This window comes from Canis lupus, chromosome 6, assembly GCF_048164855.1.
Source record: "Canis lupus baileyi chromosome 6, mCanLup2.hap1, whole genome shotgun sequence".
In the NCBI taxonomy this organism is placed as follows: Eukaryota; Metazoa; Chordata; class Mammalia; order Carnivora; family Canidae; genus Canis; species Canis lupus.
Genome location: NC_132843.1, coordinates 62,686,425 through 62,925,482, shown reverse-complemented (window position 1 = coordinate 62,925,482; position 239,058 = coordinate 62,686,425). Strand labels below are relative to the sequence as shown.

The following is a 239,058-nucleotide window of genomic DNA, read 5'->3' as shown; positions in this document are numbered from 1 at the left end:
CGCCCTGGGTCAAAGGCAGGCGCTAAACTGCTGAGCCACCCAGGGGTCCCCCACATAAATATTTTTAACTCTCCAGTTTCAATCTCTAACAGGGCGAATACAGTTATTATTCCCACAAATGCAGACTGTTTGAGGCCTTGTATTATCTATTGCTGTGTAACAAATCACCCCCAAATTTAGTGGCTTAAAACAACAAACATTTATTATCTCACAGTTTCTGTCTGTGTGGAACTCTGGGTCTCATGAGGTTGCAGCCAAGATGTTGATGCTGTCATCTGGAAGGCCCAACTGAGCTAGAGAACCTGTCTCTAGAAAGGCTCACTGGCTGTGGGCAAGAGGTCTTTGCACCTTGCCTTGTGTGTACTCACAACATGACAAGTAGCTTTCTTCAGGATGAGTGACCCATGAAAGAGAGTAAAATGGAAGCCACATTTTATGACCTAGTCTCTGGGGTCACACCTCACCATTTTGCCACATAGTCTTCGTTAGAAATGAGTTAGTCAATATAGCCCAGGTAAGGGGAGGAGAATTAGGCTCCACGGAAGATGAGTATCAGAGAATTTGAGGACATATTTAAAAATGCAAAGTCCTCTTTAAGAACCATTGGACTAGGTGATCTTTAAGGATATTTTTAACCTGAGTTTCCTTGGGGAAGGGAAATGAGGTCAATGTTTAGGTCAGAATAGAGATCCAAGGGGCCCTCTTGAAAGGATTTCCCTCATTACCTACCTGGCAGATTTCCACTAATTCTTTGAAACTAAGTTCAGAAATCGCTTCCTTCAGAAAATGTCTAGGTCCCTTCCTCTGTACCACCTTTGTTCCTACGTATACATCTGTGCTTATGCTTTTCACACTGTACTGCAATTATTTTGTTTTTTATTCTCTCTTCTCATTAAACTGTGAGCTTTGTAGGTCAGAGATGTTCTTTCTTGCTCCAGGACCCACTTCTCCGTCTTCTGGAGCCACATTTAGTCTGTGTTCACTTATTCTTTCACATACTTCCATCTATAGTGTCACACACTGTGTTAGCATTGGGCAAGATTCCTGCTTTCGTGTTGTATTTTAGTAGGAAGACACACAATAAACAAGTAAATCAACAAAAAAGATCGCTTCAGAAAGGGATCCACGCAATGGAGAAATAAACAGACTGAGTTATGTGGGTTGTGGTGAGTAGTGAGTATAGCCATTTAAGGTAGTCAGAAAATTGTTAAATCCGAAGTGCCATGTACAAGGGAGAAACAGATCTGAGGTGAAGAATCTGTAGGGTCAATGTGGCCAGAAGTGGCACCTCTGTCACTTGCCTGTGACTGTATCTATTGACAGAGAGAGAGAGTAAGGTTGTTTGGACAGAAATGTGTCCACTAAGGAGGTTGGGAATTAGCCAGGGACACACAGAACCCACAGTAAGTAATGATGTTGAGCCTTGAACTCAGGCCACAGGTTTAGTACAGTTCGTGATGAGTACAGGTTGTGCTTATCTCCTCTGACCTCCAGAGCTTGTTGGAGGGAAGTGAAGCCTGCCTATTTTAAAGGACTGGAGCACACAGGGAGTAGGTGTCGTTGTGGTGCACAAGGGACAAGGAAACACAAAGCAAGGTGTTGATGAGTGTGGGAGCGGCAGAGCTGTTCTGGCCTTTCCTGTTTGCACTTGTTCCTGGCTGCTCTGTTGGCCCATCCCTGCAGGCCCAGGTGCCCTCATGTAATTTGCCCCCCTATCCAACCTGCTCTCAGGGAAAATTCCCCAGTCCTGGAAACCTGCAGTTGGTACATAATAAAGGTGTGGTCCAGCTGGTTTTTATAGAGCAGAGGCGCGGTGTTCTGGGAATCTAGCTGGGGAAAGATTCCTGTAGGTGTCTCTGACTTTGCAAACACTTGAAAAATTGAGTCTTATTATCCTAAAAGGAAGCAATTAACAAAGAGTAAAAGCCCCCAAATCCTCAAATGTTGACTCCTCTGTGAAACCTTCTCTCCCTTTTATCATATGTTATGCAACTATTTACAGGTCTTTTTCTTTTGAACTGAACTTTATTCACTTTTAATGTATTTTACATGGGTAGATGCCCAACAAAGTTAAAAAAAAAAATGAGAGAGAGAATCTGAGGTGCCTGGATGGCTCAGTCAGTTGGGTGTCTGCCTTCGGCTCAGGTCATAATCCCAGGGTCCTGGGATCAAGCCCCTATATTGGGCTCCCTGCTCAGTGAGGAGCCTGCTTCTTCCTCTCTCTCTGCCCCTTCTCCCTATGTGTGTGCTATTTTGCTTTCTCTCTCTCTCATTCTCTCTCTCAAATAAAATCTTTAGAAAAAGAATCTAAAACCATGTATTCTAGGGTACAAGGGCCTGGGGTTTGCTTGAGATACCTTCCCCAGACAATATAAACGTAGGATGGTGGTTGAATGCATGATATATCTTTCTTACCAAGAGTTTCTAATAAGGGAAATGCTTCTGTTATAATGTTAAGTAGAGATAGAGCTGATGGAATTTAATGTAATAGATTATCATGCATAAAAGAAAGATCTGGAAGGAAATGAACCAAAATGTTTAAATGATGATCTCTAATTATAGCATTATAAATGATTTTAATTTTTACCTAATTTTCTGTATCATCTGAAATTTCTAGAATGAAAATGTATTAACATTATATCAGATAAGGAAATTTGGTTTTCTCCAAAAATATTTCTTTCAGAAAAGAGGGAGTTGCCTTACATTCTGATCCTTTCAGAGTCTTTTGTATTATGGGATGCTCTGACTTTTTTTGAACCACAAAATACTCTTTGGAGAAAACACATTAGCTTGAAATGACATTAAGAAATCATGAACTTTTGGGGTGCCTGGGTGGCTCAGGGAGTTAAGTGTCCAACTCTTGATTTCAGCTCAGGTGATGATCTTAGGGTTGTGAGATGGAGCCCTGAGTCGGGCTGGGAATGGAACCTACTTAAGATTCTCTCTCCCTCTGCCTTCCTCACCCTTTTCTCTTCTCAAAAAAAAAAAAAAAAAAAAAAAAAGGAAAGAAAGAAAGAAAGAAATCATGAACTTTTAGATGATTATGGTAGTCTTCTGGTTAAAAAAAAAAAAAAAAAAGCAAAGAAATTTAACATGAATTTAATGAATTTGTTCCCTAAATTGCAAGCCTTGGGTATCATCATGAACAGCTTTCTGAAAATCTCTTACATAGCAATACTGTAAGTGGTTCCCCTGGGAAGATCATGAATATATACTTGTAGGATGACTAAGACAAATCATTGTCTTAGTGTTTTTTTGTGTGTGGGTACTTGCGGCTTGGGATAAAAACTTCAATGGTGGCATTATAGTTTAAAAAACATACAAATTAGTTGGAAGAGAGGATGATGTTTTCCATCTGGAAAATTGTCAGATGGTGCAAAAAGTGTCTCTAGTGATATGGAGAGTACTTGCCACTAGACACATATGGCAAATGTGAATCAAATACCCTCATGGAATGCAAGAGTAGAGGAAAGAAATAATTCTAAATCAAATGTTGTTTTGTATAATGTTACTTTAAATATGTATGCTTGCTTAAATTAATAAATCAAACATTGAAATGAGATACATAACTCTTTCATTGATGTCCCTCCCTAAAGACTTATATTCAAATTGGTAGAAACCATTAAAATTATTTTTTTTCTCTTTGGGAAAGTGACCTTACATTAGGGTCACTTTCAATTTCTTATACTTTTATAATAAGAGCAAAATCAAAAGCACAAAGTTGTTATCCCTTCCAGGGACTCTTAAAATTTAATAGACATTTATGCTTTTATGTAAGTAATTAAACTTTAACAGCTAGATCCTAGGCATCAGCCAGTGGATGGGGAAGTACTGAGGGAGGAAGCTAGGTCTGTGTGTCCTTAGAGGGCATCATCTTCAACCTGAGTGAGGCTGGCTTTGCAAGGAAAGTTTTCATCAGGGAAAATTTCTTGGAGGGGTGACCTTGAAGTTCAGTCTACAAGAAGGTGGTAGGCGTCTTAGGAAGAACGGAATAAAGGACCACGGGTCAGTGATCTGCTGCATTATGAACCACCCAAAACTTAAGGGCGTAGGATGTCACTCGTTTGTCAGTATTCTTCAGTTTGTCGCTATTCTTTGTCATGACAATTGGGACAGAACTCAGCTAGGATGGCTCATCTCCCTCTGCAGTTGTTTGCAGTTGTTGGTGGTCATGGATGGCTTCGCTCACAGTCTGGTGGCTCAGTCTCAGTAAAGTTTCCTGTAATGGCTGGACTGCTGGACTATACATGTGGTCTCTCTCATCCTCACAGATGGACTTGTTCATGTGACCACAGTGTCCAAAGAGGATGAGAGCAGAGGGTTCAGGGCTTCTGGAAGCCGAGGCTTGGAAGTCATAGGATGTCACTTCTGCCACATTCTGTTGGTCAAAGCAAGTCACAAAGTCAGCCCAGATTCAAGGCAGTAGAGAAACAGTTTCCACCTTTTTATAGGAATTGCTGTAAAAAATCCGTAGCCATATTTAACTTCTTGCACGGCATGTCAGATGAGGAGGACAGTTTCTGTAAGGGAGTAGAGACAAGAAAATGTAGACTTCATAGTAAGAATTTTAAGGAGTTCAGCCTGCTTAAAATAGAGAAGAAGGCCTGTTAGTGAGCATCTGGAAATCAACCAGGGGAGGCTGCCTGGGGGACCCAAGGGCTATAAGCCTAGAACCAAAACACTGATATGAGATTAGTAAATCTCAGTGCCTGCACCCTGGCCACTGCCTCAAAGGCTTCAGTTTCATTCATTTTCACTATCATTTCTACTTTTTTTTTAAAGGGGGTTTTGTGGGATCCCTGGTTGGCTCAGCAGTTTAGCACCTGCCTTTGGCCCAGGGTGTGATACTGGAGTCCCGGGATCGAGTCCCACATCAGGAGTGGAGCCTGCTTCTCCCTCTGTCTGTGTCTCTGCCTCTCTCTCTCTCTCTCTCTCTCTCACATGAATGAATAAATAAAATCTTAAAAATAAAGGGGAGGTTTGTTTTTGAGAGAGAGAAAAAGAGAGAGAGAGTGAGAACAGGGGGAGAAGCAGAAAGAGAGACACTTAAGCAGACTCCATGCTCCACATGGAGTTGGACGCAGGGCTCGATCTCACAACCCCAATACCATCACTTGATCCGAAATCAAGAGTCAGAGTCTTGACCAACTGACCCACCCAGGCACCCCTCATTTCTTTTTAAAGAATTTTTGCTGGTTCTGCAGTGAGATCTTAGAAGACTCTGTTTCATGAAAGTGCCAATTCTAGAAATGGACATTACAAAAGCCTTTGTGACTCTCAGAAGAAGACAAGAGAGCACAGGGACTATAAATGACACTGGCTAAGTGCCTGAGCTCTGGAGCCAGACAGACCTTGGTCCAAATATTGTCTTCATCACTTGAAGCCATGTGGAATCAGATCAGTCACTTAACCTCTCTGGGCCTCAGTTTCCCCCAGCATCATACAGGGCTAAATTCGCCCCTTCTCCACAGGAGCAGTGTGAGGATTGATAATACACTTACAGATTTACCTTAGGGCCTCAAGCATTAAATACATAATGTCAATTAATGTCAGGTATTATAGCCTTTGGATTTTAATTCTTCATCTGTAAAATGAAGTAGTGCTGCTGAAAGTCCAGGGTCTTATTATTTTTTTTTAATATTTTATTTATTTATTCATGAGAGAGAGGGAGAGACACAGGCAGAGGGAGAAGCAGGCTCCATGCAGGGAGCCTGATGTGGGACTCCATCCCGGGACTCCAGGATCACACCCTGGGCCTAAGGCAGGTGCCAAACCGCTGAGCTACCCAGGGATCCCCTCAGGGTCTTATTTTTAAAATAGCTTATTTTAAAAATGGATTATCGGGAAATTTGCAAATGAAAGGCCTATTCCCATTCCCAAGGTTGAGTTGGGTCTTGTGATTTGCATCCAAGAAGGTCTTCATCAAAGCTAATGGCTTCTCTTCTCTGAAAGGAAACTGACCTCCTGGCAAGCATATCTTACAAGCGGTTGATGTTTTGAAGAATAAACACATTTATTCTCTATCTGAATGTATTATATGAGATAAATCAGGATGCTGAGGACTGTTCACTTTTAAAAACAAATTTTTTGCCTGTTTAACGCATACTGTAAATCTACTGTGTTAACAGATTCTGTGCTAGGTATTGGAGACATAATGATGAGTGAAATCAACATCGAGCCTCTCAACAGCTGCTTTTAATAGTCCGCACTAAATAAGGCCTAAGTAAAAATAGCCATATTTTTTCCCCCAGGAAATGTTTACAAATAGATTGCCTAATTTTTTTTTGTATTTAATCCTGGGCCATTATTCATATGAACTTAATAGAAATAATTTCATCTGTTTGGGAAAAAAAAAGTTATTTTAATAGATAATGCTAGAGCCAACCCTAAATCAGATGGTCCATCTGTCTGGCAAGTAGAGTGAAAACCACATTTGTTAACAGTGTAGGGCTTCCCTGAACCTCTCAGCCAGACAAGGAGAGGTTTTCCCAAGGCTGGTTGGACCCCTTATTGAACAAAATAAAGTAAGAGAAACTTTTATACATAAGTACCTTCTAAAAAAATATTGATACATACTAATGTGGGAAGAATTAATGCCTCTCAGATGACGTTATTTTGGATTTATACTTGGTTGTATTCACATTTTTCATATCTCTATAAATGAATAACGCTTTTTTAAAAAAAGATTATTTCTTTGTTTATTTATGAGAGACAGAGACACACCAGAGAGAGAAGCAGGCTCCCTACAGGGAGCCCGATGCAGGACTCGATCTCAGGACCCTGGGATCAAGACCTGACAAAGGTAGCAGCTCAACCACTGAACCACCCAGGCATCCCAATGAATAACACTTTTGACTCAGTAAATAGAATGCATCAAAGTCTTACATAACAAGGCCCCCTTTAGGTCTTAGCAGACTTCAAACTCAGGCTACATGTAAATAAAACATAAGCCATTTGACAGTGTATGGAAATAGGTTCAGCAGAAAAACATGCCATGTTTTGGCTTCATTTCTGTTCCAGGAAATGGGGATGCATAAGTGGCTCCAAACAGGTGGTCACAACCAGAGAAAAGAGTCCCACATCTTTTTCATTATTCCATTCAGAGCATCTGCTTGATGCCAAAGAAGGATCCTGGCCTCCCCACTGTGTACCACTCTTCTGTAACTTTCTAAGGCCCAATTTAGAAGAACAGATTTTCCACTCTGCATCTCTTTCTCCCACTCCAGATTCACACCTGCAGTTCTGCCTTCAGCCATTTCCCAGGAAATAGTTGAATCAGTCACATTGTCTTATGTCATATGCTTTAATTATAATCCAAAAAGCAGGTAATGGAAAGTACTGACACACAACTAATTATCAGACAAAAAAGCAATGTTTCTTCAAATGTGGTGAATAAAATAGCATGTAATCTATTGTCAATTAACTATGAATGTGCCCATCCCAGCACTTTTAAAGAGAATCCCTCAAGAAGACTGAGAAATACATTTTTAATGGAGCCACCCGTGCCTTGAGGCCTTGAGAACTTTAACAAGAATCAGTCCATGAAAAGAATTGCTATAAGCCTGTATAATAAATTAAACATAAATTTTAAATTATTCATTGAGTCTTCCTAAGAGATTGAGATGCTGTAGGGATAATGAAAATGCAATTTAATAAGCAATCCATAGTGATTTTAAAAGGGAGGTAAAAAAGAAGGGCCCATTAAAATTTCACCTTTGCTAAAGAATGAGCTAAAAGGGTAATTTTAAATTAGTAGTACTAATTAACATGAACTTGCAATGCAAGACATTATTTTAAATTGTATTTTATTATTATTTTTAATTAAAATATATTTGGTGTATAATGTATAAATTTAAAGGTATACAACATGTTGATTTGATACATTTACATATTGCAGTATGATTGACACTGTTGACATTAGCTAATGGCTCTATTATGTCACATAGTTATTTCTTTGTGGTGGGAAAAATTAAGATCCAGTTTGTTAGCAAGCTTGATTTAATACCACAATATTGTTGTTTATAATCCCTATACTGTACATTAGATCTTTAGGACTTATTTATCTACTAATTGCAAGTTGTACTCTTAGATAATATCTTTCTTATTTCCTTACTTCCAGCCCCTGGCAACCCCCATTTACTACTTTATTTTGTATTTTAATGCCATTTTATTGGTTTACAGTATTACCAGTTTAATCATAGAATAGAACTCAGAGAGAAAATAATAATAGTAATAATAAAAATGATATTCTTTATGAGTTACTTTGATTGGATTGTTTCATAAGTTATCCCTAGGTCATATAGGAGGTAACTGAGTATAGAGAGATTAAATAAGTTGCCCCTGGTCATGGAACTAGGATTTGAACACTGCCTTTTGTAAGGCTAAAACCTGTGTTTCTCCACAACACTATTCTAGTCAAACTGTATTGCCTCGTGAAGTTGCATCAGTGAAAAGAAGTAGCTAAGAGCTCTGGAGTCAGAGTTCAGGTTCAAACACCAGCTCTTCCTCTTATAAGGTGTGGCACCTTGAATAGTAAATCTAACTCTAATGTACTTCAGTTTCTTCCTATTAAAAGAGACAATAATGTGAGAATTAAATGGGAATATTTTCTTCCTATTAATATTTTCTTAGTATTTTCTTCCTATTAATAGAGACAATGTTGTGAGAATTAAATGGGAAAATGTATAAAAGAGCAATGAACCCAATGCTGGTTCTGCAGTGAAAGTTCAATATGTGGTATTGCTATTGCTAGTATTGTTGTTGCTGTTACTGAAAGTAAAGAAAAGAAAAAAAAAAAAAAGGTGTGGTGTGTTAGGTGGCAAACAAATCTAGGTAGTGCCAGATACTCTTGCTGGGTCAGATTACTCTTTCAAGTCATCAAGCCTGGGTGATCTCAGTTGGTCTCATTCATGGCCTGCTATCCAAAGTAACTAATGCATCCAATTTAGTTGTAATCCCCATCCTGTACCACCTGTTGACAACACAGGAGACCCTACAGCTTTCTTTGGGTACTGTCATGGCAGGTTCATGGTCAGGTTGGTTTCTTTCCTGGATGTATGTCCTCCTTGAGGACAACCTCAACAGGGAAATAAATCTCTGACAGATTTCTCCATTTTGAAACACCTCTTCCGCATTTCAGATTGCTAGGACCTTTTTTCTTCAAAGAAAGCCTAACTGAACTTTTCTAGCTCAATCACAAAACAGTGATTTTACCCTTCTGTGGCTTTTGAAATTCCTTTCTGAAGATGGAAGGATAGTGTTATGGGTTGAATTGTGTCCTTCCAAAATGCATATGTTGAAGCCCTAACCCCTAGTACCCCTTAGGACGTCACTGTATTTGGATATAAGCCTTTAAGTAGATAATTAAGTTAAAATGAGGTCATATGAGTGAGCCCTAATGCAATGTGACCGGTGTCCTTATAAGAAGAGGAGATTAGGACATATGACCATGTGAGGACACAGTGACAAGGGAGTCATCCAAAAGGAGAGAGGCCTCAGAAGAAAACGAACCTGCCAAGACCTTGATCTAGCCTCCAGAATAGTAGGGTATCTCTGTAGTTCAAATCGCACAGTTTGTGGTGTTTGGTAATGGCAGCCCTAGCCAGCTACTGCACGTAAAATGGTCTTCAGGTGGTCTTTAAGCAGGAGATACTGCACTCAAGGCACGCTCTAGTAAAGCCTGGGTTAGAGGAAGAGTAGTCACTGCCGGGCCCCTTAGGGTCTCAGGTTTGCAAGGGTCAGTGGAAGAACAAAAACTGGCTACTTCGAAGGCACCCTGTTGAACAGTTGTCCATCTGAAATATCTTTCTCCACAGATTATAAATTATATCACTAGCAATTTATAGGGAAGTACTGAAGGCTTTTGTGTGTGTGTGTGTGTGTGTGTGTGTGTGTGTGTGTTGTCAACGTTTGAAAGGAAAAGGCAAGTCATTCAGCTAGGAAATTTGAGTTTATTTGGTAAGAGCAGAGGAATCTCAATTTGAGATAAGCAAACTATGGTGAACTGCAGGCAAGTCCAAAGAACAATGGAGGAGTGTAGCCTTTTATAGAGGAAAGGGGGCAGTTGGGAGGGGTTGTTTTGAACAAAAGTTATTTGGAAGAAAATGAGAGTTTGAAGTGGTTGTGGCTTCTCTTGAGCTGCAGGTGAGGGACGCTTGCTGTTGCTGGGTGGAGAGAGAACCTGCCTTCTTCAGGCTGGACTGTGCACGCTGTGTTGAGTGGTGTGTGTGAGACACCTCCCTTCATGGCTTTCCAACTCCCATTGTGAGGTAGGGTCCCTTAGCACGTTTTTCACCGTGTTCAGCATCTCCTGACAAAGTGAGCCTGTACCAGGTCACTGAGATGCTGTTGGTAGACTGTCAGGGTGGGATGTGGGATTTGAGGGATTCCAGGAAAGGGGCAGTGCAGGAAAGGATGGAAAGACACAGATCATCAGATCCTTTCCCTCCTGGTCTGCCCAACACCAGCCTGGAAGAACCTCTGACTGGTTTGTGGGAAGAAGGGTGGAGTTCTGTTTCTTCCTTGGTGGTGCCTCCTTCCCAGAATGTGAGCCTCTCTGGGCCTGGGGGAGCACAGGGCTGTGGTGATTGCTTCATGGTTCAGTGGTTGAGATGGCTGTTCTTTGAGGGCCGTCATTTGGCCTTTTAGCTGCAACATTCTGATCAGAAATATCTGCTTTGAGTGTAAGGGATGCGGTGCAACTGGGGAAGGAAGTTTGGAGAACAATCAAAACAAAACACCCTGGCCATAGCTCAGTAAGACAGAACTCATTCCTGCCTCCTGCCCTCCACTAAAGTGTTTAAGGTTTCCCGTTTTTCTTACTTCTGACTTTAGTGTGGTATAGTTTACAACTTTGGTATTTTTATTTGTCATCATTTTGTTTTCAATGTGAACACAAAGGAGTCTGCAGCAGAATAAACTGAGTAGCTTATAGAAATGCTTTTTTATTTGAAGTCAGATGAAATTTGTCCTCCAGTAAGATTTCTGCTCCTGCCTACTGGATCTCTCTCTCTTTCTCTCTGTGCCTCCCTCTCTCCTTCCTTCCCCAGGCTCCTCCCCACCCTCAACACCCTCAAGATGTTCTTAGGGAACAGTATTTACTTTTTTGGGGGGGTGAATTGTTGAAGACTGAAAAAAAGCCTTCAAGACTCCCCCAAATGAATTTTTAAGGGTATAATTTCTGACCAGTGGGGGAGATTTTGAGAGGCAGAAGGCCCTCCCAAAGTTTGTAGTAGGTTAGTCTCTATAATCAGTGAGGATTCTGTGGGTGAATGAAATAGAGAATGCTGGGAGGGAGAAACATGGTGATAGCATATGGATGAATGAAGCCTTCTAGAAGCATAAGAAACCTGCATCCCACTTTATCCTGGGTCAAATAGAATGTTATATGTTATAGGAAATGTTGTATTCTAGGAAAGAAATTATGTAGGTAATTATTTTTATGCCATTTCCCTTAGAGTTTCATTTTATTTGAATGATAATCACTTTTTTTTCTTCTTTCTAGACATGAGAGTGGAATGTAAGTCAATGTATGGCCCTAGATAGGAAGTGGTCAAATACAAGAGTGTGAAAAATGCCCCCCTCAGCCTCAGTGTCTGTACTCATGGGTGGGAGAGAAATAGCCATTAATAATGCAGAAGAAAAATGCTTTGACTAAATTGCATGTCATTCTGGTAATGTTGCAGTTCTCTTTAAATACATAACCTCAACACTTCCCCAAAGAAACTGAATGTATATTTGTGAAGGGTAATTGGGACTGTCGATCAAACACAAAAATAACAGTTTGGGAGAAAATCTTTTTAGAATCTGTACCATATTCTTTTTAGTCTCTGGCCCAAATGACAAAGATGAACTTTGTAAATGCATTTATGTGGGCCTGTCTATTGGCAGTTAACCTGTTGGAGAGGCCACCTAAATTGGATACAGTAAAAGATTTGCAAATAATACCCTCATACAGGAGTATAAAGGAGAATCTATCTTTAGGGGGTTCTGGCCAAGAAAGTCATTGCATAATTTTATTTGCATAGTTTTCTCTGTAGCATGTTTTAAACCCTTTAATAAAGTACATCAGTTTGGAGATTGTATATAAATTGTATTTTCTCTATAGAAACAATATTAGGATTGAACTTTGAAACAAGTCATTGCTATGGTCAACAGTATGTTATAAAAGCAAACATACAGTATTCAAATAAGTCAGTGTATTTTTTAAATCCTAATAAAATAGATTTAAGTATAGCATATATATTGATTACAGAAGAGGATATGATATAAAGATATACTTTTAATGTATCAAAAATTTATTTGCTAACTAGAATTAACATTTTAATAAGGACTGAATTTGTTTTCTGGAAATTTAGAAAGTCCCTTTTGAGTACCTTGCATCTCTTGAAAAATAACTTTACACAATTTTCTGCAGAAGATGACTTTCCCCCCTGCTTATTTTACTCTCCATAGCAAGCAAAATCATTCCACTGACGTTAGCATTATTATTCAGTGATACTCAAAACATGCTTGTTGTCAGGAGCGCTAGCAGTGTTTTGTCTACCAAAGGTTTTTATTTTAAAGGTATATTACAAAACTAATACATATTCATAGCACGCCATTTAAAATAAGCAAAAAAAAGTAACGTCTCATAATTTTGCATCTATGAGATAACTGCTGTTTCCTAATGTGCATGTTCACAATCTTAAAGCAACCAGTTTTTTAATCTAAGAAAAAAATCTTATTGAATATATATAGCATCATTTAAAATAGATGCATATTATTTCATTTTATATGCTATGCTTTATTTAACCATCCCCCATTTCTGGGCATTTCAATTGCTTTCATTGGTTTTGCCATAATGCTTGTAGCATCCACACCTGTGGTTTCATGGCTTGTTTGCTTCATTCAGGCAAAGGGGAAAAGCTTGAGTGCAGTTTACAGATGGGTCTGCTGACACCCATTGGACATGGACCACGGAGGTGCCAGCAGAGCCATTTGCTCCAGAGGTTGGAGGAGGAGGCAAATCCTCCCAATGGACAGTTTTGAGCAATCTACCTTGTATTCCATTTTGCCTGGAGGGAGAGAAGATCTGAGGACTGACGGCAAGGAGGTTTGGGGAGAATCCGTAGATGATACTCTTGCATTGGGCTCTAGGGTATGTCCTGCAAGAGTACTGATCAAAGAGCATCTACTCCAGAGGCAACTCTCCATAATAGGGTGGGCATGGTGAGCTCTTCTGTGGATGTCACTCGGCTTCTTCCCCAGCTGTGCTGGTGCTTGTGCAATATTTTGTGAACAAATTAGGAGTCAGGTCTGGATGCTGCTAACAACAGGGCTGTCAAAAACAAAATTCTTCCTTACATGGGGTGCCGGGGTGGCTCAGTCAGTTAAGCATCTGCCTTTGGCTCAGGTCATGATCCTGAAGTTCCAGGGCTGGGATCCTTGCAGAGTAAGGAGTCTGCCTCTCCCTCTACCCCTCTGCATTCAGTCTCTCTCTCTCTCTCAAATAAATAAAATCTTTAAAAAATTATTTTCCTTCCAAAGACTGACTTGGCCATTAGACTTTTGGAATGCCAAGTTTTCTAGGCAATGCCCAATCCTGGACGTTTCATATGGCAACATATGCCAAGAGAGGTGTGGAGGGATGAGCCACCTTTTTGAACCCCTTCTGACCCAGCAGCACCAATTGTGGAATACTGAACTACCAGGACTGTATCACTTTTTGGAAACAGCAGCAAGACTCAGTGAATGGGATGAGAAGTTACCTGTTGGACTGATTGGTTCTGCCCTGAAGAACCATTCACAAAGCCCTAGAGCACTTTGAAGAATCCCTGGTGCGTTCCAATATCCTTCCCTAGGTCTTCTGCACTAAGTGAACTTCGCTGAGTATGACTAAGAGATGAGTGTTCACCATTATCTCCAATGGGTCTAGATCCACCTGCGTGGGAGCAAACACATGCTGCTATAAAGCTCGGATGACTAATTGTAGAGATGTCTTAGGCTATGCATATGCTTTTCCATAAAGATAGGCTTGGAGAGCAGAGAACTAGTTGGTTTTTGTGGAAGACTTTGTTCTTTTCTAATATGCCATGTACAATGCTTCTTCTCTTGCACAATAATGACTTCTTAGTCCAGGAGATGGTTACATATTCTGTGGCTTAAAATTATTTTTCTTGTAGTAACATATGTAGAACAAAAAGTATTTCTTAACAATTTTTAAGTGTACATTAAGCCTGTGGTTTTTGCCTCTACACTTGAGCCCACCTCTATTTTCCACGGAAGTTCCATTTTTTTCTAATGCCATGACTGTATTTCCTCCAGACCAAGATGCTGTTAATTTTAAAACAAACTACTGTATTAATAGCAACACTTTATTTAAAAGGCTATTCCTGGCAAATTTCCTTGGATGTCATTTATAAGTCACATTCCTATTTCAGAAGTATTAATATGTCGAAAATGTGCGTCACAGAATTGAGGAAATATGTAGCTTCTCTGTGTCCTGTGGCAATGGCCGGAATTAAAGTGTTCCTTTTTTTAAGATAAATATTTTATTGTATTTATTTTTTAAAGTAGGCTCCATGCCCATTGTGGGGCTCAAATTTGTAACCCTGAGATCAAGAGTCACATTGCTCTACTGGCTGAGCCAGTCAGGCCCCCATGGAATTAGGTTTCTGAGGGTAGAATCACTTTCTGAGTGGTGTCCATGATGACCAGTCTGTAAATCCATACCTTACTGGGCAATCACAAAAGCTCATGACACTACCTGTGCAGGAGAGTTCTGAAATAAAGTGTGTCTTTACAAGAATAATAGGGTGTCATAACAATTTCAGAAAAAAATTTTGTTGAAGACTAAAGAACTCCTGCCAAAAAAAACGGTTTTAATATTTTTGAATATCCACTATCTGCTGAGAACTTTATATGCATTTCTCACTTTAACCTCAGTACAATCTTGGGAGGTAGGCTTGATCTACATTTTACAGAGGAAGTAAGCAGGCTCAGAGTATTTAAGTAAATGCCCAGATCTGATACGTGGCAGGTAGTGGAGCTGGGGTTTGATACTTCATCTATATGACTCCAGTGTCTGCATCCCTCTCCATCATATCAGTTATTCACTGTGCGTTAGCCATACCATAACATGATAGAAACAACTGAATTCCCTAGTCCCCTAGCCTTGCTGTTTTAATATGATTCCCTTCTCCTTAAACCCCTATGGTGGTCTTTGTCTATAGAATCATGTGTTGTCTACCCATGTACTACATTGTTACGGGTTTCTATTTTTTACCCATTATTTAAAACTTTGTTAGTCAATATTTTACATACCTGTGTTCTTTCTCCTTAGTAGATTGTAAGCCCTGAGAGGGTAGCGACTGTGACTGCCATATCTCCCACAGCAATTCACAGATCACTGATGTTCATTTACTACCTATTGATTTGATTTTAATGAGTGTTAGGGAGATATTTTCTGAGGTAGTTGATCTGAAATGGTCAAGATCATTTTAAAGCATTAAGGTACGGTTTGCTGGACTTCTGACAATTCTTGTACCCACCATGTCAGAAATTGAGGAGACTGGTGAAGGAATAAATAAAATTTTAAAATTTGAGAATAGATTTCTCATTAAGGCTTTCTAGAAAATATTTTTACTACTTTAAACCTTTACTTCTAAAACCCCTATAGATTCCCATGATAGTTCTCATGATGTTTTACATTTTGTCCTCAATCAGATTACAGCCCACCTCCACCAGAAAAACTTGCCTTACCACATGGACAACCTGTTGTTTATACCTTTGAGCCTTACCTTTTTGAATATTTCAGAAGACTCACACTGAAAATTTTGCAGGCAGAAATATCCATCAACATTAAAAAGGGTTCATGAACACAAAAGCTAATTTTATTTAGAAGATTCTCTTTTCTCTTGGCCGTGTTGGTGGTTTCCTGTTTAGTCACTTCCCCTGAGAGGGGTGCACCGGACAGCAGCCTCAAGAGCCAGTGAGAATCGTCTCAATGAACAACAGAAGAGATAAACAAACTTTCTTTCAGTTCACGGTAGTACTTATTTTGCATTGGAAAGTATGTGTAATTCAAACTACTATAATTCCATTTTGATGCCAAATGTAATCCTGGAGGAGGCTATTGCTGGCATGAGGTCTGGAGTTTGTACTGCATCAAAGCTAGTGGCTTGTTTTTCCATCTGGGCTAGGCATAGAGTTTGCAAGCTTTTTTTCTAAGTTACTCATTCTCTGGTAAATTCCAGTCCTGGGGCTACTGTAGGACATATGCAAGGCTTTGCCCCAAGAGTTGGAAATGTAATATGGCCCTTGTTTAAAAGTGTTTTGCTACTGGAAGTACAACTAGTTCTACTGAGGTTTGTGTTGGCCACTTCAGGCTTGTGGGTTTAGTTCAATTTTTTTCTTTAGTTCTACAGGTTTTATGACTTGGCTACCTGAGAGACTGGCCCTCACAGTATTCCCTCCTCCCAGCTGGGAATATTGCCTGGAGCACTTGGCTAAAGAATTTCAGATTTTACTTTGGAATAGTCATGATGACGGCTCAAGTGTTCTTGGAGGGTGTTCATATTTGGAACTTCCCTATCTGGTCTGACATGGCTCCAGTTGTTGGCTTTTCCTGATGGGGTGGTGTTGCAGGACTTGTTCTTGAGAATGCACTGAGTCTTTGTTGCACTCAATTGATTTACATAGGTTTTAAGTTTGGAGCCTGTATTAGTTTTCTGTTGCTGCCGCTACAAATCCCACAGATGTAAAACAAAGCAAATTTGTTTTCCTGCGTTCTAGAAGTCAGAAGTCCAAAGGAAGTCTTAAGAGGTTAACATCTAGGTGTCAACAGGGCTGGTTCTTTCTGGAGATTACAGGGGAGAATCTGTTCCTTACCTTTTCCACTTCCAAAGTACCCCAGTAGTCTTTGGATGCATCACTCTGATCTCTGCTTTCATGGTCACACTGCCTTCTCCTCTACCATAGTCAAAATTTCTCTTCTTTCTTCCTACAGAGACTCTGCAATTACAAGTAGGGCCATCCAGATAATCCAGAATAACCTCCCTATCTAAAGATCCTTAATCACATCTGGTAAATTGATTTTGCCATATGTAATATTCACAGGTCCTGGGGATTTGGTTATGGACATCTTGGGGGTCATTATTTGGCCTACCACAGAGCCTGATGCATCTGAATTTGAATCCTGATTCTAACATTGTTTTAGACTTTCTAAGCCTTTGATTGCTCATGTCTAAATGTTGATAACAATGCTTATCTCTCTCTAAGTTGATGAAGGTTTTGATGAATAAAGTATGTAAAGCATCAAGGACCCCATGAGTGTTCAGTTAATGTTAATTTTTTCCTGCCTTCTCTTATAATATCTGAAAGTTAAAGATTTCAGTTTGAAGGCAAGTAAGCCTTTGAAATTTGTAAATATTGCATTACAAATAAAAAATACGAAAACCATTTCTGTTGAAGTGATTATCATACCGACAAAATTCTGGCTAATATCCAGTTAGGGATCAGTCACTATGAAACTGTAATGTCATGCAACAAAGACTGTATTCTTCTGTTTAGAGATATATAAGTATTGCAATATGAGAGGAATCAGAGGCTTTCCAAATTAATATATATTTTTAAGATTTTATTTATTTATTCATGAGAGACACAGAGAAAGAGAGGCAGAGACAAAGGCAGAGGGAGAAACAGGCTCCCACAGGGAGCCTGATGTGAGTCTCCAACCCAGGACCCTGGGATCACAACCTGAGCCAAAGGCAGATGCTCAACCACTGAGCCACCTAGGTGCCCCAAGGTTTTCCACATTAAATATGATATTGAGGATTATCTGCTCTCATTATCTACTCTGATTTGCTTCAACAAATCAGGTCACTGTGTGTTTGGGGAAAAGGAAATGAGAGAGGAAGGCATATCATTCTTTAAGTACCTATACGTTTTTATTTAAGCATGGAATACATTAAAACAATTACAATATATAAATTAACAAATATTAGTTGTGCTTCTCTGATATATAAGATAGTGCCCAAGATATTGATAACATAAAGATAAAAAGCAATTTATTTATTTATTTTTTAAAAATTTATTTATTTGAGAGAGAGAGAGAAGCTGGCAGGGCAGAGGAAGAGGGAGAGAGAATCTCAAGCAGATTCCTGGCTGAGTGAGGAGCCCAATATGGGGCTTGAATTCACAACCCCAGGATCATGACTTTAACTGAAACCAAGGGTAAGACACAACCAACTGAGCCACTCAGGTGCCCCTAGTTCTTACATTTAGATTGTTTATAATCTAATGGAGAGACAGAAAATAAGCATATAATTATCATAAATTATAATAATTGTAATGGGTATAATGGACACACAGGGGAAGAAGCACTTAAGTCTTTTGGGAGAATTGGGTAAGATTGTGTGGAGAAGAGGTGGTTGGTCATTCTTGAGCCAGTTTTTGAGGGAGAGGAAGGCATTTTCCAGGTGAATATTGAGGATAGGGTAATCCAAGCAGAGGAAGCTGTATCTATATGCAAATGTATGAAATACCACGGTATTTTATACTCATAGAATCATGACTAGCTTAATATGGTAGGAGCAGACAGACATAGCAATTTATCTTGAGAAACAAACATACCTAACATTGAATTCAAGGATGAATTCAGGTTCATTTTGTATAAGGAGCTCTGGGTAATATAATGCTCCATTCATTTACTCAACAAATACTTAGACAGTTTTTACATGCAGGAGAGAGTGCAAGGCTCTGAGTAAAGAACGTTTAGAATAGTCAATTCTTGCCCTCGAAGTCCTTAAAGGCTAATACAAGAGCTTATGATTAACATGTTCAAACTCTAGAAATTTGAAGAGTTTGCAGTTAAATACAAGTGGATATTTCTTGTATGCTGAACCTTTATGAAAGTTGAGGGATATGAAAATTAGAGTTAAGACAGTACTTAAAGGAACATCTGGGTGGCTAAGCAGTTGAGCGTCTGCCTTCGGCTCAGGGCGTGATCCCAGGATCCGGGATCGAGTTCCACGTCAGGCTCCTTGCATGGAGCCTACTTCTCCCTCTGCCTGTGTCTCTGCCTCTCTCTCTCTCTCTCTCTCTCATTCTCTCTGTCTGTCTCTCATGAATAAATAAAAAATATTTTTAAAAAAGACAGTACTTAGAGCCCATTTATTTTATTATTCAATGACAGTAGCAGTGATGGGCTCCTCACCAAAGATTTGCACTCCTCTTCCATAGTGAGGAATAGTTACTGGGCAGTGGCTTCTTGGCAGAGGCCAACGATTACATTTCTCAGTTCCCCTTTTACCTTAGTGGGGGTATATGACTAGCTCTCACTTTTGGAATCTGGCACAAATAACTTGTTGTCTGAGATCATTAAGAAACATCTTCTTTGTTCTATCATTTCTAGCTGGGTTAAATAAACAAACAAACAAAACAAACCTATGTGTTTCTGAGGATGGTGGAGGCACAAGATAGAAGGAAACTGGGTCCTTGAATCATCACATGCAGGAAAGCTACCAGTCAATTAGAAACATTCTCATTGATTAATACAAGAGACATAATATTATATTGTTTAAAGCTACTAAAAATTTGGTATTTATTTCAGCAGCTTGTGCTACCTGAGTAATCACATAATGAGGATTTCACTCTGCAGTATACATACCATGCTTCCAGGGATGTGTCTTCATTGTATGATGAACTGTGAAAGTTTTTATTCACACAAAAAAATTATTAGAAATATCTCTTTAGCAAGCCAAAATATGATTAAATCCTGTCAGTTTTAGCCCTTGATCTCTGGAGCAAGGCCAGGTAAGAAAATATATGTTTATGGTATAGAGGGGCTTCCTCATTATGGCATTGTAGAGAGGAGAGGGAAGTGTCTGAGGCCAGCTCAGTCTGGTTGGTGTGTTACCAGGAAACGAACTTAAGAAAACATCATGGTGAAGATGGTATGGTCAGAGGCAGAGATGATCTTGAGAAGGGTTATCTAGAAGTTCTAGGAGAGCCTACAAAGACCAAGAAGACTCTTGTGTGATAAAGACCATGAGGACTGGGAGTTCAATATCTAAGTCCAATAATAGTCATGAAAGGCTAGATGTAGCTTTCCATGAGTGGTGGTGGGAAGCTTGTTCCCTAGAGGAACCAGAGTAGATGAGACAGGAGTAAGAGAAAATAATTTACCCCTCTCTTTGTGCCCTTCATGAGTTTTATCTTCTCCACCTAAACCAACCTTTCTTTCTCTTGATTTTCTTAGTCCATAGACTTTATAGAATTCTTTTCACTTTCCTCTTGATTCATTTTAAATTGTGTAGAATTAAATATAGTACCTCATATGTGGCCAGTTTATTGCAGAACTTAGTGAGGTGATTATTCTAATATCTGAAAGTTATACATAGAGTGTTAGGAGGTTGGGCTTTGAAATAAAATAAATTGAGTTTGATTTCCCAGTTTGACTTACAAATCTACAAAAAATATTGCGTTTGATTTCCAGTTTGATTTGTTTGGGGTACAAACTTTCAGTTATAAGATGAATAAATTCTGGGGATCTAATATACAGTATAGTGACTATAGGTAATACTGTATTGTATATTGAGAATTGCTAAGAGCATAGATCTTAAATGTTCTCACCAGTGTGTGCACAAAAACATACAGAAACTACAAGTAGGTGAAATGATGAATATGTTAACTAACCTTTTTGTGCTAATCACTTCACAATATGTATGTGTATAAGATAATGTTATATACCTTAAACTAACTGTTGTTATATGTCAAATATATCTCAATAAAGCTAGAAAAAAATAAAAAGTCACCCAAATTTCTATGATCCAAACTACTATTAATATATTGGTGTTTTCTCCTTCTGTCCTCCCTTCTTTCTTTCCTTCCTTCCATCTGTTAATCCTTTCCTTCTTTATTAGAAGAATGCTACCTATACTGTTTCATAGCTTCTTTTTTAATATCATCAATTCATCAATTATTAACATATTTCAATGTTATTAAATATGCTTCTAATAAATAAATTGAATATTCTTCTACAATATCATTTTTGATGTTTGCATACAACTTTGTTGTATGAATGTAACCTAATTTAATTTGTGATTCTCTATTTTGGGGACCAAGTCAGAAATAACATTGTTTTGACTAGTGTGGCATTTACCATGTACTTATCAGCGAAGCCAGAGGAACATTTTGATGGAATATGTGTTTATTCTGATCTCATCTTAATTTCTTCTGCATTCTCAACATCATCATTTTGTTTTGTTTTGTTTTGTAGTTGAGATAGCCACTTCCTTCTCCTTGCTTTGAAGCATATACTTTAGTGAATTCAGTGGGTATTACAAACTGACTAAATTTAGTTTAAAAAAAATCTAGCTGGGCCCACAGGTATTACTTTCTTTCATAAAGACTTTCATATTTTTATTATTTTAGCTCAATAGCATTTGCAAGTGGAGTTCTAGTCATAAAATGTGTCATCAGACAGAGGTTATCAGATGGTTTTATCATTAAGCTTCAAAGCCCTAGAAATTTTTTTGTCTCTAAGAGGCAACATATAGGCAAATACTCTAGGAATACCTAAGCAAATCAGTTAGCAATTGTGATATGATGGAGTCTGCCACTGATTCTCAATGTAAAATTGTTCAAGGGAAAGGAACATTGGGAACCAGATACTGTACCTACATTTACATCAATAAATCCAGACTGCAGTTTTGTTGAGGTTACATGTTAGCACTCTGATATTCAGAAGAAGATACTGAAGCTAAGGGATAAATCAATTTGCCTAAAGTCACATAGCTGGCACAAGGTGGAGCTGAGATTGAAATGCAGGTCTGCCTGGCTCCAAACTGTTTAGGCCACTCAGGGTCATTCCTGCCCTTGTAATAGTTCACTAATCAATCGAACTCTTGGTTCAAGAATATACCTTAAATGCCAAGAACAAGTAACAAATGAATGTGCTATTAGTTAATCTGTGTCTATATCCTCTGAGCAGTTAAGGTAACCAAAGTTGGAATATAGTTGCTTTGTGGTTTATGTGATTAATGATGGCCAGTAAAGCTAAGGAATCTGACTACTTCAGTAATTCTTCCTTTGGAATACCCAAATTTCTGATAAAAATTAATTAATGCTTACTAGCCAGATTTATAGTCCTAGGATCACTGGCCTGAACAGGTCACCTAATAATCTCACTGTTAATTTTTAACACACATGACACACAAATGAACAAAAAAATAGACCTTACCAGAATTCATTGCAAGACATAGTTCTTAGACAGTAATGAGGCAATGTCTGGTTCTTATTAAAGGTCATAAATAAATGATTCATAACCCAAACAAAAGTATAGACTTTGTCATAAACATCATTACTAACGAATGCATTGTCAGTGGAACATACTTTGAGAAACATGAAATAAACCTTCATATGTTATTTTGCTTTAGTTGTCACTTGATGCTTCCTGACAGTTTGCAATCTAATCTATTTTAAAAAGCTAAAGAAAGAGATATATTACTCACATTGGAAAGAATTGCAGAAGAAATTTATCCAAGGATCACACCAGGAAGAAACCAGGGTGTTGTTTTTTTAAATATAATTTTATCTCCATAGAAGTTTAAATTTCATGCTAAAGATTAAAAGTAGTAAAGTGCCAGCAAACATCAGTATCTTTGGAAAAGCTATGTAAGATTTCAAATCTAAACCTGGTGAACATTACTCTTTTCTTCATTGTTTGACTTAATCTGTTTTACCTTCCTATGGAAACTAGCTTTTGTTTTGAAATATGACATAATAAGAAATTGTTGCAAAGGAAAACAATAGGAAAACACATATATTATTTTTTATATTGTTCATATGCATGAGTATAATGTGTTTATTATTTTTAAGCTTTTTGTCTTACTTGTTTGGAAAAATAAACTTCTCTGTGCCATAGTGAATTGCCTGTTAGTGTTTTATGGAATCATATGTATGGATACTCAATTATTTTGGGGGGTAGTGTGGATGGAGGATAAGAATCTCATGCAAAAGACATATACAGGTTAGCATAAAATGAAACTTATCTATAAGTGAGGGTCTGAGGGGCAGCCTGACATGGGAAAAAACCCTGGATGCAGAGTCAGAGGATCAGGGTAAATGAGAGGTGATTGTGTAAGATTCATTCTTGAATATTTTGTGACAGGAAATGGACTCCAGAGAGGAAGTAAGAGGAACTTCAGGAATTTCAGAGCAGGATGGTAGAAGTAAAACAAAAACAATTGCTCTGGATAAGCCTGTGTGATGCCCTATCTTGAGGAAAGACTACCACCCAGGGAAAAGGGAGTATGTGACTGAACCTCAGGCTGTGACCTTGGAACCCTGTTTGGTTTTGATGGGAGGTACACTTGGTTAAGTGCAACCCAATTTCTTAGAATCACCCTTGCTTTTCTCTATAAATCCCATGAAGCCTCATCAGGCGTCTATACTCTGCTAGTGGTAGTGACTGGAACCCCAGTCCTCAGGTGAGATCACTTGGGAAATAAATGTAGGTAAAGAAAAGAAGAGAATCCCAGGGCACTCCAAAGTTCAGATTGGGTAGAAAAAGAGCTTAAAAGTTAAAAAAATAAAAGGGACAGTGAGGTAAGAAGAAAACTGGGAGAGTTGGTGACACTAAGGCCAAGAGAGGAAAGTGTTTCAAAAAGTAGGGTGCGGTCAATAATGCTACATGTTGTTAACTGGTTCAGTAGGATGAGGGCACAGATGTCTCGATTGGATTAGGCGATATCAAGTTATTGAGGACCTTGACAAGGAAATGGAAGGATCAGAAGCTTGATTAGAGTGGTCAAGATGAGGACACAGATGAAGTTGAAAGGATGGACATGGAACTGTGGGATCCAGATTGGAGAGAGACAGATGGGGTCTAAGGTTTCAGAGAGTAGTTGAGTAGAAAGGGAAGTAGGTATGAGAGGTTAGTCTTGACAGCCTCTTATGAAGTAAGAAAGTTGGGGTACAGTTACTCTTCTGAAGTTTTTACTATAAAGAGAGGAAAGAAATTGAAAACTACAGGCTACTTTGGGTCAATGGGGGGGAGGTAATTTTTAGGAACAAATAAACTAGATAAGATGAGACCAATTCAGAAGAATGGTAGAAATAGATGATGTAAGAGAGAGGGTGCACAACTGCAAGGTAATAAGAGGACATGGATCAGGACATCCCAGTGGAGCAGGTGGGCCTTCTTAGAAGGGACACAACTCCTTAGTATCTGTAGGAAAGAACATAGAATGAATAGGTACAGAAGAAAGCAAATATACAGAAAGATAAGGGCACTCCCTTTAAACTGCTTCTACTTTTCCCGGGACAATATAAAGTAAGGTCAAGGGCTAAGGTGAAACAAAGATGTTTGAGGGGAGAGCACAAAGTGTGGAATGGTCATCTACATCTACAGTCAGCAAATGTACTGGGAACATGTAAGTAGTTGTCAGGAAGTGTCAGATATCCATTTAGTGATTCTATGACTTATGAATTTATTGTGGAACTAGTTAGGAGGATTAACTAAATCGCTTTATCAAATTTCAGTTACTTGAGTATGGCTAGAGTTGAGTTTAATCAGGTGTGGAGATTTTCTGGGTAAGTAGGAAGGAGGGAGAGAGAAGGAAAGTAATTAAAGGAGTTTGCATGTGAGTGGTTTCTGGGCATGGAGAGTAGTCAGGACACGAAGGGTGATAGACTGAGAAAAAAGTCATTAGTATGTGGGGAACTGACCAGGAGATTGACATATGTGATCTATAAGCAGGTAGAAGTGAGTGAATTGTAGTCTGATGGTATGGGCTTCCAATAAGCTGCATATTTTAAAGAAGGGAAGGCAAATAAAAGCTTTGAAAGTCACCCTGGCAGCTAAGGGGACAATAACCAGACTCTAAAGTTCATGGGCTATAAAGAAGGCAGCAAGCTTTTCTTGTTCTTCCTAAGCACTTAGGAAGAACAGGTTTCAGTAGAGAAAAGAGGTGAAGGAATCATTCAGAGAAGGTGCAAACTGGAAGTTCTGTATGGCCTAGGAAGGAAGAGGGTGGAGAAGGATGAAAAGGATGGACATAGGATTATGGGATCCAGACTGGAGGGAGACACATGAACAGATGATAGGGGGTTAATGGATGAATGAATGAAAGTGGTGGAATAGAAAGGGATACAAGGCATGGTAGCCTTGACGAACTGTAAATGGAAGGTCTGGCAGTTCAGATCTCAGTCTTGTATAACAACTAGAAGAGATGGGGAACTGCAGACAGAAGGTGTTGGATGGGCTTCCTTGAGGTTTCTGGACTCTCTTCAGGTTCTTCTTGCCACTGACTAGCTGCATGTCCTTGGGCATATTCTTGTCTGGCTCCCACTTTCCTCACGTATAAAGTGATTCACTTCCAGTGCTCACATGCTGTTTTCATTCTTTAAAATGGTCCCTTGCAGGCTTGTTATAATCTTAGCCATTCTTTAAGAATCTTCTCAGAATGGGAGAAGATATTTGCAAATGACATATCAGATAAAGGGCTAGTATCCAAGATCTATTAAGAACTTATCAAACTCAATGTCCAAGAAACAAACAATACAGTCATGAAATGGGCAGAAGACATGAACAGAGATTTCCGAGGAAGACCTACACACGGCCAACAAGCACATGAAAAAAATGCTCTGCATCACTTGCCACCAGGGAAATATAAATCAAAACCACAATGAGATACCACCTCACATTAGTGAGAATGGCTAAAATTAACAAGACAGGAAACAAATGTTGGCTAGGATGTGGAGAAAGGGGAACCCTCTTGTTCTGTTTGTGGGAATGCAAGCTGGTACAGCCACTCTGGCTAACAGTGTGGAGGTTCCTCAAGAAGTTAAAAATAGAGCTACTCTATGACCCAGCAATTGCACTACTAGGTATTTACCCCAAAGATGCAGGTGTAGTGAAATGCCAGGACACCTGCACACCAATGTTCATAGCAGCAATGTCCATAATAGCCAAACTGTGGAAAGGGCCACGATGTCCTTCACAGATGAATGGATAAAGAAGATGCAGTATAAATACACAACGGAATATTACTCAGCCAAGCCACCATTTGCTTTGACATGGATGGAACTGGAGGGTATTATGCTGAGTGAAATAAGTCAGTCGGAGAAAGACAATTATCATATGGTCTCATTCATATGTGGACTATAAGAAATAGTGAAAGAGACTCTGAGGGAAATGAAGGAAACTGAGTGGGGAAAAATTAGAGAGGAAGACAAACCATGAGAGACTCCTAACTCTGGGAAACAACAAAGGGTTGTGGAAGGGGAGGTGGGAAGGGGATGGGATGACTGGGTGATGGGCACTAAGGAGTGCACTGATGGGATGAGCACTGGATGTTATACTATATGTTGATGAATTGAATTTAAATGAAAAAAATTTTTAAAATCTCAGAAGCCATCTCAACCATTAAGCTTTTCTTATATAATCACCCATCCCAAGCAAGTGTGACCTTTCGGTTCTCAGAATCACTGTAGTACTGAATCACTCTGGGGGCAGTTATCAGCCTTCCAAGTAATATAGTTATTTGAGTCTGTCTTTCATTTTTCTCAAAAAATCCACAAGAATAGGAAATGTGATACATCTTTTTGCTCAGATAGTTGCTCAGCACGTGACTTTTGAATGAACCAGTAAAGCATACTTCTGGAGGACAAAGTAGTAATGAAAGAATAGACACTATTAGAAAGAAAAGGTGAAAAATACCTTGCGTTGTATTTCAAATTTGCATGGAACATTTAGGTAAGTGGAAAATGCGATTTTATCAGGTCTCAGCATTGTTTGTATGGCTCTTGGTACAAAGTTGAAGCAGTTACAGATATAATAAAGGTATTAGTAGAGGCTTGATTGCTCCAAGCAAATAGTTTTACAGAGTTTAAGAAATCCTGTCATGTTAAATGGAAAATAGTAGGGGAAGAAAGGGAGATGTGACAATGAATATTCCTGAAAGAATATTGAAATATAAGGAAAACAAATTAAAAGAAATTATATAATTTCTAGGTTTAAAAAATGCAAACATAGGATTTGCACTAACTACTCAGTTAAAGAATTTCTTTAGGCTAAAGAATTTCTTTAGGCTAATGGTTGACTAAAAATGTATCTCTTTCAGGGAGTGTATTAGTTATTGGGCTGTGGAAATTGCATGCCATGATTTGAAATGTGATGTTGCTTTGTCTGAAGTGGAGTATTTTAGCGGTTGCATTTTTTGAATCAAGCATTGAATTACATGATCCGATAAGAGAGAATATGCTTGTTGCAATCAATGGGACAGAATAATGTAACAGTGTAGGAAAATTCCAGAAGTTGATGTTAGGTAACAATACTGCCACCACCGCCACCACCACTGATAACAAATATAGTAACAAAGACTTTCTGAGCCCTTACTCTGTGTCAGTCTCTATTCAACAGCTTTATATATCATATCAGTTAGTGTTCAATCAGAGGCACAGAACCAGTAGGAGATATATATCAAGAGACTGATTGCAAGGAATTGCCATATTGCAATTGTGGGGGTTTATAGGCTAGGTTGTTAAGAAGGACAGGCTGGAGCTCTTGGCTCTGAGGTGAAGCTCTGTTGTTAAGGCCTTTCAACAGATTGAATCAAGCCCATCCGGATTACTGAGGATAATTTCTTTGAAAGTTAGTTGATTATAGACTTTAATTACATGTATTAGATGCTTTTTTTTTAAAGATTTTATTTATTTATTCATGAGAGACGTAGAGAGAAAGAGAGGCAGAGACACAGACAGAGGGAGAAGCAGGCTCCATGAAGGGAGCCCGACGTGGGACTCGATTCCCGGTCTCCAGGATCATATCCTGCCTGGGCTGAAGGCGGCACTAAACCACTGAGCCACCGGGGCTGCCCGTATAAGGTGCTTTTAAAGCAACCTTGGATTAATGTTTGCTTGAATAGCTAAGAACTAGAACCTAGCCAAGTTGACACATAAAATATGTATTATCTAGGGGCACCTGAGTGACACACAGTTGGTTGAGTGTCTGACTCAGGCTATGATCTCAAGGTTGTGAGATTGAGCCCCATGTTGGGCTCTGCACTCATTGTGAAGTCTGCTTATAACTCTTTCTCCCTCTGCCCCTCCCCTGCTCTCTCTCTCTCTCAAATAAATAAAAATAAATCTTTAAAACAACAGCAACAACAAAAAGTATTATCTTATTTAACACTCAAAACAATCCCTGTGAAGCAATTCACACAAATGACAAATGTTAGAGCTGTTTTTTTTTTTTTTTTTAAGATTTTGTTTATTTGTTTGTGAGAGACACAGAGAGAGAGACAGAGACACAGGCAGAGGGAGAAGCAGGCTCCATGCAGGGAGCCCCATGTGGGACTCGATCCCAGGTCTCCAGGATCACGCCCTGGGCCGAAGGCAGTGCTGTACCGCTGAGCCACCCGGGCTGCCCGCTAATACCATTCTCAATGGGGAAAAACTGAGAGCTTTTCCTCTATGGTTAAGAAGATGGTTAAGATGGTTAAGAAGAAGATGGGGATATCCACTATCACCACTGTTATTTAACATAGTACTAGAAGTCCTAACTATAGCAATCAGACAACAAAAAGAAATAAAAGGCATCCAAATCAGCAAGGAAGAAGTCAAACTTTGACTACTTGCAGATGACATGATACTCTGTTTAGAAAACCTGAAAGACTCCACCAAAAAATTGCTAGAACTGATACACGAATTCAGTAGAGTCATAGGATACAAAATCAGTGTGCAGAAATCTGTTGTGTTCCTATACATTAATAATGAAGCAGCAGAAAAAAAATAATGAAGCAGCAGAAAGATAAATCTAGGAATCAATCCTACTTATGTTTGTACCAAAACCCATAAAGGGCTTAGGAATGAAGCTAACCAAACAGGTAAAAGATCTGTAGTCTGAAAACTATACAACACTGATAAATTGAAGATTACATAAAGAAATGGAAAGATATTCTATGCTCATGGATTGGAAGAACAAATGTTGTTAAGAGCAATCTACATATTTAATGCAATCTCTATCAAAATACCAATATTTTTTACAGAGCTATGACTAACAATCCTAAAATTTGTATGAAACCACAAAAGACCCTGAATGAACAGCCAAAGCAATCTTGAAAAAGAAAAGCAAAGCTGGAGACTTCACAATTCTAGACATCAAGATATATTACAAACCTGTAGTAATCAAGACAGTATTGTACTGGCACAAAAATAGACAATCAATAGAACAGAATAGAAAACCCAGAAATGAGCCCACAACTATATGATCAATTAATCTTCAACAAAGCAGGAAAGAGTAACCAGTAGAAAAAAAGGCAGTCTCTTCAACAAATGGTGTTGGGAAAACTGGACAGTTACATGCAAAAGAATGAAACTGGACCACTTTCTTACACCATACACAAAAATAAATTCAAAATAGAAAAAAGACTTAAATATGAGATAGGAGATCATTAAAATCATAGAGGAGAATACAGACAATAATCTCTTTGGCATCAGCTGTAGTGACTGCTTACTAGATTTGTCTCCAGAGGCAACAGAAACAAAAGCAAAAATAAACTACTGGGACTACATCAAAATAAAAAGGTTCTTCACAGTGAAGAAAACAATCAATGAAACTAAAAGGCAACCTATAGGATAGGAAAAGATATTTGAGAATGACATATTTGATAAAGAGATAGTATCCAAAATATATAAAGAACTTCTAAAACTCAACACCCAAAAAACCAAAATTCTAGTTAAAAAAATTGGGCAAAAGACATAGACATTTTTCCAGAGAAGACATATAGATGGCCAACAGATACATAAAAGATGCTCAACATCTCTCATTATTAGGGAAACACATATCAGAACTACAATGAGACATCACCTCACAGTCAGAATGGCTAAAATTAACAACCCAGGAAACAACAGGTGTTGGTGAGGATGCAGAGAAAGGGAAACCCTCTTACACTGTTGGTGTAAGCAGACTGATGCAGCCACTCTTGAAAACAATATGGAGATTCCTCAAAAAGTTAAAAATAGAATACGATTCAGCAATTGCATTACTAGGCATTACCCCCAAAATACAAAAACACTAATTCAAAGGGATACATGCACCCTTATGTTTATAGCAGCATTGTCAACAATAGCAAGTAGTGGAAAGGGCCTAAGTGTTCACGGATTGATGAATGGATAAAGAAGAGGTGATATATACAATGGAATATTATTCGGCCATAAGAAAGAATGAAATCTTGCCATTTTGATCACATGGATGGAGCTAGAGTATTATGCTAAGCAAAATAAATCAGAGAAAGACAAATACCATATGATTTCACTCATATGTGCATTTTAAGAAACAAAACAAATGAACAAAGGGAGCAAAAAGAGGCAAACCATGAAACAAACCCTTAACTATAGAGAACAAACTGAGGGCTACCAGAGGGGAGGTGGGTGGGTGGGATGGGTGAAATAGGTGTTGGGGATGAAGGAGTGGACTTGTGATGAGCACTGGGTTTTGTATGTGTTGAGTCACTAAATTCTACACCTGAAACTAACATTACACCATGTTAATAACTGGGATTTCAATAAAAACTTGGGAAAGAACCATAGGTGATAACTATAGACGGTTTATTTTAATCTAAATCCTTTGGAGCTGTAATAGGAAATAGTAGACCATCTGGTGGAATGAATAGAATGAGACAGATATACAGAGTTGTGAAAGAAAGGACATTCCAGTAACTAGAACTGGATGGGCACAGGGGAGGGAGTGAAGGGATGTGTTAGGGATGTGTTATCATAACTGTCTCTGCTGGACCCTCTGACAGTGTGAGAATCCTGGGGATCGTTGTGGGAGGCTAAGATCAGCTGATGTCAGGGTGGACCTGACAAAACCTTAAGTAGATAAAAGTACTGTTGGCTCCCAGCCCAGTGTTCTGCTGAGCCTGGGTCCTGCCATCCTTGGGCTTCCCTTGGTGACCATGCTATTTCCTCTCTTATCCCCTGCTGATTGTATTTTATGTCAGTAAGTATAGTCTCCATCAAGGTCTCAGATGGGTACTCTGACAAACAAGGGCAACAAAAACACACGCTCTTCACTCATTTCATGACAGACTCTGCACCCTTTTGATCACAAGCATTCTTGAACATAGCTGTCCAGAAAAGGGAAGACCCTCAGGAGTAGGCTGGACCTTGACCCCCAAAGATATCAGGTCTAAGATCTAATCTCTGGATCCTGTGACCACATATGGAAAAAGGGTCTTTGCAGATGTGATTAAGTAAAAGATCATGAAATGGGAAATTATGCTGGATTTTCTGGGTGGGCCCTAAATCCAATGAGAGATGTCCTAATAAGAGAGAGGCTAAGGGAGATCTGAAGCAGACAGAAATGGAGAAGGCCATGTGAACACAGAGACGGACTGGAGTGATGGGGCCATAAGTGAAGGAATGCTAGCAGCCACCAGAAGCTGGAAGAGGCAAGAACTGATTCTCCTCTAGAACCTCTGGGGGCTCTAGGGGTGATTTTGGCCCAGTGATACTATTTTGGACTTCTGGCCTCCAGAACTGTGAGAGAATAAATCTCTGTTGTTCTAAACTGTCAAGTCTGTGGTACTTTGTTATAGCAGCCACCAGAAACAGATACAGCCTCCCAACTATTTCTTGAAATGACTCTTAATATAATATCTTGTTTCTATTAAGTACTCCGTGAAGAAATAAAGGGTCCCTAAATAGCCTTCCCCCACCTCATCCAGTGCTCTATTTACCTGATCTTCATGAGAAAACCCAAATGTTTATTGGTTTTCTGTATCATATTTGATTTTTAAAAAATATTTTATTTACTTCTTCATGAGAGACCCAGAGAAAATTGCAGAGACATAGGCAGAGGAAGAAGCAGACTCTCAGCAGTAAGCCTGTTGTGGGACTGGATCTCAGGACCCTGGGATCACGACCTGATCTGAAGGCAGATGCTCAACACTGAACCACCCAGGTGTCCATCATATTTGCTTTTGATTTGTTATAAACTAAAAAGTAGAAGGAACTTTTCATTCACTTTAGGAAGCACTCAACCTAATGCAATGTAGATGCTGTCCTAATGGCAAAGAACATATAGAAGACTGAAGGAGAAAGAATTATAAGAATAACAATTTTAACAAAAAGCTCTCTCCTCTTTCATTAAGTATGAACTTGGGTTTAGGATACCTTGCTTGTTAAAGTAAGTCAGAGTGGCAAATGGAAAATAAGCAACTTTATGTTTAGTGCAGGAAGGAGAAGAGAGGGATAATGTATTTATCAATTCTCATTCTATGGCATTCAGAGTTTTCTGATTATTGATAGAATCTTTCTTGTAGATAAATGCACTTTATCATTTTATCATATTTAGGGTTTACTTAGGTCCTTCTAATGATCAAGTTTGTCTTAAATTCCCGTCTACCCTTTGGGATGCAGATCTTTGAAACAGCTGATTTGCATCCCAAAGACTTGGTTAGAGTCTTAATTTCTAAAGAAGATAGATACATTTGCATTTCTAATTTAGGATGTAATTTCATCTTTTTTAAAAAAATGCTTTAATTGGTAAAATTTGTAATAGCTTGGCCTTTTTTGTACTCCTAAATCAATTTAGAAGAAAAGAGAAAGTCAAAGAATATGTATTCAATATACAAGACAACTTTTAAAAAATCAGTTCATTTTAACAGCAACATTGAGAATATATAGTATCAGCAAATAAGATGTGTTCTTTTTGTCAAATTTGGATTTGATAAATGGCTTGACCACATCCATTACTCTGGATGAATTCCTCCCAGCATGGATTCTAACTCTTACAGGAAGGGAGCCATTGGTTTATTGCACATTTAGAGTGGCTTTACCACATATACAAGAAGTCTTGCATAAAAGAATGTTAACTTCGAGTGCTAGGAAACAGCCTGAGTGCCTATTAATAGGAACTGGTTAAATATATTATAAATTCATAAAATGGAACATTTCACATTCATTAAAAATTCAGTATCTATACTTATACAGAAAGATCCTCAAGACATATTTTTAAGTAAGAAATGGAAGGTGGAGAATGGTACATACAGAATACTACCATTTGTATTTTTAATGAAAAAATTTTACTTTTCAGTTTGAAATAATTTATACTTACAAAGAGTCGCAAAAATGGTACAAAAAAGTCCTGTTTATTTTCACTCAGTTCCTCCAAAAATTAACACTACGTAACTAGGAAATTAATCTACATACTTTCTTCAAATTCTTCTTTTTCTTTTTTTAAAAATATTTTATTTATTTATCCATGAGAGACACACAGAGAGAGAGGCAGAGACACAGGCAGAGGGAGAAACAGGCTCCATGCCAGAAGCCCGATGTCAAACTCGATCCCAGGACCCCAGGATCACGACCTGAGCCACCTAAGCACCCCTCTTCAAATTCTTTTTCAATTGTTCCACTAATGTCCTTAGGCCGACTTTAACCTGGGGCAGCTCCTCCAATTCATTAGTCTTTGCCTTTTAGGACCTTGACATTTTTGAAGAGTATTCACCAGATATTTTGTAGAATGTCTCTCAAATAGGTCTTTCTAATGTTTCTTCATGATTAGATTCAGATTGTAATATTTTCACAAGAATATCACAGAAGTGGTGTTGTGCACTTCCCAGTACATATCATGAGATACATGATGTTGATATGTCTCATTGCTGGAGACATGAACTAGATCATGTGGTTAAGATGGTGGCTGGGTTCTCCATGGTCCTTTTTATCTTTTCCTTTGATAATTAAAAGTGTCCTGTGGGGAGTTAATTTGAGACTACATAAATATCTTGTTGACATTATGCTTTCTTGTCTACTAATTTGAGCATCCATTGATGATTTTTGTGTAAACTGTTATTACTGTGGTGTTTTTATTTGTATTTTAAAAAGTGATATAGACTCCTATGATGTCACTGTGTAGAATATCTTGAGGATGGTTTATCAGAAACTGGAAAAAGTGATTAGCTCTGAGGAAGGAAATCAGGGGAGAAGGCAGCTGGACAGCCAAGTCAGGGAGATGTTTCGTCATGTAAATTTTTCCATAGTATGGATTTATCTGGTTCATATCTTATGATTTGGTCAGGGACAGTGGTGAGGTGAAATGTGTTGACTTAAAAAAATAATCTTTCTCAAATGATACAAGAACAAATTTTGCTATAAAAGAAATGAATTTATGAAAAAAAATTGGGAGAGGAGAGAAATATATTGAACAAAAAGGATTTTGCTATTCTATAAATATACATTAGGGACTATTTTATTATATTGTCTAAATCACAACTATTTGGGTTTGTGATCCAGAACTGTAGTTAGCTGGTTCATTTTACTTTAAAATATAATAAGTATTAAAATTTTGCTTGTAATTTCTGATTGCTTCTCAAACAAGATCTGCATTTTATAATGTACCTTTTGGCATAAACATTAAATTCTAAAGAAACATCAGTTCAGCAAGAGAGTATGGAACTCTTACTATTGAAAGAAACCATGTTGATCAAGTGTACTAGAGTTTTATTTTGAAACATTACATTCATTACTTATATAAATATTTTCTTTAAAAATTTCATGTCATAGAAAACTATGATTTCTTATCACAAGCATTATTCTAAGAGATGTTTTAGAACCATCCAGAATGTTTTCAAAGCACTGACTCTCCTTGAACTGCACTTGTCAAACACGGCATGTCGGTGCTACTTGTAAAGCCAATGGGTTGCCATTCTTCCCAGCTTGTGAGCACAATGGGTCACATTTATATTTGCAACATGAAGGTCTACTCCTTTTGTCATCAGAGGGTCCCTCCTTTAACATGTGAAAGTAAGTAGTAGGCTAAATCTTACAGATCTCTGGAGTATCCACACAGAAGTTTCTTGAGTGCCTTGTGGGATTTCCCACTGCTCCAAGTTTCTCCCTGTACCACAGGGGTGATACTGTCGATCTTTGTTCTGTTTTTCTGCTGCCATCCATGGATAAGATGATACTCCCCTCATGAGAACCACTGGAGATAAGATGAGGGGGAAGTGTGTGTATTTTTAAACAAATTTCTTTAATTTTCATGAGACTTGTGTATGTTAAAATTGCTGTCAAATAGAAGTTTCTGCAGTGATGGAAGTATTCTCTATTTGGCACTGTACGAAAACAGCAGTCACTAGCATAGGTGGTTATTGGAACACTTGACATATGACCAGTGCAACCAAGTACTGACTTTTTAACATTATTGAATTTTAATCAAAATTTAAGTAGTCACATGTGGTGAGTGGTAACTCTATTGGACAACACAGGTGGAAAGCATGGTTCCTGGAATCTGATTCTTGCCAGCTGTGTGATCGCGAGTTAAGTCCCTTAATTGCCCTAGGCCAAATTTTCCTCATCTGGAGGATGGAGATGATGATGTACCTATTTCATAGGCTTAGTGTGAGGGTTAGGTGATAAACAGTAGTCCCCTCTCGGCTATAGTTCCAGGCCCCGTTTCGTCTTCTTTGTTTCCGTTACCAGCCATCAACTGTGATGGAAAGTGGACGTTTTCCTTCTGACAAATCCTTAGAGGATCCATAGCAGCCTAACACTATGTCACAAGGCTTGTCGTTCACCTCACTTCATCTCATCACACAGGCATTTATTTTATCATTTCACAGCATCACAAGAACAAGGCTGAGGATATTACAATAAGATATTTTGAGAGAGAGAGAGAGAACACATTCACATAACTTTTACTACAGTGTATTGTTATAGATCTATTTTATTAGTTATTGTTAATCTCTTACTGTGTCTAGTTCATAAATTAAACTTTTTATCATAGGTATGTATGCATGGGAAAAAACAGTATATCTAAGGCTTGGTACTATCTGTCATTTCAGGGATGCACTGGGGGCCTTGGAATGTATCCCACATAAGGGATAAGGGGTGGGGGACTACTGTATGTAGAACACAATGCCTAGGAACCCTTTATGAGAAGGGTTCAATAACTCTTAACTGCTATTTATTATACAAATTACATGGCTCCAATCCACTTTATTGGCAGGAATGTCTCATTTTTTTTTAGATTGCTGCTCTAAGTATTCTAACGTTTCTTTTGGTGCACACAGTGGCCATGAGTTAATGCTTTTTTTAAAAAAAGTTTTATTTACATTCTAGTTAGTTAGCATACAGTGTAACATTAGTTTCAAGTGTACAGTACAGTGATTCAGCACTATTAGGTTTTTATGCCAAAATGCTCAAAGAGATACATGGACCCCATGTTTATAGCAGCATTATCTACAATAGCCAATTATAGAAACAGTCCAAGTGTCCATCGACTCATGAATGGATAGAGAAGATGTGAGATATTTGTACATGTATATAATGGAATATTACTCAGCCATAAAAAGAGTGAAATCTTGCCATTTGCAATGACAGGGATGGCGCTAGAGAGTATTATGCTAAGTGAAATAAGTCAGTTAGAGAAAGACAAATACCACGATTTCACTCGTGTAATTTTTTTATGTGTAATTTTTTAAAAAATATTTTATCATAAGAGACATATAGAGAGAGGCAGAGACATAGGCAGAGGGAGAAGCAGGCTCCCTGAGGGGAGCCTGATGTCAGACTTGATCCCAGGACCCAGAATCACAACCTGAGCTGAAGGCAGATGCTCAACCACTGAGCCACCCAGGTGTCCCTCATGTGTGGAACCTAAGGAACAAAACAAATGAACAAAGAGAAGGAAAAAAGAGGGAGCAAAACCAAGAAACAGGCTCTTAACCATAAAGAACAAACTGAGGGTTACCAGAGGGGAGCTGGGTAGGGGATGGGTGAAATAATTGTATGGAAGTATTAATGCTTTTAAGTGCTTTTTGCAGCTGCTTTGCTACCACCTTGTTAGTGGGTGTAGGACAGGAAGTTAGTGAATATTTCTTAATAACTGGATCACCTGCAGGTCTTGGGACCTCATTTGCTTCCATGCTTCCTTCTGATCCTAGTGTAGACTTTGCCCAGGTGTCTGGGATGAAAATAAGATCATATTCCCCTTCAACATAATGTGTAGGTAGAAGAATCCCCAAATGATGATACTGGGGCCCCAAATGAACACTGTAATAGAACTGTTCCTTTAGTGCATGCACACAAGCACCTTCCACAAGGCACTCACATACAGGACAACTTTTGACAAATTCTGGCACACAGCGCATACTGTGCTACCTATTGACTATGAAGCCCTCGATACCATGGTGAATTTCCACTTAGAATAACTGTTGTTCTGTCTTTACTCTGATGTCCTGGCATCACATGAGATGAGCCCTGTGACTTCTCAGTAGAGGCAATCTGGGTCCTGTGCTTTTTATTCCCACAAAACGTCTCATCCCTGAATAGCTCAGAACAAAATGGGTGAGTGGGAAGAAGGTAGCATCTGAGGCCCAAAGGCAAATGGCTGTATTGAGAAAAGATGGAGAGCCTTAGATTCCACACATCCTCTAACATTTGACCTTTCCTAACTTAAGTTTCTGGAAATCTTAACCTCTTTCTTTTGTGATGTGTTCCAGAAGCAATGAACTTTCCTAAACAATCACCAAATATGAAGGTATTGACTTCACAGCAAATTCTTCTTGATTTAAGGGTTTATTGACTCTAGAGAGAATGCTTGTTCTACAAGACAACTGTGAAATGTTAAATATGAACTCACTGTAATGGTTCAGTGGCTGCCTGTTCAGAAGAGAGAAGTGTGCATGTTTAATAATTTTTTTTTAAGTGGCGAGACGTGTGTTTCTACCAAATATTTTCTGAGGCTTTTCCCTCCAAATGCTCATTTGAACAAAGAAGTAATTCGCAGCTCTTATTTTGTATAGGAGGATAAAAAATTCAATCCTTTGTGATATGCCATAGGGAGAAGCATTCTGAAACTACACATTAGTTTTAATGCAATGAATATCTAATAAGAATGAGTCACCGAATTCAAACCTACAGGTTATGTGTATATGCTTTAAACACTACTTCAAGGGGTGCCTGGGTGGGGCAGTTGGCTGGGCATCTACCTCTTGGTTTCGGCTCCTGTAGTGATCTCATGGTCGTAGGACTGAGCCCCACAATGAGCCTCACATTGGGCTCCACACTCAATGTAGAGACTGCTTGAGATTCTCTCTCTTTCTCCCTCTCCCCTCCTGCTTGTGCTCTCTCTCTCTAAAATAAATAAGTAAATCTTTCAAACAAAAACCAAAACACTGCTTCAACAATAAAATAAGAAATTAAAAAAAAATTCTGCTTGCAAAATTCCCCTAATAACACAAAAGTGAAGTATACCGAAGGAATATTAATGATCCTTTCGTTTTTGGCTTGACATTCTTTTAAAATTTTCTTTACGAAAAAAAAAAAAAAAAAAAAAAAAAAAATAAAATTTTCTTTACGTATTTTGATGTTTTGATTTCATGTATAGTATTTGCAATACTTAAGTGAATGAAAAGAAGGAAGATTTTACAAATTAAACATTGCTGTTTCAAGTGAGAAGAACCTTTATTAAATTTTAAAAATGTTGCTAAACCAAAAAGTACCTTTAATTATAGAGGAATATATGGTCAAAGCTAGAATATGGATAGTAAAATATTTCCCATTATAAATGTGCTGAAACCTGGGGATGATTAATTAATGGTGATTAGTTGACATAATGTTCAGAAAGTCATAGCCCCTGATAGATGACAACACTTCTGTTCATTATATTACAGAGACACTTGCCTTCATTGCTATAGTCATAAGCTGACTCAAAAGCAAAATTAGCAATATTAATTTTGTCTATTATTTTAATAGAATGTATTGTTCCATGTGAGTGAATTTTCAAGATAAGTGAAGTTCACCACTTCATGCACTGGTGTTTTTTTTCAGTAAGTTTGTAAGCTTCATAAGGATAGGGACTAAGAGTTATTTACTATATTTAAAGCATATTTCCTAGTACAAATACTATTAGGCACAGGCACTTAAAATATACCTTTGACTTGTACATAGTTAATTTTTCACAGCCTCGTTAAAAGCAGCAAGGTCAGATGGAAGGAATCCCATATGCATACTCTGGCACAATTATTTATTTATGTGTTTTCATGCTTTTGTAGAAACTTAGCTTCCGTTTAGTTCACCTTTGTATCCTTGGCAACCATCATGGTGCCAGCTGAGTGGCTCTCACTAAATGTCAAATGGCTTGACCTGAACTGCTTTAGAGTTAGAATTTCTGAATATATGTTTTCACTTTGCCAATTACTAGTTGAGTGACTTTTTGCCAGTTATTTTCCTTGAGTCTCGAATTCCTCATCTGTAAAGCTGGGAAACTAAGGCAAATTTGTTATGAGACTCATATAAGATGATTCATGTGTGTGCACATAACCCAGTGTCTGGTGTAAAATAGGCGTTCAATAAATGTCTCCCTTCTTTCTTTGTTTCTTTGCATGCCAGATATTCTTTTTTTTTTTTAGATTTTATTTATTTATTTATGAGAGAGAAAGAGAGAGGCAGAGACACAGGAAGAGGGAGAAGCAGATCCTGATTCTCCTGTGTCTCTGCCTCTCTCTTTCTCTCTCATAAATAAATAAATAAATAAAATAAATAAGTAATAAATAAGTAATAAATAAATAAATAAAATCTAAAAAAAAAAAGAATATCTGGCATGCAAAGAAACAAAGAAAGAAGGGAGACATTTATTGAACGCCTATTTTACACCAGACACTGGGTTATGTGCACACACATGAATCATCTTATATGAGTCTCATAACAAATTTGCCTTAGGATCCTGATGTGAGACTCAATCCTGGGACTCCAGGATCACACTCTGAGCCAAAGGCAGACGTTCAACCGCTGAGCCACCCAGGCATCCCCAGATATTCTTTTTCCTCATTTTATAGATGAGGTTATTGAGGTATAGAAAAGTTATGTGACTTCCCAAGGTTCATTTTTACATTTATTAAAAGCACCAGAATTAGATGCTTATCTTCTGACTTCTTACCCATGCTTCTGCTATTAGATCATGCTGTCTCCTGTGTATTTATCAAAGTCTGTAGATAATTAATGGATGTGGGGGCATGAGCCCAAATGAAGAAATAGATAAGAGAATAAAATTCAGACTAAAAGACAAGAATTTTATTAATTTATACAACAGATGTTTCTTTGTTGTAGGCTCAGTAAAAAGCACTAAATTTGGTCTTATGTGAGGTTCAAAAGCCTTATGTGAGGTTATATGTGGCAAAGTCATTGCGTTAAAGAAACTAACTGGTAGAAATCAAAAGACATGAATCCAAAGGATGACAATCCGATGTGGCACATAATAAGCTTCAAGAGTGGTATAAAGTGCTAAGGGAATTCAGAGAGGCAGGAGGGATTACCTGTAGAAAGTAGCATGTTTAGAGAGGTGTAATCCCTCCTCTACCATAGTGGTGTGGAGTTTCAGGGGACTTGAGTAGTGCTTATTCTCAGTTCTTCTGTCAAGGTTACCTATTCCTTGTTTTAGGTACTGTCGTCATAGGAAAACCCCTGAATTTGGGTTTAAAGACAAAGCTCTTTATAAAACCAGTTGTGTAAGTATTTCTGCTACATGGTCCCTATATGTAACAGCTGTTCTGGAATGTATTGCATTTGCTTTCCACATTTAACTTGTCACTAATGACCAATATGGTTTATAGATCAGTTCTTCGCTTATTGTTGATGATTCAGGTCAAGCATGGCAGATGGTTCCTTATACTGGATTCTCCAACATGCATTTATTATAAGATGGATGCATCAGGTTTAAGAACAGCTCAGAGCAATCAGTTTGCAAATGGCCAGGTTCCTGGCATGGAAATATTTCACCACAGGATTCTTTACCACAAAGTTCAGACTCTCTTTTGAAGAAGACCTTTATGTCCACTTTCTTCTTATTCCTTCCCTCCTCACTATCTCCTTTCTTCTCCCACCCCCTTTTATTTCTTGTGTTCCTACCCAAGGGGAGTGTACAAAAGAAATACAAATGATGACTTCTTCTCAGGTGAAATTGATAATAAATTTAGAGGGATAAACCTGAAACATAAAATGATATGTGAATAGAGATAAGGGTGTGATAGCCTAGCCTGTATATTTAAGGGTGGAGAGAATTTATAGTAAGTAAGTGATCTGTTCAAGGTGGAGTTTGCCAGGAAAATTTTTGGAGGCCAGTTTGCTTTTGTCTTCTGCTTACACCAAAGCAAGTTATTTCAGGTTCTAGTCTTTGGGTTCCATATGGATGTTGCTCTTCACTTAAATTATCAGCACAGCTGCATTTTTAAAATCATCCTATCCAAGTTGACTGATGCCCAGTTTTCTGCTTTTATTTCCCAATGTTTATATAGTGTTCAAACTTAAGGCCAATTTGTAATGAGCATGGCCTTTTTATCCTTTACTTATCCTTACTTTGGTGTGACCATAGCTTCCAGTGGAATTGCAATAGTGATATACAGGTAATGGTGATAATAAGAGAGTTTATTTTTACCATAATTTAATTCCATACTCCAAATTAAAACTTCCTGTTGGCTAAACATTGCCAAGGAAGTCCTTGGGAGTGCAAAGGAACAGAGCTAATATTTACTGAACACATGCTACACTGGAGCCTGTGCTACCTATTTTGGACAAAACCACTCAGTTGTCGCTCACAGTAACCTAGGTAACAGATGAAGCAATTGTAGTTCATAAGGTTAAATCCACTTGCTTAAAATCATATAACTGGTATATGATGAAGAAGCTAGGATTCAGACCTAGGTCTCTCACTCCCAAATCCATACCTACTCCACCCTACTTAAAAGCTTACTTAATACAGGGTTCATAAAGGATTCCCAGATACTGGGAATACAACAGAATCCCAGACATGCCACAGTCATCAAAATCACTGCCCCATGTGGGAAGAACTGGAGTCAAGCGCTCCTGATGCTCTAGGAACTACCGCAGAAAACTGAGTGATATGTGTACGGAGGGGGCTAGGGAAAAGGGGAATGTGTATGTGTAAAAGATGTTCCTCTGGGGCACCTGGGTGGCTCAGTGGTTGAGTGCCTTTAGCTCAGGTTGTGATCCTGGGGTCCTGGGATTGAGTTCTACATTGGGCTCCCCATGGGGAGCCTGCTTCTCCCTCTGCCTGTGTCTCTACCTCTCTCTCTGTGTCTCTCATGAATAAATAAATAAAACCTTTATAAAAGGTGTTCCTTGGTCATCAGTTTTTTGTTCAGCTGTGGACACAGCACTAGAGAAGTTCTGTGTTCCCAAAAGTTACAGCTCAGTGGTAGTACTGGTCTCTCCACTTGCCTGCTTGTTCACAGCTACTTTGGGGAGAGTGCAAGTGCTGCTTCTATGGAGTCTAGGTGGTGTCCTTTACCTTGTGGATTCAGAATCAATGTCCCCTCTGGCCATCTTAGGGAAGGGATCAGCCATCTGGTCCAGTCTCATTTCACTGTTCTCATTTCCCTTTGGGAATATCACTGCCTTTTTTTTTTTTTTTTTTTTTAATCATACAATCTTGGACAAAGCTAGTTCAGTACATTCCATCAGCTCTTACCACTTTAAATATTGGGGGAACTACATAGTAATCCTGGTTCCTTTCACTGAGAAGGCTTTAGGCTCTGTGGAAATTGTATACCCATTTTCAGAAAACTTCCTACTTACTTCTCAGTGGTATGAGAGAGAGGACTTGCCCTTATCTGCTAAACTCTGTAGTCTAATCTCTAAGTCACTCAAAATATGACCTCTGTTTAATCTCAGAACCAAGTAACCAAATGCATGCCCCTTTCTAAACAAGATGGCAGTACTCTCTGGGTCTGGGTACTTCTCAAGCTCAATCCTAATTTTGCATTTCCTAACTTGCCCATCCTGTTACCATCCATGAACCAGAATCAACTGTGGGACAATGAGGAAATAGCAGGACATTTAGAACAAAATAGAGACAAACAGGAGCTGAAAGGGTGGGGGGTGGTGCATGAAGAGGAATGGAAGCAAAGAGTTGATTTAAGGCAACTTTTGCTTGTGACAGGGGCTGGTAGACTAGTTGAAACTAATGAAGCTTGGCTGTCACGCTTCCCAACTAAACGGGACTCTTCCAAGGTCCTGGGAGGGACTACAAACTTTTGTCTATAATTTTACACTCTTTTTCTTTTCTTTTTTTTTTTAAAGATTTATTTTTATTTATTTACGATAGACAGAGAGAGAGAGAGAGAGAGAGGCAGAGACACAGGCAGAGGGAGAAGCAGGCTCCATGCGGGGAGCCCGACGCGGGACTCGATCCCTGGACTCCAGGATCGCGCCCTGGGCCGAAGGCAGGTGGGAAACTGCTGAGCCACCCAGGGATCCCCTTTTACACTCTTTTTCTTACAAGGGGTTCTCCACCTCCACATAATATGAACTTTAGGTTCTACAAAATCTGAATCCATGATAGCCTTCTAAAAATGGTTCTTGTTAACACAGAGACCAATTCTAGGTTGGCCAGTCAAGAATTGAGGCTGAATTGGTAATTGGAAACCCCTGGCTGAAGGGGCTGCTTTTTGGAAAGAGGCAAGCAATAACTTCTGGCAGCCAGCTTTGTCTGGGCCAGGGATGCTAAATGACATCAATCTCAATTACAGTCATGGTAGTAGCTATGTTGAGAAGGATTCGGAAGCCAGATCTAGGCTCTTAAGAATCAAGAATGATTGGCTACCATGGATAGCTACCCAATACTAGCCTTGATTTGAGTTTGGACTCCATGTTTCCAGTCTAACTGGGAAGCTGCAGTTTTTTACATGTAGCTAGAAAATGTAAAGAGCAAAGGGATGACTTTTACTTTGGTAAATTTTCTTTCAGGAAACACAAAGCAATTCTTTTTTTCTCTGGCTTCATGAATTATGCTACATGTTGGGACATGTGATAAAGATTCTTCATAATACACTGAGCCTGGCTAGTGGCTATCCTCTGAATGCAGAGCTGGATGCTGAACAGGAAGTGGGCTAGACTCCAGTGCCTCTGAGTACTTTCTGTCCCTGCCATGGGTCTGATGGATCATACAAAGACCTAGTGGTCATTCTTTACATGGGGAGTGAATAGTCAAATGCTATATTCTTAGCACATTCTTGGTATTTAAAGAATCAAAAATCATGCTTCATTAAATAGTTAAGAGATGTCAATAGATTTATACTGTGTATGTTTCCTTTTTTTTTTTTCTGTGTATGTTTCCTAAGTAGTGTGTGTTATGGGCTGAATTGTGCTCCCCCCCAAAACTTATTCAGTACCTCAGACTATAATTGTATTTGGTGATATGGTCTTTAAAGAGGTAATTAAATTAAAATGAAGTCATTATGTAATCCAGTATGACATGTGTCCTCATAAGAAGAGGAGATTAGACACAGGTATACATAGAGAATGCCATGAGAACATGAAGATGGCATTCTACAAACCAGAAAGGGAGGCCTCAGAAGAAACCTAACCTGATGACACCTTGATCTTATATTTCTAGCTTCCTGAACTGTCAGAAACAAATTTTTGTTGTTTTAGCCACCCAGTCTGTGGTACTTTGTTTTGGCAGCCCTAGAAAACTAATAGAGTGGGTATGTAATACTCCTTTCGGAATTTTGTTCTTATCCATATCATGTGTCATTTCACATATTTTCTGGTTTCTGTTTTATTCATAGTTATTGAAAAAATTCTTCATTTTCCATTTTTTCTCGTTTTACTATGTATGCTCTCGGCAGAACATTTAACAGTGGTGATTTTTGCCACAAGCCAGTCTGTCTTGATGATATTTCTATTTAAACTGCCAGAAAGATTTATTGAGAAGCTGGTAAGAAAGGAGGACAACTCAAATTAATTTCACTGAAATGTACTGGAGGATGTAAATAACCCATGGCTTGAAAATATGATTAACAGTCCTGTCAGTCCAGAAAAATGTTGCTGTAGTGAGAATAGCAGGGAAGGCTATAAAAGTACAGGCTTATCATGGGAGAGAGTATTTTGATCTATATTTTGAATCACGGTTGAGTTTAGTGATATGTTTATTTCAGAAACAAGATGATGAATTTCAGTAATTATTTGGTGTGTATCATAATCAGCTGTAGAGTCATCAAATGATGTGCACTGTAGCCCTCAAAGGCTGGGATCACAGGGAACCATATCTTGATTAGCCATAATTCATTAACTAGATTTCATCTGCAGTCTTCTCTTAGGAGAAAAAAGTATGATAACAAAACACAAACATGTGTTTTCAAAAGGCATTTGAAAAAATAATCCCATTTCTCAAGTGTACCCTGGGATTCAGTGTAAATTCATGCCAACCTCATGTATCATTTACTTCTATATCCAAATGTCCACTTAATATAAATTATTGGCAAGAATTAGGATACTGAACTAATGTAAATCTTCTGTCATCAAAACATAAGTTAATTTAATTTTGCTCACTGTATAACATCTATTAAGTGAAGGACATGATCTGATTATATTGAGAAAGTATTTTCCATAGCAAAAGTAGAAACAAATGAAAATCCTTATTTGTCATCAAAGCAGAAGCTCCAGTGAATAAATCTCAGTCCTTAAAAATAGAGGTATTGTTGTGGTTCGAGTTTCACTGGCAATAGATCTTCATACCAGTCTCCATGTGTAAACTGGAGACTTGTATTGGCTTCCAAAACTTTCTGATACCTTTATTAAAGATCAATGAACATTTTTTAAAAGTTCATATGACTGTCAACCCCTGGCACCCAGGCCAAAAATTGCTGGATGGGCAGCCATCTACAAGAGGTTGTTTGTTTGTTTGTTTTTACCATGGATGAATGCCACAACCCCTGGTCTTGCCAGAAACACTGTAGTTTCTGATAGAGGCTACTGGTTTCTCCCCTTGATCCTCTGTAGTTTGTGCTCAACACAACAGCCAACATGGGAATTTAAAATACATCTGTCATTTCATGGTTCTCCTTATTCAAACCCCTCATGACTTCTTATCTGTCTCAGAGTGAAAAACAAAATACTAACAATGGCTTCTGAGACCTGCATGATCTGCTATGTAGCTCTGTTCCTTCTGTCATGGCTTGACTTATCCCCCCCACCCCCCTTCTCTGGCTGCACTGGTCTTTGCTATTTCTCCGTCCTGAGCAGCCTGTTCCCTCTATCTGGAATCCTCTTTCTTTCAGTGGTTTATATGGCTCCTTCTCTCACATCTTGTGGGTTTGGGTTCAAATATTCTCTCATTGAGACCTTTCTTTCTTTGAAACTGCCATTCCTCCTCAGCAGCTTCCTCTTCCCCTTCTCTGATTCCCTGATTCCCTGATTCATCACCCTTACCACCATTTGACATAGTCTCTACTTACTTCTTTTATTGTCTCTCTTCCTACACTAGGATGTAGGCTCCATGATGGCAGAGATTTTAGTTCATTTTGTTCTCTGTTTAGAATCCTATTTGGCCCATCAGAGAGCCAACCGATATTAATTTAATGAATGAATGGCGATGGGAACTTTCCCCAGTAACTTATTTACCTATTTGCAAAAGGGCCAACAAGAGAACTCAGAAGTTGCTGAAATTCTAACAAAGGGTTACTAAGGCTGTGAAAACAGAATGGAGCATAGGGAAATAGCCAAGTGTTCTAATGCCATCTTGCTTTCTGTGGGATTTGACAAAAACACACAAAAGCCATGAGATAGACTGATACTTCCATAGTAATGTCTCTTTCTATATATTTATACCATAAAAGAGGCAGCTAGGCAGTATCAAGGTAATAATATTGCTTTCTTTCTTCATTTTCGTTTTTTTGTTTGTTAAATTTTTTGCCTAAACACATCTGCTGTAAGGCTTGATGACAGTCCATTTAGAGATAGGCCATTTTCTAGACGTTTGATAAGTAAAAATCCACAGATGACTTTTTTGTTGTTGCTGTTGAACTGATTTTGTAAAAAGATTTTATTTATTTATTGGGGGGGGGGAGGACAAAAGGAGAGGGAGAGAGACAGTCTCAAGCAGACTACCTGTTGAGTGTGGAACCCTATGTAGAGCTCGATCTCACCACCCTGAGATCATGACCTGAGTCGAAATCAAGAGTCAGATGCATAACTGACTGAGCCATCCAGGCACCCCCGTTGAACAGATTTTTAAATGTAGATGTTTAATTACTTGAGTTTTGTCATTATAAGCATCTGCTGATTACAGCTGTTCCTAGGAAGTAGATTAGAATATACTTTTTTCCCTTTCTCCTCAAATCAAAACCTAGCATAAAAATAGCCATTGCTAATTTGAAGATGGTGATTTCAGCATTTCACTATTTTGATTTCCAATTATTTAGTTTTACCAAAGAGCACTTGTTTGTTCATTTAACCAGTGTAAAATGGTAGAGTAGAATTTACATAGGCTTTTGAAGGAGTAACCTATTTTTTGGGTGAGAGAATGACTTTCATAATACTTACTTGTTTCCGGAATATATGATTATTCTTTCAGATGGTGGCATAGAGTACCTGAGTTTCTTCATGGTGTATATTCTTGTTTCTTCTCCCCACCCCTTTATCAGCTGTAATATCTTTCAAAAACCTGGCTGGGATAAGTAATATTTAAAGACACCTAGGAGAAGGGAAGAAAAAAGGCAGTGAGTATTTGTGCATTAATAACTTTTTTCCCTAACACAGAGCACAATTTCTTACAAATTGTGTTTCCCCTTTTTTTGCTAAGGCTACCAGGAAGCTCCAAACCATGTTTATTAATAATTATATTAACTAAGTAAACACTTGAAGCTAGTATATCTGCTTCTTCTAGATATTCATGGCTTTGCTTTTTCCATTTCCATTTTAATTATTATATATTGACATTATTGTGTATGTCTATGGTGAACGCCATTATATCCTTTTGCAAAATTTATGGATTACAAAAAAATAGAAACTTATTTCAGCCCTAATGTCTTCTTTATCCCCTTTTCTCCTTTTTTCCTATTCCAATTCCAACAGCTTGATAAAATATGACTTAATGAAAATAGTAAAATTGCTTCATTTTGTAGTGCATTATGATATAGGCCTATGTAACTAACAGTTCTGACAATATTTAGTGGCCTTTTATTAATTGGATTATCATATTGGACTATTCATGGACTGAATCATGAAGATGATAGAAACAACCAAGTTTTTGCAGCCTGGAGGGAATGACTACAACGTATAAATAAAACAATATCAGCAGATTGCGATGTGACTGTAATACTGTGTTCTCATGTTCATGAATCAGAAAATCAAAGCTGGAATGTGAGCTCAACGAACTTTTAAAAGGGGCTAATCTGTTTTGGTCACTTTATCTCCAAGGCCTAAAATATAGAGTAGACTCAAGGAATATTTGTTGATGACTGTTGATGAATGTAATTTACATAGGTAATGTTCATATAAATTGAGCATATGGAACTAAGCCTCATTCAGTTGTATTTCTAAGAGGGACATGGGCTGAGTGGTGAGGAGAGGAAGGAAATAGTGAAGAAGTTTCTCTCTAGTCCCCACATAATTATCATTTTGGTGCTTTCATTCCTTTGATAGATCTAGATTTCCATTCAGTCTTATTTTTCTTCAGCCTGAAGGATTTCCCTTAACATTTCTTGTAGGGCAGGTTTGCTATTAATAAACTCTTGTAGCTTTTGAATGCCTGAAAATGACTTTTTTCACCTTCATTTTTTATTTTTATTTATATTTTAAAAAGATTTTTTATTTATGTATTCATGAGAGACCCAGAGAGAGAGAGGCAGAGGCATAGGCAGAGGGAGAAGCAGGCTCCATGCAGGGAACCTGATGTGGGACTCGATTCAGGGACCCTGGGATCACGACCTGAGCCGAGGGCAGACATTCAACCACCGAGCCACCCAGGTACCCTGTCACCTTCACTCTTGAAAGCTATTTTCACTGAGTTTAGAATTCGAAGTTAACACATTTTTTTCCTGGCTCCTTTTTAAGATGTTCTCTTTATCATCGGTCTCAAGCAATTTGATAACAATATGGCTTCTTGTAGTTTTATTCATGTTTCTCATACTTGGAGTTTGTGGAGCTTCTTGCCTCTGTAGTTTTAGTTTCTGTCATATTCGGAAAATTTCAGCTATATTTCTTCAAATAATTTTTCAGTCCATCCCTGTCCTTTGACAGTCTGGTTACATAGCTATAAGCCGCTTGAAGTCATCTCATAGCTCAGTGATACTCTGCTCATGTTTCTCTCAGTCTTTTTCCTCTGAGTTTCATTTCTGATCATTTCTATATTGCTATGTTTTCAACTTTACTAATTATTACTGCAGTGTTCAATCTGCTATTATTTTTCATCTCAGACATTATATTTTTATATCTCTAGAAGTTTCACTTGAGACCTGGTAAGTCTTCCAAGTCTATATGAAACATTAATTATACCACTTGCCTCTGACATCTTCAACAAGTAGGATACAGTTTTAATAACTGTTATAACATCTTTGTCAAATTCTAACTCTACGATTCATGTCATTTCGATTGATTTTTCTCAATATGGGCCATATTTTTCTGGTTATTTGCAGGCTTGGTGTAATGGGTTGAATTGTGTTGCTCTAGAAACTCATATGTTGAAGTCTTAACCCTCAGTATATCAGAATGAGCCTTATTTGAAGACAGGGCGAATACATAGCTGATCAAATTAAAATGAGTTCATTATGAGAAGACTTAATTCAAGGACTGGTGTCCTTGTGAAAAGGGAAATTTAGAGGCAGACACATACACAGAATTAGCATGTGAAGTGACACAGGGCCATCTACAAGCCAAGGAAGAAGCCCTGGCACAGACCCTTCCCTCACATCTCTCCATTACTTGAAGGAACTAACCCTGACAAAATCTTGATCTCGGACTTCTACTCTTCAGAACTGTGAAGCAACCCACTTCTGTTAACACTTAGTTTGTGGTATTTTGTTACAGCAGCCCTAGCAAACTTAATTACTTGGTAGGTTTTGATTGGATGCAGAAATGGTGAATTTTACCTTGTTGGGAGCTAGATATTTTGCGTTCCTAAAAATATTTTGATGTTGGTCCTGGGATTCAGTTAGGTTACTTGGAAGCTGTTTGATCCTTTTAGTCTTGCCTTTAAGTATTTCTCAGTGGGAGCAGAGCAGTATTTTGTCTAAGGCAGATTTTATACCACTGCACAGACCAAGCCCTTTTGGTCACTCAGTCTGATGTCTCTTTAATTATTAGTTTTTCCACCCCAGTTGGTGGAAACGGGAACTATTTCTAGCTTTTTGTGAGCTCTGAGAATTATTTTTCTAATCCTTTCGTGTGGTTGTTTCTCAGACCATGGATAGTTTCCTCACACATGTATTCTGACTAGCTGAAGACTCAAGGGGGACCCACTGCAGATCTCCAGAACTCTCTATTCTCTGGTATTTTTCCTACAAAATTCTAGCTGCTTTAGCCTTCCTGGATTCCCAGCTCCAGCTCTTTAGCTCAGGGGAACTGCCAGTCCCAGCTGGAAAGTCTTGGCTTTCCTCCGTTTGTCTTATACATCTATCCATCAGGCTAACCTGGGCATATTCTCATGGTTATGGCAAAGGGGCATAATTGGAAAGAAAGCAAGTTCATTGGTCAAAGAAAATTACATGAATGAGCCCAGAAGGACCATTTCTGTGATTAATATCCACAACCAGTTTTATGATCCTTGTTCCATATTGTCAATTATTCTTTAGAAAACATATACAGTAGTACTATGTATATATATTTATATATTTGTATATATACATGTATATATAAATATATACATGCTTGTTTTTTACATAATCTAGCCAGCTTTGTTTATATTTTCAGTGCTTGGTTTTATTTTATTTTTTATTTATTTACTTTAAAAACATATTTTATTTATTTATTCATGAGAAACACAGAGAAAGAGACAGAGACATAGGCAGAGAGAGAAGAGGCTCCTTGTCGGGAGCCTGACATGGGACTCTATCCCAGGACCCCAGGATCATGACCTAAGCCAAAGGTAGATGCTCAACCACTGAGCCAACCAGGTGCCCCAGTGCTTGGTTTTTCTTTCTGAGGAAATTGGTTCTGAGCCATCTATAACATTACTGATTGCTGACTCTTGTTTATGAATATATAGAGTATGATTTCTTTATTGATTATTCTTATAAATAATCATCTAAACTCTAGAGATATTGATTATTGTATATTTTTTCTCTCTCAGTGAAATTATATTAGTGAATTGGTATAACCAGTATTAGCCTTTATTTTAAAGATTTATTTATTCATTTGGAAGAGAGTGTGTGAGTAGGGAGAGGGGCAGAGGGAAAGATTCAAGTATGCTCCCTGGGGAACCCTATGTGAGGCTCAATCTCAGGACCCTGAGATCATGACCTGAGTTGGACACTCAACCAACTGAGCCACCCAGGTGCCCTGAGTACTAGCCTTTATTTTAATGGGACATTTCCCAACGTCAGTTTACTTAGAAACAAATATGATTTAGAGACAATATGGAGGTTAGAACTGGACTTAGAAGCAAAGACATTTAGAACTGCAAAGGAGTAGATATTATCTAGTACAAAGTGCTCTTTAGAGATATGTCCAAATAAGAAGACTGGGGCATAGAACAAGTTAGTTACTTGTCCAAACTGAAAAACCTATCAGTGATCCAGAGTCTGGTACATAATAGGTATCTAGTAAGCATTTTTTGAATGAATAAATAAACATAGCACTGGAAATTAGGTCTCCTGGCTGTATTTGTCATTCTCAAATGTATCATTATGAGGTATAATATTTCTAGGATTAAAAACGACCTAAGCTATAGGACAGAAACAAGCAAATTATATCAATTTAAGAAACACAAACTTTGGAGGTATTAAGAAAAATTCTTCAATAAGATGGTTATTTGTAAACATAGAAGTATAAAAGATTATACCATTCTCCAGAGGTATGCAGACCAATGAGTGAAGATGGAAGGGAGGGAGAATATCATACCGTAAAGTTAGTAAGGGTGATAGAGCTTCCCAAAGCCCTGGGAATGTGGACACTTAGACTGGGTTGGAGGAGAATAATCTAAGGCAATTGTACAGTTCAGGCCCAATAAATTCATCTATGTGGATAATAAAAAGACTGAATGTGAAGAAAGTGTATCCATTCCTACTGTGATGATAAGGAAAATTACCTATTTTAAACTTTATGATGCTTTTTAAACCTAGGACATAGGCTTATCAGGAATGTCTAGTACATCCTAGGACATAGGTTCAGGAGGAATTTCTAGTCAAGCTTTTTGTAAATTATCTCTTTATCGAGTTAAGTCAGAATTTTTAAATGACTTATCTGGTATGAGTTACAAGCCTGAGGTCTTAGCAGAATTTCAACATAAAGTGATGAGAAGGACCTTCCTCAGTTGTTAACTACTGGCATCCCATAGGTTGAGAAAGGTTATCACTTGACACAGCTATCAGGCTCCTGGGGATGGGGTGAGAGGGGGTGAGGGACTGGGCAAGATGGTGGGTATGCAGGAATGAATGGCCCAGCTCCCTAGGAACTAGACTAAATCTCCTGCAGTCTTATTTAGTAAGAATTTTATGGCTGACTGACTTGCAAAATCTGTTTTCCATGGTCTGTCGGCGTTAATCATCAACAGGTATTACTGGGCAGCTGGCCCTGATAAGAGTGTTCCAGAGAGAACCAAGACACAATAGTCCTGGGAATTTGGCAACTATGACGATACGAGGGATAGAAACTCATTTATGGATGTGATGTGCATTCTTTAGTCCACGATGATTAAGGTTGAGAGGATTTATGTATAAAGTCATGAAGAAGTATATACTATGGTGAGCTGTCCCAAGGGAAGAGGTTCTTTGCTTTTGTTCCCACCTGAAGACTGCATTTTTATTTCCTCTTCCTGGACTGTGCATGCTTGCTTTAGGCCTTAGCTAAATGTTACCTCCTTAGAGAGGCCTTCCTTGATAACTCAATTGAAACTAATTTCCCCTATACTCACTTCACTGTCTTTCTCACATTATCCTGTCTGATTTCCTTCATAGCACTCATCGTCATCTGTAGTCGAGTATTTGCTTATTGCCTATGTCCCATGCTGGTAATAGGCACCCTGAAAGAAGAAGTATTGCCTACCTTGCCTACTGTGGTATTCCAGTGCTCAAAAAGTGTTTACTGAATGACTGAATGGAGTAAACATGGCTGACTTGGTGAGTCCTAGAATCAAATCAGAAGTGCAGGAGACATTTTGACACTAAAAGTTAGTTTTCATGTTCATTAGAGATATTATTTAAAAAATCTACAGGCTTTTTACCTAGATAGCATTTCTTGGTTCACAAGGGCATGATATATTTGTTTTTTTTTTTTTTATAATTTTAGTTTTGTTTATTTCTCCTTACATTTCTATTACTGTTTGCTTTCTATATTTTATTTAGTTTTTATTTTATTATTTTATTTTTTGGGGGGCATGATATATTTGTGAGTGATCTATTAAAGTTGATTAAAAGGCAGTAAAGATTGTAGTTTGCAGCTGTAGATGTCTTTTACAAAATAACTCGTTTTTTCCTGTCAGAAAGCAAAATATTGTACAGAATTATTTGCAGTCTGATCCAGAATAGTGGTTTGTTTTGTTCTGTTTTCTGTATCACATATTCATTGTTGACCTCAGAGAGAGGGCATGCCTCTCAGCTAGACATGGGATAAGGCAGGGAGAGACTTTGGGATACGACATGGAGCCATTTCTCTTACATCTGGGTATCTACCCAGTTGTGGTGACACCGTGGGGCTCTGATCAAGCAATATTTATTTGACATTAGAAAGTGTAGAGAAGAAGGAGGAGAAGGAGGAAGTGGAGGAGGAGAGGGAGAAGGGGGAGAGGGAGAGGGAGAAGGAAACAGGTAGTGATTTTGGAAGGATTTATTTCACCTGAATGTACACCTTTTTTAAATTATTATTTTTAAAGGTTTAACTAATTAATTTATTTGAGAGAGAGAGAGAGAGAGGGAGTAGGGGAGAAGCAGAGGGAAAGCAGACTCTGCACTGAGCATGGAGCTCCATGTGGGGCTTGATCTCAAGGCCAGAGCCTAAACCAAGAGTTGGATGCTCAACTAACTGAGCCCCCACTTGAACATACACCTTAGTATTAGACCAAAAATAGATGCCATGTGGCTTGAGGTGTAGGTGATGAATTGTGGGAAATTTAGCAAATGTTGACTGCTAGAACCACACACTGTCCAAGTTAGAATCCTGACTCTACCTTTTACGACTTCTGAGCCTCAGTTTCCCCTGCTGTAAAATGGGGATAGTAGTAGGAGGTACCTCCTAATTTTGTTGTGAATATTAATTGAGTTAATACATTTGAAGTGCTGAGGCTGGGATGGGGCCTGGCACATCAATGTTAGTTTTGGGTTTTTAAAGTAGAAGTAATTATGGGTATGGTCACTGGATGTGGAGGAGTCAAGTGTTAAGTGCCACAGGTAAGGGTACTAGGGAAGAGAGTTAAGGAAAAGGCAGGATAGGACCAATTGTATTGTTCGGGAAGCCTGAAGGAGGCTAATAGAAGAGGCTGACGAAAGGTCGGTTTCAGACTGTGGAACTGCAGCCTTGGGTTTGGGGGATTCAGAAACCTTTGGGCGTGAGATTCTTATGGACCCAGGAAAGCCACATGGATCTGAGTCCTGGGAAGTGGGATAGTAGAATGCCTATTTGGCAATACACGGTGGTTTATTAGAGCTTATCTAAAGTGCTCTTCCTCTCAAGCAGCTATGTGCTTCCCTGTTTGGGAGACCATGTTGGAACTTGAGACTTGGGAGTTAACAGCCTTGAGCCATGAGATCAGATAGGCATCGAACACTTGGATGCAGATAAAACACACCTTCTGGCAGTATGTGGATTATTTGCCTTGAAGCCAGATGAATTTATGAGCAGCATTATAAATTACAGGGCAGGAAACTCTTTAGAAATTTTCTAATGAGCATGGAGTACTAAATGGAAAATACTACTACGGTAATTATAATTGCTCTTTAAAGGAGTCTAAATGCCATCCATACTGTTTTTATTTAGCAAATTGGGTTACAATTTCATTTTCCTGAATTCAAAACAGTTCAGGTGTAATGCTGCTCTGTTTCCTAATCCTGCTTTCCCTCATGTCTAAGTTTCTTAACTGCAGATTTTCTGCCTCTAGAGGCTTTCAGAGACTAGGGAAGCACTGCTATGCTCTTATGGAGGTGGATCTTCAGTGGGGAAGCTGAGAGCTTCTCAGCAGACATTTCAGTTGGGTCTTAAGAAAGGAAAGCATGTATCGAATAATAACTTGCTGCTTGACACCAAAGCCTATCAGGAACTTTATGCATATCTCAGTTTTCCCTCCACACGAACGCTATATATTTGGGGGAATTATTCCCATTTTATAGGAGAAACTGGAGGTCACAGATACTAAGTGACTTAATAAGGTGATACTGTCAGTGTTTAAGTCAGAAATGTTGATTCCATAATTCTTGTTCTTCCTTCTACACCATCTTCCTTCAAGTATTACTCCAACTGATGGGTATGATGAAAGGTCGGGTGGAGATTTGTGGTGGGACAGGAAGAAAGGGGAGACATGGAAAGAGCATCTGACACAGAAGGAACAATTTGATAAAAAGAAGTAGATAAACTCATCCATTCACAAATCCAAGTGAGCTCTTAGGTGCAAGACACTATATAAAAGTTAGATGATTCATGAGTTAGATACTAGTTGGGGAGTGTTGAATCTCTGGCTAGGGGATGGCCCATGAAAGAACAGCAGCTTGTCTGGTTAACTGTGGTCTGGGACGGTAGGTGAGAAGGTCCGCTTTGAGGGCCTTGGGAGTGCAGAGAGCTCTAGCTGTGTCTTAGGTTGCTTTTGGGATTGATTTGGTCTCTCTTGCTTTTTTGATCAAAGGCAACCGGGAGACACACAAGCTTTTCTGGGGTTGTTTCAGCAAGTTTGAACCTGCTACACTCAAACTGAGGTTTATCTGGAGAGATAGGTGGAGTACCTGGAGATGGTGAAGTTTGTGCTTTGCTCTCTCTCTGATTTTAAATTTCTGGGTGTTATGACCAATGAATGAGTCAATCAGTATGTTTCTGATAGAAAAATAAGTGGTTTTAAGATGTGTTTTTTCGGTAAGCAATTAAAGAATGATTGCAGTGATCTCACAGACTTTGTTGTTAGCACTACTGCTGTCCCTTTAGCTGTCTAACATTTACCAGTATGATGAATATTCTTTGATGCTTCACTTGAACCCAGTGTTCTCTCCTCTCACTTTTATTTATAGCCCTTATCACCTGTTAGCAAAATTATCTGTTTTACACATTTATCTCTACCACTTGATTGTTAGTCCTGGATGGCAGGGAGAGTTTAATTACCCGTGCTCCAGCTCAGTGCTTGAATCATAGTAGGCGCTTAGAAGTGTTTATTGAGTTAATAAAAAAAATTAACTCTTAGAGGCAGTGTATTAATAATAGTGAGTAGTTCAGGACAACTCAAGTCTGCTTTAAGTCCTAAGTGGCAAAATATGTACCTGGTTACATCAGGCAGATACTAATTACTACCTGCTGCCCCTTGACCCTGCTAGACTGTCCTCAGATGTGGAAATGCACTTGTGGGTTATCACTTCATCGGTACTAGTAGGCTGATATGATAGCATCCTTGTTACTTTTACTGGAATTTTCCATTTAATGAAAAGACAGCTCTGAGCCTTGGAGTGGATATTTTCACTACTGGGCATCTCACACAGGGAACCAGAGCCTGTTTTGAACTATGTGCCTCCACGACTTTGTAAACCAGTGAACTGAATAAATGCACAAAGTCCTCTGATGTTGCCTCTAGGAAAATAATCTTTCTCAAAGTTCAAACTTGATTTTTTTTTGTTGTTGTTGTTGCTCTCAAAAATCTTATTTAAGGGAGTCAGCTAGACTAGACATTTTACTTTCAGTTTCTGGCCACCAATCTTTTGGAAATTCACTGCCACAGGCCTCAAGTATGTCTCTCTCTTCATGTGGTAATTGAAGAGACTCCTCTTTTTCTCTGTGGAAATTTCAGAGGTCCTGAAGATTGAGGTGTCAGTAGCATCTCAGCAAAGAGGGTGAATTTCTGACTGAAAGCCTAAATTATTCTTGTCGTAAAAATGCTGACCTGACTATTTGAACCCCTAAATCCAAATTGATCATGTTTATAGAACAGAAGCCACCTAGGGAATTTCTCATCAGAACAGATCCCTACCTTAGATCCACTGGAAGTGACACCAAGAAAATTTAGTGTTTTCCATTTCTTCCTTGAAAGCAGTCAGGAACCCTGATGACAGGGTAGTTTGGGTAGTAATTATGTTCTTTTTTGCTCATTTAAGCCATGTAACTACACAATTAATAAACAGCAAGCATTGCTCTGGTAAAGTACTATACTAGGAAGAAAGACGCAGACAATTGGATGCTCTTCTTAAGCAACTTCTTACAATGTAGTTGAGGAGAAAGGACATTTGAAACAGTACAGATACCACAAGCATGGATAAGGGACTTAGGTGACAACTCTTTGAAAGATGAGGGGCACCTGGGTGGCTCAGTGGTTGAGTGTCTGCCTTAGGCTTGTTAGGGCATGATCCCGGGGTCCTGGGATCAAGTCTTGCATCAGGCTCCAGCAGGGAGTCTGCTTCTCCCTCTGCCTATATCTCTGCCTGTTTGTCTGTGTCCCTCATGAATAAATAAATAAAATCTTAAGAAAGAAAAGGAAAGATGAAAAGAATGGACACGAAGAAAGGCATGTGTTGTAATGAGCACTGGATATTATATATAAGACTGATGAATCACTGACCTCTACCTCTGAAACTAATAATACATTATATGTTAATTAATTGAATTTAAATAAAAAAATAAAGAAAAATAAAAAGTAGGAAATATAGGGGAAAGCCATTTAAACTCTTTGTAGGAAAAGACTTAGTGTAAAAAAAAAATTAAGCCTTAATAAACTAAAGAGACACATAAAAAAAAAAATAGATGTCAGGGGCACCTGGGTGGCTCAGTAGTTGAGTGTCTGCCTTCGGCTCAGGTCGTGACCCCCAGGTGCAGGGATCGAGTCTTGCATCAGGCTCCCTGCAAGCCTGCTTCTCCCTCTGCCTATGTCTCTGCCTCTCTCTGTGTCTGTCATCAATAAATAAATAAATTTTTTTTTTAAAAAGTCAGATTTTAAGGCAAGACACGATGAGTTATCAAGTTGTGTCTTGAAGGAAGTATAGGACAAAGGACAAAGTAAGAAGGATATTCCCATGTGGCTTCTGGTGAGGAGACAGAAGAGTACAATGTGCCTGCTTAGAAAGTGGTCAGTTTGCCTGATTTATATAAAGCAAAGGTCCTATCCAGAAAGATGTCTTCTGAATTTTAACCCCCTGGCTCAGGGCCTTTGCACAGTAGTTACCTCTACTTTTGGACCATGTCCTTGCCTGCCTTAACCTGCCTTTCCATCTGGCCAATCCTTGCTCCTGTTCATATTCCATCTTAGACCTTCATTTCTCTCACCAGCAGTCTTCTTAGGTTAAGTGGTTTTCTTAAACTCTTAACCAATATGAACTTCCTTTAAATTTCAAATGTCCTTTCTCCTCAATTGGATTGTTAAATTCTAATGTTAGGCCATGTATCCCCAGAGCCCCAAATATATGTCTCTTTGTATTGGAACTGGCTTAAACAGAAACTCTCAACAGCCTAAAGATGGGACCAAGTATGTCTTCTTCTTGTTGTTGTGGTTTTTTTTTCAAGCTCTAGACTAAGAACAGTGTCTGACACTTGCTGAGCTCAATAACTTGCTGGTGAGTGAATTAAGCAATGAGTGTATAGACTGGGTAGACTGAAGGTGTAAATATCGCTAGGATACAGAGTGGAGGGCCTCTGCCTCTCTGGAAACTAGGGCAAAAATGTTAGGGGCCAGGGATTAGGGAAGCGTGGGATGGAAGAACAGGGAGAGAGATGATTAGAGGGTGAGAATGTGAGGAAAAAGAGAGAGAGGATATTACATCATACCCAGTGTCAACTCACTTACCTTCTTAACAGTTTCATTGAGACCACTGCTGATTTTATATCTGTCGTCTCCTGAGCATCAGCTATTTGGATGCTGATTTTGAATTAAATTGTATTTAATGTCTAATACTCAAAGCATATTCATACCTTGCTAATTCTTGTAGTAGAATTCCTTTCCCTTTCTTCCCCTCACCCGTGGATTCTCTTTCACTGGTTAACTCACTTAATGAATATTTGAAGACCTATTCTATGCAAAGTTCATAAAAACTTTAGTAACTGCATATGTGTTGCGAAACATCTCATTGGTTTTTCTAGCCGGGCATAAGCATGTCTTAGCTGCTTAGGGAAGTCTTAGCTGTTGTGAATAGTTTAGTCATGGTAATTTGAGGAAGGCCCTTTAAATTTTTTATACTATGTTACAGGGTGATTAAAAAAAAAAAAAAAAAAAACTTGGTTAAATTCTCCCCTCCCCACCTCCTTTACCTATTACCAGGAAGTAAATGGCTGAGAATTCAAAGAATCAAAGATTGCTTTCACATTGTGTTAATCTCTAACAATTAAAAAAAGATTTTATTTAGGTACTTGAGATAGAATGTGAGAGAGAACAAGCAAGGGAGTGAGTGAGATCTGAGAGCCTGAGCAGGGGGAGGGAAGAGGGAGAGGGAGAAGCCAACTCTCCACTGCGCAGGATGCCCCATGAGGTTTCAGTCCCAGATCTCTGGGATCATGACCTGAACCAAGGCAACCGCTTAACCCACTAAGCCATCCAGTTGCCCCCTGATCTCTACCAATTTTTAAATAGGAAGAAGAAAGGCAAGGTGGAAAAAGGAAATTTCCTCCCTCTCATTATTTTCCAGTTGTATATTAGGGACAAACAAAAAGTTTGTTTACAAACTCTTACATTTAAGCCACTGCAGGTGCTTCCCCTGGCATTGAATGATGCGCAGTGAGTGCGTGGGAGCTGCGGCAGGAGGCCGCCCTGGTCCCTGGTCCCAGCTCCTACCAGGAGTAGCATCCACTCACCCTCGGTGGCCAGGGTGACGTCTGAGTTTGCTTTTCCTCCTCTCACTGTGTCACCTCGGTAACTGATGCTAACTGATAGAGTAGTAGCAGATGTTGTTCTAGGAGCGGTGGTATTTCCAGGACGTAGGAAGTCACTGAATCGGGTTAGTGACTACTGGATGATGGCCAGTGTTTCAGATTATCAGGCAAATCAGGTTGGCATAATTCAAAACAGTGGGTTACCTGTTAAGTATGAATGAGAACACTGATGGAAAGACACCTTGGGAGAGATGTTTAAAATGATTCTGACATGTTTAACATCCTTCCTGTGGTCGTTCCTGATCTGGCCCTTTCATTCTCTTTTGGAAATTCTGCCATCATTAGGTCTCAGATAAACAGCTTCTGCTGAGAACTCTTTCCTGACTCTCTTGTATATATGTCCACTGCTGCTTCTGCTTCCATCTATTCTAAATACATTGCATTGTTCCCTCCAGACTTGCCCTCTTTCCACCCTTCCTTTCCTCCTCCAAGCTCCTTTTTTCATAAATCAATAAAGCATAGATGTACTATCTCTCCACATATAATATGAAGGTACATTAATCTAGTTTTCTTCTTTTCACCCCTTTTGGAACTAACCATCTAATGGCCAAGTAAAATGGCCTCTGTATTTTCTCATTCTATTTGACCACTTGATGGGAGTCCCTTGGTCTCAAGTTGACCTTCCAATCTAATCTGCTTTCTTGGTTCTTTTATTAACTCTAATTATACTTTTGTTGTTGTTGTTTATTTGTTTCCTTCATTTCCCCTCTTCTTTTGTCCACCCTTTGAATGCTTTATCAGCTAGAATGGGTTTTGGCTATAGTATAGGAAATCTTCTAATAGTGCTTAATAGATTGGAATTTATTCACATTGAGTTGACAAGAGGTCCTCTTGCAGTTCTTTTCCACCTAGCAAGGACATGCCTTAATTTTTTTTAACCCCTTCCCTCCCCCAATATAATGTATGTAAAGAAACACCCATAAAGTATAAACATGGAGGTTACTGAATTAGAGAGTGAGGAGGGGCAGTTAGATGCTAGTGGAGGAATTCCTCTACCTCTTGGGGAGGCAGGGGATGGAAGCAGAGGCTTGGGCTTGACTGTATTTGGAGATCTCTTAGTTGGTTACCCATGATTAAGTAACATGAGTGGTAATTTAAGATCAGAAATTTGGACAGATGGTCATGGAGAACTTCTCTCAGAAGGTGACATTTGAAGAGAAACCTGAGTCTTGAGAAAGAGTCCATCATTGTGGCGAAGGACATTCCAGTGAGGGAAGAGCATGTACAAGTGAAGACACATTTGGAGATATTAAGAAACCACAAGATGGCTATTGAGGCTGGAGTTCAATGGGCAGGAGGGAAGTGGGACACAATGCGAAATGGGGAAGGCAGATTGGAGGCAGGGCTCATTAGGGCTGGTGACTCACAGTAGGGAGTCAGTGGATCTCAGTACAATGGAAGGAATGTTAAGTTAGGTAGTATACTGATTTGTTGCATGTTTGAAAGGGATTATTCTATTGGATTGTGGCAGAGTGGCAGCAGGGAGACTAGTGGAGGCCTCTGGGAGAGACACCAGTGGCTGAATCATGGTGGAGAAATGAAGGAACTAAATGTAGAAGAGAAGTTGATTATGTTATTGTGGCTTGAACAATCAAGTGGATGCCGGTATTGTCCACTGAGACAGGAAGGGTAAGGGTAGGAATAATTTGGCATAAAGGGAAGAGAGGGCAGCTGTGGAGAACAAGTTTTGGTTTGTCCATGTCAAGTGTGAGAAGCCTGTTAGATATTTCAAAGAAGCATTCAGATACCTCTCATGAATTGAGAGGAGTGGGTTCTTTATTGACTGTGAGCAAATCTTTCTATCTCTGGGCCCTATTACATGGTCTGGTACATGGCAAGTACTCAATACATATTTGATGAATGAATTTATTCAACAAATATTTACGAGGTCTCTTTTTTAGATGATGGTATTTGTTTTTTAATTTAAATTCAATCCAGTGTATTATTAGTTTCAGGGTAGAATTTAATGATTCATCAGATGCATATAACATCCATTGCTCATTATACCACATGGCCTCCTTAATGCCCATCACCCAGTTATCCCATCCCCCACCTACCTCCCCTACAGCAACCTCAGTTTGTTTCTTATAGTTAAGATTCTCTTATAGTTTGCCTCTCTCTCTCTTATTTTAATTTTTCTTTTGGGGAGGTCTTACTCTATGCCAGGTACTGTTCTAGGAGCTGAGGACACAGCTGTGAACAAGACAGACAAAAATTCCTGTTTTCCTAGAATTTAAAATGCATGCATGCATGAATGAAATGTGTATCCAGAACTAGATATTTAATAAAGCATTTATTTTATTTTTTCTTCTACGTCTTAAAAAAATCTTTAAAAGTATTAATTAAAAATGGAACTCTCCAATGGGATTAATTATAAGAATAGTGTCTAAAGAGACTTCATTATAATAACCCATTTTTCTTTTTCCTTTTTCTTTTACTTGATTTTCATTATATCTATAGATAGCCTGAGACTCGTGTATCAGTTGGTGGTACAATAATTGTGGTAGATGGATATTGTTTACAGATGCTTTGGAGTCGATTTCTAATTTTCTCTTGAAAAATGTTATTTACAGGCACACTGTTTTCACTAACAGGTGTGAAATAGCTCTATGCCACATGGAGAAGGAGCAAAATGTCACTTCTAAGGTTTGTGATAAAATTTCCTGATAGATTCCTCAGGTGGAGTGAGAGGCCCTTCTCGGTGATGTAACGCACTGCGCTGCCAAGGCTGAGAAGCCGAAGGGAAAATCCGTGTGCTTTAGTGGGGAGTGCTTGTGGTCTCACCATTCTGCTAAAGATAGTTCCGAGGAGTTTTGTGTTAGTTAATGTTCCGTAAATGTAATTAGTGTCTTTTGAGCTTTCGGGAGTTTGTAGCTTGGAATAACCAGCATGAGTCTGTTTTGCCCAGAGAGTTACCTATTAAATAATACATATAATTAGTTTCACTGAATCATGCTTGTGCATTTGAATTCTTATGTATTAAATATTAACGTTAATACCCAGAACAGATAATTCACTTTCTATACCGAGCCCTGCCAGTCATGATGCTGAAAAATGTATTTTCTGGGGCACCTGGGTGGCTCAGTCGGTCAAGTGTTTGACTTTTGATTTCAGCTCAGGGCATGACCTCAGGGTCATGAGATTGAGCCCAGTGATGGGCTCTGCAACAATAACAAAAGTGTTTTCTTCTGACCCAGGCTATTATTAACAACACAAAAGAAGCTAAGGAGCAGGTCAGTCATCTTTTGTCTCATCAACAGGGTGGATATTTTTCAGAAAGTTTGTTTTCAATTGGTGTTTTCATTTTTGATTGCCTTAATCAGGGAAAAGACAGCCTTTCTAAATGAAACACCCCCACCCAGTCTTACCAGAATTAGGAAAGGGAAATACTTTAAAATTTAAAAGGTCAGAGCTTAAAAAAGAAGGTAGTTAAAATGCTAACGTATTAAAGGATGTGTTCATTAATCCACAATATGTACTTGCAAGAGAATTTGTAGGTACCGACTTGGGAAAGCCTAAGAAGAAGTTTCACAAATGTACATTAAAATACGTTTAATACGTGCTCTCTGCTCCCTCCCCCTTCAGTGGATCCCCACTTGGATCTTTTGATTACATGTACCAACTTCTTTAGACTAAGACTGGGGAAGTGGCTTCAGAGACCTCATCATCTGTAAATAAGACTCTGCCAGTGCAGTGAGCATCCCTTTCCTTCTTCAAGGGACCACACAGTGGGAGAGGAAGGATGAGCTGTCAAAGGCGGTTTGGTTATGAAGGGCATGCAGTCCATGCTAAAGATTTTGACTAATTTTCTATAGCCAAGAGCAAATATTTGAAGGATTTTAGCAGAGGAGGAAGAAAAGCAAATTCATCTTTTAGAAATCTGACTGGGGGTCGTGGCGAGGAGGATGGTAGTTGGGCATGAATCTGGGAGCAGGAGCCCAGTAAGGAAGTTACTGCAGGAGCTGACTCCCATCCCAGGTTCATGTTTAGTGTTCTCTGGACAGAGGCTTAAGTCTCTCCCCCTAGCAAATACTTTGGAGATAAAGAAGTCACAACAGTTGAGAGACAAAGCTAATTCATCATCTTCACTCTTTCCTGAAACCCTGATCCCATTTCTCTTCAAGGTTTGTAGAAAGAAAATCTTCACTGGTATTGCCTTTCTCTCTATTTGTTCCAAGATCGGTTCTACCAATGTGAAGTTTAGTGCCTTTGTTTGTTTTAATAATCAGCAGAATTGGGAAATCTCACTTTGGGACATGGCCCGGCCCTTCTTCATAACCTGTTCCTCCCAGCAAACTTGACTAGCTTATTAAAATAGGTAGGAAGAGGCTTTTCTGTGAGACTTCCTTTTTTATCTGAAGTGTAACAAAGGCAATGTGTTTCAAGAACTTGACTGTGCTCCCCTAGCAGGTGAAACCTGCCCTCATCTCCTGCAGCTGGTGGTGCAGGTTCCTTGGGGAGGGCGTTTCGGGTCTTGGCCTGATGCCTAAGGGTGTTGAGTCTGGGGTCAGCTGGCTCTTTTCTTGGGATAGAAAAGAATTGGAATTTTGGGTATATGAAATTCTTAAGCATGTCCATATCACTGGGGATTTGTCTTCTTATTTTAGGAATAAGTCTAATTTCAGTGTGAGTGCATTGAGGGGTAGATGATATTTGAAACCAGATTTCCTCTCTAATTGACACTTCAGGTTGGAAGGAAATTGGGCTGGGAACCTAGACAGCTAAGTTTTAAATGTACACCATTACTAATTTAAATACAAATTAAATAAAATTTTACAGCACATAATTTTTATTCTCATTTTTGCAGTTGATTTTATTTCTTTGATTTCTCTTTTGATTTTAATATAGAGACCTATCTCAGAAAATCTTCCCATCCACCTATCCATGTCTGTCTGTTTTTCTCTTCCCACAATGTCGCTGGCTTGAATGTCCTCAAGGGTTTTTTGTTTGTTTGTTTGTTTGTTTTTTTGAGCCACTCTTTTAGAAAAAAGGCTTGAGATTTCACCTCATACATCTTTGAAAGAACTCCAGAGCTGTCTCACATCTCCAAGGGGATAGGATGCGGGTATGTTAGTGTGTCTACCTTGGTGGGTATGTAGCAGTCTACATTGGTGATTTAATGTACAGGTATGGACAGATGTTAGCCCCAGATCACCTGGGATTGAATCCTGATCTGCCACTGCTTGTGTGATCTTGGTCAAGTTACTTCTTTGTTCTGTCTTAAAAATAGAATAATTATTGTATTTGCCTTTATAAGCTCGTTTTGAGGATTAAATGAGTTAATAACTTAAAGCCTTGTTTTGAGGATTAAGTGAGTTAATAACTTAACGCCTTAATACATGAAATACTTAGCATTGTGCCTGGCATTCAGTGAACATTATGTAGATGTTTATTATCTTTTCACAGCTCATTTTTCCATGATTCACTGGTTCCCACCCCCTATAGGCTGGCCTGCTTGTTGCTGCCATGCCCTGTTCTACATTGTTCTGCCCTGTGCCACACACCAGCCTTCTTCTTTATTCTCCTGAAGGCATTGCACGTATAAGGCTGTTGTGAGTAATAATAACTTCTAATAATAATAGCTAACATCTACTGTACCAGCACTGTTATAAGTACTTAGTATCTATCAGCTCATTTAATTGTCATACAGGCTCTATAAGAGAAATATGATCGTTATCCTCATTTTACAGATGAAGAAACTGAGGTGCAGGTAGGTTCAACAACTCATCCAAGGTTACCCAGTTAGTAAAGAGTGAAGCTAGGTTTTCAAGCATTGTGTACTTACCATTCTCCTGGCCCTCGGTTAGATGAAGAAGCATCTTTTTTTTTTTTTTCTTCCCATGAATGGTATCCCGAGAGTATTCTTCTCATCTGGGGCATCAAATTCTTTATCACTGCTATTCCTGCTAAAAGGGGTGGGGCACAGAAGGAGGGAGAAGGATTCTTAATGTGTAATACAGGATAAGCCTAAGCATTGAGTGAGGCTCTCCACGTATGTTCTCTCAGGAATCCTCACAACCACACTTAATTACTATTATTGTCATTTTTTGGAGAAGAGGCCAAGTTTCAGGAAGGTAAGGACTTGACCTCAGGTTACACTGCTCATGAGCTGTGAAGAAACTGTTTGAGACAGGTCCATCTGGCCCCACCGTACTCTAGAGCATACTCTTTTTACTATACCAGCCTGGCTTCCTCAGAGTCAACCCTGAGCCTTTATACCCTCAAGCACTGCATGCTGTGAATTAGTTCAACCGATGACTTTTCTTTTGGTAGATCTCTTCTCCTTTTTAACCTCTCTGATTTAGCTTTTCTTTTACACTGCTTCAAATATATGAATAGACATGAGTGTTTATAATGTTAATGTTAGGTAGGAGTAGCTAATGGATTAAGAATTCTTTTTAAAATATTTAATCTCATCATTCCAAAGGACCATATATGTAGGATCGGTAAGTAGCACTAAACTTTGTTCATCTCAATAACACCCTTCTAGTATTATTAGATGTTAAAGTATAGCATTTAACACCTTAGATGGGAAAAGTGTGTGTGTGTGTGTGTGTGTGTGTGGTGTGTGTTGCACATAGGTACCATGTCTCATGAAGTTTTCTGTGGAGTAGGACTATCAGAACCCTGTCAAGGTCAACTCAAATCAGCTACCCCATTGAGCTGCAGTACTTGCTGTGCCAGATTATTTTGGCAATGTATTTTAAGGGTTTGTATCCTATAAGGACTTGTAGCACATAATGAAGATAGTCTCTAAGCTTAAGTTTTTTCATGGATGATCAGCTTAATTTCAAGGCAGTTATTGGATTCATGTTCACATCGTTGGTGATGGGATGCTTGAAGAACTCTGGATTGTCTGCCTTTAAGCCATCCACTTAACTTTTGGGTTTCCAGAACTTACTGGTTGGCAATGGTCAGCTTCCAGGAACTGATGGGTTGTAGTCATTGCTTTTATGTTAATGTGCTCTAAAAGTGACTCTCTTTAAGCTTTCTGATTTCTATGTGGAAAAGAAAGTGTTAAGGCAAACTGCTGTATACAAATTACCACAGATTTCACGGCTTAAAACAATACCCATTCATTATCTCACAGTTCTGTAGTTAGGAGTCTGAGTGCACTTGACTGGCTTCTGTGTTGCGTGGTCTCACAAGGCTAACATCAAGGTGTCCTGGGAGATTGTACATGGAAAATATTTTCACCTCTCTAAGCTAGAGATTATACAACCACTTTAAGGACAATCCAAGGCCACTTGATATTAATATCAGAAAACCTGGCTATAGAGATTTGAGAGGATGAGCATTTTGATTTTCCATTTAATTTAATACTATTGAGTTTCAGTATTTTTTCATGCAATATAATTTCTTGTAGTCAGCCAGCAGGCCATCTTTTCCCCGACTAAAGCGCTTCACTGAGAGCATATCTGAATTGGGCTTTCAGCTCTGCCGCTTGAACAAATGATTTTTCCCTGTCTCCATTTCTTTCTCTAAAGATAATATTGATACTACCTTTTTTACTCCTTATGTATATTTCATTTTGCAAAATGCATGCTCAGCAGAGGCCCAGTGGATGGTATAGAGCTTTTGATCTCACTTTCTTTCTTCTGAAACCAGTGTTCATCTCAGATTTTCACACTGGGAGAAGTATTCTCTTTGCAAGGTGGCTGTGCACGCCTCATCTCTTCCTTCCATCAATCCTTTGGATACCTGGTACAATAACATGTAACATTTGCATTGCATGTTATAGTTTACAAATGGAACATGACCCATTCAGTGTCTGCAATGGACGTAAAGTTTATATCTTACCCCACCCCGCAGACCCTGCCACAGACACTGTTCCAAGGGCTTTACATTTAATAATTTATGTGTTGAATTTATGTGTTGAAATCCTAACCCCCAACGTGCTGACATTGGGAGGAGGGGGCCTTTGGAAAGTGATTAGGTCATGAGGGAGAGACTTCGTAAATGGAATCTTTATAAAGGGAGACCCCAGAAAGATCCTGTGCCCCTTCCGCCATGCATAGTTACAGTGAGAAGATGGCCATTAATGAGGAAATCGGTTCTCACTAGACATGAAACTACCTGAGCCATGATCTTGGACTTCCCAGCCTTCAGAACTGTGAGAAAAACATTTTTGCTGTTTATAAGCCACCTAGTCTGTGGGACTCTGTTAGGGAATCCCAAACGGACTAAGAGAGTATCTTATTTGATTCTTTCTAAAATTCTGTGGGGCTGGGGTGGGAGGCACCTGGGTGGCTCAGTCGGCAAGCATGTGACTCTTGATCTCGGCTCAGGTTTTGATCTCAGGGTGGTGAGTTCAAGCTGCATGTTGGACTCCATGATGAGTGTGGAGCCTACTTAAAAATAAAAGAAAAAATAAAATTTTATGAGGTGGATATTGTTATTATTCTATTTTACAGATAGGATGAGTAAGATTTGGGAATTAAATGATTTGTTCAAATTCACCTAAGAAACAGAGCCAGGAGTGGCACTTAAGTTTCTGACTTCAGATGCAGTGCTATTTCTACCTCATCTCAGCTAAGCAACACCAGGACACAGAAGCATATAAGGACTCAGCTGCATATAAAACCAATTTTAGATATGAGGAATGACTTCAGTTTTGGATCATTGTCCTTCTTATGCTCTTTCAACTCTAATTTTTGGCCTTTTGATTTTTCTTCTCACACTTTATTTGTGGAATCCAAATCAGCATGTTGGCATTGTCCTGCGTGACTATCAATATCTACCCTGGGGCACAGCCATGCCTGTTGTGGAAGAAAGTGACTGACGCCAAAGGCTATCTATAATGCCACCTCCTTGTCAAAAGGCAGTTGTTCTATTTTCATATTGGCCTCAAATGTTTATAGTTCACAGGTTTTAATTGAAGTGTGAAAAAGGAGGGGACAGGTATACAGAGTTCTCTAAGATTTGTAGCTTTGAGACTGTGAATCTCCTTAGAGGATGATTAGCATAAGAATGTATGAACAGGGGATCCCTGGGTGGCTCAGCGGTTTAGTGCCTGCCTATGGCCCAGGGCGTGATCCCGGAGTCCTGGGATCGAGTCCCACGTCGGGCTCCTTGCATGGAGCCTGCTTCTCCCTCTGCCTGTGTCTCTGCCTCTGTCTCTCTGTGTGTGTCTCTCATGAATAAATAAATAAAATCTTTAAAAAAAAAGAAAAGAATGTATGAACAAAATTTTCTAAATAAATCCAGGAGTTTACTCATCCTTAGCATTGTCTCCTAATCCCATACCTAATGTAATTATTCATGTATCCATGCATTTCAGAAATAGTAAATTGAATAGCAATGTAGAATAGTGGATAGGAGGTGGGATTCTGAGTTTAGATTGGCTGAGTTGAAATTTAGATCCTGCCACTTATTAGCTGGGTGACTTTGGCAAATAATTTAATTTCTTTGTACCTCATCTATAAAATGAGGATGATAATAGAGCCTACTTCTTAGGGTTGCTGTGAAGATTGATGAATTATTAAATGTAAAGCCCTTGGAACAGTGTCTGTGGCCACTTCTTAAATGGCTCTCAAAGATGTCCTGTGCTAGGGGTGCCTGGGTGGCTCAGTTGGTTAAGCGTCTGCCTTTGGCTCAGGTCGTGATCCTAGGGTCCTGGGATTGAGCCCCACGTGAGGCTCCCTGCTCAGCAGGGAGTCAGCTTCTCCCTCTCCTTCTGCCCCAATTCCCAGAACCTGTGACTGATGAGATATCACTCCCATGACCATGTTATGTAGACATAGTTGACCTAGATATGGACATTATGTGGTGGCCCCAGACTAATCACAGAGAGAACTTTCTCTAGCCGATGGTAGAACAGGAAGTCAGAGAGACTACAGGTGTGAGAAGGACGTGATGTGCATTTGGTGACGATGGAACAGGCCAGGTGAGAAAGACTGTATTCGGTCAGCTTTAAGGAGCTAATAGAGACCCTTGGCTGACAGTCAGCAAGGAAACGGGGACCTCAGTCCCACAGCTGCAGGGCAAGAACATGAATGAGCTTAGAAGTCAATTCTTCCCAGAATCTTCCAATAAGCCCAGCTGACTGATATGTAGACATCAGCCTCGTGAGACCCTGTGCAGAGAACTCAGTCACGCAAGCCTGGACTTCCAAACCATAGAATTGTGAGACAATGGATGGGTATTATTTTTAGCCACCAAGCTTGTGATAATTGGTTACACAGCAATAGAAAACTAATACAGCTACACAAGTGCATAATAAATACTAGGTATCATTATTACATCTGTTTTTAAACATGTTCCATGAACGATGTACTGCATGCAGCAATGGGGAATCAAAGTTGACTAAAATATGGGACTGGCTCTCAAGGATTTATAGTTAGGAAGAGAAACGATTTCATTGTTTTCTGATGTCTAGGCTCTATGGATATCAACTGTTATTGTATTTTATATACATTTCTTCTTTTCTTCCTTGCTTTGGCTCATATCTTTTGTCATAAATATTCATTTTAAAATTTCTCTTATGTTTAGCCAGTGGCTAGATGATGTTTAGCCACCGGCAGCAACTGTTTGCCCTAAGAGAGCTGGGACCAAGATTTATTGGTCGTCTCCTGTGCAGAACCGTTAGGAGCTGTGGGAATCTCCTAGCGTTTGTGCTCAAATGTTGTAAGGCATACAATGGGGACGTCTGTTTCTAACAAAGGATCTATATAATCCTTTATCTTTAGAATCCCCCTCCTGGTGTTCTCAACAGCCCTGAGCACAGAACAATTCCCAGTTTAATCAAACTGGGATACAAAAGGAGCAATGGGGGCTACAGAGTGTGATCCCCTTGAAGTTGGTCCAAGGGGAAGGGACCTTTTGTTACAGAGACAGCTCATTTTAGAGTTCAGTGGCCTGTGACACTTCCCCAGCTGGCAACTCAGCAGGGACCTTCTGATACTTTCCTACACTCAAAAGCCATTTTTGGTGGGCAGAATAGTGAAACGGTCATTAAGGGCTGCTTGATGGGAGGGTTGGGGGTGGAGGGAGGACAACAATAAGAAAACAGTGGTATTAGTGAATATGCCCATAGTGACTTTATGATTTTTATTCAAATATAAGCTGCCTTCATTTTCTGAGTCTTTGTTTTATGATGAGGTTGGTGAATGTTTGTGTATATTTACCAAAGGTCAGGATGATAATATCACTGGATTTTTGTTTACATTCATTTTAAAGGCCCTTGGATTGGAGCTGGGGTGGGCAGGGGGAACCTAATCTGTTCATCGCCCATGATAATTTTGAAGCATCCAGGTCCTTCCTGAACTAGAAACTAGTTTCTTCCTACTGAGATTTGTTTTTTTCAGAGGTAAGACTTGAAAAATTCCAAAAGCTGTTCCAATATCAAAATACATTTTATAGGAACCTAGAGTTGTAGAGGTAGGAAGTGTCTCAGAGTCATCTGATCTCACTCAGCCACACTGAGCACGTGGGCAGGAGTCTCCTCACCACATTCCACGGGGGAGATCATCTAGCATTTGAACAGCCAGGCATTATAAAGAGCAGGAGCTTGGAGACAGAGTTGTTTTTAGATCATTATTCTATTACTTTCTGGCTATGTGTTCTTGAGCAAATTATTTGTCTTTTCTAAGCCTCAGTTTCCTTACTGGATAATGGGATAATAATATCTCATCTTTAGTCTAATTGTGAGGATTAAAATAAATAACCAGTGTGAACTGATGCCGAGTAATTTCTATCCAGTAATATTTTACAATTTCCTGTCCTGTCAGGCTGGGATGGAACTTGGGATGTCCAGGAAGGCAATTAAAAACTTACACAAATCAGGGCACCTGGCTGGCTCTGTTGGTGGAGCATCTGACTCTTGATCTCAGGGTTGTGAGTTTGAGCCCTGTGTTGGGTGTATAGATTACTTTAAAAAATCTTGAAAAAAAAAGAAAAAAGAAAAAAGACTTACCCAAATCAAAGACTTGGTCAGACAGGCAGCATTGACAGTGAAATTTATGAGTAGTTTTTTTTTCTGGGTGTTCATCATTATTTTGTGTTCTTGTTCCTACCATTGTTGTTAATGGTTAGACAAAAATGGTATTATATTGTTTTAATTTGCTTTTCTTTAATCACAAATAAGGATGAATATTAGTTCCATATTTTTGCTCCTTTTAAAATTCTGTTTTGTGGAGTGCCAGCATTCATTTTTCTTTTATTTAATGATTGGTCTTCTGATATTTTAATAATCTGTATCATCTTGTATAGAAATTTCTCTCTCTATATAAAGATGTTAAATAGCCCGAGGCTTTTGTATCTGCTCATATTTTTCTGTCAGACATTTATTTTTTATTTCTAAGGTTTGCACAAAGTTTTGAAATTTTATTTAGTTCAATATGTTGATTTTTTACATTTTAATATCTTCTATCACTTTGAGTTTAGAATTCAGCCCTCCTTCAGACTTTTAATTTCCAATTTTTGTATTTTTTCTTTTGAAATGCTTTTTGATTTACACAAAAGTTGCAAATATAGAGAGTTCCTGTATACTCTTTACCTTGCTTCTCTAAATGTTAACATCCTGCTGCCCAACCATAGCACAGTTGTCAAAATGAAAAAATTAACATTGGTGAAATGCTATTAACTAAACTGTTGACTCAGTTGGCATTTCACCATTTTCCAGTAGTGTTCTCCTTCTGTTCCAGAATCGAATTTGGGATCCCGCTCTCGTCTCATTTAGCTGTCATGTCTCCTTAGTCCTCCTCTCTGATCTGTTAACATTGTTACTCAGCCTTTCCTTGTCTCTCATGATGCTGACACTTTTGAAGAGAATGGGTCAATTATTTTGAAGAATGTCCCTCTGATTCACCTGATTTTTTTCTTATTCAGCAGATTGAGGTTATATGTTTTTGGCAAGAATACAACAGACTTCAGGTCAGTGCCTTTCTCCGTGGATCATAATGTAGGATTCATGATGTCAGTTATGTCTTATCACTGGAGATGTTAACTGTGATCACTTCATTAAGATGGCATCTGCTGCATGTCTCTTCTTGCAAAGTTACTGTATTCCTCTTTCTAATTAATAAATATATTGGAGGGGATATTTTGAGATCTTGCAAATCCTATTTCTCCTAAAACTTATGTCTATTCAGTTTAGGATCCATCTGTGGATCTTACCTGTAATAATTATTGCTGTGGTGTTCTAATGGTGATTTTCTAGTTCTCTTATTTCTTCTACTTTTGTCAAATGGACTTCTTCTGTAAAAAAGAGCTATCTCTTCGCCTGAATTAAATAACTTATTAAGTAATTTCAATGTAAACTCCTGGATGGATATTTACTTTGTTATTATGAGTCATCATTTAATGTTGTTACTATTTGTTTTGTTGCTCAAACTGTTCTAGCTTAGTACCATCAGCTCATTTCTACATATCTCCATCCTTTTAAGAAAAAATCAACTGAGTTCTTTTCCTTCCTCTGATTTTATTTTAAAAGTATATCTTTTGGGGGGATGTCTGGATAGGTCAGTTGGTTAAATGTCCAATTTTTGAGTTTTGATTTTGGCTCAGGTCTTGAGATTGAGCCCTGCATCAGTACTGGGCATGGAGTCTGCTTGAGACTCTCTCTCCCCCTCTCCCCCTGTCCTTCTGTCCACCCTCTCCCCTTCTCTCTCTCTCTCTCAAAAAAAAAAAATTGTTTCTGTTGGGGATGTAAGGGGAAATGGATATAGGTTTAGGTTGGTAAGGTCTCATGGAGGCTTAAGTGTCCAGTTGGGTCTTGTGATTTTGCAAGACTCCCTTGGGGTAGAAGTATCCTCAGACACAGGGAAGCTGAGTGCCCTGAGTTGTATGGTTGTTGCTGTTTAAATCATCTGCTGTGAGTAGGATCTCAACTGTAGCATTGATTCTAGCTTTGGACAACAGGCCTGACACATGTCATCTCAATGATTCTGAAATTAATACATGATAGCAGCGATAGAAATCCCAACTTCTTATTTCTAGCCTGGTACTATTTCTGTGTTCTCAAGAAAGCTTTAGGCTGACTCTGCCACTTCTGAGGATATGCCATCTGGTTGTCTCTCAGCTCTATGGATTTTGAAACATGAGGAAAGATGGAGAGAGTGGTAGCTTCCTGGGCATGTGTAAACTTTATTAAACTGATAATTTTCATTGGAGAAGGCAGTGATACTGCCAAGTAATGAGTGCTTGATGCCTCAGATAAAAATGGATGTTCGCATTAAGAATCTTGGTGTTGGATTGCCTTCTTGGCATCCCAGCACTCAGCTGCTTTCTTCTAGTGGTCACCTGATACATCTGGCTGAACAGTGCCTAATCCCTGTGCTCTTGTCCGTGACTAACCAGAGCTTCTCTTGCTGGATTAGTTTCTAGGGATCACAGGACAGCTTGGCTTCTTCCTTACTGGAGCAAGTGCTATTAATGCCAACCGTAGGGAACTGGGTGTAATGTAATACAGATACTTGGAATCGCTGAGTCACTTCATAGTAATGGTCATGCCCGTGAATGTGAGTGAACAGCATGAAAGTAAAACAGTCTTTAAAGACATTACTAGACTTTTCAGACACTCTCATCTTTCCCACATTTGTGTTAAATGTTTGGCTGTGTAATGAAATCAGGTAAAGAAGAATTTTCTGATATCAAGGATTGAGAGAAGTAAAAGATATTACCCCTGAGATCATATTTGTGAAAGTGGCTTAGATCAAGTGAATAGCCCTTTAATTCTTTATTGCCATATAGATTTTTCTTTATTATTTTATGTTTTGGCAGCTTGTTCATAATTTGAAAAATATATCTACATGTTCACTAGTTACAGATTAATAAGCTCTTAGTTTGAACTATTGAGAAACCACCTCAGTCTGACAGTTTAGACCCTATCTCATGACTAAATATATAAGGTTGAGAGAAGCTCTGGTGTCCACTGCAGGGGTGGAGAGCATGGGACACTGGAGAGGTGAGCTGCTAAACTCTCTTATCTCTAGTTCTTTATCTTTGGTTCCTCTTTTTCTGCAAAGAAGGATCCTAGGCATAAATCCCAATTATCTAAAAAAAAATTATTCTTTCAGAATCTATTCACTAGTTACTGTGTACCAGGCACTGTGCTAATACAGCTGGAAATACACTGGTAAACAAGATGGCCTTGACCTCATGGAACTTAAGGTAGACAGCAGCGCTGCCCCATAGAAATATAATATGCACACACTTAACGTAAAATTTTCTAGTAGCTACATAAAAAAAAAAAGCAAAAAGAAGCAGGTAAAATTAATTTTAAAAATATATTTCACTTAACATTTAAAATATTATTGATATTTAAAATGTACACATCTAATATAAAAATAACTAGGGAGATATTTTACATTCTTTTTATTGTATTCAGTCTTCAAAATTTGGTATTTTACACATGTTAAGTGCTCAACAGCCTCATATGCTAGTGGCTACTGGACTGGGCAAGGCAGGCTTGATTGATACACTATACATAATCACACAATAAAAATATTCAGATTATAATGGTAATAAGAGGGAGGAGATTCTACTTACTCAGTACCTGGGGAAGAGTCTGGGGTCCTTCAGGTGAGACTTGAAGGATGAGCTGGAGGTGACCAGGTGTGAAGGAAGGTCAGAGTGCTGCAGGCAAAGGGAGCAGTGGTGTGTGGTGCCTTTGAGTTGAAAAAGGAATGAAAAGGAAGCCAATATGCTGAAATTTGTGAGTTAGCGGGAAAATGATGAGACTAAGAACAGGAAAAGAGAAGTCATCCGGACCAGAAGAAATCAGTTTTAGAGGAAGGATACATTTGATTTAAAGAATGTTGACTTGCAGGTGCAAAAAGCAGAGATGTGGGATAGGCAAATGGGAGGGTGGAAGGACTGGAGGTCTAGCCTTCAGGGTTGATGGAGCTGGCAAGTTATATCTTTTGTTGAAGGCCTAATGTCTGAACTTCATTTTGGGGACACTCTTTTGGTGAGTTGCAGACCACAATGGGGAGGGAATCAGGGACATTGGTCAAGTAGCTCAGGAGGGGGAAGAGACAATGAACATAAACTTGTGTTTTAGAGAAGGCCAAAGGTCATGATGGGGAGGTTGAAGTGATAAAGTCTTGGGGCCAAGAGGAAAAGGAATGGAAGATTAAATCAAAGGGGTCGAAGCCTGAGAGAGAGGGATCAAAGTCAACAGGTCAAAAGTGAGGTGATTCTTAGCTGGCTGCCTGTGGCATGGTGGATAGTGTGTGAGCCAGGGTTAAGGTGAAGGTGAAGGGATAACCCTCATGTTACTAATACTTCTACAAACTGACAATTTCAGAGGAGATGACCTAGAGACCAAAGAGAGGCCCTGGAAAATGGGCTAATTCCTCTAAGAGCCAAAATATGCTTCTAAGCCTAGACAGAAAGCTTCCTTGCTTGGGCACTGTGGAAAGTTACCTCCCATGCTCTTAGAATCTGGCAAGTGAAGTGTCTGCTGCTCTCAGCAAGTCTTAAAGAGATGATGATGATGGAAAACTGGTATTTATCTATCAGATGGGGAGATCTCTCCTCCACCCCTCACCAGGAGCAGGCAGGGCATTCCTAGATCACCCAGCCTCTGGTCAACCACCACTAATGTTAAAGCTTCAACTTCATTGTGAGTCACTTAGAGCTTGCTGTGTCCATGCAGGGATCACATGAAGAAGCTTGATTCCTAAGCTCCCAGAGTTTGTGTTCTGACACTTTCACCTGGAATACTGAATCAGCAGTGCTCTCTTGGCGGCTGTGAGAGAGAGAAAGAAGGCAGCAGTTGGTAAGATGGGCAATGAGCCTGTTTGAGGACCCAGTCATGAGCTGGGCACCAACTGCAAGTGCTATAATGAAAAAACAAACAAACAAACAAACAAACAAACAAAAAAAAAACAACACCCTTCTGCAGACCAAGTCCCTTTCAGCAGGAAAGTAAGGTGTGCTATGTTAGGGTAATGTGATGGTGTCCTGTCATGAGAGAGATCCTGGTTTTCAAGGGCAGACATTTTGCTTGGTGATATTTGTGAAAACGTTAATGTCTACTCTTTAGGTCTTAGCTCTGATAATACTCTCCCCTCTCATAATCACAGAAAGTTAAGAATGACAACTGCATGAATAATAAGAGGTAACAATGTATGGGATGGAGTAATCATAAACCAAGACCGGAAGAGTAATTTTTAATCTAGGCTTGTCAAAATAACTGTGTGCCTAAGTTTATTGATGATGTTGCTTACACAGTGATTAAGAGCTATGTTAAATTATTCTGGAACAGTGCAGGCTTAAAAATAATTTAGTAAATTAAGAAAATCAGATTAGGTCTTTGACTGCAAGCCAACCTCTTGGATGACAGTTCTTCAGGCCTTTTGCGGATGGGAAGGGAGAGAGAAAGGGGAGGTGGTAGAGGAGCTTGGAAGCTGCAGAGGACCAGATTGTTCAGGGTTTGGAGGTCATCACAAGGAGTTTGAATTTTATTCTTAGAGTAATAAGAAGCTAGGGGAGTGTTTTACACAGAGGGGTGTTCACAAGATCTAATTTGTGTATTTAGAAGCTTACTCCGGCTGCCTTGAGATCCAGCCATATTGGATCTAGACAGAAAGTCAAGTTCCCATTCTAAATCTGATTGTGTAGCCGGTCAAAGGCCTGATTCCCAAGTGACAGTGGAAACAGGGGGGAAATAACTCACAGAGGCAAGAAAGGAGCAGGACAGGGTTGCACTGTAGCAGGAGCTTCCCCCTGCCCACATTCCTTACTGGCTAGCAAATGCAGCGAGAGTCAAGGAAATCCAGAATATAAAAGATGTCTTTAAAGAGAAGCCATGCTTTAGGAACGGGTCTGAAAAACTTGAAAATGAGATGAAACATGTCAGGTTGGCCATGCCTGAGGGGCTGGCACACCTGTGCCAACAGATTGCCCAGAGCAGGCCCCAAACATTAGTTGCTCAGGACTGTCTTCAGGGCAACTCCCACCCTACAGAGGAGTCAAAGGGGATTTGCCTCCAGAAAGACCATCTGAGACTTGAAGTCCACTTCTTTCACTCTTTGTTGTGATAGACTTCCTCCACCTCTGGGCCACTTGCTCTTCATCCCAGTGGACCAGCATCTCTTCTCCCCTGGCGAGAAGGGATGGGTGCACTGTGCCCTCTTACTGTTTATGCACAGTGGAGACAGAAAGTTCATCTTCGTCAGCTAATTTTAGTGCAGAATTTCCTTAATTGCTGAGAGGACATTTCAGGGCATGGGTTTCATGCAAACCTTCTCCTCCTTTGCTTGGAGTCAACGATTAAGAAGCCCCTAATTCTGCCCCTCTGCTTTAGCTAAAGGAAGTCAAGGCACATTCTGATAACCCCTCCGCAGAAGGCTATAATACTGAACTCTTCCTTTCTGTTCAATCCTGACTCCCAAACGATCCAGAGCTGGCCTGGACTTGTTCCGGTGACCTCTCTCTCTCTCTCTCTGCCTCAAGTTTCTGGAGAAGCAAAGTCCATTTAGGTGTGGGCTTAGACTTCAGCTGCAGGCTGCGGTGCTTTCTCTTAATGCTACATGAACCCCAGGCAGTTAGCAGTCTCTGGATTTTGCCCTTGCACCTTGCTGGGCTCACTTTTTTGATGTTTTTTTTCTAAAGGTTACTATTTTTATTTCAAAATTTTTATACTCTATATACATTTTCTAAGTATCTGAACTCCCAAATTTATTAGTATCTCTTTTTAAATATCTACTGTTTTGTTAAAGAATATTATGTGCTATTATCTATCATCTATCTATCTACCTACCTATCTATGGTTAAATGATTTTTATAAAAAGCACTCAGAATAATTTTGAATGTGCATTTTGAACTTTAAATTGAGATGTGTCAGGTCTTTTTACTTTAGCAATTATAGTTAAAAGTAGTTTTAGCTCTAATTTTTAAAAGAGGTAAATCCTAATAATTACGTCCCCATGTGCATTAGTAAAGATGGGTTTTCTATTATTATAAAACAAAGGCTCTTTGGAATTGCCCTCGTGCCATGTATTCTGGTTTGGTTGCAAATACATGGAGGATTAAGGTAGTGGGGAAGCATCGGCGTGGTCCGTGTCTAACATATGCAGTCTTAATAAGCAGGGGAGGGGAAGGAAACAGTATTTGCCTTCAGTCTTGCTAGAGAACTATACTGACTTTTTAGAACTTAGGGAGGACACCCCACTGACCATTCTTGGATCCTTCTCCCCTGCTGCCTGAGTTATAAATTCTCTTGAGGCTTAATTATATATGAAAATGTAAACATAAAAGGGTCATTAGACAGCCTATAACAAGGTCAAAGTGCCTGTAGTCTCTACCTCCTTTTGTTGGATTACATATTAGTGTTTCCTGGTAATGCACAGTGGACTAAGCATTCAGAACCTTTCAGGACTCAAACAGAAAAGCATTTGCAAAGAATTCAATATAATTGGCTTTGAAATGGGCCCATAAGGATATCTCCCTCCTTTTCTTCCCTAAACTCTTGACTTAGAAAAGCAGGTGCTTTTGCAGCCATCTTTCAGTCTTTGTGGGATTTCTGTGCCTGCACTCTTTCCTTCATCTTGATCCACGGCTTTGAACAATTTATGCATCAGTGGAGCCTATTATGGGAGTCTTTTCTTTTTAAAAAATTAAGAACAAAGGGAATACAGTTTGGAGATAATTTTTTCCTTCTTTCTATTCATACGCCTCCCACTTGTCACGGTTTCTATCAAGATGATTTTCCAAAAAAATGTATACAAGCACTCCATGTGCATTGTGGAAAACTTAGAAAATACAGAGTAGCTAAAGAAGAAAAAAGTTACCCCAAATTTTACCACACAGAGGTGACCAGTTCAGTTTACAGTAATCTTTTTTGTTTTCATTTTTGTTTTGGTTACAATTTTCTTTTTTCTTTCTTTTTTAAAAATTCAAATTTAATTTGCCAACATAGAGTATAACACCCAGTGCTCATCTCATCCACAGCAATCTTCTCTTTGGGATCTGTTGGCACATCAACTTCTGTGAACTCCATGAGAGTGCGGTCTACTGTGGGTCTATGTATGGAATTTAATGTTATTATAACCACGGAGAGACAAACTGTTCCTGGAACTAAGGATAGCAGGATGAGAAAGAGGTAACACCACGGTGTAATGTGCAATTAGTGCCCAAGGAAGATGGCACCAGTTGCGCTGTTTGCTGTCCTGTGGAACCACTTGGCTTTGTGAGCACAGAGGAGGTCCCTGTCAGAGCAGTCAACAGTCTGGCTCACACAGGCTGAGCCACACAGCATGACAAACCAAACAGTGTGGGATTTCTATGGGATTGCTTACTGCTTTTTCTTTTCTTCAAAAAGTCTTTGAATTGTTTTCAGTGTCCAGCCTACCTTAAAATTAAAGAAATATTAATGACAACAACTCTGAGCTCTACTACTACTAATTAAGTTGACACAAAAATAAGTGACAGTGGCAAAATCCAATGCTAGTGGAGGTGTGGGAAAATAGATACATTCATATGTTGCTAGTGACTTTTAAATCGCTCCAGTAATTCTGGAGCGCATTTTGTCCAATTATAAGAAGAGCTGTAAACTGATTTTATGCCCCTTTACTCAGCTGTCACTCACATTATGGGATATAGCTTGAGGAAATAATCTAAAAAAAGAAAGCAATTTATATAGAGATGGTTATAGTTTAAATTACGGGTAATCAGGAAAGCCATCATCAAGAGATTCCCCTTCTGTTTTACCGTCCTCAGAAATGTGTTTTATCCACTTAGGAGAGCTTTTCTAAGTAGTGAAGCCTTTGAATGTGACTGACACTGCAGAGGAGAGAAGCCTCTCTTGTTTAAGTGGAAGGATGCAGTTGGTGACTTGCTGCACAGGATAAGCAGCTGATGGCTTTTCTTTAGTCCTGTCAAATTTTCCCAATATAGACACTAATGTTGATTTGAAAAATACTAGAAAACAGAATTAACATAGAGGACATCGTCTTGAACTCACTAGCTGAGACAGACATCTCCTCTCAGTGTACGGGCAGATGTCTGGTCATTGCTTGATCAGCTTATTATTTATCTCTTGGGGCAATATGTTGGAAGCTCTACTATTTAGAAAGCTCTTCCTTATGTTAGAACAAATCAACCTGCTTGCAGCTTCCACCTATTAATTCCGTTTCAGCCTTCTGAGGACATGTAGAATAAATCCAGCTTTCCTGTAAGTCTTCTTTTTTTCTCCCCAGGCTGAAAAGCCTTAGCTCCTTTAGACTTTCCTCAGACATTCAACATATGTTCAACATATGGTTATTTTTTTTTTCTGGAGGCACACCAATTTGTTGATGTGCTCCTTAAAGAATTCAGAATAAAATGACCGCAATACCCTGCGTATGTTCTAGACATTACAGAGAAGGCCTGGTAGGATTGTTCATTCTTGACACCACAATTTCAGGAATATTATGACCTTGTTAGCTTTTATCTATGCCATTTACCTAGATTGTGTGTGTATATAACTAAAACCCACTCATATTTTCATCTGCGTGGCTTGGGCTCTTCTCTATCCTGTAGAATTGCTTATTTAAATCTAAATAGAGTTCCCAGCTCCTCATTTATTCATATGTATTATCTTTTCTTTTTATATATTTTATTTATTTATTAATGAGAGACACACAGAGGCAGAGACATAGGCATAGGGAGAAGCAGACTCCCTGTGGGGAGCCCAATGCAGGACTTGATCCCAGGGCTCTGGGACCACGACCTGAGCCAAAGGTATATCCTCAACCACTGAGCCACCGAGGTGCCCCTGTATGATCCTTTGATGAGGAATAATTTAGATACAGTAACAAACACTAATCTGCATTTTTGCATTTATAAATGCTCATCTAACTACCACCCAGGACAACATATAGAACTTTTCCAGAATTCCAAGAGGTTCTCTCACATCCAGCAGCTTCTCAAATGTAACCATTATTCTGACTTCAATTACCCTGAATTAATTTTGCCTGGTTGACCTTCATGTAAGTGGAATTGTGCAGTTTCAATTCTCACCTTGGTGTCTGTGAGATTTATTTATATTGTCGAGCAAGTCAGAAGCTTACTCTTTTTATTGCTATGTAACATTCCATAGTATTAATTATACCACAATTTACCTCTCTGTTCAACTGTTTGGTTTTTTAAATAAAGCTACCATGACAATTACAGTATATGACTTTTGGAAGATATGAGTACTCATATCTGTTGGTTATATATTTAGGAGTAAAACTGATGGGTCCTAGGATATGTACCTATTTTGCTTAGTACATACTGCCAGAGAGTTTCCCGAGTCTATGCTGGAATTCTAATGTGTAGAATTCCAGCTTTCCATATCTTCTCCAGTACTAGTTACTGTAAGTCCTTTAGGTTTTAGTCATTTTAAAGAGATATAAGGTGTTATCTCATTCTTGGATTTTTTTTTCACACTATTGTTTTATTTTGGATTTTTCTGATGACTGATTATCCATATAATTTTCATGGAAAATTAATCTCCTGATTTAACTTCATTGAATTCATTTTGGATTGCTGCTTGGTTATCCCATGAGTTCGAGATTCCATCTAGCCTTATGTTACCCACTCATTTTATTTATGTCGCTTATCCTCCAAGTCTCTGTAATACAGGGATGTGGATAGAATGTGGTATCAAGCCCCTCTAAGTTGATATCAGTACTTTGATTGGCATCCTTGGGTAGGCCATTCAGTCAGTTCTGAAATTAACCTAACTATATGATTATCAGCCCACATTCCACCATGCTTTCAATAAGCTTTTTTTTTTCAATAAAGTTATCTAGAAATACTGAAGTTCAGATCCTTGCGTGCCTATAATAGTCTTCTGATATATCCATTTAGTTGGTACTCCTATCAAAGAATGAAGCTCACTTAAGTGAGTAGTCTTTGTGAATCTAAAATGGCCTCCATTAATCATTTATTTCCTCTCTCTCTGAGCCCACAAATCAGCCTTTTGATTTCCTAGTGGTCTTTCACTTTATAAATGTAGGATAGCATTTGCAAATTCTGTTTTTTTTTTTTTGTAGTTTTATGGTATAAATATGATGTGCACATAAACTATCTATTCCTTTACTTTGCTATGTAGCCTGGGGTTGGGACTGGTGACTCTGATAGCTAGCTGGGCTGCTCTTTCCACAATGGCTTTGTGGTTCTTGGGGGAGACATTGTGAGCAATCTCTGCATTGTAAGATTTGTTGCACATCAGCAGCACTTTAAGCTCCTTGACTTTGTGGCTAGGAGCTTCTTTTTTTTTTTTTTTTTTTTTTTTTTTTTGGACTAGGAGCTTCTGTTGTGCTTTGCTTCTTTGTTGCTCTTATAACCACTGTTGGGCATCAATATTTGGCCCTTGAATTTTTTGTGCACTCTGTTGGCAATTCCTCTGGGGTTTCCTCCAATTGCACTTAATTTTGACATATGGTTGGATTGGTGCTGGATGAACTTCTTGGTTCTCTTTTGAACAATCTTGAACTTCACCTGAGGTCTGAGGTTGACCATGGTGCTGAGTAGGAAATGGCAGCCACCTCTGCAAGCAGCATGGAGGAAGAGAGAACATGTGCAGCTTCTTTTTTAAAAAAAGATTTTATTTATTCATGAGAGAGAGAGAGAGAGAGAGAGGCAGAGACTCTGACAGAGGGAGAAGCAAGCACCATGCAGGGAGCCTGATGCGGGACTCAATCCCAGGACTCCAGGACCACGCTCTGGGCCGAAGGCAGGCGCTAAACCGCTGAGCCACCCAGGGATCCCCACATTTGCAGCTTCTTACTTGAAGCAAAAATATGGTTTGCAACACTCTCCTTGTTTCATTTGATCGTTACCTTTAAACTGGCTTTCTTTCTTATGAATTGAATCTTTCCTTAAAAATTTTAAGATAGCTCATGAGTTGATAACTATATAGTATGTTTTTTTGAGAGGATAAGCATTAGGAATTTTACAATGTAAATAGTCATTCACTAATTTATCTTTAAACTTGGAATTCTAATTATCTGATTTTCCCCGTAACATAGACACTAAAGCTTTACTTTTACAAATGCGCAGAATGAGGAAAATGATGGATAGTGGGAAAGATTTAAGAAAAAAAAGAAGATAATTCAAAACTACAAACCACTGGAGATCATTTAATGAAGTTAACTTAGTCTATTAAGTAGGATCTCAATGAGTTTAAAGGAGATAGTCAACTTTTAAAGTGTCTCAGGCTTTAAGAGAATCTGGTTTAGCTTTGAGAAATCTAAAAGCAATAACAGAAATAACCAATCAATATGATAGGACTAGTTCCTGGTTATAGTTCGTTTCTCTTTAAGCAGGGAGGGTAAAGATTTCATGGAACATATCCAGTTGGCTAGAATAGCTGCCCTAATTGAAGATTTTTTGCCACCATAAACCCCAATTAGCTTTGTCTTTTATGCTTCTCATTATATTGTTTAAATAATAAAGTGGTTGAATTAAAGAGAAACTAAAGGTTATCTAGTTTAGTCTTTAAAATTTACCTATGAGGAAACTATACTCAAGGAAGCTAAATGATTTACTTAAGCTTTACCACCCACAGACTGTTGAAGAAGCAGATGGACAATGTTTCTGATCTCATGAAGATCACATTTTAGTTGAAAGGGGACACAAAAGACTCAAAGCACACATACTTGAACAACAAAGTAAATGGTGGTAAGTGTTAGAGAGACTGGGATACATTATATCAAGTGGCCAGATCCTTCCTAATTTAGTTCTCTTTCTGCTTTACCAAAGTGCTGTCTAAACGACTATTTCAAAGAAATAGAGAGCTAAGTGACACAGTACTCTTTCGGTGTATTGAATATGAAAAATAAAATTTATTTTCTTTCAATTAACTTATCCCTTTTTGTTTTTTAAGAAATAAAAATTCAGACAGCATTTTCAGAATGAAGATATATGTAAATGAAAAATATACTCAAGATCAGAAAGTCCAGCAGTGAATCATATATTTTCATCTTCAAAACTATTTGTTCAGATATATTGATTAGAGAGAATCTTCTCAGAGGAGTTTGATGAAATGATACTAGAGTTTAATGACTGATCTTGAGAATATTTTTATAACTATTTTAAGGAAGATTAGAAAGATGTTCCTAGAAGCCTACTCCAATCCTAGTTTTTGAAGTTGTCTCATGTAGATTTCATCTAATTTGGCTGTCCTTCAGTTTTCCAGCCACCGAACAAGGAAAACATTTAGCACCAAGCAATGTATTAGACTTGAGGGAGATTTAAAAACAACATCTGAGATAGGAGGCTGGCCCTCAGGAATGTCATAACCCTAATTAGAGAGAAAAGATAATACCAGGTGGTAAGAGTATTGAGCAATTGGTATAGATAAGAGACTTGATAGATATTCAGAGGAGGGAGAAATGCCTTTCTGTGGGTGGAAGGTTTCCTTAGAGGAGTTTTAAGTTGGACTGGACTCTGGAGAATGTGTGCTTTGAAAAAGACAGCTATAATTATAGCAATACTTGAGGAAGATCTCCCAAATAAAGCTTTTGCAGGGAGCGGATAGAGGCAGAGGTTATTATAGTTCCCTATATGACATAGATATAAAGTAAACCTGGGTAGCTGGATGAGGTGAATGGGGTGGAGCAGAGCAAATGAGGAGGTGAAAGATGACCTTAAGTGTGGGTAATAGATGACTTCATTCATAGGATTCAGGAAGTCTGAAAGGGGGAGCTGGTTTGGGAGGGGGCGGGTATTTGACTGTGGGCATATCAAGAAGTTGGTAGCAAATCTGATTCAAAATGTTCATCAGATAGTAGCAGTGAAGGACCAGAGGCTGAGACTAAGGTAATGGTAGAGTTAAAGACTCAATGTGTGAGCCCTGGTAAGGGAGAGGAGAGGATGTGGGAACTCTAAAGTGAAACATTGACCAAGATCCACTGATTCTTTTTATTGAGACATTTCTAATTGATCTCCTAGAGTTAAATGATTCTCTGGCAGCTGAAGGGAGCTGATAGTTATTGATCTGATACTCATCTCACTCAACATTTGATGTTAATGACAGTAAGCAGGATAATCTGTATTTGTACCTATCTAGTCCCACTCCTGCTTATTGATAGGATAAAATATATTTGCTATATGTTATCTATATTTTATATAAAGATAGATAGGTAGACAGACATATGTCTACCTACCTATCAATCTATTTATCTATGTCATGTAGTTTGTCTTCCAGAGCAGGATTTATTTGTGGGTGAAAGGAGGGCACAGTTAAATCATACTAGGACAAAACATGCAAACCAGGACTGCCCCAGGTAAAGCAGTTAAGTATGGGCATCCTACATATTGAGAAAGTGTAACATGGTGGTAAAGGGTATGAGGTAAAAAAAGAATAGCTTCTGATGTTTTATTAGCTATGTGGTCCTGAGCTCATTCTGTCTAAGCCTTGGTTTTCTCAACTATAAAATTCAAGATGATATCTTTGTTCCTCTACAGTTCTTTTTAACACAGCAACCAGAGTGATCCCTCTGAAATATACTCAAGTTCTGAGGACATGGATGAAAGCAGGGAGGCCAGTCAGAAAACTGGTGCAATAATCCAGACCAAAGATGGTTTTAGTTTGCACCAGAGTGGTAGTAATAAATATTATGAGAAAAGGTTAGATTCTGGATATAATTTGAAGGTAGGGCCTATAAGACTTTTTGGTGAGAGAATGAGATGTTAAGGATGAATTTAAGTTTTGGGGAGGCTAAGTAACTCAAATAATAAAACTGCTATTGCTCAGGTTGGGAAGACTGCAAGTGGAACAGATTTTGGAATAAGATCAGGCGTTCCATTTTGGAAATGTTAAGTTTGAGATGTCTATTAAACATCCAAATAGAGGTATTGAATAAGATACTGAAGTCTGAGTTTAGGAGAGAGTTTGAACTAGAGATGTGGCATCCCTGGGTGGCTCAGTGGTTTAGTGCCTGCCTTCGGCCCAGGGCATGATCCTGGGGTCCCGGGACCGAGCCCCATGTTGGGCTCCCTGCATGGAGCCTGCTTCTCCCTCTGCCTGTGTCTTTGCCTCTCTCTCTCTCTCTGTGTCTCTCATGAATAAATGAATAAAATCTAAAAAAAAAAAAAAACTAGAGATGTACACTTGGAGGTCATCAGATGAAAGATATAGACCAGATAACATCACCAAGAGAATGGTGGTAGATAGAGAAGGGGAGAGATCCAAAGGCTGAGCCTTTCATTCATGAAATGCTTGAGCCATGCATGCATGAAATGAGCCTTTCATTTCTTTCAGCATGACTGAAAGAGAAGGTGGAAGAGAAGGAAGGAAGCAGCAAAGGATATTGAGGAGGAGCAGCTGGAGTGGTAGAAGGAAAAACAAAGTGCCCTGGGAGAAAAACAAATTAATATTTATTAATAGAAAGAGGAATATCAACTATCTTATATACTTCTGATAGATCAAGTCAGATGAGGACTTGGAATTGATCATTGGGTTTAGCAACATGGAGGTCACTGGGGAGTGATGGGTGCAAAGTCTGAAATAGAAGGGTTTAAGAAAAGATGGGAGGAGAGAAATAGGTGACAGCAAACCTGGATAACTCATTAAGATTTTCTCTAACAGGGAGAAAAGAAATAAAGTGATAGGTGGAAAGGAAAGTGGAGTCAAGAGCATTTTCCCCCAAATTGGACAATGATCAAGTAGAAAAGAAAAAATTGAGAATATAGCACTGAAAAACAAGATTTAGGGAGTGATGTCAAGAAGGAATAGAACTAGCACACAATTGGAGTTGATGGTCTTTGCTTATAACTCAGGCAGTTCTTCTATAATAATAAGAGCAGATGTAGTAGGTAGGTGGGGGTTAATGTGAAGAGAAGTCATAGTCCTACTACATCTAATATATTAGTGTAAGTTTGGTGCTTCCAGTATGTAAGATATTGAATGTCTGGGATTTTATTTCACTTCTATGTAAATTTCCCAAAGTCAGGTTATTTCTCTAAATTTCAGTTTCTTCATCTGTTGAGGAAAGAGAGAGAGACACACACAGAGAAAGTACTTACCTCAGTTTCATTGCTCTTCCTAGAGGTGACTACTATTATCAGCTTGGTATGCATCTGTCCCTTTTAGAAGTGGCCTCTGGTGTTGTTTTTATCTTAACAAAGTATTATGTTGTCACTATAAAAGGAAAGAGAAGAAAAATCACCCATTTGTTATCTCACTACATGGAGATAGATATTTTATTATATCTCCTACTAGTCCTTTATGTACATATTTATAATAAACATTTTACATAATTGTAATTTTAGTGCAGGTACAGTTGCCTATCTTTAAAAAAATTAACATTATATTATAGACATTTTCCCATGTTTCTAACAATTTTTAAAGGAACATCTTGTTTTTAATGACAGCATATTTCTTTAGTTAGACATGGTCTCATAATTTAGTTAACCATTTACTATAAGCTAGCTGTGTTTAAAGGATGAGGGATGAGGCAAGTCCAGGGTCCCCCTACTACTCTACTACTACTATTGAAAATTTCCAATGTTATTGCAAGTATAAATAATGTTGGGGTAAATTATCTCTTTTATAAGGTGAGGATATTTCTTTCTCTCTTGAATAATATGTATCTTTTTTTACTGACCCCGCTGAGTGTTTTTGTAGGGAGAGAGTCTAGGTACTGTGTTAACTATTGAATCTCATCACCTGGGTAAGTGCCTCACATCTACTGAGCCATTTATATCAAAGGAATAATGGTGGGGACAATAATAATGAACATGTATCTTTGGTTACTTATTAATGCCATCTGCACGGTAAAACATTAATGAGCTTATACTTTTGACCTGTGAAAAGTGCTTTTAATTATAGTCTTTTTCTTTGACTTTTTGCTGTTTGAGGCTACTAGACTGCTCAATCCTTTGAACATACTGTTCATTGTTTGGAGTAGAAAATGAGCTCTTTGGTTTTGAACTGACTTAAACATGATGATAGGAAAACAATAATTAAAAACAAATATCCCTCTAAACTTTGGACGTTGCACTGAATATAGGATGAATGTTATAGGGATTAAGAATTCCCAGTCTATTTTGTTAATAAAAAAAAAAATCACAAAACTTTTGTGTAATAGATAACCACTCAGGATTAGAAGTGAAAACAAAAACAAAGAAATGACCCACCTAAATAGTAATCAAATAAATATAAATAACTACTAAAATTAGATAGCCTCAAACCTATGAAACTAACAAAGATACTTGAAGTATCAGTTTTGTCAAAGATATAGAAAAATAAGTATTCATTAAAAACGTATTGGTCAGTGAACATTAAACTGATTCCATTTGGTCAACTTGGAAATAAACATTAATACCTTGAAATCTGTCTTTTCTTTGAGCCAGAATTTATATTTAGAGAAATATATCCTAAATAAATAGTTATTACTGTAGGATTCTGGTAGAAGTTAGCAACAAAAATGTTTACTTGGCAGTTTTATACTAAGAAGTAAAGAGAAATAGTCTCAGTAATAATTTATTCAGTATTTACATATTTATTGAGTCCTGATATATGTCAATTTCCATCATTCCTCAGAATCATTGGGTACAATGATGAACAAGGTATGGTTTTTCCTATCAAATACCTGTATCCCAGATGATATATCCATTCAGTGGAATTCTAGGCACTCATTAAGAATGATACTGTGGACTTCTGCTTCAGCCTGGATGGAGTTATAGGGTTTGGATTTACCATACTATGTTAACTGAAAAGTACCAGAGAAATTACAAAAAAATAATGGTTTTCAGTGTAGGACTGACAGAAAGGAAATAAACAAGATGAGTACTAAGATTATACCAAGTTACTATCTAGAGGAAATGAGATTAGGGGGTGGGGTGGGAGGGGATGTCTCTGCTAGTCCTGCTGAATTGAAGAGGTGGAGGTCAGAGTTTGGGGAGGTCAAGGCTGCTAGAATTTTTAGAGTGGAGTACTGAGGAGAAAGGACTGCCTAAACACGGAACTCCAGAGATCTCTAGAGGGATCCCCTTGAGGCTTTGACTGAGTAGTGATCTTGCACATGTGAGAGGAAACTGAGGCCAGGGAAGTAACTGCTAGGAGGATGGGTATAATAATATTTGGAGCACACAGGGTTGGCAAATATTCACGTTTCTACAAGTTACCATTTGAATAATGAGATAAATTGGACTTGACTCAAGGCTACTCTGGACCCGCTCTAACAAAGCTTAAAAGCAAGACTCAAAAGGTTGTAGCTGATTGCAAATAACTGTACATCAGAATAAAATTCAACAACACATGATATAAAGCTCACTCTTTTTGGCAATCAATAAAAAATTATTGGTCACGCAAAGAAGTAGGAATATATAATCCACAGCCAGGAGAAAACTCAGCCAATAGAAAGAGATTCAGAAATGACAAAGATGCAGGAGGACATAAAAACAGCTGTTATAAATATATTTGATATGTTCAAATAAGTAAAGGAAAACATGATGATAGAGGAACTGAAGATATAAGACAGACTTTTAGAGATGGGAAATAAAATAATAAAAATGACAAATATGTTGGATCAGACTAATAGCAGATTAGACATTCTAGAAAAAGAGATCAAGTTGAAGATACAGCAACACAAACTATCCAAAATGAAGCAAAGATGAGAAAAGGTTATAAAGGAAAAAAGCATCAGTGATATGTAAGCCAAAAGAAGGCAGTCTAATACATGTGTTACTAGAAATATGCAATCCTGGAAAAAGGTAAGAAGAAAGAGCAAAAAATAATTTTTTTGGAAATGGACAAAAGTTCAGAAATTGATTGATTGAAAAGGAGAAGGTAATTTTTTCAACGATGGATAGATTCTGTATCATGACTGAGGTGGTGGTTATACAACTTTTTTCATATATCAAAGCTCATTAACCTATATTTAAAACTGGTAAATTTTACTGCAAATTTACTTCCATAAGAGAATGGTACCTGGGTAGCTCAGTCAGTTAAGTGTCTGCCTTCGGCTCAGGTCATGATCCCAGGGTCCTGGGATTGAGCCCCATTTTGGGCTCCCTTCTCAGCAGGGAGCCTGCTTCTCTCTCTCTCTCCCTCTTCCCCCTCCCCTGCTTATGCATTCCACAAATTAGCTGAGTGTGGTAATTCTACATCATGGCATGTAGAGAAGAGTACTTTTTTGTAATATGTGTTGGAAAACCAATTCAACTAGTGAAATCTGAAAAGAGAATTTATTGGCCCCTATAAGTGAAAAATCTGGACTTCAGGTATAGCTGGATCTAGAGTTCTAAGCAACAAAACTTTTCTATTCCCACAGCTTTCAGCTCTGTTTTTTTTTTTTTTAATGTTTTAAATTTTTTATTGGAGTTCAGTTTGCCAACATATAGCATAACACTCAGTGCTCATCCCGCCAAGTGCCCCCCTCAGTGCCCGTCACCCAGTCACCCAAACCCCCCGCCCACCTCCCCTTCCACTACCCCTTGTTCATTTCCCAGAGGTAGGTGTCTCACATGTTTTGCAACCCTCACTGATATTTCACTGATTTTCTCTCCTTTCCCTTTATTCCCTTTCACTATTTTTTATATTCCCCAAATGAATGAAACCATATAATGTTTGCCCTTATTATGCTGAGTGAAATAAGTCAATCGGAAAAGGGCAAACAGCTCTGGTTTTTTTGTTTTTGTTTTTGATGACTTCATTCTTTAGTTGCCAGGTAGTCTTTACAAGTGTTAAGTTCATGTCATGGAGTCCATGTATAGTTTTTATTTCTGCCAACATCACCATGTTGCTCAGGAGCTTAATCAGCAAACACTGAGGACACAGTGGGAGGATGTGGCCTGTCATCTTGTTCAGTTTCTTGGTGGGGTCTCTTGGGGAGCATTCATGAAGTCCATGGATATTCTCACAATCTGAATCCATTCAGATATTTACATACCATTCTGTGAACTTCACCTTTAATCCTCCAATCTTGTTCCTTCCAAATATATGAATGTCTGTCCAAACCATTAGCAGATCCCAATGCATCTGTATAGATATAATCTCAAGCCATTGCTATTGACAGGAAAACTGGACATAGAGACCTCAAGTTTCTACTCACAGGGCATTTTCCCTTCTTCACTATCCCTTAGCAGCACCCTTAAATGGATGTGAAACATTTCAACAAACCTTTTAGCTGTTTCCAGAAAATCATGCACAGCATTCTCTAAACCCAGTTCTAACCGTAGTCAGTTATTCACAGGCTACTCTCCAGAATCCTATGTATAAGCTGAAGATGGCTGGATTAAGTCAGAAATAGATATGCTGGGAGTGCCTGGGTGGCTCAGATGGTTAAACACCTGCCTTCAGCTCAGATCATGATCTCCAGGTCCTGGGATCAAGCCCCACATCGAGCTTCCTGTTTAGCAGGGAGTCTGCTTCTCCCTCTCCCTCTCTCTCTCCTCCTGCCTTGTGCTCTCTGTCATTCTCTCAAATGAATAAATAAAAAATCTTTTAAAAAAAGGAATGGATATGCTGAAAGTATGAACCACTTGCTCATGCAATTTATGCTTTTAGAATGTGTTTGTGCTTTGAAACCTAAGAAAAACACTTCTACTTGATGATGATATGCTCCAAGGTGAACTCAGTTTATGGTGAGGCAGATGAGATAACCCAGTCACAATGGTCATCTGGTGTCCCGTGATTTGATGATGAGTCTCTGTCAGAGTTCAGCAGCAAGATATTTCTCTCAAGGGAAATAATGACTTGCTGAAAAGGGCATGACCTTCACCCAAACCTCTAAGGACCGCCTTACGACTCTTGCCTTGAGATTTGCCGTTGGCTCTATTCAGCATCCCTATTTGCCTCATTTGATATTTTAAACACTTTGGATCTGTTGAGTCATAAAGACCAAGTAGCAGAGCTGCTTGAGCTATGATGCATACCAGATAGAGAGCTCTCTACTGATTTGCGCCCCACCCAAAGTGTGTAGCTTTTAGGTCCAGTCAATGTGTCAGAGAAATGCATTTATGGGAATGTTGCCTGCCAATTCCAGAAGAGGGCCAAGAAATCTTTTGCATTTTTTTTTCCTGTGAGAAGGGGTATAAGGTTAGTAACTTTACCTGCACTTTGGGGGTGGTATCTCAACTTGTCCCAGATCAGTGGACTCCCAGAAACTTTATTGAAGTTGCAGTTCCTGATACCATCCTAGATTTTCTTCATTCTTTTTTATATACATTGTCTTACTCAGGTATCTAGTGTAACATACCTCTTTTTGTCATATGGAGGATCAATGAGATATGAGATGGTGTTATTAAGGGATCCATTGATGAGATTTTAGCATAGATCTAGGAAATTGACAACTGAGGGAACATGCAGATAGGGATTTTGAGTCTGCATACTGAAGAAAAGAAAAAAAAAGTATTTTCTTGACTAATAACTATCAGATTCTGAGGATCATGTTGATTTGCTTAAGCAAAATGACTACCTCTAGAAGAGTAGGTACAATTAGAGATGCTTCTTGATTAAGTTTATAATAATCCACTGTTATTCTATAAGACCCAACTTGCTGCTACAATGATCAAAAGGTAAGGTAAATGGAAATGTGATAAGAATCATGACCCATGCATCTTTCATCTTTGGTGGTGTAACTAGTTTTTGTATTAGCTGTTGGGAGTTCAAAGAGTTTTTAATCATCCATTTCAATCTCTCCACAGTTCAGGGAACTCATGTGCAGGTTCTGCCCACTTCTGAGTCTACCTATTTCAATTATACACTCAACTTGGAGTATAATCACATGATGGCTTTATGGTTTATACTGGGCCTATGTGTAGTGGGCTTCTCTGATATTATAATCCTTAACTATGAGTGGTGTATCACAGGATGGGTCTCTAGTAATTAGCACATTTTAGAGCCAATGTCAATAAAGATTCAAAGTACTGAATGTTTCCCTTTTCCCAGTATGTAGTTACCTTGTCATATTGCTTACTTCCCATATTTTCTATAGGAAAAGCTAGGAAGAGGGTGGACAATACTTGCTTTTCTGTGGTGACAAGTTTTTCTTTTTCCTCAAAGGTGCCTTTTCCTTCCAGGTCTACGGAATGATCAGAGAATTGGATGAGGAGAGTGGCTTCCTATTATAGTGGCTCAAATCAGCCTTTTGTTTACCACACCATTAATACCAAGAAGATTTTTATCATATTCAGCCACAGTCAGGTCAGATGGTAGTTTCCAGATTTCCCCTGTTTCCTTAACCATTTGTTGCTTGTAAGCATACCTGATAGAGTTATCTGTGTCATTGACGTTCTGTGATAGGCAGAACAATGCCTCCGAAGATGTCCACATTTTAATCCCTAGAACTTGTGAATGTGTTGAGTTACATGGTAGAGAAAAATTAATGCAGATGGAATTAATGTTGCTAATCAGCTGACCTTAAAATAGGGAGAGTCTGAATTCTCCAGGTGGACCCAGTATAATCACAGAGGTTCTAGGAAGTGGGAGAGGGAGGCAGAAGAAGGGAAGGAGTATCTGAGGAAGATGCAATAAGGAAGAATAATCAGAGAACTGCAATGTTCCTGGCTTTAAAGATGGAAGAAAGAAGCCTCTTAAAGCTGAGAAAGGCAAGGAAATGGATTTTTCTCTAGAGCCTCTGGAAGGGAATGCAACCCTGCTGATACCCTGATTTTAGGGCTTTTGATTTCTGGAAGCATAACAGAATTTTGCATTGTCTTTTTGTTTTTAAAGGTTTATTTTATTTATTATCTTAGAGAGAGAGTGTGTGTGGGGGGGGGCAGGGTGGCAGGGGGCGAGGGCATGGTGGGGGGCGCAGAGGGAGAAAAAGAATCCTCAAGCAGACTCCTCACCAAGCAGGGAGCCCAACACTGGCTATCCCAGGACCTGAGATCATGACCAGAGCCCAAATCAAGAGTCAGCTGCTCAAATGACTGAGCCACCCAGTGCCCCAGAATTTTGTGTTGTCTTGAGCCACAAAGTTTGTGTAACTTAATACAGCAGCAATAGAAAACTAAAGCGGATTCCCTCGTTTTAAGCACAAGAAACTAAATGGTTATTTTTAGTAGAGACTTATGAAAAGAGATTTATCAAGTAGCTCACAGAACCTCCAGGAGGGCTGGAAGGCAAGCCCCAGGGGCTCCCTTTCAGAAGCCTTAACACAGTCTTCCTGCAGACACCCCTCAGTGACCTGAAATAGCCCCCTTGGGGGCAATGTATAGGTGCTGGACCCTGGGCCTCCAACACCCTTGCTAGAACTGCAGCCTCTCTAGAAATGGGATGTAGATGCTGCCGTGTATTGTCCTCTCTAGAAACAGATTTTGTGCAGTCTCCACTTCTTTAGTTCGTTAACTTCTAATCAAAACCTGGAGTCTAAAAAAAAAAAAAAAAAACCTGGAGTCTGTACATCTCATTACTCTGGCTTGGCTGTTATGCTGACACCATAGCTACAAGGGAGGTTGAAAAAGTGAATATCTGATATATCTGGCTTCTCTGATCTGCTGCCAAGGTGGTGGATTCCTCACATAAGAAGGTGATTCACATGCCGGTTACTAAAATGAATGAGTACCATCTACCCTAGCACCTACAATCCCAGAAGAGGAGAGATTGTCTCTGTCTCCCAGGGTCTGTTTCAATCTCTGAGAAGGATTTTGATTGGCCTTATTCTTTAAGGTGAGTAGAAGTTCACCAATCAGCTGGTTTTGTTGGGGATCCTTGGCTGACAGGCTCTTGTGGAAAGGTGCAGGCACCCAAAGGAAAAGCAGTTCTCCTATCAGAAGAAGAGGAAAAGGGGAAAAAAGCAATAGCATGGCAAAAAGCACTTCTGATTATAACTAGGCCATCTGAGTTGAATCCCAGCTGTACTGCTTGCTCCTCTGCAAAGTTGTATTTACTCACACCTACCTGCAGTTTACCAGGGGGGTTATGAGTCCTGATTCTAGTGCCAGGTTGTCTGGTATGAGTCCAGGTCCTGTCACTTAATAGCTGTGTGATTTTATTTTCTCCTTTGTAAATGAGTATAATAATAGTACCTACTAAAAAAAAATTAATTTAATTTAATTTAATTTAATTTAATTTAAAAAAAAAGTGAAAAAGGGGATCCCTGGGTGGCTCAGTGGTTTAGCGCCTGCTTTCAGCCCAGGGCGTGATCCTGGAGTCTCAGGATCAAGTCCCACATCAGGCTCCCTGCATGGAGCCTGCTTCTCCCTCTGCCTGTGTCTCTGCCTCTCTCTCTCTCTCTCTCTGTGTGTGTGTGTGTCTCTCATGAATACATAAATAAAATCTTTTTTTAAAAAAGAAAGAATAGTACCTACTTCATAGAATAGTTGCCATTAACACATCAGTTAACAACTGTGGTGAGCTTAGAATAGTGCCTGGTACATAATAATTGCTATCACTAATTATTGATATTTTAATATAACTCAGGCACACAAGGAAAGGAACTTTTTTTTAAGGGTTTGTCTATTTATTCACAAGAGACACACACAGAGAGGCAGAGACATAGGTAGCGGGAGAAGCAGGCTCCCTGTGGAAAGCCTCATGTGGTACTCCATCCCAGGACCTGGGGATCATGACCTGAGCCAAAGGCAGATGCTCAACCACTGAGCCACCCAGGTGCCCCAAGAAAGGAACTTAAAATTATTTTTATATAACTAATCTAATCTAGCTTTCAAATTCTTTCTGCTAATGGTGGAAGGGGGGTGGGTTGTGGGAGGGGAACTAAAAATTGCTAGTAAGAGGTGACTTAAGTAGTGACTTTTAGATGTAAATGCCATCAGTTTAAAATTGAAACTCCTTATAAAGCTGTCTCACTCACCTCCCTCCTCTTTCCTTCCCCAGTATGACTGGGGACAGGAAAGAGGGACAAAGTGTCGATTATCATGGTGGCAGGATGGCACTTGGGGCGTCTCCTGTGTCTTCTCTGAAGCTCCATGGGTATGGCTGGTCATATCTTGTGCCCAGGTGTCTTGAGTTGGTGGTCGCTGAAGTATGGCTAGTCCTGCCTGGTTTGGGACATCAAACTTTTATCTTCCCCTAAAGAATGTGAGTCCTGCCACAGCCTCTAGATATGAAGTCTTTGCTCACTGTGGCCCTTCATCCTACCCTCCAAGCTGTTTGGCTTCAATTTTCCTGGAACACCCAGGATTTCCATCTTTCTGCTCTCTACATACTGTGGTATGAAATACCACCCTCCACCATTCCCACACTGTTAGCCTGGCATCATGTTGAAATGGCATGTAAAATGTTAGTCGTCTTTAAGGAGTTTGCATTTAAAAAAAATTATTCTTTTGAGAACTGAGGAATGAGTCCCTCTGTACTTGAATTCCTCTAGTCCTATTTGGGGGTTTCTATTACCACTTGTATCCCCACCCAGGGGTTTGACTCTTAGAGGACAGCCAGGATGCCCTGAGTCTGAACTCCTTCATTTTTTCTCTCACTATCTCTTCTTATCCCCACCTCTCTCCGAGACCAAAAAGTTTAAAGGTTTTTTTTTTTTTTTTCCTCCTTCCTTTCATTTGAGAGTTCTATTGTATTCTGAGTTCTTTCTGGCTTCATTTCCCTGCATTGTCTTTCAGGCTCCAATTCTTCATATTTTAAGGAAAGCCTTTGGAGTTTGCAAATTTCCATTCCTTCTTTTTTTTAAAAGATTTTTTATTTATTCATGAGAGATACCGAGAGAGAGAGAGAGAGAGAGAGAGAGAGAGAGAGAGAGAGAGAATGAGAGAGAGAGAGAAGCAAGGACATAGGCAGAGGGAGAAGGAGATTCCCTGTGGGGAGCCTCATGCGGGACTCAATCCCAGGACCCCGGGATCATGACCTGAGCCGAAGGCAGACACTCAACCACTGAGCCACCTAGGCACCCAACAAATTTCCATTCCTTCTTAACAAAAACTGGGCCTCAAAACGAAAATGGAACTGACAAATAAAATTTGCAAGTTAAAGCTGAACAATAACTTCTTTGTTCTTTTTCGCTCCTCTTTAAAGGTGTTAAAGGTTCTTGATTTTACTGGGAGGGGAACCCCCAGATGAGCATACCGGTATAATATTTTCAAAATAGTATCCCTGCTCCACTAGCTCTGCAGTCAATACTTGGTAACAAGCTATTCTTATCATTTTAGTAAATATACATATTCAGATGAAACCAATAAGTAATGTTAACTTGGTACATAAATATTGGAGCTGCTCAGCAGTGTACTAGAGCCCTATAGCATTCATTCATTCATTCATTCATTCATTCATTCATTCAACAAATACACCTTAATAGCCTACTATATAGTAGGACTAAGTGTTCCATAACTTCTTTTTCAGAGTTTAGTCAAAATAGGGGATATTTGCTTTTAATAGTGAAATTTTCTACAAAGCACCACCAGGTTTTTTAGTAACTAAGTTGGATATGGCCCCAAATGGTTTAGGTATACCCCAAATCTACCCATTAACGAATAGTAATATTTAAATGTAGTGTCTCTGTCCAATGAGGCTCAGTCACTTTTCCTCTGTCACCCACTCAGTATTAGCTGAGTATGGAGTGAATGATCAAGGTGTTGCTGGGAGTGGCACCACAAAGCTTTCTGCTTGACCAAACCCAGTACAGCATGACCAGTACATTCATGGATCTGTTGGCTTCTTTTTACTTTTTGCCCAACCCTGACCACAAGCTCTGACATTGGCCATGGCAGTGGTAAGTTGTACTGAATCCAAAAAGAGCCGCTTAGCTCACATTTGTGGAAGGGGAAGTCATTGGTAGGATTGGATTGGTGTCTGCCTGTTCCTGAGGACAGAAAGGCATTATTCCAAGTAGCTCAGTCCTGACTACATCTTTTTGACTCCCTGTTCTCTATTTTTATGTAAATTATGATATGATTAGACTTCACATAGTCAGGTCATTGAGGAAGCAAGTATTGGAAACATCTTGGTTATACTATAGATCATGTGTAGATCATATTACCAATAGCTAGTTAATAAGACAGTATGTTAGGCTCATATAAACTTATATAACTTAATTTTAACCAGTTCTCAGTAATGATAAAAATATAACCAATTTTCCAGAGACCATATGACTTTTTGTTGTATGTGTGAGGGAGACTTTAAGTGTTTTGCTATATGTGAAATGGCAATTTTTCATGTGCAAAAGCAGCTTTTTAGAAAGATAGCAGTAGATATGTCAAGATAAAACTGAAGATACTTGCCCATGCAGGAAAATGTCATATGTAAGCTAGATTGACTTATTACAGCTTTTTTAATCCTCTGAAACATGTGCTTTCCCTGTGTGCTTAAGAACCCTTACATGGGTAGCTCACCAGTTGCGACATGCCTACTATGAGGACTATTTCTTTGGAAAATGAACTCAAGTTACCCATACTTCTGCGACAATTGAGTCAAATGCCTGAGAGATTCTTTGGAACCAAGATGACTGGGATATTTTCTAATTTTTGAGTTGATTCTATGAATCAATTGAATGAGATGCAATCCAAACTAGAGGTCCTAATGATGAGGGTTAATGAGGTGGAAGAACAAGTGAGTGACATAGAAGAAAAGTTGATGGCAAAGAGGGAAACTGAGGAAAAAAGAGACAAACAATTAAAAGATCATGAGGATAGATTAAGGGAAATAAGTGACAGCCTGAGGAAGAAAATCTATGTTTAATTGGGGTTCCCGAGGGCGTCGAAAGGGACAGAGGTCCAGAATATGTATTTGAACAAATCATAGCTGAAAACTTTCCTAATCTGGGAAGGGAAACAAGCATTCAGATCCAGGAAATAGAGAGATCCCCCACCTAAAATCAACAAAAACCGTTCAACACCTCGACACTTAATCATGAAACTTGCAAATTCCAAAGATAAAGAGAAGATCCTTAAAGCAGCAAGAGACAAGAAATCCCTGACTTACATGGGGAGGAATATCAGGTTAACAGCAGACCTCTCCACAGAGACCTGGCAGGCCAGAAAGGGCTGGCAGGATATATTCAGGGTCCTAAATCAGCATATATGTTCCTAAAAAGCTATTTTGAACTATATTTTTGTAAATCTCATCATTTCTAGTGTAGTATAGGACCTTATTATTAGAGGAATTCCCACACAAGTATCCAGAGCAAAGATCATCTTGTACTCTGACTAATCATAATATAATTTAGCTATTTTATAATTTTTTTCTTAAAAATGGGTCAGACATGCCTTGTATTTAACATAGATTAAGTATTTGAAAATGCTAGATTTTTATTTGTTGAAATATAAAATGCACAGGTCTTAACTGTATATCTTGGTAGTTTTGACAAATGTATGTACCTATGTGACCAACATGCCAGTGAAGGTGAATTGCCTTATGTGCCTTGCAATCAGTCCCCTCCTTCTCATCCCCCCCCACAATTGTTCTGATATCTATTATCACACTTTAGTCTGTTCTTGAAACTTCTATAAATAAAATACCCTCTTGCATCTAGATTCTTTTGCTCAACAAAATGTTTTTGATATTTGAGATTCTGGATATCAGTTCATTTTTTTTATTGCTTTGCAGCTTTCCATTTGATTTTATTTTTTATTTTTTTAAAAAGATTTTTATTTATTTATTCACAGGAGACGAAAAGAGAGAGACAGAGACATAGGCAGAGGGAGAAGCAGGCTCCCCACAGGGAACCTGATGCGGGACTCAATCTCAAGAGTCCAGGATCATGACCTGAGCCAAAGGCAGACACTCAACCACTGAGCCACCCAGGTACTGCTTTCCATTTTGTGATATCATATCATGATTTGACCAATCTTTTATTGATGGACATTTTATTTTCTAGTTTTGGGCTACTACAAATAAAGTTGCTATGAATGTTCTTATAAAAAAAAGTCTTTGTGTAGACATGTTTTCATTTTTCCTGGGTAAATGCCTAGGAGTAGAATTCTTGGGTCATAGAATAGGAATATGTATCACTTATAAAGAACTAAAATTTCTGAAGTGGTTGCTGCATTTTTCTCTCCTACCAGTAATATGGGAGTTCCAATTGTTTCGTATCTGTGCCAATATTTATAATGTAAGTTTTTAAACTTTAGCTATTTGAGTGGTATATAGTAGTAGCATCTTGTGTTCTAATTTGAATTTCCCTGATGACTAATGCTGTTGAGCACTTTTCATGTGCTACTTGGTCATTTACATGCCTTGTGTTTCTTTTTTTAAGTATATGTTCAAATTTTTGGCTATTTAAAAAATTAGATTGTCTCTATTATTTACAGTAGTAGTTTATATACTCTGGGTACCAGTCCTTTATCACAGATGTGTAACAAATATTTCTCAGTTTCTAGATTGTTTATTCATTTTCTTAATGTGTTGCTGATGAGCAGAAGTTTTAAATTTTGTTGAAATCCACTTGATTATTCTTCATTTATGATTAGCAATTTTTTGTCTTGTCTACAAAATCTTTGCCTATCTCAAGGTTGTAAGATAGTCTCTGAAATTTTCTTATAGAAGTTTTGCAGTTTTAAGTCTTATGCTCAATCTCTAATTTTTTGTATGGTGTAAGACAGAAGTTCAGACTGTTCTTTTCCATGTGGATGTACATTTTTTTCAGCACCATATGTTTAAAGACATTTTTTCCCTACTCAATTGCATTAATACCTTTGTCAACAGATTTCCACCTAGCATGGATCTATTTTTAGAATCTATTTTATTCCACCACCTTAGTGGATATCTGTACACTAATATTAAACCATTTTAGTTACTGTGGCTTATAGTAAACCTTGAAATCAAGTAGTATAAATACTTTAATTTTGTTATATGGACTTTATAACCTGAAACCCTGAAAGATCATCTATTACATTTATTTCTTTATAGATTTCTTAGAATTTTCTATGTACAAAAATCATCATCAACAAATAAAAACAATTAAATTTTTCTTTTCTAATATTTATGTTTCTTATTTTTTTTTGCCTCATTCACTGGCTAAGATTTCTAGTTCAAATTTAAATAGAAGAGCCATTCTTAGGAGAAATTGTTTCTAATCTTAAGAGAAACATGTTAGTCTTTCACTGCTAAGTATAATGTTAGCTGTGTTTTTTATAGATGTCCTGGTAAGTAATAAGATGTATATTATTATATAATCTGCCACCAAATCCTCTTACAGAGCTTTTAGAAAGCTTGTAATCTCCTGAGTGATAGGGATGCTAAGACAATCTCATGTTCTAATATTTGGTCTTTGACCCCAGTTCCTGATACTGAGTTCCTAATTCCCTTGGAATTATAGGAGTGATAGGAAAGGCCAAATATTATCCAGATAACTTTAGGATGAGGACTGGTCACCAGAAAGACTAAGCCACGATTAGTAGCTTGGAGCTTTTAAGCTTTTCCTATCCTCCTATAGGAGTTAGAGATTTAATTAATAATGCAGTATGCCTACATGATGAAGCCTCCACAAAAATCTCTAAGGTACAGTGCTTAGAGAATTTCTGGTTGGTGAGCACATCCATATGCTAAGAGGGTGGCACATCTTAACTCCGCAGGGACAGAAGCTTCTTAAACTGAGGACACTTCTAGACCTCACCCTATGTGCCTCTTCATCTGGCTGTTTGTCTGTATCTTGTATTATATTCTATTATATGACCTGGCAAATATAAGTGTTTCTCTGAGTTCTGTGAGCCATTCCAGAAAATTATTGATTGTGGGAAACTCTAACTTATAGCTGCTCAGTTATGAGTACAGGAGGTCCAGAGTTGTGTCTTGCATGTGAAGTGGTTAAAGTCTATGGGTTTGAGCCCTTAACTTGTGAGATTTAACACTAACTCCAGGTAGATAGTATCAGAATGAACTGTAGGATACTTAGCTGGTATCAGATGCATCAGCATGGGGGAAAACCCTATACATTTAGTGTCGAAAGTGTTGGTGAGAGCAGAGGAAAGAAAACCATGGTTTCTTTTTAGGATTTAAAAAAAAATTATTTATTTATTCATTCATGAGAGAGAGAGGCAGAGACAGGCAGAGGGAGAAGCAGGCTCCATGCAGGGAGCCCAATGTGGGACTCAGTCCTGAGACTCCAGGATCACGCCCTGGGCCAAAGGCAGACATTAAACCGTTGAGCCACCCAGGCGTCCCCTAGGATTTTTTAAAATCAGATTTAAGATGTTCTCTTTCTATTCCTAGATTTCCAAATTTATAGATTTAGTTTTTGTCATATTTTATGTTTTTTAAATATATTTTATGTTTTTAATGAGATACTGTTATAATAAATTACACTGAATGACTAGTCCTGTATTCATAAGAAAGAGCCTATTAGTCATGATGCATTATTATACTCTTTCTATATTACTAGATTTGACTTAGTAATGTTTTGTCAATAATTTTTGCATTTATATTCAATAGTGTTATTGGTATGTACTTTTGAAATGTTCTTGTCAGGTTTTACTATTGGGTTTATCCTAGCTTCATAAAACATATTGGGAAGTTTCCTCCTTTATTTTCTGAGTTTGCATAGAATTTATATTAGATCTTCCTTAAATGTTTGAAAGAAATCACTAATGAAACTACCTAAGCCTTGAGGTATCTGTGGGAAAGTTTAAATGTTCCCATAGAGTTAAATATCTTTAACAGTTATAGCAATGTCCAGATTTTTTTTATTACCTTTTGTGCCAGTTTTCATGATTTTTGTTTTTAATAGACTCCCATTTCATCTAAGTTGGAAAATTTATTGACAAAGTTTTTCATGATACTCCCTTATTCTCTTAAGGGTCTATAAGGTCTGCAGTGATATCTTTATCCCATTTCTGATATTGAGAATTTGTGACTTTTCTTTCTTCCCCTCCTTGTTTCCCCCTTGATCAGTCTTGACAGAGTTTATTACTAGAAAAATCTTTTCAAAGATCTAACTTTTGGTTTTTTAATTTTATCTATTGCCTTTTTATCATATCATTGTTTTCCATTTTTAAATGTTTTCTTTCTTTTAATTACTTTGAGTTTAACCACTGATCTTTTTCTAGCTTCTTTATGTAGAAGTGTAGGTCATTATTTTAAAATGCTTCCTTTTCTTCAATATACAGCTAGAAATTGCCTTCAAAGCACAATTTTAGCTACATACACAAATTTGACTTCTTTAGCATTTTGCTTGAGATATTTTCTAATTTATACTTAAATGGTTTCTTTGACTTATGGATTATTTAAAAATAGGTTTATTAATTTCCAGATTCTGGGGTTTTTCCATATATCTATTGGTAACTGATTTCTAATTTAAATCTGTTGTAGTCAGAGAAGTACACTGTATAATTAAGTTCTTTGAAAAATTTTGAGATTTGATTTATGCCCTATCATATGGTCCTTCTAGATATTTGTTCCATGTGCATTTGGAGAAAAAGTACTTTATGCAGTTGTCGGTTGTGCTTTATAAACATCAAGGACATCAATGTGCTTAAAAATAATCACTAATATTAACTGTTTACCCTGTGCCAGGAACTTCTTCTCAGTGCTTGTTAGTGTTGGTTAAAAATTCACTATCCTTATTGATTTTTCTCTATTTGATACATTAATATAATGACTGAAAGAAAAAAATGTATATTCCATCTCTGTCTATAGATTTGTCTGTTTTCCCTTTAGTTCTGTCAATTTTTGCATCACATATTATAAAGCCCTGTCATATATTACTTATGCATTTAAGATTGCCATATGTTTTTAATGAACTGACTTTTTAAAAGTATTATGGAGTATCCCTCTTTATCTCTGGTAATATTCCTTGTCTTGAGGTCTATTTTGTCTGATATTAACATAATTAGTAAGAAAATAGTAGACTTTAAAATGCTTTATGTTTATTTCTTTTATCGGCCAACCTCTTGTCCCTCCTGCTGTCCTTTGCCAGGCATGTTAGTATATTGATTGGTGGGGCACAGGTGGTGTCAGGTACTGCACTGGTCACTGCAGTTTTCTTAAAATTGGGCAGTATTGAGACCAGTGCAGGGAAGCAGCACAAGCAGTTTGTTGATCTCAGGCTATATAAAAAAGATGACTTGACTTCTGTACTTTTGGAAATATTTTTGATTTTTGCTTCCATTAAGCTGGTAGAGGTATTATTTTGTCTGAGAGAGTTTAAAGCTAAGAAGTATTTTCAGGTGGTATCAGGTTGCTAAGAATTGTACAGTTTGTTTTGCTTCAATTGTCTTTATTTTCAATATTTTTACAGAGTAGAGGAATTCTATGGCATTTTTATTTGAAAAGCCGAGATTCACTGCACTAAAAGTTCAGTCTGAGAGCCAGGAGAATGGTATTTTTTGCTTGTTTAAAATTCCAAATGTGTGACGTAAGGCAAGTCCTTTAAAATCTATTCCAACAGAAAACAAAGATAGTGATGTTTATCCTAACCTACAACTCATGGAATTTTATAATTGGATATGACCTTAGAGATTATCTGCTCCTACCTGGTAATTTTATGTGTAAGGAGACTGAGGCTTTGAAAAGCTCAATGATTTGCCTAAAGACATTCCGTTTGTTCATAGCCAACTGGAATTTGAACCCTGGATTCTTATTACCAGTCTAACGTGATTTGTTTTTTTAACTCAAATAGAGTGAATTTAGAGAACATTTAGAAAGACTGCAAGATTCCAAAATAATGAGTCTACACAAATCGTGACTAATGTAATGTGTTAAGTGATATAAAACATTTAAAAATGCAGTTACATGAATTTCAAAAAGCAGTATTTATTTTTATAGCTGAGTTTAAGTGCAAGCAAATATGTGAGAAGAGCCCCGCAAATTCTTGTCAAGTACCAAATAATCTGATTTAAAGAAAATATCTTTCTTCTTTATTATTGACATAAGATATCAATTTGTATAGCTTTCAAAGATTATGAACGTTTCATTTGATCCTCATAAACAGCAATGTAAAAATAATTGCTTATATTAACTGTTTACCTTGTGCCAGGAACTTCTTCTAAGTGCTTCCCATCTATTAACTTTATCCTTAGAACAACCCTTATTACTATTATTGTCCTCATTTTATCAATGAGGAAACCAAGGAACGGAGACAAAGTAACTTGTTCTACTTTGAGACTGAGCCAGGACAGGCCTCAGAATGGATGCTTTTAGCCACTTTGCTACAGAGCTTTTTAGGTGGGCAGAGCAAAGATACAGATTGTTCTTTATCTTTTTCCCATGGTTTTGTTCTGTTTTGTTTTTCCAATGCTGCTATTTATGCAGAACACTTTACCTAAGTACCCCTTCCAAGGCCATATGATGCATTATACAATTTGGCACTGGCCATGTCTAGGGCATTTAGGAAAATGTTTCTCAAGGTTTAAAAAATTATAATTTTTCTTATACCTAAAATGAAATAAAATATTTAGGTTTTTTTACTTTGTTATATTTGAACCTTCAAATTACAACAACTAAACCCTTAGACAGTATATCTTGTTTTTTACTTCAAGTTTCATTACAAATAGTCTTCCCATGGGGCACCTGGGCAACTCAGTTGGTTAAGTATCTATCTGCCTTTGGTTCATGTCATGATCCCAGGGTCCTAGGATGGAGCCCCATATAGGTCTCTCTGCTCAGCCAGCAGCCTACTTCTCCCTCTCCCTCTGCTGCTCTCCTTGCTTGTGCTCTCTCTGTCACATAAATAAATAAAATCTTAACAACAATAACAACAAAACAAATTGGTCTTTCTCTGTTATATTATTCAATTAGCAACATTCATCTCAGAAAAAAAATGTAATTTCATATAATTATTTTTCTATATTCTAAAGAGAGAAGAGGGACACCTGGGTGGCTTTGTAGTTGAGAGTCTGCCTTCAGTTCAGGGTGTGATCCTGGGGTCTGGGATTTGAGTCCTGAATGGGGCTCCTTGCGAGGAGCCTGCTTCTCCCCCTGCTTAAGTCTCTACCTCTGTGTATCTCTCATAAATAAATAAATAAAACCTTAAAAAAATAAAGGGAGAAGAATATCAAGAGAATGAAAAAACAAGTCACAGACTGGGAGAAAATATTAGCAAAAGACACATTTGATAAAGAACTGTTATCTAAAATATACAAAGAATTTGTATAAAATGTACAAAGATTATTCTTAAAACTGAATAATAAGGAAACAAACAACCCATAAAAAAATAAACCAAAGACTTTAAATGATACTTCATTAAAGAAGATTTATAGATGTCAAATAAGCATATGAAAAGATGCTCCATGTCACATGTCATCAGGGAAATACAAGTTAAGGCAGCAATGAGGTACCAGTACATATCTATTAGAATGGCCAAAATCTGAAACACTGACAATACCCAGTGCTCAGGGGGACTTGAAGCAACAGGAACTCTCCTTCATTGCTGCTAGGAATATAAAATGGTACGACCACTGTGGAAGACACTTTGGCAGTTTTTTACAAATCTAAACATACTCTTATCATATGATCCACCGGTCATGTTCCTTGGTATTTACCCAAACGAGATGAAAACATGTCCACCCAAAACCTGCACATGGATGGCATAGCATCTAAAACTTGAAAGTAACCAAAATGACCTTCAGTAAGTGAATGGATAGATAAAATGTGGTACATCCAGACAATGGAATATTATTCAGCATGAAAAAGAAATGAGCTATCAATCCATGAGAAGATATGGAGGAAACCTAAACACATATTACTAAGTGAAAGATGACAATCTGAAAAGACCACATGCTGCATGAGTCCAAATTATTACATTCTGGAAAAGACAAAACTATGGAGACAGTAAAAAGATCAGTGATTCCTAGGAGAAGTGATGAATAGGTGAAGCACAGAGGATTTTTAGGGCCATGAAAATATTCTATATGATACTGTAATGATGGATACATATCATTATACATTTGTCCAAACACATAGAATGTACAGCAACAAGAATGAATCTTAATATAAACTATGGACTCGAATGACTATGGTATGTCAATATAGGTTCACCAGTTGTAACAAATGGACCATTCTGGGGGATGTCGATAATGGGGCAGGCTGTGCCTGTGTGAGGTCGGAGTATATGGGAAATCTCTGTACTTCCCTCTTGTTTTGTTGTGCATCTAAAATTGATCTAGAAAAATAAAGTCTTTAAAAGAAAAAAAAAGGGTACTGAGGTGGCTCAGTTTGTTGAGCATCTGACTCTTGATTTTGGCTCAAATCATAATCTCAGTGTTGTGGGATTGAGCCCTGCAGTGGGCTCCATGCTCAGCAGGGAGTCTGCTTCCCTCTCTCTCCCCTCTCTCTCACCCTCTTCCCCTCACCTCCCTCTCTTTCTTTCTCTCTCAAATAAATAAATCTTTTTAAAAGAGAAAAAGAAGATAAAAGAACAAAAATGAATGGAACTAAGTGACCCATAGGATATAATAGAGATGGAAAGAAATGAATTTAAGAGGATGGGACTGAGTGAGAGCCACAGACATATAGGTGGAGTAATGAATTCAGTTTTATATTTTATAATGTTTATTTATGGAGCATTTGCCATAAACTGGGTACTGTGTGAATATTTTATAAATGAATTCTCACAACCACCTAATGAAGTGGATGCCATATTATTCCCATCCTATAGATGTGGGAATGGAAGCTTCAAGACGAATCAGCATCTTAAGTCTCATTATAAGCAATAGACTCGAATCCAGATGGATCTGGCGCTAAGGGATATGCTCCTAATCACCCAGCTATACTGCTTATGAGATGCTTATGGGACTACCTTGTAGAGAAAGCTACTAGACAATTTAAAATAGAAGTCTGAAATCCAGGATTAACAATGAATGCATAGATGACTGTAGAATGGAAATGGCCATTGAGGTGGAGATGAACTGAAAAGAAGACAAAGGGGATGATTTGCCACTTTGAATGAATTTAGGTAAGAAATAACTTCATGATAAAGAAGGCAAAGAAATTCTGAACATGCTATTGGTGCATAGACCTAGGAACATGCTAGTCATCTTTTATGGGTGAGTTTATTACAGTCGGGTCTAGAGTCAGGGGATTATTAGGTTGATTAGATTCACAATTTAGGCCTTTTAGGAAAATCAACATTAAGCAAATTATCAGCATCAATCATCAGCTAAGATTTATGACATGAAGTACTTATTCAGAATATCCTTAATAAGCTACCCCCTTGAAGAAAGCCAACTTTGAAAAGACTTCTCTTACTTTCTAATTAGGCATTTATGACAACTGTTACAACAGAAGAAATGGCTTTATTTAGGAAGATTTCATCATACCCAATAAACTTGGACTATATCTATGAAGTTATCCATCTCCAATCAGATGACCCACTCTAAGACAAATATAACAATGGGGTTGGTTTTCTTTTCTATTTACAGCTGTCCATACATTACAGATTGAATCTTTAGTGATCCTCCAAGCCATCTTCTCTCCTTTGGGGACAATGCTGTGGCAAAACACTGTGGATTCTGTAGCATGTAAGGAACAAGCACTCACTATGCACCTGGGCTGTTTAGAAGATACAACGATACAACATCACGGTCCTGCTCTATTGAAAGCTCAGCCCCGATTTCCAGCTGAGATCAGGGCTCTGTAGCCTTGTATTTAAGATGGGTAAAAATGAAATGTGAAAATAAAGAATGTGTCTCTTACCTGGTTACATTCTGCTGCTTTAAAATGGTTTAGTCTTGAATGTCTGTGAAGCCCCACATGGTTTTTCAGCTTCTTACTCCCCCCACCACACACACACCAATTAACCTAATCTAAAGATAGACTTCATTTTTATTTTTAAAGATTTTATTTATTTATGAGACACACAGAGAGAGGCAGAGACACAGGCAGAGGGAGAGGTAGGCTCCATGCAGGGAGTCCCATGTGGGACTCGATCTTGGGTCTCCAGGATCAAGCCCCGGGGTTAAGGTGATGCTAAACCGCTAAGCCACCGGGGCTGCCCCAACTTAGTGCTTTTTATTAATAACAGTTACAGCCTCCTGGCCTCTGCTTGGCTCATTTGGTTAAGTGTCTGACTCTTGATTTCAGCTCAGGTCTTGATTTCAGGGTTGGGACTTCAAGCCCTGCATTAGGCTCCATGCCCTGCAGGAGCAGGGCATAAATACATAAATATATAAATAAATAAAATACATAAATAAAATGAAATAAAATAAAATAAAATAAATAAATAAATAAAATAAATAAAATAAAATAAATAAAAACAGTTTACTGTTTCAATCTTCATAGTTGTTTGTACTCTGGATCTCAAAATTATAGTTGGTTGTAAATTGCTGCTTTCGAAAGATCTGTTAACCCTCTATAAAATAAGGTAGTTGAGTTTGGTGATTTTGAAGGTTGCTGAGTTTTTTAACATTCTGATTCCTCACATTGTGCCATATGGTCCCAGATCATATTGGTAATGGAGGGTCAGGCTACTTCTGAAAGACCTAGTGTTGTGGCTTGAGTTGCATCTCTTAATAAGACATGTTCAAGTCCTTATCCCCAGTGTCTGTGAATGTAATCTTATTTAGAAAGTGTTTTTTCAGATATAATCAAGTTATGATGAGGTCATACTCGATTAAGGTGGAATTTAATCCAGTGACTGGTACCCTTATAAGAAGAGGGAAATTTGGACGCAGACAGGGAGAGAGAGCGAGCACCATGTGACAGTGGGGGCAGAGACTGGAAGGATGCATCTCCTATCCGGGGAACACCAAGGACGGCTGGCAACCTCTGGAAGCTACAAGAGAAACATAGAACAGATTCTCCCTCAACCTCCAGAAGGAAACAACCCTACTGATGTTTTAATTTCAGACTTATAGCTTCCAGAACTGTAATATAATACATTGCTGCTGTTTTAAACCAGTTTGTGGTAATTTGTCATGGCAGCTCTAGGAAACTAATATACCTGGCAAAAATTGGCTTTAGTTAATCTTGACCATGTTTAAAATTTTGTGTTCAGTCATCCCTTCCATGTCCTCTGTGAAAGGGCATGTGTCTTCAGCAGGCATGTGTATTAAGAACCTGGACTGTGCGACTTCTTTTCCTGGCTTCTTCCCCCAGGGAACCCTGCAGTCTTTCTGGTCTTTCTAAGGTACTTACTTTTTGGTTTACTTGGTAGTTGATTCCTTTGGATTCTCTTGGTCACTTCCTACTGTGGTCCTTCTGAGGGAGTGACTTCGAGTCTAGTCTGGAACTGAGAAGAGATTTTAGAAAACAATTCTTGACCTCCTTTTGCTGGTGTGATTTTAATTGATAATTTTCACGTCAGGGTGATCACCAGGAATTTTTTTTTTGTTTTTGAAAAGATATTATCCAACAATTTCATAAGAGTGTCATTTTATGCTGATGGGGTAATTTGTCCTCTTAGAAAGAGAGTTATTTCTTGAGTAATTATTTCGGGTACTAAGTGACAGGCTCAGCCTATTTTAGGTCTCCGTGGCCTTGTCTCATGACACGCATTTACCTTGAGGATAATGCATGTGGCAGGTATTGCCTGTGACTCATTGCTCTTCCAGGAGTGTGCTGCACTGTTCACGTCTTTAGCAGAGAGCAGCATATGACAAGGATGGCTTGGAAGATTTGCTGCCAATGTGCTTCTTATGTAAGGTTAGCCTGAAAGATTGTCCTTGTTCCATCCTAAGCATCTTTTTACTCAGAGTAGACTTTTTGGGGACAGCCCAAGAAATTCACTAGATGTGAGAAAATATGTGATAGCCAAATATTACATTTGATAGTTTTATGTAAGTCTTCTAATTTAAAGCTGTCTCACTTAAACTAATATGGGCTTCCATAAAGTTATGTTTGTTTATAGTTCCTAAAATGCAGACTTAATAAGCTGTGCGTTAATTTGTACTAAAAGGTGTAAAGAGACACAGACTGTTTAAATTAATTTAAAAATATTTAGAAAAACCCTTCTGAAGTTTATAAAATACAATGGATTTTCAGGGTGATGACTTGTATTAAAATAACATTCAAATCTTTTTAACCTCCATCTTGTTCCCATTTTCTTTAATGTGACCAACATGAAGAGTCTGTTGTATGTCTCATCTTATCTTTTCGTGGCCTGGATTGTAATTAGATTTTACACAGATTCTCTGTTTCAAACCCAGAGCTAAAATCTGAGTGCCAAAGTTTTTCAATGCTTAAGAGATAAAATGCTATTTTAGTAACACTGCCTTTTGAATATCTAAAATTCTATGAAGACAGGGGTGAGATGTCCATTGCCTCCTGTGTCTATGAATGTTCAGATTTATAAGATAATTCTTATTATCTTGATTTTATAGATGAAGACACTGAGATTCAGATAGGTTCAATTACTGGCTCCTGAATATGTAAAAGAGTAACAAAACACGAAGATTGTTCCACTGATTTCATATCAAGAGTTTGAGAATCTACTCTTACAAAAATATTTGGACAAAATCACAGAGTGTAATGCAATCTCACTACTTAATGGATTTTATTTAGTTTTGCCTATACACAATTTAATTACTACCCATTAGCTATAAACTTTCTAGCTCCTTAGTGGTTTTTAAAATATGAAGAAAACCTCAAGCCAAAGGCCCCAAAGCAAAACACACTATTTTTTTCTTGATGGTGACATTGTGCAGACATGGTTTTTCTTTCTGTCAGAGTGTGATAAAAGACTTGGCTTTATAACTTGACCTAAGCCTTACCTGAGTCTTGCCCAGCAGAAATATGTTTTCACTAAATTAACAACAGATCCCAAAGCAGAAAGAAAAATCAAGCAAATCCCCAGAGTCAGTATTTTGTCCTATAATCTGCAGGTGTATGAGGACCACAGAATCAGCTTAACATAATTTTCCATTTTTCTCTGTTCAACTTCTGAGATGGCAACTGTTGGTTTCAATTTATCTGGGGATTTCATCTTACAGAGCTGTCAAGAATTCTAGTAGTTACAAGGAGAGAACCCTGAAGATAAAATTCATTGATTCATGACTACATTCACATAAAACATGAATGGAATTTTGAATGGTAAGAAACATAAGTATATTTCTTATATTCTAAAAGTTAGAATTTGGGATCCCTGGGTGGCTCAGCAGTTTAGCACCTGCCTTCGGCCCAGGGCATGGTCCTGGAGTCTTGGGATCAAGTCCCACATCGGGCTCCCTGCATGGAGCCTGCTTCTCTCTCTGCCTGTGTCTCTGCCTCTCTCTCTCTCATTCTCTCTTTCATGACTGAATAAATAAAATCTTTTAAAAAAAATAAATAAGGGCAGCCCGGTGGTGCAGCAGTTTGGCACCGCCTGCAGCCTGGGGTGTGATCCTGGAGACCCGGGATCAAGTCCCACATCGGGCTCCCTGCATGGAGCCTGCTTCTCCCTCTCCCTGTGTCTCTGCCTCTCTCTCTCTATGTCTATGAATAAATAAATAAAATCTTTTAAAAATAAATAAATAAATAAATAAATAAATAAATAAATAAATAAATGTATGTTAGAATTTATGTATAATGAAGAAAATAACACCTAGTATTAGTATGGTGCTTTTTAGTTCATAAAATGCTTTTATTTGTTTGTTTGTTTGCTTGTTTGTTTGTTTGTTTATTTTTAAAAGATTTTTATTTATTTATTTTATTTTATTTTATTTAGTTTATTTATTTATTTTACGTGCTTTCATTTAATTCCTATAATAATCCTATAAGGTAGTGGAGTTGTTGAGTTACAGTGGCATGCAGCATGCACACACACACCCAGAAACATATACACACATAGACACACATATGTTCAGATTTCTCTCATATAAAAAATACTACCAAGCACTACCATTTCCTCAAACTGTTATGTCTATCTCACACTTTATTAATCTCTAAAATTCTTGAAAGGTGAATGTGTTCCCATAGCTGTCCTCAGTTCTTTACTACCACCCCATGAAATCGGGTTTAATCATTACCATTGTAAAAAAGCTCTTTGTTATTAATAACTTTCTTTTTTTAAAAAAAAAGACTGGTTTATTTATTTATTCATGAGAGACAGAGAGAGAGAGAGAGGCAGAGACACAGGCAGAGGGAGAAACAGGTTCCCTGTGGGGAACCTAATACAGGACTCAACCCCAGAACCCCAGGATCACGATCTGAGCCAAAGGCAGATGCTCAACCACTGAGCCACCCAGGAGTCCCTATTAATAACTTTCTTGTTGTCAAATCAAGTGTATTTTTCTATTTATCATCCAAAGCTCTTTGTAGTTTTGGGTTCTGTTAATCAATTCCATCTTTACCCCATTTGATCTTTCATTTGAGTGTTCCTTACCATGGCTTCTACAGAAATATCATAGTTTTCCTCCCACTCCAATGTCCATTCTCTCTCGGATGTGTGTGCTGGTGCCTTCTTTCTTTATTCTGCAAAATGTATACATTCCCTAGGATTGTGTCTGTGATTCTTTTCTCTTTTCTTTCTGGCTCTCCTCTTTCAGTCAGGGCCACAGGAGCCTCCCCCCAGCCCCCACTCCTCAGCAGTAATTTTACCTGTTCCTGTTCATCCCCTCTTCTTTCTACAACAGCCATCCATCTATGTTCCACTCTGGCCCCTTCCCTTTCAGCTGATGACTGTGCCCCTCCTGTATTGAGAAAGCAGGTCTGCAGGGTGTGAACCCTTTGGCTTTTTGTCCACAAATTGACCTCTAAATGCACTCACTGTGACCCCCCTCTCCAGTTTATGAAAGAAAAGTGTGACTTTTTCTGTTCAAGACCACTCCTTGTTCTTTATCCTATCCCATTCTATCCTTTTTGGAAATAGAGCCTTGTTGTATTGATTACTTCCTCTTTATGTGAAACTTTCAAATTACCCAGCTTTGTTGTTTGGCACCTACACACATGCACAGGTCTCTCCAATCCTTAAGAGTGTCTGCCTCTACTTAGCCTTCTCTCTAGCTACCATCCTATCTTGCTCTTTCCCCACAGGCCAAGCTTCAGGAAGAGTCTGGAAATGCTCTTTCTATTTCTTCTTTTTCAACTCTTCAACTCATGTTCTAATGTCAGCCTTCTGCTCCTGCTGAGGTTTCCAGGGACATCTAATTGCCTTGCATCACCAGTGTTACTTGATTTCTCAATAGCAATGGACACTGATCACCTCACCGCCTTTTTTTGAGACTTTGCTCCCTTGGTCTCTATTAAGCCACTCTCTCATATTTCCTGATCATTCTTTGTTTCCTTTGGGCTCTCCTCTTTCTTTGTTATTCCTCAAGTTGTTTTTCTTCCCCTCCATCAGTGCCCTCAATCTCCCTCTATTTCTTCCTCCTCCTCCTTTTTCCTTTTTCCCCATTGACTCTCTCCTTTTGTCTACAAGTTTAAAACCTGTTTTCACAGCATGGGACAAATGGCAGGTGTTGTTCACCAACCAGACACCTCCTAGAGAAGTGTCCATATTGCTGGCCTTACTGTCTTCTTTCTGGCCCATTCAGTAATGTGTATTAAACAGCAGGTGAGTGGGAATGGTTATTATAGAGATAACTTTGAATCAGTTTAAATTTCTGAAAAAAGTAAATAATTTGCAAACTTCAGTACTTTAACCTTTATTAGTGACACATTACTGGAGAAACACCTCAGGACTGATTGGAACACAATAAGGTTATCATGATAACATGATTGGGCAAAGGCTGACAGGTCAAGTGTTTAAATGATTGTTGAATTGATTTGAATGTAATGTTAGTAACTGTAAAGTGACTTCCTGGAAAATTTTGAACCAGAAAAAGGTGCTTTTTTTTTTTTTTCATCTTCCAAAAGACTCATTAATGTGCCTTATTTATATTACAAATAAGTAAAGGCCTTATTTTGTAATTGTACTGGAATTAGAGAGCTGCTGGTCTTGAGTTCTTGGAATTGAGGAATAAGACAAATCATTTGTCTGGGTGTTAATGGTTTAAGTACCCAGGAGTCCTATATTATGATGAACAGCCTCTAAGGGAACTACAATATTAACATTCAGGTATTAAAGAGAATTTTCAAGGACAGTGTCCCTGGAAAAGGATGTTTCTGGGAGCTGGAAAGGATAAACTAAATGGAATGCTACACATTGACTTGAGTTTCTCTGCTATGTTACAATATCTTGAAACTTGGATAGGAATAGATTAGAGATTTATGTGAATCAGAGCAGCTTAGGTCTTGAAATATTGTATATCTTCTCACAGTGGCTTTTAGGATAACATTAAATTTTATGACCTCAGTGAGTATAAAATTTGAATGGAAAGAGAATGTTTTCCAGACAGTTTGTGTCTTTTTGTCTTCTTTTTACCTGTTCCTGTTCATCCCCTCTTCTTTCTACAACAGCCATCCATCCATGTTCCACTCTGGCCCCTTCCCTTTCAGCTGATGACTGTGCCCCTCCTGTATTGAGAAAGCAGGTCTGCAGGGTGTGAACCTTTTGGCTTTTTTTGCACATTTCCTCCTTTATTTTTATAATTTTTTAAAGCAAATACTTCAGTCATGATCAACTATTAAATCTGCTTTTCTTTAATACTTAAGGTTTGAAGGCCAAAATTTAATCCAAAATTTACATTGACCCAGCTCATATTTATTAATACTACCTTTTCTCCACTCTAGCCATCCCCATCTACTCCTATTTTTAGCCTGTATACAGTAACTGTATACAACAACCTTCCCACTGCAAACACACTGATTTTCCTCAGCATCATTAGGTTAAAGCTTTTTAAAAGGCAGGAACCATTTCTTATTTTTTCTATTCTTCAAGTGCTTTGTACACAATTTATGTACAATAAATAATTTTTAAAAGTATTTGTTCCATCAGCAAGTAAAACATTTATAGGAAATATAGATTTTTTAAAAAGTAGTTCATTATCCTATTAACCAGAGTTAATTACTATCAACAGTTTAGCATAAACCAGAGGTTGGCAAACTTTTTCTGTAAACAGATAAATAGTAAATATTTGAGACCCTTCCGGCCTTCCGGTCTCTGTTGCAACCACTGAATTCTGCTGTTGTGGTGTGAAAGGAGTCATAGTCAAGACAAGACACTCTGTAAAAAATGTGTATGGCTGTGTCCAAATAAAACTTTACTTACAAAACCGGGCAGTTTGGATGTGGCCTCCAGGCTAACATTTGCTGACCTTTGCATAGACTATTCTTGAAGCCCATGTATATGTAATATGTATAATAATATATGTGTATCATAATATACACATGTAACATATATTTTCTATTATTTTATATAGAATGACTTTTAAAAATTACATCACAAAGAGATTGCTAGATATCTTTCAGGAATATCAGAACCTCTGGGGATTGTCGTACTATACGGCATGGGTTCTCAATCACCCAAAGGTGGTAAAAATTCTTTATGGATGGAAAAAATTCTTAGTTATTAGAATGGTTTGTGGCTTTCCAGAGTTCAACTTTACTCCACAAATCTTGTTCTTGAGTAGTTAAGTTGGTAGGGGGGAGAGGATGAGGTAAAAATGTCTAAAAAAGTCTGCTTTGGAAAATAATAATGAAAAAGAGACTGAGAAACACAATTGTAGGGATATGAACCTTTGTCTTTGATTAGGCTCTTTTTCAACTCTGTAGTTGTGGATAACTGACAAATTAGCTATGCAAATAAGTCATGTCCATAGATTTGGAAATGACATCTGCACAGGGGAATGCTACCCCCACCCCAGACACCCACTATCAGGAAAAAGACAGTTTTGTGTCCATTTGTAAATTTATCTCAACATTCCTTTATTCCATGTAAATTTGTGGTTCTTTAATTTTTTTCTCTGCATTGAGACATTTGCCTACTTCCCTCATTAATAATTGAAAGTGAGTTAAATAAAAATCTTTGACAAATGTTTTTTCATATCAGTCATGATCTTACCTTTTCAAAAAATATGTAATTTAATAGTTTTCATTGGTTTGTACAGTCTTTGACATTATATTAAAAATATTTCTATATCATGATATATTTTAAAGGCCATAAATATTCTATGAAATGAATATATCATTTTGAAAAAATGTATCTCTTATTGTTGGAAAACAATTTTTTATGAATAAGCATTGATTTCTTTCTTAAAAACATGCTGAATGTTGAAAGTCATAAAGTGTGTCAAAAGTCCATTACTTAATTTCTTTGGCACAGCACTCATTTGCTTTTAGTTCCCCATTGACTTTTTTGAGGACGTGGGCCAGTGGACAGGAAGGCCAACACTATTTTCACGGCTCTGTTGACAGAAGGTTTCATGTGTTGCTACTGTGAATCTAAGATCATTTTGGGGAGAGCACTGTGCTCTGGCCTTATGAGAGATAGACACGAGGTGTAGGACGTGGAGTGTGCTTTGATACTTTCCTTGGCTCGGTGTGCCTGGTCAAGATTCTGGTTTGGCTTTAAGATTTATTTCAGGAGCATGGAAGAGCTGTTGTTTGTCTAAGTTTTACACTGACATTGCCAACTCCTCCTGCCCTTCTCTTTACCCTCCTAGTGCAATAACTCTAACTTCTAGCCCCTACATGAGTGTTTTATATTCTTTAAAACTGCAAAATTGAAGCCAGAATTTTAGAAATGAATTACCTTGTTTAACCTGAAAATTGTGTTTAGCTCTTTTGTTAAGTCTGCCATCCCTCTGTTCCTTTCCCTTGCCCTCTCCCTCAGCCTCTCTCTTGGCAGTCGGTAAGTGAATGACTCTGAATGACAAATACCAATTCTCAGAATAATGTTTTAAACTTTCGTTCAGGAAACCAAATAAATAAATATTTCATGCACAGAGGGGAAGACAAAAGATAAAGTGAATTTTTCAAAGTAGATATTAGTTTTCGGAGGAGGAGAGTAATGAGATGGAAGTCACCTCACCTAATATCCTATAAGGCAAGCCCACTGTTATAAATCTATGTGTATCCAGTCTATCATTATTTTTCTTGTTCGATTACAAAAAAATATAAAAAATGACACTTGCAAGATCAGCCAGCATTTTGTAAAGTGATGTTAAATTAAATCCAGAGACAAGAAGGATGATCTGGATCTCTGATTTTTTAACTGAAAAGTGTTCTAAGTTTGAACTTTTGATAAAATCTATTTAACATTTGGGAAAGCAATCCTTGGTAAGTGTCTGCAATTCTTAAGTAATCTCTCTGCCTACAGCAGTGTCTAAATTAAGCAATTGCTTTTTAAAAAAATATGATAATGAGTTTTATCTTTATTACATACATGCATCTGAAAATTAATAACAAAATGGCAATTCCAATGTTAAAAATGAGCAAATAAAGTAACCCTAGAGTCAAAATGCAACTCTAAATAAAATCAATATTACAAGCATAACTAACCTACCTCACTAACAAAATAATTGCCATTTAAAGTGTGTCTGTGTATTTTAATATCTTAACTATTTTTGGGTTACAGTGACATAAAATACCTTCACATTGTTGTTTAACCACCAGGAACCACCATCTATCCATCTCCAGAGCCCTTTTCATCTCCTCTCCATTCCCCAGCAATGAATGACTTTGTCTCCAAGAATCTGACTACTCCAGGTACCTTATCTAAGAGAACCATGTAGCATTTGTGTTTCTGTGACTGGCTTATAACATTACATTCATGAAGTGGCATGTGTCAGAATTTCCCTCCTTTTTAAAGCCAAATCATATTTCGTTGCATGTATATATCATATTTTGCTTATCTATTCAGCTGTTGATGGATACCTGAATAGCTTCCCTTTTTTGGCTATTTTGAATAATACTGCAATGACATGGGTATACAGATACCTATTCAAGTCCCTGATCTTAATTATTTTGAGTAACCTGCAAGTAGAATTGCTGGATCATATGGTAATCCTGTTTTTAATTTTTTGAGGAACCGCTACACTGTTTTCTATAGTGACTGCTCTATTTTACATTCCCACTAAGAGCACACATGGCTTCCTGTTTCTCTACATCCTTGTCAACACTGTTATTTTCCATTTTTTTGATAGTATCTATTCAAAGAATTTCCCTAATGATTAATTAAGATTGAACATCTTCCCATGTATTGGCCATTTCTATCTCTTTTTTGGAGGAATGCCTATTTAATCCTTTGCCCCTTTCAAAATTAAGTTTAATGAACTAATGGCCATTGGAATTTTTTTTCATACAATATCCAGATAAATCTTTCAGATAGTCTAGAGAATTACCCAGCTAATGATTGGAGAACTCTCTTGAAAATATAAAAATAAGGGATCCCTGGGTGGCTCAGAGTTTTAGCGCCTGCCTTCGGCCTGGGGCATGATCCTGGAAACCCGAGATTGAGTCCCACATCAGGTTTCCTGCGTGGAGCCTGCTTCTCCCTCTGCCTGTGTCTCTGCTTCTCTCTCTCTCTCTGTGTATCTCTCATGAATAAATAAATAAAATCTTTAAAAACAAAGAAAATATAAAAATAATACTTGCTTTTTGTTTGAAAATAAGACTCATTTATTTCCAATAGAGACACCCATCCACAAAATTCATCTGATATCAACCAAAAGAAGATCAGCCATGTAAAAATATAGGCTAATTTATAAGTAACTTTTGTGACTCTGAATAGGTGATAGTTGACTAGAATAATTCTGTAACATATTAGGTAAGTATTACCAGGTGTCAAATAAAGGGCAAGTTCTTAGATGGTAAAAAGATGAGATCTCTTTTTCAATTTAGATTTCAGCAAAGGGTAATGGTTTGTTAGTATTCCAGTGAAGAATGCTAAAAGTGCTAGCTTGTCTTAATGTTGTGAGAAAAAAAGGTAGAGGGATGGGGACTAGAAATCTGAGCAGCCATCAAGCTGACCCTACAGGTCAGATAGCTTTGGCTTTAAGCACAGAAGCTTAAAACCTAAGCACCTCCAAAACAAACAAAAAAAACAAAAAAACCCTAAGCACCTCTCCCATAAAAGTCCATTATATTCTGGTGTCACCTTGCTTCCCCCACCTAATTTCTCATTCTCTTTTCAAATTATTCTCCTCAACCAGGCTAGCCTCTTTTTCATTCCATTCATTCACTAGGAGCATCTCAGTTTTTCCCCACTAGTTTCCTCCCTTCCCTTATGGTCCCTTGCACTATTTCTTATATTCCACATATGAGTGAGACCATATGATGATTGTCTTTCTCCAATTGACTTACTTCACTCAGCATCAGTTCCATCCATGTTGATGTAAATGGTAGATATTCATCCTTTCTGATGTCTGAGCAATATTCTATTGTGTGTGTGTGTGTGTGTGTATATATATATATATATATATATATCACATCTTCATTTCTAAGGCATCCCTGCCAAGTGTTTAACTCAGTTGTTCTCAGAGTGATTCTCTGGACCAGCCCCATGAAGTGGAAACTTGTTAACATGCAAATTCTCAAGTCTCTCTCTAGACCTATTGAGTTAGAAACTCTGAGATTGGCTCTAGAATCTGTGCCTTAACAAGCCATCCTGGGGATACTGTTGCACACTATTTGAGACCCACTGACTTAACCTACCTTAGCCTGGGGAAGGAGAAGTTAGCTAATGGTAGCGATCTCAATGTTTGAATGCCTGTTGCCTGTGTTTGAATACTTCTAAGGGATAGGGCACTCAGAAGCTTGGAAAGCAGCCCTGTCATCTTTGGGAAATGTTTACCTATATATTTTTTTAAACAAAACTTTTAAAGATTTTATTTATTCATGAGAGAAACACAGAGAGGCAGAGACACAAGCAGAGGGAGAAACAGGCTCCTCGCAAGGAGCCCAATGTGGAACTTGATCCTGGGACTCTGGGATCACGCCCTGAGCCAAAAGCAGATGCTCAACTGCTGAGCCACTCAGGCATCCCACATTGACCTATATTGATCTGAAATCTATATTGGTCTGATATCTCTTAACCTTTGTTCGTATTTAGCTTCCTAGAGCCATAGGGAAGAAGTCAAATCTCCCATCCACATGACAGACTGACGTATCTCAACATCACCATCATTTACCTCTGCTAGCTCTTCTATTATACAGGCTCAAAGTGGCATGAGTTTTGAGTCCTGCAAGCTGTCTTTTATGCACACTGCTGAACACAACCCTATTTGTTTATAATTCTCTTTAATGAGCTCTGCACAGAATTGAATGCTATAGTTTAGGGATTGACAAGCTAGAGTGAAGTGGTTACCAGTTACTTGCTTCTAATACTATACTCCTAGTGCCATAGGCAAATATAGTCTTAGTTGTTTTGGTTTTTTGTTTTGTTTTGGTTTTTGGTGGCCACATTGTTAATTCATACAAAGCATATTGTCAGCTAACATTTTTTGCAGTCCTTTACCCTCATCTTGGTCTTTTTTTACAGATACCAATGCTGTTATATCATGTCTGTGTTACCTTGCCTCTTTTATACCTATAGGGGAAGTTCCTTGGATACAAGTGTGTAGTTATGTCTGTTATATGTTTTCTGATTAGTTCTTTGATGATTAACTGACACAATTAACTTTTGGGGGAGAAATGTATCTCCTATCTCTTGAAGTATGTCCCAGATGGTACTCAATAAATACTTCAGAAATGTGTAATTGATGTACTGATAGCAATTTTCAGTGTAAAAGGTTACTTTTTTCTTGAGTTTTATAAAAGGTATTTATTTGACACCAGGTTTATTGCTTCAGGACTTACAAGTTGTGACTAAATATAAAATAAAAACACCACTTGATTTCAGTAGCGAACATCCAGAATTTATATATAGCACTCTTTGAAGTTGTCCTTGGATGATTACATGGATGATCAGTCAATTGGTCTGTAATCTGTCAAAATAATTTTATAGTTTTGTCTTTGGATTACTTCTAAAAGCCACTTTATGAATCATGTAATAAAAGCATTCTGAATTTATGTTGTTGTTGTTTTTTTTTTTAATTCAAGTTGGAGTTCTTTATACTGGTACTCACCTGCACTTCTAGTATCATATTCCAGAATCTGCCTGTGTGTGTGTATGTGTGCATATTTGTGTGTGTGTTTGTGTGTGTGTATCTGTATAGAGGTAGTACTTGGCAGAAATTCCAGTAAAGACTTTTCAAAAAGGTTTACAACAATGGCAATGTCCTTGAGAGGTACAACTAACCCATAATTGGACATGTACCTTTGTGTGTTTTCTTCTTATGGTGACTTTGCCTCATATATTTATGCATTAAATGTCTTCACCCTAACAGAAGAAACAAACAAACAAAAAATAGATTTGCCCTCATAAAACAGAATTGAAACATTTGTGGATCAAAGTAGCCACACTGTGGATGCCTGGATGGCTTAGAGATTGAGTATCTGCTTTAGGCTCAGGGCATGATTAGTCCAGGGATCGAGTACCACATCAGGATCCCTGCAAGGAGCCTGCTTCTCCCTCTGCCTATGTCTCTGCCTCTCTCCGTGTCTCTCATGAATAAATAAATAAAATATTTTTTTAAAAAAGTAACTCCTTCCTCAAAATACTAGAAAATAAAAATATATTCAGTAAATATTATAAAATGTACTCAATTTGATAAGACTAAGAACTCTGTCATCAAGTGGAAAAGGCATGCACTTGCTTATCCCTTATATATAATGTGTGGGAAGAGAACTAATATTTATCAGTTTCCTGGAATATGCCAGTCATTTTACATTGAGTCCACCTGGAGTAGAATTCATTTCACAGTAGAGAAAACTGAGGCTTTGAGAGGATAAGTTGCCCAAGGTCACAAATCAAATAAGTAGCAAAACAGGTACTTGGACCTAGGCCTTTTAGCCTCCAAATTCTGTTCACTTTCTACTACATTAGATGATAAATGCTAAAACCAGAAGATATAGTCCCTGTCCCCATAGAGCTCAGGGAACTTTATAGAAAAATATATAAAGATATGGATTTTTTTCATGCTCTGTACAAATCAAAGAAAGCTAAGTTAATAATGAATTGATTGAATAAAAATAATTTTAAAATGGCAATGTTTAATTTTTACAAAAGTTGATTAAAATTAAATTTTTTCTTTAATACAGTTATTTATTTTGAAAGAAATTTAGCAATACAGGTCAAGAACCATACAAATATTTATATACTCTATCATTAATCTGTTTTTGGAACTTCAGCCTAAGAGACAATATTCTAAATTCAGAAAAATGGAGTAAAGGTATTACTGGCTGAGTTGGAAAAAAAATCCTCCTGTGTTACTCCTTTACTCCCACACTATTACTACACTCATAATACTTCCCTTCTGATGCCAGATCTGTGGGTTCTCCACATATTAAGTGATTCTGTGTTATACCAGCTGGGTGTCCTACAATTCAATTCAATTCTGACGCTATCTGGAGTTAGTGTCAGATTCCACAAGTTAAGGACTCAGCCCTACAAAACTCCCTCCACTGCAGATACAAATCACAAGTCGCAGGTTGTCACCTGTGCTCCTGCTAACCTGCTGTAGATCAGGATTCTTATAGCCTCTTCCTTAGGTTTGAAAACTTGCAAGAATGGCTCACAGAGCTCAAACAGTTTACTAGTTTATTGTAAAGGATATAATAAAAGATATGAATGAAGAGCCAGATGAGATATACAGGACAGGGTTCAGAAGGGTCCCAAGGTGAGGAGTTCTGTCCCCATGGATTTGAGTTACATTACCCTCCTGGCATGTTGATGTGTTCACCAACCTAGAAACCCTCTGAACCCCATACTTTTGGGATTTTTACAGAAGCTTCATCATGTAGGTGTGATGATCTTTATCACAATCTCCAGCCCCTCTCCTATTATTTGGAGAAGGTGTGGGGCTGACAGTTCTAAGCTTCTAATCATGGCTTGGTCTTTCTGGTGACCAGCCTCCATCTTGAAGTTATCCAAGAGACCACCAAGAGTCATCCCATTAAAACAGAAGATACTTTTATCACCCAGGAAATTCTAAGGGATTTACGAGCTTTGTGTCAAGAACCAGGATCAAAGGCCAACTATTAAAACACCAAGATTCTTCTAATGCTCTTGTCACTTAGACAATTACAAGGGTTTTAAGAGCTCTGTGTCAGGAACTGGGGGCAGAGACCAATAAATACATATTTGCTATTATTTTACACTAACAATATTAATTAAAAAACAGGAAAGAATTAGAAACAACCAATTTATTACCTAAATGGTTAGGTAAAACAGTTTGGTGGGTCTTTAGGATATTATGTAACCTTTTTTTTTTTTTAATAAAGATTTTATTTATTTATTCATGAGAGACACACAGAGAGAGGCAGAGACACAGGCAGAGAGAGAAGCAGACTCCATGCAGGGAGCCCAGTGTGGGACTCGATCTCAGGACTCCAGGATCACACCTCGGGCTGAAGGCAGACGCTTTACCGCTGAGCCACCCAGGCATCCCTGTAACCATTAAAAAAATAATTATAAGACCATGTAACATTATATAAATACTTATATTATTATTTTTTAAAGATTATTTATTCATGAGAGATATAGAGAGAGACATAGGCAGAGGGAGAAGCAGGCTCCCCATGGGGAGCCTGATGTGGGACTCGATTCCAGGACCCTGGGATCACGACCTGAGTCAAAGGCAGATGCTCAACCACTGAAAAACCCAGGTTCCCCCAAATGCTTATATTATAATAAACAAGGTCACATTTGAGTTTATAACAAATCAATTACTTTTGATTTATGTTGTAAGAAACAAAAATATAGTCTAATGATGATGTAAATATGTGAAATACCATTGTATTATGATGAAGGGATAGTTTTAAAAATTGTAGGTTTTTTTTTAAATTTCTATTCATCTCTATCTATTAATTTCATAATGAAGGGAAAAATCTCCAAACTTTCCTGGTATTGTTTGCTGTTGCAAGACAAGTCACACTCTCTGTTTTTCTAAATTTCCAGTAAAACTAAGTTTTTGAGAACCAGTTTTGTTTATGGGATAGTTTTTAATCAAATATGTGTAGCTCAATCTTCAACAGTTGTCAGTAAGGGGAAAATGACACAGTTGACATTTAAGTATAACTGTCACAGCCTCTCCATTCATTGTTATTCTGTACAATTAAAATTTTGAAGCCATTATGGCTTTTAGGATTAGTGTTTGAGATTGGGATGTGTATTCGATCTATAGGTTACCAAAGAAAATTCCTTTCTTTGGGCCCTGGGTGTGTCTACACTGTGGATGGAGAACAGGGATTTAGAGACCTTGCTATTGAGATGCAAAATCTCTTTAACTTTGGAGAAGGCTATTGGGACTATATTTGAAAGAAGTATTTTGAAAGAATGGTCCCTTAGCTCTGCTGGGACCTCAGCTTGGGACTTGGTGACTCTCTGGCTGTCACATAATGAGGTGGGGTTGCTGGGACAGCATGGACGATGGGACATAATGAGGTGGGGTTGCTGAGCCAGCATGGACGATGAGTTCATGTCAGATGTGGGCAGGCATGAAGTCAAGGCTTAGGGAAGGAGTAAGTAGGATGTGGATTTGGCGGGAGGGGGTTGGGTTGGGGAGGGTTGGGTGCTAGACAGGGGACAAGACAGAGCTGGGAACAAAGGCAAAGCCAGGGTAGAGCTCCATTGAGTTGGCTCAAAATAAAAGATATGCTCACAGAACCAAAGGGTGGGCACAGACTTGAGCATTAAGCCTCATCAAAGAAAACAAAGGCAAGAAACAGGAGCTAGGGATGAAGCTGGGCTGAAGCCCAGGTGAGGACTGGTGCTGCAAATAGGAGCAAGGGAAGGGCGGTGCCCAGGTGGAAAATTTGGGGGGGGAGGAAATTCTTCCCAGATCCAGCTGCTTGTTATAACTACTCACATTTGCCAGGTACAGAGGATCCGGTGTCCAGAGTGCCCCAAAGGAACTCAATAGCTTCTGACCAAATTCCAGATGCCTTTCTGGATAAGGTGTCTTAACCAACATCCTCCTTAAGGCACTGCCACTGCCAGTGTCTGTACCTGTACTAAAAGTCCTCATGACTGCTGGGAAGCTCCTTCTCTCAAGAACTATGGCTTACTGAGAAAACAGGGTTTCTTTTTTGGGGGGGGGGGTTGGTGGTTGATTTTTTTTTTTTAGGTGTCACAATTTTATTTTATTTAATTAATTTATTTTTTTAATAATAAATTTATTTTTTTATTGGTGTTCAATTTGCCAACATACAGAATAACACCCAGGCTCATCCCGTCAAGTGCCCAACTCAGTGCCCGCCACCCAGTCACCCCCACCCCCCGCCCACCTCCCCTTCCACCACCCCTAGTTTGTTTCCCAGAGTTAGGAGTCTTCCATGTTCTGTCTCCCTTTCTGATATTTCCCACTTATTTTTCCTCCTTTCCCCTTTATTCCCTTTCACTATTATTTATATTCCCCAAATGAATGAGAACATATAATGTTTGTCCTTCTCCGATTGACTTATTTCACTCAGCATAATACCCTCCAGTTCTATCCACGTTGAAGCAAATGGTGGGTATTTGTCTTTTCTAATGGCTGAGTAATATTCCATTGTATACATAAACCACATCTTCTTTATCCATTCATCTTTCGATGGACACCGAGGCTCCTTCCATAGTTTGGCTATTGTGGACATTGCTGCTAGAAACATCGGGGTGCAGGTGTCCCAGGATTTCATTGCATCTGTATCTTTGGGATAAATCCCCAACAGTGCAATTGCTGGGTGGTAGGGCAGATCTATTTTTAACTCTTTGAGGAACCTCCACACAGTTTTCCAGAGTGGCTGCACCAGTTCACATCCCCACCAACAGTGTAAGAGGGTTCGCTTTTCTCTGCATCCTCTCCAACATTTGTGGTTTCCTGCATTGTTAATTTTCCCCATTCTCACTGGTGTGAGGGGGTATCTCATTGTGGTTTTGATTTGTTTTTTTCTTTTTTAATTTTTTTAATTTTTATTTATTTATGATAGTCACAGAGAGAGAGAGAGAGAGAGAGAGAGAGAGGCAGAGACACAGGCAGAGGGAGAAGCAGGCTCCATGCACCAGGAGCCCGACGTGGGATTCGATCCCAGGTCTCCAGGATCGCACCCTGGGCCAAAGGCAGGCGCCAAACCACTGCGCCACCCAGGGATCCCTTGATTTGTATTTCCCTGATGGCAAGTGATGTGGAGCATTTTCTCATGTGCATGTTGGCCATGTCTATGTCTTCCTCTGTGAGATTTCTGTTCATGTCTTATGCCCATTTCATGATTGGATTGTTTGTTTCTTTGCTGTTGAGTTTAATAAAAACGTCCCAAGACACAAAAGTCCAGGGCCAGATGGCTTCCCTGGGGAATTCTATCAAATGTTTAAAGAAGAAACCATACCTATTCTACTAAAGCTGTTTGGAAAGATAGAAAGAGATGGAGTACTTCCAAACTCATTCTATGAGACCAGTATCACCTTAATTCTAAAACCAGACAGAGACCCCACCAAAAAGGAGAATTATAGACCAATATCCCTGATGAACATGGATGCAAAAATTCTCAACAAGATAGGATCCAATAGTACATTAAGAAGATTATTCACCATGACCAAGTAGGATTTACCCCCGGGATGCAAGGCTGGTTCAACACTCATAAAACAATCAATGTGATTCATCATATCAGCAAGAGAAAAAACAAGAACCATATGATCCTTTCAATAGATGCAGAGAGCTGACAAAATACAGCATCCATTCCTGATCAAAACTCTTCCGAGTGTAGGGATAGAGGGAACATTCCTCAACATCTTAAAAGCCATCTACGAAAAGCCCACAGCAAATATCATTCTCAATGGGGAAGCACTGGGAGCCTTTCCCCTAAGATCAGGAACAAGACAGGAATGTCCACTCTCACCAGTGCTATTCAACATAGTACTGGAAGCCCTCGCCTCAGCAATCAGACAAAAAAAGACATAAAAGGCATTCAAACTGGCAAAGAAGAAGTCAAACTCTCTCTCTTCGCCGATGACATGATACTCTACATAGAAAACCCAAAAGACTCCACCCCAAGATTGCTAGAATTCATACAGCAATTTGGCAGTGTGGCAGGATACAAAATCAATGCCCAGAAGTCAGTGGCATTTCTATACACTAACAATGAGACTGAAGAAAGAGAAATTAAGGAGTCAATCCCATTTACAATTCCTAGATACCTAGGAATAAACCTAACCAAAGAGGTAAAGGATCTATACCCTAAAAACTATAGAACACTTCTGAAAGAAATTGAGGAAGACACAAAGAGATGGAAAAATATTCCATGCTCATGGATTGGCAGAATTAATATTGTGAAAATGTCAATGTTACCCAGGGCAATTTACACGTTTAATGCAATCACGATCAAAATACCATGGACTACCTTCAGAGAGTTAGAACAAATTATTTTAAGATTTGTGTGGAATCAGAAAAGACTCTGAATAGCCAAGGGAATTTTAAAAAAGAAAACCATAGCTGGGGGCACCACAATGCCAGATTTTGGGTTGTACTACAAAGCTGTGGTCATCAAGACAGTGTGGTACTGGCACAAAAACAGACACATAGATCAATGGAACAGAATAGAGAACCCAGAAGTGGACCCTGAACTTTATGGTCAAATAATATTCGACAAAAGAGGAAAGACTATCCATTGGAAGGAAGAAAGTCTCTTCAATAAATGGTGCTGGGAACATTGGACATCCACATGCAGAAGAATGAAACTAGACCACTCTCTTACACCATACACAAAGACAAACTCAAAATGGATGGAAGATCTAAATGTGAGACAAGATTCCATCAAAATCCTAGAGCAGAACACAGGCAACACCCTTTTTGAACTCGGCCACAGTAACTTCTTGCAAGATACATCCACGAAGGCAAAAGAAACAAAAGCAAAAATGAACTATTGGGACTTCATCAAGGTAAGAAGCTTTTGCACAGCAAAGGATACAGTCAACAAAACTCAAAGACAACCTACAGAATGGGAGAAGATATTTGCAAATGACCTATCAGATAAAGGGCTAGTTTCCAAGATCTATAAAGAAAACAGGGTTTCTTTCATAACTGCCCAGGTAAGTGGTCCAGAGTTCAAGCACTGTCAATGCTATACTCTGTAAAGCATTTGTCACTTCAAACTACAGGGATAGATTCTCTGATCTTTACAGATGATTTTTAATATCGGAGGATATATGTGCATTCACTCACATTCTTTATGTAGATATTTACAATATGTATATATCTATATAAATATATAGGTATGTATATTTATGAGTACATATACACACATATTGCCTATCTTGTTTTTGGTTTGAAATAAGTATTTTATTTTTTATTGAAATATATTTGACATGTAATGTCGTGCACATTTGAGGTATACAACATGTTATGATAGATTTTTATGTTGTAATAATGATTACCATTGTAGTGATAGTTTACCTCCCTCATGTCACATAATTATCTTTTCTTGTGTGTGTGGTATGGAGTAACTAAGATCGTCTCTTAGCAAGTTTGATCATTACAATAAAATGATGTCTATATTCAGTATACTGTGTATTAGACATCTAGAACTTATTTATCTACTTATTGCAAATTTGTACACTTAGATATCTCTTCTCCCACACCCAGCTTCTGGCAACCATCATTCTACTGTTTGTTTTTATGAATTCAATTTGCTTAGATTCCAAGTGAGATCATACAGTATTTGTCTTTCTCTGTCTGATTTAATCTCACTAAGCATAATGTCCTCTGGATACATGCATGCTATTGCAAGTGGTAGGATTTCTTCTTTCTCATGGGTGAATAATATTCCATTAGACATAGATGATAGGTATATAGAGAAGTATAGCCCCATTGCACCTCAATTACATTATTTAAAAATGGGCATAAAATACTGAACTATTAAGATTATGAGGAATAAATGAAGCAACACTTGCAAAAATCCTTAGGTTGTTATGGTAACATAAATAATATTATTATCATTTTGGTGGAATTACCCAGTGAGAAGAAATGTTGGAATACTTTACAAAATTAACTGCTATTTGAAAGTGTGTTTCTCGTTTTGGAGATACCAGGTCAGCCTGGACCAGACTTTGTCTGGGAAGAACAACTTATTGGCTCTTCTCAGAAATGTGAATATTTGTACAGTAACAACCATACCTGTTTATGTAGCAATATGGGCATGCTTACACTGCAATCAACAAAAAGAATAACAATTGAATAGACAATAGGGGCAAATATTTATGATTCATGTTATAAGATAGAGTATAAAGATGAAGAAAATGCATGAAATACAGATATATTATGGTGGGGGAATAGGATTTTATTTGGCCAAACTATGACTACCCCTCTCTATGCTCTTCATATACAGTGGTTGTTGACTGTGTATGTGGGGTGGGGAGAGTGAAAGCACAGTTCCACAAGGTGCCAAGAAACTTTTAGGAATAAAAAGAGGAGATCTTCACTCTTCCCTTTTGAGGTTCAATAATCTTAGAACATCTCTGACTTGATGGGCTAAGGGGGTTACAACCAAGGTCATAAGTCAGAGAAGGAGACCAGCTTTCTCACCCAGGAAGGAAATCCTTGTGAGAAGGAGAAGGTTCTAGGCTTGTGGCACATGTTACACACAAGGTACAAATGGTGATAGGAGAGGGCTGGTTCAGAGTTGTTCATCCAACCCTCACAAAAACTCTATAAAGTAGGACCTATGTCACCCTATTTTTCTCACTAGGCTTAAGAGAGGGTAAGCAATTTGGCCCAAATATGAGTGCTGTAACCCCATTTGTCTCTAGGGTCCTTGCATCTCACTGCTGTACTCTCCCTGCTACTGGGGTCTTTTCCTGGCTTTTCTCCTCCTTGGCTGGCAAAATAAAGAAATGCAAGTCGGGGTTAAGGATTAGGACAAATACTTCGGTGAGGAAGGTACTGGTAATTACAGGAAGAAAACCTAAAAGGGCTTTGAGGTTTCCTGGCCGCCTGCAGGAAGGTGATGATTATGTGATGTAATCCACATTCTTCCCTGACTTTTGGAAATAAAAAATAAGAATTTTCAAGATGATTGCCTAAGATTAAAGGTCATTCTGTGGCCACAGTAGAGATGTGTTGTTTTTTTTTTCCCTAGGCAAACTTGATCTTTCTGAACCCTAATGATCTCATCTGTAAAATAAGAGGGTTGCACTTAGTCATTGTTAAGGTTCTTTTCATGCTGTAATGTTTGTGAGTCCAGGAATTTAGAAGCTTTTTCTGGTATTTAACCTTTGCCCTTAGTCTCTTCAGCACTGTGATCAAAACTAATGGACTCATTTTAAAGTTTCTGTGACAGGTAAGGAAGCCAGGATAAAGGACTTAAGGAAGGTTAGAAAGCAAGGAATATGGCCACAAAAGATTTTACAGGTATGTTTTAAATGGAGTTGAAAGGATAGAATTCTGAATCTCAGAAACCAGTGGGCAAAGCAAAAAAGGCTGAAGTTCAGACAAGTCTTTCAGAGGATTGATTACATGGAGAAATGGAGAAGATTTGGTCATGCCCTAATGTTAGCAGGCTGTAATTAGATTGGACAGTTTGAGTTAGAGGAAAGAATGAGCCATCAAGGGGTACATTGGCTTCCTGGTTCCCCATATCCAGCCCCAGCTCCATCTCTCTGGAGCTGGTATAGTTCTGACACCATCACCAATAATTCTGCTCCCAGCTGCACAAAGCTTTCTTAGTCTTCATTCAGATGAATCAGAGAATAGATATTAATTAAGTCAATGTAAAAAAAAAAAAAAACTTAGAGGGAAGCAAACTTGACGAAGTATAAATTTCTGATTCTTCTTTGAGAGAATAACCACTTTCTTGTCCTCTTCTTCCTTCTGTCTTTCTTCTCATTTTCCTTCTCTCTGGTTTCCCTCCCTCTTCCTTTTTTCCTTCCACTCCCCTGGTATTTGCGGAACACCCTGTTTCAAAGTCTGTTCCGGGCACTGTGACCCACACAAGGTAAAGGAAACACAGCTTCTCAAGTTGCTCTCAAGCAGCAAGGAAGACAGACACAGACAAGGCACCGTGGTAAACCAAGTTCCTAAGAACCCACCTCCCGGTCTCTTTCCCTCCTGTTCAGCTGGGCCCTGCTGCCCCACCTCACATCAGCTGGTATAGTCCTCCCCGCCACCTACTGTCTGCTCTCAGGATTAGCTGCCTGATGGCTAAGAGTTTCCCCTTAACTGTGAGGGGAACAATCTCTTAAATTTCACTGTGCCATTTCAAGCCCATTCCAGATGTATGATCGTTCAGCAGCTGGGTCTTCCTCTTTTGATTGAGACAGTTTCATAGAAGGTTTTGAAAAATGAGCTTCAGCATTTGCTCTTTTTATTTGGTATTTTCAGGACTTTATTGAGCACTTGTTTTGTGTTAAGTACTCGTATGCGATTTCTGATGTATTATTACTTTTCTTACTGTCAATTCATAGATGAGAGAACTCAGAGAGGTTGAGTGACTAGTTGAAGGTGAAAGAGCTAGAGATGGAATTTGAGCATGACTGTCTAACTCAAGAACCCGAGCTCTTTTCACTACTTCATGTTTCAGTGACAAAAGATAGGTTCCATACAGTCCTTTTATTTCTCTCCAGAGGAATTCTACTTTCAGAGTTGTTTGTTTCAGTTGTTTTGTTTTGTTTCTTTTTTTTTTTTTAAGATTTTATTTATTTGAGAGAGAGAGCAAGCACAAACTGGGGGAGGGGCAAAGGCAGAGGGAGATGGAGAAGCAGATTCCCCACTAAGCAAGGAACCTGACGTGGGGCTTGATCCCAGGACCCTGGGCTCATGACGTGAGCCGAAAGCAGACACTTAACCAACTGAGCCACCCAGATGCTCCTGTTTCCTTTCTTAAACCTTCTCACAAAGTAAAGCATATGTTTAAAGATAGGCTCTTAGCTTTAAGATACAAATTGGACCCCTACTAGCTTACACAATGAGCATGGGGTCTTTTTATCATCAATTGTAATCTCAACTATGATATTCAATCAAAAATCTAATACTTAGGGATGCCTGGGTGGCTCAGTGGTTGAGCATCTGTCTTTGGCTCAGGGCATGATCCTGGAGTACTGGAATGGAGTCCCACATCGGGCTCCCTGCATGGAGCCTGCTTCTCCCTCTGCCTATGTCTCTGCCTCTCTCTCTCTCTCTCTCTGTGTCTCTCGTGAATAAATAAATACTTTTTTAAAATTTAATAATTAGAAAAATTCCGAGTGGAATAATTTTTTAAAATTTTGTAAAAAATATTTATTTATTTATTTATTTATTTATTTATTTATTTGAGCGAGAGCGAGCAAGCACAAGCTGGAGGGCAGAAGGAGAGGGAGAGAGAATCTTCAGCAGATTCCAAGCTGAGTGTGGAGCCTGACTCAGGGCTAGATCTCACAACCCTGAGATCATGGCCTGAGCTGAAACCAAGAGTTAGATGCTTAACCAACTCCACCACCCAGGAACCCCTGAGAGAAATAAATCTTTAAAGTTAAGACCCTTTCCTTTTCAAAAGGAATTAAAGCTTATCTGTAAAAAACACATATATAGTATTATATGTATTAAAGTTCATTGTGCAAAACATATGTGGATTTACAGGCATTAACAAAAGCAAAATGCAATTATAAGTGCTCTTATTGATTGGCGTTATATATGAATTCAGTGTATATTAGCAGAAACTGAAAGAAAAAATCTCACTTTAATATTGTAAAGCTTAAAAATAATGTGAATTTTATAGGTGATTTGGTTCAAAAGACTGTAAGAGAAACCTAATGGATTATTAATTTTTTTGTATCTTAGCATTGATTACATCATTCTTGGTACATTAATATTAATTTGCCATAAGAATATTATACCAATATACTTCTGTTGTTACAAAATAATAATCAATATTGGAAATTTTAGCATTGAATTGAGATGGATTTTAATAGATTGTGACATTAATTTGTGCTCATTCTGTCACAGTGAAATTTTTATTGAACTGGTGAGCTGATACAGGTCGGGCCCATATTACAATAGTACTTCTTGCCATATCTATATGGTGCACAGATATTAGCAGCAGGGGATCCTTTAACTTCCCTGGCTGTCACTTTTTCATCTGTAGCTATACATTATATTGCATCAAAAGAGTCCCTGGCACAAAACTAACATTTAGTGTGGGTTTACTATTATAACTGATGAACCCTTTTTTTAAGAGCAGGTAAACTGTTAGTAATGTTGCCTGGGATTGAAGCTAAACCCACCAGGGTCAGAGATATTAAACCTGCTTAAATGTGGATCCCCGGTTTCTTATAACATTTGAGGGATGGGATCTTTGTAGAGGGGAGAAGTGGGAACAACATTTCAGAGATGAGATATCAGTGAAGTTCTTAATTTTCAAGTGTTTCCAAAATGTGATTCCAGTTCCATGCTCTTGAAGAAATGGTAGTCCTTCACCCCAACAAGCTTTGAAAACATTGCATAGCGTAGCTTTTGTCTGAGACTCACAGTACTCATTCACACTGTAGAGGCCTACAGATGCCATGCAAAGAAGAAGCTTGTTTTAACTTCATTTCACTCAACTTGTCTCAGACTTATTTGACGATGAAATATACCATCCCTAGATAATCTATACAATTAGTCTTCCATGGAATACATGCAGAAAAATGGTGATTTGGAGAATAATTAAAACTTAGCTACCTTGCCCTTTTTAAAGCTCATGGGTTTCAAACAAGTCGTGTTGATAAGTAGCCTCCTAAATTTACTTTTTCATACATATTTAGGTGTAACAAAAGCTTATCTAACACGGGGTAAGGTAGTGAATTCATAAAAGCCAAGCAAGGAGCTCAGAGCCATGTACATGCCAGATATGTCTCGATTTATTTATTTATTTTAAAAAAGATTTTATTTATTTGAGAGAAAGAGAGAGCATGAGCGGAGGGAGGGGCAGAGGGAGAAGCAAGACTCCTCACTCAGCAGGGAGCCTGATGTGGGAATCGATCCCAGGACCCTGTGATCATGACCTGAGCCAAAGGCAGGTGCTTAACTGACTGAGCCACCCAGGCACCTCGATATGTCTCTATTTAATTGATTTCTTAAAAAAAAAAAATTAAGACTGTGTAACTGTCTTTAGATTCCCATTCCAATTTCTTGAGGACAGCAAAGATGAGTTTGGGGGATATTACCATAGTGAAAAAAATCACACATTTTGCCAAGATAGATCTGCATCCATCGATCCAGGCTTTGGTGTTCCTAGGTCTTTTTTTTTTTTCAAAGTTTTATTTATTTATTCATGAGAGAGACAGAGAGAGAGGCAGAGACACAGGTAGAGGGAGAAGCAGGCTCCCTGCGGGGAGCCAGATGTGGGACTCGATCCCAGGACTCTGGGGTCACGCTCCAACCACTGAGCCACCCAGGCATCCCATCCTAAGTCTTAAAGCAAATGTTGTTTGGTGCTTTGTGGGAACAGTGCTAGATTTGCTCTATACACCCTTGATGGTCATGTCCTTTATAATTTAGATTTTAAAGTGAATTCTTTTTCCACACTATGTTAGATACCCAGTTCTGCACAACAAATTACTCACAAATTTAACCTCTTAATGAACAAACATTTAGTATCTTACATTTTGCGGGACCAGGCTGAAACCCAGGGCTGCAGTTATCCAGTGATTTCTAGGCTGGAGGAGGAGAGAATCTGCGTCTAAGCTCACCATTGTGATTGTTGGCAAGATTTTGCTCCTCGTGAGCTGTTGGACGGAGGGCCTCGGCTGTTCACTGGCTGTTGGCTGGAGGGAGCTCCCTGAGTTCCTTGCCACATGCCTTTCCCTAGGGGGGCTTATAACCTGGCAGCTGGCTCCATCCAAGTGGGCAAGTGAGGGAACAGGAGAGGGTGAGCAAGATGGAAGCCAGTCCTTTTGTAACTTCATCTCCTAAGTGACATCCCATCACTTTTGTCACATTCTGTTTGTTCCTGGACCCAGCCTACACTCAGGAGGAGGAGATTATACAAGGGCTTGAATACCACACAGTAGGGATCACTGGGGGCCATTTTAGGAGCTGCCAATCACACACATTAGAAATTGGTGGTGTGAGGGGCAGGGTGGGGGCACTTGGGTGGCTCATTCGGTTAAGCTGCGATCTCTTGATTTTGGCTCAGGTCATGATCTCAGGGTCCTGGGATCGAGCCCTGTGTCTAGCCCCATGTTCAGCAGTGAGATGGCTTTAGGATTCACTCTCTCCCTATCCCTCTGCCTCTCACCCCTGCTCGCACTCACTCTCTCTCTCTTTCTTTCCAATAAATAAATAAATCTGAAAAAAAAGAACTAATTCAGCAGTATTTATGATAGCTAATTCTTAATAACTACCTGAATCAACGTGATTTACAACTTAGTATTTTAAAGGTTTAGATCCTTAAACTTTACTTCAGTTCCAAAGCACCATTCAATGACACCATTTTGCCACAGAGCACCTAAGAATCATTGCAAATAAACAGAGGTAGCAAACAAGCAAATACAAGTCCCAAGCAGAATTTATGCTAATCTGACATTTTTCTATGTTACACGAGTTCCTAGCCTAGAGCCTTTTTGCCCTTTCTCTCAATTCCTGGGATGGAGCACGAAAACCAAATGAATAAGAGATGATAATATGCTGAATAACTTAGGTATTAAAACTCTTCCTCTCTTTTAGGGTCAACCTCTATTAGGACTGCTCCTGAATTCTTAGGTAGTCTTGAATTTGGGACCCCTTCCCAGATGGGGGAGTTCATATCTTGCACAGCTTGTTTTTCTCATCTGAGCACTTGGAAAACATCTACTCCCAAAGAGGTCTGAAAATGTAGAGATGTTTTTGGTTATCGCTGTTGTTCTGGGCTCTTCGCAGTAATGTGCAGGATGGTCTCACCCCGTAAACAACTGTCTGTCTCAAACACCTTTAATGCCTCCAGGGAGGAGGAAACATTTCCCCCTCCTCTCTCTAGTCCTGACTCTAGTTTAGTTTGTAAGATCTGAGACAGAAGGGAAATATGGTGGACCCTGTTTTCTTTTCTTTTCTTTTTAAAAAAGATTTTATTTTATTTATTCATGAGAGACAGAGAGAGAGGCAGAGACCGGCAGAGGGAGAAGCAGGCTCTCTGCGGGGAGCCCAATGCAGGATTCGATCCCAGGACCCTGTGATCAGAACCTGAGCCAAAGACAGATGCTCAATCACTGAGCCATTCAGGCATCCCTGGACCCTGTTTTCTACCCTAAGCTCAGTGGCTAGAAGAGCACTTTATAAGTAGTGACTACTCAGTACACATTGTTGAATGCAGTACTACTTATAAAAACAATGATTGATTGGTGGACAATTAGACGAATAAAAACCTGCTGACCAAATTTCAATTTCCTTAGGCCTTAAATTGAAATACCTGGTGTTGGATACACCTGGATGTGCATACACGTGTGTTTCTTTCTTTTTTTTTTTTTTAAAGAATTATTTATTTATTTATTCATGAGAAACACACATAGAGGGGGCGGGGGCAGACAGAGACACAGGCAGAGGGAGAAGCAGGCTCCATGCAAGGAGCCTGATGTGGGACTCGATCCTGGGTCTCTAGGATCACGCCCTGGGCTGCAGGTAGCGCTAAACTGCTGCACCACCGGGGCTGCCCTACACGTGTGTTTCAAAGACAGTCTCCTAGATTTTGTGTATGTCACCTTTGAGGATGGACATTTTGAGTGCTTGCCCTGTGTGCCATAGCTCACTGGGAATATGGAATGTGAATATAATCTCAGAGGGCTATGAAGAATCCTGGGCTTACTTTTATTTGGCATATTTGTATTTAGGGGAAGTAAAGTATAATATATTCTCTTTGGGTACCAGTCTAACATTAAATTTATAAAGATATCGATTTGAAGATAGGTTTCCCTAGATTTCCTGGAAAATTTTGGAAATCTTATAATTAAGCTCTTGAAGTCAGAGAGTTGGTCTCTTTTTAGTCTGTAAAGTATGACATTCAAGGTTAAAAGGGGTAAAAACAGGTCTGTAAGGCTTTGGGTAGAAGTGATTCTTCTTTCAGTAAGACTTTCCAAAAAACAAATTGGCTATAAACATTGACTGTGTTTCCTAAAAATACAAAAAAATACATCAATTTTCAGAAATATTGTTTTTGTTTTGTTTTTTAAAGATTTTACTTATTTATTCATGAGGGACACAGAGAGAGAGAGAGAGAGAGAGAGAGAGAGAGAGAGGCAGAGACACAGGCAGAGGGAGAAGCAGGCTCCACCAGGGAGCACAATGTGGGATTCCATCCAGGGACCCCAGGGTCATGCCTTGGGCCAAAGGCAGGCACTAAACCCCTGAGTCACCCAGGGATCCCAGAAATATTGTTTAAATGTAATTTATATTTTATAAAACTACATTAGAAGACTTTCTCCTCAATATTTGAAAGAAAAATTTTCATATTTACTTCATTTGTCCTTTTTCTTTCTTCTCCATGTTAATTTTATTATTATTATTAAGCATATTAAAAGCAAATATCTCTCTTGATTAGCATTTAAAAAGTCTTTTCTCTGGACTTTGCTTTGCATTTCTAGTTATTTATACCATCAGAGAACAACTTTTAGAAACATTAGCTTTATCTCAAAACAAATATTTACAAATTATTTTTCTGGTGGTATCAAGTGTGCATTTCACCTCCTCACCTCCTTCTGTATTTATCGTATGTTCACACATTGGGCATTTAACATTTTCCTTATGATTCTACAACTGAGCTTCTTCACCACCCGCATCCCCACCCCCAACATCTAATTAGTGTTTTTGTCATGACAGCATATTTTTTGTGGCATAAAATTATGCACTTTTGTTTTTTTTCCTGGAAGGGAATGTTTTAAACAGGGGAACTGACTGACTCTGGGGGCCTATCTTCAAGGCTGGGTTCAGAGCAGCTATTTCCATTATGGTCCCTGATCATTTCTGGCTTTTAATTTCTTTTTTTAAATGTAGTCCCAAGTCTCTTCGAAAATAATGGTAACCAAATAAAGAAAACCACTCCTCCTCCAGAAGCACCACTTTCCTGGGAGTAATTGCCATTATTTATAGGCTGGTACTTGTCTGGTTAAGTTGCTTTTGCCAGTGCACACAGCAACAAATCTCATCAGAATCTGTTCTAGGCATCTCTTCTCCCCATCGATAGGCAGAGTCATTTCCTTTTAGTAAACATTTGGATGTTCTGAAGTAAGCTCATCAGCTGAGCTCTATTTCTGAGTTTGCAATGGTGCAGCAGTGTTGTATCTCTATGTATGGTGAGGTCGTGCTGCCCTTTTCTTTCCTCTGAAACCAACTTTTGGGAAAAAAAAAAATAAGGAGAAGATTCGGAGGAGGTAACTACATCCAGATTGTCATTTCTGTTTCAACCAGAAAAAAAAAAAAAAGATTTCAAGGCAAAACCTGTGGTGGGAAAACGGAGGATGATTCCAAGAAACAGCCATGGAAGAGCTTTGAGTTGGGAGACGTTCTTGCTGGGATGGCCATCGACACATCTGTGCAACTCTCGATGAAGGACTTTTCTGATTTTATAAGGGAGAAAGGCACCAACAAAAATTAAGCATCTAGACTCTTATCCTTTCATATACAAAGGCCTGAGAAATCAGAAATCTGGGATTTGTTCTGCTTTTACTTCGGAGCTAGAGTTATCTCAGAAACAAAGTTTAGACTGGAACTGTCTCTTTACTGCTCTCTACTTGAGGGGCTCTGGATGAACCCCTGGAGATGGGACGGGTGACTCCTGTGTCTGAAGGGCTTCCTCATGCCCCTCAGCCCCTATTTCTTTGCCTGCTGGTCCTTGTTGCTTCAGGATCAGAGTGCCACCTCATGAAGGGGTTGAGGGGTGCTCATGGAAAGAGAATCATGGGCTTCCAGCCTTCATTGACTAGCCCAAGGGGGAAATCTTTACTAGAAAGATCAAAATAAATGCTTCCTGGCTTAAATCAACCAGCCTAAGGGCAAAGGAAACAAGTTGAGGGGTTAGGAATAAATTGATAAAAACATAAGAGCAGTAAGCCATGAAAGGTCATGTATCTGATTTCTGGTTATGAGTTCAGTTGGGTTAAACAATGCTAGCTGTCATGACAGTATGCCAATCTTAGTGGCTTAACACAGTAAAAGTTTTCTTCTTGCTATTCCAAATCTATTAAGGATATTCCCAGTATGCAAGTGGCCTCCATGGACCTTGGGAACACAGGCTTCTTCCATCTTGTGGCCCTGTCCTTTTGCCTGGGTCCTCAGGGTCCATTGCAGACCCTGAGCTGTTGAGGAAAGTGTCGAAGGGGTGCCTGTGGCAGGTTTGCAGGTGCCAGGCCTGGGAGTGGCACATGGCACTCCTGCTCGCATTTCATTGGCTAGATCTCCGACAAATGGCTACACATAGAAAGCTGGTCAATGTGGCTTAACTGTGTAGAAGGTGGAAAAGGAAAAAAGAGCTGATTTTGGTTAAGAACACAGCTGTTTTTACCAGAGTTTTTTTTTTTTTTTTTTTTAAGGATCTTTTAATTCTTTGGAGACCACTGCTTCTTAATATGTTGCCAATTTTAACTGACTTGAGTGCAGACTTTGGAATTAAACTTATTTTGCTCTATTTAATTAAAGAATATGCTCAAGTTGCAAGAAAAGCTGTTACAAAAACATCTATCACCATGTGCAGTGATTTATCCGTGGGAATCACTGTCATCACCCTCAAAAGTAGTTGCAAAGAAAATACAAAAATAAATTAGATCCTAAAACTGATGTAAGTCTGCAAGTCATCTATAAATCCTGATCTCATTCATCTAAAAAAGCTTCCTTGTTCTCCGTGACTGACTTTATAGCCTTTAACAGAAGTGTGAACTTATAAAATAAATTTATATCGATAAAATATTTCTTTCATCTGTTCTCGATCTCCTGGGGTTATATATAAGATTTATTTTTTAAAAAAGAATTCTATTGCTTAAATTTAAAAAACAGTGATGTCTACAGTCTTTTCCAGCTCTAACATTTATAATCCTTTTTCCTTTTATGTGTTATTGAAAGGAAGAGTAACTCTTAGTTGCATATAAATGGTGCAATGCAAATTACTCAAGTTGTTTTTCTTAGGAAAAAAGTTAAGTTGCACTTGGGAAACTATTGCACAACGTGCTTCCCCAAATTGTCTTAAATCAATTATTTAAAAAATTCCTAGAGGCTTGAAGTCTCCAGAGGTGCTTGCCAGTTGATAATCGATGCTAATAGTTTCCACAGTTTATTTGATGTTTGGCAATTGAAACATGCTTTTCCTTGTCCATAACCAAGCTCATCTCTCTTGCACTAACTATAATGTCATGTCAGGGGTCTGTTTAATTAAAGAACCACAAGCCTGCCAAAGACCTGCATTGATTCTCTTCTTCCTTGGATTTCTTCTTGATTAGGTTTGGACATTTGCTTTGGGACTTATGGGCTCCCCTGCTGTCTCTTTAATGGAGTTAAAGCCTACCTCACTTGGGGGCTGCCTTGGGCCTGAAATATATAGCCAGGCAACTCAGCCATAAATTAGATGCTGCTGAGGCTGGAGGTGCTCTAGCTTTTGTTTTCAGGGTTGCAGTTTGAGGCGAAGGTCATAATTCCTGTTCCCATGACTGCTGGCAGCAGCTGCAGAGTTGCTAAGGGAGCAGCCGCAGAGCAGAGTGGATGGGAGAAATGAACTCAGGTGACCCTGCCTGCCTTGCATAGATGAAGCCATATTGAGCTGTGTGCCTCCAAAGGGGAGTTGTTTCCTAGGGCCAGGCTCCTAGATATATCACTGCCCTCTACTGGATCAGCGTAGGTGTCCTAGATGCACAACGCAGACTTTTTATGAACAATGTTAGCCTTACAGAAAGAACTGAGCTCTGAGGAAGTGGAGACCACAAAACTTATTTCTAATTCTATCTGCTTACAATCAGCCAGTGACTATGGTTTGCTTGGTTTGACATCTGTTTGTACTGAAACTAGTCATGTCTGTAAGATCTGCTAGATATGGATTCTACTTGACCTGGCACACTTGCAAAAAAATACCATTTGGGGTTTGAAAGCAGATGCATTTAGATCAGACACAAGGGAAGATAAAATGGTTTAAGAATGCTGAAAAGAGGGGTGCCTGGGTGGTTCAGTGGGTTAAGTGTCTGTCTTTGGCTCAGGTCATGATCCCAGGGTCCTGGGATTGAGCCCTGAATGGAGCTCCCCACTCTGTGGGGAGTCTGCTTCTCCCTCTCCCCCTGCCTACACCTCCTCATGCTTGTGCTTTCTCTCTTTCTCTGTCAAATAAATAAATCTTAAAAAAAAAAAAAGAATTCTGAAAAGAGCTTGGCACTTTGAAATAGTGTTTTCATTCAGGGCTGATTGTGTATGCCAAAGCAGACCTGGAGAAGTCCTTTAAAAAATTCCCTTAGAAATTACTATTATTTCTATTACTCTTAATCTTGAATACACGGAACAGTGTGGAGCCCATTTCCTTTAGCCCCCAAGTGTTTCCTATATAGGGGAATATATGAGGGACCAATCACTCTTCATGATATTCTTTCCATAATTTCTCATTTTCCTGTTTATTTTCAGTCTCTGTTTTTTTGACCCACACCTCTATTTTTTTTTTTATACAACCCACTGCAAAGACTGAAAAAAAATTGGAATGCCATATGGGGGAAAAAATCAAAGCTATGAAATATATGTTTGTTCTATGTGCTCCTTTCTGAAAAAAAAATTAGAAATTCAGATAAGAAAAAAGGGAAGTTAAATCACCCTACTTGTTCCTCTAGATACCATCCTTCTCTATCCTGTTTAGGGCCTGGGAGGCTGACCTGTACCTAAAGGCTGCCTTGCCTTCTGAGTTCCCCTAGAGTTCCACCAGAGTGAGTGAGGTCAGGCTCTTTATTTCCCCAGCATCCACCCCGCGAGGTTGCTGCCAACTGGTGATGTGTCTCAACTGCAGGACACAGCTCCTGTCCAGCAGTCCTCTCAATCTAGTTTTCTCTCCACAGGTTCTAGAAACTATTCCCTCCCCCAGCCCCTACTGGCCTTGGCTAGTAATGGGTTTTAGCAAGTAACCTGTAACATCCTTCCCCTGTATCTTACAAATAGTCCCTTGATATGCTCTCCTCAAAGTGCTCGGTTTAAGAGTTTCATCCCTTGCTGAAAACCCAGGTAATACAATTACCCAGAGGTAAACACCAATAAGTATTTTGTATTTATTTATAATCCCATGAATGTGCAACAGATATAGCATAATTGTGCATACACCGTTGTATCTTATAATTTTCTCACTTATGAGAGTGATCCCCTATTAGTAACATCTTCCATACCTCAAATCAGGATTTTTATTGGCTACATTTTATTCCACTGCATGGCTATAACTTAAATATATTTTAGGATTCACGTGCAGTCTAATCGTCTACCTTCTCTTCATCTCCTCAAACGTCGTTTCTTCCTATTTCTTATGTGTGTTTATTTCACAGTTTTGCTTCTCAAGAGAGAAGATTTGATTGGGTCAGGTGTCACCATTCATTTGGGAAGATCCACAATGGGCACAATCCTAAACCATTACGGACAATGAGCCTCTTTGATGTTCAGTCTTCCCTCATGTCAGTTGTTGAATGCTCCAAGGTTCCATCCTAGTAAATTACTTGAGATGAAGCTTGAACCCATGACTACAGTCTCTAAATTTGGGGCTTACCTGCTCCCGTAGGTTGTGTTCACTGATTTGTAAAACTCAAACTCTACATCTAACCATGGAAACCACTGTTTTTATCTTAAGGAAGAAATGTTAATTAAAAACAATGTGAAGTTCTAAATAAATGAGTTACCAAACCATGAAAAGACATGGAGGAAGTTTAAATGCATATTGCAAAGTGAAAGAAGCCATTCTGAAAAGTCTACTAAATGATTTCAACAACATGACATTCCGGGAAAAGATAAAAGTGTGGAAATAGTAAAAGGATCAGTAGTTACCAGGGACTGGGAGGGACAAATAAGTAGAAACTATTCCTGATGATACTATGATGGACACATGTCATTGTACATTTGTCCAAACCACAGGATGTATAACACCAAGAATGAACTCTGATATAAACAGTGGACTTTGGGTGATATTGATGTGTCAGTGTAGATTCATCAATGGTAACAAGTATATGATTCTGGCATGAAAAGATAGGAGAGATTAAACATGTAAGGACAGAAGGTATATGGGAACTCTCTCTTCTCTAAAAACTTAAACCTACTGTAAAAAAATCAAGTTTATTTTAGAAAATACAAAGTTCCTTTTAAATATATATAGTATTAATTTTCAGTGCCAATAGATTCGCTGTGTCTGACTAGTTTCCCTTTAAGAAAAATGACCAGTGATTCCTCTTGTATCACAAATGTTTACAATAAATTGACATTCCCATCTCTGGGGCTTTCTCAGTGGAAATCAATTTTCCTATTGTTATTTTAAAGCAGCATCAGCGTTGGTCTCCTATAGTCAGATAGTGTGGACACATAATCAATTATAAGATATATTTGGCTCTGAAGATGTTTTCCTGCTGGAGAGTTTTATACCCAAGTCTTAGAGAAAAGATATAAGAGATCATTTTTATTTAAAGCTATGGAGATTTAAAGGAATAAACTAGAAGCTTAATTTGGGACTTTAAAAATCACAAAATCTATCCAAGCATCCATCATAGAGGACAGAATGATTATATTACCTCCAGAATTAGATGCACAACTGTATGAGTGCTGCATTGAGTTAATCTGACTCTCAATTCTAATGTATACTATATATATCTTTTCTTCAATATACCAAGTACAAAAACTTAAAGGTCAGAGCTTTGTTTTTTTTTTTTTTTCAATTTTTATTTATTTATGATAGTCACAGAGAGAGAGAGAGAGAGAGAGGCAGAGACACAGGCCGAGGGAGAAGCAGGCTCCATGCACCGGGAGCCCGATGTGGGATTCGATCCTGGATCTCCAGGATTGCGCCCTGGGCCAAAGGCAGGCGCCAAACCGCTGCGCCACCCAGGGATCCCAAAGGTCAGAGCTTTGAAATGCCAATGCATTAATTTCTTTTTGTTTAAACACTATAAAGAAATATTCATTAGAAAGGACCATAATGAACATATGGATAAGATAAGTTGCCCTGTTGGTTGCTCAAAAATTGAGACCAGAGCATAAACAAGAGTCTCCGTGTACACACATTTTCTGACATTGGGGAATTTGGGAAATGCATAAAGGATTGGTGCCTAATTAGTGTTGTATGAGTCACATTGTGTGTACTGATCATTCATTGCTTCCAGAGTCTCCTTCCTGTTGGTCAGGGGTTATGGCAATGATGTTTTGGAAATTTGGTCTCCTCCTGGTTTGTAAAATAGGGACCCCCTGGACAGAGAGTTTTGTTTTTCCTTTTGTATTTTGTGATAGATTCATAGGCAGATCTTGATATTTACACTCAAGGGGGAGGAGAGAGCTGTGGATCTGATAAAATTGGATCATCCTAAAATCACTTCTATTTGGGTTTAGAATTCATTGTTTAATTTTAGTTTGCAGATATGCTTTCTTAATCTCATTTTCTTTAGGCCAATCTTAAAAATTGTATTACTTGAGCATACAATGATAAAAGGCAACAGAGGCATGTCCAAGACATGCAGGGTGATCTGGGATGGGAATGAGACTTAAATTTTGCAATGGATATCATCATGTGGCTCTTATACACGTAGATAACTTAGTTCTGTGATATTTGCTCACAATGCTGGCTCTTTAAAAGTTGTATACTAATTAAAGAATAAAATTAATAAAATTGTGATTCTGTCATCAATTTGCTGTATGATCAGTGTGGACTGGGAGTAGAGGGACCAACCATCCCTTTGCCTAGGACAGAGGTGTTTCCAGGGATGTGAGATTTTCAGTTTTAAAATCAGGATGAATTGTTCACTTCAGCTAAGGGGAATAGCTGTGTCCAGGGAAAGGGTGGGTTCTCTTGGCAACTTGTGCGAGGCATGTATTGCTAAGTATACAACCCTGGAGACAGTGGGCAAAAATAGTAAATCAAGGAAAGGGTGAGAGCAGAGTTAAGTAGAGAAACTGAAGAAAATGGCCAAGTCAAAATGTTAGGCAGTGAGTGAGTATCCTTGTATGGAAGAACCAAATGAAATTAGAACAATTTAGGGCCATTCTAGGTAGATGATGAAGAGTGGTTTCTCCAAGAATTCCAGAAGAGCTGGCTACTACAGAGGTCTTCTATTTAGTTTCTTCTGTTACAAGGGCAGGCCTGTCTGGGCACTCACAGAGCCCACAGAAGAAGCCAGTGCTGTCCTTCAGGGGATAGGCTGTTTCCATCTTAAACAAGGGATGAAGTAAATGTTTCATTCTAGTAATGAATTCTCATTTCTTATTTTCATTGAAAAGAAGTACTGAGTATTTTATTTTATGAATGTTCAGGAGAATCAGGTGGTATTATATGATACTCCAAAATACATTTCTTTTTTTTTAAGATTTTATTTATTTATGAGACACACACACACAGAGAGAGAGAGAGAGAGAGAGAGAGAGAGGCAGAGACACAGGCAGAGGGAGAAGCAGGCTCTATGCAGGGAGCCCAATGTGGGACTTGATCCCGGGTCTCCAGGATCACGCCCTGGGCTGAAGGTGGTGCTAAACTGCTGAGCCACCTGGGCTGACCCCAAAATGCATTTCTTAAAAGTTATCCCCCCACTCCATGGATGAGGTGGTCTGACAGGTGGTGGTGGTCTTTGACTATAGTGTACTTTTTCTCTACAAGGAGAAATTTCTTCCTGGATCTAAGTTGGTAGGAATTTTGTCCAGCTTCAATTTGGTATGCTTGCTTCTCTCCATCTGCAGGCAAGAGGGGTGCTGCCCTGAACTCATGAACTTTTACTTAGTCAACAGTATACATTAACCATTCCAAAAAAATTTTAAATGGGAATATTTGAATGCACAGAAAACAGAGGTAGGGAAATAATGATGAATCCAGGAGTGAATTCACAAAATACATACTGAGAAGGTTTCTAATGGATGGAGAAAGACCATAAATTGGTTCTGTGCCCAGAAAGGAACATGGTCTAGTTCATGAGTCAGTGTCCATGAGATAAGGAGAAGCCAGCGACAGAAGAGAAACACAATGCTTCTTTGTACCAAGACAAGAAGACATTTTTTTTCAGTAGGTCTTCATAAGGATACTTTGAAATATAAGGAACAATATTCTCAATAGTACCTTGATAGGAGTTCAGAGAAGAGTTTCCCATAATGTTTCTCAAAGGCCAATGGTGTAACTTCATAGCTCAATTCAACAAAAAATCCTATCTTATAGTTTTTACAAAACAAAGTGAAGTAGGGGTGCCTGCGTGGCTCAGTTGGTTAAGTGTCTGCCTTTGGCTCAGGTCACGGTCCCAGGGTCCTGGGATCGAGCCCCATGTTGGGCTCCCTGCTCAGTGGAGAGCCTGCTTCTTACTCCCCCTCTGCTGCTGCTCTGCCTACTTGTGCTCTCTCTCTGTCAAATAAATAAAATCTTAAAAAAAAGTGAACTGCAGATATTACAAAATAATAAATACATATAAAATAATAAATATACATTACAAAATAATAAATATATATATTTTACAAAATAATAAATTACAAAATAATAAATGTATATATTTTACAAAAATAAATAAAAGTCCTCTCAGAAAATAGGAAGAACTAAATGAGGCAGGCTAGATATGATGATCTCTACTGGCTTGAATCATTCCAAGAATAGATTATAAAGCATGCTGAGGAATGTCCATGTTTTCTATCCTTCAGGCAATTCTCCATATTGATGTTTCCCAATAAGCCTTTGAAGTACTGAAAGCAATGAGTTTGATGAGATTCTCCCCGACAACTACTTCCTGGAATTCATTCTGCTATGTGGCCTATTATGTCTAGAACCCATGGAATAGAATTCCTCAGGCAAATGTTGAGAATTCAAACATGGATGCCACCTGAAGAGAGGCCCTTTATTTGGGGATGGGCCAAGGAATGGTCGTGGCAGTGCCAAAGCTCTCCTGTCAAGTTTGGTTGTGTTCCAACACATGGATGAGTGGAAGAGCCCCAACATTCTGCATCGATAGAACAGTATGGTAAGAATTTAAGTATGCACAAAAAGCTAAGCTCTTTTGGAGTCTGGGTCCATGGAGAACTGAGATCCTTTTATGACTAAACTTCAGATACATCTCTTTGGCTTCATTTTGGCACTGTTCCAAAATTCACCTAAGAATGATACCTGGGATCTCTGCTTAACTTACTTTTAGACTTTTTCTTTGGTTCTCAGAATACTGTTGAATGTCCCCAAGATGGAGCAGATTGGCCTATGTTTTGACCAGATCTTTGTATTTTTTCTTTCTTTCTTTCTTTCTTTCTTTCTTTCTTTCTTTCTTTCTTTCTTTCTTTCTTTCTTTCTTCCTTCCTTTCCTTCCATCCTTCCTTCCTTCCTTCCTTCCTTCTTTCCTTCCTTCCTTTCCCTCCATCCATCCTTTTCATCCTTCCTGTCTGCCTTCCTGCCACCCCCACCCCCCAACCTTAATTCATATCTAAATTCACAGACTCAGAGCTTTTAAGTGAAACTCTGTCTTCTCTATCTGCTGCTCAACCAATCCAATGACCCAGAGCTCTAATTCCTCATAGAGTTTCCACTACTTTCCTTAATTAAATTTCCAGGTCCATATTTTTACACAATTCTTTCTTAATAAACACTTATGAACATAATGTGATTATTTATGTAAATTATTTCACTCCAATTACTTTATTATCAGCCAGCCTGAAGACATCCCCAAATTAATAATGTTTCCTTTAGCAGGGGTAACACTGTTTTTTATTATACCATGTTCTAACAGTGTGGGAATTATATGATCTTGTTAGTAATTTTATCTTGGGATATAATCACATTGTACACAACGTCCTCTTTTTATTTCTAGAGTTTTTATAATCCATTAAAGCTGTATATTTCCATGTTATTCATGAAAAACTGATAGTTGGGAAAATATTTTTGAGGGGCTCTCAGAGATAGAGATCCTGTGAGCCTTTAAACTATAGACATTTTCTTTACCATTGCAATTTTTTAAGATTTATCTTTATTTTTATTTATTTATTCATGAGAGACACAGAGAGAGAGGCAGAGACACAGGCAGAGGGAGAAGCAGGCTCCCCGCAGGGAGCCTGATGTGGGACTCTATTCCAGGGCTCCAGGATCACGTCCTGAGCTGAAGGCAGACACTCAATTACTGAGCCACCCAGGTGTCCCTGCAATTTTTTTAAAAATATTTTATTATTTATTTGACAGAGAGAGCACAAGCAAGAGAGGGGCAGAAGGAGAGGAGAATAAGACTCCCCACTGAGCAGGGAGCCTGAAGCAGGGCTCAATCCCAGGATCCTGAGATCATGACCTGAGCCAAAAGCAGATACTTAACTGACTGAGCCATCTAGGTGCCCCTTCCTCTGCAATTTTTCAGTAACCATTTTATTGATACTCCATATTTTGTGTCTAATTTTGTCAAGAGATATATTTTTAGGAGCATTTTTGATCCATTTCATCTGTTCTATTGATAACCATGAGACTGATCTCTTTCCTATTATGGAATTAGCATTTGGAACCTATTTGTGAATTAATAAAACCAAAATGCCGCTTTCTATGATAAGCAATATTTTTCACTTCTTTGGCATTTCTAGCTACTCTTTATTAAAAAAAAACAATTTGTGTCTATAGGTTAGTCATTTATTTTGGATCTCAAGTATCAAGTGTTCGGCATTTGCCCTTTTAAAGACTATGTCATGAGACTGAACTATAAGACTTGCAAATGATTAGTGTTTAACACTTTACAACTGTTTGGATAGTTTATCACCTGTTATGCTTCCAGCTTATTCTACAAATTCAGGTATTTAGTACCTGAATGCTTCAAAATGTTTTGAAGTATTTTAGTAACCAAGCAATCCATACAATGAGGAAGAGGTTCAAACAACTTGCTGTGGTTATGGTTGTCAAGGAAACCATTTCCTTATATAATTTTTGACAGTAGCTTTTTTTTTAATACCATAAAAACAAAGCTGGTCTCGTACCATAGAGAAGAAAGTATATAATAAAATGCACAAGCCAACTGAAAGTTATAAAGCCTACACTAGATGCATAATGCTAGATATTAGCTGATATATTATTTTATAATATAGAGGGATAGTATGTTGAAAGATGTGTCAGGATGGGAGTGGGAGTAAAATTTCCTTTTTGAAGCAAGTTCAATTGCACATTATATTCTTAAAATGTACTATATGCACTAGGGTGGCATATAGTATGCGTGTCCAGGATTGTTTCATTAAGCAAATAGACGACCTCGTCTTTGCTATACACAAACTCATGGGATGGAATTTTAAGCAGATACGATATCATAATCAGTCAGAGGTTTGACTCTGTTGTTCAGTGATAGACCACTGCTAGAGGCTACAGGAGCTGCAGGAAATGACAAGCCTATCTTTTGGATTTGTCCTGTTTATGTTAGGTTTTGCTTGAAGAGGGAAGGAATGAGTTGTGGTGCATGGTGAGACTAAAGCTCCCTATAGGAAAAAAAAAAAAGGTCCTAAAATATTGATAATGAATAAAGTCCTTTTTTTTTTCCTTAGCTCTTTCTCAAGGTGTTTACATGTAGAACAAGACTTCAAGGAGGGGAAAATAATGTTCGTTTGGACACTGTAGCTTTTGATTCTGAAATTTGGGGTTCTCATCTATAAAACATGAGCATAAAGAGTGACAAGATGAGGTGAAAGCTGCATTGCAAGGTGAATGATTTTATGGAGAAAAGGGGAAGAGTGAAAGAAACTCTTTCGAATCTATCCAATCAATGAAAATGGAATATATTACTTAAGAGATATGTGATTTGAAATGTTGGAAATAAGATGAAAGTCCAGTTGAAAGAGATGATTTCTGAATAGATCCTTAATGTTTAGAAGAAACTGTTTCTTCCTTGATTGAGCAGAAATATCTTTCCTTATTTTATAAACTATTAGACTAATTATTTATGTAACAAAAAATTGAGTTTATACCTCTTCCTTCCTTTACCTTCAGTGTATATAAATAACTATAGTCATGTGACATAGTAAAATATTCACATTTTTTTCTTTGCAATTTGCTACAAAGGAAATGTTTGAAGGACTTAAGATGTCCAAAGATAAAGCCAGCTCATCATTGCCTATGGCCTCACTTTTAAGTATATTTTATTTCTTTTTTTTTAAATTATTTTTTATTTATTTATGGTAGTCACACAGAGAGAGAGAGAGAGAGAGAGAGGCAGAGACACAGGCAGAGGGAGAAGCAGTGTCCATGCACCGGGAGCCCGACGTGGGATTCGATCCCGGGTCTCCAGGATCGCGCCCTGGGCCAAAGGCAGGCGCCAAACTGCTGCGCCACCCAGGGATCCCAGTATATTTTATTTCTAAAAGACTATGGAACACTTATGTCACCCCACTGCCAGTAAACATTATTTTAATAAATATTTTAGTATTTAGAAGAATAGGAAAAGGAAAACAGAATTAATATATTTTAATGACAAGTTGACTGAGCTCACAAAAGAGAATGCTATAAGAAAGTAAATGGGAAATGAACTGGACAAGGATAATAAGATACCAAAGAATTAGGTGCAGATCCTGTGGAACTTGAGTTTGTATTAAAAGGGCCTTATTTAGTTCTTTTTAATTTAAGGATTCATTTATTTATTTTTTAGAGAGAGCATGGGCAGGAGGGGCAGAGGGAGGAGAAAGAGAATCTCAAGCGGACTCAGCACTGAGCGCAGAGCCCTGTACCGGCCTTGATCTCATGACCCTGAGATTATGACCCTGAGATCACCACCTGAGCCAAAACCAGGGGTCAGATGCTCAACTCACTGCACTTACCCAGGCGCCCCAGGCTTGATTTAGTTCTTAACATGAAGGTAATTAATTTTTCCTCTTCCATTTTGCCTGCCTCCACCCACCAGTCCTGCCAACCGTATTTTTAGATTTCTTATCTTTTAAATTCTCTTGGAGTTTCCATTTTCCAATTCTAAAAGCATGAGAATGACAAAAATGGTGAAAAGTCTGGAAATCATATTGTATGAACTGAAAGAAAAGGAGGGCATGCCTTTGAAGGGCTGTCATATAGAAGAGGAATTTAACCTGTTCCATATGGTTTTCATGGATGGGTCAGTGGGAAGAAAGTATATCAAAGTAGACATTCGATTTCTCAGAGTTGCCAAAAATGGGCTAGGGTGCTTTAAGATGCAGAGAACTCACAGTAGTTGGAGGTGTACTTATTACCTACACTGTTTTGTATTTTAGGGCTCATTTTGGAGGGGGAGGAAGGACCTCCAGGGTTTTCACTGCATTAGCTACCTCCTTTCTTTCAAATGGCCTTCCTTCTCATTTTTAAATATTTATTTATTTATTTATTTATTTATTTATTTATTTATTTATTTATTCATGAGAGACACACAGAGAGAGGCAGAGACATAGGCAGAGGGAGAGGCAGGCTTCCTGCATGAAGCCAGATGTGGAATTCAGTCCCAGGACCCCGGGGATCAGGACCTGAGACAAAGGCAGATGCTCAACCACTGAACTACCCAAGTACCCTGGCCTTCCCTCTTAGATTAGATATTCTCATGTCTATCTCTCTAATCTGAGCTCTTCTAATTTTTTTATCATGCATTTATTCCCTCTAAGTGAGAAACAGACACCAAGACCTATGGATTTGGTCTCCTCACTGTCTTTTGAGCTTGTCCTCTTCTTTCTGCCCATGATATCCTTGTCTTCCCCTTGAGAGGTGAGTTTTGGAGGGCATGCATGGCCTTTCATTTACTTATTTCACCCCTAGTTAGTTAGTACAATAGCTGAACACACAGAAAATATATTTAGAATGAATACATGACCATCAACAATTTATTGTGAGGCCACTTCTGCATTAAGGGGCAGGTTGAAAAAAAATGAAAAAAAGGGGGGGCAGGTTGATCTATTCATTTATTCATTCAATAAATATTTTTGAACATCTACTATGTGCACTGGAGATATATGAATGAATAAGACCACAGTGGTTTATTCCCAAAACATCATAGCCTAGTTCAGAGGAAACTATGTAAACAAAATTTAACTTTGCTCAGGAAATGTTATAAAAAGAAATATACCTGATAAGCTTAACTGCTCAACTCAACTGGGTCTCCAGAATATCAGATTGCCACCATGCTGCAAGAGCCTGCAACCAGCTCAGGCCTATGTTCTTTGAGAAGCTTCTGGAAGATGTGGATGTCACAAGACTGAAGGTAGATCCTCCCAGAAGTAACAGAGGACACTAATATCTGAATATGTGAACTAGCAAGTTCAGGAGGGCAAGCCACAGGTCTGGTTCTGACCACTAGCCTCTCCTTGCTAGGAACTATTCTCCCTTAGTCTAGAGATTTCTCATGTTTTCATTTTTCCACTTGGGCTTCATCTGTTTCCATATCACATTCTGTTCCATGCTGGCTCTGGTCAAACTGGTCACTGTTTAGAATGAAAGCATACACAGAGCTACAGAGCTTTTGATTTTCAGTCTGCAGGTGTTTAAAGCTCAGACTTTCTGCTTGACTTCACAAACATAGTTAGCTGTTTTATGATCACCCTAGTCATTTATTCTCCTGTTTTCACTTTTATGGACCCAAGCCAATGCATGAAATTTTAGACATGAGAAGCCCCTCCAATGTTATATATTCTGTTAACCAGTTCATTGGAAATGCTTGTAATGTGTTTTCTTCTCTCCTTTGTTAAAGCATCTTCTGCAGCTTCATCGTGAGAATGGTTTTATAGACCACTTGGATTTAAGCAGGAAAAAATAATAAATCTTGGCTAAGTGTGGCCTGGAAGACTTTCCCTCACTACTCACATGCTTTTCTCCCTACTTATTTCTGATCTCCAACTAATAAATGTGCCCCAGCTATAGTCTTTCTGCAACGAAATGTGATTTTGTTACTTTATCAGTTTCATGCTCTTCCCATGTAAGTAGCACTGGTTTTACAATTTTAATGAAGGAAGAAAATAAATACAGGAATGCATGTGTTTGTGTATGTACATAAATATGTATACAGATGGGGGCATATGTATACAAGAAACAGAAGAGTCAAGGGAGGAAGATGAAAAGAGGCAACAAGAGAAATAAGTATAAGAAATAAAATTTGGTATCTTGTATTTGTGATCTCAAACTTTTCTTTCCCTTTTCTATGTCTCACATTTTCTCTCATTTAATCTCTAATTATTCTGACATTCAGAGAATGCCAGATATTTGAAATGAGCTTTGTCCCATGAACCCTGATTCCAAGCTCTGTAGTCTGAGTGACCGACTCCATGTTACAACCTAGGACATACCTAAGCCACGTAATGCCATCATATCACAGTCAAATGAGGAACAGATGAAGTTTAAAGTATATGAGTGGGCTCATTTAAGATACCCTCAGGTTACTTTCCAAAAGCAGTTGGGTTTTTTAAATGCCAGTATTCTGATTTTATTATCTAGCCAGTTATGCATTAACCAAAACTGTGTTATATGCCAGTGATGCAAAGCTTACTTACTGAATCAGGTTATTCCATTGCTTGTGATGACTGGGGGAGGGTGGAGTGGTAGGAGAAAACCAAAAATAACTTGTTCCATTCTTCCCAACTCACTTAAGTTCTAACTCAATTAGTCTAACAGGCATTTGTTTCGGTTATTACTTTCTAACTCTTGAAATCTATCTGAGTGCCTATGCCATTTTGTGTTTCTCTTTCATCTATTTCTTTTCAATCAGAATTAAAGAATCAAATTCTGCTATTATTTATTGATCATCCTTTGCTTATTAAACTCAACATGTCTAGTGGTCCTGGATTCACAGGAGTGGAAGTGCCTTTGAAAAAAATATCACCTTCAAATATTTTGTTCATGGAAGGCTTAAATTCACAGCTTGCTTAGACCTCTTGGGCTCAAGATCACATAGATCTTTTTTCCTCAGTAGTACATTCCAGAATCAGATAATAAAGAATTTCATGTTTTAGACAATGTAATCCATCCAATTCCAGATTAAGGAAAAAAAAAAACTGGCACGGATAATCTCAAACTTAAAATATGTCAACTATATAATGAAAATTAGACAGAACATTTAAGTCAAGCACGAACTAATCATCTTTCTAAACTTATCCAACACTCTCTGCCAACTCCTGATTATGTGGGAGTTGCTGATCTGTTTTTCAGATTCTCTAGGGTCTCCTGAGGTCAAGTTCTGTCCTAGGATTCAGGTTTCTATGCTTAAATAGAGGCCTATATCCTAGGCTCCTACTTCTGAAGAGAGGAAGGAAGAAATCTGCGCACCCCCCAACCCTTTCTGAATCTTGAGAGCCTGGTATAGGGGTAGGGCCAGCTTTACTTTGGGTCAGATTAAGTGTCAGCTAAACTGCCTGACTTTGGAAATCTTCCTGAAAGCACCACCTTACCTTGGTCTGAAAATCTCCTTTAGTTTGTTCTATGTAGAGACTATTGCTTCCAGAAGACCATTGTTAAACCAGTAGAGGCAGCACAAGGCCTGGTCATTGTTATGTAGTATATTTTGAGCAACCTAATCAGAGTTTGTATGTATTTATCCAATGGATGGTAATTTTTTTGTGTGTGGGCAAAGAGAAGTCCTGATTTAGTTGATCTGATCAGCTGAATTTATTACTATGAATAGACAAAGATTGTGACCAGAGAGAGTATGGCTGGAGAAAAACATTCATGAGAGGAAAATGCTAAGGGGAAATTTGCTGCATATCTGAACACAGATGCTGAGAACCCTCTAGAAATGCTGAATCAGATCTTTGGAGAGTTGGGTCCAGGAATATGTATCCCCCTCCCCCCCAGAAAAAAATCCTACAGGAAATTTAGACAGAGCCATGGTTGGGAATTATTCCAACAAAAGAAAATTTCTTAGAATGGGCTTGAATGTAGTGCTTTCTGGAGATGTGGAGATACAATAGATGCTTATGAAATGCCTGATTGAATGAATCAGGGGCTGTATAGAAGTTTAATTACACTTATTAGCCTTGCCACCTTGATTGCATCCAAGCCCCAACCTCTTTCCAGCACTGCCAGTTTCTCAGCTATAATCTGAGGATACACAGAAGACAGGAAGAGCAGTGAGGAGACAAGCAAAAGATGATGATTCAGATGGTTTCTTGGGATGTTTTGGGTTACATCTGGCCTCCCTTGCTCCCCCCAAAAAATGCGGGTTGACATCCCATCTTCTCTAGCCAGCTTCGGCATATGCATGATTGAAAGTAATTTATGGCTCCTTTCCAGGCTCAGCCTCCAAGCAGGAAAGCTGACATTAAAATGGTGCATGTGACAGAAATGTGGCCTTGCAGGAGCCCCAGAGGAGCTCCAAATCAGATCAGCTGTCCTTCATCAATCAAAAGTTGGCTGTAGCTCACTCCTCTATTTGGAACAAGTCTAGTCTTCTATCATTATGGCAGCATGGCGGGTTCATGAATAAGGTTTTAGCATGAAACTCAGTACACACTTGTTATTGTAATCTCAGCCTGTAAAATGAAATGTGTCAAGGGTGAATCAGCCTCATCATCTGCAGTACCACATTTAGAATGTCTTTGTGCATTCTTTTTTATTCTTAGATTTCTCCCTCCTTCTTCCAATGCAAATATATGGCCGGTGCTCAGTGACTGTGTCCTTATGCATTCAGCTGCAATCTCCAGCTGTAAGTCGGGACTGGGGGCAGTCTTCAATGAACAAGCACTGGCTTAAGAGAAAACTTGATCTCTGTGCCATTTAGCTAAGCACTGTGGTAATCACTCTACAGCACAAATTCATTGCGACACGATATTATCATCTCCACTCTGTGGTTGAAGAAATGGAGATTCCACAATGTTGAGAATTTCCCTAAACCTGTATATGCAATAATGTAGGCTGATAGTCAGGAATAGAGGGTAGGACTGGAGGAGGGGAGGGGAAGGCACAAAAGAGAGGATGTGAAAGTCTCAGTCGTAAAGCAAAAGGAAGAGATATGGAAAGGAAGAAGAGAGTTTGTTAAATGGGTTCACTGGTTTTTGTTTTTTTGGGTTTTTTTTGTTTTTTTTTTTTGTTTTTTGCCAAACTCTGTTTACCTGGAGTTCAGTTATAATTCATTTGAAATATGATCAGTTATCTGTTCACTGCTGGTTCAGAGTCTCTTCTTTAATAGCATAACCACAGAAGCCCAGTAGGGGAAATTCTTTGGGCAGGGCTGGCTAAAACGTTCAGTACCAGATCAAGCACACTGGGGATTAGATTTGACCAGTGGGCATGACATTCTCTACCACGGGTATCAAGTAAATGTGACCCAGGCTGATAGAGCTCTTACCAGTCCCAGCTCTCCCCTCTTGCTCGTGGTCAGCAAGCACGAGGCATGCATGCTCCAGGAAACAAGTGGTCTGTGTCCTCAACTGGTCATTGCTCTGTGTCTCTCACTTCTCAATGGCAGCAAGTTGTACCCTGAGTCATATCACATCACATGATGCAGTCAGGAAAATATGCTATCTGACAAATGTTCCTGTAACACTCAGGATGTTCACCTATAGATAAAATAAATGTGGCAGAAAAGTAGTTGAAATATTAATGGTATTTTTCCTCTTGGTGTTTTCCTGTACTCTGGACATTAAAGGCAACTTTAAAACGCCTGCATTTCTTATACCCTTGGATGAGAGTCACTATCTATTAAATAGTCCCTTGAGCAGAACTTGGTGCTACACCTGTAAAATTTTACAAATGAACAAGTATAATTTCAGAAGCCTGATAGTTATGCAAACATTAGAGGGGATTGTAGTTTGTTTGTGGTATCTTTACCTGGAAAGTAAATATTAAATCTATGTTTTTCCATAACAGACTTTGTTTTCATTAACTCAGTCCTTGAAGACATCATCAGGTGATTGCTGTACATTTAATGAAAATTTGGGAATTGCCATAGCTTGTAATTCTAGAGAAATTTTTGTCATCTGGGAACACAATAGTGACAAGAGACTAATATATATTCTTAACAACCAGGCACTAGAATCTACATGAATTATGATTACTGTCCTTTTTTTTTCTTTCCTTCTTTTTCTTTCTTTCTTTTTCTCTTTCTTTCTTTCTTCCTTCCTTTCTTTTTTCTTTTCTTTTCTTTCTTTCTTACTCTTTCTTTCTTTCTTTCTTTCTTTCTTTCTTTCTTTCTTTCTTCTTTTCTCTTTCTTCCTTTCGTTTTTCCTTTCTTTTTTTCTTTCTTTCTTTCTTTCTTTCTTTCTTTCTTTCTTTCTTTCTTTCTTTCTTTCTTTCTTTCTTCTTTCTTTCTTTCTTCTTTCTTTCTTTCTTTCCCCTCTCTTTCTTTTCTTTGTAACAGGGAAGACCCCGAAACAGCTCTTCTAGGAATCTTTTTTTAATGATTGAATTGTTGATCACACAATGCTCTCTGCCTGTCATCTCAAAGCTGCCATCGATCCTAGAAACTATTTACTTTGTTGGGAGCCAGTTAAGGGACAAACTGAGTCAGAATTCTGGGGGTTATAAAAAGCACAGCAAAAGCTATGTAATGCAATACAGCCTAAACAAAATGAGATTGGACTTCATCCTGTTGTAGGATTTGGAGTGGGGAAACCATACGATTAGATTTCTGTTTCACAGGATTATCTTGCCTGCAGCATAGAGAGAAGGCAAGATTGGAGAAAGGGGGACCAATTTGGTCATGGTAGTCTTGACAAAGGATAGAAGTAGATTGGGCTGGGATAACGAGAGAATAGAGATATTCATGAAGCAAAATAACACAGTATTTAGTGGTAGACTTTATGTGGGAGATCAGAGGCATGATACATGCTTATTGATGATGCACATGGATTCTCAAGGGAAAAGATATGAGGAGAATGAAGTGGAGGGGATTTTTCTGAAGCTTGGAACCAATTGTTACTCTAACTCTGTATGTGGTCTTTTCCTTACTAGATGAGAGAGTTCAGGGGGATAGAATCACACAGTCTAGTTTCTCACAGAATAACTGGAGTTTAATGCCAGCTCTGCAGTTTAGTAACTTTGAGGTATTAGACAAAATACTTAATGTCTAATTAGAGCCCACTTCAGGCCCCACAGAAGCAGCAGTGAACAAGAATGAGAAATCTCTACCTTTATGAAGCTCTAGGTGGGAAGACAGACAATAAGCAAATAAATGAAAAACAAAATAATCACAAATTGTGCTGACTGCTATGAAGGAAATAAAAAAGGATGATGAGATGGGGCTAAAGAATGAGAATTGCTGGGCCGCTCGGAAGCTGAGGGGAAAACATCACAGGCAGAAGGGACAACAAGTGCAAAGTCTGCCCACGGGAAAAGGTTTGGTAGGTCAGGTAACATGTGCTCCATGGGAGTAGACCTTGAAGCCTCTAAGGAGACTGAATTTTATTCAAAGAGCAAGAGAAGCCATGAATGAATTTTAAGCAAGGAAATCAATGTGCCCAGGTTTACATTTTTACGATGTCATTCTGACTACTGAATGGGGAAAAAATCAGAGAGGGAGAAAGTGAAGATAGATTAGCTAAGAGAGGAATGCTTGGGTGGCTCAGTGGTTGAGTGTCTGCCTTTGGCTCAGGGCATGATCCCAGAGTCTCGGGATCAAGTCCTGCGTCGGGCTCCCTGCATGGAGCCTGCTTCTCCTCCCTCTTCCTATGTCTCTGCCTCTCTCTCTCTGTATCTCTCATGAATAAATAAATAAAATCTTAAAAAAAAAAGATTAGCTAAGAGATTATTATAGTTGTCCAGGAAGGATAAAAGTGGTCCAAATAATAATAATGCATCTATAGCATTTATACTCTTGTAAGCACTTTGTGTCATAAATAATATATTTATTTTCTCTAAGTTTTAGACAAAAAAACCCACTGAAAATATATTACTTAATTTATAATTTTTCATCATTTTATTATAAAAATCCAGAAAACTTTATTTTTTTAAAGGTTTTTATTTATTTATTCATGGGAGACATGGAGAGAGAGGCAGACACACAGGCAGAGGGAGAAGCAGGCTCCATGCACGGAGCCCGACGTGGGACTCGATCCCAGGTCTCCAGGATCACGCCCTGGGCTGAAGGCCACGCTAAACCGCTGAGCTACCTGGGCTGCCCAAAAATCCAGAAAACTTTAAAGTTTTACACTACAGTCCTACCACCAAGATTCTAGAATTAACCTTTTCCTGTTCTTGTTTTGTTGTATATGTATCCCTCTAATCACTCCTCTATCAGGCCATCTTATTTTTTGGATGTATTTCAGAGTACAGGTATCAGCACACTTTACTCCTAAACATGACAGCATGAGTATAATTAACTAGGAATCTGTATTTTTTATTCTTTTTTTTTCCTTTGTCATAAAACATACATATTTGAAATGCACAAATTTAAATGACTATTCGATGAGTTTGCCAGTCTCTTTCTTCTCTCCTTGTGGGACTCTGATGACATTTTATGAGACTTACTGATATTATCCCATAGGTCCTTAAGTCTGTAAATTTTTTTCAATGTTTTCTGTTATTTGAGTTGGATAAGCTATTGATCTCTCTTCAAATTTACTTTCTTTTGTCATCTCTAGTCAGTTAACATCATCCAGTGAATTTTTTTTAATTTCAGTTTTGTATTTTTCAGTTCTATAATTTCCCTTGGTTCTTTGTTATAGTTTGTTTCTCTGCCAAATTTTCCTGCTTTTTTACATTATGTATATATTGTTTTTTGTAATATTATATATAGCTGTAATAGCTCCTTAAAATCCTGGTCTGTTAATTTGAACATCTGGATCATTTTAGGGTTTGTCTTCATTGTTCGTCTATTCGTTCTTTCTTTATTTTTTTGGAAGGAGGCTTGGGAGGAAGGGCAGAGAGAGAGGGAAAGAGAGAATCTTTTTTAAAAAAGATTTATTTGTTTATTTGAGAGAGAGTGTGTGTGCATGTGTGTGCAAGAAGGGAGAAGGGCAGAGGAAGAGAATCTTCAAGCCGACTCCCCACTGAGCACGGAGCCCAACAGGGGCTCAAACTCATGACCCTGAGATCACTTCCTGTGCTGAAATCAAGAGTCAGATGCTAACCAAAGAGCCCCAATTATCTTCCCTTTTGAATTTGGTTCACATTTTTCTCTTTTTTTGTGTGTGTATAAAGTACTTATGGGGGAGTTGTATCCTAAGCATAAGATGACATTCTGTGGACTCTGGATTCCATCAAGTTCTTCAGAGGGGTGTTGATTTTTTTTAGAGGAGTGTTGATTTTTTTCAACTTAAGATAAAACAAGAGCTCTGATCATGACCTAAAAACTCCATTTTCTGTTGTTAATTGTTTATATATGTTGACTGATTACTTTTCACAACCCTATTGATTTTATTAGGTAGACCATTTTACAGATGAGGAAACTGAGGCACAGAGAATTTAAGTAACTTACCCAAGATCACACAGCTTATAAGTGGAGAATCTTCAGTCTGACCTTCAAACACTTCTTGAAATGGAGTGCTCGCAGTGGGTATAGAATTAGTTGGACAAATCCGAAAACTATTAAGGACTTAGAATTTCCCCAAGACTTGGAGAGACTAGGTATGAGAGGGTGATGGAAAAGGAAGTACTAAGAGTATTCCACAGTGTTGGCTTGAGCAATGGGATAAGTGGCGATAAAATTTACTCATACAATGAAGATGAGAGAAATACCTAGACTTTGCTGCTGTGATTGTTGTTGTTGGGAAGGGGAGTATTATTTTAGATTTGTTGAGTTTGAAATTCTATTAGGCATTCAAATAGAGTTGTCCAGTATGCAGTTGGGAATATGAGTCTGGAGCTTGAGGGGTGGATGGATTAGGGCTAGAAACACAACTTTGGTAGTCATCAGAGTATGGGTAACTTTTAAAACCATTGGATTATTTTGCCATTAGGCAAAAATATAGAGGAGGTGGCTCAGGAAAAATTCCCAAGGCACATAAACACTAAGAATTTGGGTAGAATTTGGCAAAGGGAAATAAGAAAAAGCAGCTAGTAATTGTGAAGGAAACTGAGGAGAATGCAGTTCCATGGAAGCCAAAAGAAGAGCAAGTTTTTAGGAGGTATTAATGTATATAAAATGCTGTTGGAAGGTTTAGAAAGATGAAGACAGAAGAATCTCTGTTGGATTTAGAAAAGTGGAAGTCAATAGAGTAATAAGGTTGGAATATGTACTGAAGACAATATTTGAATGAGGAAGTGGAGACAGCAAGTTCTGAACCACTGGTTAATACGATTTCTTGTGAGTGAAGAGCAGAGGAATGAAGTGAAATTTTTTATGCAGGTGGAGATGATACTGTAGAATGGGAGACATTTATCAACATTAATCATTAATCAAGTAGCTGATTTAGCTAACTCATTGGATTGTTTTGAAAAAAATCAAATGATCTACACAACTGCTCTGTAGACTACAAATTACTTTAAGAAGATTGTTAGGACTTTATCATTTCTAGGCTTTGCAATTCCTGTGGGTTTTTGTTTATCTTATGCAGTAAGTACCTACTGATCAAGGCCCACATTGGTTGTAAGTTCGTTTGTGTTGTGTTACATAAAAATTGATGTTTAATGAGTTCTTTTTCTAAATCATCTGTTTTTGGAGTTTTGACTAGTTGCTTTACTCTGGACTTCAATATCCTATTTTGAAAATGTCTCATAAGGATGCCTGGGTGGCTCAGTGGTTAAGCATCTGCCTTTGGCTCAGGGCATGATCCTGGAGTCCCAGGACTGAGTCCCACATTGGGCTCCCAGAAGGGAGCCTGTTTCTTCCTCTGCCGGTGTCTCTGCCTCTCTCTCTGAGTCTCTCATGAATAAATAAATAAAAACCTTTTTTAAAAAAAGAAAATGTAGGGTAAGTGATGAAGAACTATTTTATTGTTATAGAGAGAAGTCTAAACATATTGCTGAGTAGAAAAAAGAGGGTTTTGAATACAACATATAGTGTATAATTTCAGTTTTGCAAAACTGTATACATCAATGTATTTATTTCATTCAATTCATTTATTTCATATGTCAGTGTCTGGGAGTACTTTTAACAGAATATCAAAATAGAATTCTCAGAATTTAACAATATGAAATAGTAAAACTATTAGAATAAATAAGACAAAACCAGGCAAAAATAGATAACATATCCTTTCCTATGGTAGGCCAATTTTATCATTTGCAAAGGGATAATAAGTATCAAAATCAAAGTGGATTGCATGGAGAGAAATCCAACTCGGTTTATGTGAGCCTGAGCCCACACAAAAAGGAACATGTTAATTTTGAACTTACTATTACTCCTAAGTGAAGTAAAAAAAAAAAAAAAATCAACCTGAATCCAGGAATCTTTACCTTTAATCAATTAATTTAATTAGTTGATCCTTATCCTTTCCCATTTTCTGTAAGCCATTCCATTCTATAAGCCATTTCTGTAAGCTTGCCTCTATCTATGCTTCGCTAATAGTACTCGCTCCACTTCCTGACCCATTTCTGTAAGTGACTTCTTTGGGTTCTGGCTTTGAAGATTTTGTCGATTGAATCCTGCATCCTTCCTTTTATTCTTGGCTTTATCCAGAGAATGCTGAGTTCCAGCTCAGTGTCAATTTTGGAACACAGATTTCCTGCCTGGCTCTACAGGACAAATGCTACTCTGCCAGTTTTTTTGTGGCTCTGTTCCACTCTATCTGCAGTGGCCAATAGTAGGCGTCATGTTCTGGTGCCCTCTGATGCAGTGTGCCACTTGCCCATCTACACCTTGGCTTTTCTCCCTGTGTTTCAGTGTTCTTTGTGATTGCCCTTTTTGAATTATACATGCTTTATAAGAAATTGGTAACTGTACTTATTTTTGGCTGCTGGGAAATGAGTCTTTAAAGTCTCCATCCTAAAAAAAATACATCTTATAATTTTTCCAATAGTTTTCTTTGCTTTGAAAAATTATCTGAAGGTGAAGGAGTTGAAGGACACTTTCTTGGGCTGTTTATTCTGCCTTAGAGGCCCGCCTTTCTTCTTTCTCCTTATCTAGTACAGCCCTACCTTCAAGGTCTAGCTGCTTTCCCAACCACTCTGAAAATTTCTCATCATCCCTGCCTTGGGGATCGGCCCTTTCTCTGTGTTCTGGTATCACGGAAAATCTACACTGTTTTGCTTTCCAACTTAACCTGTGTTGCCTCTCTGTTAAGCATAAGCTTTGTCTTTGCAATTAAACAATCAGCTTTGTTCTTTCATTCATCATGTATTCCAGGTATAAGCTCTGAAGTAAGAGTGTCTGGAACTCTGGCTCTGTCGCTGTACTATCTTGTTCGAGCCACTTAACATTTCTATGCCTTAGGCTCCTTCTCTGTTCACTGTGGTAATAATATTCATATTTTGAGGCTGTTGGGATAGCTTAATGAAGTAATACAAGGAGCATGTTTAATACAATGCCCAGCACACTGCTGGTGTCCAATAATTTCTATTTTTTGTATCCTTATTGTTACTTAACTCTTCTGTAGTTAAAAGAACCAGAGAAATAGTTATAAAATAGACAATATTCTACACATCTGGTTTCTGCCCTGTTGAACTTACATTCTTGTCCTTAGCAAGTAATTACTCAATGATTTCTTTAAATTCTACTCTTTTAAGAAGTACAGGATGCTAGGAGCATGTCTTCTGACTTCCTCTGGAGGGCTTGGGAAGGCCCTCCTAAGGAAATGATAAATGACTTTAAATTAGAAAAAGGGATAGATATGAATCAGGTTAATGTCAGGAAGAGTACAAGGAATGAGAGAGTCTGGAAGGCAAAGGGAACAGCATGTGTGGGGACTCTCAACCCAGGAAAGTATGAAGCATCTGAGAAACTGCAATATGACCAATGTGGCTAGAACTCAGTGATCAAATAAGGAGATAGTTCCTTGACAGCCATCCCTGGATTTTCTGCCTCATAATTTTCCTAATATCCTGTGCCTACATATTTGAGGAATCTAATTAAGTCTACGCGGTTAAAGCTGGTTCATCTGATTCTTTGAGGCACTGAAAGACAATGGTTTTCTAGGTAACTGGTTTATAAGTAAGGGTCCAGCCAGGAAAACAGAAACATGGGCATTTCAACAATGAGAATTTAACATGAGGAGGTGGTTAGTTATACAGGCATCAGAGAAATGAAAAACCAAAGAGTGACACTGAAGTAACAAAGAAGGAATGACTGCAGGAAGCCACCAATTCTCCAGACCAGACTCTTAAGGTTGTCCGATTGCATCTCTCCCCTACATCTAGTCTCTCACAAAATCCTATCTTTATGGCCCCAGAAGCTGAAACTCAGGACCGGAGCCGGGGGAGGCAGAGGAAAGTAGGGGAAAGTAGGGGTGGCTGCTACCCATCAGGTTCTGGGAGGATCTCTCATGTGGTGCTGGTACCTATATCTCTAAAAGTGAACCATTCAAGTTAGTTCTAAGAATGCTGAAATAAAGCAGGAAACCGAGAGACCAGTTGTCCATCCCAGGCTGGAGGGCCATTGCTAAAACAACAGTGATAAGAACAGGAAGAGAGCAGGAAGGACATGTCTTCTAGTATTTCTTTAGTAGCCATGATTGGTGGAAACCAATAGGGAGGCAGAGGGCAAAGGGAACACAGGATTTGCAGAGCCCCAGCACATCGTCACATAGCATAGTATAGAAGAGTGCATTGAAGTTTTTATTTTTATGGTAAGTTTATAGAAAAGAGACATGAGTTGGGCTTTGACTCTTGGTTTTGGCTGGGGTCATGATTTCGGGCCCTGTCCTCAGAGTGGAGTTTGCTTGGGACTCTCCCTCTTCCTCTGCCCTCCCCTCTGCTCTCTCTCTCTCTCTCTCTCTCTGTCTCAATCTTTAGAGAAAAAAAAGAAAAGATACATGAGATAGGAAGATAAAAACAAAGGAGAAGGTAAGCACTGTTCATCAAGATATCAAAGGTGACATAGTCTTGCTTGGGATAGCCTCTGATTGTCTGATTTCTCACCTCTGACGTATAAGTTACTTTAAAAAACTTTGCAGGAAAAGATTCCATTAACTCTTTCTTTGATAGTAATAAGATGGATTCCTCCACTAATGTAGAACCACGGTGAAAATCTCTTTGTAAATTTATGCCACTCTCGGAGTTGGAAATATATATGCATATGTATATATGCACATTTATCTAAAAATATATAATACATACATGTACATATGTATATACATCTGTATTTAAGTATACAATATTTATTTAAGTATGTATTTTAAATGACTGAAAAAAAAAAACAAACTTTGCAAGCTCTTACTCTTGGGCTTAAAGCTGTTGAAAACTAGCACACATGTCATTCAAAGGAGACGACAGGTGGTTACACAGGCCAGTTTCGCTCCTAAAAGGATCTTACTATAAACCAAATCTGCTGCTGCCTGTGCACTCCAGGGAAAATTCTGCTTCCCTACATTTTCCTTGCTGGTTGATTGTAGACTTGCTGGGATCCAGAGAATCACATGTGCCTTTTCTCCAGCTTATGGCCTACGTTTCAATTGTCTGGTGAAGCTGAGCAGGCACCAACCAGAGATCTTTTTATTATTCCCCTTGCCCTGAGCTATGGTGTGGAAGATTTCATCATCCAAACCATGACAAATAGGTTACAAATCATTCCTCAATATCTATGAATAAAACTATTCTTAAAAGTTAACCACTATTTCCACACTAAATTGACTGAATTCCAATCACAAGCAAATGGATGTTTGGGTCATCCCAAATAGTTCCAACAAAGCCAAAAATGTGATGTTTGATATTTTGGGATATTAAATGTCATTATTGAATCTCTAACACTACATTTAAGTACCTAAGAGACACAGATTTAGGGAAAATAATCAATAAAATAAAAAATAAATAAAAACAAAATAATTATTTTTTCTCATGTGTACTATATTAAAAGATGTGTTTGTATGGAAGTCTATTTAGTACAGAAGTATGACTTGACCAATTCCTCAAGTATCACAATACTTGAGTTAAGTACTTTAGTTCCTTTATTTCAACTCATATTTCTCCAGAGAATTAGTGAAGTAAATACTTTGGTGTGGGAAGAACTGATGCTACAAAATTTTCACATAAAAGGAGCACTGAGAATATTATTTATCATTCAAATTGACTTATCTGTCTCATTCATTTCCTAGAAATAATCCCTTGTTGTGTCTGTAATAATTGAAACCGTCTTGTTTTATTTCACCTTTCTTACTCTGAATTTCAGCACTAGAAAGCAATAATAACCTTGGTAAAGATAATTCCTGTGGATCATTATACCATGGCTTGTCTTAGCTGGCCATTAATCCCTCAGTAATGCCACATACTTCGATTCCATTAAGTCAACGCAACCCAGAGTTACTAACGGTCACAAACCAAGGTCTGATAATTCAGTGTGCAAATGCAAAACAAAATGCAGTTTTTATCAGGAACACAAAATATACTAAGCAGATAAATATATGTTTCAAAAATATGGGCTTGCTACAGAAACCTAAACAATTATCCAGATATCAATTTTTAAAAAATAAAGTATGTGTTATTTATGTGTTTGTTTTATAAACAATATTTATATGATAAACAGGAAAAAAATTTACATTGCAAACATAACATAAATCTCTGATAGAGTTTAGAATTCTTTCCACCTTTAATCTGCATGACATTAGCTGCCTCTTCACAGGATCCATTATGGGTTTGAAAGACCAGTCATCAAAAGTTAGCTCGTTTATTCTGGATGATTTTCAATCAAATATGTTACCACAAAGTGCTGGGTAGTGCCTCAATTATGTTGTAGGGGTGTACACTTTAATATTAATGCATTAAAATGTAATCTTACTAACATAGTAAAGCATAAACATTGGACAGAATGATGAAATACAATTATTACTTTTAAAGTAAATGACAAAAAAAAAAGAAAAAAATAAATAAAGTAAATGACAAATTGAAAGCAAGATTAAACTCAAAGACATTTCTGTACCTTTGTTAATGATCCTTAGCTGTTGTCAAGTCAACTTCAGCTCCAATCTCTTTCTAATCTGGAAAGAACTGCTCATCCTCAACTTGATCAAAGACTTTTTTGGGGGTTTTTCCACCGTACTGAGATTTTTAATGGCTTCACTAAGTAGTCACTTACTACTACTACAAAATTTAACTTCCTTATTGTTACAGTCTTTTGTCTTCAGCTTCTTCACTACTTAGTTTTCTCACTAAGTTCCAGGTACCCAGTTTCTTACCTTCCCTTAAATGAAGTAGAAAATTATCCTTCTGATTTACAAGGCTGCTGTTGATGGAGAGAAAGTATAGATATGATGTGCTTCGGCCAGGCAACAGACACCTAACTTAACAATCACATTTTTCCCTTCTGCTATACAAAGACATTAGCTTCATTTGCCTTTCTGAAAGAAAGCTTCTCTGAGCTTCCATTCCATTCTCGGCAAATTGCTTAGTTGAGTGACTTTATCATTTATTTATTTATTTATTTATTTATTTATTTATTTATTATGTATTTATTTACTTATTCATAAGAGACAGAGAGAGAGAGAGAGAGAGAGAGAGAGAGAGGGGCAGAGACACAGGCAGAGGGAGAAGCAGGCTCCATGCAGAGAGCCTGAAGTGAGACTCGATCCCGGGACTCCAGGATTACACCCTGGGCTGAAGGCTGCGCTAAACCGCTGAGCCACCCAGGTTGCCCAGTTGAGTGACTTTAAACTGAGATGTATATCACACCAATTTCATAGCAACCCTCATACCCAAGATCTAATATGGTCTTAAGGAGACCATATATGCTAAGTTAACAATCTAGGTAATATCAGAGTACAACTTTGGTTTTTTTGTTTTGTTTCTTATCATTCGTAAGTTTTATTCTTCACAAAATATCTCTGTTCTAATTCTTTGGAGGGGTTAATTCTTTGGTACAACTTTTGCCTAGAGTGTTAAGATAAAAGAGGTTTCAGCCAGATGCCTTGTTATTTAAGACAGGCCGCGTCTTAAGTACATACAGTTTGTATATAAAACACTAGCAACTTTTCCTTATATATGACTTAAAACGTCAAAACAAAATTGATTAACGAGTAGATGTGGTATAAAGCCCACAGTTGAGAAGCACCACTGTTTCTGTTTCATCTGATTCTCTTTAAAAGATTTTGTAAAAAAAGATCTTATTTTTTACCTATCATCTATCTATCATCTATTATCTATCTATCCATTATCTATCTATCTATCTATCTATCTATCTATCTATCTATCTATCATCTATCTATCTATCATCTATCATCCATCCATTTAGGGAGTATGAGGGCTGGGCAGAGGGACAGAGTGTTAAGCAGGCTGCATGCCCAGCATGGAGCCTGAGGCCGGGCTTCATCTTATGACCTGAGACCGTGACCAGAGCTGAAACCAGGACCTGGTAGCCACTGAGCCACCCCAGGGCCCCATCATCTGATTCTCTTTGATGCCCAACTAAAAGAATTACTGGTGCTTACCCTGTTTCTTTGACAGTGTGGGGAAAATGAGCTCAGAAAGTAAGCAACGTGCCAAGGTCTACGGAGAGTGTTTTTGCTTGTGTTTCAACCTAACCATCTTGGTTCTGGGTCCTATTTCCTTTCCTTTGCATCAATTCACCAAATATTATTTGTTGAGCACCTGCTGTACACTGGCCAGGCTCTGCCTTGAACGTGGTGCCTTCACTCAGCAATAATACTCTCCAGGTCCATCAACGTCGAAGCAAAGGGTGGGTATTTGTCGTTTCTAATGGCTGAGTAATATTCCATTGTATACATAGACCACATCTTCTTTATCCATTCATCTTTTGATGGACACCGAGGCTCCTTCCACAGTTTGGCCATTGTGGACATTGCTGCTAGAAACATTGGGGTGCAGGTATCCCGGCGTTTCACTGCATTTGTATCTTTGGGGTAAATCCCCAGCAGTGCAATTGCTGGGTCATAGGGCAGATCTATTTTTAACTCTTTGAGGAACCTCCACACAGTTTTCCAGAGTGGCTGCACCAGTTCACATTCCCACCAACAGTGCAGAGGGTTCCCCTTTCTCCATATCCTCTCTAATATTTATTGTTTCCTGTCTTGTTAATTTTCACCATTCTCACTGGTGTGAGGTGGTATCTCATTGTGGTTTTGATTTATATCTCCCTGATGGCAAGTGATGCAGATCATTTTCTCATGTGCTTGTTGGCCATGTCTCTGTCTTCCTCTGTGAAATTTCTGTTCATGTCTTTTGCCCATTTCTTTCCAGAGAGCAAACACAAAGTGCAAAGTAATTTTAAGACACATTCACATGTTAGGGAAGATAATAACTATGTGTAATGATACTTGTATCTAAATTAAAACAGCTCCCCACAATACCTTTTGGTAGGCAGAGTGCATGTTTGGGGAAGAGGTAGGAAAATTTACATAAGAGCCAAAGAGATTTCTGAGAGTGAAGAATGGAGAACCTGACCCCATCTCTTTTGACTTTGAATGCTATTAGAATATCTTCATTAGACAAAGTTGATGTTAACTGAAGTCTGCTGGCAGGAAGGACTCCAAACTCTCCTGAGAAATGTGCAAAACTGTTATCTCAGTTTTTGACACTGAAGTTTGCATTTAGGGGCACATATCCACAAAATGTGGACATGGTAGAAACTACTTTTGGTCAAGCCAGAAACATGTTGGGGTCATGTTTTAGATGTAGGGACTGAATATTTGATCATGACCTAAAAGAAATGCAGCAAGGACCAGCAAATAATTCATTACAAGTGGACAAGCATCCTTTGGGCATCCAGTGCACAGTAGCTATGTGATGTGGCTACCATGGAGCAATTATAACCAGTGGTCTCTTCAAACTTCCTGGTTTTCTTCACTTGGAATCTGAAAGTAGGACTGGCCACTTTGGACTGAATAAACCTGAAGAAACTCATAGAATTCAAAGCAAGTTTAGTTTCTAAAGGCAGATATAGAACTTCAGCTGAGGAAGTAATTAGTGGTATTATAAAAAAAAAAGATATAATCACCTTTGTATTATTCTAAGCTTGCTTTACAAAGTAATATCAGTAATGTAGGTTTGAAAATGTTCAGATACTCAAAATTTATTCTGAACTTTCAAAGAATTTGTCTTATGTTATAACATCACATTTGTTACATTAAAAATACTTTTGCAGGGGTACCTGGGTGGCTCAGTTGGTTAAGCATCTGACTCTTGATTTTGCCTCAGGTCATCATCTCGAGGTTGTGAGATGGACTCCGCGACCAGCTCCACGCTCAGTGCAGAGTCTGCTTCAGAGTCTCTGTCTCCCTCTCCCTCTGCTCCTCCCCTAGCTCATACTCTCTCTCTAAATAAATAAGTAAAGTGTTAACAAAAATATTTTTGCAAAGATCTTATCTCTCTTCAAATTTTGTTTATTGAAGGTGATAACTTTATCTTAATTCTTGCTTCATCTTGCTTTATGCAAAATAGGTATTAAATGACCTAAATCAATATTAGATTATAGAATGAAAGAATAAATTTGGAACACCAAGAATATTTCAAATACTGAAAGATATACACATTTTTAATGAGTAATATTTATTTTATCTGAGAAAATGATTTTTTACAACTAAAGTTAGAAATAATGGCTATGGTATTATGATGCACAGAGAATTGGTTTGAGGAGATGAGTTTAAGTGAAAAGAAGAATTAGCTCTCAGGTGTGCCGCCAGAAATTCGGATTTGTATTCGGAGCTTGCTGTTATATATTTTTGGAAAGTCTTTTGATCTGACTTTTCTAATTTCTTTGTCAATTTTATTTGTCATTATATGTCTTATATATTGTATTAAAGTGTGTACCAATGGATTTATTCTCAATATTTAATTTTTTAAGAGTTTACATCCTATTCTCTTAAAAAGTTTGTATCCTGTTTGTAATGGTTGTTCATGTGTCAGCTTGGCTGGTCCATAGTATCCAGATGTGTGCTCAGACATGATTCTAAATCTTTAGGTGAGAGTGCTTTTGGGTAAGATTAACATCTAAATTGGTGAACTTGTAGTGAAATAGACTGCCCTCTATAATGTGGCTGGACCTCATCTAATCAGTTGAACGCCTGAATAGAACAAAAGATTGACCTCCACAAGGAAGAGAAAATTCTGCCGGCAGATGGCTTTCAGACTTGAATTGCAACATCAGCTCTTCCTGGGTCTCTAGCCTCTGGCCTATCCTTGCTAGCTGCCACAATCATGTGAGCCAATTTCTTAAAATAAATTATTATCTATCTATCTATCTATCTAATCTATCTATCTATCTATCATCTATCATCATCTATCATCTATTTATATCTTGTTGGTTCTGTTTCTCTGGAGAACCTTAACTAATAGAAAGTTAATGGAAGAAACACATAAACCATAGTATAACAGGATCATCATATACAGTAGTTGCATTACAGAAATGAATTATCTGGTATTCTCTAATTTTAAGGAAATGTAGAGAAAGGAGAACATACTCGGTAACAGCTATAGGGAACAGAGTAAAACATTAGAATGTGATATTATCACTAAGTACACCCTCATATCAATTTTTCTTTAAATAATAGGATCCCATTTCACATCTTCATTTGTAGGTATGTGTGGTCTTGTGTCTAAGCTCTGTCCAATGGTATACGTATTAAACTGAATGTTTATTGCACTTCCAAATTTATATGTTGAAATTCTAAGCCTCAGTGTGATGGTACTTGAAGATGCGGCCTTTTGGAGATGACTAGGTCATAAGGGTAAAACCCTCATGAAAGAGATTAGTGCTCTTGTAAAAGACCCGAGACAGCTCCAATGCCCCTTCTGTCATGTGACGGTACAGAAAGAAGATGACCATGTACAAATCATGAAGCAGACCCTCACTAAACATTTCTTATACTTTGATCTTCAATTTCTCTGTGAGAAATCTGTTGTTTATAAGATTTCAACCTCTAGACAGGAATATAGTGTTCTAGTAAATGGAACTGAAAGCTAGTTCATAGTATGGGTAGGTTTCTAACCTTGTTACTTAAGGTCCTTTATCCACACTATAAAAGAGTAGCAAATATAAAAATGATGAGAATTATTTGACTTTTCATTTCTAAACAGAAGTCTCATTTTTTTAGAAGTCTCCTTTCAAATTATATCTGTGCCCCATTCCATTTCAAAGGGAAGAGTTCTTCAAGCTAATTTATATTTTGTATTTTCTGCGCATTAGGAATATATAATATTGATTTTGCTTCAATTCATTTCACTTAGAGTTGAATTTAAATTCAATCTACCTAACATACTGCTTTGGGATCATTCTTTTTTTTTTTTTCTTTTCCCAGTCTCTCCCTCAAACATACACTAGCCCAGTAATCAACCAATAAAGACTAGCTGTGGATGCCCAAATTTCCTGGAGCCACTTGCCTCAGGCTTTTTTCATTAACAGCATGCTTTGGTACTGGCTGACCTCAAGTGTTGTTTTTATGGCTGAACTTCAACTTTAGCACTGCTAGTGGCCCTTTGGGTCGGGGGTTCATAATTGGTTTTCATGGCATCTCATCAGTGGTTTGCCCTAAACGATATTTAGCTTGTTTTTACTTTCTACCATTTACATCCTGAGTTAGCTTTACTGACATTTTCCCTTACTGTCCTGGTTGTTGATGAGGTGAGAATAGTCATGCTGGGAAGTGAGGATGGGGTTGGAAATATGGGGAAGGCTGGCCATTTGTCACATGTCTCATTTTTTCTTTTGAGAGAAGATTAATAGCTTTTATCAGATGGGAGACAGTGAAAGATTTTAGGTCAGGAGTGGGCTGATCAGGTCTATATCTAAAAATATGATTTTGGTGGCCAAATGGAGGCTGACATCAGGAGATGGTTTTTAAGAGAGTAATAATGGTTAGGTGGTGATTACAACAGTCTGGATGAGAGACAATAAAGCCTAAATTTAAGCACTTAGCAGTGATTATGGACAAAAGAGAAATTTAAAGAACTACCTAGGGCATAAAGATTAAAGAACATAAAAATCAGATGTGTTATGAAAAGGAAGTAAAAAAAAAAAAACCTAGAATGATCCCTGTTTATCGCGTGAGAAACCACTTTGAAATTGGTCTATTCCCAGAAATAGCAAAAAGAGATAAACAAGAATATAATTTAGGAGGAAGATAATAAAGTTATCCTGGGATATGCTCAGTTTGAGAGCCTCTGAGCCATCTACATAGGCCTAGTCAGCATTTGAAAATACAAACCAGCAGATCAAAGGAGAAATATGGATGGTAGAAATGAAGGTGGGAATCCCCAGCAGTTGAAGCCAGGGAAATGAACAAGATTACTGAGGGAGAGCACAGGCTGGGAAGAGATGCTCTTGATTAAGGATAGAGTCACAGAGGATACCAAATCATGAGGTAAAAGAAGAGAATCTTAAAAAAAAAAAAAAAAAAAGAGTGAGTAGTAAGAAAAATTATGAAGGAAAAAAGAATTATGTTGAAATCTACCTTCGTTTCAGGAAAATAGTTTAAGCAGCTTTGGCAGGCACAATGCTCTGTGTTCAAAAATCTGTTTATCCCTGGGACTGGATTTTCCAGTCCTCTCTGCACCTCTGTGGGACTGTGGGACTGATTACTGGCCAATGGAAAGGAGGCAGAGGTGGAAGTAATATAGGCTACTCCCAGGCCCTGCCCCTAAAACATTGCATGTGATCGAGTGTATGCTCTCTCTTTCCCACTCATGGGACTGGATGGAGAGTCATACAGAGAGCTCCCTGATCAGAAGTATCTATATCAGACTTCACTTGGCTGAGAAATAGACCTTTATTGTGTTGACCTACTGAAATGAGGTTATTTATTATAGCAGTTAACATACCTTGATGGATACAACAACTAAAAATAATATCAAGTGGAGATAGGCAAAATAGGTGAAGAAGATTAAGAGGTACAAAGTTCTAGCTATAAAATGAATAACTTATGATGGTAAAAAGTACAGCATAGGGAGTATAGTCAATGATATTGAAAAAAATCATGGGGATGTGTAATTTTAAGTTGTACATTTGGTATTGCTGACACACTTTAAAAACAGCCATCTTAATATGCATTTTTCAAGATATTTTATTTGCTGTCTTTTGAAATAAGTTTCAAGGTTATTGGAATGGCATCAAATCTTAAATTTATGTTTAAAACAGACTAATAATAGAGGAACAAAAGGTGAGTACACACATATATACTCAATGATCATGTCCTGATTATGTTACAGCCTGCCAAGGACACTAGCAAGCCTTGTCTCAACCACTCTCCTTGAGGTCATCACACCCTTACACGGTAAGGTCTAACAACTAAAATTCCCAGTGTCAAGGGGTCATAACGTTTGCATGTAATTTCTTTGAATGGAATGTCTAAAATCGATGGTTTATTACCATGATAGAAATGTCCTGGTTCCTGAATTATGAATCAAATATATTATAATATGTACCTGAGTGTAAAAAGTAATGACACAGAAGGAGCCTTTCCCAAGTCAGTCTTTTAGATTCATAGAAAAGATGTCAAAAGCAGCCTGAGGAGTTATGCGTCCCTCAGAGGGGTATGTTCAAGAAAATAAATTCAACTACATAAAGGATTTTAGGCAGCAAAATTCATAACCTTGGGATTATAACCCCAAATAAAGAATGGGTCAAATACTAATTTAAATGATTAACATAGGAGAGAAAAGACAAATCTCCCATAAAATAGTCCAAATATTTTATGTAGATACTGCTCCTTCAAGGAGGTGGGATAGAACTCTTCACCCCTCATGTGTGAACTACACTTAGTGGCTTGCATCCAAAGAATACAGGGGGAAAAAAAAGGAGGAAATAACTTTACAGTGGAGAAATCTAGCAAATGTTGCTTCAGCCAGGCCATCAAAGTTAACATCATCAGCAGTAAGTCCTGTTGATAGCATATACCCTTGATATGATGTGATAAGAATGACACTTGACCTCTGTGGTCTTCCTCTCCAAAACCTATAATCCCAGTGAAATCATGAGAACAACATCAGACAAAAAAACAAAGTGAGAGACATTATGAAATACATGACCAATACTTCTCAAAACTGTTAAGATCATCAAAAACGAGGAAAGTCTGAGAAACTATCACAGCCAAGAAGAGTCTAAGGAGACATGACAACTAAGTGTAATGTATCCTGCATGGGGTCCTGAAACAGGTGAAGGCTATTCAGAAAAACTTGTGAAATTTTAATAAAACATGGTTTAGCGAATAATAATGTATCAATATGGATTCATTAGTTGTGATAAGTGTATCACAGCAATCTCAAATGTTAACAGGAGAAACTGAGTGTGGGATACATGCCAACTGTTGGTATTATTTTTGCAACTGTTCTAAAAATCTAAAACTATTCTAACATGTAAAACATTTGTTTTTAAGAAAAAGAAATTTAGAAATGAAACATTTGCTTTTTTTCTTAAAAAATAAATTTAAGCATATAGTTCACAGAAAAATTGACCACAATCTCCTTTCTTTCTTCTCTAATTCTCCAGTTCTCTGAAATTCACTGGTGGATTTCTTTCCGCAAATCCACTTTCGTTCCTCATTTTCATCTGTCTTGTTGGTCATCTTCTTGATTACACTCTTGCTTTAACCCCATCTTCCTCAATGTAAGATGCTCCCCACCAGACATAGCCCAGTGGAGATTTAGTTTGTCCTCTGTTACTGTTTTTCTTGGAGAAGTTAGGTGACCAGACTCTTGTCCTCTGCATTCTTTCTCATCTTTGTTTCAGGTCTCCAGCAGAGGGCTGGGGTGAACTGTGGACCCATTGATCATTCTGAGTCCCATTACATGCACAGATGACAATAAATCAGCAAATTAAGGGGAGGGGGAGCAAATCTCTTTACTTTAGAGAAGTTTTTGCCAAATTAGCAGAGGAGGAAATAAAGGTAGGTCTTAACTACCATGCTATTTATATTTACCCCCCAAATAGCATATATTTAGCTAAAATCACTGAATATAAAATTTAAAGGGAATTCAATGAATATCTAATTCTACATTCTCAAGTTACACATTAGGAAAATAAAGGTCAGATGGTTTTTGTGACCAGCCCAACATGTAATGCAGTTAATGACCAGAAAAATCCATGACTATTCTCCTCCTCTTCTTTTCTCATGTTCTTCAAACACTAAATTCAAATTTTCGTCACGATTCAGGAGAGTTGCAGGCTTTGATGTGGTAATTCTTCTTTCTTGTCAGGCAGGAAACATGGAAAGAAATGAAATAGCAAATGAATACACTAAAAGAATGAGAGTGACCAAATTCTATGTTATATTCCCTTTGACTTGAAGACCTATCTAGAGATTTGCATCCAATAAGAAGGCTTGCATGAGCAGCATGACAACCTGCTTGATGATCCAGCCACTACTGCCTTATATTGCTTGGTCTCCAGAACTATAGGGCTTCTGAACACCATCTTTCAAGTAGATTCCTCATTAAATAACCTGCAACCATTGTTTTTATTTAAGCCTTTAAGAGCCTCAGGAAGCAATCGTCTTGTTTAATTAGTCCTGTCTTTATCACTTGATTCAAGCGAGTAGTCATTCACTAATTCACTCAGGTATCCATTCATCCAAATCCGATGTGCCAGACACTGAGCTAGGGGCTAGAAACACAAGCATGAGTATCAGTATTCAGGTATCATCCCTGAAGTCAAACTGCATACTGTCTAGTAATTTAAGTGTTGGTGAAGAAAACCCAACAAGGTTCCCTGTAAAATCTCTACAGAACCTCTAACTCTACTCATTAAATATTTGAACACTATTTCACAACCTATTAGATAAAGATTCAAATGGTGTCTGTAGTAAAACAAGTGAAGCATTCTTAAAAACTACAGAATTCAAGAAAAGAAATTTAAATTGTACATTGCTTCTTCTCTCTTTTTAGTTGTTATTGTGTATATACACACATACAAACATAACCATTTCCAGGTTGATTAGCAAAAAATCGATATTGCCAATAATTATTTTAAATATTTATAAATAAAGATGTATAAATTTATCAAGTCCTCTGTTCCCCTAGGTTTCTGTGACTTCTGGGTTATCTGGTGATGATTTCATGTCTGTATGTCCTTTGTGCAACCATGGATGCCAAAGGTATCTCAAGGGCTAAATCAAGCTCAGATACTTTATCTTCCATTTACAACAGAAAGCAAGAAATATTTTCTCATTCAGTTATGCTTAAGGTAAGGGATTGAATACATAGCCCAGGCTGTTGTAGAAGGAGTTATTAAGGAATAAAGTTATTTCACTAACTTATACAACAAAGTGTAACTCTAATGCTCTGGCACACTCTCATAACACTTATTTCTTTCACTCACTACATATTGACTTTCATCTATAAAGTTCAGTGTCATTGTGTAAATTATAAATAGTAGCTCTGTTTGGCACAGTTCCTGAGAATAAAGAATTTTATTGTCCTACCAAAGAAGAAATCCTTCAGAATTATATTACATAATTCCTGCAGCTAATTAGTCTGTTCTGATGCCACACTGTTTGTGGTTGCCTTTGAAAATGACAATTTCTTGCATAGTTTTTGGTGCCAGTTATGTTACTCAGTTCAGGTATAATGAAAACAAATTCGTCTATTGTCAGTTACTGTTCAAAGTCAGAGGCAGAAAAAAATTGCTGCAGAAACATTCCAAACCAGCTAACTGCCTGAGTTCTAGGAGACATTCTAGGAGAAACTCTTCACAAGAATAAAAATAGCAATAGTGAAAGTAGCTAGCATTGTGACATTTCCTTTCCGTGCATCATCTTACTTAAACCTTACAAAAACCCCTGTGAAGCAAGTGTAATTACCCTCCTCATTTTAGATAAGGCTGTTGAAGTTCTAAGAGATAACTTGCAGAAGCTCACACATCTTATAAATGGTGGAGTTGAAATGAAAACTCAGAACATGCCATCCTTATAACCATTAGTTTTTAAGGAATTTATATTTCAAAGGGAATTATTTAAACTCTTTTTTTAAAAGCTACTGTTTAGTTTTGAGCAAGATCTAGATTGGTCATACTTCAAAGGAGAGTTACAAATAAGAGTGACTCATTGGAATATACCCTGAGTTTTGGTTCTATTACTGTCATTGATCACGATGTAAGTAATTTACGTGTGTCTACACATATAATATATAATACACATATTATATTATTTACCAGGCTCCTATCTTAACATTGTAAGTTTCAGGCTGTGATTATTGTATATGCTGAGCTTTCCTGTTTTCCTGATTTTGTTCATGATCTTCTCCTTATTTGGAATATTCTTTCTCCCATGTCTACCTGCTTAACTCCTTCTAAACCTCCAACTTTGATCAGTTACCTCATCTAATCCTCACAAGCAGTATTTTAAACTTTTGCCACTGTTTACTGAACCTTCACCTTACATTGAGTTTCCTATTGCTGCCCTAACAAATTACCACAAACTCAGTGACTTAGAACAACATGAACACATTATCTTGCAGTTGTGGAGGTCAGAAGTCTGAAATGAGTATTACTGGGCTAAAACCAAGGTGTCAACAGGGCTGTATTCTTTCTGGAGGCTCTAGGGGACAATGTGCTTTGTTATCTTTTCCAACTTCTGGAAACCAGCTATACTCCTTCCTTCATCTTTAGAGCTAAGAGTATAGCATCTTGAAATCTCTCTGTGATTCTGAGCCTCCTGTTTTCCTCTTTTATTTATAAGGACCCTTTTGACTCCACTGAGCTCACCTAGGTCATCCAGGATAATCTTCTCTAGCTCAAGGTCAGTTGATTAGTAACCTTAATTCTATAAGCTACCTTAATTCCTCCTTGCCATGTAAAATAACATATTCACAGATTTTGGGGATTAGGACATGGGCATTTTTTATCTCAAAGAGAGATCTGTATTCTCGTGTTAATAGCAGCATTGTTCACAATAGCCAAGGTATAGAAACATCGTAAATGTCCGTAATATATACACATACACACATACATACACAAACACACTGGATTATTATTTGGCCTTAAGAAAGAAGAAAATCCTGTCATTTGTGACAACCTGGATAAACCTGGAGAACATTATAAGTAAAATAAACCAGAAAATGAAAGATAAATATTGCATAGTATCTCTTATATGTAAAATATATATATTAAAAAAAGAAGTCAGACTTATATAGGTATGGAGAGTAGAAAAGTGGTTGCCATGGTTGGGGGGTGAGGAAATAGGCTGTCTTTTGTTTTTTTTTTTTTAGAAAGTGTGGAGGAAGGGCAGAGAGAACCTTAAGCAGGCTCCATATCCAGCAGAGAGCCTGATGTGGCACTCAGTCTCACAATCCTGAGATCACGATTGAGTAGAAATCAAGAGTTGGATGCTTAACCAACTGAGGCTACCCAGGTGCCCCTGGGAGGTGGGGAAATAGAGAGAGATTGGAAAAGGATGTAAACTTTTAGTTATAAGAAGAGTAAGATAAATAAAGTCTGAAGATCTAATGTATAACATGGTGACCATAGTAACACTATACTGTATAATTGAAATTTTCTTAGAGAGTAGAATTTAAATGTTCTACCTAAATAAATAAACAAATAAATAAGGCAGAAATATGAGGTGATGGGTGTGTTAATTAACTCAGTGAAGGTAATCTTTTCACATATATATATGTGTATATATACACATACATATATGTACACATACATATATATGTATATATATATTCATCATATTGTATACTTTAAACATTTTGCAATTTTATTAGTCATTCATACTTCAGCAAAGCTGGGGGAGAAAAGAAAGAAAAGAAACCTCTCTTGATCCTATGGCCTTCTCCAGTCACTACTCTGTGATTCCCTTCTTGAAGGACAGATACTTAGGCTTCGATTAGTTGTATAGTCTATTTTAGAAGTGTCAATTTTGTTCCATCAAAATATATATGTCATAGCTTTAGAGTAAGTCCTGAAGTCGGATAATATAAATCCTCTAATTTTTTTCTTTTCTGTATAAAATTGCTTTGGATAGAAAGAAAACACAGTAAACCTGAGAATGTGAAGTATAGAAATAATAAAAATAAAAGCGGGTAATAACTAATAGAAAACTAGATACAGAAGTCAGTAATAACAAATCAAAAAGACTAATAAAATTGATAAGGCTTTGAAGTCCATCAAGAAAAGGAGAAGAAATAAAAGCAAGATTAGGAACAAAAATGAGGACCTATATGCAACGTAAGTTATAAGAATACTAAAGAATATTGGGGTACCTGGGGGCTCAGTCAGTTAGGCTTCTGCCTTTGACTCAGATCGTTATCCCAGGGTCCTGGGATCAAGCCTCACGTCGGGCTCCCTACTCAGTGGGAAGCTTGCTTCTCTCTCTCTCTGCAGCTCCCTTGCTTGTGCTCTCTCTCTGGGTTGGATAAATAAATAAAATCTTTAAAAAATACTGCAGAATATTAATACAATTATGGGGAAAAATGTAAAAGTAATTTGAAATAAATAGTTTCTTAAATAAAAATACAACTTACTGAAACTAATTTAAGAAGAAACAAAAAACTTGAATGGTTCAATAAATATCAAAGAAATGAAATTATGCATACAAATAAGTTTATGTCATTTTAAAAATGAATTCTTCCAAATATTCAAAGAATTTCATAGTAAATTTTTAAGCACATAAGTAAAAAAATCATAAAAGAAAAAAGGTATATTTTGGTAAGGGGAATAATAGATTAGGTAGGTACTGAACTGAGAACGATATATACCAAACAACTTATACACTTAAAATATGGACAGCAACAGCAAAGCTTGCTTAAAGTAGATAAATTACCAACAGTAATTAGACTTTTTATTATACTTACCTCAGAAATGTAAAATAAATCACATAAAAGTAAACAAAATGTAAAAGAACTGATTAGTATGGCCAAACATTCAAGCCAATTGATAGATGAAGCAGATTCAGTCATCTGTTATGGTTCTGGATGGTGCATTAAGACAAAAAAAAAAAAAAAGAATGTATAAAGATTAAACAGAAAAGTTGAAACTGCCATTGATTGCAGATGATACCCTCATCAATAGAGAAAACCTAATAGAATCAATAGATAAACTATTGGAATGGATAAGAGTTCTGCAAGTTTGATACAAGATCAAATTTAAAATTAAAATGTTCCTCTACAATAGAAATAATTAACTAGATAATATAAAAGCAAATAAGATATATCAGTAAAAGATATTTAAAGTATCCAATAGTTGATAAGATAAGGAATATACAAGCTCTTAGGGTGTCTGGGTAGTTCAGTTGATTAAGAAACCAACTCTTAATTTCAGTTCAGGTCACAATCTCAGGGTCATGAGATGGAGCCCCCTGTCTGGCTTGCAGTAGGTATGGAACCTGCTTAAGATTCTCTCTCTCCTAAGTGCAACCCTCTTGCACTGTTAGTGGGAATGCAAGCTGGTACAGCCACTCTGGAAAAGAGTGTGGAGTTTCCTCAAGAAGTTAAAAATAGAGCTACTCTATGACTCAGCAATTGCACTACTGGGTATTACAGGTGTAGGGAAACGATGGGACACTTGCACCCCAATGTTTATAGCAGCAATGTCCTCAATAGCCAAACTGTGGAAGGAGCCACAATGTCCTTCGACAGATGAATGGATAAAGAAGATGTGGTATAGATATACAATGGAGTATTAGCCATCAGAAAGGACAAATACCTACCATTTGCTTCCACGTGAGTGGAACTGGAGGATATTACGCTGAGTGGAATAAGTTAATCGGAGAAAGACAATTATCATATAGTTTCACTCATATGTGGAATATAAAAAATAGTGAAAGAGACTCTAAGGGAAAGGGAAACTGAGTGGGGAAAAATTAGAGAGGAAGACAAACCATGAGAGACTCCTAACTCTGGGAAACAAACAACAGATTGCAGAAGGGGAGGGGGGTGGACATATGGGATGACTGGGAAATGGGCACCAAGGAGGGCACTTGATGGGATGAGCATCGGATGTTATACTATATGTTGGCAAATTGAATTTAAATAAAGTGTTTTTAAAAATTTAAAAAGATTCTCTCTCTCCCCTTCCTCTGCCCTTCCTTCCCCTCCCTTCTACTTGCATTTGCACATACTCTCTTTCTCTAAAAAAAAAAAAAGAAAAAAGAAAAAAAAAGAATGCACAAGATCTTTATGGAGAATATATATTTTTAAATTTATTTATTCATGAGAGACACAGAGAGAGAGAAGCAGAGACACAGGCAGAGGGAGAAGCAGGCTCCATTCAGGGAGCCCGACATGGGACTCGATCTTGGGTCTCCAGGATCATGCCCTGGGCTGAAGGTGGCGCTAAACCGCTGAGCCACTGGGGCTGCCCTATGGAGAATATTTTAAAACTATTTAAAGTTACAAAGGAAAAGAGTGCTAAATAGTAGACTACATCGAATTCATCTATGAGGAAATTTAAGATTTTAAAAGTGTCAGCTGCCTTTAAATTAGGTATGTACTCAATGTATATTTAATAAATTATCTGAGGATTTTTAAAGAGCTTTTGACAAATTGATTAAAATTTATATGGAAAAATAAAAGTACACAAAAATATAAATTTATAAAAAAAGAGGGAATACTTTATAGTACATGAGCAATCAATAATAAAAATGAGGTTTGCCACAGAAATATACACTATATCAATGAAACAGAAAGGGAACTCAGAACATCTCCCTTGTGAATGGGAAATTGGCATGATAGAGTCAGTATATGAGAAACATGGAGAAGGGCATGGATTATTAGTAGATAGTATTAGGGAACTAAAGTCTCACTAGGTAGAGAAAAATAAATTTGGATTCCTAACTCATACTATCTATAAAAATAAAGTTTGAATGGACTGAAGATTGGAGCACCGGGGTGGCTCAGTGGTTGAGCATCTGCCTTTGGCTCAGGTCATGATCCTGGGGTCCTGGGATCGAGTCCTGCATCAGGCTTCCCTCAGGAGCCTGCTTCTCCTTTTGCCTGGGTCTCTGCCTCTCTATGTGTTTCTCATGAATAAATAAAATCTTAAAAAAAAAAAAGATATGAATAAGCAAGTCACAGAAGAGGAAACCCCAATGAGTAACATGCATAAGAAAAGATGTCAATGTCAGTAATAATCAGATAAATGATAATTACAACTAAAAACTTCCTAAATTATACACACCAGATTGGCAAAAAGTACAAGGTTATATATACCAAATGTTGGCAAGAATAGAGACTCTTAATACTATCCAAGGAAGCACATGCTGGTGCAACCATTTGAAAAGGCAATCTAGCAGTATGGAGGGAAATTTGATCTGTGTATACTATTTGAGCCAAAATGTACATGACTCTGTGTTTATAGAAACCTATTAGGGGTCATGTATTAGTAGAATATTGAACCCATCCTGTTTGTTGTAGGTAGCAGCAACCCAGAGTCTGTTACTAGAAAGTAGATAAAGGATACATTGGAAGCATACATTGGAACACTCCACTGCAGTCAGATGTAATGACTTAAATATATATACAGCAACATGGATACATCTGTAAACAGAGTTGGGTGAAAAAGAAACAATTTAAGCAATAGTACACTACCATTTATATAGATTAAAATGTGCAGGGACACAAAGTAATACTATGATTATATTTGTCAATACAGACTGCCATAACAAAATACCATAGCCTGGAGGCTTAGACAACAGAAGTGGATTTTCTCACAGTTCTAGAGGCTGGAAGTCCAACATCAGGGTGGTAACATGGTTGGGTTCTGGTGAGAGCCTTCTTTCTAGCGGCAGGTGGTTGCCTTCTTATATGGGAGAGAGGAAGACAGAGGCAGAGGCAAAGGTTCTTCCTCTTAAAAGACTACAGTCTTATTGGATTAGGGCCCCACCACCATGACCTCATTTAATAGTAATTACCTCCTAAAGATCCTATCTCTAGGTACACTGGGGTTTAGGGCTTTAACATATGAATTTTGGAGGAACAAAATTTAGTCCGTAGCATTTCACCCCAAGCTCCCCAATGCAAATTCATGTCCTTTTTACAAAACAAAACAAAAAAAATCCATTCCATCCCAGTAGCCTCCCCTGCCCCCCATCTTAATTCATTCTGGCATCAACCCTAAAGCCTAAAGTCTGAAGTCTTATCTAAATATCATCTAAATAAGATATGGCTGAAACTTGAGGTATGACTCATTCTGAGGCAAAATTCCTGTGAATGGTGAAACCAGATATATTATGTGCTTCCAAAATACGATGGTAGATGGGCATAGAATAGATATTCCCATGCCAAAAAGGAGAAATCAGATGGGAGGAAGGGATAACACATTCCAAAAAGTTCAAAATGTAACAAGGCAACTATTGAGCTCATTTGGTTCAATATTTTGTAAGACCCTCACCCCCAACACACTGGGCAGGATCATGCTGGCCCCCTGAAGTGGGAAAGATGGCCCCACTCTTTGAAATGGTGGAGAAAACAGCTTTGCCCCTCGACCTGTTGTGGGAGTGGTGGTGACACAATTCAGTACTTGGCAATGATTTTTTAGAGATCCATACATATCTGACACAAATAAAGCAAAATAAAGTGGGTACCTCTAACAAAGAAGGAAAATAGAAATGTGAATAGGAGATGAAGAGGAAAAAAATATGAGACCTTGCATGAAGCTGTAATCATAGTGCAATAAATAGAAAAGTAGAATTAACTCACTAACTACACTTGAGGTCCAAAGAGAAAAAAATGAATCTAGCCTCCCTCTCTTTAACCTTGTACCTGAATAATTAGTTGCAGCTCATAACAATTCTCCTTGTATGACCTTCTGCCATGGAAATTGAGAAAACAACTCCTACCATATGTTGATTCCTTGGCTAGATTTTGACTTTTCCAAATGAGCCTTAAGAAAGAAGTAAATTTATTTATGGTAAAACAAAACAAAACAAAACAAACAAAAAAAACATATAAATGTTAATTAGCTCCAAAGGAAAAAGAGGCAAAGGTGAGATTCCATCTAGAGCCAAACTCATTTGGTTATTTGGCAGGAAGTGGGAAAGGCAGTGGAGAAGCTAGAATAGGGTTTCCACTTGGTGACTGGTTCCTCAAGGTTCACCTTGCTCTTCATAGTCTTGTAGGAGGCATGTTTAGGTTCTAGTTTGACACCCAGGCCAGAGAGGCCTATCCAGACTTAGAGTCCTGAGCTTTGGAATGTCCTTGAGTACCTTACTGAGCACTTGGCTAGGACTTACTGACCAGAACAGTTTTCCAAGGAGACTTGGCTCTTCCTGGAATTACTACAGGAGCAGCATCTGAGTGAATATGGGTGGACTCTAAAAATGTCAAAGACAAATCATCTGTTTTCATAATAAAACACCATTTTAGTTGAATTCCAACCTAGCATCTAGAACATATACATTTTTCTAAAACCAGAGAAGGATATTTGTGCCTTTATTGGCTCCCAGCACACTAGCAAAAACTTTTCATACTTTTTTTCAAATGTGAGATTCTAATCTTTTATTAATGCTCAGGCTCAGCTATCTAGTCCAAGCTTACCATATTTGGGGTCGAACTTTTCTATGGCTCTCCTTCAGTTTGAAAATCTCTGCTTTGTTTGGTCTGAGGAAGAAATATCTTTGTTTCTCATTCTGAGATTAAGACATACTGATTTATTTCTGTGGCTCATGGAGGATTTGGTGTTTATTTCTTTCTAATTGCATATACTGTTCATTAACTTCTAACAAGCAATATGAAGAAGCATTAAACAAGAAATTTAATGGCATAATATTATTTAGCAACCATACTTATTTGTGTTTTAGGGCATATAAATGAATGTAAACATTATTTGCTAAGAAATAAACAGTGGTACAAAAAATAATGAAATTTCTGGAATAGGATCAGGAAAAGCCATCTTTTTTTTCCCCCCCAGACATGAAATTATAAGTTTTCCATGCAATTTTCTATGCAGAGAATTATGTGCCAGGATTTTAGATCTGTGATCTAACTCTCTAATCTTACTTCTGATTAGGAGTTAGAAAATTATGTGGCAATCAAATCAAAGTTGGGGATATAACTTTAAATTCCAATTCCCTTGGATTTTAGAATTATAGCAAATTCAGAAAGTAAAAAATAGACACAATAGAACTTGTTTTCAGTAAGAATATGAAAAGTTGATTTGGGGACATGTGGAACTTAAACTGCCCATAGATTCTTTTAAGTGTCCCTGTGATTAGCTAGAGCAATTGCCTCAAAAGGACAGAGTGTGGAATAGAAGTTCTATTTTGGGAGTCATTGGTGTGGTTTATTGAGCTATTATTATATGTCAAACAGTATTGCACGTATATTAATTCATTTTACAAGTAGGAAACTAAGGTATGAAAAGGTTGAATAAATTGGCTGAGGTCCCAGAGCTAGTAAAAGGCAAGCTGGGATTCAAACCCAAATAGTTATTGAGAAACTTTGCAGTTATCAATAAACTTGTGAGAACAAAAAGAAAATCCCAGAGGAACAAAGCATATAGAATTGAAATCTATGGAATTGAGTTGAATGTTCTCTAGAGTCTACCAACTCATACTTTGTATTTTGCTTGGTATTTACAATGGAAGGTGTTTCTTAAGCTTTGTGCTATGCTATGACGTAGTTTCAGTTGATGATGTATTTTGTTGATCTACTAAAAGGACAAATCAAATTTAGTTAAGAAGTACAAGGTCATGGAGTGTATGAGCGGCTCAGTTGGTTGAGCTTCTGACTCTTGATCTCAGCTTAAGTTTTGATCTCAGGGTTGTGAGTTTAAGCCCCACGTTGGGTTCATGCCCCTTAAAAAATGTTTTTTGAACAGATAGAACCTGGAATAGTGTCCTAATACCAGACTAGATACATCTTTCTAATAACACATTTAAGAAGTACAAGGACTCCACTATGAGCTCCATAACGTAGTAGGTAATCTTGACATGCATCATTAGAGAAATTTCCTAAATCTGATTGCTGGGATTAAGAAGGTAATTCTGGAACATGCATAATAAAAAAAATGCTTTCTCCATGTTGTTGACAATCTTTGTGAGGTGGTGCTGGTGAAAAATTCACCTTCAACAATTGCATGAGTTCATCGAATTTGCTAGATTTAGGTGGAGCAGTATACCAGGCCTTTAAATGTGCCTTGGATAAATGGATCCTTTCATTGTGACAGATCAACAGATGTAACTTTTTCCATTTCTAATCTTTTGGTAGAAATATTCTAAATACCTTGGAGCCTAATATTGCACTTCTACCTCTGTCTTGACCTCCTTTTGCCCATACTGTGGATAAGAAGCAAATCTCTTTGTTCCTCAGACTTTTGTTATTGTGATTATTTTTAGTTGCCTCTTTATTGGCACCCGTGCCAGTGTATTACCAGGACAGTCTATCCAATGTCTGTGAGAAACTGAATAAGGACCTACTGAATCAATAAGTTGTCAAAAGCACTACAGTCCCTATTCAGGACTCTCCATTCTACTTGTTTTCAGAGGACGTATCTCTCAACCTAACAATCCTAGGCAGTAGGCTGGGGAATATTAAGCATTTCCATTCTAGGCGAAACAGACTAAAAACCTATTTGAAAACTAAAAATTTCATTGTTAGGAGTTGTTACCAATTGCTTTTCAGTGGATTTTTAAAGTTCTTTTGCTGGTAATTATTATTTTGTTTACAGAGATCTTAATCATTTTTTCCCAAGGATTTGAGAATGAATAGATCTTCTTAATATTTCTTAACATTTCTTAATTGAATGATACTTATAAGCAAAAATCCAGATTAAATCACTGACACACAGAGTACTAGAAACGAGGACCATCAAGATAATAACAGAAATCAAAATGCACAAAAGCCTCTGGCCTACATAGTGGCACTAAAATAAATCCAGCTTAGTGGTTTGCATTGGATTCACAGTTCTTCAGCTCTGTGATTTCCAGTATTTCATTTTTAAAGAGTCTGATAACAAATATCTTAACAAAAGAAAATATAATTTTTCTCTTAAAGGAGCTTTAGGCTTTCACATAAAACTTTGTATCTTTGGAATCTCTATTAGCAGTTATGGATAGCACAGGAATGTAATTTAAACAACAGCAGCAATGATATTTTTAATATCCTAGATTTTACCTTTCCAGAGAAGTATACCTTTCCTGCACATTCTCCACTTTGTTATCATTTCTACTCTCCATCCCAGATTTGTAGCTGTGATATTTTTCCTCTGTTTTATTTAATTTTAGCTTCACAAGTTAATAAAAGAAGAAAAAAATGAAATGTTTATTATTACTAAGATGAACTTAGTGCTGGGGAGGGTGATATAGTTAAGAGATGTAATCACTTGGAGAGAAGAGATACACCTGTCTGTATTAGTTATGGTGGGCTATCACAAACAAATCAGAGTGTTATGTCTCAAAAATAATAGAATTCTATTTCTTCCTCAGGTAGCTGTTTATTGTTGATTGTTCTGTGATGGTGGAAGGCCTCTACTCCATGCAGTTCTTCAGGAAACCAAGCTGATGGAAGCTCTGCTGTCTTCAACTAGTTGTTCTGGTCATCTTTGACACCAATCAACCTTTGGGGAGTGGGGGATTGCATCGAAGGTCTCTGGAGGTTTTGCTAGTCTAGCCCAGCAGTGGCATATATCATTTCCACCAGAAAGAATATAGTCATTTAGCTACCTAACTGCAAAGGAGTCTAGAAATCATGGAAGAAAAGGAGAATGGATTTTAATGGACACTTAGCAGTCTCTGACATGAAATCTGGGAAAGACAAAATAGTGATGAAATGGCAAATGAGTACATGCTCTGGTGGAGGGTGGAAATAATTTTTAAAAAATGTATTTAGAAGGTGAGAGAAGGTAATACTCAGTGTGGAACAAAGTCATTGGGAAGAGTATCACTCAAGAGATGGAACGATGGGAGAGAAGATAAACTGGATAAATGAAGACAAAAGGTGAGAAGAAGGGGAAGGAAATGTCTTTCCTTTGTTTTTCCAATCTTCTTCTTTTAAGGAGAATCTGTCTTTTCCTTTACAGTGTCTTTAATGACAATGTCACAAATCCTGTGGCTGTGTCTCTTTCTGATAACACTAACCATCCCACTCCGACTTGTCCCAATTTCATTGTCTTTGTTTTTCTTCTGCACAAATTACTACGCAGGCACGCACCTCTGCGTGTGCATGCACACAGACTCATTTACCTTGCAAAAATTGCCTTTTGTTTTGTGCACTCCTCTGATCTCTACTTGACAATCTATTGCCTAATGATTAAAACAGCTTCCATTTATTTACATGCCAGGTGGGCACTGTGTTAGGGACTCTGGGTACAAAGATAAATAAAACAGAGCTCTTGCCCGTGAGAAACATGGGGAAGCTAATCACCTAATTCTTAAACAACATCTAATTTGGATCCTTGCTCTAATTTGTGTGTCTGCTAAAGTAGATATTACTGTTCTCATTTTGTTTATTAAGAATTTGGAAACCATAGTTTAACTGCCTTCTCCAAAGTTAGGCGTCTATACAGATCATGATAGAACTTTTTCCTCTACCAGACCCTCCCCTGCTGCTGTTCCAACTCATTCAACTTTTTATTTTTTTTATTTTTTTATTTTTGTCTTTTTTTCCCCATTCAACTTTTTCTTTATGTTCTCTGTGTCAGTCCCTTGTTCATTCCTATCTATAACATGTCCAGTAATTAAAATGATATATTTCTTACAGTCAGTCCTTTATTTCTAGAAATTCACTGCATTCTTACATTTTCTTATATTCTCAGCTAAAATATTTCTACTTCAATTTTTAATTGAGGCCAAAGGATACATGCAAAATAATAAGTATATTTTAAAAGTAAATTACAAAGAGGCAACTTCTGAAATGGAATCAATATTTATCAACTAAGAGCTCTGTGGGAAATTTCAGAGCTGGGTATTTAGTAGAGAAATGTACGGTGTTCTTGCCAAAATTATAAAGTAGTGAAATGGACTCACTTATGTTCCCCATCAGTTCTTCAAGATAGGCATCCATCCATTTTTTTTTTAACAATTTTTTTTAACAAAAAAACCCACAGTTCTTGTGGGTCATCTATATGCAGCTACTGTTTGGATGCTGAGAATACAAAGACACGGATTCTGCTCTGGAAGGGGAAGGTAACTGAACCAAAAATTATAGAACAATATCCCTGCTGCCCGGAATCTCCTGTTTCAAGGTCACATTCAGGTCTGACTCTCCAGGGCAGTAAACCAGGCCCTGGATTTTTTCTTTCCCTGGCTATTTACTCTATCTGTAAAAAGATAAATGATTTTTCTCTCGTACAGAACATAGAACATAATCTCAAAAGGTGTCACAAGCTAAAACTAGAAACAAACAGCCTACCAAAGGGTTAAGATAAATTCATGTATGACATCCACAGGTGGCTCCAAATGGAGACTAAGATACCTCTAACTTCTGAAAGTGATGACAAGAACAGCCATGGCCTTCTGTGTTCCATTGGAATCACTGCCACCAGGAAAATATTATATGGTATACAGAAAGGGACAAAAGAAAAAAATAAATGGAGAGTTTGGAATAAGGCTCAGCATGTTGGGCTTCCATATTGGGAAACTTAATTGACTTTTTTTTTCCTCGTTGTGATCTGAGGACACTTTGAAATTACCATGGAGAGAAAATTATGCAAAAAAGAAAACGCTTTTGAAAAAAATTGCAAGATTGCTTAATTATCTGCACCGTGCAGAGACTTGAATAGTCTCCTTATTAGAGTATTGCCTTAAAGAAGGGAAAGAAAATCTGAACCAAAAGATGAAAAAAGGGACATGTTTGAACTGATAAATCTAAATGCAAAATGATGATAACAACAAAGCCTTAAAAAGATTGCTTCCTTGTAAGGCCTTAAGCTTTACATTTGGGTGAATGTCCTGTTAGTGTATTCCTATGCTCTACTTTCCCAGACACCGGGATCTCCCAGGGCCGTGCCCTCCCATGTCTACATTCCATTTGACAAGATTTAAAATGCTAAAGCTTTTTAAAAAGCTTCTGGATTCTGGACCTGGCAGGCTTTTTTTTTTTTTTTTAATCTTTCCTGATAGAACATTGAGAAACAACACCAAGGTCTTCCAAAATAGGTCACGTGGTAGATGCATTCCATTTTCGACCACACTGCAACTGCAATATAATATGACTAGCCAGCCATAGCATTGAAGACCAGTTTTATACTATCCTGTACTCTATCCAAAGGCTTTTTTTTTAAAAAAAAAGATGTATTTATTCATTTATTTTAGAAAGAGAGCACTTTATTATTTTTTTTAAAAGATTTTATTTGAGAGAGAGAGAGCAGAGCGAGGTGTGTATGGGGCGGGGGCGGGGGGGTGCAGGGGGAAGGGGCAGAGAGGCGGGGAAGTAGCCTCTCCGCTGAGTAGGGAACCTGATATGAGGACCCTGAGATCCTGACGTGAGCTGAAGAGTCCGGATGCTTAGCCACTGAGACACCCAGGTTCCCCTTCAATGTTTTTTTGTTTTTTACTTTTAATAAACTATGTTTAAAGAACTATAAAATTCATGACATGACACCTGTGAGTATGGCAGTGAGGTCCTAGTGAACCAGAAGTCACCATGTAATTCCTAGGATTTGAAGAGTTAACTCTTCCCTCTGTGGAATGTAACACTATTTAGGGATGTGGGCAAACTAATGGATTTGGCAGTTCTCATTTTTCCCCTTGGTCAAGTTCTAAATGCAAATAAGAGACCTCAAAGCTGTCTGGAGTCCCTGAAGCACTGCATATGGAAGCTCCATAGCCAACATAATAGCATATGTACAGCATAATAGTGAAACAAACTATTCTGTTTCCAAATTCTTATCTGGGTTGCTCAGATTTTGACCCCAAATACTGTTCGTTTGGTTTGAATTCTAGCTGTACCAGGCATATCAGCCAGAATGGGTGATTTAGAATGAAACAGACTTGTGTTTCTGTGAAATAATGAATCAATAACTTCTTTGGGAGCAGATTTTGAAGGCTACTGATTATAAGAAAGAGCAAGTAGGGGAACAATAGAATGCCACTAATTATGCAAAGATTTTACCAAACTCCTAAGGGGGCTTCTCAGCCCAGTTTCCTCTTTCAGGCAAGGCCACCATTTGAGCTTCATTACACAGTGTTTAATCTCTGTCCTTGAAGTTCACAAATTAACTTGCTCTGTGATTTCCTCCCTGTGACAGCCTCTGGCTGTGTTTTTACTGCCTTAACAGCTACCGGCAGGCAGCTTGTCTCCCACATTCACTACAAAGTAAACAGGAATTTGGTCCCAGGGTAATTGGCTGCTCTCCAGCATAAGAATGCAAGTTATTCATGAGCATTGTGGACTGGCTTCTGCTTTACCCAGACTGTTTTCACTAGAGAGCACAAGGACAAAAAGAGTTGTGAAGGTTTTTAGAATCTTGAGGATTATTCCATTCAAATATGTGATAACCTGTGATTCTTCTCCCCAACTACTTGCTAATCTTCCCCCACCTCTTCTACCATCTTTCATTTCATGGTGACTACTGGAAATTTACCAAGGAAGCTGCCATGAAATTATGGTGGGTTTTTTTTTTTCTTTTTCAGAAATATAAATGACTCAATAAACACATATGGATGCACTGTATTTTGGAGAAAGAATACGTTTGCAAAGCTTTTAAAATTAAATCTTCATGAGAATGTAGGAGTAAATGCCAGATGAATTCGTGAGTACCTAGTTTAATGATAATCCAAAACAAACTTTAAGAAAACAATGGAGAAAAAGACTTGTGGCTTCAAGTATAAGAGTAAATATCCTTTGAAATTTGAGTTGGTGAATACTAGATTTAGAGCCTATAAAAATTAAGAGATTTAAACAAAATCGAAGAAGGCAAAATGAGTCACCTATTCATCATGGTTGGGTAGGACACATAAAAGACTTTGGTCTTTTATCTTACTTGAAAGTTCATATATTTTTTTTTTAATTTTTTTTTATTTATTTATGATAGTCACACAGAGAGAAAGAGAGGCAGAGACACAGGCAGAGGGAGAAGCAGGCTCCACGCACTGGGAGCCCGACGTGGGATTCGATCCCGGGTCTCCATGATCACGCCCTGGGCCAAAGGCAGGCGCTAAACCGCTGCGCCATCCAGGGATCCCGAAAGTTCATATTTTAATACTGAACACCATGCTTTCTAAATTCCTCCATGAAGGACACTTACAAGACTCTAATAATCCTAAAATCTATTTAGCAGAGTCACTAGAAATTGTTTGAGATTTGAGAAAAAGAAAAACTTGTTAATTCCTTCAGTTCACTCAAAGGCATACAAAATGGCAAAAGACAAAATATTCAATACATTATGCACTGTGATTTATTTAAATACTCATTATTGTTTGCTGTAAGCTTGAAAGAAAAGGTTTTACTTTTTTGGAATATAATTTATAAGTGGATCAATTTTTTCATTTTTTTTTCAGTTCCCAATCAGTGTGTGGTACAATATCTCCTTCCTTGATTATCAGTTGGCCTTTGGATTGGTACCTGCCAATTGTGTCGAACCTTCTTCTTCTTCTCTTTTTTTTTTTAAGATTTATGTATTTATTTATTTATTCGTGAGAAACACAGAGAGGCAGAGACACAGATAGAGGGAGGGTATCTACTCCCTGTGAGGAGCCTGATACGGGACTTGATTCCGGATCCCAGGATCATACCCTGAGCTGAAGGCATACATTCAACCAATAAGCCACCCAGACGTCCCTGTGTCGAACCTTCAGAAATAAACACATGGAGATTTGGAAAGAGCTGTACGGAATGTAATATTAGTTAACTTTAGCATGCCATCTGCAGCTTTGAAACCCAGTATATTTCGTAGATCCCAGACACTGGAGCTCTAAAGTTGAATGCTGTATGATTTTTGCCCTCAAGGAGTCCTCAGTCCAGTGGAGAATCACAAACAAGCATTGAAGATAAAAATCTAAGAGCGATAAAGAGGAATGTGGTAAATTGCCATTGAAACACTGATGAAATAGCATTTTACCCTGAAAGGGAGGTTGGTGAAGGCCAGTCTCTTGGAAAGAAGGTTATAATCTAAGCAGAATCTTGAAGCATGTGTTGGAAGGTGGAGAGAGGGGTAGAGGAAGGTGCTTTAGGCAGGGGGGGGGCATGGACAGAGGTGTGCAGGGTGAAAGCATGTGCTACTTCTGCACAGTGGTGAGGGGAGGGTGGCTGGAGCAAGAGATCTTTCGAGTGAAGGGTATCTGTGTACAAGTTGTACAGTTTGGACTTTATCCCTGGAGATAGAAATCTTCAGAGAAAAGAGCATAATCAGATCAAAGTGCCATCTGGGATTTTATGGTGAGGAATCCAGGCTTTTGTTAAATGCTCATAAACCAACCTGAATGTAGAAATGGATACATATACTGATTTGTACCTTTGGATAATGGATTGGTACAAGCCAATTATTCTGTGGAGATTAAGAAAGTTCTTAGTAACTAAAACCCTTTGCCCTGGGATATGTGAAGAGCAGTCTAAAACTTACCAGGTTTAGCATGTGTCTCACAAATACCAGCTTGAGCAAAATTAGACCTTTCAATGGTCAGAACTTCTCTTTTCAGAGCAGCTACAGTGGCATTAGAAGACCCAGGTGTGAGTTTCAGGCTCTTATTACAGCTACCAGGCCAGCTGTGCACTCTTCAACAAGACTCGCCTTCTTTGAGTCTCAATTGTTTTACCTATAAAATGGGGGAGACAATTATGCCTACTTATCTCAGAGGCTTTTGGAATTAAATGAGCTAAAGTAATTAGTTAAAGGAGCTAAATATAAGCAGAATTTTGGAAATCGTAAAGTATCACATACAAAAAAAGTTTGGGATTATGGTTATACCATCACAAGTGCAAGTCCTTGTGATTATCATACTAATAACGAAAACAATTATTTATTGAAAATTTGTTTTGTGGCAGCAGCATTCTACGTTTTTTTTTACAAATGTGATCTCATCTAACCCTCATAACAATCCTGTAAGGGAGGTTTTTATAGAGAAGGAAACTGAGGCTTGGCAAGATTTAGAATTCTTGAGCATTAGCGCCAGAAGTCAGATCCATGCTTTCTGGACCACAAGCTTATGCTCTTCACCACTACTTCTCAATCAGCCCTTAAAAAATGCTTACGTCTTGCTTTAAAGTCTGGGGAACCGACAAGAGATCATCAATACATGGTAATAGCAGAATTACTAAGCTAAAGTTTGTGAGTGTTCTTTCCCCCTTTCAGAACTAGGAATTCTAGAGATGGGAATAGAAAAATGTGACCCTTTGCCCTTTATTCCATCTAAGAAGAGCTATTATTGTTGACTATGTATATAATATGCTATAAATTTTGTTGTCAAAATATGTCAAAATATGACTCAAGGAAGAGTCAATATGGAAGTCATTTTCTCAAGGAGGCAAAAACCATACAATCTTGCAAATCGTGTTTCCTATATTTTGTCTTTCATGGACAACATAGCTTAAGAATAACAGAGCACAGGGAACCTGGAATGCTTATTCCCAGTCCCCTTCTCCAATATCTAAAGATCCAGGTTCCTTTAAAGAGTGAGTAGAGAAGGGATCGTTTGTCTCTTTCAGGTCCATGAGATACTGAGGAAACTAAAAAAAGTACAGCTGTTTTCCAGCCTGTGTCTGAGCATTCAAACACATTATATAGACTGAGTTTTTACTATAGTGGTGTTGAAGCTTTAAAACAAGGAATACAAATAGTTATATTTTAGATACAGATCTATTAGAAGCCCTGGCTTGGTTCATTCACAGGGTTAAATTGAATCCAGTATCTGTTGTTTGTTAATGCAAGTCTTGTTGCATCTCCTAGGGATAATCTCAATGGCTTCTATCCCATCTTTTTCTAAAATGGGTGTTGAGGCTCTATCAGTGACCCTGGGGACTGGAACAGATGTAGGTCTCAACCAACCATGGTTTCTGCTGCTAAGCAGTAGATGGCAGAATTGAGCTTGACTTTTGTGATCCTTCTCACCTGTCTTCATTGGTGAGGTTGAAGTATTCTCAAGCAACTCCCTAAAATAGTTTTTTTATTATTTAATCAAAAGTAATTTGATTGTCTTTTTATTCTACTGGAATCTCATATATTGCATGCTGTACGATGCTTTTTTAAAAAGCTTACAGTAACTCTAGTAGATTTCTACTTCTCACTTGGAGTTTTTCTACTCTAACAATGGCACTATCCTCATTTTTATACTTTTTCTTCTGTCCATTATCACTAAAATTTTCTATTTACCTTCTCCTTCTTCTTGTAGTAAATCTAAAGATGAATAGCAGATTATTTTCTTTATAGCCTTCCAATCATTCAGAGAGCTCTACTGGTCCTAAGACTATAATGAAAACTCCTGCCTCCACGATATGTGAAAACTAAAATATACTCTGTTGAAGGAGGAAGGATCCTTTTGATATAAATGTGGTTTTGAGAAAGCTAGTGTTTTAAAAGACCCACAACTTGAAGCCAAGGAGAGACCCTGGGCTTCAACTATAGGAGTTGAGTGAGGAAGAAGAAATAGAACTTTGCTAAAACAGAAATCTGAAAGCCAGATATTTGGTAAGAGTACCATGGAAAAAGCCAGAAGTCAGTCTGGTCAGTTTTGTTAGGAAAGGCTGGAAAGACTATACCCAAGACCTATTTCTTCAAAAGAATTTATATGATGAAATCCAAAATTAACACCAAAATCATTCCACTGCTCACCTACCACCAACCTTCCTTCCTTTTTTTCTCCCTCTTTCTTCCTCTTCATAAATATACGTATATATACGTATGTATGCCAAGAGGGACACATGAGATATTAGAACTTAGTATATGCTCCTCATGTTTCCCTTTCTAACAGGAAAAGTTATCTGCCACCAAGCAAGCATGCTGCATGTCTATACTAAATTATAGTTGAGAGGGACCCTTCATACATGCTGCCTTATCTGTCTTTCCTTCTGTCCTATTGAGGCAGGCAGTTGTTTGGTCTCATTTTTCAGATAATGAAGCCGAGGCCCAGAATTCCAGGTTGACTCATCAAAAGTTTCACAACTGATAAATGGCTTGACTCCTGCCTGAGCTCTGTCTAGGTTCCCATACCCAACAGCCCACCACTGGTGTTTCTATTTGAATGTCTTGTTGACATTCCAAACTTCATGTGCAAAACAGAAGCTTTCATCTTTGTCCCCCTCTGCAGTGTCTTCCTGCTTCAGATTTTATCACTCAGTGAATCCCATTTCGTTAAACTGTTGCTCAACTCATAAACCCGGGAGCATTCCGGACTATGCCTTTCTTTCCTTTTACCCCCCATACCCAACCTATCACCAACTCCTCTGGATTCTATCTTTAAAATATATCTCTAATCCATCTTTACTGTGTCTACTCTAGTTTAATAGCAGATCCTCCTGCAGTTTTTTTAAAACTATTTAATCCTATTTCTGTCTTCCCACCACAGCAAGCATTCATAAAAATAAATTTCATCGTTATACTTAGAATCCTTTACTGCCTCGATATCTTCTTAGCATGCCCACAAGTCTCTTTGCAACCTGGGCCCGTTTTCATCTCTAACTTCCACCCCCCTTTTTGCCTGCCCTGTTCTGGCCCCGTGAACCTCTCTGCTGTTCAGACAGGCCAAGCTTGTTCCTACTTTAAAGTCTTCACTGTGCTGTTTTCTCTGATTGCAATCTTCTCCCCCAGCTCTTTGATACTCAGTTGCCTGGCTAACTCATGCACAACCTTCTGCTTAAAGGTCACTTCCTCAAGAGGGCTTTTCCCTAAACCTTCTCATTCAGTGCACATCCCTCCTGTATTTTAAAATTATACCTTGTGTTCTTTTCCTTATGTACTTATTATAATTGCAATTAAATATGTATTTTTTCATGTCCTATTAGCTCCAAGAAGGCAACTATTATGTCTGTTTTGCCCACTGCTATATCCATCTAACTATAGAGTTGGAAAGGTTTTGGCATAAGTAGGCACTCAATATATGTTTTTTGTAAGGAAGAAAACAAACAAACCAAATCCCAGAACCAGAGCTTCTAATTCTGAATTGAGGAACTTTCTCCCTGATGCTACTCTATCCCTTTGGGGGTCCATCTTCATATTTTTACTATTTCTTTTTTCAGTTTCACTTTTACAAATTTAAATTTTTATTACCCAAATAAAGCATTATTAACTCTTTTTATCATTAATATTCTCGAGTATTGTACCCAAATAAAGCATTATTAACTTTTTTTATCATTAATATTCTCAAGTATTGTATTAAACATTTGAAAATGACTATGTCCTGAAGGGTGGTTAAGTCAGTGAAGGGAATTTTTTTTTAAGATTTTATTTGTTTATTATAAGAGACAGACAGAGAGATGCAGAGACATAGGCAGAGGGAAAAGCAGGCTCCATGCAGGGAGCCCAATATAGGACTTGATCCTGTGACTCCAGGATCATGCCCTGAGCCAAAGGCAGATGCTCAACCGCTGAGCCACCCAGGCATCCCAGTAAAGGGAATTTGAAGTTCTTATTCTTAAAGCATTAAATTCTAGTCCATATTAGACATTTTCATCCTCCATGTCACCTAGTTAGCTAATTCTATATTTTCCTTTATTGCTTCATTCAAGTCTATACTTTTCGAAGACCTCCAGTTGGTCTTTCTACTAGTATCCACACAATTCAATTCTCTTCTTTTCAAATTACTTTTAATTTGGGGTTAAGAGAATCATTTTTTCCTTTAACCCAAAGCTATCATTTAGTAACCATTTATTAAGGAGAGGCTATGTAACAAACAAACAAACATACATCATCTCAATCTTTACAATAATTTTGGAATGCAGGTGTATTGTTTCTATTTGTATTAATTGCCTACTGCTGTGTAACAAAGCCCCCCAAAACTTAGCAGCTTAAAACAACACACTTTTACTTAACTCAGTTTCTGTGAAATGCAGGCATGGCTTAATTGGGTTCTCTGTTTCAAACTCTCACATGCTGGACTCAAGGTGTTGGCCAATGATGCTGTCATCTCAAGGATCATCTAGAGAAGGGTGCACTTCCAAGCTTCTGGTAGATTGTACTTCCACCTTACATGGCTATTAGCAGGCCTCAGATTCTCACTGGCTATTGGTTATAAGGAGAGGGGGATAAAGAAAGAGAGGCAGAGAGACAGAAGGAGAAGGAGAAAGAGGATGAATATGGGAGTTATAGTCTATAACCTAATGTTGCGAGTTATATATCATGACTTTTGCTATATTCTATATTCATTCATTAGAAGCAATACACTAGGTCCAACCCATGAGGAGAGGAGACTACACCAGGGTATGAATACTAGGAATTCATCACTATTGGCTATCTTAGAGGTTGCCTACTGCACATTGGAGAGAGAGAGAGAGAGAGAGAGAGAAGTTAATAGTGAAACTGGGAGTCAGACCCAAGTATGCTTGACCCAGAGTCCACATTCTTTCCATTGTATTTTGAGGCCATATGATGTACAAATGATTGTTGATGAAGACTATTCTAACATCACAAGTTGGTGCTATAAAATAGAACCAGGAAATTTTTATACTCATAGACTAAACTGCTAGACTTGGCCATTCATTTAACAATAGCCTACATTTGTTCTGAAGAAATGTCTAGTTTGGATCATTAGCATAGTAGAGAATCATGAGCAACAATGCAGAGAGCACAGCCTGAGAGCAGGGATATGACATGCATGAAAGACATGTAATTATCACTGCAGAATCACAGGAACGTTGATATGGCTTCTATCCAGATAATTACTGTTGAGAAGGAAAAAATTTTTCTCTACCCTTTAGATTCTTAGGCTGAGAAATCCACATAAGACAGATTAACAGGAGAAAAACACATTTAATTCCATACATATGGGAGCCAGCCCCGTAAAAATATGATATACATAGCAAACAGGCAATTGAGGTGTATATGGTATCCTGAGCTCAGGAGAAGGGGATAGAAGTCTGAAACTTCAAAGGGAAGGAAGACAATTTATAGAAAAATGGTAAGAGCAAGAGTTTGGTAAAAAAAAAAAAAAAAAAAGGTTTGCCGTGCTGTGCAGAGACAATGGGATCACAGAGAGAATTTGATCTCCCGGCCCTTCCAAGCTTTCCCCCAGCTTACCAAACTTAGTGTATACTCTATAGTTATCTCTGCCAATAGTTCTTTTCCTGGACCAGACCCTCTTCTAAAGTCTTTTAGGCAGTTAAGGGGAAAGTAAAAAAGCTCTTACGGAGTCTTTTGGGTCTTGGTTGACTTTGGCTCAAAGTAATCCACATGCCAAAGTGGCACATTTTGCGGAAGCTCATTCTGAACCCCTTCAATGGTAAATTTAGTCAAAGAATTATTAGCCCAAGTATTCAAGATCTAATAGTTTCACAGATTCCTGCTTGGTTGAGAAATATGTCTCCTAGGTCTAAGATTATTTCTTTTATTTCTATTTCTTCTGTTTAATTTTTGAGTACTGTTCATGGTGTATTTTCTGTACCCCAAGTTTGGGAATAACTAATAAAGAAAAGTCACTCTCACATAATTCATTCTTACCTTAAAAAAATATTTTTTAGATTTGCTCAGGTAGACAAAGGTTGATTTAAAAAACTCTTGTATACTGAGGACCAGATGGGACAGCAAATGGCAGGCAGACTGATCTCCATCTCTTATCTGCCTCTAATTTCTGTTTTGTTGCCACTACCCCCAGTGGCTCTGGAGGGGGTAATCTGCCAAGCTCTTCTTCCCAGAGGTATTTATGGCTTGAACTCCAGACACGAAAAGACTTTAGATGCTGTAGAAGTTATTCTTCATATCATAAAGCTAGTCCATAGTTGCAGGTTTATGTCTGGCTATAAGAAGGACTTGCTGAAATAAAATGGACATGGCATTGTTTGATGTCAACTAGATGGTCATGGATTGTCATGTACAATCTGGGCATCCTGTTCTTTGGATTCTGGGGAAAGAATCCTAATAGGTCAGCTTTTTTTTTTTTTTCACAGAGTTTCTCCTATTTTTTAGAACAAAAGTGACAAAAAAGGAAGTTTACATTTTTAAGATGAATGATTTTTCTCTACAAACAAAAGCACTTGGAAAAATATGCTACTTAGAATGTGTAGATTCTGAAGGTTTTTGAAGCTTCTTTGAATTCGTTACAGGTCACAGAATATAAGTCACTCACCATGAAATGTGGAGAACAGTTTGGTCCTCATAATAACCCTTCAAAGCCATCCTCTCAATGTCAAACTGCAAAGAAACTGCTCTTATCAGATCCACTGAATGGTTTTTAGATCATAGAAATAGAAAAAATGGCAAAGATTTCATGCTAATCTTCTATTTAAATCACATCTGGAAGAGATAGCTTATGTGTAAGTGAAAAGAAAATTAGTGCCTTTTTCCAATAAGTGCCAAGGTGCACGAACCCTTTATTAGTAGTGAAGACCAGAGAAACAGAATAACCATAGCCAGCTTGATGACAGGTAACCAGCCCTGTGTAATTTGGCTTTCTTTGAATTTTCCTTTCACATAACTGCTTCTAAAAAGCACCCCAGCAACTGAGCAGCTAAATTGCCAGTCCCTTTCTTTCTTGGACAAGAATGACTTCTGATTCATGTGACAATCATGAATAATAAGGGAACACACTAAGCATACTTAACTCCCATGAGGGCACTTTATCAAATAGCTTTACAGGTCACGATTAAGTTGGGTCAAAGAACATTTTTTCTTGCTCTGCTCAGTGAATATTCAGTGGTATATGAGATACAGTTAGCTGACGGGCAGTGGAGCTTGTGTAATTCTCAGTGTTGACCCTAATATAATTTATATCTCCAAAAGTCCAGAACTCCCCTACTGACCGGAGTTCTTTAAAGACCTAAGTCACACTGGAAAACCTATGGTGTCTGATCCATCCAGTTAGAAGGTATGCATATACGTCTCACATATGAATTCAAAGAAGCTTCAAAAAACTTCAGAATCTACACACACACACACACAGACACACACACACACAATCAAATGAGAAATACTGGTGTTGTATTAACATAACACTTACATGACTCACTGAAACTCCCTAATGAATTTTAAAACAGGAAGGGAGTTTGGACATAAAGCTAAAACTGGTCATGTTTATGAATACATTATCTGATTAATTCCAGAGTATTTAGGTGAAACTTCAGCCTGCTAATTAGTGGTGGGGCCCAGTTGGACTCAGCAGACTTCTTAGTTATGGGTACAGAAATGACCTGTGGATGATTCAAGCAGAAAAGAGATTTATTTAGAAGATACCGTTTAGCTCACAACACCTTCAGAAAGGCTGGAGAACTAGGATCAGAAAGGGTTGGAAGCAGGTGACACTGGGCAGCAGACATCATCATGCTTCCCAACCAGTCATGTGAGGTGGCATCTGGACTCTGTGGGATATGTGAAGCTCCCTTTTCCCTTGGAAAACTGGGTTTCAGTCTGGTCTTCCTCTGCCACCAACATGATCTCTGCTTGTCAGTGTCCTCATTTGAAATGTGATTGGGGAAACTGAGGTTACCAGGGGCTTGGGGAAGTATCTAGCTTTGTACAAAGGGACATTCTTTAAATACATAAAGGGTTTAGATGATGGGAGATCAAAACATTGACCAATGTCCACTGTATCAGGTGTCTTGTGTTATAGTTTGCCAGAGCATATTAAAGCCCCCTCCAGGGATACCTGGGTGGCTCAGTGGCTGAGCATCTGGCTTCAGATGTGTGTGATCCCAGGGGTGTGATCCCGGGGCCCTGGGATAGAATCCCGCATCAGGTTCCCCACAGGACCCTGCTTCTCCCTCTGCCTATGTCTCTGCTTCTCTCTGTGTCTCTCCTGAATGAATAAATAAATAAATAAAAGCTTTAAAAAAAAACTCAATCCATACTTTTATAATAGTTCAACAAAACTTATTGCACCACTAGAGGGTAAAACCACGACTTTGGTAATCTCTATCCTTCAGGATTTCACAGGTTGTCAAAGCTGTACAGATAAAATTATAATAAAAACAGGAAGAACATAGTAACCCACTGTCTTCGTCCATTTGGACTGCTTTAACAGAATACCACAGGCTGGATGGCTTATATAGCAAACACTCCATGGTAGTGAAGGCTAGGAAGTTCAAGATCAAGGTGACTGCATAACCGGTGTCTGGTGAGGGCCACTTCCAGGTTCACAGAGGACATCTTTTCCTCATCCTGTATGCTCACAATGCAAAAGGAGCCCAGGAACCCTCTGGGGATCTCTTTTACAAGGGTGCTAATCTCATTCATGAATGCTCCATCCTTATGACCTAATCATCTCTCAAAGACCCCATCCTCTGTCAATGTCATTGCAGTGGGGGTTAGGATTTAACATATGATTTGGGGATGGGGGGGACAAACATTTGGTCTATAGCATATTGATATGAGCAAATGTCTGAAGAAATTTGTCTCCAATGTAGTAAATAAACTATATTCTTCCTGCTACCCAGGAAATTAAATAATTCTAGAATAATTTAATGGGCTAAAGTCAATTATTTAGTTATTTGTCTGCTTGGTGGTAGTTTAGAAGTTTTCCTAACAAAAAGAAAACAAAACTGGAGGGACAGATTATATTATATCCTTACTGGGAATAAACTCATTTTTGTCTCCAGTAGGAATAAACTTCACTAATTCCTTTTCTTCTTGTCCAAAGCACATTTAAAAAGCCAGAATACTTAAAAAAAAAAAGAAAAAAAAAAGCCAGAATACTGGCTTGTGCTGAATTTAACTTGGTTTAAAAATACTACAAATTTGGGCTTGGTTAATTCTCATTATGAAGTTCAATAATAAAGGTAAAAAGCAACTCTCTTTTTTTTCTGTACAAAAATATAGGCATCATAAAGTTTTTATCAGTTGTGGTCTTTGCGCAGACAAGCTTATTAGGAATAATTTAGAAATAAGATGAGACACGTTTTTAATACACTGAAAGGAAAAGCATTTTATTTACTTAAGACTGATCCATGGGAAAATTGTGAAAGGAAGTTTGTTTCTGGTGCCAGTGCCCAGCCACCCACCCTCACTTATAAGAGTTTTCACTCCCACCAGGCGCCACTTTCCAGTGCCCTGTGTTGTGGGCCTGACCACAGTAGCTCCAGCAGTCTCTCTCTTATGCAGTGTTTGCTGCTGTTGCTACCATCATTTTTATTTAACCAATTCCACATTATCTCTCCTGAGTTGGGCTTAAAGTGGCATTTAGCTGGATTGATAAACATAACAATTTTGTAATAAATACAAAGAGGGGACAGGGGGAAATTCTTAAGTGATTATGCTCAGTGCTATTTCTTCTGTCTTCTGATAATAATAGTTACCATTCCTGAATGTTTTGACAGCTTGCAAAACCCTTTATGATTCTTATGCCAACTTCTATGGAAAAGAATTATCATTGGTGTTCCCATCATACAGATTCATGAACATTACAGGGTTTCTTTAAAATCACATATTTGTTGCTGGGTTTTAAATGTAGGATCACAAAGTGGTGTATTTTCATTGAGGGATAATTTCATTTCTGAGAACTCTGGTGCTTTTCCTCAAATGTAAGATTATTCATGATAAACTCTATAAGAGTCTGTATATTCTTTTTTCTTTCCCTGGTTTTTAAGTCTCTCCTTCATTTTTTACTTTCAGTATCTCTCTTCCCATTTACTTGCATTTTCTCTTATTTTATAATTGTTTTCCTTGGTATATATCATAGGATATGATGAGCCAGATTTGAAGTAGCTGTTGGCAGATCAATTTAGTTTTTATAAATAGGCAGTGCCCTGTATGTCCTGGATACAAAACAAAAACAAAAACAAAACAAAAACAAAAACAAAACACAAAAAAAATCCACAAAACAAAGCAAAACAAAACAAAAATAACACACGACAAAAAAAAAAAAAATATCCTAGCCTATGCAATAAGTACTAAGGAACAGGATGTATTACCAATTTCCTGGGCTGCTTTAACAAATTACTACAAATTGGGAGCTTAAAAACAACAGAAATTAATTCTCACAGTTTTGGAGGCTAGAAGTTTTAAATCAGGGTGTTATCAGGGCCATGCTCCCTCTAAAGGCTCTAGAGAAGTCTTTGCTTGCTTCTTCCTAGCATCTGGTGGTTGCTGGCAGTCCTTGGCATTCTTTGGCTTGTAGATGCATCCCTGCAATCTCTGCCTCCATTGTCACATGGCCCTGTATGTGTCTGTTCTGTGTCACCTCTCCTCTTGTAAGGACACCAGCCATTTTGGATTAAAGGCCCACTCTACTACAGGAAGACCTCATTTTAATGTAATTAATTGTATCTGCAATTACATCTCTTTTCAAATAAGTTCTGAGATTCCGGAGGTTGGGACTTCACCATGTCTTTTTGGTGGGGTGGGTGGGGGACACACAATTTAACCCAGAACAGGCTGCTAGCAATTTAGTTAACCTTAATTTTCCTTCTTATTCCTTAAGGCTTTGAGTGCATGCTGCCATTTTTTTAAAAACACACTTATGAAAATTAGCCATAAAATACAATTATCTTCATATTGGAAAAAATAAGTGGGCTCTTGAAAAATATTTAATTAGTATCTACTTATGCCTGGAGCTAGGTATTGTGGGGGAAGATACAAAGGAAATAAAATTGCATCAACATCACTGGACAAGTGGTTAGAAATGCAGATTCTCAGGATTCACCTGAAGAATCAGAATCTGCATTTTAGCAGGCACCCCAGGGTGTAACAAAGATCAAACCCCCCACCCCCACCCCTCACCACCAGGGCAGTGATTCTTAAACTCTGTTGCATATTAGAATCACCTGGGGATCTCTGAGATAATCCTAATGTTCAGGATGCACCCCATGAAAATTAAATAGAAATTTCTGGGACTAAGATCTAGGCAACAGTATTAAAAACCAAAACAAACTCATGTGACTCCAATTTAAAGCCATAACATTGCTTCTCAAACTTTCAGGTATGTACAGATCACCTGGGGCTCTTGCTAAAATGCAGATTCTGATCCATTAGGTCTGGGGTAAAGCCTGAGAATCTGCATTTCCAACCAGCTACCAGATGATACTGGTACAATTTTATGTCTCTTGTTTCCTCAGCAGTGCTTAACTCCAGGTACAAGTATATGCTAATGAAATAAATAATTTTAAAGGCAAAATCATCTAATTACAGAATTAGTAAATATTTCAGATGTGAAGGAAGAAATAGTCTCTAGCACTGTTTAATTTGTAAGTACTTCAAAGAGATTTTTTTCCTCCTTCAAACTTGAAGAAGGCAAAAACACTTCAAACAAGATATCTTTTGTTTTCTCAGGATTCTCTATGAGAAAATAGACTCAATAAAAGATAACAGCCTGGGTTGTTTTCCTGTTCCTCTTACACAGTTGCTTCGAGTTTCTTTATTAGGTTCCCTGGGTACAACACTCGGGGATCGTTCCCAGAGTGTATTAAGTTCCTGTGGAGTGATTATTTCATTACCACCCATGTACACAGACCAGTGGTTTGATAAACAATAGAGCACCTCAAACTCTTTATTAAGGTTCATGGCACTAATGCACTGTTTTCTGTTTCATTGGAAATATATCCCAGATTTGTGTGAGAGATGCCATTTGGGATAAGAGCTATACAATTTCTCAGTCTCTGATCAAAGTTTAAAGCACTTGAGTTGATTAAAAAGAATACTTCTTTAAAACAGAATCCATTGCAGACAATCACAGACTTTGGCGGGTATATTTGTTTTTAGACATTCTAGAGGTGAGAGCATAAACCTATAAAACTCTCCGTGGCGGTCATTTATTCTTACTTCCCTCACTCTCACTGCTCCAAACCTTCAGGTCTCCTCCCGTTTCTTCCCTCCACCTTGTTTTAAAGGTGCTTCTGCCTTAAATCTGCCTTCCATCAGGGATTATGTGATTCATATAGTTTTATAAGGCATCCAAACTTGATCTAATACTAGTCTACTCAGCCCTTGTGTTCAAATACAGTCCATGCTTTGTAGTCTCTTAGTTCTCCCCCTTCCTCTATATCTCCCTCCATCCCTGAAGGCATTCCTCTAAATTATTCTGTTTGTCTGGGTACTGACATCTGGTATTCTATTTGTTCTCGGTACTGAGCACAGAGCTTAAGTACACTGTGATGAATAAAACACACCACTCCCTGAAACCTTTCTGAGCTTTCCTTTCTACTGAACTCCACATGTACTTTGAGTGAGCACAATGTCATTTAGGATTAAATTGCTGTTTAATTTTTTCCTGTGAGTTATTTTTGAATTGCCAAGTAGTTCAAAGCCTTGTCGAGGATTTTGCATTGCATGGTATTTATGCAGAAAATGCATACCTGGACTCTGGGAAACGACAGGGGGAACCTGTCCTTCCTTTTGGGGTCACGGGAGGCTCATTGGAGAAGACAATGTTTAAGCTGAGTAGGATGAGCGGGAGGTAGTCAGGTGAAGAATGGAAGTGGGGAAAGCATAGTAGAGTGTCAAGTCCTGTTTCATATTCAAGAAGTGGTATCAGCAAAGAGAAGAAAAAGCATGGGGTGTCCAAAAAGTTGCCTGAGTAGTTCAGAATCACCAAACATTAACTACGAGAGGGTAGACCTGAAAAAGGAGGTGTACCATAAGGAGGATACAGGGGACAATACAAATATAGCCTGAATGTCAAATTGTGCTCTAGACACAAAATTTTATGGCAAGTAAGAGTAAGAGTTTGCTGGTTTTTCCAGCAACTTTACACAGCTAATAAAATGTCATGAGATAGCCCAGAGACCAGGGAGAGTCATGGTGGTATTCAAAGCAGAGATTGAATTGTGGGCTGATTTAGATGACCAGAGAGGAGAGCACAGCACCCTGGCCAGGAAGACAGCCAGAGCAAAGAAAGCCAGGGGCTTGTGGTCGTATGGGCCTGCCTGGTACAGGGATTTCTGCTCAGAGGTAAATGACATACAGATTTGCCTAATGATACATTGTCGTGGCTGAAGCAGGAACACAGAACCGGTGGCTGCTATTCAATTACTCATTTTCTAGAACACAAAATTATTTATTATGCCTGCATATCCCTTTTCTTGAGTCACTGAATACCTTTTCTCTATTTTTCATTAATAATCATCTAGTGCCGACATCAATTATATCCGTTTGCTGCCACATAGACCAAATACATTTTACTGAGAACGGTGAGTTATTTACTGAAATAACAAGGATCTTCCTTCTCTGTCATCATCTATTTGGGTCTCAGAAATAGCATCATGATCATTATTCTTACTCTGATGATTTCTTTTAGATATTTTAAAAGTTATTTTTATGTTCAAGGCCCTGTGTAAGTGCTTTTTAAGTTGTAAGAGACCCAAAGCATTTCTGTATGTGTAGCATCCTTTCCTTCTTCAGAAATAATCTCTCTCGGGTCTGTGTGTGTATATGTTTGGGGGACCAGTACTTCTTCATTTTAAGGCCATGTAGTCCATTCTATTCTTCCACATAACCTGCCCCTCCTTCCCCATAGGATTTGCCATCTCGGTAGCCATGGTCTAGATGAATCCATAGTGACTGGTGGGCACATGTCCCAGATGGACTGAGCCATTTCAGGGCTTAGACTCTTGCCAGAGTGTTTGGAAAAGAAGTACTTTCCTTTTGGAGGGGTTCTTGGGTGTAGGAGCCATTTAAATCTGAAGCTGACCAGACCAACTGGCTATTACGAGACTTTCCTAACAGTGACATCAACACATAGGAAAGCACACCCAAGAGAAGGAGTGGGAGCAACAGCATCTTCAAGACATTAAATTCTGAAGCCAGCCATTGCTGAAGGGAATATCCTGCTGGGCCTTTTGGTTATATGACCCAACACATTGCTGTTTGTTCTTGTTCAGCTAGTTTGAGTTAGGCTTTTGTTCCTGGTCAGGGAAATAGTCATAGACTTTTTTTTTTTTTTTTTTAATAAAACCTCCTGTTTTTAACCACCAGTATTTCCAAGGATGTTTGCTGGTGAAACGATGTGAGTAAATTTAAAATAGAATCCCTTTCTGCCTGCACCCTGCTTCTGCCAGAATTCTTCTAGGACTCCCAGGAGTGATCAAGGGTTTGAGGCACTCTCTCAATCCACACCCCAGCCGACACAGCATCCTGGCTCTTTTCATTTGAAACTGGTGAGCAAATCCTTTCCACCACCAGATGGGAAGCCTGCTGGTACCAAAAACAGTTTTGCTCAATTATATTCAGGGTTGAAATTGATGAAATGGCCCCCTCCGGTGGTTAGAGCAGCTGCTTTGTTCTCCTTGAAGAGGCTTCCTTAGGTAGGAGACCTAAAATAAATCTGTCGGACTCAGAGTCCACGGTCTCCTAATACTTACCGTGTTGGTAAAAACTGTACAAACTAGGGGCACCTGGGTGGCTCGGTCAGTTAAATGTCTGGCTTCAGCTGGGGTTGTGATCCCAGGGTCCTGGGATCCAGCCCCGCCTTGGGCTCCCTTGCTCAGCAGGGAGCCTGTTTCTCCCTCTCCCTCTGCTGCTCCCCCTGCTTGTGCTCTCTCACTCTCTCTGTCAAATAAATAAATAAACAAAATCTTTTAAAACAAACAAAAAACTGTACAGACTAGAAGGCAGTGACTAGAAGGCAGTGACAACTTAGGTGACCACCTGAGTTCAAGAAATCCCCAGTTTGAACAACTTCTAAATATAGGACAGAGTTCTTGGGGGTGTTAATTTTATACTCCTTCACAAGGGGAAGCTCATGAAGTAAGTTTTTCAGGAGTACACATGAAACAAGACAACCGTAACACAATAGACTAGCTAACCTATGGTCAGTCTCTGTCCTGCAGAGGGCAAGATGAAAATGGAGGTACTATCACAGAAGATCAAAAAATATAGGCTCCTTGAAGTCCTTACACATCTGGTCCAAATGCTTCCTGGCTTGTTTTTCAATCAGCTGATGTGAATGACAAGATATAAATAATCAGGCGACCAGCATGCCTTGCACTAGAGAGAGATGACCTTTCTGTTCACCGTACATCTATTCTAGTATTCTCTAGGGAAGCCACCTGGAATTAGAAGGGGTTGACCCTGGACATTAAAAATAACTCTCCTTCTTTTCCCTCTTAAATTAAATGGCACTTAGTGATTCTACAATTATTGAGATAATTTTTAAAAAAATATTTTCAGAAATAAAATAACTTTTCATTTTGTTGTCAGATTAGCAGGGCCCAACTCCTATAAAATTGCTTATTTGGTTTGAAGAAGTGATTTTATGGATGTCACTGCAGTGCGAGTTCTTGATCTTTTATTCCCTTTCTGGTTCTAAAATTTTGATCGACGTGTTGTTAATGGGGGAGATGCAACTCACACCAAATAGGCACCATTCATCTTTCTCTTTTGGAAATGGTTCCCTGGCTTTGAGATATCTGATTCTCCTGATACATCTGTCTGCCCTCTGCTGGCCCTTCATCTTCGCCAGCAGCTTAAACATCACTCACCCCAGTGCGCTGTCCTGGGCTCTCTGCTCAATACACACCCTCCCTCTAGGTGAGTCCATCCAACCTCACAGCTCTACTTCACCATTCATCCTGAGTCCTGACCTCCAGCCCTACCCCTAAAACTGACTTCCAAACATCTACCTGAATGTCCCATAGAGACTCTAATATAGTAAAACTGAACTTACTATGTTTCCTTCTACAACCTAGTTCCAGTTCATTTCATGGTATCAAAACCTGGGAAACATCCCAGAATTTTTCCTTTCCCCTCCTTCCTCAACCAATCAGTCACCGTATGCTCTGCTATCCATTCCTCTAATGTGTCTGGTGTTTGTCGTCTTACCATCCTCCCTGACAGTGCCTTCATTCAGGCATTTGCCATCTCTTACTTGAACTGCTGCAAGAAATACCACTTTCAACTCAACCTACATACTGTAGCCAGAGTGACTTTTCCAAAATGCAAATTAAATCATGTTTCTCTCCTCTTAACACCCTTCAAGGAGTTCCATTTCATACACATACATTTAAATTCCTTAATGTTTTATACAAGACCCTTCCCAACTGGCTAATGACTGCCTCTCTGTATTAGTTGTCTGTTGCCACAATAACACTGTATAACAAACAACCACAAAATCTCAGAGACCTACTTAGGAAACATTTATTGCTCTCTCGTCTGTGGGGGGTCTGCTGGGTCACTTTCTTTATCTTGGCTGGCCTTTAATGGTCTAGGGTATACTTAGCTGGTATAACCGAGGCAGCTTGGCTGTGCTCCCTGTGTCCCTCGTCCTCCAGCAGGCTAGCCTGGGCATGATTTATGGGGATGAAAGAGGTGCAAGAAAGAGTACAAGCAGAAACATGCAAGGTTTCTTGAGGCCTAAGCTTGGATTTGGCACACTACCATGTCTGCTGAATTTTATTTGGCAATGGATGTTATAAGACTGGCCCAGATTCAGAGTTCAGAAAACAGATTCTGCATATTTAATGGGAGGGATGCAGGGTGGGGTGGGGAACTAGAGCCTTCATTGTACTCCTTATCTTTTTCTTCACTATTCTATGCCTCTGTTCTGACTGTACAGAATGGATAGGAGTCTTCTGAAAATGTCCAATTCTTTGTACTTCTGTTTTATTTAGCTCCTGCTATACCATCTGCCCAGAATTCCCCTCCTCCAGCCCTCAGGACTGGCCTCAGTGCACACTAGCTTGTCCTTCATGATATGGCTCTTTCTTGACTTCACTCTGCCTCCTCTGTGAACTCTGTCTATCCCTTACCAAACTCTACAGAAGACATTATTTTCTTTATATGCTTGTTTCCCTCTAGAGACTCCAAACCTATTCAAAGCAGAGCCCTTTCTTAATTACTTTTTTACCCTTCAGACTAACATAGTCCTTGTCAAATATTAAGTGCTTTATAAGTCTTGGTTGATTAGAAGTTGGAAGTGTAGCAAGTATTTGAGTTATGGTGTGCCTGAGTGGCTCAGTTGGTTAAGCATCTGACTCTTGATCTCAGCTCAGGTCATGATCTTGGGGTCATGAGATTGAGCCTTGAGTCAGGCTCCACACTGGGCTTGGAGCCTGCTTAAGATTCTCTCTCCCTTCCCTTCTGTGCATGTGTACTTTCTCTCTCTCTCTCTCTCTCTCTCAAAAAAAAAATATGAGTTACAAAATCTATTCACTTGTGTTTGGATCCACTGCATTGTTAAAAAGAAGTAGTTCATGAAGATGATTGGTTTGGGAAGTAACTTTTGGGTAGACATTTAAGAGAAAACTTTTTTGGGGGATAGTATATTTTTTAAGCTGAGAGGTGAAAATGAAAGGGCCAAAGACATTTCCAGCCTCTCTTCTCTAAAAATTCCCCCCAAATAAGGAAAATAAGAAAGAAAAGCACCCATACCATTTTAATGAAATTAGGTGATATTTAAGACCCTAGAGACAATAATGCAGTTGGAGCAATGACTAAGAACTCATCATAGAGGAGGAAGGCAAACCTGAGTGTCTGAAGTACCTGTGTGTAAGTACACAAACGTCATTACAGGAATTATGGGCTTTAAGATAGCATGGAATGTAAAGTCTGGAAGATGAAAAAGAGATTGTTGGAAAGTCTGGGCAAGGAATATTAAGTTTTCCCACCTTCCTGTGCTCACCCATCACAGTCAGATGACTCACTATATATCTTCCACCCCCCAGGGGAGGTTTGTTGCCCAGAGAAACTGAACCAAAGAGGTTTAGGACTTGGGGCCCTGGAAGAAGAAGAGTGGAATGCTCAGCTGAAAACAGGGAGTGTTGAAAGTCTGCATGTGGAATGGTAAGCCTCAGCGCCTTTTCCCCCATATAGCTCCAGAATGACAGTCAGGCTCATTTTTCTTTAGACAGGCTGAGGATCCTTCACTGGAGAACCTAGATTTCCTCAGAGGAAACATCTTGAGTTATGGACATTTGGGGCCCTGGGTACACAGGTGATTGAGTCCCCTGTGACTCTCCCACACTCTGAACCTCTCCAAGCCCCACTCATGTCCACGGAGCTTCCAGCAAGGTAAAGCTAGAGAAAGCCCAGAGTGCAAAACCTGAGGACTTACTCTACTCAGTATGCACACAGCCCTGGCATTGCAGTTGCCCAATTCTGGGTACCTGTGCACTCCTTTACATTTTGTGTCCCAAGCATGTCTCTCACCTTACTAACTCCTGGCTCTGGCTTCCAGTCAGCTTCATAAAGCTTCAATATTAAATATTCATGGACAACTAAGGATCTCCAGATATTTATTTATTTATTTATTTATTTATTTATTTATTTATTTATTTATTTATTTATTTTAAGATTTAATTTATTTATTCATGAGAAACACAGAGAGAGAGGCAGAAACACAGGCAGAGGGAGAAGCAGGCTCCATGCAGGGAGCCCGATGTGGGACTCAATCCTAGGACTCCAGGATCACGCCTTGGGCCGAAGGGAGGCGCTCAACCACTGAGCCACCCAGGCGTCCCGGATCTTCAGATATTTAAAGAAAGCTTCTAATATCCAAGATAGACCCCATAACAAAGAGAAAACAAAACAAAACCTCAGGCACTGGAGATCGTGCAAGGAGAATGAAAAAACTTCATGGGAACTATAGTTTTAATATCCTTAGAGAGAAAAGAAATGTTGCACGTATTTAAAAGAAAAAGAAGGTGACATAATGAAAAGAGAAAAATGAAGAGAATATAAACATGATCCTGGAAATTAAAAATATGATGGAAAATGAAAATGACTGGACAAGCTGGGAGATAAATATTGAAGCATACCCTGAAAAGGAGAACAATAAGGAAGAAATGATAAGAAAGTCAGAGTCAATCCAGAATATTCAATATCTAACTAATAAGGGTTCTAAATAAGGAAAGGGAATTATCAAAAGTACAAGAAAATGTAGATGCCCAGGGCTGATCACTGGAGAATTCTGAGTCAGAAGGTCAGTAGGTTGAATTAATGGATTAATATTATATCTTTCCTCCAGCATCTTTAAAGCACACAGTATGAAACCCAGACAAAGCAGAATTCCAGAACCGATGAACCGACGTTTGATTTGAAATGTAGAGGTTGGTTGTGGGAAGAGGGTAGGGTGTAGGGACGGGGATAACTATGTTTTAAACTTATTTTGAAAGTGGAAAACAGCTACACATTAGTGTTCAGTGATTACAGGAAGTGGAGACAATGCAGCTGCTAAATGAGTCCCTTAAATATTGACATGACTGATTCTAGTGTGGCTTGTTTAGTAGGAAGTGGGAGAGAAAGCAAAAATAGACCAAAGCAAACATTTGCTCAAGATAAATGAAGAGAAGTACATCCTCTCTGTGTTCCTCCTCCCCTATGAAAACATGGCCATAAGCTCCTGACAAGTTTGTTTTCCTCACATTTCTATTGTTATGGCCACGGTTGCAAGTTAGCACATTCTAACAATTTTTATTTGTGCTTGTCTGTCTGATAAAATGGTACATAAATATTTTATGCTTACATTGTCACAGCTCTTCAGGGATGAAGGTTAGTGCTCTCTTCACAGACTGGAATGAAGAAGTATTCAGCAGTAGAGTCTCATTAAAATGATTTTCAAAACACAGTCTCAACTGAGGGGCTCTAAAGGTTATGGAACTATCTATAGATTACTACAAAGGTTATGGAACTATACATAGATTACTACAAAGTTCATGGGAGAAATTGAGGCAACCGTTTAGGTAATTGAAAAAGATACCATTTTTTTTCTGAAGTTTTAGATAATTGAGGCAAAAGTCAATAATGTCTGGGGTAATAGGATGAATGCTGATTCATCTACTGTGCCTTTTATGTGTAATGTGGGCACCTGGGGAGTTTAAAATTTCTGCGGAGAAATCTCAAAACAGAGAAATGGAGAGCACATGAAAGCGGTTTATTTGGCCCCCCTTTTAATAAGTGAGGAAACCGTGCCATAACAACGGATTCACTCAAGCTATATGGAATGGTAGGTAAAAGATTTTTCTCAGTCAAGTAAATAATTTATGATATCTCATCTCTACTGATTGAGAATATATTTCTAGAGACATGTTAGGTAGAATTGTTGCAAGCACATTGAGAGAGGTCTACTCTTACTGTATTTGTCTATCCTCACTGTGCTGAACAGATGCATTTAGAATTAGATTGAATTTTTTAAATTAAAATTATAGGCATTCATTGAGTGAAATGATAAAAGTTCATATTCTCTATTTTCATTTTTATTTAAACTACACTTTCCTTTAAGATTAGATACCTGAAAATGCTGTTATTACTATTTCTTTTTTTAAAAAGATTTTTTTAATTTATATATTCATGATAGACACAGAGAGAGAGAGAGAAAGGGAGAAGCAGAGACATAGGCACTGGGAGAAGCAGGCTCCATGCCAGAAGCCCGACGTGGGACTCGATCCCGGGACTCCAGGACCATACATGCCCTGGCCCAAAGGCAGGCGCTAAACCACTGAGCCACCCAGGGATCTCCTGTTATTACTATTTCTATTGAAGTACACAGTGGTACGCAGAAACACTCTGTAATGAATACATTCAGTGATAAATTCTGAGAACCTATTGGAAATACTGTCCTAATATGAAATCACATAACTTAAGCAAACTTTCAAATAAGCAATAGCTACAAGTAAAGCAAAATGTTACAGTTGACCCTTGAATGAGAGGGGGGGTTAAGGGTGCAGAAGTGACCCCATGCAGTCAAAAATCCATGTATAACTTGTATATAAATCCCCAGAACTTAACTGCAGATAACCTATTGTTGACCAGAAGCCTTATGGACTAACAGAAGCAGTCGGCCAACACATATTTTGTGTACTGTATGTATTATATACTACATTCTTACATTAAAGTAAGCTGGAGAGTAGAAAGTGTTATTAAAAAAATATTAAGGAAGAGAAAATACACTTACAGTATTATATTGTATTTATCAAAATAAATCCACATGTAAATGGACCTGCACAGTTCAAACAGGTGTTGTTCAGGATTAACTATAATTGCCCATGTCATAAAGTCAAACTCTGGGTCATCTGAAAACTCCTTCCAGTAGGTTTATTCAGCCTCCTCCTGCCATAGCTATTCAAATGTGAAAGAATGTGCTATGCTTTTCCAAAGATTCTCCTCAGGTTCATTAGCAATAACAGATGTGTGAGTCAAGCCTGGCCTAATAACATGCCAATTACAGAAGGAGGCCACCAGGAGAATCCAGCAAGAACTCTGCTACTCAAGTGTACTTTAATGCTTATTTTATTCTTTTTAGAGCCTATTTAAATTTTTTTTAAAAGCATGGTGAATACTGATTAACTTTGGGAAATCATAAGCTCCCATCCCTTTCCAAATATATTTAATATGATACTATTAGGCAATAAACTGGAGCAAAGCAATAAGGAATAATTCTTTGGAATAACCAGAGACTTTGTTATATATATATATATATATATATATATATATATATATATATACACACACACAAATGGTTCATAGCCATCTGTATATATATATACACACACACACACACATACACACACACACACTATATATATATATATATATATATATATATATATATACTATACACACACTCACATATATATATATATATTCATGGAATCTTTTTGGGAAACATCAAAGCTAGGATAACATTTCTCCCTAATCCTTAACTTCTTTCTTTCTCTAGAATATCTAGCACAAGAAGTAAAATAAATGATTTTTTATTCTGTGTGAATTTAAGAATTATGTTTTTTTTAAGGGTCTGTGTTCTTCCTAACATCACTATACTTCCTTGCCTTCTCCTTCGGCTTTACTGTTGTCCAAAACTGCAATTAAAAAAAAAAACCTCAGATTAAAATCTCAAAAACAAACAAACAAACAAACCCTTAACTCAATGAAAAATACTATGTCATGTATTGGAAGACATGTGGCAGAAGCAGAAAGGGACTGAGGTTTATTAACCTATTAACAAATAAACGATCTATATATCATTATGCACTTTAAAAATATTGTCTGATTTGATCTTTAGAACCAACCTGTGAAATAGCAATTAATTCCTCCATTTTGCAGATGAGAAAACTGAGACTCAAAGAGTTTACATAAGTTTTCCCATCATACATAGCAAGTAAGCAACAGAATTATCATGGAGAACCCAGACTGCATGATTCCAAAGTCCACATTCTTCCTATTTTATCACCTAGACCTCAGGCTCATGAGGAAATAATGCCTCACCGGTGGATTGGAGAAGTGGTGCACAGGGATCCCCCCGCCCCCTGTGAACTGTTCATAGCCATCTGCAGTGACCTAGAGGTTGCACCAGAGTGTAAATCTGCACACTACTTTCTTTATCAAAAGGCTCTTGCATTGAAAAAAAATGTCAACTGCACTCAAAATAGCGTGCTGAGTGAGGCAATTGATTTCCTTTCTGGAACAAACTCCTCATCACAGACTCATTATAAATAATTTGGGGAATGGCAGGGGTCCTTGGACCACCTTTTGAGTAGCACTGGACTCAAAGAAGAGGCAGTAACTGCAGTGAACTAATGGGGTCACCATTAGCCAATGAATGGTTCTGAGCCCCTTTGGAAGTAGAATTAGTTCGATTGTATCCCTTGTGCCTGCTGAATTTGTGACATTATCCATTGCAGAAATCAAAGTGCCTACTCTAAAGAAGCTCCCATATAAGGTGAGAGGAATAGTTCTGAAATATAGACAGAATCCTGGCTGAAAAAATTCTGGGACTTTCTGGAGCTGTAGTATGAAGGAAAAAGCACGGTTTATGTTTGAATTGTGAGAGCTTTGCTAATTAGGATGGATGAGGAAGGAGTGCCATAGTGAGGTTAATAGCATAGGCCTGAAAACTAGACGATTTTGGTTTGAATGATAAAAGGCTCCACCGTAAGGGCTGTTGTGAATAATGTAAAGTGTGTAGTGGAGCCTGGCATGCAGTGCTCAATAGATGGCACCTCTATTATTAGGATCCGCTTTACAATGAAGCAGATACATATGTGAAGTCATTGGATGTTAACTGGTAGAGCATCTATTCACAGTACACGAAAGGCCATCTTAAATTATAATGCCTTCACATCTTAAAGGCTTTACAATCTTCCAAAAGGCAATTTTGAAATGCAAATACTCAATATCTTCTTTTTTTTTTTTTAAAAAAAAGTTTATTTATTTATTTGAGAGAGAATGGGCACATGAGCAGGAGGAAGGGAAAGAGGAGGAGGGAGAAGCAGACTCCCCACCGAGCAGGGGGGTGCAACACAGGCCTAGATCCCAGGATCCTGGGATTGGGACCTGAGCCCAAGGCAGATGCTTAACTGACTGAGCCACCCAGGCACCCCTCTGGATATCTCCTAATCTTTGGCTAGTATAAATAGAGGTCAGTTTAATTTTCCACCTGTCATTTGCAAGTTTTCAAAGTAATCATTTCATTTGTAATTATAAAAGAAGTATCTACATTTCTGAAAAAAGACACATCTGAGCTAAGCTCATTAGGAATTAGCTTATGTCACAGTGTTTCCGAAATTATGTTTCATTTTATCACAGTGTCTGTGACATATGCTCTATATAAAAAAAAATTTTAAAAAATCATATCAAGTAAAGTTGGGATATACACATCTTAAGATTCATGAAGCACATCAACATATTAAAGACCTGAAACAATCTTATAGAAAAGAAACCTTGGTTTATCTTCGAATTTCCCAAACCTGTTTGATCAGAGAGCTCTTTTGTTGGGCAGCATCTATGCATGTGCCATGGAACACAGCGTGATTTAAGACTACATGCTGGCTTAGGAGATTGTTTTCCAAACGTAATAGTTAACTGAGAAATTCGGACTCTTTAGGGATAGCACATAGATTAGGCACTTGAAACAAGTGGATACTAAGAGAGGATCTTAAAAGGGGAGGCACAGGGATGATAGTGAACTCTGTCCTACATGGGAAGAACAGAGAAGAGAGTCATGACCTTCCACCTATTTCCAGTTTATTCACACACCAGCCAGTGAGCTGTGTTTACCACTGTATCACTTAACCTCGCTAGACCTCTGTTTTCCCCTCTGTCAAAGGGAGATACTTTTTAGGGTCTCTTCTAGATCAGCTATCCTAGTCTTCAGTTTAATTTTGTTTTGGAAAAAAAATGTATGCATGACATTTCTTACAGTGGTAGTAGTAGTGGTATAAATTTGTTTTTATCCATTTAGGGGTTTTAATTTTCTCTCAAGGATTCTAGGCTGTCCCATAGGTCAATAAAAATGATATAAAGCATTTTAGTAATTTTTGTAGTTTGTAGATTGTTACTTGTTATAGCTCAAAGTCTCCATCTAGATATAATTTATTAAATAAAAATTGAATTAATATTAAGTTTTTTTAATAATAGGAGTTATTTTAGTGGCTAGATCAACTCATGATTTCATTGCCTCGTCTTTTATGTCCACTCAGCTTGCTGACAAATTGAATGAATCTTTAAACAATGGAAGAACTAGAAGATGCCTCATGCTCAGTGGCTAACTGGAATAACACCATAAACCAGCAATTGTATTTCACTAATGTGTTCACTGTTGACTCAGGTTATCATGGTTTTAGGGTGGGATTAATGTATTTTCACAGAACCAGACCTGCGTGTCAGGTGGTCAACTTTTGTTATGAGATGGGCTGGAGAGGATTCAGAAGCTTTGTGGACTTAATAGCCGTAAAGTGAGTTGGCTGACAAAGGTAGAGAATAAAAAGAGAGATCTACAGGGCATTACTAGCCTCTGAATAATAGGTATTCATATCCCTGGACTTTTAGAAGTAGCAGGTGGTCATGAGTCACTGTTTTTAAACTTACTCACTTTTCTGTTACATAAGGGAAGTATTTTGGCAAAATACATGGTTATAGTGCAAAAATTATTATTCATCCATTATAGCAATTTCATTGATACTGCTTTCCTTGGACATAAAGTATATATCAATATTGCCTGTAGCTAACTTTAATACTGGTACTACTATAATTATTTTTGCACTCAGCAATGTGGGTTTTCCCCTCCTTTTCATTCCTGGGGGAGAAAAATACTTTCTGTCAAATCAAAGTGGTTTTTTTATTCTTATGACAGCATGATTATATAGAACATGAAGTCTCTTCTTTTACCAAGTAGGAAGTACTTTGAACTTGTTGGATAATGACATGTCAGTGGTTATTTTTGATGAATTTCTCAAGAATACTAAATAGATTTGAATTAAAATTCTTTATTAATTTTCATTTAATATTCATTCTTTAGAAGTGCAGTCAGCCTGGAGAAATAAAATCTTCACTCTAATAATCTTTCCTTTCTAATTTAATTGATGTATATCTGCTATCTTCAAATCTCTAAGGGGATGACCGTACCTGACCTTAGAGGATATTGGGATTTGATACCTTGATGGTAGAGTTTAGAGAAGGTGGTGGTTATCATTCAGTGCTAACAGCTGTAGAGCTCACAGAGAATTCACTTCCCTATGATTTTCTAAGAAATACTGCTCAATTTAGCAAAATTGTCATTTCCCCATTACACCTCTTTTCTTGTTAGGTGTTAAATTGTATTTGGACTTTTTATGGCTAAGTAAGACAAGGATTTCAAGTGGCAAGGAGGTAAGGGATAAACACACTTTTTTAGTCAAATGAAAATAAAGGAGTTTTTAAAAAGTAAAATTAAACTAGCTAAAATGAAATAAGGTCTGAGGAAGCTCTAAGGTCTAAGACGCAGAGGAAATTCTCCATCTTTTAAAAAAAATTCCAAAGACTTGCTTTTATGCTAAGCTTTTGAGTTAAGAATAAAGTCCACATGCAGAGCAAAAACTGAAAAAAAAAAAAAAAAAAAAGCCTGTTTGGAAATGTTCAAGGAAATACGTGGAGACATGGCCTTCAATCTTCATAGTAGTTTGGAATTTTAATACAAAACATGTATTCTTAAATGTACTGTGGAATAGAATTTTCTGTAGCACAGCCTTGGACTTTGAGGAATAGAAGACCTCTCCTGTGCCATTTCTCCACTCTTGAGTTTTGTCACCATGTGCCAATCGAGTCATTCGAGTAACCTTAGCTTCCCTCATCTGCAAAGTGACAGGACTGTATTGATGATTTCATTGATCTTTAAGGCCATTTTCACCCTATTATTTAAAAACTTTAGGACTTCTATGGCTAGTTTCTCTTTAGACACTATTTTTCAATTATCTAAAGAAATATATAAAGGTTTACTGCAACTTTAGGAAGGCTTATTTTTAATATCAAAATTTAAGGAATTGGATATTACTAGACTCAGGCAAGATCATGAACTAGGGCTTTCTAACACTTAGGTATTCGGAGAGTTTTATCACTAAATCCTTTCTGTGAGGGTTTCAGGCAACAGGTTTAATATCTTTAGAGAATAACAGAAATGAAAAGGTGTGAAAGGGCTTTACACCACTGCCATCAATCCTTATATACTTCCAGAAACTCTCACACACTCTTTCATAGATACAGGCCTTGATCTCATCATCATTCCAGGAAAAAACAAATGAAACGTGCGTGTCTGAAATAGGTTTGGGACCAAAATCACTACTCCTGAGATAATGCTTACGTTAGGGAAGCTCGAGTGTGAAAGACAATGAGGATTTCCTTTTCTTTGGCAGCACAAATCAGTTTATAGAGTAAATCCATTGATGAGGAAGAGAAAACAAGCCTCCTTGACCCTGGTTGAACTTCCTCCTGCTATTTCTCCCCAACCACTCCCCCCCACCCCCCAAGGGGTGAGGAGAATCTGCGGACAGATTCCCAGCAACACAGCCAAGGACGCCCAGTGCAAGCAGCTCCTCCGGGAAGGACCACGTGCACACCCACACCCACGTTGGCAAGGCAAACAGTGGGAAGACAATACGTGCAGCAAAGCATCCAGTGGCCTTGCTGTGCCTGTAGGCTTCTTCCTCTCTTACATAACATCCCCAACCAGGCTTCAACAAGAACCCAAATAGCATTTATTGAGCTGTGAACTGTAAGCCACCTGGGTGTTTGCTCGACTGGTAAAATGAAATGGGGGTTAGTGGATTTTTGCCATGCCCCTGATCCAGATGGAGGGCTTCCAAGGCCAAATGAGAATCACCAACAGCAATCGTTTCTGCTTCAAATCTTTTGCTATTTCCCCAAAAGTATCTGACTTGATTGCTCAGCTTCATTCCTTTCTGTTCTTTGGTTTATAAGATGCAAAAAGCTCTTTATGTTCAGGGAGAGTCGGGAGGAACAGGAGGGGAAAGTAAGGTGGTATAAAGAAGAAAAGGCACTAGATTATCTAGAAATTGGGCAGCTGGGCAGAAGTTTATGAGAATTGTTGGCTTAAAAAAGTACTCCTCGTGGGTCAGACTAATCAAATCAATTTTAAAAGCAGGACAGTTGTATTAAGTTACTCCACAAATGTTTCTTGACTGCTGCGTGCTTGCTACAAGCCTGAAGGGGAGCTTGAATCTCAGACCCCTTCCCTCATTTCTGAACAGGTTCAATACCTCACCTGCCCTCCCCTTGGGTTCACCCACCACAAGGAACCACAAGATAAACCCCAGCCCATATGCTGCTACCTCTGCACATCTTCCCAGGCTGCCGTCCTTAACTCCTCTGACTCTTCTTATTACTTCATGTCTTCTTTGCTTCTGACCCTGGTTTGAGTCCCATTCTTGTCTTCTACGATTTCCTTAAACTTGATGGCTACATTAGCAACCTCTGAAATACATTCTCCTTAAAACTTTGTTTTTCCTCTCTGTTGCATTTTGTCACTTGTACTTGTAAAGGATCTGCTCCATCATAAATGTCAAAGCCCCACTGGCTGCTGTGGACTTTGTGTCCTCCCCCTCCAAATTCATATGTTGAAGCACTAACTCCCAATGTGATGGAAGTTGGAGATGGGAGCTTTGGCAGATAAATGGATTTAGATGAGGGCATGAGGGTGGGGCCCTCATGATGGAATTAGTGCCCATATAAAAAGAGATACCAGAGAGCTTGCTTTGGCTCTTTCCACCTGCCAAACAACGGAAAAACTGAAGAGAGGACCTATAAAGGTAGAATGAGAAGGTGCACATCTGTAGCCCAAGGAGAGAGTTCTCGTGAGATACCAACCCTGCTAGCACTTTGATATTGGACTTCCAGTCTCCAGGACTGGAAGAAAGAAATGACTGCTGTTTAAGCCACCCAGTCTATGGTATTTGGCTGTGGCAGCTCAGGCTAAGATACTGGCACAGTACTTGGCATACATAAGGCACTTAATGCATATTTACTGAGTAAACAAATGAGTACTTGCAAGTTTCCTTGGCTCCTTCTACCTCTTTCTTGAGACCTGAGCCATAGATTCAGTTACCTTCTACTCCCACCCCACAGCAACCAGCTCACCCATAGACTTTTTCATATCCTCCAGTTTTGAAATCCCAGATGAACCAAAGCCCTGGTTCCCACTTACCTGGGAGAGGAACTCAGACTACCAATAGCTCATCATTCATTTGGTGCATAAACAGAACATTCCCAAGGATTGCCTTGACTTGGTTCTGTTAAACAGTTTAACATTCGCCATAACTCTCTCAGGTATATGTCATCCTCTGACCCACCAATGTTTGCGGCAATCTTTCTGGACCCTCTTCATTTGACTAACTTGCTCTTATTTCTGTACTCATCTCCATTTCCTACATCTTTGCTTGTCTTCTAGGTACCATGTTAACCTGATCCCTTGATTCTAGGGCTGGTTTCTGATCTCTGATTCCTGATTTATGGCTCCCTCTTGTGGACATTGGTTTGCCCCATCAATTGACTTTGATCCACCACATACTTAAGGGATGGATGTGTTCAAATAATGAAACTGTAAGAAAATGCTATAATAGAAATTGAGGTATATATGAGATGTTAGGAAGATCTAAGTCTGGTTGGGAGAATCAGGTTAGGCTACACAGAATTGTAAATTGTGAGGGAAAGTGGGAGTTTCTTAAGCAGACGAGGAAAAGTTAGATCATAGACAAAAAGCATGTTGGTAATCAGGTCGATGAGACTAGGAGAAAGGGAGAATCCAAAATAGAATCCAAACCAGGTTTCTGGTGTTAGCAACTGAGTGCTGTCCTCCATACTAGAAAACATTGAAAGTCAGGAATAGGTAGGTACTTCTCCTGGTTTAATAAATATTTCTTTGTAAGTAATGAAATTTACTACCATAAATTAATATATAAATATTTTAAACACATACTTGAACACTTAAAAATATTATTTATATTCAGATAATTGGTCAAAATAATATTTTGGCTATTATTAAAGGAGTTTCTCTACAATCTTTTATCAAGATGTAATTTTTTGGCTTCAGTATATTCTTAGAATAATAACTATATGATGTATATTCTTCTATAACATAGACTTTTAATATTTGAACCTGCTTCATCAGTCCAAACTTATGAGATTCATTCACTTGTTCATTCAGTTAAAATGTGGTCAGCTTCTTGGAGGTGCATGCCCTGTGCAGTCCCATGATGGTGTCAATCATGATAAGTTGGCCCTACTTAGTAGAGTCATATTAGAGAATTTGCAACAGTGATCCTGGTTTCTGTTTTGTAACGCTCTGTGCACTATTAATTGCAAAGTGTATTTTATCTTAGAATTGATGGAATTAATTGTATTAAGAAAATCTCTGGGGGCACCTGAGTGGCTCTGTCGGTTAAGGGACTGACTCTTGATTTGGGCTTAGGTCATAACCTCAGGGTTGTGAAGCTGAGCCTGGTGCCCTGGGTCCATGCTAAGCATGGAGCCTTCTAGATTACCTCTCCTCTTTTCCCTCTATTCCTCCTTGCCTTCCCCTTGCACTCTTTCTCTCTAAAAAATTAAAAATATAATAATTTTTAAAAATTTTAAATAAAAAAAGAATTATCTTTGGCTATCAGACTGTGCCATCATTAGAAGGATTATCACAGGTTTTTTTTTTTAAGATTTTATTTATTTATTCATGAGAGAGACAGAGACACAGGTAGAGAGAGAAGCAGGGTCCCTAAGGGGAGCCCTATGTGAGACTCACTCCTAGGACCCCAGAATCATGACTTGAGCCAAAGGCAGATGCTCAACCACTGGGCCACCCAGGCATCCCAATCACAGGTTTTGAAATGTTGAGACACCTCAGGCACTTAACAAAGATACAGTAAAAGTTAAATGTATATTCATTAAATGTATATTCTTTGAAAATACTCTATTTGACATGAATTTTCCTTGGCAGATGATGTAGTTTTACTCAAATTGAGCCAAGTAATCTCCCCAGAAGAGAGGAATATCTCAAAACTAGAGTGTATTTTCCATCTTACCTTATCATTACACTGATTTTATTATTTGTACTTAATTTGGAATTGGGAAAGGTTGGGTATCAGAGACTCATGTTGCTTCTGACTTACAGAGACCTGTAGGACTTAGCAAGTTTCATATTATTAGTAGAATAAATAATTTGCATATATATCTTCTCTCTTAATTATTTTAGGAAGAAAATAAGTCTCAGAGTAAAAAAAAAGTTGTTTTTATTTACAGCTAACACTTTTTATTGAAGAGGGCTAGCAATCATTTTTAAATTACAGAGAATCTTATGTTGCTCATCAAAACAGTACAGAAAACAAGCTAACAGAAGTGCTAGATACTGCTACAGGGATACTAACTTGTTTGTTTGCTTCAACTAGATCCTGAAAGGACCAACAATGAGAAAGTAACTGTGTGTGTGCACATATGTGCCGGGGCATGCCCACATCTTCCCCTAGTCTTTCATGGGTACTCCAAAGAAAAAAGACCATTGTTAACAGGGAGTATAGGGTCCCCAGCCCAGTAGCTTTCATACATTGGGGGACTCAAAAATATGTGTGGAGTGAATGGAATCACATCTGCCAGAAAATTTTCTGTAGTACAGAAGACAGCTACCAAGTTTCTGTTCCCTTGAAACCAATGTCATCTTCATTAAAATCTGATTATTATAGGGGCACCTGGTTGGCTCAGTGGTTGAGCATCTGCCTTTGGCTCAGGTTGTGATCCTAGGGTCCTGGGATCGAGTCCTGCATTAGGCTCCTTGCAGGAAGCCTGCTTCTCCCTCTGCCTGTCTCTGCCTCTCTCTGTGTCTCTCATGAATAAAGAACATCACTTTTCATTTGCAGAGGTAATACCCAGTGTCTATTTTTTTGCCAGGCATTATAGCTGGAACTGATGAGAGAATGATTAGAAAGACACAGACAGTCCCTGCCCTCAACTGGGAGTGATACATGAAATGACAATCATGAAATGGTGTAATGATAAGGGGAGACAAGCAGCTGGGAGAGCAAGAGGGGCCCTTGGCTTTCAAGAAATAGAGCAAGGTTTGGAGCCCCAGGGGAAGCTTGTAGGGAGGCAGGAAGTCCAATGCATCTTTACTTTTTTTTTCTTTTTTAGAAACTTTGTATGATGGAAATTTTCAAATATATACAAAAGTAGAGAGATGATCTGATAATTATTTACAAATGGCAGTTTTTTTTTCTTTTAAAGATTTTATTTATTTATTCATGAGAGACACAGAGAGAGAGGCAGAGACACAGGCAGAGGGAGAAGCAGGCTCCATGCAAGGAGCCCGGTGTGGGACTTGATCCTGGGTCTCCAGGATCATGCCCTGGGCCGAAGACAGGTGCCAAAACCACCAAGCCACCCAGGGATCCCCAATACAAATGGCAGTTTTGTTTCATCTGTACTCTCCTTACTGCCCCCAAAGCCTCAATGGACTATTTTGAATCCAATTCCAGACTTCATATTATTGCCTCCATAAATATTTTGGTATATATCTCCAAAAGGTAAGGATTCTTGTTTTTATTTAAAAAATACTATAACTATGATACCAATATCTTACCTAAAAATCAGTAATTATTATTTCTTAATGTTTTCAAATATCCAGTTAGATTCAAAGTTCATTTGTTTTAATTTTTCTTTTTTTTTTTTTGAGATTCAAACAAAGTCTACACACTGCATTCTATTGATATTAGAGTACGTTTTGAATGGCATGAAGAGTCACCCAAGGCAATATGCAAGTAGGTAGCAGCTTTTTGTGTGTTTTGTTCACTGCTTTGCTATTGTAGTTGTAGCAGTTGTTGCTCACTGTTTTGGTCACTCAGTGCTTTGAACAGTACTTAATACATAATAGCTGCTCAGCAAATACTTGTAGAGGTGGATGAAGAGGGGAAGGATGCATTTCAAGCTGAGGGGACAGAAGCAAGTGTGAACATCTGAAGACCTATGAGATCATTGTGTGTGTGTGTGTGTGTTTTCACACCACTGAGTGATTCTCTGACAGCAGCTGGGTATCTTACAATTCAACTCAATTCGAACACTATCTACCTAGAGAATGCCTCGTCACTGTAGCCACCCGTCACAAAGTCAGCTTGTTACCTGTGCTTCTGACTAACTGTCTAAAGATCAGAGGCTCCCACAACTCCCTCCTAGTGTTTGATTCATTTGCTAAAGTGGCTTCCACAGCTCAGAGAAACATTCTACTTACTAGATCACCAGTTTGTTCTAAAAGAGTACAATTCAGGAACAGCCAGATGGAAGAGATTCATAGGGCAAGATATATGGGAAGGTATGCAGAGCTTCTGTGTCTCTAAGCAAGCAACTCTCTCCACACTTCCAAATCATCACCAGCCTGAAGCTCTCCGAAGTCTGTCCTTTTGGAATTTTGTGGAGGCTTCATTGCATAAACATGACTAATTAAATCATTGGCCATTGGTGACTGACTCAACTTTCAGCTCCTTTCCTCTCCCCAAAGGTGGAACCGCAAATTCCAATCCTCTATTCACAGAGTGGTTCCCAGGCAGCCAGCCCACAAACTTAGGTTAATAAAAGTCATCTTATTAACAAAGACATCTTTACCTCTGTCAACACTTAGGGAACTTAAAATGGTTTTAGGAATTTTGCACCAGGCACAAGAGAAAGACCAAATATGTATTTCTTATTATAAGGCACACTATCATAACAGTACATTTTGGGAATAATCCATTTTAAATGTGGCTGGAGCATAGATTTTGGGTAATGGGAGGAGATGTGACTGAACCCACATAGAGACCAGATCATGCAGTGCTAAGCAGAGTGATTAGGAACTTTCAGAGGACTTTCAGGAGTGGAGTGACATGATCAGATCCTCATTTTGGAAAGACTGACTTCTAGTTATGCCTGAGGGATTAATAGATCCCTTGCACATTCAAAACAACATCAACCAGACAATGAAAGTTAATTAAAGAGAAAGGAAATATTTATTATAATGTTTCCCAAAACATTCTGGGAGAGGTCTCATCCTTAGCATAGTGAACCTCTTCAAATCTTCTCTCCTAAATTTCTCTCCTGCTAAAATCTGTCATGTGAACTCAGGTCACACAGGCTCTCTTGAATCCTTCACGCTTTATCCTTCCCTCATCTGTTTTGTTTTCCTGTCCTCTAATATAAATCCAGATGGGCTTCAGGCTTTGCCAGTTTCCCTGAGTCTAGCAGGCCAGATGGAAGTCTCCTTATCTCTATAGGAGGCAGTTCTTATTTTTTAATTTTTATTTCTTATTTTTTAAACTTTAAATTCAATTATTTAACATATAATGTGTTATTGGTTTCAGAGGTAGAGGTCAGCGATTCATCAGCCTTATGTAACACCCAGTGCTCACTACATCAAGAGCCCTGCTTAATGCCCATCACCCAGTTACCCCATCCTCCCGACCCCCCTCCCCTCCAGTGACCTTCAGTTTGTTTCTTGTGATTAAGAGTCTCTTATGGCTTGTCTCCCTCTCTGATTTCATCTTGTTTAGTTTTTCCTTTCTTCCCTTATGATCCTCTATTTTGTTTCTTAAATTCCACATATGAGTGAGATCATATGATCATTGTCTTTCTCTGATTGATTTATTTCACTTAACATATCCTCTAGTTCCATCCACAACATTGCAAATGGCAAGATTTCTTTTTTTCTTTCTTTTTTTCTTTCTTTCTTTTTTCTTTTTTTCTTTCTTTCTTTCTTCTTTCTCTTTCTTTCTTTCTTTCTTTCTTCTTTCTTTTTCTTTCTTTCTTCTTCTTCTTTTTTTTTTTACAAGTAACATCTTGTCTGTCATTCTCACAGTACACAAACTTTTCTGGGTCCTATAGCACCTGTTTGAGTGATGTTGAGATTCTGACTACTGCTTTTTTCCCCAAGAGTGCAAATCCTAGTTATTACACTTGAAATCAGTCTCTTTCCTTTTCCACTAGAATGCAGTTCCGCCACATACTTGGAAATTCCATCATCAGTGCTTTGACAATGTGTACAGTCAATGGGAGCATCACTGCTCAAGTCAAAGAATTTTGCCTGGGTGCCACCACATGTGGTGAGCAGCACCCTGGGGCTGTTCTGTGAACACAGGGAGAAGATGCTAGGCAGGAGGGAAGCCAGGCTGGGGAGATGTCAGGCAGAAATCCATCAGGAGACTCCCAAGGAGCTGGTTTCTGGCAGAAGGAAGATTTTAGAAGTGCATAAGATTTCTGGGGACTGGATTGTTTTGGATGAAATTTAGAATAGCTAGTGGTAAAACACTGTTACATACTCTGGGCTACTTTATATTTGTGTTTTTTATAGCCTACTAATTTGTGTTATTGTATTGAAACCTTGATACTTATTTTAGAATTTTATTTAAGCACCATGGGCTTCTTAAAAGAAATCTTTATAAACCAATTATGAGAGGTTTTTGCTTCTTTTCTAAGCAGCCGCCACCGCACTATCTTTGCTTTTATTGGATTTCTTTTAGAAACATGCTTATTTTGAAAAACCTTTGGAGAACTCCCATACTAAAAAAATTCTTAATATCTCTGTGAAAGACACCAAAAATATCCTTTGATGAATGGCTATAAGGAGGGTTTCCTTCGATTTAGAATCAGTACAAACTTGAATTGCTTCAGTGTGATATATTTCCAAAACAATCTTTTTTTCAACTTAGTTAAAATTTAAAGGATCATTCTGAAAGGACTATTAAGGGAAATAGATGGGTAAAGTACTAAATTTGGAGTTTAAAAAACTTGTACATTGCAACAAAATAAGTATAAGCATGAGTTTCACTGTTTGCCTTCCACTATCAGAAAGGCCTTTTCACAACTTTAAAAATATATCAGTTGGGATCCCTGGGTGGCGCAGCGGTTTAGTGCCTGCCTGCCCAGGGCGCGATCCTGGAGACCCGGGATCGAATGCCACGTCGGGCTCCCGGTGCTGGAGCCTGCTTCTCCCTCTGCCTGTGTCTCTGCCTCTCTCTCTCTCTGTGATTATCATAAATAAATAAAAATTAAAAAAATATATTAAAAAAATAAAAATAAATAAAATAAAAAGATATCAGTGTTCAAACTTTTAGCAGTTACTTCTTAAATTTATGTTAATCCATGACACAGTTGATAAAGAACAAGAGGTGAAACAGACCATTCATAAATTTTCTGGACATGCCTAGCAATTCTGACAATAAAGGAGAAATTCAAGTGAATTGGTAAACTGTTAGACCCCTACTGATTTCACCTGTCACTTTGCTTCTCTTAGTTTCACAGATGATGAAAAGTAACTTGAATGTGGTTGGTGGCAGAGTGGACACTAGAATGTCACCTCCGCCATCTCTCAGGGAAGTCTCTTTTCTTTCTTTCTTTCTTTCTTTCTTTCTTTCTTTCTTTCTTTCTTTCTTTCTTTCTTTCTTCTCTTTCTTTCTTCTTTCTTTCTTTCTTTCTTTCTTTCTTTCTTTCTTTCTTTCTTTCTTTCTTTCTTTCTTTCTTTCTTTTTAAAAGATTTTATTTATTCATTCACGAGAGACACAGAGAGAGAAGCAGAGACACAAGCAGAGGGAGAAGCGGGCTCCCTGCAGGAAGCCTGATGTGGGACTTGATCCTGAGTCTCCAGGATCACACCCTGAGCCAAAGGCAGACACTCAACCACTGAGCCACCCAGGCGTCCCTCTTTTTCTTTTTTATACTATGCCTCCCCATGCTTCTCTTTGCTTTAGAAATGACTACTCAAAATACATACCGATTTGTTAGTTTTCAAAGGGTCAGACTGGGAACTTGCAGGACATATAAAGAAACTTGGATTATATCCTAAAGGTGATGAGTGGGAAGTTATTGATGACTTTGGAGTTATAGAAAGCTCTGTCTTCCAAACTTCATTATTCTTTGCTTAGGTACTTTATGTCATCTCTCAATCTCTACATCTCCTCATTTCAATATTGTCTCATGGTATAAATGATAGAATTGCTAATTGTGTCATGTGGATGTTGGTTCAGAGGTTCCTACATTTAGATTTTAGACATACTTGTAGCATATGTGTATACTTACGGCTTTGAAGTCCTTCCTTCCACTAAAAAGGAAATAAATTGCAGAATGGTATATGGCTTCTGGCAAGAATACCATTTGAACTGTGTTTTTTCAGCAAGGATCTTTTTTCCTGAGTCTGGTATGAATTATGACTCCTAACACTCGATTTATTTTTATAGAAAGCTCAATTTATCTTAGAAACTACTGTTAACAGCAGTGAAAGCTAAGGCCAAATATTGATGCACACTGTTTTAATGGCAAGCACTCTATTTTCCCAACTTTCATATATCCATTGAATACTACAATGTTACTGAAGATGATGAGAAGGTGATGGAAAATTGTGGTCTAACAGAACTGGGCTTTCTTAAGGTAACCAAAAGGGTTAACACAGACCTTATAAGTTAACCATAGGTTATATCAACCTTCTTCTATTGTTTTTTTCTTTTTCTTTCTTTCTCTCTCTCTCTCTATTTTTTTTTTTTTTTTACTCTGGATTGTTTTCAAATCAGCAAGCTCTAGGAAAGGACAATCTATTCACTAATCCTCAACCACTCATTTTCATTGATTAAATAATAAGTCTGAAACTCTTAGAGCTACTTATAATAAGGCAAGCACTATGCTGAGTATTTTATGTACACTCACTTCAATAACGTGGAAATATATACACTCTATTCAATGTATAGAACAAAGGGAAGATTCTTTTTTTTTTTTAAAGATTGAATTTATTTATTCATGAGAGACACACACAGAGAGGCAGAGACATAGGCAGAGGGAGAAGCAGGCTCCCTGCAGGGAGCCTGATGCAGGACTCGATCCCGGGACTCCAGGATCCTGCCCTGAGGCGAAGGCAGATGCTCAACCACTGAGCCACCCAGGCATCCCCAAAGGGAAGATTCTATGGCAAATATCGAACATCTGCATTCAGCATGATAGGGGCATCAAAGCTGAAGGATTCTCAATCTTGGGAATTACTGGCATTTGGGCAGTTCAATTTTTTGCCGTGTGGGAGGCCCCCAAAAGGCAAGGTGTGTAGCATCTCTGGCTTTGGACCACCAAGTGCCCATAGCACTCACCAGTCAATAATGTGACCTCCCCCACCCCCTACATTTTCAAATGCTACTAGAGGGATGGTTCCTTCATGTGGAGATGAGATGATAACCATTCTCCCTTTACTCAAACCTCTCTCTAAAAAGAATTTCAGAGGAAAGATCTCAACCTTTTTGTCTCAGGCAAAATTCCAGACCAATTTACTTGACTGACCTAATGAATAAGGCTCTTCAGGCTACTATATTAGTGTGAAAAGCTGAGGTTATCAGTAACCCACCCCTTTCCTTTCACTAGTTTGGGACACAGTGGTGTGTCCATAGAGGGCTGTATTATAGTTGCCATAGAGCAGTAGTTCCTAAATATCAGTGTGCTAGGAATCACTTAGAATGGGGAAAAATTAGAGAGAAAGACAAACCATGAGAGACTCTTAACTTTGGGAAGCAAACAGGGTTGCTGAAGGGGAGGTGGGTGGGGGGAAGGGGTAACTGGGTGACGGTCATTAAGGACGGCACTTGATGTAATGAGCACTGGGTGTTATACTACATGTTGGCAAATTGAATTTAAATTAAAAAAAGAAAAAAAAAGAATGTTTATGACAATGTAGATTTTGATTTAGTAGATTTGAGTCAGAGCCCAGGCATTTTGCAGAATTACTCCAGATAAATGTGATTCAAGTTGCCACCTATTCATCCTATCTATATATACTCCCTTAGAAGATTTCAGCTCCAAAAACCTCTTTTAGACCAACTGGCAATAAAACTCCCTTTAATAACAGTGTGCAGGAGACTGGAAAGATTCTAGTATAAGTTGATAGCAATAATAGAGGAAGAGACAGCAGTGGTCTTGTCTTAAGTATGTCTTTTGACAGAGGGTAAGGGCTCAGACCTATCTGAGGAAGAGGAAATAGTCTGGCCCCTAAGAATGGCCACAGTTTGTGAGCTTTCTTTACCTTCCCCAGAGGTAGGAACATGGGACATGACCTCTGCACAAAAATGGTTGAGAATGGAGAAGTAGTTGTTTCCTGATGTGATGGGCAAGAAGTCTATGTTCACAGATACATCTCTCTGCCTTTACTGGGTTCATTTCCAATAATGAAGGGCACGATAAAAAATGCATTCTGGAATTCATCATCATTCCTGGTTGATACTCTATAGAGGGAGGGTATTGTGTAAAACCAACTTAAAATGGTAGCGTACTGTCTGTGACAACCTGCCATAGCTCCTCATTTATAAGGCTGGCCCCAGCAAACCTGAGGAAGGAGGCAACGTTTGTCTTTAGTGTCCCATTCCCTCTTTCTCCACTCTGCTTCAACACTCCTTCCTCTTCTGTCATCTAAGGCCTACTAAGGAAGCCCGTCAGCCCTATTTTTCCAGAAGCTCATTCTCACCTAGTGTGTATTAATCTTTACTGGTGGCCTAACCAGGAAACAAATTAAATTTTTCCTCTGGGGGGCATTTATTCCAAGGGTTTCCTGAAACATTATAAGCCTTTACCAAACAAAAGATGAAATGCAAATGGTGAGTTCAAGCACCTAGGCAATGGTATTAGGCAATCTTTTCAATAACTCTGAAACAAAATGAAGTGTCATTCATAAGACTAGTTGTGTGACAGTGTGAGTTAGAACCTCATCTAAGTCATGTCAGGGTGTTGGAGGGGACTTTGAATGATCATGTGGTCCATCTGTATGCTTGTAGGCATATTAATACTTGGACTTGCTGGAGAAATGACATTTTTTCCTTCTTTGCACCACTAAAGAAAGTTACAAAGAATAACAATTATTCTATCACCACAAAGTCCGATCAACCATCATTTCTCTCTCACGTGGACTGTAATGGTAGTACCCCCAATTGCACTGACTCTTGCCACTACTTCTTTGCCATTGATGTTGCCTCCTCAGCCCCGGGACGCCACATCTGTTAACCTGTTTGGCACACTGAACCCCAAGTGATCTTCTGCAAATGCTAATTAGACTATGCCAATCCCTTGATTAAAACTGTCTTGTGGCTTCCCACTGTTCCTAGGATGAAGACCTATTTGCCTAATCTACAAGCCCTTCACGGTCCTGACTTAGCCTTAGCTCTCACCTCCAGCCTCTTTGGTTTCCTTTCATACCTTCAGATGTGCCATCATGCTCCTGTTACTTTATGACTTTGCACAGGCTGTGATAGCTCCTATAGGCTTTCCCATTGTCACTGTATTGTGTAGGCCATATTTTTTGTCCATTATACCAATCATACCACTGTTTCTCTTTTTCTATGTATTCATGTGCTTATTTGATTAATGTTTGTTTTCCAAACTAGACTATAACCTCCATGAGGTGAAGACCTGGATATCTTTTACTCCTAAGTATATTCCCAGTGTCACACAGAGACCGCAGGAAGTTTACCATGAATATATGCTTAATAAATGCATGAGCGATTCTTTTTTTTAATCTAACTTTGGGTTAAGCCCATTTTTAGTCATTGAAAGTGGTGGGGAGCTTCTGGCCACTTCCCTCTAGCTCTCCCTTTGCTTTTGGATATAATATACTATCACTCTGACGGAAGTGCACAGATGCCTCATTAACACGGAAACTGGGCAGTAGAAGTTAATTTTAATGTCCCTAGATTAGTTTATTAACATATGTTGTTAATTTACTTAATTTTCTTCATTTTGTTAATTATCCCCTTGTGTTCAGACTCTGATTTGGTAACTGGAGAGGGTTAACTCCACTGTATAGGAGTTTAGAGCCCGTAGAATTTTTCCATATTAGAAAAAAAATTTCTTTCTTTCTTTCTTTCTTTCTTTCTTTCTTTCTTTCTTTCTTTCTTTCTTTCTTTCTTTCACAGTATAGAAATATATCAGCAAGAAACAGAATAAAGAAGTAAATGTTAGAATGAGCTTTAAGATGGCAATAAAGAAAGTGGGAATTAGTGAGAACTTTCAAGAGAGAACCAGAAATCTTATGAGAAATTTTTATTTTAATAGAACAACGTTGTTCTTTAAACTGTACCAATTTATTTTTATTGAAGCTAAATCCAGTACAAACCCATACTGTATCCTGATCAAAGTTTCTCCTGTGCTTAGATCTCAGAAATTACTGCTTACATCTGGATGTATTTGTTTATTTAAGAGTGTATGTAATTTTTTAAATAAAAATAAAATAAATAAGTAAAAATAACCATTTATAGAGTACCACGTACCAGACACCTTACTTTCAGTATCTCATTTGGTTCTCAGATACAGGTTATGATTATTTCCCCCATTTTACAGATAAGGAAAATATGGTTCAGAGAGTTAGGCAATTTGCCAGGACTCACAGTGTTGGGCAGATCCAGATTCAAATCCCAAGTATGGCTGATTCTAACTCCAGTGCTCATGTCTCACTTCCTCTTTAAAATGAAATCCCAGCATTTGCTAAGGTTTAAGGATTTCCCCCATTTTCACAGGCAAAAATCACTTAAAGGAGTGGTTCTCCAACTGTGATCCCCAGATCAGCAGAATCAGCATCATTCTGGTGATATGCTGGAAACTCAAATTCTCTGACCCTGCCCCAAAATTAGTGAATGAGAAACCGTGGTCTGGGTGGGATAGAGCCAGTTATTTGCATTTTAACCAGCCCTCCATGCCATTTGGCTGTGTATGAAGTTTGAGAACCACTGCCTGGAGGAACTGAGATCTGAGCAGCCTTTATTGCTATCTAAGCTGGTAATTGATCACCTGGCTCACACATCATATTGGCTTTCCAGATGCCACACCTGGAGAATGCTTCTCACTCTTTTTCAGGATCCCCAGCAAAGCAACCAGTGCATGGTGACCTGAAAGTCTTCCACAGACTTTGTTTTGGTTTGAAATGGTGGCACAGAAGCTTATACTGGTTGAGTAAACAGGCAACATTTGAAAAAATTTGACCTGGATATTGTGGTGGATTGCAAAAGGTCACTGTATTTTTTGGTTCACGTTTGTATATGTCTCCACTTCTGCTCTCTTCCAGATCAGGAAGCGGAAGTTCTAAACTACCAAGGAGCCGACTCTTGGTATTTCCGGCCTTGCTGAGACCAGAAAGTAGCGGAAGAGACAAATCTTTCTTGTTAGAGTTCCAATTTGATTTCCAAATCAAGGTGCACAGGATCAAAGGTCTCCTGAGTACAGATCAGCATCCCAAACTTTGATGCTTATCTAAATAAACAGCTTGGAACTCTGCTCTACTAGTTGTAACATAGACAGGTGACTGAGATAAAGAGATAAATCAGCTGCTGAGGAATGAGGGGAAATTCCCACCTAAGAGCTGAAAGCAACAATATTTGAGCTTGTGATTGCCTTCCTTTTTAATTTTCTAAGGTGAGGTGATCAACACCTTTAATAAATGGAAGATTGAAGGTCTTAGTACTTGAGTAAGCTAGGAGGGAAAACAATGTCCACAAATGGATTCTTTCATTATGATAAAAAAAAAAAATAGCAGAATTTTAAGGAGTTACCCTGACAAGAATTTTGGCTGCAGTGGAACTAGTTAATATACTTGTTACATGATCTCTAAAGTAAGTTAAAACATGTGGAAGTAGAAGAAACAGAAAAGATCACACCATATTTTCTATTTATTATGTAGCTTAGATTTTCTCTTTCAATTGTTTTTTGTTTGTTTCTACGGGGAAAAATAAGTGTTCACACTACAGGTAATCAAAGGAAAATTAGATTATTTTTTAAATAGTGAAACTTCTAGATGAGCGGACCTGGAAGATAATTTGTGAATCAAGCAAGTGCATTTGGTGCATCATTGGGCAAACTGATAAAACCCATGCATCTGAAAGGGAGGTGAGGAGTTTCTGCTGTCACCAGAGCTTCACTTGGCAAGTTAGTCCCACCACTCTCCACAAATGAAATGAAACTAGAGGAGTATTTTAGTCATACTCACAATGCGGAATCTTTAGAACCACATCTGAGACTTCTGTTGAGTTTAAAGGTACTGAAAATTAGTTTTCAGGACCAGCCTTCCAAAATCTGGACTAAAATAATCACATTAGCCCTTGTTAAATGTATTCACAGTCAAGCAATAAAACAATAGCATTCTCCTTACTTTATATCTAAAGCTTGAGATTTCTAATCGATGTTCCCACTTTGCTGCATGACATTGTTTTGCTTAGAGCTTCCTGAAGTACTTGCACGCCATATACACTTCTTTTTTTTTTTAATTTTTATTTATTTATGATAGTCACAGAGAGAGAAAGAGAGGCAGAGACATAGGCAGAGGGAGAAGCAGGCTCCATGCACCGGGAGCACGATGTGGGATTCTATCCCAGGTCTCCAGGATCACGCCCTGGGCCAAAGGCAGGCGCCAAACCGCTGCGCCACCCAGGGATCCCTCACTTCTAATCTATATAAGAGAACACTGATAAGCAATGTCTTTTTCTTTAGCTTAAAACAATAATGT

At 38.3% G+C, this 239,058-nt stretch overlaps 2 long non-coding RNA genes across 4 annotated transcripts; one reads left to right on the top strand and one right to left on the bottom strand.

Annotated features, from left to right (window-relative positions):
• Positions 1-44,921: 44,921 nt before the first annotated feature.
• On the bottom strand, positions 44,922-46,456 carry LOC140634751 (uncharacterized). The gene is made up of 2 exons (XR_012032135.1): positions 46,248-46,456; positions 44,922-45,105 (listed from the first exon to the last, which is right to left on the bottom strand). It is a non-coding gene; the product is annotated as an uncharacterized lncRNA (long non-coding RNA).
• A 54-nt stretch (positions 46,457-46,510) lies between these two features.
• Positions 46,511-238,790, top strand: LOC140635760 (uncharacterized). Of its 3 annotated transcripts, XR_012033096.1 has the most exons (21): positions 46,511-46,649; positions 47,366-47,510; positions 52,905-53,066; positions 79,882-80,032; positions 93,928-94,051; positions 95,355-95,518; positions 100,417-100,555; positions 112,612-112,711; positions 119,093-119,185; positions 148,270-148,586; positions 151,114-151,269; positions 152,211-152,417; positions 153,184-153,283; positions 153,618-153,776; positions 154,263-154,487; positions 175,679-175,743; positions 178,487-178,649; positions 189,829-190,339; positions 193,975-194,093; positions 228,262-228,346; positions 237,625-238,790. It is a non-coding gene; the product is annotated as an uncharacterized lncRNA (long non-coding RNA). The 3 variants fall into 3 exon arrangements; XR_012033097.1 differs by lacking the exons at positions 178,487-178,649; positions 189,829-190,339; positions 193,975-194,093; positions 228,262-228,346; positions 237,625-238,790 and adding an exon at positions 176,436-176,733; XR_012033098.1 differs by lacking the exons at positions 151,114-151,269; positions 152,211-152,417; positions 153,184-153,283; ... (1 more) ...; positions 154,263-154,487; positions 178,487-178,649.
• The last annotated feature ends 268 nt before the right edge of the window (positions 238,791-239,058 follow it).